This window comes from Anabas testudineus, chromosome 17 (assembly GCF_900324465.2).
Source record: "Anabas testudineus chromosome 17, fAnaTes1.2, whole genome shotgun sequence".
Taxonomy (NCBI): Eukaryota; Metazoa; Chordata; class Actinopteri; order Anabantiformes; family Anabantidae; genus Anabas; species Anabas testudineus.
Window position 1 is genome coordinate 9,601,881 of NC_046626.1, and position 287,164 is coordinate 9,889,044.

Below are 287,164 nucleotides of genomic sequence, written 5' to 3' on the forward strand. Positions count from 1 at the left end.
TTAGAGTATCAGGAGGATGGTTGTTCCTGATTTTTCATAGTGTATATAACATGTCATGTTATATAACAAAATCTGTAAGTTTGTTAGGAAAGGGGAATTAAATAACTACGGAGGGAGGGGGGAACTTAATTAATAAAACTTAGAAGCAAAAATAGGTGAATGTTATATAAATACAACTTTATATTTACTATACAAAATGGATGCCAAAATTTTAAATAAATAAATAAATATATACATAATAATCTGGAGTGATAAAGACAGAAAGAGACAGAAGCCAGCTTCTGTATAAGTAGGTAAAGAGAACTGGAAAATCTAAGTAGACTAGAATATTCTGTGCCACATTGACTCATATATATTTTCAATTTACTCTACCTAACATCCTGGCTTTTTATCGTCCCTGAGAACGAGGTGCATCTTTTTATACAACGATAAGGTGATCTGTTGTAGTATCAGCAGAGTTTCATAGTGTTAATTCAATACAAATCAATTTAACCTACTTCAGGAGCCGAGAAACGATACTTCTGACCAGTATGTTTATAAAAATGACTCAACGAGTCCACAGAGTTTTAAAGTCTGCTTTTCCAGCCAGTCAGTCAGAACTGATGAAATGTCTTCAAGAACTTAAAGCAAGCCCAGTTGCACTGAACAGCATTTTCTGGAATAAACAAGCATAGACCTGGATAATGGAGAATCTTCACAGACATGTTTATAAATGTATTCCAGTCAAGGTTATCTACCCTAAGGTCAGATTAGATTAAAATTTAAAATGTTGTACTAAGTGAGAGTTGTGATCTTTGATTCTTGACTGACAAAACTCTGTTTTTTGTGGGTCAGACAAAAACACTTTATTTGACAATAATATAACGTCTACCCTGTAGCTCAGCCTGTGGCCTCAGATGGAGCAGCTTATTCACCGCGCTCTCCACCTGAGCTGACCATGACATGTCAGGTAATAACTTTGTTTTCAGTGTAGCCCCAACAAAATGGATTTACAAAAAAAGAAAGATCGTTTTATCCTCTTTTGTTCACCTCCCCCTGTTTTCATTTTTTTCTTTCTTGTCAAGTCGCTTCTCCTATTTGGCTCAGAGAGAAAAATCACTGATGACACATTCATTAGCAATGGTACTAGGGAAGAGACAAATAGCACTTAGCTGTGATGCTAACTATGTTGGCAATGGAACATTGTTATCTCTTGTGCATTGATGTGTGTGTGTTGTGTGTGTGAACATGTGAGTGTTACTGAGAGTCTTATCAGTGGAAACAGACCTAGACGTGACAAGGGTGGTGAGCAGAAGGAGGATGTGGAGGGGGGGCTGCAGGAGCGTAGAAAAGCAACAGTAAAATTGAAAGATAAAAAAAGAAATAGTGAGAGTGGAGGCAGGCAAAGATGAAGAAATGGACGATAGACACATGTAGGATATCAAAAAGGAATCGCGCCTTGTGTGAGAGGAGCGCGCAAGATAAAAGACAAACAAGGAGGAGAGTGGGAGGGAAATGAGGAGCAAATGGGACGTGATCCGGGTGGAAAGTAGGAACAGGGGACTGATGGGAGGAAGTGAGCAGAAGTTGGTTGAAAGAGGAGATGTCTAAAAGGCAATAAAGACGACTGGGCAGGTGACAGGAGACGGGCTTCAGAAACAAGGGTTTTGATGGACTGATCTTCCATGTAGGATCCTTAAGGGCGGGCAGATGTACCCATGTCACACTTTTGGCGCTTATCCAGAGTACTGTCATGCGGCTTCAGATTGGCCTGAGGGCTGTAGTATGCCCAGTGTGTCTTGGCGTATTCACATTCATCTATTTACATATCCAGCTGGCACAAACCAATGTTAGCTTTGATTCTGAGTTGTGTTTCTGGCCACCTGACGGATGGTCTCATTTTAGCTCTATTTTTGGTGTCATACCAAACCCTGAGGAAAATATCTGCTCTCCAGCTGTTAATTATTTTCATATTTTATTGCCACCCTTGTCTTTGCTATTGAGCAAGTAGTGTACAGACAGTTTCTAGCTGATTTTAGCTGATGCTGATGTGTGATGTGTAGATTTACCACTACTATCTAACTTGCTCATAGTAACTTTATCATAATTAGTATTAATACATATAATTATTATTAGCTTAATATAAAATATTAAATAAGGCAACTTGTTTATGATCGTGACAGGAAGTGTTCCTCTGGTGCAGGGAGCCAAAATTAACCGCAGAATACTTGTATCTCATTTTCTCCAAAGTTAGAAACGTTACAAATCCTTCCTCTGAAAACAAAAATGCATGAATCCATGTATGAAAAGCCTGAAGTCCCAGACATGATTCTGTTTCTTTTGGGCTGTGAGCAGAAAATGTTCTGATCTAAACAACAAGTGTGAAAACACATGCACATGTATTCTGTCCAAGTGCTGAATCCAAAAAAGCTGTAAGTGTGATTATATCTCCCTCAGATCCTGGTCACATTTAAATACATTCTCTATTACATTAGGAGTAGCATCGTGTTTTGTGAACAAATTAGCTTCCTATGTGTGTTGTGAAGAAATAGTTTAAATCCACAGAAATGGACAAGTGCATCTGGTCTGACTCAAAATAATAAAAACTATCACATCTCTGCCTGCGCGCATGCGTGTACCACTGCCACGTGCATTAGGGCTCAGCGCCAGATTTTTTACAATACACTGTTCATAACAGTTAACAAAAAAGTCACCACTCAAGGTGAATGTATTCTTGATCTGGGACTTTAAATCACACTGTTCTCCAACATCCCTAGTTTGTTTCTAAATGGGAGCTGTTGTTGCATGTGGTTTCCTATGTTATAAATCAACATCTACAATAATTTATTGAAATAAAAGGCCTTCAAAAGTGCGTTACTACTGCAGGAAAATATGAATAAATAGAAATTCTGTTAAAATAAATAGCTCTGTGAGTGCTTTTGCAATTTATTATGTTACATGTTGGTTCGGTCTTTGTGCTACCTGCTATCATTGCCTCTTCAGTTAACATTTGCTTGACAGAGTAAACCGTTATGAAGCTATAATTACCGCTGTGCCTCCATCACAGAGTCAGTGTCACAACAAATCATATCAGTGGGCATAAGGACAACCGCAGGGAGGCACAAACACACACATATATACGTATGAAAACACAGACTGTACTGTGCACGTCATTAGAACATCATAGGCTGACATTGAATTAAACATATGGCCTCATGTCATAACAGTTGCAGGACTGTTGGTGCATCCTGTCTAACTCTAGTGTTGGTGTCGAACCTAAGAATGTGGATGAGCGGGTACAGCAGCTCTTTTCATTCACATTAGTCCAAGTGGATGTTTGGGCCTGAGCTATTGGTCTGATGAGAATGGGACAGATGTGAGGTCACAGTGAGATTAAACTTTGAACAGCAAAATTTTATCAGTTCATCCTTGAATGCAAATGGAGGTTTATGCTAAATTTCAGAGATCCCCTCAAGGCATTTCAAAGACACTGCAATCATGGGAACCAGACAAACAGATGGGTGGACAACCCAAAAACATAATGGAAACATGATGAGTTTAGAGCTTTAGATCCTCTGGAAGCATAATTCTATATTTATTCTATTAATTCTTTAGTTAATCCACATGCAACTGATATAATGTGGGTTTCTCCTTTATCTTCATTGCAACAGCTCCGTAGAACCAAACAACTATACTTGTTGGCATGGCACTGACACACAATGTATGTGTCTCAGTGATGCCATCGGAGAGAAAAGGCCATTATCAGTGTTTTGCCCTACAAATATTCTGCAGCAATGCAGTGCCCTGAAGGTACTACAAACACACATTGCCTCGCTCGGAAGTCACAGCGGGCAGCCACAGCCAGTGTCTGTGAAGTCTGACAGAAAGTCACAACAAAAGCTTGGACATAAAAAGAAAGGTGAGGAGTGGGGAGATGAAAAGGAATGTCAAATTGTTTTTAAAAGCGAGTGGGATGCAAGTAAGGGGGAGAAGGTTACTGTGTGGTATAGAGGAGATTGGCAGTGAAGTGGAAAAAGAGATTAATGGTAGAATAATCATATCTAGAAGGGAAAGACAGATAGAGAGTGTCTCTGACAGATAGAGAGAGATATAAAAATGATAGAGAGTGAAGGAGAGATTATATGTGTGTGTGTGTGTGTTTGTGTTTGTGTGGCTATTGTTGTGAGGACCATTATGAATTTAAGGACATTTATACAAAGTAAGGACATTTTAGTCTGTCCTCACGATGAGAAGGGTGTTTAAAGAGCAATTTTGGGGTTGAGACTAGTTTTCAGGGTTAAGGTTAGAATTAGTCAGGGTAAAGTTTAGGATGAGGCAGTTGAGTGAGATAGTTAGGGTTAGGGTAAAGCAGAACAAGTGAAAACACAGTAGATTAGCATGGTCTACGCAAGCGTAGGGGGCTAGGGCATGTGAATGAGTGTCCTCACACTGACTGCCATACAAAATGTGTGTGTAAGTCTGTGTTTGTGAAAATGGAAACAAACCTGCAAGATGGAGAGATGGAGTGAGTGTGCAAATTAAGAGATATGGAGATATGACAGGAGAGGCCTTGCAAAAATCAATACAGCTACAACTGGAGAGAGATAAAATGGATTGAAGGAGAATTGGGGCACGGGAAGAGAAAGAATGGTGGCAATGAGGCTCAGAGAAGGGCAGAGGATGCAGAGGGATGGGGCAAGAGAGGGAACGAGAGAGTGATAAAGAGAGAGGGTGTGATGAATACAGGAGAGAGCAAGATGATGTGAGAGGAGCTGTTGTTTGTCCTCAGGCTGCTCTCTTCGAGGAAGGACAAGGATGTGGGGGTGGTTAGCAACATTTACTGACACAAACTGTGTGTGTGCATGTGGATGTGTGTGCGCGTTCATTTTTCACAGCAACCAGCCACCAATAACATTATATAAGAATGATCAAGACTGAAGAAACCATGGCAACTGTAATCCACATAGAGCCTCACAAAGAGGGAGCCCACAATATCAGGTGTGACAGTGCAGTTACACATGTTAAATATCTTTTTAAACATCAACAATCCATGTCTGATATTATTTGTCTACCTTGAGAGGAGAGAAGATCTCGCAGCCTAACAGGGAAGATACTTTTTTGTTATCATGACACTGCAGAGCACACGGCTCTTAGTCTAAAAAAAACCTGAAGGGGCAGTGATGGACATGGCTTTTAGAAGATGAGAGTATTTAAGGCGTGGAAACAGAGCCATGATAGACAGAAGATCAGGGCATCTGGGTCCCCGTCCCAAAATGATTGCCTCCCTTCCAAAAACTCAGGCACGAGCCTCCAGCGACTGTCTGAATCCCCAGCTTAGGAGAGGATGAGGGGGATAAAGGAGATAGCTCCAGAGAATGCCATTTCACTAGATATAGTTTAAAAGCTCATTTACATCTGTTTCACCCTCACAGAGGGATAAATTGGGCCTTACGTGGCCTAAATACCAGGTACCCCACCTGTCTTTACTCTTCCCCTCAGAAACTACTTGACTCTCAGGCCATCCAGCCTGATTACTGGTCATTTGTCCTATTACTAAGTGTTTGCCATGAGCAGACAGTGAGACACATTCACAGCATGTAAGGTACGCCCAAAGCCCTGTCTGGGGTCAGCAAGCTTAACAGGCACACAGCCACATACCAGAACTAAGGTTTTTAAAAGTTACTACAAATACCAATCCAATACAATCCAATTTTATTTATAACACTTTAAAAACAACACAGTTGGCCAAAGTGCTGTACACAAACACAACAACAAACCCAGCAAATAAAGGGATAAAAAGGACAGACATTAAAAACTAATAAATAAAAAACAATTCATTTAACTCAAACCTGGTAGATTTAGACGTAGATGTATATCTGTGTGACTTTATTTTTGAAAACTTTCCACAATTCAATGTAGAATGTGTTAATTTAATTGGATTTAAGTTTCTACCTTTTAAATGTCCACTGTCTGTTTTGATATGATTTTGTTAGATGGTGCAGGGTTTCTTTCCCCCCAAACACAGCACTGTAACCAGCAACACAGACCATTTCAACTTAACAGTACACAAGTGTTTTATTGTGAAAGGTCAGAAAATCATGAATTTAGATAAAATGATCCTGGGACATGAATGTTTGGACCAAATGTCTTGACAGTCCAGACAATAGTTGGACAAAAATACAACTTTCAGTTTGCCTGACATTTTTAAAACCTTGAATTTTCATATTATTGTATGTCAGTGTGTGTGCAGGACCTGCAGACTGCATTACTGTAAAGTGGTGCAATCTTCTGAACCTGTTGGAAAGAGCAATAAAGGCCTGTGTTTGGTATTAACATTCATTTTCTCTGAATGTCCTTGTATCTAAATGTGTACTGTAACACACACAGAAATGGATCATCAAAAAGATGATGTCATATTTGCTTTTGCTGCTGCTTTCCTGCGTCACCATCCAATCAGCCATTAGAGAAAAGAGTGTGAGAGTGTGCGACATTGCTTTGTTTCTATGAGGCCATTTTGTTTCTAAAACAGTATGAGAATTTTTGAGCTCTGTTAGCTTCAGAACAAAGAAGAAAGGCTTGGCTGCATCTTACTTTTTATGTCATCTCTAATGGTCAGGAGTCCTGCAGGAACACCAGGGACCTCATACTAACAGAAGGAAACAGCAGATTGAAAATGGAGTCAGCTGGAAGACCCACTGAGGCCTTTTATGAGATAATTAAAACTTGAATATCAAATCAAGACTCTCACTTGAGGCCACTGCAGAGAGGAGATCAGCACGGATCTGTCTGATGTGTGTTTAGATTGCATCAGTAGAACACATGTGGAGCAAAAGGAGACTGAATCTCATGTCTGAGTTTCCTTTGACATTAAATTTACAAGGTTGAAATAGGTAATGTCACACTGACTCCAAAAACACTGGTGGACTGGAGAGCGTTGGCGGATTGGTGGTGGGGTTGTAGCTGATTGCCTGCCTCTCACTATCACCTGCTGATATAATATTGTTATCAAAAATGTGGTGGGAATAAACAGAAGGCAGAAGGCATCCTCCCTGTGAAGCAACAATTTCGATTCAGAGCCAATAACACTGCACCTGTCACGGTTGCTCTCGCAATATTCCATCACATAGTTGCTCCAGACCATATGGGTTATAGATACATTTTGGGTATTTAACCAAGCATTTTATTACAGTATGTTGTCCTTTTGTGACACAATTAACTGTCATAGCATGTGATGTAGTTGTGTGATAAATATCTATTTTGGATTGAGGAGTAAGTTGTTAAAAGAACATTAACTTTTTTTTTTCCTAGATTCACCATCAGGTCAAAAATGCTTTGATTTATAAACACATGCCCACAAAACTATAATTTCCATAAGCTCCAGTTGTGTTTATAGCCAAATAGCCAATTTTAACATGCTAAATGACGATTGTAAACATTATCTTTGCTTATAACCAATATGTTAGCATTGTCTTACCATTTAGCTCAAAGCTGCCCCTGTTGTCCTAATTTCTACCCTTCATGTGTTAGAATGAATTGCATTCACAGATGTAACCAGCAGGTTCTCTAAACATTATTTAAACCAGTGATATTTGAAAAAACATTTATTTTTTTTTATGATGATATTTGGGTGAAATAAATGTTTGGATCGTGGCAGGCAGTCAGCAGGACACCTTCATTTTCAGAAACAGAGTCACAACATGAGAAATTAGTTAATCAGCTTTTAAGGAAACCAACACTGAGTTATCTAGTGCCCAACAGATTCATAGAGCTGATAGCGTCGCTGTAGACTCTAAAAACATTGACCATATATTCCAATCCTCTTCGTCTTTTGGTTGTTCCCTTTAGGGGTTGCCACATAGATAATCCTATAAAATAAATAATCCAAATGTTTGGCTGATTGTCTTTGTCTCTATATGACAGTCCTGAGATAGACTGGCGGCCTGTCCAGGGGGCAGTCATTACACCATTTGCCCAACGACTGCTGCACCTTTGCAACCTTTAGCAGGAAGCAGTTAAAATAATAAATGGGAGGAAGGATGGAAATATTTAATCCTAAAATCTAGTGTTTTTTATAATGAAGAGTTCATTATGGATACCCTGAGAGAGATAAAAGATAAAAGGTACCTAAATCCATCTGTGACACTTTACAATGAGGGTACATTAATTAAATAGCCTAGTCTTTTACAATACGTGAGATTATTCTGTGTGATATGTTACTGTGTGGTTACCCAGGTGTGCACTCCATCTATTGCATCCGTGGTTGAATTGTATTTATGAATATCATCATAGTGAGAAAGAGAATGGAGCCATTGTTGAGCAGTCGCCCTCTCTGTTAGAAGAGCTATTCTCATATTTCATACTTCACTTGATGAAAAGGTGCTGGCATATTCTTAGTTTTTTTTTCCACACTGTTTAAACTTAATTTTCCATTCTATTAAAAATGAACACATATTGTAAGGCACAATCGGTTATTTCATCTTAATGATGTTCCCTTTTCTGTTTCTCGCAATGTCCTCAATAGATAGGATTTGAGCTACAGATGATTTCTTGAATATGTGACCTGGAAATTGAATGAATGAAAGCTCAGTCAGAAAAGAAACATATTTGGATGTATGTGATGAAGCGTGAGGATTACATACTGTCACTGGAGAAGGACAAACACAAAAACAGTTATTGCAGCTGTGCATCTCATGCAGTGTTACTGTGGAACTTGTGTGTACACGTGTGTTTGTGCATTGATCTTTGAAAATCATGACATGTGGAAGGCCAGAGGACACAACACTGTGTCATATTGTTTGCTCCCATATTAGATTTTTTTTCACGTTCAAGACCCACCTTATACCTAGGGCTGATCTCCCCTTTCTGTTTTGTGGTGTTTCATTTTCTCTCAGCATCGATCTGATATGGACCACAGGTACTGAGAAGAAAGAAAGAGAGGGAGACTTGTTGATTTTCTTTGGGTCTGTGAGGGTCCAACCATTATCTGCTTTTTAGAGGGTGTTGTTGTTCAGAGTCACGTCTGGAGAGTCCTGTCTGCTGTGCCTAATTGGAATCAAGAGTGTGACGCCCTCATTAAAACCACAACGAAAGCCCCCCCCCATTCATAAAAAACTCTGACATATCACAGATGAGTTAAAGTGTAATCACAACTGTGTATGTGTAGATGTATTCTGGTAGGTGCTGAGAATTAACTCCATGTACCATGTCTGGGGAAGGCGTGTGTAATTTCAGGAGTACAAGCTCCTACTGTGAAGGGCGACACAAACAAACATTAGCACATGCTGTGGCTGTAGCCTGATGGTTATTAATTCTAAAGTTGCTGTCAAGTTGTGGCTCCAGAGAACATGAAACACTTACAGGACACCTTCTCCAGGAAAAGCCGTAGACAAGCAGTTTTTCCTTTCAGTGCACAGGTGTCTTTATGTAAGTCAAGAGTATTAACAAATATGATGTGCCTAAAATAATAACACAAAAAAATCTGATCTCTCATGTCTTTATTGAGAACAACCATAAAAACCTCATAGTGCAAGTGGAAAAAGTGGGAAAATTAGACAAGGTTTAATGTAAAAATGGGAGAAACATTAGAGTAAACAAAGTAGCAACGAAACTCGGCACTGACTAGGGTTAAGGTACAAAGTCCATAATGCGAAGGCAATATATGAAGGCAAGCAAAAGTCCAAAAACTCAAGGCAGTAATCCATAGGGGGCAAGGCAAAGTCATGGCACAGGCGAGGTCAGGGAGCAAACAAGGGTCAGAAACACAAGGCTGGAAACAAGATCAAGGGACAAGGTAACTAGGATAAAGTGGCTTCAATGCAGTACGTAAACTGACAATCTGACAAGGCAGCGAGGTCTGAGGGGAGCATAAAAAGGAGCAGGGGAGACCAGGTGAAACAAATCAGGTGATAGGTGGCAGGAGAGAACAGGTGCAATCCATGAGGGATGATTAAGTGAAGCAGGAGAAGTGAGGATAGGAAATGAAAATCAAAATTTACGAAGGTTCACATAATTTTTCTTGTCTTTTTGATATATAAACTGATCCTGTTCTGCTGTAAAATAGTGGGAGCGACAAACCTCTGGATGTTGTGGTTTTGTTGTGTGTCTGTTCTGTAATAACAGCTGAGAAAATGCATTGTCCTTATTAATGAATAATTCTGTACTTTAAGGCTGTATAAGTGATAAAAAACTGTCTGAATTATTGTTACCAAGTTAATGTGTAAGACAATAAGTTCACATAATTCAGTCAGGAGATATCTGTATTTGTCTGTCTTTTTATAATTCTTACAGAATTACACATCTGGAAAATAACATGTCACCAATATGCTTTCTCCCCTGATTGAAAGTGCAGTTGATGTTCTCAAAAACAAAGCTTGGTAGCTGAGAGTGGTTGTATTGGACAGTTTCCAGGTGTAAAGATAAAGCAGATGTCATACTCAAACTCAGTAAGCCTTCCCTGGATAAATAAAACTGTAACGAATGCCAACACACACACACATAGCTGTGACTATAACTACATCTAGTAGCTTGTTAGGGAAGGACTGGGCTGTTATTAATCTTTAACCTTCATCTCTCCGCTACCTGTCTCTGTTTCAGTATGCCTCCCTTGCCACTAACCTTTATTTCTTTGCCCTCCTCCGAGTTTTGTGGTGTCAACCCTGTAGTCATGAGCGGTGAGTGGTTATACGCATAAAAAGAGAAGCGGAGGAAAGAGAGAATTATAATTAATTTGCTTGTCCCTCTATCCACCTGCTCTATTGTCCTAGCAGGAATAGTGTAACCTGCAGTCAAGCCCAAGCAACCATGGTGGGTTGTCTCTTCAGTGACCTTCTCACACCTCATAGCCACATCCAACTTCTCTCTTTTAAAGTGTTCATCTAGAAATGCTGGCTGAGCACAGATATTCTTTTTCATCAACACTTTAACCTAAACTTGCACAACTAAAGAAATTCAGACCTCAGCATATTTCGGTGTGCCAAAATTCTTCATTTAGTACTGCATATCTCCAGTGGCAGGAGTAGTTGGGAACTGAAAGACTGTGCCTACCTTAAGCTAACATCAAATCGAGAGACATTTTAAATTACAGTCTGACATTTTTCAAGTTCTTATATTCATGTTATTTAATACCTATATACAAACTCTGCTTTACGAAACATTTTTGATCATTATAAAGAAAAACTAAAGAATAAAATAGATGTAGATATTATTCTTGACAAGAAAATGGAATAGAATAATAATAGAATAATATACATTTTGTTGTTTCTTGAATTTAAAAGGATTATACAAAAAAGTGACACTGAGCATCTGATCACATAGCCCTAACTAATGCCAATATGTGGGAGGGCAGAAAGTAAGATTATGGAGGTCAGGGTGGTGAATGGATCTCGAAGTCAGGAGTGGGAGTTCATGGCTGTCAGTCAATACATCAGCACATTTCTGGTTTACTGCTCCTCTTGCACTGAGGTTTCAAGCAAGTATTATCTGCTGTAAGACCTCACTGTGACTGACTCACAGGCTAGCAAACCTGTGATTCCTGCAACAGTCGAGACAAGGAATGCAACTGCATCGTGCTTGTCTGGTGCTTTCGCAAGCTTGATTTCCAGACCTTACCTCTACGTATAGGGGTAAGGTCTAGTGTATGGTATGGAGCCACTTAAGGCTCAGTCTTTGCAAGCCCAGATGGGTCATAGATCACTGCTTGACAAACTTTGTGAGACTATTCTCACTCAGCTCAAAAAGAATATTTCTCGATGCAAATCAGCAAAAACTTATACCAGGTCTTTAACTATAAACAACAGCTAATACCGTGAAAAGCTTCAGGGACTGTGGGAAAATCTTAGAGGTCGAGGTTAGAGACCACTGTGTGTGTGACGTTTGAGACCTCAGGCATCATTGCACGTAGAACTGTGTCCATAATGATGTCAAAAAACTGTCAAGTTTTACAGCGCTCAGGAGCACTTTGGAAAACCATCACTTTATGCAGTCTGTAGCTGCATCCAGGAATACTGCCTGAAATGTGTTCTGTGGTCAGATGAATCCATGTTACAGCTTGTTTTTAGGAAAAATGCAAGTTGAAAGACAAAAAAAAAGACCACCAGACTGTCAGACAAGTCAGCATCTGCAGTGGTATGGTGGTACATCAGTACCCATAGGATAAATGTCTTGCATAAGTGTAGTACACAGTATATTGGGATTTTAGAGAGACACATGCTGCCATCGCTGCAGCTAATGTCTTTTCAAGGGAAGTCAATGGATATTTCAGCAGGACAATGCCAGGCCTCATTCTGCACATGCAACAACAACATATCTTCATAGACATAGATTGTGTGTGCTTGACTGGCCTGCTTGAAATCCAGATCTGCCCATATTGAAAATGTATGGTGCATCTTGAGGAGGAGAATCAGACAATGGTAACCACTTACTGAAGTCTTGTATCCAGCAAGAACAGGCAAATATTCCACTTGCACAATTGCAACAATTACTGAGTGTGTTGCAAGCACTAGAAATTTGCTTATATTTACTAATACTATTGGATTTGTCAGTGAAAACACTTTTTCTTGTACTTGTGACATATATAAATGTTCAAGTGAATTGGCAAATTATCGGTTTTCAATTTAATTGCATCTTAGATAAAGTCCTAATTTTTCTGGAAAGGGGTATGTGTGAAAGCCACATGTACTGAATGTAATTAGGTTGTGCTCCAGCCAACATCGATATATTGATGCATGTGTCCTCTAAAATAAGTAGAAACTATTTTCCTTCATTAGCTTACTTCCTTTTGCCTGCTGCCCCACTTCCTGTCCTTGTGCTGCCTTTCACCTCCCAGAACATCGGATCTGCATGAGGAGAGGAAAGACGCCACATTAATCACCACCAGTTCTACTTATGTCCCGCTGACAGTTTCTGAAACACACATCAACGTTAAAGACACTGGACCTCACCCACCCTTGAGCTCCTGGAGCCCTCAGAAAAACGGTACAGGCTTAGAGCCAGGTAGGAAAGTGTCAGAGAGAAGGTCACAGAGGAATGACGCAGATCCTAGATGAGAGGAAAGTGAAAGTTGCATACTGGAGCAGCAGAGGGGGAGATTAACCATCCTGAAAGAGGGAGGACTAAATGAGAATATTTAAAGCATAAAGTAAGGGAAAGATTGACAAGTGAGTGGGTAGAAGTAAAGTGAAAACTGAGGCTTTGACAGAAATATAGTATGAAATTGGTCGCAGAAATAGAGTGCATTTGGAGAAACGGTTGGTGAGGAGGCCAGAAAATCAAAGGACTGTGTAAAGAGGATAAGAGAGAAGTAAGGTGGGAGACTGCTGAAGCTTTTGGGTCGTTACCTCCGTTCACCTCAGATTGAAAAATATATCTATGCTATAGGCAACAACACACCCACGTCTTGCTGTTTCTCTGTCGCTTAAGTACAGTAGGATGCTGATCATTTAGCCCATTTAGCTTGTGCCACCACACTGTCTCTCTCCGTCTTTGTCTATCTCTGTCCTCACTTCATAGCTGGAGTGAAATCAGGCTTAAAACATGGAAAATTTATTCCAGCACAGTGCAGTTGATTCCACCAGAGCCACGCTCTGCTGCAGATGCATTCGGTGAAGAGCTCAGGCAATGCACTGCACAGGCCCTTCCAACCTGTCTCATTATTGCTTCGTCCTCGGTAATGATTTCATATAAAGATTCTGGAGTTGAAGACTAATCGCAGATGGTTGGGGCTTCAGTCAAATGAACAGCCAGCAAGCCTATGGCCAACATAACTTTCCATTAAGAGAAACAAGTAGTAGCAGCTGGCACACTGTGCATCTGACTGGCCTGTGAACCCACTGGAGTGACTTAATGCTGCATTATATTTTCTGTGTTGTTCTTTAAATAGACTGCTTCAGGCATGCAGTATACAGCGATGGTATGTATGGGTTCCAAAATTACATGATGTTGACATTTATCTTTCATTAGTAAAAAAACAAGTACAAAGATTTATTATTGTACTTCCCTAATGCCTGGACACTAGGCACACAGAGACAGATTAATAGAAGAATGGCCAAAATTAAGGCAGCAGATACTTTTAGAACCAAGTCTGGGTCAAGTTCCAAAAATATTCTATGATGCCCTCAACGCAACTTGCAGCGCACAATCACATGTTAAACCCTCCAAACCATTACCATTACCAGTCATTTATATTCTCCACCCCAGGTTTGTAACACATGCCTTCATTAAAAATTTGGAATACAAGCACCCTGATGGCGTCACCATGAAATCATTAGGGTTATTATACTATTAGTCCTCCAGAGCTGTAGAAGGTAGCCTGTTTTCACAGGCTCTTTGGCACACCAACACAACAATGACTAATAAATCGACTTTGACATTTAAAATTGGCTGAGTGTCCTTTGTAAATGTGGTATTTACCATCAAGGTAACTTCTGTAGCTATGACAACGGACAGGTTTTAATGGCATAGCATCAGCATAGCCATTGTTTGGCCGATCAGTGTCTTTGAGATTCTCATATCTTCTTCTGCAATGTGTGTGCACCAGTGTGTTCAGGTGTGTGTAATGTGCCACCAGACTATAACAACTGACAGAGACAAAAAGGTGTTATCCCTTCAGGTTCCTCGGTGTGTGTTTGTCCACAAGTGTGTTTGTGTGGAAGCGGCTATGTGTGCAGTGATGCATGGCCCATTCTTCCTCTGTGCAGGACATCAGATAATAAGCCAATCACCAGGACTCATGGAGAGGGATGAGTGATGAGAGCTCCATCTCCCAGCAGAGAACAAGAAAAAGAGGGGGATAGATTATGTGCTCTGATGTAGGCTGGGCTGCTTTTTGCCTGGCATGACCACCTAACACCTGAGACCAGGGCCATGGCAGCACAACAAGCCACAGCTGATATGGGCCTCATTGTTATAAAGAGCACATACACAGTGAATTATTGCCTCAGCTTAAGTGTTGGCAGAGAAAAAAAAACAGTTTGTTTTTGTTTTGCAAAGCATTGCATCTGCAGTAAGGTTTGTAGTTCTTTACTTTGTTTACATCCACAGTGGGCACCAGTGATCTTGTGATATATTAACAAATTACCAAGCTCTTTTTTCAAGCATCACAGCATTTCATGCGTACAGAAAAGAAAACATTGATAAATGAGGCTTATGTTTGCATTAATTATCACACTCTAACTGCACTGAGAAAATAAATAGTAATCTTATTTTATTTTGGCACCTGGTGTGGGAGCTGAAATGGAAACAGTCTTGGGCTGTTATTATGTCCATAGACTAACATTGATCAACCTCTTATCACTGGGACTAGGTTCACATAAAGAGAAACACACAAAGAAATACACAATCCAGCAGATGTTTCATCATACACACAGTATAAAAACAACCTATGACATGTAACCCTGTATTGATTTTATATTGATTGTTATTTTTCTATGATATTCTATCTTGAAAGTGGCTTTATATCTGGTCTAGTCAGGTAAAAGCCAAATTACAACTCCAGAAGATTAAAAAAAGACATGAATAATCACCATTATTTCTAGATAATATACAGTAATGTTACAGGGTCACAATCATGCAAATATCCCAGGGGGGATGAATCGAAGGAGGCAGCAGCAAACCCCTCTCATCTGTACAACCATTCACACATGCAAAAGCATATATTCAGCTCAACAGGGACTAAAATGTGACTGGAAGCATCCCTTTAGCCTTAATGTTGAAAAATTACTTCAGGTTCCTATGCCATGGTAAGAATTCTCATTAGTGCATGTACAATGTGCACTCTCACACTCAACAAACAAGATATCTGTCGTCAGGTGCCAGCAAACACTGAGTGGGCACAACAATCACATATGTGAGCCTGCATGTGAAATCAGAGGGGTTTGTCTGAGTGCCTGCAGTGGTGAGATAAACAAAAAGCAAAGCTGGCCCATTTGTCAGTATGTGCCTGAAGGAGACCAGGAGCACATTTCAGTTCAATAATCGTATACTTAGTGCCATCTTTCCCTCCATAGTTCTTCTATCTCCCGCTTTTCTTCTGGCTGGCTCATTTCACAGCCCATAAATACAAACTGAGTCTGGTGATAAAGCAGCGAGAAGGGAAAAAAAAAAACATCCAGGATACACACGAAAGCATATTTCTGCTATCTTGTCATACAATGAGCTCTGCTGCTTAATAACTTAATATATGACAGACCAGTAGTGCACAAGCTGTTTTGTTATGATGTTGCATTTTATTGTTTTCATTAGTTTACTACAAAATGAGCAATATTACAGTGTCACAGAAAAAAAAAATCCTATCCACACTGACTGAGAACAGTCCCTGTCAGTTCCTTTGGAGTCACATTGATATGGGATGTCTTCACTGCCAGTACAGACAGGAGCGACGACTACAACAATAACTAATTCACACACCCATTAATTTATAAGAATGTGACCATGTGATATCATCACCTGGTACTGCAGCTCACCTCAGATCGACTGAGCTTTACAGCGAGTTTCAACTCATTGCTTAGCTGTTCAACTTCACTCTCACTGCTCTCATGCGTGGTGAACGTAGTGAACCATTTAGCAGACATATTTTGAAAGGAGAGATGTGCCGAATTCAAGGCAACTACTGCGTTTCCCATACTTTGTCGGTGTGCTGAGCAGATCGACTAAAAAACAACACCTACTCAATTGCTGTGAATTCTCCAGACAATTACCTGCTGTATTCCCACACGTGCCCAATTGGATGTTAACAGACACGTTAATGTTTTGTTGTTTCTCATCTGGGCTGACTGACGTGGACATTTGTGTTGTCACATACAGCTCTGTATACAGGAGTCATCCGGTTCAGTTTACTGAAAGCTGAAGCGAAAGCGAAATTAATAACACACTATATACAACAACAGATTTGCTAGTTTGATCACGATGGATTTGTAACTATACTTTTTCTCCTTTTGTGTAAAGTCTGGCCGTTAACTTTGGGGGTCCTGTTACCAGACATGTTCTTCAGACATGTGTTTGCTTCAAGCATCTACCAACCCTGAATCTCCTCTTCTCATCAGGACAATGTCTGACAGCCTCTACCCTCTTTAAAAGTAATGTTGCTCATATATGTCATGTGGGAGTCAGAGACTAGAGATGGAGGAAGATGCAGAGAGAAACTGCATGTGTTTATCTGTTTTTTCTGCTTTGATCTCTCATGCTATTATCCACTTTTGCCTGGGGTCAACTATGCAGCTGTCATGGCTCCCCGTGAAACAAGGAGACAGGCAGAAGGGGGACCCTGTTGAATGAGGGCTGTGACGAGTCCTCAAGTCTTCACTGTAACTGCACACAACATGGCTTATGTAAGCAGCAGACAACAAAGGAGGGAGGGAGGGCGGACACAGAAGACAACAAGTGAAAAAGAAGGGGAAGAGAAAAAAATGTCAGTCAGGCAGTGAGAGAAAGTAAAGGAGACAGAGAAAGACGGGGAGATCTGTCATCATAAAGAGTCTGACTCATTCTTACTGTTCTGGATATAGCACTGAGCTGAGAGGCATGTTGCTAATGTATGACAGCTCAAGAACAATTACATTCCTTCAAACCAGGATTAGGCTAGTATTATGTGAGAGACTGGGCCAGTCTCTGCAAAACAAGACTGGGAAGGAACTTGATTTCCACTGAGACTGCCTCCAAATGATGTCTAGTTGTACTTAAAATTAAAATAACACCAAGTGTCACTATTTTTAAATACATTTCAAAAGCAAAATGTTTTTGTGAGATCTGCTTGAAATACAGGAAAGATTTTGTAATTTGCTGCAGTACTGAGTTGCAGCACTAAATGTTTATACCTGTAATAATATTGCATTTTTTCTAAACCTCAGTTGTAGTTCTATTCTGTCATTTAGATATTTTGATTTATGCATACAGAGCATCTTTATGTGTGAATACATGCATAGAAACATCATTCAGACATGTGATTAATATTCTATCAAACTCATTGCGCCATTGTGTCTGTAGTTATCCGCAGAGGCAGTTAAGGGCCTCCGCTTGGCATGTTCTCCCTCTGTAAGTGCCTCCAGAAAGGACTGGCTGTGAAAGCTGCAGTCAAATAGCTGTAATTATCTACAATCAGTTGACAACCAGGGGCCGGCTGAAAGGCCCGCACACAAACACGGCGGAGAGAGAGAGACGAATCGAGGGACGTGGAAGGCAAAATATCTCGGGAAAAGCAAAGAAAAATGGTAGATGTTGGTTTCAAAACCACACAGAAAAGGCTGTGATAAACATCTTATAATTGAGATCACAAATGAAGCTGCAGCAGAATATTAATCAGACTAGGTCACCTACAAAACCTGATGTTTGTCTCTCTCTCTAGATAGATAGATAGATAGATAGATAGATAGATAGATAGATAGATAGATAGATAGATAGAGAGCATCCTTTGAGGTAAGACTTTTATCATGTGAACAAGAGGAATATAACTAGTGAATTAATTGAACATTTTGTACTTTGGCATCTTAATGGGATTTCAAATATAAATCTATTTCATTATGGTTTGACTAAAACTTTTTATAATTACATATTATGTATGTATATGTATGTATGCCTGGCTGACTCATCATCTAGAAATTGTGATGCTGATATCTGATCACACCCTGATGCAGTTTGTAGTCTTTTAACATTATTATTTTTACCAGGCTTGTTATGAACTCAACCAAACAGGAATTTACTGTAAACAGACTTTCTGAGTGTTCAATCTTACTCCACACATTTTCATTAGTAATTTGCAGTTTTACATGAATTATTGATTCAAACTGAGAAAACCTGATTCACAGGACTGTGACTGGCTTTTGAATCTTGTATGGATACAAAAAAGTCACATTTCATTTAAAAATGTGTGTTGTGTCTGTTGGTTGATTTATTCCTGCTCAAACAATGCATTTTACATTTTAACAACCCGCCTTTCACATTTGCTTAAATTAATGTTTACAATATTTTAATCCTACTTCAGTATAACATCGAAGTAGAGTAACTTGCGCAAGATATTTTGTCACATTAAAATATTGTAAACTTACCAAATCTTGCCCAAAAAGCCTCAGAGGATTATATCCCTGATAGCACTGGCTAAGTGCATGTATTAGGCTCCTTGATTAAGCTAAAGGCTGAGTGAGAAGAGGGTTTAGGATGTTGTCATGCAGCAGTCATTCCACTTAACAGCTGTAACATAACAGTGAAATAGCAACTGAGGATTAAAGGTGACATTTTTGGGAAACTGAACAGATGACTACACTGAGCATGCATTTTGGAAGAGAGAACTACTTCTCCACACAACCGGGTGTATCTCTATTTTCTAGGCTCATTTACGCATATAACTGTCAGAGGAATGGTGTTAACAGAGACTGCAAATTGCTCCTCTATCACAGGTAACATCAAAAGTCTTACAGATCTTACTGAGACCAAATTAACAACAGTCAGTCAAAGAAAAAAAAAAAAACCCAAACCTCCTCACCACTCCTTATTTTCAGTCCTCATTGACATTGAGTGAAAGCTTTAACTGGTTAGTTCGTAATGCATATAAGACTCGACTGATCAGAAATATGCATGAGCACGCCTTAAAATGGAGAATTTAGTCAAAAAGAATTTATAATGCAGTCATCAAGCTCAACATATTTCATGTCTACACTCATGCGTGTGTTGCGTCTCTTCCAGATGTCAACACCACGGTCAACGTTGAGCAGCAGTAATAAATCACACTCCTCTTCTGCGCATGAGGCTTCACATTACTCGCCTGCCACAGGGGCAGACACTTCTGCCGGAGCATTAGGGCTGTGACAGAAGCTGTGAAGCATTGGCCTGGAACCACCACTCTGCAGAACGCTGAAAGGCTGAATAGCCTCTGATGAATAGATGGTAATTAATACACATAGCACCCAAGAGACTGCAGTACAATCTCAGGGCAAATTACTCCATCAATAAAGTGGCTTACAGTTTGAGAGACAGTGGGAAGAGCAGGGAAAGGGGGGCAACTCTCAGGTGGTTGTCTGTGAAAGTGAGGTGGTTTATTTCTAAAATAATAAATTAAAAAAGCACATTACTCTGTCATGTCTCTCTGGATAAACAAAAGAAAATGTGTTAAATTATTCTTTAAATGTGAAAATTGGGAGGAAATGTTATGAAGCAAAATGAAAAACCAAAGAGAGGAAGTGATAACATTATAAAATATCTCTCAGGAGTTAGTAATTCCCCTTCTTTGCTTCTCAGTTCTCTCATTTTAACTTAATCTGCTCTACGCAGAGGCCTTTTGCCAAATCTTTACCTGAAATCACCTCCCCAACTCCCTTCCACAGTCAGCCACCAGCATATCTTCCTCTGGGTCAGTTTCTCACTCAAGCTCCTTCTCAGATTAATTTCTCTGGACGTTACACTTCTGCTTTCCCCTCCTGTGAAGGGAAAATGAGGGACAGGATATCACATTGTTTAGACATTTGAACATTTATCGGCCTGAGGGCACGTTCTGGATTACAGCAGCGTGCTCTCCCTCGTGAACCCGGCACCACTCACGCTCACGATCTGGTCAGTTACATGCTGTGGCCTCAGAAAGTTCAAAGGCTGCACACACTGCCTGGAGAGATACCGAGCGGCAGACAAACACACAAGTCCCACGGTGTCTCCAAGAGAACATGAGGGCTTTGGTTTGAGATTCAAAGTGAAAGGCAAGCAGCACTGAGACGTGCGACTGAATTCTTGTAGATTTTACAGTGTCAGCACATCTGATAAAGAGGTTGTTTAACACTCAGGCAGATCCCTGTGCTGAGAACAGGACAGGTGTCCTTTGAGAGGCTGTCTGGTCCTGGCTGGTTCACTCTCACTGACTTGCTCACAGGATGACAGCTGCTCATTTCATATAACTTGTGCAGAAAGTTAATGAGGTAATATAAATGCCAGTATAATTAAAAATGAGAATAGACTGTTTAAAATATGTTTTATGGGAGACGCCTGTCCTATTTGATTGTGAATCATCTGAATTAGAACTGCTGATGCTGCTCTGTAGTGTTGGTTTAATTAAGCATAGCACTCCAGAAAGAGCTGAATGGAGCTGTACCCAGCTGTACCATGACAGAAACAACATTTGCAGAAAATGTAGAACAATTCACAGAGGATAAATGCTAATCTTCTCATCTCCATTTCTACTAGTATCTGCTGCTGTGGTGCCTTCTAAATCCTCAGTTTATGATCATATTTTATTGCCATCTCTGGAAACAATTATATGTGAAATGTCACAAGCGAAGTAATTTAGGCTACTGAGGCCACAAGCTTATGGTGAAAATGTGTTTGCATTTTTTGGCTGGTAGTGAAAAGTCCAGAGTTCAGTCTAACCAATTCACTTTTATTTTTCAAAATGCTCCACCATCTGATGTGTGGAGGTCCATAGCTGCCCATTTTGGATCATCTACCACTAGGTGCGCTGTCGTGCCCATCCTGTCAGATTAGCTGTCAACGCTCCGCACATGGCTGCATTGGCTAACACATGGACCACTGTTTTCACAACCTGTCCCCGTACACAGCAGGGTTTTTGGCTAAGTTGTTACTGAAAGGTTGGTGCTGTTTGCAGTCTATGTTCCTGCTGGACAAAGCTAGGCCCACTGGAAAACTGGCCATTCAGAAAAGATGATGGATGGGGGAAGACGAGCCCGAGACGCAGGAGCTCAAATGAACCTTTTCCAGTTTCAAGGCCAGAAGAGCTGTTATAACATCTATTTGTACTTTTTAATCATTTAAATCACATAATCCTATATCAGTGGACCAAGAATGAAATAAAAAGCATAATATGGCTACTTCAATTAGCTTTAACTAACATGCGAGTAAGATTTATTTACTAAACATGTGACAGGTTTACAAGCCCTGACACAAATTAGTAATTAATTTATCAAAATACTATTCACATGAAATGCATTCTCTATCAATGACTGATTCAAATGGGGAAAATGATGCTTTCTCCTCAAAAGGAAAAATATAGAGAAAAGTTGGAATGGTGTTGATGTTGGAAAGGCAGAAATATTGGGGATGTAAGTCTTTTGTAAGTCATTCAAGCCTGTGAGTTCTAGACAGGGTACAGTTAATGCTGTTTCACTCTCCAACATCTCTCTCCACCACCTCTCCAATGAGGGAGGGCATAGAGCAGCTCCCACTGGGTCCTGGACAGTCAGGCTGTCCTCTGAGCACAGTCCCCATTATGTAAGGACAAAAGGGTATGGAAAAACTTCAGCCAGCTCCGATCTCTTCGGTGCCTGAATTTGGAACGTGAATGTCCGCGAGCACTGTTTGCTCACTTTAATGGGCACGTTGTGTCCACAGGGGCCTGTGTTGCCCTTGAAATATTCTTTAAGACTTTAGCCCAAACTTGACAGAGTTTCACTTTTTTATGTGAGTATGTGCTGAGAATGAGATACAAAGAGCTTGATTACATATTGACATCAAAGAAATCTGCCAATCTGTAGGCTCGGTTTGATAGAGGCAGACTTTATTTGGAAGGATTCATTTACCCAAATCAAATGTGCTTTTCAATCAGTGGTAATTGAAAGATCTTTTCCACAAATGATGCACCATAACTAGTTTTGAAGCTGTATCCTTGGGACTGATAGGGAGTGACAAATCACTGGGGTGAGCATGTGGGTTTGGTTAATTAAGTCTGCAGATGAGCTCATTATAAGCAAGACAAACGCTAAAGGAAGACATGATGCCACAGTGTGTGTTCTGTTCTCTGAACTATTCATTCACACACATGTTTGTACACTTTGTAACTTGAATAAAGACATAACTATACAACTATAAACAACTTAAAGTTATTAGTTTTGCATTTAGATGCGGGGCTGCAGTATTTATTTAGACTGATTTAGAAATTAATTTGTGTTATTCATATGTTTCGCAACATAGAAGTTAGTAAAACTGCATTTTGGAGTTATCCAAGAAAGTATTCAAAAAAAGTATTGTTACAATGACGACAGATACATAAATAAATGCTACTGTAACAAGATGATGGTAATGTGTTGTATACTAACATATACTGTAAATTTCTATTTCTGCAGTGATTACTGATGGGTAGATGCAGCAAAGAGAGATTTAGCTGAAATTGTATGGGGTACCAGCAAAGGTATGAGTCATCCACACTGCAACAAGTCTGTTTATTTATCAACACTTCCTCTCTCCACCTACATAAAGGTGGCCTGCAACCACCTCACCCTGATAGAAACCTATCATCTTTACATCTGTTTACACAGCTCCTTGTTAGTGTTAGACTTACATATCATTTAAAGAGGTTAGTCCATCTCAGAGCTTCACAGTAAACAAATACACAGCAAGAGGATACACACCTCTCAAGTTCACATTGCAACATTGCCGGAGAACGTTGATTGAAGGTGCCATAAAAAGTAATCTGGTAAAGTAGAAATTATTAATAAGAAAGTTATTTGTATCTGAAGTGGTTGATATAATGGGGCTGTTGGTCAGTTCCTGAAAAAGAAATGTGTCAGCCCTCCTGTTAATCTGCGTGACGACCAGTCTGTCTAACAGACTTCAGACTTTTTCTGAAACTGAGCAGAGAAGCAAATCGCAAATGCAGTACCGCTCTCTGCTGGTGAATTATGAAACAACATCCACACAACCCTCATGTTGGGACCACTGTTTGTCTATTCGTTGCTATCACACTGTCTCTCTGAAGTTCCCTATTTGCTCCAAATCTGTGTGACTGATTTGGTTTTATCCCTTTGATTCCATCAAAGTCATCAAGATTTTGGGGTTTTACTAACAAGACTTAAGTTCACCAAGGCTTTGTACATCCTGTGGCCTTCTCCTTCCCCTCTCAATGCTCTGCTGGGACCTGACAACTGTATGGGACATGGTAATGTCAACCCTGCCACAGTTAACGCCTTTGACTGACGCTCAGTGCTTTTTGTTTTTTCCATTCTCCAGCACCTGTGCTTGGCTGTCAGACATCACGGAGTGAGAGAGAGTGTGTGACTCTGCTGCCATCTCAGCAGAGGAACAACAGGCTTGTGACAAAGGTTTCTTGAGGCTGGGGACCCCAGATGTTGAGGCAGGTAGGTCTTTATTTTAATCGAGGTCAAACATTAGTTGTCATGATGTAAGAAAACTAACACATGTAATAGAAACATCCGATTTTCCTTTTGTGTGATTTGCATTGTGTATCCATCTGTCTCTCTCTTGTGGCATTGCTTCATCTATTTATAGGGCTGCTAGGACATTAGCTCAATGTCCGCTTAGAAATGCCATGTAAGACATAAGGGCCTAGCAGCATTCATCTGTAAATGTGAAGGTCAAGAAACTGCTTCAGTTTAATTTAAAACTGGAGAAGTTGACCTTTTACTTGTCTCATTTTGTACAGCCAAAATGGTACAATAGAAATACTCTTTAAAACAAAGTGAAAAATAATAATGAAACATTGCAGCTCACTGAGTGACTTTACTTGCTAGTTCCAGATGCTGGCAACAAGGCATTTCTAAAAATATCAACAATCCTTAGGCTGAAACTAGAGCCCAGTTCATATCTTTATGTAACATGTACATATCAAAATCTGCCAAATACATTTATTTTCCATATTCCCCTTTTCTCTGAGGCAAGGGATGGAAGAAAGCTATGAGACATTTGAGGAGGAGTTAGGGCCACCAAGAGCAGATCCGCCTCCACAGAAGCCTGTTCGACAGATCAGCAGACCAGGTGGTGACACACACACACACTCACACACACACGTACACAGAATCTGTAATGCCTCCATACACTGTACAACTCTAAAAACATTTGGGAGGATACAGGGAGCTGCTGAAATAGGACTCCTGTTCAAAGGAAACACTGAACTCGCCTCAGTCCTGCTGGACAGACAGTTGGTGTAAAGATCATTTTGATAAGTAGTGATTGTAATAAGCCTCACTCCCTCCACACAGACAACAACTGTTGGATGACTTACTAACAAATCTGGTACAAATATTCATGTAATCCTCTGGAGGAGTTGGATTAACTTTAACAATAACACGTTCATTACAAAAACCCGCAAAACTAATGAATATGCCTCAGTTGTGTTAGCAGGTTGATTTTAGCATTAAGCCTCATTAAACATCAGTTAGTGTGGATAAATAAATTCCAGATTGAGGACATGATTGTTTCGGGTTCGGTTGGTTGTTTATAGTGAATCTCCATCTGTCTGTTTCAGAAATGTATGCTACCAGGAAAATCAGAGAGGTTAGTTGGAAAACTACCAACAACATTTCACTGTTTCATACTCAGTATTTCTGTTTTACAGCATCTGTATTGTCTCTTTCTTGTTCTCCAATAGGAAATGGCTCGAACTCCACAGCAACCGGAAGAAGAATTCAAGACTTTACCCAATGAACCAACTCTTACTACAACAGGTGAGTCATCTCAAAGATCACTCAACAGGCAGTTTTTTGTTTGACATGACCACTTACAAGTCTGCATGATAAGGTGGAACCATCAACCTGGTAACTAGCAGCACCTCACCAAGTTTGACCTCGTTTAGCAGGTAGGAGTGACTACACCTTGCCAAGAAAAACTCAGAGCCCTCAATCCACTCTGCTAAAACTGAAATGAAAATGGATTTTGCTGCCTTCAGATGAAGCAGATCTAGATCACCTTGTTTCCACTAGTTATCCTAAGCCAATCTAACCACATGCAGGCTGTAGCTTCAAACATACAGACATAAGGGGCAGGCATCATCTAATCTAACTCTCAGTAAGGAACCTTCCTATTTTTGTACGTCACCTGAAACACTTCACTTTTCCCATCTTCCCACAGCATCTTTACATAAAACCTCGTCTGTCCAAAACCTGACCCAGATGGAGACACCATGGGAGAATGTCACTCTAAACCGCTGTCTCTTTGTGGCCATCACCATCCTGGTGCTAGCCTCTGGCTTTCAGAAGCTTCATGGTAAGAAAACTTGACGGCAAAAGCAGGGCCTCAGTTACAAAGTATTATGCTTGCTGTAAATAAGTGGTGTCTTTTGAAAAACCAGAAACCTTGCGTGGTCAGGGCACAGGAGAGGACGAAGAAGTTGGACTAAGAGTGAGACGTTCAGGCACATTACGCCACAGAGGGAAACCACCAGAGGTAACTTAGTATTAGTTTGACACTTTTATGACTGATTTACCTGCTTTACCTATATAACAAATTAAACCAGCAGCGAAACCTCTACTTTATGCGTTCTCCCCCTGTAGCCTGAGACTTCTCTATGGGAAGTCATGTTCTGGTGGCTGCCAGACCTTGATGATGAAGAAGAAGAAGAGGATGAAGAAGATGATGATGATGATGACAAACAAGTCAGGAGAGGACGCTCAATGAAAGGGGCAGCAGCACGGGCATCAAGAGGTTTCAGAAACAAGCCACTGCCAGACAAAAATATCTTGAAGCAAAAAGGAAGGAAATTGAAGGACAGGAGAGCCATGAAGGCATGGGATGAAGAAATCAAACGCAAGAAACGGAGAGATAAGGAGAAGGAATTTCAACAAGCAGCAGATGACGAAGAACCGAATAATGGTGATGATGAAGATGAGAATGGAGCAGATAATGAGGAAGTTCCCAAGAAAAGCAGAAAGCTGAAGAAAGAGAAGCGAAAGAGCCAAAAAGGATGAGTTCATTCTGTCGTCTGTAGTTGACATTCTTCATCTATCAAAAAGATAATGTGAGCTTGTAACAAAACAAACATGTATTAAAACTTTTTGCTGCTTCCCTTCACTGATGATTTTGTGTGATGGAGCGTTGATTTACCAGTGATGTTAATTGATTTTAAACAGCGTTAAACTCTTCATTTTAAATGTTCATGTAATCACTTACAGTGTTATTGGTGTTAAAAGCCCTCTAATCACTTATTAGTGTCAGTGGCAGCATCTCCTTTCTAGATTCACCAATAAATCTGTCTGTGTGTGTGGTGCTGTTTTAAAATCAAAGACTTTAGAATGCAAATATTTCTCTCTCCGCAAAATTTAATTACAAAAACAGAATCCTAAAAGATGAGCCATTTTCAGTCATAGCTCATATCCTGAATCTTAGCATTTATATAAAACTGTGTGGTCGTATGTATATTGCCGCAATAGCGGACTGTCCTGCACATTGACATAATCCAAAATAATGTATAAAATCTAAGTGTGGAAACATCATGTAAAGAAATGATAAAACTGAACATAGCTACAGTACTTTAAGGGCATGAGCACTGTAGACACACAGGACAGTATGAATGCAGACTAAGAAACAAAGCAATCAAAATCCACTACTATGGTATCAATTATTAGACATTGAAAGACCGTCAGGGGGTGGTGGCCTCATTGGCATAGGGGGCATTGGCATCTGAGGGGGCATTTGGGGGGCGCCCGGTGCACCAGGTGGGAGAGGGGGGACAGGCATTCCACCTGGTGGGGGAGGGGGAAGACTGTCATTTGGTGGGCGAGGTCCAATTCCACTCATAAGGGGTGGAGGGCGCTTCACAGCTGCAGGAGGTGCTGGACCGCTGGACTGAGAAATAGGTTTCTCCATTTTGAAGTGAAACTGCAAGAAGAACTGGGAGAAGACAAACAAAAGATGGATTAAATCACACAGTTAGTGTTTTCAAAATAAAATTCCTAGGCTTTCTGGTAACAAATTTCAACCAAATTATCAGTACCGTACCTGTTTAGTTTCTCTGTTCCAGTGCGTCCAGAATCGGTTTTCTGCTTTATCTATTTCTCTACTAGGAACCTAAAATAACAAAAATGTCCATGTCAAAGCAAGAAAAAAAACACAATATGAAAATGAAATCAAACTGCAGCTATAACTCACCTTGAAAGCAATAGTCTCGTATGGCTCTGCAGCCAGTAGAAGGTACTGCCAGCGACGATCAGGGGGCTCAATGCGCTGTTCGTAAGCAGACATGAAACGATGTCTGGGCCCGATTCCTTCAGCAATCTCTGGGTAGTCGATCTTTTAAACAGAAAAGTGAAAAACAGAAAGTTTAAAGAGTAGTTTTTTAAGAGGTACAGTGAATCTTCCCTGCAGAGAACTCATCACTGCCACAGGGATATAACAGTTTGCTCCATGCTGCTTAGAATTCTGTGACCCCAGCAGTATACGCAAAGCTCAAACTTTTCAAGTTTCTACAAAAGCCATAAATGGAGCTATAATGTAATTATAACAATAAATAAATAAATACAATTTTAAAAAACTACATATTTTACACAGGGTTTTCTACTAACCTGGAAAAGTAAAGACTGCTGTCCAGTCTCTGGGTCTCTTTGTTTGGTTACTATAAATAAAAGAAATATATACACCATATATTAAAATAGAATACTTTTTCAGTGAAGTCACTTTCACAATAAACTAAATGGTGTCTCCACTGTTGCACTCCCTACCTTTGTATCCTGGGCGACCAATTTTGACAAACTTCTTGACCTCAACTTTTACTTTCGCTGGAGCTGGCTGAGCAGGAGCTTCTTTTGCCTCTTTGGCCACTCTCCGTGCTCTGAAATAAACAAATTATTTAACAGGCTTTTTACTTGGTCTGTGAGGTATTGCAAGTCACTTGAAATTAACATGACCACTACTACTATGGGAGTGAGCAAGAAAAAGCAACAGCCCCTGCATTTCCATGTGAGACATCTTAGTTTAAAGGTGAGATGTAGACTTACAAGTTGGTCTGATGTTTCTTTCCTTGGGTGTGAGCTAAGTAGCTGCCCTGGAATGCAGAGAAGAGTTGGTTTGTAATCTTCCACTTTAACATCCTCAAACAAGAAATGACAATGAATTCAGACAAAACAATTTGCTCACCTCATTGTTATGAAGTGTCAGACAAAGTTTGCACTCATATGATCCTAAATGATTCTTCATAAAATATGGATCTTTGTTGATGTCAATGGTCTCCAGGGCCAGCTGACGTAAACGCTCACGTCTATCACGATTACTCTCTGAGGCAGACGCCACCCCACCACTTCCCGTCTTTCCTCCTGCTCGATGCTGGAAATCCATCTTTGCAAAGTGATGGATTCAAACACGCTGACACACCGAACCCAGTCCAAACTGGACAGGTACTCAAAGTAGATCCTTTTGGATTACCTGGAGAAAACCAACCAACCAACCAACCAACCAACACACACACACACACACACACACACACACACACACACACACACACACACACACACAAATCATGGAAATAAATGATGATGTTACTGTTATTCCTGTATTAGAATAAATCCTTGGATTGTGACACGATAGTACATAGTAGAACCATGTGTGCAATCACACTACTAGTTATGCATACATAAACAATAAACACTACCGTGAGTGTGAAGCTGTACTAACAATGTATTTTTGCACATCAAATATGTTTATGTCCACATCATGTTCTTCATACACGTAGTAAAGCAGATTAAAGTCAGCTAATTCTTTATGCTAATGCATAGATATAAGCTACAGTATGTAAAGTAGTTAGCTGTTACACGTGTAACTATCTATCATGCTTGTAGGAAATCTGCCCAACTAATACAAAGTAAAGTTAAAAGGTAACAGCACAACCATGTATTTAGAAAATTAAATGCTTTACCGATAAGAGATCTCTACAAAACCCGGGAAGCTAAACTACGTTAGCATAACGTATTGCTAGCTATTGAGTACACAGTGACAATACTAATGCTAAGCTAACAGTGTTACCAGTTAGTAATAAATGACTTTTCAGAAATCTGAATGATCAGACTACAAATAAAACAGTGCCTGTCGCGTGTATGTTAAATGTTAGATACAATAAAAATGATAATTATAGTTTCTGAAATGTTATAAACTGTTTTTACTATCAAAACACTCACCAGCTCCACGACGTCGGGATCACGCCAACGTACATTTGCAGTGCGCATGCCCAAACATCTTCTTCCTCGGTTTCCAGAATGCCTCAACATTACCGCCACCTCCTGGACTGGGGAGGTTTTTTTCTGACCTAAATTAGGTCAAATGTTTATTAAATATTTCTTTAGATCCTATGTTTTCGTTCTTCGTGCATTAGCCACTGTCTTCACCACACATCCACCTTGTGTACTGACTTTTTGCTTGCAGATTTTATTTTCATCTTCTTTGAGTCTTCCACACATAAAACATCCGCCCATTTCTGTGTATTTATCTATGTTGTTAGCTTTACAATACTCTCTTGCCAGCTACCATTTCCTCTTGTGATTTGTGAAAACCTAAAATTTCCTTTCCTTTAAAAGACAGGTACACTGTAGTTTGCAGACACTGCTATGATGCTGGAGTCATCAATTCAACAGTTTGGTGCCTCATCAACAGTCACAATAAAATGTGGTTTATGATAGATATGGAAGAAAGGATTGGATTCACTTTGGTTCTGTTTGTCTCTTTGTGGTCAGTGTGAATATCTTTGTAGTTTTGAGTGTCTTTGCTATTCTAAGATTGAGCTTCCCAATTTAATAAGGGACAAAACAAATGTTCTGGGTGCTTGTACCTTGGACCACCAGGCATGCACCTGGTTGGACTGTACATCAATAACTAGAAGCAGCACATTTGGGTAAAAACAAGAATCACTTGTTAATCACAATTATTATGCTTTCACTTGTCCACTGTGATATTATTCTCTCATATGGTATATGTCCAACAAAAGCAGGTGTTTGTCTGTAAAATAATTACTACACCTAAATTTAAGTGTAGATGAGTGGACGCCGGCAGAAGTAGAGAACCTGGGAAAAAACAGTTTTTACCATTCTTAGTGTGGATTACTAGAGCAGAGCTGAGATGCTACTGAAATATGCAAACATTTTAGGATCATACTCGTATGGAGAACTGTTGAGACGCAAACAGCAGATGGCAGCACTGCGCCACTCCAGCGTCTGGTCTGCTTAAATAAACCGTAGAAGAAGAAAACCACCGTGTTCTCAGTGGGGAGTGTCGCTCGGTGTCACTGGACAAACGGAGTCCTCTGTGACGACAAGTCCGACACCGTCCTGTTTGTGTGACCGCATAAATGACCAGGCACACTCCGCCGCATTTGGAAAACATCAGATAACGAAGCAGCGGCCTGAATTTGAAGTATAGACGACCGAATTGCCGTTTCGTACTACGTTACTGCTGTTACTCCGTTGTCATGTTGTCGGTCGGGGAAATGTCTAAACAGACTAACTAAAGTGTCCTTGTGTCCGTCAGTCTTCAGCCGGTGTGTCTGCGTCAGTGACCGCGATGCGTTTCAACGAGAAAGAGCTGGTATCCCTGAGCCGGCAGCCCTCAGAGATGGCAGCTGAAATGGGGATGCGAGGACCCAAGAAAGGAGACGGTAACTCCCCTCATATTTACCACTGATACTGCTGTTATCACACCTACTTCCGTTTCCCGCAAGTTGGGCTAATGTTGTGATCAGCAACCAACAGATGTAGTCCTTCTTCAGCTGTGACAACAGTACTGCACTGTGTCTCACTGTTGTGAAGACAGAGCTGCATCTCTGTTCCCTTTTTGTTGTTGTAGTTGTCAAGAAGAGGCTGGTGAAACTTGTCGTTAACTTCCTCTTCTACTTCCGGACTGATGAGGAGGAGGTCAGTGTAACCACTGTATACTGCATTTATTGTCACAATATTTTTACCAAAGTAATCATTGTCCATTTAATTAATTTTAAGTATAAAAAAAAATCTAAGTGTATGTGCATAATATCACATTTGTTTGGTAGCCAATTGGAGCTTTGCTGTTGGAGCAGTGCCGGGTGGAGAGAGAGGACAGCCAGAGCTTCACCATCGGTGAGCTACAACATCCTCAGAACTACAGCCTCAAATCACATTCAGTGAAAAAACCCTCTCACCTGTGGACTAGTTTCATTTTCTCAAAGTCAGAGAAGATGTGTGAATATAACAAAACCCATTACTTATAAATCGGTCAAGATTTTCAGTCACCCAGGGGAAGTTATCTGGAAGTTGTAGGTTAGTTGTTAGGTTGAAAACATTTAGCTACAGTTATATTACAGTTAGTGTAATACACATTATAAATGTATATTACAATACCTGTTTGTGTATTTACATGATGTGTTTCACTTTAACTTCCATTTAATTTCAGATTAACTCTGTTTCATCTGATTGCAGCATTTTTGGATGAAGCAGAGAGGAAGTATTTGTTTGAGTGTGACTCCGAAGAGCAGTGTGGGGAATGGATAGACTCTATTATCAAAGCCAGGTAGGACTCTTCTCTAATACTTTTCTTATATTACATGACTTGGCAGTAACTGGCGTTTTACTGAGTAACTCATTTTGAGAAACATTTCTATTAAATATAAGTGATAATATTAAATTGAATCAATTTAATCATTACATTATCATTATAAACAGCATTTTGAGTTCTGTAGCTATACATGTCATAATGCAGCATAGGGACCTTATGATCTGTAATATTTTGACATTTTGAGGAATAAATTATGTATGTAAAGACTAAGTAAAAAAAATAATGGAAAAAATGCAATTGCAGCTTTTACTGATACATAAAAAGGAAGAGTCTGATATATAACACAATACTAACATCACAGTTTTGTAAATGCTTGGTGCTTTGTTAAAACATTAGATAGAACCAAACCTTTACCTACAAACATATGCACTTAGCATATGATCATTCAGTAATCTAGAATAAAAAACAAAGGGTGGTGTGTCTGTATTGTTTGAATGCAAACAGTATTTATTGAATACTGTTTACCGTTTTAACCTGAATGTCATCTCCTGTCTTACAGTTATGAGTTCATGAGGAAGAACCTGATATTCTATCGAACAGAAATCCACAGGCTCACTGGCAAGGTGAGAGATCCTACACAGCAGCATGCCAGTGCAGTAAATGTCACACATATGGTGCCTCTATTCAGCACTGTCATGCCATAGGAAGAGTTGTGTGAATTACACTGATGGTGTGTGTGTCAAGCTTGAGCAGTCAGCTTCACCAGAAAATAGACAAGGTTTGAGTAGCTTAAGTTTTGTTTGGTCATTATTGTACAAAAGCATGTGAACTGTACACAGGAGAGGTTGGTTAATACTGTTTTTGCCCCCAACACAATTCTGCACCCATTGAGGTAAATGGTAAACTATAACTAGTTGTTTGTTTAGCTTTGTGCTGGTGCGTGTGATTTCAGTGAACTATTCTTTACTATAAAGATTCAGTCTGATTCAATAAGAGGTAATTTGCACTGTATATACAAAATTTTTGTTTTCATACAGTAGGTATTCATTATCTGCTTTTTCTGCAGGACCCCTTGGAGCAGTACGGTATATCAGATGAAACCCGCTTCCAGGTCAGCAACGGGCTGCAACTCATGCCTAGAGATACCTCCTCCCTGTAGCACTCTACACTGTGTTGATGGCCATGGCATTATCCTTTACACTCAAGACATTTAGATTTTAACTGCTTTTAATGTATTTAGTGCGGCCCCATACTGATGATGTAGCAGGATATTGGTGACGATGGAAAGCGATAGTGATAGTGGTTCCTGTTTCATTGTGAGTCGTTACAGGTATCATGGGGCTGCAAACAACACTGTTTCTGTTTAGGATATTTTAGATGCCATTTTATGTATCATTTTCTAACCTTTCCTGAAGTATCTCTGTCAATTGTGATTATACTATGTTTCTACTGGACATGCTGTATGTTTAGACAATGCGATTTTGAGAGCCACTTGTTGTCCTTGAGTTGTAGATTTGGGGGAAAATGCCTTTCTTTCACTAAGTTTGAAATCAACATGACTGTGCAGAATGTTTATACTTTTTGTGTGAACTTATGTCGCAAGACAGTTCTGCTTATTAGATACAATGCAGGATTTATAATACCTGAAGCAGTATTTTCTGTTCTCATTTGAACTGCATCTCCCCCTTGTTCAGCTGAGTTGAGCCACACTTTTTATTTTTATTTTTTTGCTTGAGAGAAAGATTATTTTTTGTTATCACATTGTATATTTATCATCTAAAGCATTTAGTATATTTAGTTTCAAAAACTGCTTTTGCACAGATTACTTAACTCGGGGGGGGGTTATTCGACTTTCATACTTGTATACACTTTTATTAGACTTTTACTTGAACCTGCTGAATATTTTCGGTGGCACTTTGAATTAGATTCTTTCAATAAGCTGTTGGACCAGTTTGGGAAACCAGGCACTTAACATTACACCAATCTATTGTTTCTCTTGTTTAACTATAACACTTAGTAACTGCAGCTAATTGTGAGGTCAAATATTGCTCTACAACCACATTTCACCATATGGCAGCACTGTATCCTGCAAATATTTATTATAGCAGTGAAGAGTCTACCCACAAAGAGATGCCATTGAATGTGTCTTCCTTTTGAAAATGTTGCACATTGAATGTTTTAAATCTATTTTTACGTAATGAGTTATTTGTCACTGTCATTCCTTTCTTTCTTTCTTTTTTACTAATAAAACCATTTGAAGAAACTGTACATTCACGCTGCATGTTATCTGTCAACCAATACATTTAATATCAAAATAGTATTTTTAAATGTGTGTATTTTAAAACTCATTGTGCAAAGCAATAGATGTATTAGCCTCAATACATTGAAATGAATGACCAAACAGCTCAGATAATAAAGTCTGAAAATATGTTTTTACATTTTGTAATGGGTGAGTGGTGATTGACGTTAGCTACATCTTGTTTTGAGATGTTTTCCTCTGCTCTATCAGAACGACATGTCTCTTTTTAATGCTTGTGCTATGGCACTTCACTTTATTTCGCCTGTTGATAATGTTAGTTTCACTCATTTGTCGTGATTTGCACTTGTTTGTGTGGATGGTTTCAGAGACCTCACGCATCAGGCTGCTGTTTGGAGGGAGACACGTTTCCTTAGCAACGCGAAATGTGTGATTCAAAAACAGCAACGTCAGATCTTTCCCGTGGTGCTTTGCGAGCCCCAAATTGAACGCTCGGCAAAAGAAAACATTTGTATCTTGTAAGCTCTGTTAAAGAGAGTAAAACGCACAAAACAAAGCATTTCGACTGGAATTGACGCTGTTAAGGAAAATATCTCAACGGTGCGCAACGGACAGAGCTTATCGGGGGGTGGTAGGTATTAATTTACATTGTGGATTGTCAACAAACAATGTTGCTAATACATTAGCCGGTAAGCTAGCGTACCTTACGTTAGGTCAACCAGCTGAGCTAGCGTTAGCATCAGGGTAGCTTTGTATGGTGGGTGAAGGAATTATTAGATTTCTTTTGTTCCTTTACTGCGTAACGATTGCACATTCATGAAAACCGCTATGATGGTTGTTTTTGTTTTACGATACCAACAAGGAAATCTATGCTGTTTTAATGCTTTTAAAGTGATAGATTGCTAGTTTTCACAAATATCGTTTAGCGTTGGTGTTGTTAGCAGGAAACTGAGCCCACCCGCAGCTGCTAATGTGTAACTATATCACTAGTGTCATTGTGATTTACTAACAGATTTCCGCCTAATTAAATAGAATAGGTTAACAACTTAAGTTGTATTTAAAGTAGTTAAGACTATGGGTATCAACAGTTTGTTTGACAATAGCTTGTTTTGACAAGTCTATTACTAACATATCCTGAAGTTGACTGCAAAGTTTGCCTTTTTTTGTAATCATTCAGTTTAGTTAAATGTAACGGACATGTACTCAATAGTTGTTACTGTCTTTGTCCAGTAAGTGGAATGTATTACTGGTTACTGTGATACAGATTTTCTAGGATTTTACCTTTAAATTTACCAGCTGAAAATTAGCAACTTAATTAATTTCTTGGTTAATTTCATTTAGATTTTCCAACTTGATACATGTGAACATTTACTGCTTTTCTCTGTTTCATTTTGTTCTAAATAGAATATCTTAGAGTTTTGGATGGTTCAGTTTTAAACACTAGCACATGTATTGAAAGTAATCTTATGGCTTACGTTGATAATCAGTCATTTTATTAGACTTAGCTGTCAGTATAATAAGACTACACTAGAAGTGTTTTAATGTTGAGCTTTATAGTCTATATTATTATATATCTAAAAATGACAGATCAGACAAAATACCAAAAGAAGTTGGTAAGATGAAGAGAGTATTAGACTGTTACTCATTTGCCATCTGACATCCAAAAGATTGGCATGATTTTGTGATTGTGTTGATCAGTCTTATCCTGTTTTCAGGAATCATGGATCAGGACTATGAGTGCAGACTGCTCCGGCAGATCAACATCCAAAATGAGAATGCAAGCCCCATAGTAAGTAAATGTTACACACACTTGTATATTTCTCTATTTATGCCCCAGTGCTTGTGTATAAGAGCTGTATCTTCACTTTAATTAAAAATGAACATACATTGTAGTATTTAGCCAAGAGGTCAAGAGTGGAATTGTACAACTAGCACGATTAGCTCATTTTGGTGACTATAGTATGAGGACAGTCTATCCCAAAGAGAATTAGAAACTTAACTAGAAAAAATGCTTACTATGGGCAGAGAAGGTGTTACTCTCAATGTGTGGGAAGAATAATTGTTGTAACAGGCCAGTCTCTTACATTTGACGATGTCACTAGTGTTGAATGAAAACAAGACCTTACCGGCCAAATGACTGGGTTTTGTGAATGTCACCTGCTGTTGTTAACACGTCAAACAAATGCACCATCTGCCACCTAAATTATCTTCCTGTTGTATCAAGTTTTCAAATCAATGTCCAATTCCTGTTTGTGTTTGTTCTCCAGTCAAAAATTACTTTCTCTTCTCCTCCCTCTTGTAGAAAGCTGTAGGAGCGGTGAGAGCTTTGACACCCACCAGCTCCCCCCTGTCCTCCCCTAGCAAGCATGGTGATCGCTTTATTCCCTCCCGCGCCGGCGCCAACTGGAGTGTCAACTTCCACCGCATCAATGTGAGTCTGCTGCACTACACTAAGGACTTCACTATTATTCTACCAATGATACTGTGTTCACAAGTGGTGATATATAGTTTATAAGGAAACATTATGTAGCTCAATTGTTGAATTTTTAAATTGTTGCAAATTTTGGCTGATAACGGTCATTTGTTTATTTCATGTTCTCACACAGGAAATTGAAAAGTCGCACAATCAAAATAGGAAAACCAAAGATGGCACAACAGACAGCAATAAAGGTAGTCGGTGCACACTGTGATTGGATAAAATTCAGTTCTGATCCTGGTGGAAAGATTACTTTTTCTTTTTACTGCAGACATTTTAACTCTCAACTGTCTCTGGCAGTTGTCAATGTAAGGCTGTTTCATATTTGAGTGATGGCACACTTACATTATCATTACGTTATCACTCACATCATAATAGTGATGTATTGTGACAATGTAATTCTGAGCTCCAAAGACAGACACTCTTTTTAGCCTAGTATAAGCTTTCCCCTTTTGCAGCTCATTTCTATGGGATTCTCTTGCTCTGGCTCCAATCAAACCTTATAATATGACCTTCTCCTATTTACTAAGCCTGGACTGGCTTGTGGAAACTGGAGATAAGGACTAAACAAACCTTAGTAAAAAAAATTCTCCCTGGTCTTTAGAGATCTGAGCAAGCAAGAGCTAAGAAAATGCAAGGGAGCACAGTGTTTGAACTTAATCTTTTCATCAGCCTGGTTTGATTTCCCCTTTGTCTCTCCTTCTGCCTTTAGCGGATGGTCTGGCTTACTCGGCTCTGCTAAAGAATGAATTGTTAGGAGCGGGCATCGAGAAAGTCCAGGACCCACAGTCAGAAGACCGCCGTCTGCAGCCGTCTACCCCTGCCAAGAGGAGTCTTTTTAGTGTAATTACAGTCACCACATCTGTAACTTTGAATTTATGACTTTTTAAGTCTTTTTTTTTTGTTGTTGTATTAGTAGTAATGTGTTTGTCTTGTTTTAGTATTCTGTGAGTACTAAGAGAGCTCTGCCAGAAGAAGATGGTAATACAGTCTCTCCATATTCTCTGTCACCTGTCAGTAGCAACAGGTAATGCATTTTCAGTCCTACTCATTAAATGTTATTTCCTTAATCGTGGAAAAGTGTTATTGTATTAGTTGCTAAATTGTACTGTGTATTACAGCCAGAAACTGCTACGATCGCCAAGAAAACCCACTCGCAAAATATCCAAAATTCCTTTCAAAGTACTTGATGCTCCCGAGCTCCAGGACGACTTCTACCTCAACCTAGTGGACTGGTCCTCCCTGAATGTGCTCAGTGTTGGACTGGGAACCTGCGTCTACTTGTGGAGTGCCTGCACTAGTCAGGTGTGTGTGCATGGGTATTAACTGAATAAACAGGGCAAACCAAAGAGCCTCAAGCAGAGGCGATCTATTGATTTAGGATTATTTTAATTTCTCTGTATCTAATCTGTCAGTTAAAGCTTTCACATATGGTTCTTTTCATCTATATTTTAACTAAAGGACCCAAAGGGTCTATTTGAACTGTCCCAGTCCCATGTTGACCTGTATTTTTCCTCTCAACCTCTTTAGGTGACACGTCTATGTGATCTTTCTGTAGAAGGAGACTCAGTAACGTCAGTCGGCTGGTCAGAGCGGGTACGTTGTTGTTGTATTTTTTATCCATTATGATCGAGGGTTTACTAGTGCTGCATTTGGTAGAGTGGTCGCCAACCATAGGGCCGGTGATTTGCAACCAGACTCCTCCTGCCCAGATGCTGAAGTGTGGACAAAGCACTGAGCCCAGAGAATGTTGTACATCCAGCCTAAAAAGAGCCTTACTTACATAAAAAAAAACATGCCACATTTAAGGTAACGCCCAAAGAGAGCTTGCACAAAAACTACATTTATTTTTACTGATACAACAAGGAGGAGTCGACAGTCACTCAGAGACATATTTAGTACTTGACAGTTTGTATAATTTTGATTGAAGATTTAGTGTGTGGGCTCAGTTTCAGCCTTCACAAATGCCTGTTTTTGTTTTTGTATTATGCTGTTTAAAGTCTTCACTGACTAGTGAAGTGCTCTGCCTACATTTAGGGTAACCTGGTTGCCGTGGGGACTCATAAAGGCTATGTACAGATCTGGGATGCAGCAGCAGGAAAAAAGCTTTCTGTGCTAGAAGGACACACAGCCAGAGTGGGTGAGTTGAGAGTATAGAAAAACAGAGACAGTTGCAGTAGTAGAAATATTACAGTCGTCCGTTTTTACGCAGTTGTTTAGAAACAGTTGCTAAATTATCTTTCCTTCATTCTGCCCTTCCTCGTATTCTGCCAGGTGCATTGGCATGGAATGCAGACCAGCTGTCGTCTGGGAGCCGTGATCGCGTGATCCTGCAGCGGGACATCAGAGCCCCGCCTCTCCAGTCAGAACGCCGTCTCCAAGGACACAGACAGGAAGTCTGTGGGCTCAAGTGGAGCACAGACCACCAGCTGCTAGCTTCAGGTGGAAATGATAACAAGGTATGCAGACTGAGAATCTCAACGGTATGTCTGTCAGCTGCAAGTCTGTGCTAGGATAACTTTTCCATAAAACATGCACAAACTTAATTCCCTTTATCTTCTTCCTTCCCACTGTCTGTAGCTGCTTGTATGGAACCACTCGAGCGTCCTCCCAGTGCAGCAATACACAGAACACTTGGCTGCAGTGAAGGCCATCGCCTGGTCTCCCCACCAGCATGGTCTGCTCGCCTCCGGAGGCGGAACAGCCGACCGCTGCATCCGCTTTTGGAATACTCTGACTGGCCAGCCACTGCAGTGCACTGACACCGGCTCACAGGTCTGCAACCTGGCCTGGTCCAAGCACACAAATGAACTGGTGAGTTACCTGAAGTCTGTTTTGTAGATGGTGCTGATGTAGTAGAAGTACAACAATGCTAAATGTTTTATAAAAGCAGGGTGTGTGTGCAGTGAACCATGTAGGAATTGGTTGTTGACTTTATTACCTGTAGTCCTATAAGAAGCTGTGGCCTACATCCAGCAGGGGTCCTTCCGCTTACCTTTCCTTTGCCCTGTACCTTGTATCTCACCTGTAAGAGGCTTTGGATAAAAGCCAAACGACCAAATGTAAATGTAAGAAGATTTATTGCTGTACCTACAGCAGTTCATGTTATAATATATCTCTTTCCCCATGTTTCTGGTCATGGGGAAAGAGATATGATAAGATAAGAGAGTGTGTGACATGAAACAAAAGTCCCCAGTGGGCCTTGAGCCAGGGATGTTGTAGTTACATGTGCAATAACCATTAGGATACCAGCGGGCTCCAATCTTGTTTGTAATTTTTTAGCTGAGTTATGCTAAACATTCTGTGCTAAACAGTCTCTATAGTGTAAGTATGAAGAAGTGTCAACAAAGCTTAAATAAGCACATAAACTGACAATGTTCTGCTAAGTCTCACATGGTAAATCTATGGCGTTATTTTCCTACAGGTCAGCACACATGGATATTCCCAAAACCAGATCCTGGTGTGGAAGTATCCCTCTCTAACACAAGTGGCCAAACTTACAGGACATTCCTACAGAGTACTCTACCTGGTGAGTATATGCTGCAGCCAAAAGGAGGCACTAAAAGCACAACTGGAAAATAAAACAAAAAATAGAGCTATAACCCAAATTCTGCATGCTCACTTTAACTTTCAAATTTAGTGTTATTGTTATTCTTCCACTTAATTTACTTTTTTTGCAACTAAATAAATGAACTGCAGTTTCCTGGTTTGCTGCATCAGTTGGTCATGAACCACATTTCTGAGGTGATAGTTCTCTGAAGACTAGCCATAGTAATGGCTCACATCAGCTGATGCTGCTTGTCAATCGCACACCACATGTTTTCACATTTGCACTCCAGAGGATCCGCTCTGTACATTTTTCAGACTTGTGCGTTCACACATGCAGCACACAGCAGGAGAAAGTCTGGGTGACATACGTTTCCACTCAGGGAAATAGTCCATTTGATTACGGTGTGGGGGGTGGTCGCTGTGCAGAGCGTGGAGGAGGAATGATGTGACACCAAAAGTACACTGTGGAAATCAACTGTGTTTTATTTACAGCGCATCAGTAGAGCAAGTCCCATGATTAGAAACAACACTTTATGTTTATAACTCCAGTTTCCTGAAGGAAAGACGAGCGATCCAACAACAGAATTTTTTATTTTATTTATTTTTTAACTCCTACACTTTCTGATGTTGTGCTGAGCTGACCGTCTGAAAGGAAACACCTCCAGAATAGTCTGGATTCCTGATTACCTGCTGTGCTCACATGGACATTACATAGACTTGTAATGTCCACTGTACTAGGGGACTCGCAGGATAAAGTCCGTAATCTTCGAACTGTATAACTCAGACCTTTGTGTTTCCACATGCAGCTCACCCGAGTAAAGTCCGTACATGTTCAGGGTGTCATTGCATATGTGAAAGGAGCTTACGTTTAAAGGGCATGTTGAACACAGCAATAATTGATCATGTCTTTGTTTTGTTGTTGTTTGTTTATAGCTGTGACTTTGGTGAAGATCAATTGCACTTCTTAGTTAATCTTGCTACTGTTTGTAGGACCAGGAAACGGAGTCAATTAGCCATATCATTTCTGGATGTTTTTGAATTATTAAGCAACCATGATCAACATCTGGCTGTGACACGCTCCACAATGGCAGGAGACTGAAACTAATAAAAATCATAACCTTTGACTAACTCTCAGAATAACAACATCAACAGACAACAACAGAATACTCATGATTACACAGTGGTAAAATAATGTATATTCAGTGTATGATAATGATTTATGTGCAGGCCATGTCTCCTGATGGAGAGGCCATAGTGACAGGGGCTGGAGATGAAACGCTTCGGTTCTGGAACGTCTTTAGCAAAATGAGATCCACTAAGGTATTTATGCTCCTTGTTCTTTGTATTTAGGGATTAGGGCAAATTTTTCTGGTGCACATTTCTTGGTGGTCTCTGTCTTATCATCCTCTCTTACTTTTTCCTTCCTCTTTTAGGAATCTGTGTCCGTGTTGAACCTCTTCACCAGGATCCGGTAGTAAACACCCCTCTGTACTGCAAGGGAATAAAGACAGGAAGGGAAATCGTCTTTGCATGTATCAACCTGTGAATGGGTCCCTTCTTTGAGTATTCACCTCAGAAGTCGACAGAGGGCCACCCCTCAATTGCCCTTAGTTTAGTTTAGCCAATTTGTAGCTGGAGGTGGAAGAAGTGGAAGAGGCCTGAGTGTTGACGGCAGAGGACATGCATACAGTACGTACAGTATTCCACTTCCTCCTGAACAATGGAGCTACTGCCTCATCCAACAGACCAGTGATCTCTACATTTTCGTGATAAGGCTTTGTTTACACACTGATGTTGTGCATACCTGCCAAATATTGAGTTTGTCCCTGTGATTGTCTATTTATTTTACTTAGTTTTCTTTTTTCTTTTTTTACATAATTTTACCATATCTTACTTACTGGTGTGTTTGGTTCAAATGGGGTAGATTTCCTTTTATATGTCACTGCAGGTTTTGGTCTGATCTGTGGAGTTTTTCGTTTTGTTCAGGTTTGCAGAAAAATCCTAGCTTCTCTTTTTGTATTAAGCTGAGGAGCAATAATGTTTCATGTATGCTGATAACACTTTACATAATCTTGTGCAAGATCTGTCGATGGTTTGGACGATTTGATCTGAACTTTTTTTTTTTTTTATCTGACATTAAGTTCATTTTAGTCTGATGACATTGAGCAGTATTGGAAAACTTTCTTTTATAATAAGAAGGAAAATCCTGTAATAGCATACTGCATATCTTAAAAACTCATAACACTGTACATTAGAAGGGTTGCTCACAAAAGTAGTTCAGATGAAAAGTAGGAGATTTTAATGTGGCTTGTGTGGAAGCTTTTCACTCCTCCTTTCCTCACTTTGCCCACAATCAAGCAGGACAAATTGAAATGAAAAATACTTTGACTTATCAGTGTAGTTTGAAACAGCTGCTAAAGCACACAGTCAAAACATTTGGGATTAAACCAGATGGTGTAATGCTGTTCTCTGCAGAGCCTCTTGCTTTGTGCTGTGCCTGCTAAGATATTCAAGCTCGGGGCACTTGTCTTTTGCTACTTCAGAGCATTTCTGTGTTTAACAGTCATGCTATTACCCTTTTTTATTTTTTGGTTTTTTTTTTTTTATCTAAAAAAAAAAAAAAAAGAATAATAATCTGCAGCATTTTCTCCCAGTTGTGATTTTTTTTTTCTTTCTCTGTTCGAGTGCTTGAGTCAACTAGCGTGCCACATTTAAGTGAATGCTATTTATTTGTGTTGTGAAACGTTCTTGTACAGAAATGGCATGTTTGTTTATTAATGTTTTCTGCAGAAAGCTGAAGGGCAGTTTTTACTGCTCGACTCTGTGGAAATTTCAAAATCAAGACTTTGCTGCCAACTTGAATTACATTAAGAATGTTAAAAAGACAAATATTTCTGTACTGAGTGATAATCAACAATTAAATGACCATATCTCATAGCTTATGTTGTTGCTGTTTTATTGTCCATGTAGTGGAGAGTTGACATCTGTAAAATCAGCTGCAGTCAAGTAAAAAGGGGAAATGGCAGTGTTACTTTCTAGTGGTAGCAAATCCATGTGTTAGACAATCTGTCAACACTTGGGGTTCAGTGTGTAGTACTCAACTCCAAGCCTATTGATTTAGCAATGACATAAATAGTTCAAAATGGCTCAGTAATAGATGTAGTTTTTTTAGTATATTGAACTTTTGTCTGTTCACACATTGATTCTCAGAATATTTCCTGTCACATGATGGAAATAAACTACTGTAATATGTCCCTTCAGTGAAGTGACTACATCCCTAGATGCCTCATCCCCAATCAACACTGACTCGAGTGACACCACTTGAGGCAATTTATTGTTTTTTTTTTTTCTGCTTTTTCACAATCCTGGTACATCCCAAGACCTGTAAACATTTGGCCCATTTTAACTGGGATGGATGGATCATGATGGTTTAATGAGTTTTGAGTTGTGCAGATATCTGATGCTTGTGAGAGTCACTGAATCTGAAACTCCCTCCACTCATTTCCTTTCCGCATTTTTCCAATAATGTGTTATTTTCACACTACAAGTTGTTTCTTGTGCTCACTGCATTCAACACGGACACCAGAGGGAGCCATCTTTAGTAACACTTTCAAATTCATTTATTCACTGCTCCATTACTGCTGCCACGCCCATACGAGTTACCTTAAAGGTAGGAATCGATTAATATCCTTCTGCTAAGGTTGACTGTCTTTATAACGGGCTATGAGGAAGGTTAGACAACCTAACAGACAGCAAACATCCCCACAAGGTTTCTGGTTTCACTCCATCCTCAGTTTAGGTCTACATCTGTAAGAAGGGGGAGCTTTTAGCAACTACTGTACAAAACACCCTGTGGCTTCACCTTGTTCCCTGGAAGTCTGCAAATTTTCATCATATTACCAGTCCAGCCCACACAAACATAGTTTTGACCCAGAGCATGAAAAATAACGAGTGTTTACCGCCTCCCAAAGCTCCCACACCTCTGCTTCTGCCCTGTGGCCTATCCAAACTCACTCTTACACATTTAAACAGCAAATGGATTTTTATCAGTGTAAACAACAGCTGAAGGGTCCAAGTACATGAAGGGGAAAAAAAGAGGATCTTGAATGATTATGCTCCTTTGTTTTTTTGTTATGTTTACAGATAGAAATCATCCACAGTTAAAGCTGAAATTAGAGAAAGACAAAGAAATAGAAAAACACATACTGCTGTTAATTTAGTGACTTCAAAAACTAAAAGTCTTCTTTTGTGAGGTGGTTTTCTGTTTGTGTGATGACAATCAGGTATTGTAGGCCCATATTGTAGGACTCAGATACCAAAGCCTCTCTCCCCTTCAGACTCCATTATAATGTCATCTAAATAACATGCATAGTCCATTATGGTGATCAGATAAATCATCTGAATGGAAGATATTCAGCACAGTCTTCCAACTCATCTTTGGCTCTCTGTGGGCAGATGTTAACATTAAGCCCTGAAAGCAGAGGGAAGAACAGAGGGGGATCGCTAATATGCATAATCCTACCTCCTGATGTTTCCATCAAGAGGCACAGAGTGCGATGTTCGTTATACAACCAAAGCCTCACAACACAGTGAGCAGGATCTTCCCCCAGGATCCTCTCTAAGCCTGACTCTTGAGTTGCACTGATAACCAACCTACAGTGATATCAAAGGAACAAGGCTTTTGTGATAACTAATAGTTGCAGCCACCCAGGCTCCTTTTGGGTCATTTTGTCAGAGGGAACAGCTCACAGAGAGGGTCCCTCATGTGCCTTATTTACAAACAGACACCTCAGCAGCACCTTTGCCTGTAAGCTGTGATGTGCTGACAAATAGCAGGTCCTGGCGAAGGTGACTAGAGAAAACAGAACAACATAAAGATGCAGTAGCGGCTGATGGTTTTGAAGCTTTCGTTAAAATGTCACACAGGGCCCTGCATGCAGCAGGAAACATCCTTGTCACTGTGCCATTTATTTAGCATGTTTCTTGTGTTGGGAATAGAAGTGAGATTGTCCTTAAATTAAGCCCTGCTGTGATGACTGCTCAATGAATCCACAAATATAAAATAAGAGTGTTCCAGTTTGAGCCCCGGTCATTATTCTTGACATTTTCAAAGTGGAAATAGTCGCTGAATGGAGTCCTAAAATGTAGACTTGTCAACATTAGACTAACATGAAATTCTAAGGGACATTGTGCATGTTGATGGTTTTTACATCCTTATACCAGCACACTGATCTAGAGGCTGGTTTCATACAAAGCTTTTTAACAAACTGAGGCTTAATAAGCACCGGCACTGCTATAGCGAACTGTGATCCTGAGGCAAACCTACCCGTTGCTTGCACAAAGTTTTATCGTCAGAAAAAAACACTTTTGACAAATCATTGTGTTTGTCAGTGTCATTGGGACCAGACCTCTGCTGATTGTCACAATGCTGCTGACTTTATGCAACTGTAGGACACTCCCATAACTGCTGATTACTGTACTTAAATGTAAATCCGATCCCATTAAGCTGATGACATTAAAACAAAACTCTAAGCTTGTAAACCTAAATTAAAGTGCACATTTAAATCAGTCTCTTGTACCATACCAGCCTACAACCACCACTAAACTGTCAAGAAGGTGAAAATGATGAGTAACAGTATAATTTGATTATTATGTCATTTGAAGGTAGCATGGTGAAAACAGACATTAGGCCTGATTATTATCTGCTTTGCCTTTAGTTTTATGCTTAGTGCAGATGCACTTTAACTTTATCTTTAAGGGCAGCTTCACCTATTTTCAGCTGGCTTGTACATGTACATGAAGGGTATTACATCTCTCAAAATAATATCTTGAAATATATTCCTGCAAATAAACTCTCAAAGGTGCTGTTTAGGGCAAACTGGTGATGTAGTTGACTGAGAATCATCACAGACGTCCATGATATGAGCTGAAAAGTGCTGCACACAATATCATCTAGAGGGGTTTTTTAGTCCAAATGAGGCAACATTAACATTCATATACAAATACTGTCCAAACTAGAACCACAGGAAGCACAGTGAAAATCAGTGAACCTTTAATGAGGTTCTGATGCAGTGCACATACAGTATGATGTGTTGATGTGTTCTTGAAATTTGGGAACCAGTTTCGAACCAGCATCCACCTGCATGGCTACGGAAAGAGATTCTTCAGAAATCGTCTCTCTTCACAAACCATCTTTTAGCTCCTTTCTCCGTCCTTCAAAAAGACTTGAAAGTACCAGGAGTAGATTCTCACGGGGTGTTTCTATGTTTTAGACCCAAATGATTAGACTGAGCTTAGTGGGTTTGCAGTAGCTTTGCAGCATGACTCTTGTTTTAGTCATTTATGTTTTTTTATACTTTAGAAAGTTTGAAATTTCAATGACAATTTCACATTTTTATCATTTGTTTAGTCTCCTGGTGTGTTTTTTCAGTTGCTCTTATATTTTGACTAAACAAACTAGAAACATGATTTACCTTGTAAATGTTTTTTGCACAGGATTGTGAATTCACCACAATTATCCTAAGCTATTCATTGTGTGTGTGTGTGTGTGTGTGTGTGTGTGTGTGTGTGTGTTTCCACAGCCTTTGGATATGTAACATTTCATTCTTTTTTGTTTCCATTGCAAATTAATGACATGCCTGATCTTAATCGCACAGTTCACCTTTAATTCAATTACATCTGAGCTCCTCACCAAAGTCAGGCCCTGGTGCTCAGGTGTCAAGTCTTTTGCGCTCTTGAGTCGCATGATTTCAATTAAGGCTTTTCGGACTGAACCGTGTCCCCAATCAAAGTACGAGCCGACATGAGGGCTGATTCAGGATTCATTTAGTCCTGCAGTAACCAAGCATGTGCGCGCATACACTGTATATATATGCATAAGCATCCTCAGCCTCCATCTGTTTTATTCATCCTTAACCCACATAATGTAATTTAGCTGCTGCTTCGGGCCGCACCCTTAACAAGGTCTGAAAAAAATCCACGTCAATTGGCCTCATCTCGCAGTCGTCACTCCACATCGCGCCGCCTCCTCTTGTCTTCTCCGGGCAGCAGACGTATATAAACACGCTGATCCATCTTCCTCCAGCCTACCCAGTAACATCATGAGAACCATTAGGCTGCGTGGAGCTCGGATGGGAGGCGCGCAGGCTTCGACTGGGGCTGAATTCAATAGAAAAGCGAACAGCTTCGCCGCTGCTCGTCGAGCACACGATGCTTCGACGTTGTGTCGGTGTCACCTGTTGTTCCCGTTGATAAAAGGTGAGTCTTCAACCAACCTTTGTCCGGGTTGATTTCCTGACAGGTTGTAGTGTTAGTTGATTTATTGGATGTGAACATATGTGCCGTGTCCTTCGCTGCCATCTCGTTTTATTTTCATGCAGCTCAGGGGTGAAAAATAAACATGATCAGGCAAAACGCCTTCGAGCTACAAAAAGAGAAAACACACAGGGCTGTTCAAATTCCGACTGCGTCCAAGGGAAATTAAATGACAGCCCTCTCCTCCTCTTCCTGCCTCGCCTGGGGGGGAAAATGTTTACCATGTCGTCATGTTGCCGTGACTTGAGGGGGGGGGAGAAAACAGAATAACTAATCTTACTTCAGATCAGGATGCCGATCGCTGCGTATTATGTGCCAGATATCACTGGGCTTTTGGCTTTAGAGCCTCATGAGAGAAAAGTTCGGTGCAGCAACAGGTGGCATGTTTTTTTTTTTTTTTTTTCCCGGGCCGGAATCGAGGCGAGATGCTGAGGAGGAGATGGACGTGCAGGAAAAGTAGGGCGTCATTCAGCACCGAGACGCTGGACAGCTCCCACGTCAAGGGCTACTCCGTTACCTGCGATGTGGACGGAATAACACAAGTATCTGTGGTTTCCAAAGCTTATTTTTAAAATCCTGTTGACATGTCTGCTGAATATTAACACAACCTCGTGGTCAGCGTTTATTTCAGCCGCTGTTTCACAACTAAATGGACGATTTCTGAGGGACATATGCTAGACTGTCAGGCTGCAAGTCATCTTTTAATCTTATATTAAGCATATTCAAATGACTTTAGTGAACATTATTGACCACCTCTTCTGAGGCCTCCTCTTGTTGTCTTCAACACTCTCTCCAGTTTGCACTTAAGGATCCCCCTTTTTATCTCCTTGCTCCCTTCCTTCCTCCCTTCTTTCCTCTCACTAAACTGTCCCCAGCTTACCATCCCCCTCTTCCACTGACTCCCAGTCTTGTTGCATAGCTACCAGCTCAGAAACATACTGGAGATGCAGGACAATCCGTCTGTCTCTTTTCTCTCCATCTCTCGTTCAGTCCAAATGTGACTTATTGGAGAGAAAGACACAAATTATTGGTTTGTGCTCCCATCTCCATTTTCTCAGTTGTGCACAGCTTAGGGTTTCTGTTCACTGTATGTAGTGAACATCATTTATTCTAAGTGCTGTGCTGTGACCCTCTCCCTCACTCTGTGTTATTCCTCCTCCTCGTCCTCGTCCTCCTCCTCCTGTCTCCCTTTTTTGAGAGGAGCTGAAAGGTTGGCATTACAACAACAAAGGAAAGATAGAATGTCAACAGGCGTCAGAGAGAAATGGGTTGAGGGAAACACACAGATGGGAATTGCATGCAGTGTTCCCATCACCAAGTTCAAAATCTATCTACACACCACGAGCCGGTGGTCAAATGCGCTGCAACACCTGTGACACGTGCATATCCTGAAATACTCTGTAGCTCTGAAGTCTGTGACAATGCAAAATCAATGCATCCTGATTAACATCACAACACTACAGGTTGTTTCCTTTTCTTTTATTACAGAAGCAGAGGATGTGGAGCCACCGTCACAAAGGAGGAGACGCAGAGGGAGAGTGTTGGTAGTGCTAAGTGGAAGACTAGTGATTTTGTTGTGATGCTGATCAAAGAACAACAAGTCCCAGTCTGCCTCTCAGCATAAGCATAAGCATCAGCTTTTACCTGCGTGGCTCTTCAATGCCGAATGCGTTCACATTCCACAATGTTGGCTTTTCAGTCTGAAACCTTAAATGCTGATGAAAAGCAAAAAATGTTTTGGTTCTTGTGTGAATGGGTGTAGCCTTAATGTTCAGCAGTGTTGATTAATAGCAAAAATGCAATTAGAAGTCTCATTCAATCAGGGATACACATTGAATTGAATCATGCACAAATAAAAAACATTTAAAAACTGCGGGGGAAGTGGTGAAATAATGCCTTTAGAATCACATTTTGTACAAAATAGTCAATACAGTATTAATGTCTTTTCTTTTCTTTTCAATCTTTTATTACAATCTTCATCTATTTCTATCGGTGCTACTTAAATGTAATTGTTAATCTAAATGTCCATTGCTCATTAATTAATCTGCAGTTCATCATACAGCATTTCTTGTATTTTATTTTGGTAAATAAAACCAGAATATGAACCTCTTGGGCTACATGTGCTGTATGTCTGCATTGTATCACATTAGCATCCATGTGAAAGGGTTGGGCTAAAACACCACATACAACACACAACAGGTACTGAGAAGATCCCACTGATGCAAATATCCAATTAACGACATTCTGCGCTCAAACTTTTCAGACTTCCTCAATGAGATGGCCTGTTGCCAGAATGCTTGACTATATACCTTATTATATGAAACACTTTAAGTACTTCAGAGGACTAAACATAAGAAGGGTCTACATCCCTGTTTGGACTTGATTGGCTATATGCATCCATCATTTGGGCAAGAGACAGCACACCTTTGATGGGTCGCCAGTGTATCGCAGAGCTGACCTATAGAGAGAAACAATCATTCACAACAATGAGTAATCCAGAGTCACCAATTAACCCTCACTGCATGCCTTTGGACTGTGGGAGTAAGTTGAACTACCTAAAAACCAAATATGCACAGGGAGAACATGAAAACTTCACACAGAAAGGCAGCCCACTGGTGGATTTGAACCCAGATCACCTTGAACACCTCACAAGAGACTAACCACCACGACAACAAGTGGCTGTATCAGTTCCTGTGAGGTGAAATGGATAACAATTGTTTTCAGTAATGTGGACTTTTGAGTGACCATGTGAATAAAAATAAATAAATAAACCAAACTGTGTAAGCAATCATCCTCATTATTATAACAAGTGTTGCGAGGCTGCCCTGACCTTCTGCGTGGTAACTAATGCTTTGCTGCACTGCATGGTGCTGGGGAAGACATTCACTTCGAATGAAGCGGCCGTGTTAGGGACTGAGTCTCATACACACAGCTTCTGTTTGTAGTTGATTCTTTTGTATTCTACTTCACTGCCAGTATTTGGTCTGCTTATGAGGTGGATGCAGAACTGGGCCTTTTCTGAGCTTTGATTAATATTAGTAAACATACTGTACCTGTGCAAATATAAGATACAGACACTAAGAAGACAGAAAGACAGCAGAGAAAATAATAGACTATATCGTGCCATAATATTATTATCTAGTAGATTAAATTCTACCAGCTGCTATGTAAAGCTACAAAATAAACAGCAATGTCCAGGGCTACAGAAAAATCTATAGTTAAAAATATATATTTTTAAAAAGCCATGACAGACAGATACCTGCATGAGGAACCTGACAGGATCCCCATTTTTGTTACACAAAAAAAGTCATTTTATTTAAGTCAAATCCTGTCATATCAGTAGAATGATTGATTCACTGTCACTGAAAACTGACATGAAACCAACATGTAAGTTGGTTTTGAAAGGCAAATCATCTTTATCTTCACTCACACTAAAGGCAAAAATCAATCATGTCACAGTCTCCCATTAATCATGGATCACAGACAATGTGTGTAGTCCCTGTTCACTCAGAAAAGCATGCAATGTTTTAATTAAAAATGCATCGTGGCTGGGCTCATTCACACTGCACCCTGTAAGTCTCCAGATTGGCGGCATGCTGGTTTTTCATATATAAAAACCAGGGACCGGCTTGCGTTGCTAAGCAACACAAAAGAGTCAAGTGCATTTGTTTATTGGCCAATAAGAATGCAGACAAAGTTTCAAGGTTTTTGAGGTCCTGTAATAATGTCACTCACAGAAAAAAAAATAGAGGAGAGGATTTTCTAATAACAACCTTTCATATATTTCACTGAGTGTATAAATAGAGTAATGAATACACAAGTTTCCCTCCATCATACAGCTCATGAAATGGTTGGTAAAGAAGTAAAGAGCTAGATGATTTGCTTTTGGTTTCAGCTGCACACAGACTGTAGAAAACACCACTCAATGCCTTTTCTCTTGTGTGAAAAAGGCTCTATAAAGCTAAAACCTACCGAGGTGGTCAGCTCTCTGGCTACATATACTTAGTGCTGCACATACTGATCTGTTAATAATAAGAAGTCTGACAGGGTCCAAGCAAAAAGACAAGTTCACTTTAACATATACATCCCCTACCTTTTGTTCTGCTTTGAGCCACACAATACAACTATAACCAGACATGTATGTCCCTTTATTTATCCAGTTCTTCCTAAAAAAAAATCTCAAAACTATAATGATGTTGTAAGAGAAGAGTCACAAAATATTATGTCTGAATGGTAAAAGTCGCTGCCAAGAGTCCAGGCATACGGTTTGAAGAAGAATGAAAATGTTAGAAAATAGTGCAGAATGTGTCAAAGGAAGTGCACAACAGGTGACAAATCGCAACAGACACATTCTAAAGAGCACAGACCTTCTGCAGTGCATGTATTCCCTCCTCGTTGTTATTACTATCTGGGCAACCAGCCTAGCGTGATGTTATGCCAACTGTCTGTGCTGGCACCCATCACAAGCAGCACCCTGGCACCTTGGAGGGACTCTGGGGGAGGGAGAGGCAGTCAGCAGTCAGCATGTGGCTACATGTGTGGTCAGAAGGAGCAGGAATCGGGAGAGAACATGTCTTCTCGTCGTCAAAGCTGCAATGACATTCGATGAACAGGCACAGATCAGTGCTGTTACCAGACATAAGCTCCACCCCATGGCAGATTATGATTACTAATGCCAATAACAAATATCTGAGCACAATATAAAATGAAGAAATAAATGACAACCAGTTGTAACTTATTGTGAGATCTTATAATTATGCAGTCCATCTATTTCATTTTTTATCTGCAATAGAGACTGTAGTGCCAATAAATGCTGCTAATACTTACTGAAAACAGAAAGCCAATCATTACAAAACAGATGCCTTTGTAATTGTTACTTTATGAGACACAAGTAACAATAACGAAGTAATGAATAGGGATTTTGATCATGTTTAGCTTGTAAAACATGTCTACTGCTATACAATAAACAGGCATTTAGATCTTTCTGATCCCAAATTGTCTGCTGTGTAAGTTAATAGCTTCTGCTGCCTTGATTTCATTGGCCTTTAAATACAGAAGCTAATCAGGACTTTGATTAAAACAGGCACTAAAAAGGTGAAGCAGCAGAACTAGACTTGCAACTCCTTTTTTAGACTCAAATATCTCAACTATCAAATAGATCACATTGAAAACAGAGACATTCCTGGTTCCCAGATGATGAATCCTGACAACTTCCTGGACTCATCTAGTTCCACTACTAGGCTTACATTTGGAGTAAGCTAACAGCAATTTACAAGCATTTATATCTGTGAACTTTGAGGCCTTCGTATTCTCTCTGTCTCTGATATTCTGAAATGTTAGTGACCTTTACCTAACAAAGATCAAAGAAGACTCTCTTATATCTCATAATTGTTTCTCAAGGTTATAGGTACACTACTGAATTAGGAAGATATGTTAAATTATATTATTCATAGCAGTGTTTTGAAGTTATAACCAATGTTACACTTTTATATTTTATAATTTAAGTTATATTACCACTACAAAGACAGTTCTGAATTAAAGGTACATGTTTGATCAAAAGAAGAGCATCTGAATGTATTCACACTTTTGAAGTATTCACTATATTCAGAAAGGTCAAGGAGAGACATCTCTCAGCTCACATAATTGTATTAAAACTGAATTTTATACGGGTCCATGAGTTACATCACTGATATATACATAGGGCCTGCATTTCACTCATTGAAATAATAAATATTATTAACAATTTGAATAGTTCAATTGTGCTATTACATCATGAATATATAAACAAATACAAAAAATGAGAAGTCACAAGGTCAGAACTCTGCATTAAAAACTTCAACCCTAATATGACATTTCAAATATTTGATTGAAAGGTAATGAGGAACTTTCACATAAACCTTATGTGATTATTGAAGTATTTTACATAAGAATAATTTGTATTAATTGAATAATAAACCACAGGTAATAAATTACAATGCAATACAAAACACAGTCATAAAATCTTTATTGCCAAGTTCATCATAACAATAAAAACCTAGACAGGCAAATAAGAACAGTTTGCTAAATTGTAAATATTCAAAGATCATTCCATCCATCTGTTCATCTGCTAGTTAAACTACAACCTATTGACATAAAACCTGGCAAACAGCAGGATTGAAACATTATATTAATAATACACTCACTTGCTACTTTATTAGGCACACCGGTACAGTTTAATGCAAGCAGGTCTGCCATAAATACTATTATTCTTCTTGTTATATTAAGAGTTATGTTTTGGCGACACTATATAAAATAAATGAAGGGTCTAAAACATTAAAACCTCCATAAGAGCAGTTTCTCTCGTTCTGTATCAAAGGATTGGACATGTTGAAGTTAATATTGGCCAGTGGTAGTGTCAAAAAACAAGTATCAAAAAAGTAATGTCCTAAAAGAAAGAGTCCACTTCAAATGTCCAGGGCTGTCCTGCTCCCTTCAGCATCTTTTAGTTCAGTGTCATCACTGGATTTTAAGTATTTAGTCTGAGACAGTATGCAGGACATTGGTCATTAGCTTCTTAGCCACTTGTCCTTCGAGCAACTTCAGATGTTTCACTTGCTGAAAACCAAGGTTTCTAAAAATGTTAAATGTCAGCCTATCAATGTAATGTTTATGAGATAAGCACAGTTTTCAGGTGAAAACAAATAAGCACGAAGAAAGAACACAAGGGCAGATTAAATAAATGAACTAAATCAACCTGGTGACACACGGAGTCGAGTGACTTAACAAGCAAAGGTGTGTAGCTAGCTAATGATAAACCAGATGACAGTGTTTATGTCCTGAGTGAAGTCATTAACAGTGAAACAGTGAGCTCCTGTTGAACTGACAGGACGCACCCAGAGACAACTGAGAGGCTAAATCATGCAACGTGTACTTGCCTAAATTCACCAGTCTCTGAAAATGGGCGTCACTTGCCATTGATTAAGTCATAATAAATATTCACCGTGTATTTATTTATGTTTAAAATTATCAGTCAGGAAAAGTCAGAATTGTTCTTTCAATTTGCGCATGCGCCGTCGTCCCCATTCTTCTTCTCTTTCAGCTGAGGCAAACCAGATGCTACATTGGCCCATTGCTGCCCCCTACAGCATAGTCTTTTTAGACCCACTCAAATAAACAGTATGTGATTTGGTTACATTATGTTTATTTAAATGGATGGATAAACATTTGATAACGCACATTTCAATTAGCTTTTACCTAAAATAATGTTTAATAGGGCCAATAATAATTGTTTTGAGTGTGCATTATGATTTCAATTATAGCTTAAAAGTGTATGATTATTATATTGTCACTTCAGACAGTCTCATTCTATCCATTAGTAGTACCCACTTATCCATGAGAATCACAGAGCCAAGCATCACTGCACTGCTCACAGCCCAATCTTAAAGGTTGTGGCCATGAGATACTGAATTCAGCACATCATAGTTTGAGAACAAATCAAAAAAGGTGTGTTGGAGGTGTGAAATAGCGCTACTTCATAAAAAAAAAAAAAAAAACACTTTTTGAGTTTGCTCTGCACAAGAAGAATATGCTTATGTGAGCCATACTTTACCAAAAGGAGCTTTCAGAGGATCTACGATCAAGAATAGTTGATTTACAAAAAGCTAGAAAGGGTTACAAAGTGATGTCAAAGACTTCAGAAATTCACCAGTCTACATTTAGACAAACAATCTATAAATGGAGACACTTTCAGATTGTGGCTACTCTACCAGGGAGTGGGTGGCCAGTCAAAATGGCCGCAAGAGCACAAAAAACACTCATCAATGAGGTAAAGAAACAACCCCAATGACAACCAAAGATTTGAAGGCATCATTTGAACTGGCTAATGTCAGTGTTCATGACTCTACAGTATAAGTAATGGATAATGTGAAAATGTCTGCATGTCAGCTGAAACTGAAAACTGAAATTCAACTTTTGGAGTGGCCAAGTCAGAGCCCAGACCTCAACTAAATAGAGATGATATGTCATGAGACGACCAAAGAATATGACAGAGCTAAAGCAGTTCTGCAAGAAGAATGGGCTAAAATTCATCCTGACCAATGTGCAGGTCTGATCCACAGCTACAGGAAGTGCCTGGTTGAGGTTATTGTTGGGTCAACCAGTAATTATTTGCAAGAGTTCACATACTTTTTCCACTAGAACTACGAGGTTGTTATGGTTGTTCTCAATTAAGACATGAAAGATCATAATTGTTTTTTTTTGTTTTGTGTTTTAGGCACATTATATTTGCAAGCGAATAAAAAAAATATATATATAATTATATTTATATATCAACCAAACATTCACTGGAGCACAAACAGCATTTCAAAATGACTGGACAAGAAGGTGGTTTTTGAGCAGCTTTGTTTTACGTTCATAAAAATGTCTCAAGATTATATTTACAGAACAAAACATAACATTAGGGTCACAATAAACAATCCTTTGAGGCTTGAATATATCATATCACATCATTAATTTTTTGGCAAATAATAAAGACTTCGGTCCAAAACACAAAAAAATGTCGGTGGCTAACTTGAACTACATAAATAATTTGTAGCACAGACACAGCTGAAACAACTTTCCAATAACATCAGTATTTTTCATATATTATTAAACTTGCAGTTTACATGATGAAACAGAACAGAAATATGATAAATGATGTTTCAGATTAACCTGCGTTTTCCATCCATGATGTGAAACAAGGTCACGTCTCATTAATGCCTATACACTTCAACTGAAATCTGAGTTCACGATGATGGTAAAATTAGCACACTGGTGAAATGGTTACTTCTATGTTCAACAAACTGAGGCCTACCCAGTGACACACATGAAGCACAGCAGACATGTTTTTCAAAAATGTTACCAGCAACACAGTCAGATATTCCAGATGAAATAAATAGCGAAAGCATATAAAAGTGAAATGAAATATGAGTAAAATAGAGGTATAGGTAAGAAAGCTTAATCTTTTAGTTAGATGTGTTGATTACAAAAAGTATGATTTAGGAGTTTGAAAGTTGCACTATACAAGTGTGTTTTAACCAAAAAAACATTGAGCTCCATTTCATCTGCTGGGCTATACAACCGGTCTCAGACCTGCTTTATTTACACTGAAGAGGAACTGATAGTCACACGTTAAGGTCAAGTTAGAATTGAGAACCAAAATCAAAGTTGTCTTGTGATGTGAGAATGAAAGAAGCCTTGGGAGGCCAAACAAGTGGAACAAAAAAGACAGGGCTTTTGATCTTCGGCACATCACCTCCCACTGGAGGAAAACTCAAATCCATAACACTTTGACAGGTAACAACTGGTCGAAACAAACATTAGCCGTCAGCTGCAGATGAAACTGGACAGTCACTACTAGGTGGTCTTCACCAGATCGTAGACGTGGATGTGAACATCATCATCATATTTGATGTAGTATACCGTGGGTTTTGCTGGAACCTGGTAGATTACCAAGCCCGTCCTCTTCAGACCATTATCTGTGACATACTCTACCTGTTTCCCTACAAGGCTCTCTGGCTCCTCACCAGGCTTTCTATCTGCTGGCAGCAGGTGTTTATTCTCTGTAAAACACACAGATAAACCAAACAAAAAGAATTAAGTTAGAGAAAGACAAAGTAAATAAATAAATAAAACAGGTTATGTCTTTTTATAAGTAGCTAAAGATTAAACATTTGCAAAAAACATGCATTATAAAAAGAGTAAATAATCTACAGTTTGCTGATGAACCTTAGACTCTAGCAAACATTTCTGCCCCAGTCTGCAGTCTGACAGTGTCTCAGTTCCTTCTAGATAATACTGTCTCTTTTTGTTGACTCAAGAAGAAACTCAAACTCAAAATGTTCCAAAAGATGGTTTCTATCAACTATGTAAATTTTTGTCAATCCCTTCCTGCCACATTTAAGAGCAAATGAGTTATGAAACAGTGACAGTTTTATGCATTATAACAGCTGAGCTGCTGGTACTGTACCTGACTCTGGCAAGACACGTAGATCTCCATCTTTGTAGTCATCCCACAGCTGGTACATGTATAGCACCGGGTCCTTTTCATAGGTGATGTAATACCAGTGGGTCATTATGGGGGCTCGGGACAGCACCATGCCACGCCACTCGTTTTTCTCACCATCCTCCTTCTCGAACAGATGCTCCACAGCTCGCCCCACCAGCTCCTCTGCCCCGGGAGGCACCTTGATCTTATTATTCACTGCAGGAAGGGCAAGACGCTTTGATGAGCCAGCTAATTTTAGTCTTTATAGATCCCATATGACACTCTATATTCAGTTTATTGGAGCTTTAAAATAACATTTTAATGCTGACACAGCACTCATAAATCTACTATAACCCTTGACAATCAGTTGTGCTTAATGTAAGTTTTACATTAGCTATTAGTAAGTAGTGATAATAAAATTATTACTTACTATTATTGATTACTTATTAATATTTTAGGTTTAGCCTCAAGCTTTCTTTGAGGCTGTCAGTGTTTTCAGTTGAAGTGATGAGCCATCATATTCTACAGGATTTTATCTTCTGTTGTTGTCTAATACATTTATATATTAGGTTAGAATTTGACATGCAATTTACTTGTGTTTCTACATTTGAGGCAAATCCTCAGGCAAAAATGCTGGGATGCCAACCAGCAACAACAGTAAAGTGTTTGGCATAAAAAGCAGAAGAACAGGGTGGCTGCTGTTACCAGCAACACTCCATGCACAAGAACTGATTCAGAGAAACACAAAAAGTCAAGGCTTAACAGAAAATCCTAAGAAAAAGGCCACATAATGTTGTTCAATTGAAAGAGCTCACAAAGTGCGACCAAACTTGTTAACACAAAACAGAAGCTAAAGGCAGTAAATACTGTTTACAATACTGTTTGCAAGATGCACACTCCAGCAAAGCCAGCCAAAATTGCCATGATCATGATTAGACATGAATGTGATCACACTCACCGACTTTCTCTGACAACACCTGCAGGTTTGACACCCGGCTGTCTTTGAACAGCTCAATGCCGTAGACACAGTCAAAGCCATCATATTTGACCATATACAGGGAGGTGTTGACAGTCAGGCGCTCCAGAACAGTGCCTTTCCACTTCGTCACATTACCTTTCTCCCTCCAGGTGTGCTGGATCCTGCGGCCCAGAAGGTTGTCAGGATCTGGGCTCAGTGTCGAGGCTGAGCTCTCACTCAGCTCTCCACTGCTACGCTTCCTGTAAACATAGGGAATAAAGTCAATGAAATGTGAATTCATTAGTTTCTCTGGATTAAGGATCTGAACCTTTAGAAATGTTACATACTGTTCTGTCATGTCATGTAATGTCAACATGCTACTGGTGGTACTTTACAGCAAATATATTTACTTTTTGTTTCTGCACAGTTGAAGCTCCATGAGTTTGATGCTTAAGATGTGACAATGTCTTACATCCTGCAGCCACTGCTAAGTTTATTATTACTAACAAACACAGCATCAACAATTCTTAAAGACCCTACCCCCAAAAAAAGCAATGCTTAATATATGAAAATTAGCACAAAATAAAAACATCTATTAAAATATATTGTAAAGAACTTAGGGTATTTAAAGTAGTAGTTTTAAATTAGGAATACAGAAAATAGTGGTATTCATTTAGTAGATAAAAGTTAGTAGTTTTGAAGAGAGTTTATGGACAGAGAAGATTAGATAGAGGTTCCTGATGTGTGGTGTGTATAGGTGAGTAGTTCAATATATACTGTTACACTGTTTTTATATATATATATATATATATATATATATATATATATATATATATATATATATATATATATATATATATGTTTCTGTATATAGTATATATATATACTGTGAAGACACTGGAAAGAGTTGAAATATTTTAACCAGATGTTGAGTTTGACCCTACCTGCCCCGTTTCTTTGACATGTTTCCATAAATTCACACAACCCTGTGAGACACAAGACAGTGAGTAAATCTCACAAAACCAGCGGACACTTCACATCATCACTAACTTCACATGTTTACTAACATTAGTTAAAATGTTATTTAGGAGTTAATGTGCAGCAGACACACTCATGTTGTCCACAGCCATGCAAATTAGCCAACAGACCCGCATTACCGGATGTAAACAACAAAACTGCGACAAGCCCAATGCTAATGCTAAGTAAAGTAGCTCGATGCTAACACAGGCAACATGGGTATATTTATAGAGCTATCAAAATATATGGCTAATAAATGTGTAACTTCACCGAGGCTAGCCGAATAAATGTCGACGTGTCGACTGTCGCCGGACATGTTTAGTTGCAGTATGTCTAAAACTGGAAACAGCTTATAGTATCTGACGTAAATGAACCATGAGTCACTTTTCTTTTTAAATGAGAACCATTTCTCTGAAACTGTCTTCTGCATTTCTACACATAAGCTAGCTGAACAAAAGGAAACGCATCGCCATGTAAGCGCTGATTTTGTATCAGGGTTGTAGTTACTAGGTTAACGTAAAAAAAAATAAAGACTGATCATTAGAAATTCATTCATATTTTTACTGTAATCGACAAGTTAAATAGACGGGAGCCGGCATAATAAGCTGTTTGCCCTACCTGATCAATAATTTCACATGTGTTTGTCTTTGCAGAGCAGATTCCACCACCTAACGTAGGCTAGAGACACGGAAACGACCCTGTTATGTGGACTACAACTACCAGAAGGAACTCAAAGCTCGCAAAGCACTCTGGGATTTGATGTCAGATTTATTTTCAACTCCTTCAAGAAAATTCAAACACTAACAATTTTTGGAAACAATCTCGCACAGTCCGACGTTTTCTCTTCTGTAGACCAGCTGGATAATTATAATATTAACATTTTGTTCTCTTTTAGGTGTTCAGGATGTGCTGACGCAGCAGTAGGTCTAAAACTACATTTCCCAGCATTCACCTTTGACAAATGATCCATATTTCTGTTTAATTTGTTTATTTTTTATCTATTTCTAGAAATGATTACAGTTACAGAAACACCGAAAAGTTACTGAAAACTACTAAAGTAAAGTGTTTCTTAGACAGTGAAATTTAAGTTTCAATTACATTCTTTTAATTCAGACAAACGTAATTTGATCAAATCGAAAAAAACTTTCTGTTGTTAATGTTTGGCTTAAAACAATGACAAACAACTAATTTGGGTTTGTGTCATCATATTAATAAAATCAAAATAGTTGAATTACCTTTTGTGACAGTCCTCCATTTTTGACATTTCTCATTGTCATGATTGACGTCATCATTTCATATTTGGATTTTGTGACGCATTACGGTTTTTTTAAAGACATTTCACAATCTAACAAAACGTGCAATATTGATCAATTTGCAAAAAACACTGAAGGAAACTGGGCCTTTCATGTAGGTGAAATGCCTTTTTCCACCACAAGATGTCATGCTAAACACAAAATCTATGGCACTGGTTCTCATAACAGACTCAGATGATGAACTCACCAGTGTGGAGGGTGAATGATGCCATACCCTTGAGGGTCTGTCTGACAGCTTGTCCAGGGTGAAAGCTCTTGGTTTTATCTTGTGCCAAACCACCTGCATGTGTGTGGCTCAACTGTGATGTGGAGGTGAATACCATTTTTATTATGTTATATGTGTTATATATTAATAATTGATAGGCTGAATGCAGTTGTTGTAGACTAATTGCATATAAATTTGAATCATTCAGTAAATACATGTCTAAGATACTGTAAAATCCTTTCAGAGTCTAATTCACCAAAAGTGAACACCTAAAATAATACATTTAAAATCAATTCAGAACATTAAAAAATCATCCTTCCCCCACCTTCAATCAGGTGGGGAAGGATGTTGCATGAAAACTCAGTATAAAGTCTTGGCTGTGAGCCTCACCACATGTCTGCTTTAAAAGTTAGGTGAAGTTCAGTGCAAAACAATTTAAACTCACCAGTGGGTGTAAACTCCACTGTGGCATTTCTCACACGCTTAACTCTAAACTAAATCCATTAATTAGTTTTACCTACAGAGAGAGACACATGCTCTGTCGTCCAAGCTATGGTGGTCTAAGAGGTAACTGGTTTAATTCTTACTACTAATTAAATAATGATTCTGGATTAAAACAGTCTGATCACAGATTTTTCAGATCAGTATGTTACAGACAGAGATGCTGCGAGGTGTGAGTCAGTGTTGGTTCACTGTAAAGCTGACAGCCTTTGTGAGAAAGTCAGTTTGTATCGGCACAAGGCTGTCCGGCATCCAAGGTTGCCTCCTCTTGTCCTTGTTGTTGTCACAGCAACAGAAAAGGGCCTGGATGTTGGAGAAATTATCCCACTTCTGTTTTCCTTTTGGGTCCCGAGATGATCTACACTAGGCTTTTAGTAAATCATCGGAGGTCACTTAATTTTTAGGGCAAGAGGAACTCCTGCAAAACCGGCTGCTAGATCTTTATGTTTAAATTTAAACAATTCCACAGCTGCAAGACCCCAAGATATGACTCTTTGTGTCTACTCGTCTGTCTGACAGCTTTTGCTGCTCCTCTCTTGCAGGTTTCTCCAGTGCTGCCATCTGAGGAGGGGAGCCCACAGCGGCTTGCTCCCCTGAGACACCATGAGAATACGGCCTCCAAAAATAGAGGTCTCCTCCGCTGCTTCCATCCTGCTCTTTCAGGTATCTGTCCCTTCAATTTGCTTTACTGAATGAAGGACACGCTCACATATCATCCACACATTGTCGGCACCCTCCTGTTGATGCTTTTTTGTCAGGTATTGCAGTGAGATTGCATAGCATGGTCGTAAAGTCAATCCGTGGTTAGTGTGTGTGTGTGTGTTTACGTGTGCGTTTCCATTGATTAGATTTCTCACTATTATTAGCAGCATCCCTATGCAACATGAACTATGGGAGCTTTAAAGGGATGCTGTTTCATGGCGGCATCATGCATGTCTGGAGCTGAATCAAATTTAACTCTGTGTGTGTGTGTGTGTGTGTGTGTGTGTGTGTGTGTGTGTGTGTGTGTGTGTGTGTGTGTGTGTGTGTGTGTCTGTGTGTGTGTGTGTTGGAGCTAAAAGGGAAATGTGCAGCTGATGACTGTTTTCAGCAACTTTGATCATCAGGGTTCTGTTTCTGTCAGAATCACAGCTCACCTCTCCTCAAAAGGATGACAAAACTCAACATTTATAGGCCGTAAATAAACATTGAATAGATTATACTCACATAAACACACTATAATGCAGTTGTAAGCAAATATTAGGCCCTTTTTTAATGTATTGTTTTCGTGTGTTCATTTCTTTGCTGCATCTTCACATAGAGTAGTTTGCACAACACGTTGCCCCTCAGTGATGCCATAGGAAAACAGTATCTCTACATGCAGTACACTCATGACACACAGCCTTTTCTGTCCTGATCAACAATTGACACATTTTTTAGATGCATTAAATATAATCTGATACATGTCACAAAATCACATTCTGTGAGACTTATCTCAAGCCAACATGCCAGAAACTTTGGTATCATATCCAATTCAGAACTAACCCTAACTCACCTAAGCTGCATTTCAAAATTTCAAAATTACAGTTAATGGGTGTCCATTAATTTCTCTGAGTGTGTGCACTGAAAGGGCAATGCATGGTTTTACATCCAGCAGACCACTGTCATACTCTCCTATCTACCTCAAAAACTTACTAAGGAGTACAGGTAATTGAGACCTCTGCTGCTAGTTGTTTTGTTTCAGGTTTAGATGGAAGCTAATTCCCCTTCATTGCTGAGACACTCATTATATAAGTGTGAAAAGATGTTTTCTTCCACAGCAAAGGTTCATTGAGTTCACACCTGCGTTTGGATAATAGTAACCCCTTTTTAGTAAATGTATCCCTGGACGTTTCTGTCAAGCTCAACCTTTTGATTACACATCCCAGTCATTGATCTGGTCTGATGGTCAGAGAGTAGCAATGTCTTTGTCTTTGTCAGCAGCTTTGCATTTCCTGCATCTGTAAAACTAAAGTATCTAAGAGCCTTTATATGTAGCGAAGCACAAGTGCCAACAGGCTTTCTAGAAAACAGTGAGGCTGAGTGAAGTGTTGCAGAAATAACTAAATGTTAACTGTTTTTTTTTTTTTTTTCTGAGAGCAAAAGGTAACCGTACTGTCTGCCACCCAGCACTTAACCATGACACTAAATGTTTCAATGTAATTATATCCATCCGGTGTGATAATAAATAAATCCTCTCATTAATTGGGTCTTAGGATTGTGTAGCTTTTGCTGTCACAGCTAATTGACCCCAAGAATGAGGTGGAGTACATCTGCCTTCATTTATGCACAACTCTAATTAACACCACCAGAACCAATAAGGGACAAGTGTGTGTGTTCAATTTCGTTTATTCATATAGCGCCACAATATACTCTCAACTTTAAATTTCATCCTACACGATTATGGTATTCATATCATACAGCACTATGATTTAGATTTTAATATTCATCAACTAAGTTTCAGCTGGCTCAGGTTGGCTGGGAGTGAGAAAGTGAGGGCGAGCCCGTGCAGTTGGCTGTGAATGTGCACTACCTAACTTTTTTGTGTAACTGGGGGCTTGAAAAACAAGCTGTGAATACAACACAACTTTGTTTCACTGTTTTTGATATGGTGTTTTTGAGCAAACAGCTGCCTATGCAAACATTCACTAGACGTGGAGCAACGTTATCATTCGTGTTTGGCAGCTTCACAATTTAATACCTACTTTCCAGGTAGTCTAGACTTGGCATCACACTTAGTTGTGCTGCCATGTTTCTGTCTATCCCAGTGCTGCTTGGTCAGCAGTGTTCTGCTGGTAAATGAAAGCACAATGACTGCAAGATGAACCCGATGAGTGTAAAAAATTCCCCAGTGACGCGTGAAAGTGTGCTCCAATGGGAGAGCTAAAACTCAAATAGATGTGACCTTTTGCAGTTAACTTAGTGAAAGCCACACATTTGTTTAATTTTGATTTCTGACCTAGAAATAGTGCAGAATCCTAAATCCTCATCATCTTCTTTTTACATGTCATAACTTCTTGTGTCTCTATATCCACAAACCATCCAAGATTTATTCGGACATTATCTGCTCATGGGACAACCTCATTCTCCACCTCACAGGATACAGACATTTATATTCCCCAGGGAGGTAATAGAAAATGCTGAATAGATTGATTACTGCACCCACCAGAGGTGCTCTTGCTTCTAACCTTTATTACAGTTTATTTTGATTAGTAGCGGTGAAGTGTATCTCCAGCAGGCTTCTGGACTGGACTCTCTATCTGTCCACCCACGTTTTCTCTCCCTTGTTCTTCAATCCTTTAATCTCTGCATAAACCCACTCTGACTTTATAGCCCTGAGTCATACTGTATCACATCAAACTCTCCTCTCCTCTCCTCTCCTCTCCTCTCCTCTCCTCTCCTCTCCTCTCCTCTCCTCTCCTCTCCTCTCCTCAGTTTCCTCACCTCTTCACTTTTCTTTTACAGTACATTTCAGGATGTTCACAATATTTTTATTATTAATGTGTGTTCTTCCTGTCACTGTCAAACAGACAGCAGGGGGTGCTGCTCTGTCAAAACATTGCTGAAGCTTCTTACTGATTCCATAAGACAACACAGGATGTAACCTGTTAGTGTGTTCAGAGCTGTACATTATGTTTAAGTGCAGGGGAGTTCTTTTACCACTGATGGGCTAATGCACATAGTGCACTGTAAGTCATAACATTTCCAATTTAATGCAAAGGACATTCAACCTGCTGACAAAAAAAGGGGTAAATACAAATACAAAGATGACTTCAAAAAATGCAATGGTAGAAAAAGTGTTCTGATATTTTACTCATATAAAAGCAGAAACTAAATATTGTACTAAATTTTAATTGTTTTAGTGCAATAATTCGAATTAACAACATAAATGTTGTTAAGTATGTTAAGTAACCATCATGCAGTGGAATGACTGCAGTGACTGGTTAATTACTGTTTAAGCAGCATTTTAATGTTGTACCTGGCGAAGGTAAAACTACTTTATGTATTCATCGACAACAATACATTACATTTTACACCGATCACACATTAGAAATCCACTGAGTACCACTCTGCTGGAAAACGTTCTTGTGATATTGATTGAATGAAGTGCATCAAATTTAAACGTGAATACAAGTGATGGTTTTGTTGTCTTTTGAACTTCGTTCCATGCTGTAGCATTTGTTTTTGGAAGATGCTACTGCATGTAAGCCCAGTATAGTCACCGTCGGTAAGAACTACTATAAATATAATACATCCTAACCCATCAGATAAATGCTTTCTGCCCACTGAGCAGTGTAATTGATAGGATTATCAAGCTTTGCCAATCACTGATTTGCACACACTAATTTCTGCCCTGGAGCTCTGCAACTTTTCAGTAAATGGAATATGTGACTTTTTATAGAGGTTTTCCAGCCACAGCTCCACATATGATAAATATATGTCAATCAGGGCAAATGTCATAGCATCCTGTACATGACTCAGAAACAAAATGAAGATACAAGCAGTGGTAATATGATCACGTTCATAAAATGCCTTCAACAAACCAGAGGCTGTGACTGATAAAATGACATTAAATCTCCAACCTACGTCTTCATGAAAAATAATTCCAGTATCTGCAACGTGAACTTAATGTGAACTCATATTCGATGACGCTTTTTTTGAAAAACATCTGTTGTCAAATGCACACGATCTGATCACAAGGCCTCCAATCTGGTGCTTTAGTTTTAAATAAATATTGTTCCCCTGTTTACTTGGATCTGGTTTGTTGTAATGAGCCGGTGTGACGAAATCACAGCCGATTATGATACCACAGGGCAACTGTGGAGCAGCAATATGCCTCATCCCCTTGCTGCATGGTTCTATTGGGTTGTGTGCATAAGTGCGTGTTTGGTGGTGACAGTGACAGCAGGGTGGGGACAAGCTGTGTGTCTTGGTGTGGTGGGTGAGGAAGAGACAGAAAGAGAAAGAGAGCTGGTCTGCAGCTTTAGCCTTCCAGTGACTCAGCATTTTCAGAAATGAATTTCTGTAAATAATCCCCTCTTCTCATTTCTGCCCCCTTCACTCCTTATCCCCTTTCCCCTTTTTACACTCAGTCACCTCATCTTCCCTTGTCACTCCCAATAATCATTTATGTCTCATTACTTAATAGCTTTGGTACGTAAAAATAACATCTCATCAACGTAATGACTCTCAATTAGATAAAAGAGGGGCAGCAAATTTAAAAACTCATCATCACACATCCATTGTCTTGTTATCGCTCCTTTACTAGAAAAGGGATTGAGGTGGGAAACATAATCTGGTGAAGTAAAAAAAAAAAGGAAAGATGTTATTTAAATTCTGTTGGTTTGCAGTGGGATCTTCAACTGAATACCCGTCACTGACAGCCCTCATCTGTTTAGTGCAGAGAGAGACATCAGAGGCACTTTGCTGGAAGCAGAGAGATGCAGGGCCAGAAATAGACCATACTAGGATATCTGAGGAGAGGAGGAGAAGGAAGAGGCCCTGAGTATTCTGCCATCCTAGATAACACCCAGGCTCCAGCGTGGTGGGGTGGAGAATTATCACCAACAGAGACAATGGGGAGCATGAGCATGCACTGGGTGTGTGTGTGTGTGTGTGTGTGTGTGATTCTGTCAAATCAGAATCATGGGGATGATAGCTGTGGTGCAAGAACATATATGACAGGTGTATCAATCATATATTTGCTTATATTATATATTTTGGTTTGAGGACTGGCCCGATGCCACCCAATAATTGTTGCTTTAAATATGTCATTTTTACATCTGCCAAAGGAAATGTGCCCGTTTCAAAGTTTTATTCTGGGAGACAACTTAAAACAAGGCTGTGTTGAAAATCACTCCACTAGATCAGTCATTCTACACAAAAGACAAGTTTATTCAGCACTAAATAGTACTGACTGAGTCTTCAGATACCTGAAAGGAGCAGAAATAAATGAAATCACAGAAATGACATATCTCAGAGACATAATGGTGACACAATGAGTACTGGATGGAAGATAGTCCACTCACCTTTCTGATGATGCACACAGATAAACAAATAAATATTATTCATGATTAAATGTATCTAAAATCCACAATTTGGACACAGCATGCATACAAAAAAAACAATAAAACTTAAGTTTATTTAAAACAAATAAATGAATAATTAAATACAGTTAACAGGCATATTTGTTTCACACAGTGAGTAAGTTATGCAAATGAAGGTGGTGAACAGACATTAAACTCATTACATGAACATACTTTGATTTAAAAGTGCATGTCCTCAACCAGGTGAATGAGTTAGAAGTAGTAGAAGAGAGAAACAGAAATAGGAGAATGCGTGTACATAATACACACTTAGCTCTCTTAAAGATCTTAATGATCAAATTACAATTTTCACTTGTTGAGTTGTCTCTTTGATTGCGACACTATAGTTGATCTTTATTGAAACACTTGATTTCTAAGAAATTATGGTAAATTGTTGAAGCTCTCATATTTGAGGTTGTGTGGCTGTCCACAAGCCAAAAACAGAGGCTTATCTGTTGTGCCATGGTAAAAACAAACAGCTAAACAAAAGGCTCTTTATAGTGAGCTCTAAGCCTTTACAGCTTTTTATTGCATTTTGTTTTTAGCAGGGCTTGCTGTTCCCAGGTGAGAGAAAGAGATGAGGTTGCTTTTAGGACCCTGGGGTGTTCTATGTGAAGGTGATGGATGCTGTGGGATTTCTCCGTCCTGACAATTAGGCCGTCACTGCTGTGCTCCCCCTCACCCAGAAACAATGGCACATTGAGATGCCTCAGCACACAGTCATCAATCTTTTCTAAGACCACTTAAAATCACTACTAGAGATAATGTTTCTGCGCAGAGTGCTGCATCCAGCTACAAGATGCATGAGTCCACAGCAGTATATTAGTGATTATGGTCACATAGCCAAACACAATGACGGAGCAGAACAGTCTGGCCCCTGGGCTAATGCTCAACAACAACAAAAAAACCTTACACAGCTGGAATTAAATAGCTATAGTAAAGGGTCACAGCAACAAATAGTTTATCTTCTTTAGGTTTTTTCTTAGTTTTCTGTCACTACCTCTGTGCCTCCTCTCAGTTCCATCATCTGAGCTGTTAGTTTATGCATACATGAATTAATCTGTAGCAGCTCGCAAACATTTTTTGCATACAGCATAAAAGCTGTGACACAGGTAGAGACATCAGATTAGAGTCCAATTATGAGTATAAGAACCAGGTTGAAAAATGCCAGAACTTACCTATGAACATTATAATACAAGACACAGATGAGCGACAAATGAAAGGAAAAACCTGAAGACTGAAATATAAAGAATGCAGATGCTTCAGCACAGGTGCCCTGCATGGTACATTCATGTAAAGATGCTGAGCAGGCAGGTTAATTTGATATTGGATCAAGATTCCAAGATGAAAAGTGACTGTGAAAGAGGGACCAATGTAGGGACATGGGCAGCAAGAGCTTCAGTCACAAAGACTGACCATCTGTTGTGGCTAAAGTGACATCTGTATTTAAATTTGACGGTGACAGTAACTGTGGTCAGAAAGTGCACATTTGATGACTGCGATGATTGTGAATTAGAGCAATGTGTGAGCAAAAGCAGAAGAACTATTCTACAGGTGACAGGATGTGATCAGACTGTGTCAGCAACAACAGTCCATTAACAATAACACAGAGAGGGACATTACAGTAGAGTGAGAGAGTTGCAGTGCATAATCCACTCATTACAAAGATGAATGCACATTTCAGGGTTCAGTGATGCAAACACTGTGGGCACTGGTCTAAAGAGAAAAAACTTTATTTGGAGCAATGGTGCTGTACCCCTTCAGCTGTTCTCTCAGTACATGGAGTCCCAATGAGCTGTCCAACGTTATAAAGCATCTGCAAAGCCAATTTTCAAACAAGGTGAAATCTTTCCTGCCTTTGTTTCTTAGCAAGTGGCTGTCACTGTAGATAAATTGAGATAGAAAGAAACAACTGTCACATGCGTAAGATACAAATAAAATGAAGATCCATTTATAAAACCATGATCCCATGGTGCTCAAAAACTCAAAATACATGGTACCTTTAAATTTAATAGATGTGCTGTCTGCAGCGACATACAGAGAACACACAGACACTGGGTTATATGCTTTAGTGTGTGCTATTAGTTAATAAAGGCTTTCAAATGAGGGTCACACTCGAATGGCGAGCAATGTCTTTTACTGTGCGTGTGTGAGAAAGTGTGAGTGTGTCTGCTCTGATGAATAGCCACAGTGTCACTGAGTACAGACCTTGACAGAGCAGAACAGATGAGATGATTCAGAAGCCAAAGCATTGTCCTGGCTCTCATCACTTCAGCTGGCGGCCCAGAGCAAATATTATCGGTGGAAGTGGATGATGGAGTGAAATTATTGAGAAGGGAGCCTTCGTTTCCTGTCGCAAAGCAATCATAGCTGAAAGAACCTAAAGACCCGCTGAGATTAAATGTTTTGCTAACAAACAAAGTGCTTCGGGGAGAATAAAGGCGTTAATATCTGCCTGGAGATTGTGTTTCCATTCCCCTAAGAATCGTATTTCCTATTTGCCATATTTCTAGCATATCACCGCTTTGCTCTGTCCTTTCTTTTTTTTTTTTAATTCATCCGCTCTGTTCTTTTGGCCAGGGGGTTTGTGGACGTTTCTGGGTCGTCCGTAATAGGAAGTGTTTAGCAGAGCAGATGCATGGAGTGCAGCTCAGGCCAGCTGCTCACAGAGGGCTCGGCACACACCCTTTCAGCTCCTCTTCTCTTCTACAGTTTTTCTCAAAAATTGTTTTTATCTATTGTCTTTTAGTAGATGGAATATTTCACAACAAAAACTTTCAGCAGAGAAGGTTTTTTTTTTTTTTTTTGTAAAAACGTGAAGTTCAGAAGAAATTGTGATTTTATTCTAAAACATTATTTTGTATTTCTTTTCTAACATTTAGCTTCATTCTGTAATTTATTAAAAATACTGTATGCGTGAGCTGCATATTACATGCAGACTGTGCCCTTGTTATTTCTGTTGCCCTCCTCTTCCTCCCCCTCTCCCCCACAAGACATAATTAAATGCTAAGCAGATATACAGTATTGTCTTACTTTTAGCAGCTATGTTACTGTAAAGCTTTGCATCACCAGTCTGAATTTACATTTCACTGTTCAAGATCGTTAAATAATGGATTGTGTGAATCCAAAGTGACAGAAAGTAAAGTATAAGTAAAATATACACTGGTGTGTAAGAAATAATGACAGGTCAGTAGACATAACCACACAAATGTGTTAATACAAACAGATCTTGGCCATGTTTTAATTGTTAGTTTCATTTTTAATCAAGTTGTTTGTGCCACAACTTAAAAGATTATGTTCACCACACAAAAAACAACACTGATTAATATGTTGAGTAATTAAAAAATCTTTATTTAACTAGAATTTAAGCAGAGACTGTAAGTTGTTGGCGAACATGCAGAACATAACTTCTTGGATTACTGAACAGCCAGGACAGCGAGGGAGAATGTCATTTTCTGTCTTCTCATGCAATAAGCGTGGCACTGAATGGCGGACTTAATTCTTAGTTTAGTCAGAGTCACGTGATTTGTAGGACATGAGTCCTTGGATGAAGACTGAATTGATCAGACAGAGGAAGCTATGTTGTTTTCTCTAAATGATCAAAAATAAGAAAAAATATAGATTAAATGTTTTAACGACATGACTTGTAGAAGACCGTTCCCTTCTGTCTCTTACTGTGTTTTTCCTCTTGATCATTTCAGCTTGACGCACTTCTCACTTCCTCTCCAACCCACTGTCCAGCAAACTGTGACGTTACTGAGGCTGCCTGCGGTGGTAAGATGATTTACTGTATCTCTCTCTCTCTCTCTCTCTCTCTCTCTGTCTTGTTCACTGACTCATTGATGGACTCAGAGCTTGAACTAAATGCTAATCCCAGCATTCACATTGGGAGGGCTGTGTTCTCTAGATGTTCTCCTGTGCTGAGTGACAAGGCTGAAGCATGAACACCAGCCACTTTTAAAGCAACATATTCTAAACCCTTCAGTCCTCTGTAATTATAAACCAGTCCCTGAAGTTTAATTCATAGATAAAATCAACAACATAGTTTTTCACAAATGTGTCACTTGGCTCAAAAACAAAAAAGAGTGGCAGAGTCTCAGCCCAGACCTCAACCCTGTAGAGATACAATGGAATGATCTTGAGAAAGCTTTTCACACCAGACATCCTACGCATATGGCTTATCTAAAATAACATTTCAGTAAAAAAGAACAGTCTAAAATTCCTTAATGTTGTGCCAGTCTAATCCACAGCTACCAGAAGCTCTTGTCATGAGGTCATTGTTGGCAAAGAGGCTGAGCCTCAGAACCCCCTGCACTTCACGACAGGCTCCTCAGTCCCTCCCTCAGACGACTCAGCCACCATCCACATGATGTCCAACTCAGCAGATCAGGTGAGGAGAGAACTGAACAAGCTTCACCCCACAAAGGCTTTAGGGCCAGAAGGAATCAGCCTAAGACTGCTGAAAGCCTGTGCTCCTCAGCTATGTGGTGTTCTCCAACACATCTTCAACCACAGCCTGCATCTGGAGGGAGTTCCTCTTGGGTGGAAAGATGTAGGCGTTTGAGAGGCTGATCCTGGAGTCCTTCTGACCCTTGGTCAAACCCTCACTTGACCCCCTGCAGTTTGCCTATCAACCCCAACTTGGAGTGGATGATGCTATCATACATCTGCTCCATCACACCTACACCCACCTGGACAAACTGGGAGCTTAGTGAGGATCGTGTTTTTTTGATTTCTCCAGTGCATTGAAACCATGCCAACTCAGGAGGGCTGGCTCTGCTCTGGGGATGGAGCTGGACCCTCTACATGTTGTAGCTGAGAGGAGGATGCTGTCTCACTCTCTGTAAGGGGAAGGAGAACTAACAATTTCTTGTCATATATCTGTTGTCATTCGACCCTTGGCTATAAGTTTTCTGTATTGATGCTATTCTGTATTTGTCTTTCTCTTTCTCTTGTGGTTCCATTTCTTTCTGTCTGTAACATAGCAAAACAATTTCCCTCTGGGGTAAATAAAGTTTTTTTTTTTATCTGAATTGAAACTGAGAGTTCACTTACTAAAACCACCTGCATTTTGAACATTTCATTGGTGTGTTCAATAAAGACATGAAACACAACACCTGTTTTGTGTTATTAGCTTAAGGCAATTGTACCTTATGACCAGTTAAAGCAACTTTTCATGGCACTGTATATATTAAGGTTGAGTTCTTGCTTCAGCAAAAAGGAAATATTATGGCAGGAAGGTAAGAATTTGTGCCCAATACACACACCTGAAACATACTCAGGATTCTGTGTACATTGATAATAGCACCTTTATGTTTTACAACAATAACAAACCGCATTTGTTTTGGTTAATTGTAATAACTGAAAATGCAGATGCACAGTTCAGCTTTGAAAAACAAACTAAAAAAGAAGTTTATGAAGACTCACAGCGCCATGCAGTGTAAGGAAAACTGGAAGGAGATGGATGGGAAGGGACAAGGATACCAGTAAGCAGCTAAATAAGCAAATTGCCCTCTGGAGGTAAACAGCTAAGGGGGTAGTGCAGAAGATGCTGATATGATTAATTGAAGTAGGACAGCCAGGGACGCAGTAGAGGACTGGCACTGCAGAGGAAATGAGGTAGAGGACAATCCTCTGCCATCTACAGGATGAAACTATATACTCTGACTACATACAGTATAGCTTCACAACTTTGTGTAGTAGCCTGTGGCCACTATCAGTACATTTCTTCCTCATTGAATTTCAATGAAATGGATAGAGAGAGAGAGAGCGAGAGAGAGAGTGTCAGTAGAGCGGAAGAGAGAGAGGACATTATGTCACGTCAAGGTAAAACTATGTACACGCACTGCAGATGGCCTCACCCACATTTGTACCAGCAGCATGTTCATCTGAGGAGACAACATGAATGGTGTAATGCTCTGTGTTGAAACCTCACATAATTTTAATCTTCCTATTATGGTGTGCCATGTGTAATCACTGAGGATCCATACAGTGTGTGTGTGTGTGTGTGTGTGTGTGTGTGTGTGTGTGTGTGTGTGTGTGTGTGTGTGTGGAAAGGAAAGGAAAGGAGTTACATAGGGAGGGAATGGGTGCATGCTCCTCCCAGGCTGCCAGAGCAGTGTGTCCTTGGACTGCCCTCATCTCAAAAGCACACACACACACACACACACACACACACACACACACACACACACACACACACACGCACACACTCCTGCCAATGGTTCATTTACTCTCTCTATCAGACAACTAGGGCTTGTGTGTGTTCACACACACGCTCTTAGTTACAGGACTAAATACACTTAGTGCTGTGCACAGACACACACACAAATATAGGCACAAAGCTCTTAGACTGAGCTCAGACATCTCATCAGGGATGCAGCAGAGCCCCTGTCTGCAGAGAGAGAGAGAGAGATCTCATTTGATCTGGGGTAGAACAAGGGTGGAGGGGTTTCTGGCTGATTTACAAGGTTGTGATTGTTTGTGTGTTACCAGTGTAACTATAGGAGGTATGTTAAATGTTCACAAACACATGCAAACACACTGCTGGTGACCAACTACCAAATGAATAAAAGCCCACACACAGAGATAGGTATGCCAATGCGCTCATCTTTTTATTGCACAACAACGTATCGTCTTTTTACGAACGCTTAAACAACATTGCCACTGACTGACAGACCAGCTTATTGAGAGAGACCAGGGTGTGGCTCTGTGTTCTCGGCTAGCAGAGGTGGTGAACAAGACAGCCTTTTGGACACAGGTTCAAATCAGCCTTGTGCCCTCACCAACAGCTGTGGATCTCATTCTGAATTGACTGGATGCCAACAAATATGACCAGCATCCCATATATCCCCCTAATCGTTGAGACCTTTCTGTGGCTCGGGCTGGGTGCAGATTTGTCCCTGGATTGTAGACATCAACTTAGACAGAGCTGGAGTTCTGAAATACTTTAAACTTTTTGTTAATAGCAGAAGCCGAACACAGCCTGAGATGGTTGCAGACTGGCCTCTAGAAAGAGAGAGAGAGAGAGAGAGAACACTTACTGTGTCAGATATCTGTGCTGTTGTCTACATGCTGCTGGTAAAGTGTGCCTGGATGCCCACACCAAGCTGCTCGTGCAGGCTGTGGAATGCTACTAAGTCTAGGGATGTGCCAGAGTCATTTGTAGGACCATTACAGTGCTTTTTTTTGTTGTTGTTGTTGTTTTTTTTTGGAACAAATTGAGTCATGACCGTGTAATACTTTCCAGCTTGTGCTGGTGTCTCTCAGCTTCACGTGGGTTTCAAACCCCTAAATGGCATCATATTCTCAAGTGGGACCAACAGTATAGAAGGAAAGGCACAGGAACACACACACGCACACACAAACTCAAGCACACAATACACAGAGTCCTGAAGCAGAGAGAAGGCTTAGGTAAGCTAAGCAGGCTACAGTAGCTACGACACAAAGGTTTAACTTCAGACTAAATAAAATTTTTGCACAGTAGTTGATACATGACAATGTCTAGATTTGAAGGTCCCACTAAGAATCATACACAGAACTCTGCTTAGATAAGAAAAATACAAGCATGCACTCTGTTATTATTTGTCAAGGTAACTCAACTAGGAGTCGAGCTTGTGACTGATGTGGCCCGAAGGCCAAATTCAGCCATGGAGAGGTCTTTTTTTCTTTTTTTAAAAATCGCAAACACCAGTGCAACCAGCATCAGACTTTACATAAGTATGCAACATTTTGGTTTGAGGAAGATTTTCCAGCATGTGCACAGCCTGGCTTTGTTTCTATATTGTTATTGTGCAGGCGTTGCCACTGTTGTATTTAATTTTCATATTTATTATTATTTTCATTTTTGGCTCTGTGCAGCAAGCAGGTCATCTAAGCTAATGTCCAGACTGCCAATATCCACCATAAACCTGTCAGAGCTCACCCTCTCACTGTAGAAAATGTTTCTTATACAGCAGGTTGTGGTAAAAACACAGCAATGTGCCCCACATCTCTGTTTATACCATATGTACAGAACATGAAAATACAGAGTACAGCGCGCATGGTGTTGGAAGGCTCACACCAACAAAAATGTGCAATTTTGTGTTTCCCAAATCAGGGAAAATTATATATACTGACATTGTCATTTTAGTTTAGCAATACTAGTCTTCATCTAATGTTTTTAAATATATTGCAAGTTGAAAATAAAAACACACATTTGCATTTTTACAGGCACATACATACCACAAAAATAGACTATGTGGAAACTAGATATACTAGGCACAAGGTATATACAGTCCATGTGCATGGGGCACATTGTAAAAACAAAACCAAACAAATTATACCAGTAAATCAAAGACACTTTTACAAACAAAAATAATACCCTGATTTGCTAACATATCAACACCAAGGCATTCAGTACCCTTAATAACTGGTACAGCAAGAATGAGAGGTTTGAAACTTAGATACTCTCAATAATTGTCAGTCAGTGTCAAACATGTATGAGGGATTTCCATCCCACTTCACAGCAAGGTCCACAAGAAGAACCATTAACAATCGCAATTCGAACCCCCTGCCATCAGGTGAATACAGCTCTGCTACACCCACACACACACACACACACATACACACACACACACTGCACATTGACAATAACTGGAAGCCAGCTGACTAAACACACTTGTGACACAGACACAAAACAGATAACTGATAGAAATGTGCTTGGCCAGAGCTCTATCAGCCTTATGGCTGAGGGTTCAAACTGAGTGGTACTGATCAAAGTGTCTGCCATCCTTTGAGTGGGAGTGAGTTACACTACATTGGACTGAATGGATGCAGTGAAACAGAGACGGTGCCTGATATTGCCTGAAACATTAGCTCTTTAACTCGCCTTCCTTCTTGCTTTCACTGACTGTGGACTCATTCAAATAATATCAGCACAGTCCTGGTAGCAGCTTAATAGGGCAAACTCTGGTATTAGCACAAAGGAATGGGGAAGAGGACCAATTGATTGCACTGGAACAGTTTGAAGCACACTACAGCTCAAATGGACTCGGTTCTTGACAATCGTATTGGCATTTTGGCATGTACCTTTCCAATAGAAAAAAAAAACAATACAAAGTTTGTGTGTTGCTGATGAAGTGGGTTTGCAGCTTTGTGAGAAAGAAGAAAGTTTAGTGCATGTTATTGGTCAAACTGGAAGTGAAAATGAGCCAGCCATACAATGAAGCCCTTGGATAAAAATAATCACCTACGCCTTGTTTCAAGACTTTAACAGCTCTCAGGAAAAGTGATCAAAACACAATGACAGCGAGTTATGTTGATGACAGTCTAAAAAAGGGTCCACTGGATTTTTTATTTTTTTCTGCCAATTAAAATTCAAGGGGAATCTTTCAGCATGGTTGAATCAACAAGTTGATTATGGGAGGATAGACGAGTCGACATAAATAAATGGAAAGCCACGCTGTGGCAATCAATATGTCTCTCTGGAAAGGTAGCAAACCTGAGTGAAATGTCCATCACATCGATTTTACAGTTCATCATACAGTGGATCAATGCTCAGAGCTGAAAAAGTCGGATGCTGTGTTTATTTAACACATTCAATCAGCTGCCTGTTTTCTATCCCAGTTGAATTTTCTTTTTGTCCTTAGAGTTTAACCAGATAATGGGGAGTAGAAGTACAACCGAGAAAAGAGCATTGATTTTCATTTTGAGTGCAACACAAGGTGCTTTACTGGATGTCCTCAGTGCTCACTTTGGACCGAGGAGTTCAAAGTGGTTACAACTCGCTCTCGTTCACTCTCACTTCAATAAATTCACTAAAAAAATTGTATCCTCTCATGTTATATCTAGGGATGGGGTGTAGGGAAGGTAGCATACAGGTTAAATACAGCAACGATCAACCCACAGAAGCATCATCAAACCTAAAAAGATCACACAGACACTCAGCAACACATACAGCACTGCCTACAACCCCCTTTGCATCATGAAAGCCTCTTTAAATCTCTGTCCCTTTATTTACATGGCAGTTTATATCTGATTAGCTGTCCTCCTTCTCATATGGCATACATTCAGCAAGAGAAGGCTTTTAGATTCAGCAGGATCAGAGTATTTAATAGATATATCCAAAGCCTTAATCCAGTCCCAAAATTTGAACCATAGGATTGTTGTGGATCTAAATGTTGAGACAGTTTCTGGTGATGTGGCGCACATAGAGATAAGGAGCAAAGATTCTTTACAGGTGAGGCATTCTTGCCTCATATTACCCACCCCAACCCCCATCAATTATTGTTAGAATTTAATTTTATGGGCTTTAAAGTGACATTTTTAAGGATCTGACTTCAAAGCGAGATTACTCCTGTGACTCTAAACTAAATTTTAAACAGTCCGTCGCATCTGTTTTTACGAAAATGACACTGCACGTCCTCTCATTCCGTCGAACATTTTTGGTTAAGGTAACGACATGGTCACTGAATTACAATACTTCGAGTGAAGCCACAATAGCTGCTGGATTCTTTAAGATTTCACATTAAATAGAAAACAAAAGGAAAAACAAAAGTTTACTTTCCTGTACAGCATATGTATAGATATTCATATATATTTATATATAGGCGGGGTAGAGTATTGCAGAATTATATTGCATGTGTTAATCAATAAACCTAGACAAAAACAAGCAAGTATACAGTATGGGTTGTTCACAAATGTTTCCGTTCAGTAAAGCTCAGATTATTTAACCACCTTTACCTCCAGGGTTACAATCAGTAAGGTGACAAAACAGCTGACCACCATCCAGATTTATCATAAAAACAGGTCAGTGCCACTGTCAGCATGTCAAAACCAATCACACTTGACAAAGCAGTGTAGAGTGTGAGTCCATTCTCTGAAAATAGAACCAAAACGTACCAACAAACTCACACACACAGACTTACACCCACATATATACATACACACAAACCAAATATATGGCTTCTAATGTTGAATCAAGGCAGTTAAATAAATGGCATTTTCTTCTATGTTTCTTTTTTAGTTGATACAGACACAACCAGACTTTGTGTTCAAGCTCAACTTTGGTTTGGGTAGATACAATGAATATAATATCCTTCCATACTGTTTTCATCAAGTATTTACACATCGATGTAAGATCGACCAGCGGTCTAAAACACTATTTTCACTACTATTTTAAACAATATGAAGAGCAATGTGTTCTTTTGCTACGACAGCTTATATGGAAAAATTACACTCAAAACACTTTTTGAACTCTTAAAATGTCATTGTCATTTGACCTCAAGTCCCTGATTTTCATTTTTAAGTCCAGCTCCAGCTAGATTGCATTGCATGAATTCTACACAGTATGCAGTAGTTACATTAATCATACTTTTCTTCATATCTTTACAGTAAAGACAGCAATATACAGTAGGTGTTTGGAAGCAGAGTGTAGGGAGTGATACTAAGCCTAAAGGTGCTGGTACAGTAGACTAGACCAGTTCAACCTTAACTTATACTAGTACTTCAGCCAAAGTTTCTCAGGACTGTGAGTTGCTCTTTCCTTCTGCTGACACCAGCACACAGTGCATCCAGGTCAAATGACTAGTGGAGCGGGCGGTAGTTGACCGGTCATTTAGCAGGCTGAGAGATCAGCTTAACTGACCTAAAACAAACAGATTATCCTACAAAAAAGGCCTCTTTCCTGAACTACCAGGGTCACAAGTTGGAAGACAGCCGGGATCTGGCAGAGTCTAGCTCTGGAAGGCTGACAATTGAATCTTTCTTGGGAACTCCAGAGTCTGGGGGTCCTGATCCAGCAGCTGCTGCTACTGCCCCCATTCCAGCAGGTCCACCAGGAGGAGGTGTGGAGGCAAAGGCCACCCTCTGCTGAGCTCCTACTGATCTCCCCACCCCTGAGGGCCCAGGCAGGCTTGGGTGAGGGGGCTGAGGGGGGCCGATGGAGGTGTTGGAAGTGTGGGTGGAGGGTGGAGGGCTGGGAGCTGCAGTGGCAGCTTGTTGTGTTCCCTCTTGCGGGAGTGAAGGCTGGGAGGCAGACAGGGCCCGGGTATCCTGGCTCAAGCTGCCTGTATGAAGGGAGTGGGTGCTCTTGTGTGAGGCAGGCCTCTGCTGGGTCTGTGTGGGGCTGGGTGCATGGTGCTGTACTAGAGACAACTGGGACCCAGAAGGTCCTGCGCTCGCCATGTACTGGAAAGTCCGACCTGAAGCTGTGAGCGGGCTTTGGACAGGTGGGCTGGAGATTGCAGATCCAAATGCCCCTCCCAGTGTCTGAGGTGGCTGAGACTGAAGAGGAGACATGGAGACTGGGCTGGACAGGTTCTGCATCACCTGAAACCTTCGCACCATACGAGGAGACTGCAGAGTCCCAGGACCCACCAACGGACTCGCCATCTGAGGGCAGAAGCTCATGGCTACAGCCTGCTGGAGGGTGGCGATAGCAGAGCCTGTCTGCTGCTGACCAGGAGGAGCGAATATACCACCAATGGAAGGTGTCATAGACATGGCGCGAGGCCGCTGCAGGTCCACCAGTTTCACCATCTCACGGTCGTACTTCACAATCTCCTGGATCATCTCATTTTCTCGGTTGTTGAAGACGCCAGAATTGAGATCATGTTGGACTTTGTGCATCAGGATAGAGTTCTTTTTACCTGCAGAAAAAAACAAACCGAGAGGACAACAAGGGAAACAAGGGATAAATATACGTAAACAAGAGAATATAGAGAGGTTGAACAATATAACGTAGATATAGGATGCGTTGTCCTTCAAACCAGGTTCACCAGGTTCCTCAAACAGAGCAAGCCTGGAGCAAAATGGAGATATCACCCTGTACTTGAATCTCTTGTTACAGTGTCCTGTGTCATTCTGAAAGAACAGCACAGCTCATTTTACTGCCTATTTCAACATTAATTCTCTGGAGGCATTTCCTGAGCACATTTTGTGTTCTGTAGATGGGGTTCAAATCAGAGTGCTTTGTTTGTTTTTATAAATTAAACGGCGCAGTATGCATTGCTCATGCCATACAAAGCGCATGCTTTTATATTACTAATCCTATATTTTAAAGCACAAATGTACCCACAAGTCAGAATCTAATGTTAAGTATTAATGCAGTAGAGCGACGTTTTCCTCCGTTCAGTGGAATAGTCCTAATTTAGTGAATCTCTAATATCGTGATTGTTTTTTACCTATGCGGTCTAGACGGTCAATGGCTACTGTCTCAAAGGCTCGCCTCATCATGGGATATTCTTCAAGCACCTCATTGAAGTGGTCAACAGACAGAGAGTAGAGTCGACAGTAAGTCTCTGCTCGCACGCTGGCTGTTCGTCGACCCCTTGTCAACAAACAGATCTCTACAATGTGGAAAGAAAAAGTGGAAAACTTTCAAATAACAAAAGTAAACAATAACCGAAGAAAATATGGAGGTTACAAACATTTTCATACCTCCAAAGTATGAGCCATCTGAGAGTTTCATTGCAAGGGTGCCTTTGGTGATGACGCTGCAGACCCCGTGTTGGATGAAGTACATTTTCTTTCCAATGGTGCCCTCCCTTATAATGTAATCGTGTGGTTGGAATACCTCAAATCGCAGCTTCGTCAACATGGCTGTCACAAAGTTTGGATCTGCGTTGGCAAACAGAGGCATGGACGCCACCAGCTTGCGACAGTTGAAGTTGACAATTTCCTAAGTAAAGACACATTTTTGGGGGGTGGGTGGTTTGAAAGAGTAGAAAAATATATATCAAAATATGCAAACAGTACTACAGTGAGGTCAGGTATATCCTCCTGTGTACAAATAAGTGCATAAGTATAAAGGTTTATCTTGTTCTACTATGACACTACAAAATACATTTTCAAAATAAAACATAAAGGTAGAGACAATTACATTCAATAGCAAAAAATTTAAATAATCTCAAATCAAATAAGTTTAATAATAACTTAATTATACATATAACTATGAAGCAGTGTAATTTACTAGATAATACTTGTAAGAAGATGATATTTGTGAAAGTTGTGAGTTGCGCTTACCTCTCTGAGAGGCTCACTGAGTTCTCCCAGAATGCTCTCCTCATCAAACATCTTGCCCTGGTATCTGTGCTCATAATAGTCATGGATTTTCTGTCGGAAGTCGGCAGGCAACTTGTGGAACGACATGTATTGCTCCACTTGTTTGTACTAATGGGTCAAGACAGAGACAATGTTCTGTTAATGCAGTGCATGTAATGATTAAAAAACATTTACATATATTTAAGTGCAAGTTGCCTCTTAAAAGCCAACTCACGCACTGCGCCTTGTATATGTGGCATTTTTCTCCTGTTTATCTGCATTGTATATGTCAGGTAAAGTGTGACGATATTCTATATTTTTCTTACTAATAACTTAATCTTCAAGTATTGTAGGTGTAGTCAAAATGTCTACACTGGATGACACAATTCTTCAGGCGCTGTAGTTTATTTCCCTCAGTGCCACATGTCTTGTCCTAGTGTTGCAGCTGTGATGGTCCCTAAAAATGCACTAGTTACTCCAGATTGAGTAAAATCTTAAAACTACAGTTCCCAGTATTTTTAGGAAATCATTTGGCATTTTTAAAATGTGATCATTAAAATTTGACCAGTTTTCAAGACTCACATCTAGGAACAACTCCGCTGATAAATATTCTCAGTCGCCAGTCCAACAGCCCTGCTATAAATCTAACCAACATGAAGGTTATAATGTTCAGTTTATATTGAAAGCTTTTCACAGAGTTGCTGATTCAACTTTACGACCATATGGAGGTTGTAATTTGTGGTACTATGTTGTTCTCAGAGGTTTTATTCTGGTATTTTACTCCACGCAACACAATTCAACACCACAACAAACCAGACAGTCCAAGAGGGATAAGAGATGTGACAAGTAACATCTTATTTGGGGATGATGTAACAGTCTTTCACCCATATTTCTTCCACTGAGTCAGCAAACACAATACAAACAGTCACACAAAACAGTGTGAGCGCACAACCTTCAGCTGTCAACTAAAATGAACACACTCACCGTTAGATCAATGCTACCTAGAAGTTAATCAATGCCAGATCAATAGAAAGTGAAGGGTCCAACACGACAACAACACAAACAATCAGCTTCAGTTGCTGAGATATGCTAATCACAAACCATTCATCGAGAACCAAAAACTACATGGACCGGTTGCAGAGGGGGAGAGTGATTGATGTGGTGAAAAACTGAAAAGACAGAAAACTGAGAACGGTCTCTGCCCGTACTTTGCTGTCACACTGAGTGCACTTCAATCCAGTTCAAATGGTTTAGAAGACCACAACCCTGTACCTATGAAGCTGTCCAAGACGCAACTTTGAGAGGCGGGTTGACAGCTCAGTAGGCATGCACACACTGTGTACTATACCATCTGTACCACCTCTATCACATCAGTCCCAAAACTCTATTACACTGTGGATAAATGCCACAAAAACTGTCATCAAGTGACATCCTCTGGCAGTGGTTGCAATAGACTTTCACTGTAATGAGAGTCCAATACAACCAGAAGGTCCCAGGTTCACTTGTATCAGCCGCGTGTCCTGTCAGACACCTCGAGCAAAACACTGACGTCCATCTGCTCACACACTGTTTTAAACTTTACATCCTCAAGACATAAATTCCTACACTGGAGATTATTTCCTATCACAAACAGACAGTCTGGCAATGCAACACGAAAGAGAGACACGTTTGGAGTACAAAGCTGAGCACATGCACGTGCCTTGAAGTGCAGAGAAGTGATGAGATCTTGTCTTATTTTCTGACTTTGTGACGGCAGTACAGTAATTAACATTGATCAGAAAAGCACCCTACTTCTATTCTAAGTATTTGTAGTCTAGTCATTGGAAAAATGTTGCAGTATTAGATATTAACTTCAACTTATTAAATATAAAATCAAACAGTACCTCTGATGTTTAAATGTTGACCTCCAGCTTTGACTTGTTGGTGATTATATCCACATCTGATCTCGTTCCCTAAATTTATTATATATTTGGTTTAAAACCATTTGCTGCCAATAACAGAATGAACTCCATGACCTGTAGACATCGGCAGATGCTTTGGCATCGTCCCTTGTGGTGCTCTGCCAGGTCTGTACTTTAGCCAACTTTAGTTCTTACTTATTTTAGACCCTTTTTGCCTTCAGTCTGGTCGTCAGAAAATATAACACGTATTCCTTTGCACTGAGGTCAGGTGTAAGACTTACAGTAGGTGTTTGTCTATATGTTCCTGTTAGCCTGGTGATTTGTCCTAAAATTGGAGATGTATAAAAGGCTCACTCAATATGCATGTGAACACCTATAAATATCTTAGCCCATTAACATGGTGGTGTGGCTGAGCCCATCATTGCTAAGCAGTGAAGACAAGGGAAAGTAGTGTCACTCAGAAAAAAAGTTGCATGTTTCTGACTGATCCCGTCACCCACGCTGTTTCCTCCTACTTTATAACACAAACAGAAATAAACCAAGCCTGCATTTGAATTATTCAGCCTCTGTGAAGGAAACTTCTCTTCGACTGGGAAAACTGCACAGCTCCTCCGATGGAGTTACACAACACCAAGTTTCACCTGCATGAGTGACTCTGCTTCCTGACATCTGCAGATGGAACGTGGCCTGGAGGTATGACCCTGTGTCACAACTCTTTACCCAACGTGTCAGAGCTAACGGTACAGCTGGTGAGCCTTTCATAGAATAGGAGGTGTGGAGGTGTTAGGCAGCGAGGGAAAACCTCATACCCCCCGCAGAGATGCACTGACTGAGCAGCCGTGATTCGACATGAAACTCATTCCTCATTCATTCATGTCTCAAAAGCAAAAGCATGGTGGCAGGTCATGATTTGACTTGGAGAGCCTCGTCACAGTCTGCTCTATTAATTATCACAGGCCCAAAATGAAATCTTTCCAGTGTCACAGAGGAGAGGGGGCAAACATTTGGCCGGTGCGTCACAGCACCCAGAAGGGACTGACACCCAAATGAGAGTGAAAATGACATCAATTTGCTTTGTCACTTTGATGACAGTGTATGTGGCAGCAAGATGTTTCACTGACATTTTGTCATTTAAACTGCTGTTTTGAGAATCTTTGCATTTTCTGACTTATGATTCAGAAGAAAATGTAAAGTTTTGTCTTTGACTTATTTGGTCCAACTGTTGGCACGTTGTCAGTAACAACATGAGGTATCTATGCATGCAAGTGTCCAAGTGTGGATCTGAGGGTAAACACAATGAGGGTGTTGTTGGGTCACAAAATAACCGCTATGTAGAGATCAGTTGATAATACAGCTAATGTTGTGTTCGGACTCAGTTCCTTAAAACATATTGTTAATTTTCAGCATTAGAAATAATGAATGATTATTTATTTGTAAATATGTTTGTTCAGTTGTTTCAGTACTTAACTGAACATGCTACAAATTTGCCTTTGATTAATAATTAAAGCTACCATATGCAACTCGAAATCAATCGATTCCATAATGAATCCCCAGCCTTTCCTCTCCCTGCTCCCCTCTGCTCTTTTACCATCTGCCACGCTCTGCACGACCCTTCAAGTATTAGTCATCAAATTATAATAAATAAGAAGCTGCAGGACATATTAATCAAGCACAAACATTTTATTTTCTCTGACAATTTTGTCAAAGTCACTGCACGGCACAGCCAAACAAAACTGTTATGTAGACAAGTCACACCAATAGTCATTAATACCATAATGAATTGTTCAGGCCTGTCTGAGAAAGACCTCAGACAGGTTCAGCTCATCCAGAATTCTGCTGCGAGAGTTGTAACAAGGACCAAAAAAGCTGAATCAACTTAATTACTACTGTTGTTCAAACTATCCCCTCCCTACCCAGTGCTGATGACCTGGATTAGGTGTGTTCAGTTTGTCAGAAGCTCTAAGTGCAGAGATGGCTGGAAAACAAACAGGGTTACCTCTCTACTAGATACACAGCAGGTCTCAGTATGAGCCCTGTAGACCTGTCAGGTCAGTGGTTTACAATATATACTGTAGTTACAGAGTTACAGTAAATATGAAACTGCCAGAAGAGTTTGAGACCTACCTCTGTCCCTGCTTAAACGAAATGCGCTGTAATTTCATGTGGTTAGATCATACTGTACTGTACCTACATAGCTGATTATAGTTAATCTTGCATTTAATTATTGCCCCTTGTTTCTACAAATGGAGATATCTTTTTTTGTGTGTATTAATCTCATCTTTGTTGCTCATTTGTTCATTAACTGCTATACTTTGTGCTTTTTTTTAATTCTTCTTTTTCTAATATGCTAATGCATGTGTAAATTGCCAAGCACTTTGGGTTGCCTCTTGGAATTAAATGTGCTGTATTCATATGTTTGCCTTGCCCCACCTTAATTGTCCTTTCTAATCACCTATTTATATTGTTATTTATATCTGACAAGTGAGTATACAAAAATCTAATCTAATTTCACAAATAGACACATTATTTTTCAAGGGTGGAGAAAATGTACATGAATGCGTCTGGCACGGTTTGAAAAGAAAATTAGTTTTTTAGTTAAAATTGGTGAATTTGTCTTTTTGGAGGAACTACATGTCAAGCTAGGTAAACCTTCACACATTTTAAATGTTTAAATAACTTGTTAGGATGTGTTTTGTTATTTTAACAAAACCAAGAGTCTCTTAAGTTTAGTTAGACTTTCCTTTCCCTCCATTCCTCTATTTTTCTTTCATATCCTTCATTTTCCTCTCGTTCTCTCTTCTCCTGCTCATTCACCCCCAAATCTCTACACCAAAAAGTCTAATTCGAGTCTATCCCAAAAGGCCATGTGGATGTTTAATTCATTCACTTCATTCCTTGCTAAATCGCCTCATTATACTATGAAGCACATTCACCAAAGAGAGGAAAATCAGATAGTGGTAAATCAGAGCTTGTCTTGTCTGTCTTCAATTCAGAGGGAGGAACAACACACTGTGGGGTCTGACACAAGTACGAAATCTCATTAAATGAAATGAGGCTTCTTAGGAAACACTGAAAATCCTACAGTTCAGTCAAAGGAAGTGACACTCTTTCAACCACAATGGTGAATCTCATTTGGCACAAGATGCCGTGTTTTGTTGTAGAAGGTGAATAAGAATCGCTCTGGTCACTATCTTTGCAAAGTCAGCCTGGTCCTGGATAATTGGAGCCATCAGTGAGAAGCACTCTGACTAAGAGAAGACAGATCACTGTTGTTGATGGTGCGAGAAGCACCAAGGCAGACAGGGGGATGAGGGGAAAATGGTAGAAAACAATCTTGAATCCTGTCCTGTTCCTGTCGTGGCAGAGAGCTCAGATTGCTGTCTGCTCCCTGTCTCCCTGACTGAGATTAGCTTCTCCAACGTAAAATCCCCTGTGACACCCTAAAGGGCTCATCGTCAATATATCCATGTAGTGTTACAAGACTATTGACTGATGCATGTTTAAAAGGTAGCATAAGTTAAAAAGTCATCCGTCATATTCCTGTAAATCACTGAGATGTTTACCTAAACTACTATCAGAACGTTAGTGACAGTGAAAAAATATATATGAATCTAATCCAATCTGCTCTCCAAACAGCTTCAGTTAATTGTATTTGTTAATTGTAACTATGTTAGTTTGTGGTTTTATCTTTTAAGGAGTCACTCCAAATACACAACAGCACAGATGAAGCAGTTGTTATTATTCTGTTGTTATTCTGCCAGCAGTACTTGAATGCAGCACTGGAGGAGATCTAATCATTCAAAATAAGTGGGTGGACAAGGATGGACCTTTTATGCTGCATTTTCTAGTGACCTAGCACATCATTACATAAAGGGATTAATGTCAGAATCACACAATATGATGCACCAGAAAATGTGTTTATGTACTGGTTTGCTGGTTGAATCTCAACAAACATGATTTCTGACCTGTAATTTTCCAGTGAGCAGATACACATTGCCGCATTTGTCATTTGCATTGTTTTCAGAGCCTAATTGAAGGTGGCACAAGTGAGACAGCTTATTTCTTTGTTTCTGTCGCTCTGCTATCTGTCAGTGTTACTATGTGTATAAATAACTTATAGATCTCTGCACCAAAGCCACCAAGTCAAATTCATCCTAAATTTAACCTCCATGGATTCTAAGTCTGACATTACTGCTGGCCTGAAATTGAAACCTCCGCACAATGCTAGCTGGAGCCCCACTAGGGCTGTAACAGACTGCCACAAGACTTGTTTTGCTTGCACTCTCCAAATGATAAAAATGTCACTCACAGTCCTATCTGGAGGCATGGCAAATTCACCCAGCGGCATCAGCATCAGCCTCGCTGGCAAGGCTGGCACTTTTCTCCTCTGCATGTTTGTATTTTTTTTTTTTTTTTAAATAAACACATCTTCAGCTCAAATGCTAATCCTCACAGAGTAGCAGAAAAAAAGGAAATCTGACAACTGGTCAGAAAAACGGTTCTATGGAAATGCACTTTTCTGCCTTTAGCAGACAAAAATACATATTATGGAGGATAAATGCACACAATATTATAAACACAGGATTATAAACACATTTCTGCTGTGTTTCTTAAATCATTTGTACTTAAACTGAACAAAATACAGTCTCTTTAAGGATTATACAAACTCATCACAGCTCCTAAATACGTAAGATTTTAGGTTTTTGTCAGACTGCTTGTAGAACAAATTCAACTGGATATTTGAAACTGAGGGGGAAACGTGCAAAACATTAGTTATGTAAATAACCCAATAAATTCCTCCTTAGCTATTTAACTCTTATCATCCAGGACACACAGTAAAGACAAAAGCACCAGTTAGCACTCAAATTGCCGCATGACTGTCTTCTAAACCATTTACTGGCCATGATTTATCCCCGAGTGCCCATCCACATGACTGAAAAATGACTGTAGGGAAGTTAAAGCTGCACAATGCTGTTCAGAACTAAAGTCAACTAAAATACTTTAAGTGTTGGAAAATAGGCAGTGTTCAAATATATTACAGTGCAGCAGGACGGACAGCCCTTACGCCTCCCACAGGTTTCCCCTCCCCCCTCGCTTACTCCCTGTAGCAGCCGGTTAGCAGAAGCACTGCACCTCTCACCACCACCAGAGAGGATAGGGAGAAGGGAAGAGACGAAGAAGGAAAGAAAAATTCAGATCTCGATGATTGGAGAGAGAGAAGCGGGTAAATGAAGAGGGAATGTGATGATGTACAGAGGGATGGTTAAAGCCGCAAAGAGTGCAGGTAGAAAGCCACCGAGTGAGTGAATAGAAAAAGAGAGGGAGGCAGCCATGGTTGCTTACGTCACCTTGAGGATGACATTGGCAGGACACACAGGTCTGCTGCCTCATCAATTCTACTGATGCCCAAGGGGACATCATATCACACACATTATATCTCTTTCTCCCTCTTTCCCGCATTTGATCTCCTGCCCCCCCCTCCACACTGACACACACATATACGCCCAGCCCCTAGCAACGTGGCTCTACCTGGCCGAACACACCCGCAGCCTCTGATTGGATGCTCAAAGCCAGCAACACTCCCCCTGCTCCCCAGTCAGCGAGACTCTGCATGGAAACAGAGGCTGCGCTGTTCCCACTACAGGCCACTGCTGCAGCACTGTTCAGCAGTGATCTGATCCCCAGCCCTGTTTTGACGGATGTTGCAAAAACAAAGAAAATAATGTCTCATTACAGTATATGAGTGGTTTAACAAGACCTGAAAATGTGTGATTAAGGTCATAACTTAAAACTTGATGCTAGGCTTTTCACATAATTTTACACTTAAAATTTGATTAATTGTATACAAATCATCTAAAATGTATTGTAGATATTGTAAATAAATGAATAGGTGAGGCTACATTAAATTTTCATTTAATCATCAAAATTAATAATGCAAAATTAGCTGCAGTCACTGACTAATTAGAAGAAATGAGGAGAGGAAAGATGCAGGTGTTAATGAGGGTGAGAATTTCAAAATTTGATCAAGAGGGATTTTCAACCAAAATAGCCGCTCACATCTGTGATGTGTGGTGCTACACAGTCATATATTTATAAGAATGATTCAAGTTTTTCTTTGTCAATACTGATTTATTAATCAATTACATAACTCAACAGATGCTGTAAAATAAATCCAATACTAATGATCTTTGTTTACCAAGTTTAAAATCTGTGAAATCCTCTGTGAGGAACTAAATAAAGACAATGTAAGGCTGTAACATAATCCCACGCCATTCAGTGCTTGTGTAAGTTGTTAAATGTGTTTGCTTCATGTATTAATAGATATTAATAAATGTAGATATTATAAGATATAAAGTCAGTCCTGTTTTCTGAGCTTCTCTCCTTTCTCAGTCTTTGGTTAACATGTATTTAGTTAAACTATATGGACCTACCCTTTGGTCAAGTTTTACGCTCCATTCAAGCTCTATTTTGTCCATTTTGACTGTTGAAGAGTTTTAATGAGTTTTTATTTTTCTAATTTAAGGATCTTAGGTTGTATGCATTACATTTTTGGTATTCAACTATTTAAATAAGATTTAATTTAAATTTCCAAAGTACCTCTGTGCTTAATGTAACAACCTTAAAGCAAACATTTTATATGGTATTTCTTGTTTTTATTTTAGGGGCAGATGTAAAACAAAAACTGCAAACACAGAAGTGATGAGAACAGATATTGTTGTTATGAAGAGCTCACCTTTTCTTGATACTGACGTCTGGATGAGTCCAGGGATTGTATAAGAGCTGTTGCATGGCCAATAAAAACAGCATAGCAAGTTGCTCCTACAATCATACTCAGCATTGTGAGCCAGATGTCTGATAGACTTTCCGGGGCCTGCCGGCCATAACCAATGCACAGCATGTGGCTCATTGCCTTGAATACAGCGAAGGAGTACAGCTCAGACCAGGTATCATTCTGTGGGGAGAGAAACATGGAGATAAGCATAAAACAGTAAAAGACACAAGTGTTACAAAAAAAAGGCATGGCGTGGTGGCAGAGGGTAGGGAACCAGAAGGAAAGCTTCGGGGACAGTGGGGTCATAGAATAGCACTTAAACAAATGAGAACTCGAGGGACAGATTTGTATTAGAAGGCAAGAGGGAGGAATTGGAAACGACATCAGGGGAATCCTTCTAGGCTTAATCTGGAAAGTAGAGACAGTTTGGAAATTATTTCCTCAGAGAGGAATGATAATGAGAGGTCATTAAATCTGCCCTTTCAGAGCTGTGTGCACAGGAATCTACTGCATGTGGTGACAGGAAGGCAGCGGTCACCAGGCTGCTGCCTCTGTGGAGATTCATGAGGAAACAAACTTCAGAGTGTAACTTACAAAAACAATCAATCAGTCTTGTTGTTAGACCAGTCTCAGAAGATCTGATCAACACTTTCACAAGTAGATTTTCCTTATAGTAAATGATAGCTAAGCGTTATTTCACTATATATTTGAGGTACAAGGCAAGCAAAACACGGGTGCATCTCAATAAATTTGAATATTATCAGAAAGTTAATATATTTCAGTAGTTTAATTCAAAAAGTGAAGCTCATATATTATATAGAATCATTACACACAGAGTGATTTATTCAACTATTTAATTCTTTTAATTTTGATGATTATGGCGAATGAAAACCCCAAATTCACTATATATACTATTTAGAAAATTTGAATATTACCTAAGATCACTTTTAAAAAGGAAATTTTCACTGCACTGCAAAGGTTTTGTGAGCCTTTAAGTGGTCACTGAGACTGGTTCAGTAGTACAGCTGACTTGACAGTTCTCCAGAAGACAGTCACTGACACCCTCCACAAGGAGGGCAAGCCTCTCCTCAGGCCACTCCTGCACCAGAGACAACGTCAGAAGCGCCTTACGTGGGCTGGGGAGAAAAAAGGGCTGGACTGTTGCTCAGTGGTCCAAAGTCCTCTTTTCAGATAAAAGTAAATTTTGCATTTCATTTAGAAATCAAGACCCCAGAGTCTGGAGAAACAGTGGAGATGCACAGAGTCCAAGTGGCTTGAGGTCCAGTGGGAAGTTTCCACAGTCAGTGATGATTTGGGGAGCCAGGTCGTCTGCTGTGGTCCACTGTGTTTTATCAAGTTCAAAGTCCAGGAAATTCTAGAGCACTTCATGTTTCCCTCAGATGACAAGCTTAATGGAGATGCTGATTTCATTTTCCAGCAGGATGTGGCACCTGTCCACACTGCCAAAAGTACTAATAACTGGTTTAATGACCATAGAATCACTGTGCTTGATTAGCCAGCAACCTCAACCCCATAGAGAATCTATAGGATAAGAGTGCAGACAAGTTGAAGGCTGCTATCAAAGCAACCTGGGCTTCCATAACACCTCAGCAGTACCACAGGCTGATTGCCTCCATACCACGCCACACAGATGCAATAATTCAAAAGGAGATGCTGTACTGGACATGCTTTTTAGCCAACATTTCTTTATTAAAAATACTTTTTTTAAGTGGTCTTATGTAATTTTCTGAGATAGTGAAATTTGGGTTTTCATTAGCTGTAAGCCATAATTATCAAAATGAAAAGAAATAAACGGTTGGAATATATGACTCTGTGTGTAATGAATCTATACAAGCATCACGTTTTGAACTGAACTAAATTAACTTACTCATCCAAGTAGCTTCTTCAGTCTGAGGATAGTTTGTTAGAGACCAAAAATGTATGCTCTGTGTTTGGTTTCACTTCACCCCTGACCTGAATAGGTTCGTCAGGTGAAACAATGGAAGAAGAGGTTGTAAAGGATGTAATAGTCACTCCTCTGCCCAACCCCTCTTAGCCACTAAAGTGGGTCGTTAGGTGAGTCCAACCTGGTGCAGTTGTGAATTTGGCCTGATTTTTGTGGGGATGGATGAAAGGGCTGCATGATAAATAGAAGACAGGTTGTGTCTAAGGCCTCCACTTCTGTTGAGTGAGGGGGTGTTGATTTGCACATGCAAGGCTTCCCTCACCCCTCTCTCAAACCACTGGTCTCTTCTGTCCAATATGCGAACATCATTGTCCTCAAAAGAGTGCCCTTTGTCCTTTAGATGAAGGTACACAGCTGATTCAGGTCCTGAGGTGTTGTGCGATCCTCCTGTGTAGCAGCTGTTTGGTTTCTCCAATGTACAGTTTAGAGCATTCTTCATTGCACTGGACCACATGCACTATATTGCTGGTCTTGTGTTTTGGAGTCTGGTCTTTGGGGCGGACGAGTCTCTGCATGAGTGTGTTGGTGGGTCTATTTATCATTGCAGACATTAGTACTGAACAAACCCAGTTGATAAAGCTTTTGTCCACCAACTTTCCTTGACTTTCCTTTTTATTTCATTAGCACTGAGTGGTGACTGTGGTGACCTCAGTCTGAACACACTGGAGTCACCAATTCAGTACAAAAATCCAAGCTGTGGCCAAAAGTACAGACTGAAAACTAGCTTGTTTTTTAAAGTATTTTACCGGGGAAACTAGTTTTGTGTGTAATGAAACTGTATTATGAAAGCAAAGTTTGGATGGATAGAAAAATAAAGTTAAAAACAGCATCCTGAAAACCTCTTAAAGCCTGGTTTCGAGATCACGAAAAACATCATTTTCTACCAAGGCCTGCTGACACACACGCCCACAAACACATACATACACACACTCTAAATTTGTACCGGGGCTACACAGAGGTTAGAGTCTGCACTTAGACAGCAATCAGCTATGTCCTCTCTCATAACCTACAGAGGTGCATTAGCAGTCTATTAGTGCATCTGCTATTATATTACAAAACATACTATCGCTGCCTGGTTTATTGCTAACAACTAAATTAGCCCCCCTGCCCCACTGCAGTACCATAGCATTATTTAGATCTTTAAAGCTGTAATATAGATTAAGAAGTGGGGAAAATTCTTCCTTCTACCTTTAAGGGGCACTTGAGATATATTGTTTATTGTGTTCACTGGAAAGCAACAATATATTCAGATGCTAACAGTGATGACTAAGTTTAAAAACACTGACTATTATTATGAAGCTGTTTAGGGACAGATTAGATAATGAACTACCTCATGCTGCTAACAAACAAATGGGATTTCATGTAAAGGTGCGAGATTGTTTCTGGTTTCAGCATTTTAAACATTAATATTTGCTTATCTTGTAGTTGTATGACTGAAAATGAGAAATGTGGGGAATAGACATCACATTGGGCTGCAGCTGTCACTGTTGTCTAATATTTTACAGTCAATACATTTAGCAAATGAACAATAAAAATAATAATAAGCAAAGGGAAAAAAATCACAGGTCAAGCAGAATAGAATAGCTCTCTACAGATGTTTGTCATCATCCATAACACACACTATTAGAGGGACACACAGTATAGAAGTACTTCTCCATCATGAAGAGTGGAAAATACAGCGAGAGAGAAATAAATATAGCTCCACCAAGTGGGCTGAGGCTAAATGGTGTATGTGAAAACAGAAAGAGAAACAGTGGAGTGAAACAGATTGAATAATAGATGAACAATGAGCACTTTGATTCTGAAATAGCACAGGCAGGAGAGAGGAAAAAAGAGACTCCATATCCTCATAAGTCTCAACAGCCCTCCCCAGAGACTTGAGTTTGGGAACTATCCGTTGCTTTGTTGGTAATCACCGTCTCCATTAGCTGCAGATAGCCTGTTTGAAGTTGACTGATATCACAGGGGCTTTAAATTTATCTTCCAGTACTCTAAAACCCTTCCTGGTATGTGCTGTGGCGACCTTGCTGTGCAGCAGGCCTCATCTATCTCACATATATAGCATGCTGTAATGGGAACCTCACCTGCCAAACAAAGCAATCACATGCGAATAAGTGATGTTCCTTGAAGGAGTGACACGCTACATACCACAGCGAAAATGCACCAGCATTTAGCTCAGGATCTTCACCTCACTGTGCTAAATGCTACAGTATTTTGTAGCTTTAATTTTAAAGAGAACCAAATTGACAAACACCTAAAAGTGGGGTGATGTCACAGTCAAGGTTTTCAGAAACATATATCACAAGGGTTTATCATTTCAATTCCGATTTTATGCCCCTTATAAAATAAGATAACACTTATTTAACACAAGATAAAGTGTACTACAAATATATATATATATATATATATATATATATATATATATATATAGTACTACATATAGTACACTTTATCTCATGTTGGGTAAGTTATACGTAAGAAATACAGTCTTCATGTTTCCTCAACATTTAGTCATGCAACCACCTTAGTTATGCTAATTAGCATAAAGCAGAAAGTGTGACTGAGGCTGATGAGAGTGTCATTAATTAAGTAGGGAACATCTGTCCTGAACTGCACTGCAATCCATCCAACAGCTTGAGAGAAGCCCGGGGATCACTAGAATGATTAGGATACATCCTCTGGTGGCCATGAATGTTAGGACAAAATGTAATGATAACCCATTCAGTGTTGACTGAGATATTTCAGTGTGCCACGCCGTTGCTCATCCCACAAGGATGGCTAAAAATGACAAAAATGCACCGCAACACCTACATGAAATCAGTTCATCAGTTCACTCCTCTCTGCTCCAAGGGTTGAGGACTGAGGTTTTGTGTTGGACTGACAGGCGCAGGGATGGAAGAGATGACAGAGACAGGAAGAAGTAGATAGTGGAAAACGGGGTTATATCACACTGAATAGCCAATCATTGTGTGTGTCTGACGACCGATAAGCTGGACAAATATCGAAAGATATTCAACACACACACCTAACAAAGCCTCTGGCCTGGCTCTGTCACACACCTACCAGTTTAGTTTACAATGGCTTATCTGACTTTGTTGTACAGTTGGCTGTGTGTATTGCTTCCTCTCTCTGTATCTCTGACTTTTCCTTCATTCTGCTCAAGCAGCTTCTGTCCCATGACAGTTTATTTTAAGATTGCAGGAAAATAATTATTCAGAATTCAACACAAATGATATGTGATGACTGCTGCTGGTGTATATTTGTTGGCCAAAGTGTTTTAACCCTTTTTTTTTTTATTATTTCTTGCACAAATGAGAACAAGCATGGACCTAGAGTAAAATCCAGACTGGAAGCTCAGTTGTGCATAAAGAAGCTAAAAGCTGGAGAAACATCTATCCTGGCTAATTTCAGAACACATTTATATTTCTGTATGTGTAATGGTGAAGTATTTTTTAAAATGTCTTATATTGTATTAGATCAGCACATGCAAGAAAAGACTCCTCACAGATTTTAGAAATTTAGTATTGGTTGTTCATAAAAGTGAGAGAATTGTCAGGGACAGAACAAAATGGAATAGACAGATGCAGAACACAATTCTGCTTTTGTTCCTAGTATGAGTCAAAACCACTGAATTGAGTTATTAAGTTAGGTGCACTGCACTAAACAGAGTAGGTATCATAATCAAGTAAACAATTGTGTGACAGCATTCTTTAAAGATCTTAGTGTAACTCTTTCACTACAACAACAGTAAAACTGTCCAGAAAAAAAGATTTCTTGTTTATTATCAATGTATACAGAAGCTCTGTAAACCCTTAAGTCTAAAATCTAGTCTAAATGAGCAATATCTTCCATTGTCAGTCATTTATTAGTTTAGAGTCAGCATGTTTGGGATGTCGAGTCGAGTGATGTTGGTTGCACTGTGGTAGCTGCTGCCTGGTACAAGTGCTTTATTGAAGAGACCTTAGTGAGGTCTGATGCAGAGGATGTCTCATTTTGTTTGCTTTAAAGCTTTCTCTAGGGGTAGTGTGTTAGAAAATGTTCCTTAAAACATGAAATTTTTCCACTATGGAGCGTATTGCTGACTTAGAGATTGTGTTGTGGGCAATTGCATTTGCCTGGAAAATGGTTACGGTCAGGGTGACACATTGGTTCTTTAGTTATGAACTGCTTGAATAGTTCTCAACACAAGTAATGTCACTGCTGTAGCTTGAGTAATGTGTAAGTGCAGTATTTCCAGCTTGGGAAGAAGACTGCATTGTCTTACTCACAACAAGAGACTGTTCGCATTAAAACACCTGACTTCTAGTGGGACTGAGCCAATCAGATCTCTTTCTGTCTCTACCAGGAAACAAACACCACCTAATTTCTTGTCTGTTTAAAGAGGTTGGGCAGCAGCTTTTACTTCTCATGTTTATATGCTGTTATAGCCCTGGAGAATAACTCAAATCAAACCTGCAAAGTCCAGCAGCTGACCTGTAATAAATTTAGCTCAAACTAGGTGTGTTGAGTAAATAAGGTGAATTAACACCATACGTAGTGATTACCAGCTTATCTCCTCCAAGCGAGCAGACCACTGTACTGCAAAGCCCCCTCCTGCTGATAGCTGTGGGGGATAATAGGGAAGAGATGTCTTTGTCATGTGGATACTGTGAAGGATGGGTACACACACAGTTATAATTACAGAGTTGAAACTATACACCCCATGTCTGTCAGTTAGCACTGCTGTCACTATTATTATGCAGTTGCCTCTGCACTCCACTGACGCAGCAAGGCTCAGCCACAAACTACAAATTAGCTTTGTGGCAGACAAAGCTGTGTAAAGCTAATGCTAAATATAAACTAAATTAAATGAATGCATAGAAGTTGGAGTGTACTGCAACAACAAAAAAAGAAAAAAAAATCATGTTCCCTGTAGTATTACAAGTTCGACTGAATCCAATTACTGGTTGGTGGATGTCATTCGAAGTTACATAGTGTTCTCGACGCCCTCCATGGGTCCTGTCTGTAGGCGCCACACCACCAGAGCTGTAGGGTGTTAGACTTGATGGATGGCCTGGCCGCAGCACAGGCTAATGTTACAAGTTGTCAGCCACTCAATAGGGAGGCAGTCTCAGGTGGCTGTAGGCAGCATGTGCAATGCCAGAGCAACCCTTTAGTTTGAGAGTGACAGGTCTCTTGGAGACTTATTGTCTTTGACTATATGGAGGAATAGAGTCGTTGGCCTGTGGTGGCCTAAACTTTATCATTGTGGACTTCAAACTCAGCAAAAGGTTGTCCTCATATGTGCCATGGAACTTTAGCACAATTTAAAGTTTTGAAGTTGAAGAGTGACTTGAATGGTGGTAAATCTGCTTCCATCTTCCATATATTCAAATATTTCTCAGAGTCTAGCTGAAACACTCCTCCAGATAATTTAGTTTGGAGTTCTGTATAATTTCTACATATACATGAAACAAAAGCCAATGCATTCGAGAGGTTGTAATAAGCTGCATGTTAGTGTATAAGATGTAGGGCTGCATCTAAATCTTTTCACATTCATTAAATACTAAAATATTTAAATACTAGAAATCAGAAATTTAAAAGTAGTCAGGGCTATCCCTGACAGTGTCTGGGAGTCGAACCCAGTCTGTTTAAAACCCCATTTGGACCTGTGCCTTGAGTCTGGGTTAGCATGGTATTCCCTCACTCAGTAAAAAGCTGGGCTGACAGACAGCCCTATAAACAACCAGCTTTTTATCTCTCTGTGAGAGACATGGCAACAAAGAGCCCAGCTGCCAGGCCATATTCTCCCCCATCCTTCTGTTTTCCCCTTTTATCTTTCCTGTCATCACCCCACCATGCTGAAGAGGAGGCACAGGCACATGTAGAGGTGCACTTAAATCTGTCTGTTTCCTTTTTGTTTGCAGCTTATTCATTGGTATCCAAAGGATGTTAAATGTCTGGGACAGTGATTGAATCTTACTGTAGAAGGTGTGATATGAGTACATTTCTTGATTTGTTGGAAAGAAATACCGACCTTTCATTAAAAATCAGTAATAGCATAATTGCAACCAACATGACTTAGGTTAACAGTGATTCTCTAAATAGTAGAGTGCTCTGAGGACCTGGTTGATCTGGATTATGGTATCTAAAACAATCACTGCTAAACCTACGTGACCCTTTAGTTTCAGCTATGCTAACAGCTGGATGGAAATGTCAGACAACTACTTTGGTCCAGGCGGAAATTTCCTACAACTGTTGGATAAATGCCAAGAATTTCTGTACAGTTTATTTGTAATGACTTTGGTGACCAGCCTCAGCTCTACTTTTTATTTAGCCCTAATTAGAAAATATTAAACTAAGATGTTGAACATTGTAAACAACATACCTAAACATCAATCTTAGCATTGTCTCTGTGAACTCATTAGCCTCAGAGATCCACTGGTGTGGCTGCAGACTCCTACATATAAATGTTTTCTTAATACTTAATAAGCACTGGGGGGTATGTTTTAGTAGAAGACAAGAAAGAGCTTATCATGGCCACAAAATATTGATTGACATTTAGCCAGCACTTCCTGATGTTCAGACACTGTAACCATGATTACCTCACTCCCAGTCAAGTCAGAATAAAAGAAGTTAATTCAGCTCCGAGGAAACTTTGTACAGCCCAGTATGCGCATCTACTATTCCCTGACACATACCTCCATCTTGTTGAGGGACACCCAGCAGTCAGAGGGGAAGTCCTGCAGCATGGGAACCAGGAACTGTAGGCAGCCATCCCAGTGACACAGTAGCAGCATCATACCAATCAGGTTGATGATTCGCATCACTGCACTGGCCAGGTCATAGGTCATGTGAAAGATCTGTAGTGAGACAGACAGGAAAGGGTTTAAACTGGACTGTGAGCTGGAGAGATTCAGATTTGGGGTATGAACTTTGTGAAATACGTAAAATGCTGTATTGATATCTCAGTCGCAGGACTGGCCACCTGCTAAGCTCCACAGTCTCCTTTGGATTAAACCAAGTTTGACTAATGAGTGTGGGGGTGGGGGGTTGCCATCAGTCCCAATTCAAACACAGCAAGACATTTGTTACACAGAGATACATGACATCAATCAAAGGCTCAAACACGCACAGAGAGTCCAGTTACACACACAAAATACTCACGCAAGCCTGTAGGCAAAAAGATGCAACAACAGACAGACATGTCAACACATACAAATACACACATTCAAACACACAGAATGATGGACAGAGACCATCATGATCCTTAACAACTGATAGTCTGTGTCGTCTCACACATCAATCACTCTGAGTCACTGGTCAGTCACTTAGGTCAATCATCTATTACCTGACTAGTTTCTACTCAACAGTTTGACGACTGCGTAGATGTAATAAAGATGTGTATGAGGTTTAAATGTGCAGATATTACAGTATGTTAAAAGTACAACAGTCTGATAAAGTTTACTATAGGGGCAGCTGTGCCTCGGGTAGTCAGTGCAGTAGGAGGTAGTGCAGTCTACCACTCATGGGGTCGGTGGTTCAATTCCCAGCTACACTTGTCACATGTCGAAGTGTCCTTGGGGAAGATACTGAAGCCCAGCTCTGACTTCAGTGCGTGTGCTTGTGTGTGTGCGTGGGTAAATGAGAAGCAGCGTGAAAGCGCTTTGAGAACCAGTAAGGTAGAAACTATATAAGTGCAGACCAGTAACCATTTATGGAGGATTGAGACGCTGGTTATTTATTAAAGCCCAGCTGAAAGAGGTGACACTTTATGATGGGAGTGTTGACGAATGGACATGAATCACACAAGCTAATGTTTCTAAATGCCTCTTTAACTTTCATGAGGTTTTCAGTGTCACCTTTTACCAATCAGTAACTAACATAATAAATCCTTTTGTCATATTCTTCTAATTAATGGTGGACGAGAGAAACTGGACACGGTTGTGTTAATGAATATCTTCAGCACCATGAACAGCTCCAAGAAAGCTACAGGACCTAGAAGTTGTTTAGGTTTTTGGATTTTCAAAAAAAACATATGACTGATGTCACAGATATTTTAAAGTTGCACATTGCTTGTGCCAATGCGTTACTCCCCACCACCTCTCTGTTCTTATACTCTATGCATGCCAAGTATCACTTCCCATCATGCACCACTGTGTGTGTATGTGTGTGTGTGTATCACATCATATCTTCAGAAATCCAATTATCCAAAGGTCAAGTGAGCAGCCGAGCCCCACTGCGCAGCTCACCACTGCAAAATGCCAACACCAGGCTGCCAATACTGGCATAAACAAAAAGTCGAGTGATCCCATGACATCGTTGGCCCTCCTGTCACCTGACCTCCTCTCCCACATTTGAGGAAGGAGTCTGAGGAGAGGCTAGAGCAGAGTGCATGCTTTGCAGAGCAAAAACAAGCCAAATGATCAGGAAGGGCAGGCCTGGCTCTTTATGTTTAGTCTACAGGATATGGAAACTCTACCTAGCAACAGCACCCATCTTCATATTCATAAGTCTGCAAGTCAGGCATCCAGAGAAAAGCCAGCTTGTCTAAACCCTCAAAACACTTTAAGAGAACAGTCAGTGACATATATAATCACTATCAACAGTTTCCTGGTGCTGCATATTTTCATCACCCTCTATCCCACCTGCTTGTCCTCTGGAACTTTAATTGATTAACTGTGTTTTCCCTGGTAATGAGCTGCTTATTAGAGAGCCTGATGCTGCCTGTGGGACTGACAGGTCAGACAGGGAGACAGAGGGGTTGAGGGGAGCTGTGTAACGATAACAGTAATGAGAATGAAAGGTTTGCTAAAGCCCAATCATCTTGTTGACGATGTACCTTTCTCACCAGGTGGCAGGTGAGAACATTAATACTCGAGAGCAGACCACTTGGAGCACAGAAGGAAAGCAGGTTGTTGGTTTGGTCACAAGCCAACATCAGCATATTGGAGACCTTTTGTAACTAACCAGACTGTGTGTGTCTCTTCAGCTGTGGCTAAGAGTTATGTGATTAAAGCTACTACAATATTTACTCAGGGACAGAAATGCATACCTCTTCCCATTGGTGAATGTAGCGTATTAATCTGGAGAGCCTCAACAGCCTCAGAAGACTTAGGATCTTAGTAAAGCGGACAATCCTTAGGGCCCGAGCAGTCTTATACACCTCTGAGTCGATTCCCTTCTCCACTATGAGGAATATGTAATCCACTGGGATTGAGGAGATAAAGTCCACAATGAACCAAGTCTTTAGGTACTTTTTCTTAATGGTTTTAGGGTCCAAAATTATGTCTGAGTTGTCCTCAATGATGATTCCCGTGCGAAAGTTGAGCACCAGGTCCATGAGGAAGAAGGTGTCCGAGACCACATTGAAGATGATCCACGGTGTGGTGGTCTCGTCCTTGAAGAAGGTGATGCCCACAGGGATGATGATCAGGTTGCCCACCATAAACAGCAGCATTGTGAAATCCCAGTAGAACCTAGCAGGCGTGTGTGGAGTTGTGGTTGCATGTGTGTGTGTGTTGGGTACAGGACGTGAAAATGGGGTGGGAGGGGGGAAAAAGACAAAAATAGAGTCAGATAAGAAAAGGGAGTTGCTGTGGAAAGCCGATAGGCACAAGAGACTTTCTAACTGCAGATGGAAAAGTGTAAATGAAGAATGAGATGTAGACTTTTCCTGCCTGAACATGCACAAAAAAATGAAAGAAACATGCTCTGCTGAACTGTACTATATTCACATCTTATAAGCATATGTCATGTTATACTAATAACATCATTTTATGTTATTTTGTACCAAATAATGCAGCAAACAAAATGGGTTGTGATGTGGAATTGTTATTTAATTTATTTAACTGAGCTTTATCAGCATCCATCTACACTCAATAAGCCTTAATGACAATGTGAAAACATGTTGTTTTAATGTATTAAAAAAATCACAAACTAAAATCTCATGTTTAAAAAGCCTTCAGACCCTTGATTCAGTACTTTGTAGAAACCCTTTTGACTGCACTCTCTACAGGCTTTGCACACCTGGGTTTGGGCAGTTTATCCCACTGTTTCTGGCAGATCCTCTCCATCAGTTTGGATGGGAAGTGTCTATGAATTGTCATCTTTAGGTCTCTCCACAGATTTTCTCTGGGGTGGTTTAAGTACAGTTCGTGATTTGGCTGCACCACAGTCAGAGATTTGTCCCAAAGACCCTTCAGCATTTTCACCCTGACAACACAGACTCTTCTTGACCAGGAACTTAGACCAACTCTCCCTTACCCTTAACTTTCAACAATTATAATAGATAACTAAAGCCAACAGGACGCATCTGCCACAGCTTGAAGTGCAAAGGGCCTGTGTATCTCTGTAGATAGGAGATTTCACATTTTAATAACTTTTTTTAAAATATGTTTTTACTGTGTCAATATTGGTTATTGAGCATAGATTGGTGGTGTATATGACCCTAATATTCATTTAAATTAAAATCTAAATTACAAAAGCTCTGCAAAAGGTGATGTGGTGCATTACAAACTGTTAAGAGATTCTAATAAAATACAAAAGACTGACAGTGCAGTGCTGCATGTCCACTGTGTTTAACAGTGTTTACAATCAGAATCTCAAACAATTTGTCTGTAGCAGGTCAAAGACAGGGCAAAGACAGGGTTAAATCAGATCTGCATTTAGAGCTCGTATCGACCTTGCAGTACACATGGATGCAGGAAGGCGACTGTCTTGCTACTCTCTGCCAGTAGTGATGTGGCAGTTTGGTGACTGTGACAGAAAAAGTAGTGAGGTCTTTGCCCGTCATAGGCATCTCTGCAGGACAGGTGCAGCGCTGAGTCATTACACTGCGACTTATGCAACAAGCTCTGACTCTGACTCCTCCACTCCGTGGTAACAACAAAACCGCCCCGATGATCATGTTTGAAGCAACTTTGCTTTTTTTTTTTTTTTTATCCATTCATTAATTAGCATAAGAATCAAAGGAGTGCAGTTATAACACCGTGTGGGAGTTTGCGTGATAAACGAAAAGTGGTCTCCAAAGTGGTGTGACGTCAGATTACATCTCTGCTATTGAAGACATGTCTCAAGTTTAGCCTTAGTGGTCCACTGACTCGGCGCTATGAGATACAAATGGGCCAAACGTGAATGGCGCTGTGAGAGGTCTTTAAAGGCAGCGCTCAAAAGGGAGAGCCGACTCCAAATCAGACTGGAGCTGTCCACTCCTCCAGGTGCTGAAACCAAACAATGCAGCCGAGAATGAAAGCAATGAATGACCCGAACCCAATTCAGCGACGGATACAGGACCTACACGGGCGGATTTTAAACCCAGCCCGGGTCCCGAGGAGTCTTCCTGCCTCGTAGACTCCCCTAAATATTTGCATGACAAAATAGCTGCTGGATGTCCAGCTGGGTTATCAGCGTTGAACCGCGATAACCAGAGCGCATCTGTCAGTAAGATGCAGGATCCGGGGAGTCGTACGGGCGGATATGTCTCCAGTGAGCATGCTTGAGGTTTTCGCACACTTGGCTCAAGGTGACATTCCATTACTGAGCATCGCATGCACAGATACGCACACACACACACACACACACACACACACACACACAGCATATGTCCTCATAGTACGGCTCTTGCTGCAGAGCATAGCTTATACTATGACGAATATTGACTCGATCTTTGAAAATAATGACATTTTAAACGGACTCGTTTTGTCGACACAGCTCTGTCCTCTTTGCTAAACGTGCGCGTACTGCAACAAAAGTCGAGGTGTTAGCAGGCCGAGCGTCTTTGGCATCCCAGACATGCTGCCGTACATACAGACTGGAATACGATTTGTTTACAACCTTGAAAGGACACTATGCCAAAGTCAATTTGCCTGACAACAGGTTGTTTGGGGATTAATGGCAGCACGTTGCGATGCTTTGATGCAAATCTCCACAGATTCGATCATAAGGGATGAAATAAAAAAAAAAAAAAAGAACCAAAACCGTGTGTGTGTTCCCATGATGGAGGCACAGTGGTTACTCACTCTAAAGTAAGTTGTAGATGACAATGAGGACCCATATGGTCCCCTCATGACTTTCAACGTGCTGCCATTGGCAGCCCCAGCTCTTACCTGAAATCGCTGTATGGATGGATAATCCAGTTTCCAGCCGATTTTACCCTCTCCTGCTCTCTCTCAACTGCTTTTTGACTACCATACATGCGTAAGGAGAATTTATTAACTCCAGGCTGCAGCATACTACTAAACTGCCGCTGCATGAAGCTGGCTTGGCTGCCCCGAGGTTCCGCATCCTCGGCGGGCACAATCGGCGGTCCATCCTCCGGCTTCTGAAAAGTGACAGAGTTCCTGGGCTGCTGGGTCTGAGTCGGGCCATGCAGCGAAGACGAGGCTTTCCGGCTTGGTGCGTTAGAAAAGGACACCTTGGAGTCCTTTTTCTCAGGGACACCGCTAGATACCGGTGTAGCACCGGGGTTGGCACTCTCTCCTCCTTGCCCCCCGGTCAGGGATCCGCCTGGTGTGATTGAGCCGTCCATGCTGGCGGTGGTCGAGTTACAAGCTCCTCGCTTCGCGCTCCCTCCGTCCTCGGCCCTCGCCGACCCTCCTGTCTGCTTCTCCTGCTTGGAGATGATTGAGCGAAGGCTCCCGGTACCCGAGTCCCTCCTGCATTCTCCGTTTTTGTTGCATTTCATGCTGGAAATGGGAGCGACACTGTTGCAACCATCACCCGGTGTCGCGTTCAAAACCTCTCCTGTGACCGCAGATTCCGACGCCTCCGCCCCAGATGCTCTGCTGGTCTCGCCGCGCAGGGCAGCATCGCCCGGACTGGGTGTCTGGGTCTCCGTAGCTCTGGAGGCAGTAGTGGGCCGTGGGGCGGCAGGAGCGTCCTCTGTGTGCGTAAGGCAGGGCTCCTTGTTGGAGTTTCTCCTGGAAGCCGAGGACGCGGCTCCCCCTCCTGGCGTAAAGTTCTTCATCATAATGCTGCCTCCTCCTCCTCCACCTCCGCCACTGCCGCTCCCCCCGGCTCGACGCAACCGCGGATGCTGAAACTTGGACTCCTCTTCTCCGTCCTCGGTCTCGTCCATCACGACGTTGCTGGCCACACCGGGCTGCTTAGCGCTCGGTGCTCCAGAGGAACCGGAGTCCAGACAATTCAGGCTGACGGTGCTTTTTGTGCATTTGGAAGCAGCAGCAGCCGTGGGTGCGTTGATGTGGCTGCATCCACTGCCGCCCACCGCTCTCTTTTTCATGGTGGCACCAGACGCCGGTGAAACCTCATTCCTGTCCATGACATTGAGAATATCAAATTTTACCTCCAATTATCTTTGGAGAAAACCAATCAGAGAGAGAGGGGAGACGCAGAGAAGAAACAGAGAGAGAGGGGGGGGGGGGGGGGGAGAGATGGACGGAGGGAGGGGTGGACGTGACTTCTTTGCATCTACTTTCACTAGTCACTGTGTCAGAGATGCTCAAGCATCAAACTAATTGAGCACTTTGACTGCGTCAAATGTCACTAAACTATTATCTTACGCAGCTCCTGATTCACTTCATGTGCATTTCCAACCGAGGCCTCTCAGTCATGACCTTTAGCTTGAATTCTCTCCCTTCATTATTTGCATGGAGCAGCTTCATCTAAATAACCACACAGAAATAGACGCTTAACGTGTTCCCAGTCACCGGACAGTGCAACATTAAAAGTTCAATCACCACGTGTTAATGAAGACTCAAATGATGTCATATGTCTAGAAGGTGTTTTCAATGACAACCTCTTTGAATTGATGTCACTCTTCCTTCGTGTTTAGTGCACCCTAGTGGCCACACAGAGGGAGCACAGAAGGTGGAACACAAATGTTTTGTGATGCTGATACAACAGAGGCCTCACAGGCCGGTGGTCACACAGAGGAACAGTCTGGTTTGTTGTGTTAGTTTTCAGTGAGTTAGAACTAAAAATATGAACTACTGAAGGTATACTTTAGTATTCAGAGTCAGTTTAGCAAGCAACAGCTTAGTTCATGCAGACAGCACCTGTAACATGAGTCAGCAGAGGTACTAATGTACTGTATTGCACACACTGACAGAAGGATTTACCAAGTCGCTGAACGTTTATTTCACAGCGATAGAATGACACAGAGTCAGCATCACCGACAGCCTTTTAAGTGCTCTGGATTGAACTGCACAATATGAGCATAAAAACAGGGCTCCCACATGTGTAGTGCAGTAGTGACTGTATCACCATAAGACCATATTCTGAATACATGTTTGTGCCCATAGCCAAACTACAGTGCACAGCCTTACTAACCTACACGCTGAAGATACAGGCCGAGATAATCGAGTGCCCTGTCACTGGAGAACAGATTACAGTAAGTAGCTAGCCCATTTTCTATGATCTAGTTTTGGTTGAGTCTAATTTTGGTCACATATGTAAATCCTAGTTTTATTTTACACACAAAAACTCACATAGGCAAAAAGGTACAGTTTCCAATAGTATCATGTCTCCTAAATACTTAAATAAAAATTCAGAGAAGTTAGTGCCAAATGTTCTTTCTGCAAACTCCTGTCAGTAAATCACCCTGTCATTTTGTTTACATTTCTCCTACATTTAATTTTTTACTTTTGCCACATTATCACTGACTAATGTTGGAAGCCTACTACATATGGCAGTTAAAGAACTCCAGACGTGTAGGCAAGTGGCGACGGTATGAATGGCCCAGAAACATGTTGTTACACAGGAGCAGAAACCACCTCCTAATGGGGTTTTACCATTAATCAAAGTGAAAAGTGTTAACCTATATAGAGAAGATTAATTGACGACCTTTATTGGTGTGGAGCACCAGACAAATATCCTGAACTAGTAAAACAAATGAGAGGACAACATGAAATCACAAGCTCTGCATGTCTTTTCCTCAGTAACAAATTACAGCAGCATTTCTTAACAGCTTTTTATATTTGCAGTGGGTGGTAACACCACCTCTATTTGCATTGGCAACTTTAGTAGTCTCAGCAGTATAAATTTAACTTATTTCTATTTATTTGAATATGAAAACCTAACAGGTTGTTGATCTGGTGACTCAGCCACCACCTGCTTGTTAAAATATGCTATTCATTTCTGGGCTCCCTGTGTGACGATAAACACGTCTTGGTTGCACTTGGACCACTTCAAGGTAAGCACGGCACGATGCTTACTTTTAGAGAGAACTTTTCTTTTCTGGGTACATTTTTATCAACATCAATTTCAGTTCAGTTTTGTCACAGCTCAAAATAAAGCGGAATTCTGCTGATTAAGTTAAAGACATACAGCACCTATTTAAAGCGTTTGAGGGTTTTATCCATTCTATTTATGGCAGATAAAGGCATGTTTACATGGCCTGAAATCTGCTGAAACCGCAAAGATGACCTGAATTTGACAAATTATGTGACTGAATTACGAGTGCTCCTTTTTAACAGGGTGGCTATAAAAGTATTTTTGCATTAGAAATTCATTTTCACTTAGGATCCTGTTTTGTTGATCAGTGTAAAAGAGACTCTTTGGTGAGAGAGAAACAGGTGAGAAACATTTTTCTTGTTTCCCTTTTTAGCAAGTAAATGTAAGTAAACTGTGTTCATCCTCCTGCATATATGGAACAGCCGACTTGTGGATAATTTAGTCATACCTCGTGCTTCCAATTAAATTACCAGTGTTGAAACCGCACATCAACTGCAACCTCAAAATCTGTTTGTTTTAGCACTTTATTGTGTATTGTGTTACAAAAAAAGTAGTTAATAAAATAATAAACACTTGTTTGGTGAAACATGTTTGGCCAACTCCATAGAGGTAAGATAATCCCATGCCTCTTCTTAATGTCTTGTTTATATATTGCTCAATTTGTGCCTTGGGCAAGGGTTCAAATAAGTACATTTGTGAAATGTTTCACTTGAGGAATAAAAACCGTTGTGAGGATCTTTACCCTGTCAAGATACACAAAATACACTGGATCAAGCTCTAATGAAGAAATAGAGAGAGACTCTAATAAAAACAAAATCCACCCCTGAAGGAGAAAGATTTTTTTTGTTCAGTAGCTTACTCAATTTCACATTTTCAACATCACAATTTGGTGCAAAATGTTTAAAAAGGTGCAATTAAATAAAAATCTGCTGCATACACCCAGTTTCCTTTCCACAAGGTTGATCCATTAACTGTACAGTGGCTGACAGTTCAAAATGAATTCTCTATCTACAGATCTATGGACTCTGCACCACTACAATCTTTTTTTAAAAAGAGCTTTTTATATATAAAATATGTCTCTGCCTTGTGGCAAAGACATGTCTCCATCAAAAAGCGATCTATTCTGGCTCAAACTCTGCTCCAGTTCTGATCACAATCACACCTTTATTATTATTCACATTCAATTCTGGTTTCTCCTTCAGCACTGCCAATACCCACCTCCTGAATCATTCTGTAACGACAGCAGCAGGAGCTGGACCCTGCATCCGTTCAGCACAAGCCGAAGGAATGACGGTTAATGGTCTGTGACAGATTCACAGTTCACCACAGCTCATACTGTCCCCTAGAATAGAGACAAACAACGGTCCTGGTATCAGCTGTAGAGGGGAGCCGTTGGGTCTCAATTGGGTTTGAGGTTTTCAGATGTGAGGTGGTGGTGACTGTAATAACCTACGAGTTTCTGGCAGCATTCTCATTGCTAGGTGAGCTAGGGGAGGAAGAAGAGGAGGAGGAAGGAGAGAAGTTCATTCCTGATAACCCTGGTGGGTCTGTGGCTGTGTTCTGTCCGCTAAGACTCTTCCTGCACACAGGACACGTATCGTGCTACAGGAGACAAAGAAAAGACAAAGTGATGTCACTATCAATACAAGAACAATGTCACATGACTGTTTTGTTCAGCGCAATTGATGGTCTCCAAATCTGCTACAGATGCAGCACAAATATTTTATTAGCCCAATGTCTGAATCATTCCACACATATGTTCCAGTAAAATGCATAGTCCCAATCTAATACTTTATTTTCCAATGTAATAGAACTGCACTAAGCATACTTTACATACATTACTTTAGCCTTAATTTCAGCCTAGCTGCTCAGCAGAAAGAAAAAACAAGAAACAACCCATATCCAAGTTTTACCTTAATAGTTACCCAATGGTATTGTAAGTTTCTTGTGTCATACAGCAAGATAATGACAGTTCAGACGTTTTAAACAGCACAATTTTTTGACAGATTTTCATTGTCAAAGAAACTGCTGAACTGGAAAGAACTTCATTAACCTACATCAAGAGTTTTCTTTTTTTGACCTAACACATGTTTTTTTGCTCACTGCTTGTATGTAGCAATTATACTCGGTTAGCAGAATGTGTGAATCTGAAGGACATCATCAATAGATGTACATACCTGTTCCAGCCATGGTACTATACAGTCATTGTGAAACAAATGATTGCATGGCAGTTGTCTAACGCTCTCCTCAACACTGTAGTCTTCTTTGCACACAGGGCACTCTAAACCAGCACCTGCACAAATAGAAAATTGTATAAACAACATGAAGAACTATATATATATATATATATATATATATATATATATATATATATATATATATATATATATATATATATATATACACACACACACACACATATACATATATGTATACTGAATGGCTTAAAGGCAATCGCAAACTGATTTGTTTTGATAATCTGTAGTGACGTATGAATGTATGAAGCCAGTACAAAAAACAATCCTGACCATAAAGATGAACTATTCATTTCTGTTCTAGGAGGAAAACCAAAAAAAGAAGCATAGTTGGTTCCGTTGCAGACTGATACACCAACTTACCCACATGTTCTTCTGTAATGGAAATAGTCGGTAAACTCTTTATCCTTTCTCTGTCTGCAGGAGGAGGACCTGTGTTCTCAAACTGGTTCAGTAACTGTAAATGAGAAAAAGCACTGTTGGAGTGACTGTCTTCCAGTATCTAAACTATGTGCATGAGATAAGGAGGACGTTTTATTTCCCAGCTGCAGTGGTACAATCTTGTAATACAGTGCTATTTCTTAGTAGGGCACTTTTGATATACATTGTCCATCCATAAAAAAGTCACACACCCTAATACACTGCTAAAAATGAAAGGGAACACATAATAAGTCCAATATAACTCCACGTCCATCACACTTCTGGGATATCAACCTGTCCAGATAGGAAGCAGCACTGGATGTGAATCAATTTCACCTGCTGTTGAGCAAATGGGACAGACAACAGGTGGAAATTAGAGGCAATTAGCAAGACAACCCCTATAAAGGAATGGTTCTGCAGGTGGTGGCTACTGACCCTTTCTCTGTCCTCTTTCTTTCTGGCTAATTTTTGGTCCCTTTTACACTTTGCCAGTGCGCTCACCACTAGAGGTAGCATAAGGCGGCGTCTGCAACCCACAGAAATTGCTGCGGTAGTGCAGCTCATCCAGGATGGCACATCAACGCGCACTGTGGCAAGAAGGTTTCCTGTATTTCCCAGCACAGTGTCAAGAGCATGGAGGAGATATGAGGAGACAGGCCTGTAAACCAGGAGACGAGGGGCCGTAGGAGGACAACAACCCAGCAGCATGACAGCTATCTGCTCCTTTGTGCAAGGAGGAACAGGAGGAGCACTGCAGAATGACCTCCAGCAGGTCACTAATGTGCATGTTTCTGCTCAAACTGATAGAAACAGATTCCATGAGAGTGGTATGAGGGCCCTGAGTTCACAAAGTGGGGCCTGCACTTACCGCCCAACGTGCAGGCCGATAGGCATTTGCCAGAGAACACTAGGATTGGCAGATTCACCATTGGCACCCTGTGCTCTTCATGGATGCAGCTGACCTCATTCTTTGGACACATAACGTTGCTGAACCTAGACCTGACCAACTGCAGCAACCCCAGATCATAGCACTGCCCCCACAGGCTTATATGGTAGGCACTAGGCATGATGGGTGCATCACTTCATCTCCCATCACTCTGGAACAGGGTAAACCTGGACTTATCAGACCACATGACCTTCTTCCATTGGACAGTTCTTAACCCAGTTTCAGGAGTTTATTCATTCTCCTTAGATATTTTTTTGCCTGATTCATGCCAATAATTTGACCTTTCTGAAACAGATGAACATCAAGCTACTTACTGCATCACTTGGGGTTAAATAATTTGTTGCCAGCTAAAAAACATAATCATCCACGCAGTAATTATTCAATGGGAGTTAAATCGAGGTGACTTTTTTGTTTGGGATGGATGATGTATATATAATGTTATAAAAAAATTTAGAAACTATTTTAGTTCTATGGAGCCTGGTATCTTTACATTGCAATATATTCAGTTTAAATATAATTAAAACACAATAAATTGATAATGATTCAACCATTTCAAGATCCAAACTGAAAAAGCCCTTAGCATTTAATATGCAGTTTTCAAAGTAAATAAACCTTTTGTACCTGTGTAATGATTGCATCTAGTCCATTGGCACCCCAAGCATAGTCCATTGGATTGGAATGTAGCATACCCCTGAAATACAGTGTAAACTAGTAAACAATAGCAAGTTAAAAACATTAAAATTGTTTTTAACACTTGCTAATACTTCCATGTTTCAAGTCATGGACTCATGCATCACAGTTCTTATGCTCACCATGGTCCCATCCCAATATTTGGCATTGCTGTAGGTGCTATGATTCCGTTTACAAGCTGCTGGATAATTCTGTATCAAGACATAAAAGCACAAAACAACACTTTCAACAGACGTTTGCTGAATTATACTAAGGAATTTAACTTGCCTTCTTGCCTAAATTATACATGGATAAAATGCCTGTACATATTTTACAACTGGTACATATTTTAGTAACGGGATCTTTTCTGTCAAGTTTATAGAGAAAACGCTTCTTATCAAAATTATATTACTACCCCACAGCAAACCTCCTACACACAGCCCTCTGCTGAAAATGTCTCACCCCTCTAATGTGGGCACTCCTTCATGGCGCGTACCCTGTCGTCGAGGAATGTGTCGACCCCGTGGCTGTCTTGCACTATATCTTTGCCGTGACTGCCATTTCCCGTTCTCTCCTGTTCTCCGTTTCTCTGTTGTCCTCTGTAGGTAGTCGCACTCGAAGGTCAAAGTTTTCATCAAAAATTCCAAGGGCAAACGGACCATACCCAGAGGGAAATGTGAATAAGTGTTGATCCATATTCTAGCAGAAAAGACAGATGCTATTTCACATCATCGTTCAACTTGCACCACATCTTTATATGTCAGCTGCTTTTGTGAATCCTACTAACCTCAGATACTGGGCGGTTCTGATCACTGGTGTTGGATGTGGATGCAGACCCATTTTCACTACTGCAAGATAGTGATGAAAGTGAAAAAGCTACGTCTCAGAAATCAATTTAAATATAATTTAAGGTCAGGAGACGCAGGACATACCCTCTATCCTCAGGCAGTTCCTCAATGAAGCCAGATTCACAGCATGGACATGTGTATTCCTACAGTGAAAATATAAATGTCAATATCTAGTATCAGAATCAGCGAATCAATGTTAATGTGAAGATCTAGTGTAATCACTACCCTTCACTACAGATGTACTTACTCACACTGCATTTAGTGCGTTTAGGGTTTAGCAAATGTCATATCCAGTGAATTACACATTGTGAGCATTCCTATACTTGTATTTTGCTGGACTATTGCTAATTTAAGTTACTTAGGATACAAAAAACTTTTACTCCACTACATTTATTTACATTTTAGTCTTAATACAAATTATAACATTTACATTTAGTCATTGGGCAGATGCTTTTATCCAAAGCGACTTACAAGTGAGGTACAAGGCAAAGGCAGGGTAAGCATGTACGTATGGCTTCAACTTGAATAAATAATTTAAAGTGGTACTTCTACTGTATAGTGGAATACTTCTGAGGCTTGCACTTCTACTTGAGTATTGAGAGTACTCTTACCACCCTCGATCCTGTCACACAGGTAAGCAGCTGGCTGCCTGTCCATAAAGTAGCTGTTACTGTACCATTCAAGAAGCTTCCCATGAATAGCTTGGCAACAGACTGCTGTGGCAGGCAGGCTGTTGTCAACACAGTATGTTAGGAGCATAAAACTGAGCTTTACATATAAGTGATATTGTGCAAGTTTTACCACACTTTGAGGGACAACCACAATAAGCTAAGGGTCCGTTGTGAGAAATAAATCTCTTGTTGAGATTTAATATTAGCTAACTAAATACGATTCATTAAATCAGAGCCATAATGTGTTAATCCCCCCCTGAGATAAATTATATAGGACTAACAAGTGAAATACGTGTCCTGCTGTTAGCTAGCTTGTTAGCGTTAAACATCACAACGACAAGACCTGTCAAGCTTTATTAGACAGCTTCATCTAGCTGCTACTGAGCATGGTGCTACACAGCTTAAATTAAATGTCTAAATCACAATAACACAACGTGAGATTACCCGTCAACTTAATTAAGACTTAACAACCACTCTTGACCGTTGTTGCCTGTGGAGCTAACTAACGTTAACTAGCGTAGCTGAGCAGCAGCACTGTGGATCGACATGACGGGCTGAGCAACGTTACCACACACCCATAAAACCTTAATAAGCTCGAATGTCATTTCCCATTCTTCAAGCAAGTAAATGTTGCCTTACCGGTAAACGTGGACTAATCTCTGCTGAACACCGGTGACAAAAAAACCGGCAGGGCCGTGGGGGAGCTTCAGCCATTTCTAAGCAGGAGAGCAGGTCGTACGGTACGGACGGGAAGCGACAAGGGACAACAACACCTGACTCCTGCAACGAGAAAGACAAGACGGAAGACTTCCGGTTTGTTATTGTCCTTTAAAATAAAAGCCCTAACTGTTGTCTGAAAGAGACCTCCAGCACCAGCAGGAGCACCACTTGTAATTCTCGACTCAAATTTAAATACTGAGTTTATGCTGTAAAGTTCAAGTAAAAAAAAAAAAAAACCCAAGCACTTCACTACAAATGAATGTTGCTGAAAACATAAATGGGCAAGACTTGTCGAGATTTGTTTAAAAAACTTTGACAGGTGCAAGATGAGACAGATTATGATTATTATTAAAATTAGATTAGAATAAATTAGACAGGAATTTGCAGAAGGGCTTCTATCATTAGTTGATCATATTTTGTACTAAGAATCTCTTTTACTACATCTGTAAGTCACTAGTAAGCTGTTGGATAAATGTAGTAGGGGTAAAATGTAAAGTAAATGGAAATACTCCAGTAGTGGTACCTCAATACTGTAGGTAAGTACAATATTTGAGTAAATGTGCTTATACTTAAAACTGCTACCATTCAATAAATAGTAATGATAAACCTGTTTGTTGTTTTAGACACTTGATAAATTGTAAATGTGTCCCTTAAACTGTAGTTTTAGTGGAATAATCTGAAAATACAATAACTTAAAAGGTTTATTAGTTATATGCAATGCGATTTTTTATGTTGCTATAAACCCTTGTTTTGTCAACATTTAGTTTATGTATTGAACCTGTCAGCTATAATGTGGATCAGCACAACATTGCTAAACTAATTAGGGCAGCAAACACGTCACATGTTACATTGCAAGGAGGTTGTAGTAAACTGTATGTTGTCTTATAGGGCTGTCGTACTAGTAAAAAAAAAATACTATGCAAAAAAAGACGTCTAGTATTCACTGTGCAAAAATATCTCATAATCTCACCTTGTACGGTAGTGCTTTTATTTTGTACCACCAACGGAAGTCGGATTGTATGCCAGGTTACAGAGCTTCTTCAGTGAACAGTGAGAGGCCTTATTTTTTGATCACTGTTTTCGAAATATATTTTTCTACCTGCTACGGCCATGGACTTCAGCGATGCAGGTAATTGTTTAAGTTGAATTTGACTCAGGCGGTTATGCTAAATAACTACCAGCTACCCTCAAAGACTTAACGCTAGCTAAGCTAACATGTTCGTTCGTTGTCTAGCTAGCTTATGCAGCCGTGCTAAAAAGTTAACGTTACCATTTATCACTGTTTGCATTGTAGTTATAACTCAACAAACTACATTCTTTTTTAAACCTTACATCATGTAATATAATCATCCACATTTATATCCACATTTACGTGACTGTGTGGCTTAAGCCATTGAAAGGTGTTTATTTTGTTGTTAAGGGCTAACTACGTTTGAAAGCTACGTTACAATACTAGCTAGCCACACAATCAACGCTACCTACTATAACTGTACGATATTGTTTTCTGCCTGTAAGGGCTTGATATATATACATATCTATTAAAGCAAAATCATAAATCGGAGACCATGACAAGTGCATTCCGCGCAGCTGTATAAAACTCTTGCTCCTGTCATGTATTTCCTCAAGGGGATCAATAAGGTATGTCATTATTGTTCCATTCATTGCATTTTCACTTTATTCCTTTTAGGGCGAGGGGGGTGGAAGTCCAAGCCTGTCCAACCACAGAAAAACAAGATGAACATGAATATACTCCGTCAAGAAAAACTTATAGCTCAGAAGAAGAAGGAGATTGAAGCCAAATTAGCAGAGCAAGCAAAAACGAATGTGCAAACGACAAATAAGCCTGAGCCTTCAAGGTAACATTTACTCATGATCCTGTAAATGGTCAGAAACATGTGAGAATTAAATAAATAGGATTGATTTTATCTTTCCAGTGGATATGTGGGGTACAGCTGAGCGTTTTTTGTTCTTTTAACACTAACTGTGACTTGTCCCAATAGTTTGCCCAGTCTTCAAGGAGCATCCTCAAACAAGTTTGCAAATGATGGAAGTTTCCTACAGCAGTTCATGAAGATGCAGAAGGAGAGATCCAACAATGTGCCTGGTTAGTGTCTCAATCTGCACCAAAAGATTGTTTTTGTCATTTTTGTCCCAAAAGTAAAAGTTAGTAGTTTTTGTAGTTTGGTTTATGTAAAAGATTAATATAAACAGGTCCTTCACAACTCTACTCTGTGTAGGAGGTTGTGGTTCTTTAAGTAACAAGGGATCTGGGTTTGAATGTCATGGACATAACCTTACTTGTGTTGATTATCTGCCAAATATTGAGAATAATAACATTTAGAAGAAATAGTACTATTTTATGTACCCTGTTTCATACTCTCTCTTTCAACTCTCACTAGGTTCCACCAGTGATAGCAAAACTCCTTCAACACCGTCTTCATTGTCAGGAGGAAACACACTTCCAAAAAAGAGCATTCTTATTGGAAAGCGACCTGGCCTTGGAGTCAGTAGCATGCTTAATCAGTTCAAAAGCTACTCACAACCCAAGAAGAATGTTGGTCTTAGCCAGAGGCCAAGTGTGTTTTGCTCTCCAGATGAAGAAGATGAGGAAGAAGAAACCGATTACTCCAAATTCTTAGATATGAAAGGTAATTCAAGGCCTTTGTCAGGATTTCTCAGAAATCCATGGCTTGGACAGTATAGTGTGTTTTCTGTGTACTTCAGTAGTACAGTTGCCTTCTGACATGCATTTTGTCATGGCTACCCCTATAGTAAATGTACTCATAGTTTGCTTAAAGTCTCTCCCCCAGAGGATTCAGACACCAGACTTATTATCGACAAGATGGCCTCTTTTGTGGCAGAGGGTGGACCTGAGCTGGAGAAAAAAGCCAAAGAGGACTACAAGGACAATCCTGTTTTCTCGTAAGTATGAATGTCATTTTAGCTTATGCAAACCTATTTTACTCAGAGTATGGTCAGACAGTTTTCAACTGTTATATTGCCTTTCAGATTTTTGTATGATAAGAGCAGCGTGGAGTATCTCTACTACAAGAACAAAGTTGCAGAATTGAGAAAGGACATGCTAAAACCTGAGAATCCATCTGATAATGGTAAGACTACCACTTTTCAACCTTTTTTTAACTCTGTTTTCTCTTTTTATGTACTGTAATAGAGTTTCTAACTGAACATTTAAGATGACCTGAACAGGAACAACCTGAAACTTCTCATTGTCTCTTTGAGGTCTCTACCTTGACTGAAACTGTGTTACTGAGAAGTATTTAGTTGCATTGTAAAAGTAGAGGCAAAACACATGCATGCTGGTTTTAAAGACCACATGCCATACAAAAATAAATACTGGTTAATTTACTAACCTGGTTCTGGTGCACCATCAAACTAGTTATTATTTTAGGATGTGCAGATACAGTACAGGCTGTGACTTTAAATGTAAATTAGTTTCTGTCTTTTTCTCATGGGTTTTAATAAACTGTACTGGTTTTAGGATTGCACTAAAAGATATAAACGGCATACTACCTTTTAGTAAACTGTAAAATTCATATCAAGATTTTAAAGAGAGAGTAAAGACTCCAGTCTGTAATCATGCACAACATTATGTATGTAGATACAAGTTTTACAGTGTAGCCATAATTTATGTAATAAAGCCTCTCTGGGCTTTATTTGTACTTTATTTGTTACAGTAAAAACCTCACATCCATACAGTTCCCCATTCACCACCCGTGTCCACCTTGCTCCTCCTCCCTCCTTCCTCTTCTTATCCCCTATTGGCTCTAGACTGGTGGTGTGTGAGGGCCATTTCAATACGGTACAGTAGTAGAGTGTGAATTGAGTCCCAGTACTGATAGGCTGCTTAAAGTCTCCCCCCCAGTGGACGCGGAAACCCAGCAGGTGGCTGAGAAGCTGGCCAGGTTTGTGGCGGAGGGTGGCCCCGAAGTCGAAGCCATCGCTGCTGAACGCAATCGTAACAACCCTGCCTTCAGGTCAGTCACTAGATATGTTATTGTATTTTCTAATGGTGACACTTCTTAAACTTTGCTTCGTTATGCACCTTAAATCTTCTGCCCCTCCTTCAGTTTTTTGTATGATCACCAAAGTCCAGCCTACCGCTACTACAAAGAGAAAGTACAGGAGTATGTAGCTGAAGCCTCCCAGAGCTCTTCAGTCCCAGCAGCAGAATCAAGAACAGACACTCAGCTACCAGCTGCTCCACCACTACAAGGAGTCCTCCCACCACTGAACCCAGCATCTCAAACACACATTCAAGAGTCAGAAACCCCACCTGTCAAACGGAAGCGAAAGAGCAGATGGGGATCTGAAGATGACAAAGTCGAATTGCCCCTTCCTTCCATCGTTGTTCCTCAGGAGATTAGTGTTCCAGATCCTAACGCACCCACTCTCTCTGGTACATGAACTTGTGTTTCACATACATGCACTGTACTAATGTGTATGTATATTTAATGTAGAATGTTCTTTTAAGGCATGAAATCAATTAACATTAAATCCAAATCTAATGTAATTGTAGTATCATTATGTTTTTCGAGCTGATAGAGCGTCTGTGACGAGTTCACAGAATATACTATTGTCAAAAAAAATGGGATGATCAGTTTAAATAAAGAGATAGGCATATCTTAATTGCTAAGTGTAATGTTTGCAAACTGATCCAGTAAATAAAGTCTGTTTTGTCTGTTCTAGCCCAAGAATTGAGAGGTCTTGGTTATAAAAAGGGGAAGCCTCTTGGTCTGGTTGGAGTGACAGAACTGTCTGAGGACCAGAAGAGACAACTCAAAGAACAACAAGAGGTAAGAACATGCAAAGTAAATGTATGTTTTAATTGATTTAATTGAGTTGATTATTCCTGAACTTCCTCCTTTTCTCTTTTTATTTTTTCAGTTTTGTCTCAAAATAACACATTGATAACTATTCAATTACATCTCAAAGTCAGGGTTATTAGGCCCTGTAATTAATTATCACTATACATATTCCTCAGAGTGAGATAATAGAAGATTTTGTCATTGACTCCTGTAGATGCAAGAGATGTATGACTTGATCATGAAGCACAAGCGCACAATGGCAGAGATGCAGTTGATGTGGGATAAGGCCATAAGAGATCACCAACATGAATACGACAGTGACGAAGATGTGGACCAGCAGGATGGCACCTGGGAGCATCGTCTCCGCAAGATGGAAATGGAAAAGACGCGGGGTAATGTTGACCACCAATATAGAGAACAGCGACACTGGCACTACTGATGTGTTATGTTCTGTTTTAATTAAAGTAAGTAGCTCAAAGCACCCCATTTCCACTTTTTTAGAGTGGGCAGAATCTCTGACAGAAATGGGTAAAGGAAAACACTTTATTGGAGACTTCTTGCCCCCCGAGGAGCTGGAGAAGTTTATGGAGACCTTCAAAGCACTCAAGGTGAGTTGATGATGTCGCTTGATCTCATTCCTAATAAGGTAGTATTTTTCTGTTTTTCAATTACAAGGACTCTTCATTTCTATCTCAAATTTGGGCTGGAGGTAGAGAGTTTTGAGGTAAATGAGTAGGCCCTAAATTCTAAAGAGAAGGCACAACAAGTAATTCACCAGGTTTCCTAGCGATCCTGTCCTCAGAGCAGCCATGTAGTATGCAAGTAAGGTCGAGGTCAATTTGAAACTGTAAACATGCCTCTATTTTCAAGCTACTTATTCAGGTCAAGGACGCTGTGGTAACCGCCACCAGTTAAACTTAATTTGTTGCAAATTCACTGCTAAGGTCAAATGAAGTTGAAAGGTGACCAGTAACCAGGATGTAACTGTTAAACAAGGCATTTGAGTGTACGTAAATATAAACAGAGTTAATAGCTTTTCTTGGAAAAATAAAATGCCTTTGTTTATTACACTAATCGAGGTTTTGTAGGTTGTACTTACACTAATAATGACCAATAGTATAAAGTAATCAGTGTTCATTCTTAACTATTTAAATCAACTCCATAATGGAAGGCAAACATGTTACTGGGGAAAGTTTACACTAACTTTGTGTGTGGCATGAATGCTCAATTTCAGTCTTCTTGACTTACAGGAGGGCAGAGACCCAGACTACTCAGAGTACAAAGAGTTTAAGTTGACAGTGGAGAATCTTGGTTTCCGTATGCTCATGAAGATGGGCTGGAAGGAAGGTGAAGGCCTCGGCAGTGAAGGACAGGGAATCAAGGCTCCTGTCAACAAGTGAGCATCCATCCTCTTTATTTCCCTTACAATGATGGGAGTGTTAATTTTGTCAACAAAAATTTTGATATCAAAATCTCTGTTCAGCAAACCAAAACGAATAAGTATGAGACAAAATAATTGTCTTATTTTCAGCAAACAAACTTGATCACATTGACCATTTGAAAACACTAAAGTTTATCTTCATCAGTTGCATGTATCCAGCTGAATGTGCAAATCCTCTTTATGTTCACACTGTCCATGAGCTTTCTCATCTTTTGGAAATCACAACTGCAAAAATCAGTAATATATCTGCACTTATCCTTCAGTACTTATACCGAAAGCCTAGGTGACCTTTAGTTAAAGGCATACATCAATTAGCCACCATATCAACTTCTCCTTGCGGTTTAAATCTTGGGGTAGACCAGTGTCTGCCCCATACACAGCAGCTGCGATCAACTGTCTATTATTATTCTGGCACCTGTTTAATTAAAATTAAACCACAAGATCAAACCACCACATCATGTTTTGTCTGATCACTCAGTTTAAAATTCACCATCATTTTCAGCATTTACTTCCAATAACAGGTGAATGTGAATGTATGTTTCAAAATACATTTATTACCATCTTCAAAGTGCTGCATCTAGCATCCTGTGAGCATTAACAATGGCTCTGCTCTTGTTAGACAGACCTGAATAGACAAACTAACTTTGAGTGTCTCTGTTTTACTCTAGGGGAACTACCGCTGTCAATGGAGGAGGGTTTGGAGTTGAACGTCCAGCTGAGCTCACAAAAAGTGATGATGAATATGACGCTTTTAGAAAGAGGATGATGCTAGCTTATCGCTTCAGACCCAATCCACTGGTAACGTCTAATATTGCTAATGTGCCATATTATGTTCTAATATATGATACAGTGTAGAAACCTATACCCAATGTTTAAGAAGAATAGTCCAGAATTTCTCCCAAATGTTGTGCAGGTCTAATCCACAGCTAGAGGAAATGCTTCCTCCAGGTTACTGCTGCCGAAGGTTGTTTTTTACCAGTTATTAAAACACTGTGTCACTAACTTTTTCTACCATCACTTTGGATGTTTAACGAGTCTGCCCAGTAAAGACATTAAATATCATGACTGCTTTTTATTTTAAGCTTAGAAATGCACTGTTAGTTGATATTTGTCACTTTGGCGAAGATCAGTTCACATTTCATGACAAATGTATGTAGAAAACTAGGAATATGCAACCTGTGCTATTACGTTTTCTTGCAAATGTATTAGTTATTCATTTAGTGTGCTGCTGATTCCCTCAACATGGTCATGTGTCATTTGCTTTCATATTTGATCTTAATCTAGTGTTTCTTTTTCTTTCCACAGAATAATCCACGGAGGCCATACTACTGATGTAAAGGACTGTTTCTGTTTATACTTCTTCTTGTTTATCATAACCAAAAGCTGGTTTCTCCAGTTACCACAGATCTGCTCAGTCGTGAAATGGATTCTGTTGCACAGTAGAACTTTTGAAAATTGAATATGTGCAGTTTGAATAGTTTGAAAGTAGTACAAAGATTGGTAAAGCTGTTATTTTTTAGGTTTGATTTGAGTTGGGGAAAAAAAATCATATTTTTAAAGTTTATTTAATAACAGTTTTCTATTAAATACTTTCACCATTTAAAAACATATATGCTCCCACACTATTTGACTTCCATGATGATTCACTCTTTTCTGTTGTCATTTTGTTCCCTTTCAAAGCTCGAGTTGACTTAATAACGGTTCAGTATTAGTACACCATCTTCTGTATAATTGTACTGATTAATTTTCTTTAACGAGCAGTAACTAAAAATTGCTTCTTTCATTGTGTATGTCAGTGTTCTCAATAAAAATGGCCACTTACAGAAAAGTGTTGTCACAGATGTCATATCAGATGTGTACTACTGTACTTGGAAACAAGCAGGAGCTAAGATAAACTTGCTTTCAGTTTGTGACGTGTACCAATTGCCATCAGTATTAATTTATGCATGACTTGGGACAGCAGTGCAGGCCTGAGCAGCCAGTGGTGGAGAGGGTGACAGATCGGTGAAATCAGACCTTCGGTTTGCCATTCCCCAGGGGGGGGTTTACACAGGATAAATATAACTCTGAAATCCAAGTTAAGCAAGAGCCTTTCTAGTTTTGGCCGCATCATCAATCAGATATTATTTAATTCATAGTAGAAGGTAATCTGAGGTATTGGTTGGTATTGAATGTATAGGTCCATCTGGTGATTGTTTTCATTAAATATTATTTATGTCTATGAAAGGTCAAAAAAATCTGTGAAACATCAGAAGTGCCCTGAAGATAATGTCATACTTGTTTTTCTGAAACTCAATCTACAAATAAAAAGAGAATTCAAATCACTAGTCATCACATTTGAGAAGATGGAATAAGACTGGAATAATTGATTATTAAAATAGAGGCTGGTTATTTTACCACTTAATTGATTCCTTGTTTCAGTTCCAGTTGGATGCTCCAGGTCAGTTAATTGTTTAATGGTAGTGTTGATTTCGTGGATGAACTACCGCAGCTGTCAGTGGTCATATCTCCACTCCTGGGAATAGCCATTATAAATTCTCAGGATGTAATCAGTGGGATCCCATTATTAAATTGAAATGAATATGTTGATGCTGAAACGCCTCATTTTCAGCAGTGCTGGATTTTCTCCTCCTCCTGTGAGTGTACGGGGAGGGTTGAGTTGACGCATTTCAACGTGTGGGCTGTCAGTGCAAGTTGGGGGGGAGGTAAACAAGATGGCGACAATCTGAGTGGCAAGAGTAACTGAAAATTTCTCTGATATCTTGCAGGATCATAGTGAAACATTTTTCTTTATTCCGGACGGACAAACAAAAAGGACATAAAACCTCCATTGGAAACAGGATTCGCGTGGATCTAGGTGAGACCCGGTACCCAGACTTTGGTAGCTTGTAAAATAACCTAGCTAGCAATTTACATTGGAATCTGCTAGCCAACGCCACTCCGGTTAGCCTGGCTTAGCTGGATGTATCTAATATGTTTCTTTGGTGTGTGGTGTGGCTGGTTTGTATAAGCTAGTGTTGTTTTTAGGTGAGCCTGATACAGTGCAGTCTCATACCAAAGTGCGTCCCTTCCATATCCACTGCTGTACCGGCACATTATGTGAAGTTGGCAAGCTAGCACTAATCCAAACGTCAGGCAAAGTTGACTAGCTAACGTTGCACATCCACTGTTAGCTACAGTTGTGTGACGACGTTTCTGCTGTCCTCTCCCGTAGTGCATGTCTAGTCCACTTCTACATTACATTATTTGACTTTGCTTCACAGCAATACTTCTGCCATAAAACCTGCAATGGTCGCTGAATGCGATTAAATCAAGGAGCCGCAAAGAGAGAGCTCATGCTGGCAAGCTAATTCATTCGAAGAGACGCGCTACATTAGCTTACCAGCTAGCTAACAGTTGAAAATGTTTATTTCAGAGCAGCAACTAAAGTGTCAGTCACAACTCACACGCTCGCTCTGTTTAATTAAAGTACTGGGGCAAATATGCAATCGAGTAAGTTATAGTAGTTTTTATTTCGGATGGGAACCTCGCAGCTGAAATGAAACTCAGTAAGGTTAACCGACCAAGTGTTGAAGTGTGTAACGTTACAAATTGTTTACCAAAGAGGGGTAACTTAGTTCAAAACTGGGGGAAAGCCATGTGTGTATTTTCATTAATGTTTAAATGACCCTTGTTTTCAGGCATCAAACAGTAGGCACCGTGGTGGCATGGAGGACACCTGACGACCGGTGGTCACATTGGATGGCTCGGTCGACCTCCAGGAGCCAGGCTGACACAGGAGATTGGACTGATACTGCTGCATGCGTTTGGCTGTAGTTTTGTGCTTGGATCCAGTCCAGTGTGCAGACTTATGTGTCCTGAGGAAAAATATGCTATGCAGCATGGACCTTTGACAGAAATGCTGTGCTGCGTGGCCTTGAAGAAGACCTGGTTGCCTCTACCTAAGGCTGTAAGGTATTAAATTTATATAGAGGCCATCTAGAGAAGAGAATAATAACATTTTAGAATCACAATTTGTCATTGCTGTTGTACTGCACTCGTCACAGATGTAGTACATATTGTACAGTATAAAGCACTAAGTGAGCATGGGACCCAGCAGGTTCTTCACCTCTGTCTTCACCTCTTGAGTAAAAAGAGCCCTAATGTTTACAAGTTGGGATTGATTCCCCACCTCCTCCCTCAACTCTCAGGCTTGAGTTCTCCATCTCCCATGTTCAGTATTTTGTAAATCATCTATATTCCCTCTTGTGGAATTAAAATACCCGGCTCACAGCTGAAAGGTTACCAGTGGATTACTCTTCAGCAGAAATCAAAGCTATTTGCAAATATTTTTTCACAGGAGGCTTAAGCTGTGGCTACTGAAGTGTCAGTCATGAGTACTGGGGAGCTGCATCATATTGACTATCTAAATGAAAATGAACTGATGGAGATGGATACTTTCATTCACCGCATTGACTCTACAGAGGTGATCTATCAGCCACGGAGAAAGAGGGCAAAGCTGATAGGAAAGTACTTGATGGGGGATCTGCTTGGGGAGGGCTCTTACGGCAAAGTGAAAGAGATGCTGGACTCAGAGACACTTTGTCGCAGGGCTGTCAAGATACTGAAGAAGAAGAAGCTGAGGAGGATTCCCAATGGAGAAGCCAATGTGAAAAAGTGAGTGTTTTTTTGGGTTTGTCAACCTTGGCTATTTAACCCTCCCTCTTTTTGCTGCATCAGAAGTTTAAATCATAAAACCAGCATCACTGGCTTAATTACTTATCACCTGTATGGTGTGATTGATGCATGCTGACATGCTGAGTCTTTTCACTTACACAGGGATAATCAGTTGTCATGTGAGTCAGAAGCATTGGCTTGACTGTAATATTTGATCTTAATATGAGTTAATTAATTGGAATCACCCCACTAAAAAATTTGATGACTGCAGTCTCTTGAGTTTCTCATGACTGTGCAAGAATGAGAAGGATTCTTCTTGTCCTACTATTGTTTATCAGTCAACTGTGCACAACTAGTAATTTGCATTTAGACCCTGCAATTCATATTTCACCATCCCGATGATGGGATGTTTTTCTTTTTTTTTTTATTCTAGCAAATGTATCTTTTTTTTTATGTGGAGAGAATGAAGCAGCCATTGCATCTTAGTTTTTGTACCAACACCAAAGTAATTCTATTTCGATTACTTACTTTATTTTCAACTGAAACATTTTCATCTCGTATACCAAAACCTAGCAAACTTTCCCAATGCCTCACACACAATTTTGAGGAACAATTATTTCGTCTCTGAGCTATCTCAGTTGAAGGTGTCATAGTTGTTGTTGACCAGCATTGTTTTTCGGTCTGTTCACACACACACTGATTCAAAAGCCTGGGCCAGCAACTAGCTGCCATTTATTCTGAATGGAAAGCTGCCTTTGAGGGCTAGTACTCCACTCAAAGCATGATGGATACAAAGAGGGAAAGCTGAGAAAGCTCAACTTTATGCAAATCTGTGCTTACACAGTTTAACTACAGCCAGGCGAAAGTATGACCAAATAAATTCCTGCAGAAACCAAGGCAGTGTGTGTCCAATGTGAAGGAATACATTTTTATAACACAATAACAGAAAAACTCATTGACGGATGTGTCCAGTCAGAGAATATGTAAAACTTAGAGGAACTTGCAATGGTTTTAGAATAAAGCTGTTCTACAATCTGCTGAGATGCGCTGAGGCACACCTGGTAGACCCTGTCAGAGCCAGAATGCATCTCAGTCAGTTTCTATTTTTTTCCTGCCACCCCTGTTTCCTTATGAGTATCAGAAGTTTTAATCACACAATGGTTTATTAAATATTACTCCAGCCTTTCGCTGTGGGCCTGTGCTAATTATAGAGGAAGCTTAGAAAACTGTCAAAATGAGTTCACACAGTGAAAGAAGAGCTGCAAGATGGTGTGTTTGATGGTGTATTGACACTTGTTTTCATCAGTTATCCAGACAAATTTTACTTTAGCCTGTATTCAAATATAGTCTTTCCCATTCTGACATCAAATGGATTATCCCAAATTTGAAAATGGCTGTATTTGCTGGAAATCCTATTTCTAACTACTTGATATCAGGTGACAACTGACTGAGCTGAGAACAGCTGGAAAAAGAGAAGGTGTTAGGATTGGTTGTCAAATTGGTAAAAAAAAAAAAAAAAATCTACATGTATTCATGTAAGTGCAGTTAACGATAGTAAGACAGACAAACACTAATTAAGAATAGACCTAATTTTTTAGTTACTTGGGACTGAAAGTCAGTTTTTCAGTATGCTAAACATTTTCAGTTTTCAGATCTCTCTTGGACTTCATGTTTTAGCTATCTACAGAGTTGAATTGCACAGAAAATTTCATCAACAATAAAGAGGCCTTGTTTATGTCAGTGAAAACAAAGCAGTCTGGTCTTCAAAGCCACCACAAAATAAGATTTGCATCACATTAGTGGAGCATTTATTTTCCAGTGAGACGACAACCAGCATACTTTTCATCATTTGTGATAAATTATGTCTTGACCTTGCAATGGCTATCCTGCATTCAGCCAAGCAAAGAGTATATGCTCTGCAGATTGAGGCATTGAGGTCAATGCATAGTGTATATGGACCCCAGTGGCTTGGAGGGTGGTTTCTTCTGAATGCCATCCATTATCTCTACTTATCTACCTCCACTAGTCCTGCAGCCCTGGCTATGTTTGTACTAGTTATTTTAATATTTTTAGCACAAAACTGCAGTGCTACACTGGGGTTATGTCATGTTGTTATCACCACACCAGGTTTGATGTGTGAATTTAGTTTGTCTGTGTTTTCCATGCCTTTTCCTTTTCCACATCTGTCTCACTTGATGAAAGGGCTTATACTTTTTTCAGCTTGAAGAAGCTAGAGGCTCGAGCCTGCACAAACCCGTCTTCACGTGGATGCCATAGTAGCCTCCAGCTTCCCATTTAGCCACTGTTTAGCATTCCTGTCTGCCAAACACTTCCTGCTTTTACAGTGTTTCCATGGGAATAAGCGTGCTCATACCGGCAGTGATTGAGCAATGTCACTCCTGTTACTACGGAAACACCCCAAGAAAGCCATGCCCTTGTTTGGAATGACGGGAGCACACAGACGCACACACATACCCTAAACTAAAAACAGGCTCTGGACCAGCACAGCGTGGATACAGATTTTGATCCACTGTTTTTGTTGCTACTGTGTGTCAGAGCAGCTGCCATATTGCTGAGTGTTGAAATCCTTTCAGCACTACAGCCTGCAGCCTAGGACGCACACGTCCAACGGTACAAATTTGAACTCGGAGACTGCAGTTTTACTGCAGCAGTCACTGTGCCATCAGTGGCAATACTATCTGTGTCATGATTTGTTTTATGGAAACAAGCAGTGATGCAGTTGCAGTGTGGTTTCTACGTTTCAGACACGCTCTTGCTGTTCAGCTGAAAAGCATAGGTGCTGCTATATAGATTGAAATGGGGCTATTAATTACACTTTACCATATTTTTATCATAGCTTTATTTGTTGTGCATTCGACAGTGGTGTCTTTTTAGCAGAGCACTTATGCAGCAATAACTGTTGTATCTGCGTGCAAGCAAGAGGCTGACTAGACCCAAAATATCCATTTGTCAGTATAAAGGTAAGGTTGTGTGTAAGACAGAGGTCAGAGGCAGCTCATAAACTGCAGCATAATATCGAACAGAGAAACTTTAGGGTGTTTCCGTGAGACTGTGTAGAAGTAAAAGAGATTGATGATGCCACAGCAGTGTAGGCACACATTCCCTTTATAGCTTTGACCTGTCATTGCCTCCAACATTTAGTCACATTGGTCTCTGCGAATACAGTCTAAATGAATTTGCAGAGACCAAGGTTTGATTGTATATTAATTAGAATTTTTTTTGTCTTTCATGTCAAAATTTTAATGTTACACTTTGTCCTCCCTAAATGCATATTGTTGAAACTGTAACAAGGGAGCTGTAACTCAAGATGTCAGTTCCAGCTGTGATCGTGCTGCTAACTATGACAACCAGGTTAGAGGAAAATTAATGAAACCATAGCCTCCTTAGTGAAGACAAACATGTGGGTGCCTTTTTGAATTTAACTCTTGTTTTAACTTTAGCAAGGACCTCTTCTTCCATTCAATGTGCAAGTCCTACTTCAGAGAGATTTGTATTAATGCAGAAGAAGGTTATACTTACTGAAATATGAAGCATGACTAGAACTTAAGCAGACTGCTTTTGTTGATAGTCTGTGTGAACTGTAACATTTACAAAGCACAGTGTGGGCCAGCATGCAGTCTTTGTTTTTAATGTACACACCTTACTGGCAGGCTTATACACTAATGTGAACAAAGCAACAGTGAGACAAATGCTAACATTTCTTCATATGACAGATGTGTCTAAAATGAAAATAACCTTCCACTGAAGTAAGGTGAAACAAAGTGATTGTCATTCACTATTCTCTTTTCCATTTTAACAGGAACATATAGTTATGTGGCTTTTTTAGATGTAACATTATTTTAACTAATGCCAGAAGAGAAAATATTTTGTAGCACCACCTTTCTGATGTCCAGTTTTGAGTCATTATTTTGTTGGAGGCACCGTGACCTACAGCTGAAACAGTTCTCTGACTCTTCTCTGGAGCAAAATGTACTCTCTGACAGTACATTTCACTCCAGAATGCTTTGATAATCTTCTGAATATCATTGCACAGTTTGAAGGTACTATGTGCCAGACACAGCAAAGCAACCCATTAACACAACAGAGGCTCCTCAATGTTTTACCATGGCATAGCTGATGACACATTGACATAAACGATTTGACCATAAAGATCAAATTCTTTTATCTTTCTTAAGGACACTCTCCCAGAAACATTGTTGCTTTTCATCTTGTATTCTAGCAAACTCCACTCAGTTTTTTAATCTTCTCATCTCAAGTGAATGATGTTCCAGCCACAGATGTTAAGATTTCCTTTGCATGTGAATGTGGGTAGTACAGTACGTAATGAGAGGCCTGTGGTTTGTACTTTGTGTGTTTCCTATGCAGATCCAAATTCATTAGTGCCCTCTGCTCAGAGCTCTCTGATGAATGTTGAGTCTCCTGGGAGTTTTGCCATGCTGCGTTTTTAAAGTTCTCCTCTTTGGGTAGTGAAGTGAACTGTCCAGTTATCTGTCTTTATAATGAGACTGGTGTTATTGACTGCTGCTCATTCACAAACTGTTTTCAGTGGTTATGTGTATAAGATTAGGCTGTACTGACAAATTCAAACAATATTCATGACACATTATTTCTGATGATGATAATCTGTAAACACATCCTAGACATGTATACCATTAAAGTATCATTCTTTAGTTAAGCCCACAAGTTTATTAGAAATGGCCGTAATGAAAATGTGGCACAGGGACATTACTTTCACAACAGACAAACTTGTATTTAATGATATAGCTGTGCTTCTAATGTTTTTATATTTGCATAACATTTTTCATGATCTTTTTTTCTTGTGTTCATCTACAGGGAGATTCAGCTGCTAAGAAGACTCCAACACAAGAATGTGATTCAGTTGGTGGACGTTCTCTATAATGAGGAGAAGCAGAAAATATATCCTTTACCAGCTACATGAGTGTGCATTTGATGATATGTTTCTTTTTAAAAGGTTTTAAAAGACCATTTTTGTTTGCAAAGGTTGTTTCTGTGCCTAAAGTTTTGTAGTTATCACCTTTAAAATTGACTCACTTTATTAAATAATTTGTGTTTTGTTTGGCAAATCCCCTTGACTCCCGATTTACGTATATGGTGATGGAGTATTGCGTTTGTGGGATGCAAGAAATGCTGGATAGCGTCCCAGAGAAAAGGTTTCCAGTATTTCAAGCTCACGGGTAAGTCTCTCTTTCTGTATGCTATATTTAGTCTCTGCTTCTCTGCAGCCATTGCTCCAGGCCCAAGTTTAGATCCAAGACTGCTAGGCCTCTACTGTTAAAATAACTGACCTTAGATTTTGTGAATGTCTTGATTGCTGCCGGAAAGCTACTGAAGCTGAAGTACTAAGTAATGACTGTTCATCTGACAACAGTGATAAATAGTTTGATATGCTAATTGTTTTCACATCTTAGGGTAAGGCACACCTAAACCCCTCTGTTTTTGTTTTTTTGCAGGTACTTTTGCCAACTCATAGATGGCCTTGAATATTTGCACAGCCAGGGAATAGTTCACAAAGACATTAAACCAGGGAATCTGCTGCTGACTACAGACGGGGCACTTAAAATCTCTGACCTGGGAGTAGCAGAGGTGAGCTCAGAATACAGAAAATTGGTGTTTACCTGCCAGATTCCTATTGTCATTTTAAGGCATGTACTGCAGGCCAGATGATCCAAGGAACTCTAGATATTAACCAGAAGAACTGTATGTACTGTATGTGAGCCTGTCACTGTTTGGATGTCTGCTACACAGAACTAAGCAGAAATTGCTTTGGATTGTGTATTTAATTAGTTATTTAATTTAATTTAAAAAGTATTTTCTTCATGTGAGAGTAGTGAAAGAGTATGAAGTCAAAAGTATGTGTGTGTTTTTAACACATCCGTGTGAGCACTGTTAAGTGTCATATTCATATATGTATATATGTGGTCAAAGTGATCAAGAGAAACATTACTTATGTCTTATTCACACTAATCTTATTCACTATTTTTCAGGCCCTTCACCCATTTGCAGAGGATGACACATGTCGCACTAGTCAAGGCTCTCCGGCCTTCCAGCCTCCAGAGATCGCCAACGGACTGGACACCTTTTCAGGGTTTAAAGTAGACATTTGGTCTGCTGGAGTAACACTGTGAGTAGTCAGATTTAAGTTACCCACATTCTCACAAGCCAAAGAAAACATTAATTGGCATTTTAAAGACTTAAATTATACACTAAGAATCTTACGCTAATTTTAACTAAATATCAAACAAAAACTTTATTGGGGAGCAAAGTTTATATACATTTACTGTCATACTTACACTTAATAGACCACCTTACTGATTTCCATTAATTAATTTATACTTGTTTGTCTCTAGGGTCCTCAGAATTTTTCCTGCTGCTCCTCATTTTCTGTTAATCTTAAAGTGAATGATTAAGGGAAAAAATTAGACACACTGCCTTTAAAAAAACAGTTGGGATTGGCAAGTAATTATGTATATAGATTATTCAGAGCTGTGGTTGAAACGGGCAATAGTGTAGTGCTTTTATATTTCGAAGACTTAACTGTGTGACGCCTGCTTCCTCCTATTCAGATATAACATTACTACAAGTCTGTATCCGTTTGAGGGGGATAACATCTATAAGCTATTTGAGAACATTGGAAAAGGAGAGTACACTATTCCTGAGGAGTGTGGACCCCTCCTGTCAGACCTGCTGCGAGGTTAGTGTTGTTTACAATTAAATCTTTTAACCTTTAAAAGAAATTACATTTCCATGTTGACAAGTTAGGGGTTGATCCTACTTCCTGCAGAGCATTGCATACAAGCTCCTCTGGAGCTCTGCAGGTGAGCTCCCATCATCTGCAACAAACACTGTGCTCATACATGTGTAAGCCCTGCTTTCATCGTGTTGCTACTCTGGAACGCAGTAGTTGGCACAATTGATCAATCTACAGCAGCAAACAGGAAGCTGCTGTAAAAGAAATAAAGTTGCTGTTTCTTTTAAAACCTACTGTATATAAATGTTGCACAACATGATAGTTACATCTTTTAATGATCTTTACATACGCATTTGTTCCTTTAGGCAGTAAAGTAAATGCTTGAATCAGGGCCACTAGCTCAAGGCATGCATATCAGCTATAATGATGCAGTTGTAGAAGTTTGTAGACAATTGTAGGGTTTTGCACCACTTTTGACACGAAGCATCAACTTAGCCGTAGGGGAAACTTTAGGAGCTGATTTTTAGTTTGCCACTGCATTAACAGCGCTGACTGTATCATACTTCATCAATTCATGTCATGCATTCATTATAACTATGATAGCGAAACGGGTAGTTACTCTTACTAGGTTTTTCTGCTTTTGTGTGAGCAGGTTTATAGAAAAGGGCAATATCGGATGGAAGCTTTGAGATGGAATCGGCAAGATATATAGCGGTAATAGACCGCAAATGCAGTCCACTTCAGTTTTTGATCTTTTCAGTCTGTCCAGTAGGTGGTGCCATGACACTGAGAGACACTGCTACTTCTCAGCAAGAGAGGCTTTCTCCAAACTGTAGAAATTCCTCCAGCTGTTGACGTAGTTTCCATTGATCTGAAGCCAGCAGCAGAATACTAAACACTACATAGGAACTGCTTTTTCTGAGTGGAATGCTGCAATGATAATGTCTGTTGTAAAATCAAAGAAAAGGGAGTCTAGCCTTTTATAAAGAAATGTATAATTGGCTGCAAACTAACTCCATTAAAATCCATAAAGAATGCTGAGAAGATTGTTTGTACCAACTAATAAACCCCTTCCATGAAGGCTGAGTGCCAAAGTAGTATTCCAGTCTGTTATCCAGCTTTGCTTCTGTCCTTTTATGGGAATGAACCTACTACACATGGATACCTTCACTCAGGGGAGTACTTCTACGTTTAAAATGACTCTGTATCATTGGCACTGTTAAGCAGTGTCTCTGTCATGGTGAATTTGGATGGTTTAGGGAGAAAACTGCTTCATTCTGTTGCTGTTATTATAACTTATCGGCGCTCAGTTGGCCATTTTGTGTGACGTCAGTGTGTGATGATGCAGCACCTGTGAGATAGTCCATAATTACATGGTCTAAAAAAAGCCTAGTGCCACAAAAGGTGTCCTTCAGCAGGCGCACTACTATCAGCACTCTGCGTGCTGCCTCTCACTGCCTACTGGGAAACAATTACATTACCAGGTCTGGATTGGCACTGCATCACTGCTGCATTATCACACTGACATTCTGATCTTCCCACATTATGATAATTAAGGCACAAAATCTTCATTACATTGGTTCAACCATTGTGTTATTCACATGGAAGTTTCCTACTGTACCTCATTGACTCTTTGAGCTTCACGGGATGTCTTGACACAAGGTGATAAATGAGATTGCTGCTCGAATTAATGAATGTTCCTTCAATGAGTTTATCATCTGTCTACTGTGTCCTCCTCCTCCACCAGTGCATGTTAAATGTTTCACAGTAAAAGATGCGAGTGGAGAAAGTGTTTAGAAATATTGTGATAAAATTGTGTTGTGCAATGTGTGTTTTTAGGAATGCTTGAGTACGACCCAGTGAAGAGGTTTTCCATACAGAACATAAGGCAGCACAAGTGAGTGATTTTTACAATGTGGTATATGCTATATTTAGCTGGTTTGAAAGATGTTGTGGTTATTTTTCACAAGTACATTAAGAAATGCAATTAATAAATTTGTATTTAAGCTTTATAAAATATGATAGAATATGATATCTAAAGGCTAATTAGTCATTTAAATGCCCACTTTCTGTCTGCCTCTGCCAGCTGGGTGCGTAAGAAACACCCTCCATCTGAGCCTCCTGTGCCCATCCCCGCCAGCGCAGAGAGCAGGGACCCTTGGCGGAGTATGACGGTAGTGCCCTACCTGGAGGATCTGCACGGCTACACAGAGGAGGACGATGACGAGCTTTATGACGGCGAGGATGAGATCATATACACTCAGGATTTCACAGTGCCAGGTGAGTGTCAGATACCACAATTGTTACTGTTATATACGATTGTTTTGTAGCTAAGGTCTTTCTGTTGTCTCATTGTTACTGCTTTCTCCTCTTGTATAACAACAGCTTTTCAGAATAAGCACATTCTTCTTAGAAACATTTGACAGGAAAAAGGAGCCCTGGAGTTTAAAGAACAGCAGCAGCAATGGTTTAGTTTCTAAAAACATGTTCTCCCATTTAACTGATCTTGTACCATCATCCTCCTCATCTGCATCTACACCACCTTACAGTTCTGTGTTGTCAGACATTTCAGAAGTTACCAGAAAGTCTGACATTCAGAATGGATTACCATTTTTAATTTTACATTTTCAGCCACAGCTTTGAACTGTGGAGTTTAGCCTTCACCAATGAGGAATAAGTGACGCATTCATCCAGTATGATTTTCAATGAAAACCAGAAGTTGCAGTAGCAGTTGCTGAGGCCAGTTAACTTTTTATATAGTGATTACAGAATATTTCTCTATATGGACAAAAAAATAACTTAATCGTAAGTAAGTAAAGCTGCATCACACAAACCACACTTCATGCGATTTCTCTGTATTTTACATGAATACAAGTAAATAGCTGTAAAGCTAGATGACACGACCATACCCAAACCCCATACTGTTTACATACTGGAATTATATGTCAAAACTGTGAGTATCAATTCAGTTTATAAAGCAAACAAATCGCGTGTGTACAAACTTAATCAGTGTTGACCGACTTTGGGGTGAGCATATAACGACACCATGTTTGTATTTGATTTATTGTGTTCCCCATCTCTGCTTTTATCTTTTTCCCCAGAATTCAGATCCTGTATCTGTTGCTAGGCAACAGTGGTAATAATAAATGCAGTAGTCACTGTTGGTTATCTAAAAGAGGTGTCCCATATAAAAACCAAATGGAGCTGCAGAATCTGAATGAAGCAATCTAAAAATAGTCCAGTTGAAATTGTTCTGATGTGGCAGTATGAATGGTTTCCAGGGTTTACACCGACACGGTGAGCGCTGTCACTCACCGGATGTTTCGTATGAATGGGAATAATGGTGTAGATAGTAAATTAAGCAACACTTTGCCCTTAGCAATAATGTTCTGTATATCTCGCCAGTCTTAATTTACTTCTCTTTTAGTTGTCCTGAGTGTTGCCGTTTTTGCAGCATGGGAACTCAATTTAAAGTTTACACACACACATAATATTTCTGAACTTATAAAACACAGTCATGATCTTTTAAAAGCCTTTATTGAATAGACCCTTTAGCCATATGGAGTGATGGTGGTAAAAGTAATGGCAACACTAGGCTCTCACTAAACATCAGCTGTAGTTAGGGCATTGATTGGACTCCAATACTGTAAATAAATGGAGAGATCACTCCGAAGCCACATGCTTAATGAGAAGAAAAATAACTCTAGAGCAACATCTAAAGACTTGAAAGATTTATTGGATTTTGTTTATATCTCGGTTTATGAGTCAACTATATGCAAAACATTTGACAGGCAGTATCCACAACAGGACACCACGGAGGAAGCCCGCCTGAAGTTTACAAAAGACCATCTTGACAGTCCAAACGTCTTATGGATAGATTAAACAAAGATATAATTATTTGGGACATACACACACTACTTATGGCATAAAAAGACAATCACATCCCAACAGTGAAGTACAGTGGATGGAGCTTCATGATTTTGGGTTGCTTTGCTGCTTCTGAGCTCAGTCAGATATGAAAAGAGACATCTACACCTGACATGCTAAGAATATGGCTGAACTGTGTGGAAGAATGGTCCAAGTCGTCCTGAATGTTTGAAATATTTAGTTTGTTGACAATTGTGACCTTGAAGGATCAAGGATAACATTTCCCGAACAGTTCATGCAGGAAACAAGGGAGTTGCCACCGTACCATTAGCCTTTATTTCAACTATATTTCTGACATATTTCTCATGGTTATCTGACCTGACATTGTGCTGACAAATTGGCTTTTAATAGGGGCACTATACCCTAGGATTTCATCTGACCTTATATTCAAAGTATAAGCATTTTTTTTAAATGTGACAAGAGGAGCAGAGAAACGGCTGTATGGTCACCTCAGCGGGCAATGGGAAGGGGGGTGGTCAATACTGACAATCAACTTCCCACAATAGTACTAACCTTTGATGAGTGTCATTACAGTCGTCACTTCATACATAATAGTTCTCAAAATAAGGTCTCAAATGTGCTAACACTTTTAAATCCTGACTAACAAAAATGAACAGGTGTGTAGTGCCCATTTGTCCCTTCTGATCCATAATCTTAGGGCTAGGCCAGTAAAGCAGTGCCCAGTACTTGAGTCTTGACTTGTGTGGCAGAGTGAGGGATTTTATGGGGACTCATGTCTGTGTTGTTTTAGGACAAGTGGCAGAAGAAGATGGGGATCAGGTGAACGCAGACCACAGTCCACCTGTATCCAAACCAGTTTGTGTGAATGGGACAGAAGCGGGGTCTCTGAACAGCAAGGCCAAAGCTGAACGCCGATCCTCCTCCTCATCCAACCCCTCACGCAAGGGAGTCTCCACAGCCAGCAAGATCCGCAAGCTCTCCACCTGCAAACAACAATGACCCTCCGTGCTGTTCCTGTCTCAGCAGCTACCCACCTGGTGAGTTTGTGGACTGTTTCTTGAGCTCCTGAAGGACAGCTTTTCTATATCAGAAAGAATAAGATGGACACCTTGAGAGAACAGGTGCTGCAGATCTAGATGAAGCGATAGGAGGAATGAGATGTGACTGCATTGGAACTGAAATATAGAGATAAGTATCAGGGAGGAGGAGGAGGAGGAGTGGAAGAGGAAATGAGGGGAGGGGAGGGAATCTGTGTTGATATTCAGTAAGTAGTGCTCTGACTCACCGCGTCCCAGGCAAACAAAGGCAGTTTCCTATACTGTCACTACACCTAGATCTGGACAGGTCCGGTCTTTGAGCATCTCTTTTCTGTTTCCAGTTAGGGTTTAGCTAGAATATAAACTTCAACGGCTCGTCAGTGGCCTTTATTCAGGTGAAGAAGTGGGGCAGATTTATGCTGCAAGCAACCCCACACACCAATTTAACAGGTTGTCCTCCTCTCTTTCCAGTTACCACCCACAGTTTGCTCTTTCAATCTCTCACACATACAAACCACTCACGGCATGAGGCTGTTTGTCATGGCTGCAGTGCAGAGGAGCTGCTGTGTATTAATTTGTTCACACAATGACTCACCCTGGATGAGATAAAGTGGGCTGTGGGACATTTGTCTCGCTCTTTATCACCCTGCAGATGAGTCTTTCCAACACCAATTAATACACTTCTTGTTTTTAGTTTTATCATGGGGAAACTTATGTTGTTTTTGTTTTTTGGTGTGTGTGTGTGTGATTAATAACTATGTATAAAACTCTTTGGTGAGTCCACCAAACATTTGTCATCCGTCTCTGTCCCTCTCAGGTTTTCCTGCCCTGTCCTTCTGTGTCTGGAGTCCTCACAGTTGTGAGAGAAACCTGCTGATGTTAATGCCCTTTACCTCCTTGGACTGCTGGCCTGCAGGGTCTTCTGAAGATGCCGTATGAGAGACAGGGAGGAGGACAGCATGAAATGTTCTTTTTTGCTCTGAAACTGAGTCACTGGCTGCAAAGATGGTGTCTTTTTCTTTTCTTTTTTTTCTTTTTTTCTTCTGTCCCATAATTTCAACTCCTGTCATATTGTCATTTCTCCCCTTCATCCTGAAATCCTCTTCGGAGGACCAAGTGTTGCACCGGACATTACACACCATCGCCCGTATACCCCACCTGTTCACCCCTTCCACCCCACCTTCTGTTTCTTTGACTACCTTTGTTTTTACAGAACCCTAATGGCAGTTTTTAAGACACAATGTGATGTGTAAAAAAATTAAAGAGAAAAAAAAATGACTACAACAGTTATAATAATTAATTCTATATTTAAATCTATGATGAGAATAATTCTGATAGTAGTCTAGTACCACCAACATAAAAACTGCATGCTGTACAGAGCTGGAAGAAAGGGAAAGTGTTTGGTTTGTGGACAGAGTGGCCGTAGCCTTGACATCCATCACTGACCTGTTGGGGATTTTTGATTTCCGTTTAGGTTTTTTTTTTTTTTTCCCTTTTCTTTTCAAATGAATATTTTTTAATTATTATTTATATAAAATGTGTCCCAAACAGGCTGTTTTGTTGGATGATCCTTTCTGTTTAACTTTGAGTTAAGCATATTTTTTATTATGCAATACATCTCAATGGTTTATGTCCTGTTTTTTTTTTTATGATTTTTTTTTATGTCCTTTACAAAGTTTTCTTTTGATAGGAGTATTACAGTTGCCTTTTTATTTTTTTAAATATTCGCAACCTGTAGTCATATCCAAGAACATCATGAGCCAAAATGCAGCTTAGCTGCAGGCAGTCTGCCGTCACAATCACCCAGTCGCCTGTTTTCCAGCGATGCTCTTTGTTGTGCAGATCACATCCGCGGGAGCCCTGCCCCCCCTTCTTACGCATCCAGGCTTATCATCAGCCCCTCGCTGGGAATAGATCAGAGAGCAGGTGAGTCACCACTCCGAGGGAGGGAGACAGCAGCACTTCCCACGTCAGCAAGGTCGACAGAGAGGTTCTCCATTTGAGAAGACACATGAGGAGCAGCATGGTGAGGACGAAGACATGCAGAATATTTCAGCAGTATAATTAAAATGCAAGGCTGCACTGTAGGTCCATGTCCATCATGATTCTGCTGTTTTACAGTATCACAGGCAACATGAATCACAACAGCAAAAATCGACAGGGGGGAAATCACGTTTTATTTTTTATTCAGAAAAATGTTCAGTCCAAAATGAATGTGCCTCAGTTGGTCCCACAAGGTCTACCATTTGTCAAGGTTGCAAGAAATTCAAATTTTCTGCACTACTCAATAAAGCAGATGCTTCACCGTGAGGACAAAGACAAGACGAAAAGCAAAAAAGGAACAAGCTGTACCTACCGTCGCAGTTTCCCAGGTTACATTCTTCATCACATGTTCTAGCATGCAGCAGTGCTCTGATGTACAGATCCAATCACTACAGTTTACATCTGTACTGGAAGCATGTGAATGAAAAGTGAGCTTTTCAGGGACTAGATTGGAGCTTCAACAATTAACTGATTAGCCAATAAACAATTTTTTAGTAGTGGTTTAATTGTTTAAGCCATTTAGCAATCCTAAACTCCATTCTTTGGTGTGCATTTGTTTTAATAATAATGAATACTTTATTGATCCCCTTGCTGCTTCTGTGGTTTCATATCACACAAACTAATGGGTTTGAGACTGGTCGGACATACAGATGCTTTAAGGTTTCAGATTAAAGATTTTTTTTTTTTTGTGACATTTGAGTTATCAGAAGAAATTTTGGTTGCAGCTCTAGGTTTTAACCCAAATGTAAAGAATAGTACTTTTTTTCCTTAAAGTCAATAAATTCTATGAAGAGTCGAAAAACCAACAATGTGACAAATATCTCTCGGTACCATCTCACTTTCCTTGCCTATGGTTAGGGTTATGGTTAGTGTAGTGTTCGACTGATTGTATTCACTGGAGGAATCAATTCATTGTTGGGTTTGGTCTTTTCGTTGAATTACTTGACAATAAAAAATTTCACCAGACCTACTTTTACTTAAAGATGAGTGAGCTCTGGGATTTGGGAGCAGGCATCACCCCTTCTATTTAGTTTTAGCTTCCATTTTTACAGCCCCAACTCTCTGTTACCGGACCATCTGTCTAAAAGCCTGAGAGGCTCCTGTGTCAGTCTTTTAAGTATCATCTATCAGTCTCCCCCTCAGTTTAGTTAGTCCCAGCTGTGATAAAACACAGCTCGAGCCCACGGAAGCTCCTGGATACCACCTCCTTAATTAGGATGTATAACACGGATAGATGACTAACAAAAATCCTATAAAAATAGATGAAATATGAGTATAAAAATGCTCAATGCACACATTTTCACACTGTGTTTGCAGTATAGTTTGGGAGCTCCATCTGTTTTTCCTTTTATGAAATAGCATGTTCTCTCCTGAACTGCTGATGTGATGGGGATGAGAAAGAGAGCTGCAAGCACTTAATAATTGCCATATGTTTGTTTTTGATTTTATATCATCACTGTTGTTCTTCCTGTTGCCAAATACAAACACGACAGCCCTTATGTAGACGTATAACCTCATGATGATCAAGACAGAAGGACACTTAAGGAGGATATGGTTTTAAAATTAGAGAAATGCGTGACAGAAGCTCCATTGTTATCTTTCTTCCCATCAAAGTGCTTTTTGTTTTAAAGTTAAAAATGTACAGTATTCATATACACATAGCATGCTCAAAATTCACAGTCTGAAAATATTTTTGTTTTGTAAAGATGGGTCTATATTTTTTGAAACTATGTAATATGATTTTAAAGAATGGTTACCAATAAAAAGGGGTCATCACACAGTGGAAATGATGGTCTGAACTCAAATATTTGAAGAGACTGACCAACAAGAGCGTGATTCTATCCTATACAATATATATGTGTGATGATAAATCAGTCTTCAGACCATGTTCATTATGAAGATTTGTCCAAATTCCAGAGATTGACCCAGTATCCAACATATGACGACGCTTGAAAAGCTGCAGACTGTTTTGGAAATGGAAATGGATCTGAGGTGACGTTTATGACTATGGCCTTCTTTAACAGGTTATATTGGACTAAAGCCGGGTGAGGCTGTGTGAGACACAGTGAGCACACGCTCTGATCCTTCCTGGCCGAGCTTCTCTGCACCGCGTAGGCTGCCGTAAAGCCTCTCTTCCACCGACACGACCAACTTGTCTGCCAGGCTGCTTTCTGCCTGCAGGGAAACCTCGGCTAGGATAGCCTGACTACTGTTGTTGTTTCTGTTGTCGATCCTTGGATCCATGAGGCTTGTTTGTGAAGTTACAGTGGTCAAAGTCTGGCTACTTGTCTTTTCTCTGTCTCTGTTTGTAGAGACTTGGCAGCCATCACCCTCTCCAGTTGACCCTGATCCACTAGGGCTGCTCTTTGCTGCATCTGTGCCTTCAGATACTTTGCTGGCTGTGCTTTCAGTGGCATATCCTGTAGCTCCTCCACTTGATGGATCTTTGTTCTCTGCCATCTCTTTGGCTGCTTCCTCACAAGCTGCAACCTCACTGGCTTCTTCATCAGCAGCACTTGCAATCCGTGAGAGTGTGCTGTGATATCTGGTGTCCAGGGGGTAACCGGCACTGTCCCCCCTCCTCAGCGGAGTAAACCTCTGCCTCTCCAAAGATGGGGAGTACCTACCCCCAGTGCCTGACCCTGGGTCGCTGTATTGCTTGTGTCTCTGCCACTGCTTCCGGAGGTGAACTCTGGAGCGGTGCCTGGAGCGCAGCGGAGAATCCTGCTGGTCGAACCGGGGATCATGACGGAGGAACTCGTTGAAAAGAGCATCTGTCTTTTCATCAATGCTGTAGTCACGGCGGCGAAGGCGAGGTCTGTGAGGACTCGGCGGCTGTTGGATTGGCTTCATCAGTGGAGACATCAGAGGTAATTGTGATTCTAGAGGTTTTTGAGAATGGAGAGATTTCAGAAGTTGATACGGTTCTTGAAGGGTAAGAGACTGTCCGCAGGGTTGAGCTCTCTCCTTTGCTTTCTCCTCTGTCTCTGTGCTGTTTGACATTTCATCCTCCAGCTCTTCCTGAAACAGCTTGGTCTCGATGCTCTCACACACTGAACCTTTTCTCCCAGAACTGGTGAAGAACAACCGTCTCTCAGTTGCTGTCTTTCCTCTAGGAGCTCCAGGAGTCCCAAAAAGCCGCATGTCCTCAGGAGCTCTAGATGGTGCTTCAATAGAGGCATAGCCACTGTCCATTTGAAGCAACTTCCGGTTACCTGCCTCACCCTCTCCTGCAGCTCCACTTCCCACGTCACTGTCCCCACTTGATGCTCCTCTGATTCCTCCCTCCAACAACTCTCCCTCGCCTTCTCCTTCAGGCTCATCATCCAGGTCCTGCGACAAGCAGCTGTCAAGGCCAGAACGAGCTCCTGCACCACCTAAGGATGAGACACTGTCAGCGTCACTGCGGATGGACTCCCGATCCGTGCTGCTCTGGTCCGAGGAGGCGTATTGTTCCAGAGAGGCTCGCAAGCTCCAAATGTCTCTGTACAGAGAGGGAGGGACCTCCGAGCTCTCCTGGCGAATCATGAATGACAGAGACGAGCCTGAGTCTGTCCTTCGTCTTGCCTCGGCTCCCAACACCACTTCATCTCCATCATCTACATCTGCCTCATTCCTTTTTGTCATATCTATCACGCCCTCTGCTTTTGTGTCTACAGTTTTTCTTAACACGTCTTCAGACATTTCTTGAACCGCAGTGTCTTCTGCCCCAAACAATTCCCCATCGACTGTTGATTCAGTTCTTATAGCTGCACTGAATTTAGTTTCTTTTTCTGCTCTTCCATTAGTTATGGCCTCCTCTTGCCTCTGGGCTTGATAGTCACCTGTTAGCATACAGGGGTCCACTGTCCTGCTGCTGCTGCTACCACTTACCTCCACCATGGCTTCCAGTTTTAGCCTGTGTGGATGGAGAATAGTCAGTTAGTCAATAATTCTGGGATAGTTATAGTGCAAGTCACATTAGTAGAAATGTACCTGCTGAGGAAGACTGATGACATGGGTAAAGTTGCAGGGTGAGACAGGGACTCTGCAGAGAGAGACTCTAGGCCACTTCTCTGTATGGGAGTGTGTGGGAAAGATTCGATGACTTCATCTCGAAGAGGAGAAGAGTCATCTTCTGTGTGATCAGTAGTTTCACTTGCTGCTCTTTGTCTCTGGAACGGCCTTCTCTTGGGGGATCCTGGTAGTAATTCACATGAAGAAATAGCTCTCTGTTTGATTTCAACGTGTCACTTCTCATGCAGTTTTTTATTCTAATATTATTCTTTTACGAAGTTAGACAACTCTTACTCATGCATCTACTACATTTATCCAAACCTTTGGCATCCAGACTGGCAGCCCGGTGGCTGCTGTCGAACTTCCACCTCTTGAAGTAAGGTCCGGCTCCCTCTAGACTGGCGTGGCGTCGCAGTTTAGAGAAGAAATGTAGAACTGAAGTCTGGCCTGGAGCATGAGTCAACTCTCCTCTCATCCCCATTTCGCTGTCAGCATCTCCCCTATCCCCGATAGCCTCCATCTGACAGAAGAGATGAAGGAAGAGGAAGAGGGAGGGAGAGGATGAGGCATTTAGCAGGGGTTGAGGCAGACAAGCTGAGATGAATTGTGACGGGCAGAGGCAAACCCCTCAGGGGACAGCAGTTTGTCATATTGTCACTCAGTTGTAGTGATGACTGATGTCACGACGTATCAGTAGGTTTGAGCCTGTGGCAGCTGCTTTTCACAGCTCTGTTTATGTGTGATACGAGTGGATCATTCCAGACTGAATAATCTGTCAGTGAAAAAGTATTTCTCCAGTAGCGTGAATGCTGGATTCAAGGAAATTTTTCTGATTGGCTTGACTGGCGAGTCTTTGCAAAAACAGATTTTAAAAGTGAATTTCTATTCACCATTACTGCTGTTCTGGGTCACTGAAGGCTTCAGCAGCAAGTTTTACCACATATTTCTAGTTTTTTTAACCTGAGAGTGGTGCTAGATGAAGTCAGATGATCACCAAAGTTATTACAATTCATCTCAACGGGTGATAAAACTGTCTGTACACAGTTCAGTACTAGTTATCAAGGCTACAAATGTCAATCTTATCATCAAGGTCATTGGGATATGTCATCCATGAACCACAAATATCTGTACAAAATTCTACAACAACCCATCAAGTACACTATGAAATATTTCATTCTGGGCCAAAGTAGTTCACAGATCACGTGACAGACTGACACTGCGTCCCACAGAGCTGTGCTGCCAGCACCGTGACCTATGTGAGCTTATTCGAGATAATTATCAAAACAAAGTGAAAAAAGGCAAAACCCACTGTCTGGGACCGCGTGCGCTGTGTTTTCATAGCTGATAACCCCTGTCTGGGTCTCTGGTCTAGGATGATGGAGTGGTGTGGGTCTCCTGGCAAACCTCCACTGAGGCTCTGACCCACCCAGTCAGACATCCTTCTCTCAGTAGGCTGAAGAAAGTAATAAACACAGGACAGAGAACAATCCTCATTTGTTGTTTCTGTCAAATTAAAGTCTGTGACCAAGGCAGAACCAGAGAGACACTTCACACTGTACCTGGTAGATGGTGAGGGGCAGGTTTGAAGCTGCCGTCTCACTGATGTTGATGGTGCTGCTCTCTGTTGAGTCACACTCCATAATGGTGAGGATCTTCAGGTCACATGGCGCTGGTGGCAGGTGAAGGTGGGTCAGTCGAGCTTTTTTCAAGTGATGGAAGTCCCCTTCAGTCAGAGTATACCTGAAGAGGAGGATAAAACCCTCATCACCTTAATGCTTCTCCAAACCTTCTGTTAAAAACCCACCATTATCTCGAATAAACTGTACCTGCGTCCTTTGTCCTGAGTTGTCTTCTCCTGTTCATAAAGTGCAGATTCATTGAAGGAGACTCTGCGGCCAGTTGATCCAGTGGAGACAAATCGTTCTGACTCTCCATCGTGACAGCTTGATGCTGAGAGAGCGTCAGATTCATCCAGACGAATGGTGATCTCTAAGTGACAAAAAGGACAAGGACAAACCGAGTGAGAGTAATAACGGTGTTAGTGACGACAGTGGACCAGAATACGTGTATTGTACATATAAATAAAAAAAAAATACAGCTCTGACCTTGGGTGGGCTGAGAATCTTCAGCATAAGTGGTATTTGTCTTCTCAGGGTCATCGCTCGCTCTGAAAGAGGGAAACAAAAATACCATGTCACATCCAAGTTTTTACTTTCATATTCATAGCCGCTTTAATCCACCGCTGTCCTCGCCACGTTACCTTACGTAATCCCTGTGTGTTTGCAAAATGAATGGGCCCACGCACTGTGTCACTCAGTAAGAAGCACCCACCTGGAGTAGCGTCTTCCACCCATGCAGCAGCGGTGACAGAAGAGGAGCAGCAGGGAGAGCAGGACCAGCATCCCCCCAGCAAAAAAACTCAGTAGCACCAACAGCGGCACATAGTTCTCCACCTGGCCCGTCGACACAGGCACATCCTGAGGGGGTGAAAGAGGTGAAGTTAGGACTACAACATGAAATTGACATAATATTGTACAATTTGTTAGTGAAAATTATTACAAAACAAAAATAAAAATGAATAGTATATATAATATTTGGCTCTTTAACAGCTAAATGCTCTGCTATGCTCACCAGTTAGTGCCTGATTCTTCATATTTTAAAATCGTGAATATAGGACTAGGACTTTTATTTTTACTATGGAGTACTTCTTCTACCAATTATTTTATAATACAAATGTTTGAGTTTTGTCTTTTGTATCAAATATTGCAGGGTTATAAATAAATATTATTATTTATAGTATTTTTACATACAATAGTTTTGTAAAGTTAAGTTAAGAATTATTTGGGATTCATAGCAAATTGTGATTTTATCTCTAAAATGTAAAACCAAAAACTGCTCAGAATGTAAGTGTTTTCTCTTAACTTGGTGGCAAGTGACTAATATTTTTTTATTATTATTATTTTATTTCACACATATTTTATTTCACCATTACAATATAAATACATAAAAATAATACTGATTATTATTAAAAAGTCAGGAGACTTTCCTTCAGTGACCCTAAAGCCTTTTTTCTCATCTCAGACAGAAACATGCACATAACATTTTAATTTTATTCAAAATGCTTTTTACTCAACTCAAAGAGAAAACTGCTTTTATTCACTGAAGAGTAAAAAAAAAATCTAATAAACAGAAACAATATCAGCTCTTTAAGCCCATGTCAGTCAAACCTCAATACTGACTGTACTCATTATAACTCATTCCTTTATTAGCACGATAAGGATGAAGCTGATATATCTCTGGGGCTAGTTTTGTGCTTGTGAACTCAGTATCTGTGTTATTCGTGCTGGGACAGTTATTGATTTTTCTCAGTAGCAACGAGGAATCTCTTTGTTGCAATATGCTGTCAGCTAAGTGCTGTAATATTTAATAAGAAGGGAAATTAACACTGAAGGACTCTGTTAAGCCTAAAGTCCTCCTGTTATCTACACAACCATATACATTACATCCTGCTCACACACACACACACATATAGAGACAACACAACTGCCCTCTTCTCTACTCTCTCTGATTAATACTCTCAGTCTTGGCTGAGTGAGCCTGGGGATGCTAATCGAAACGTCAGCAAGACCCTTAATTCAATTTCCAAGCTCTTCTCAATGAGGGGGGAAATGTGGCCAACGCAGGCTAAAAATGGAAATCGGAGGAGGAGGAGGCCGAGGAGGAGGAGGATGCAGACGCACATGAGCAATCCCCACACCAGACTTTCCTGGCTCTTCCTATGATGTCTGTTTAAAAGGAGAAAGGGAATAATTGGGCCTTTTCACTGCCGCATATTGAATATTCATCTGTTAAAACTTTTAGCGTTACGCAATATATATGAAGATGTGGGCTTTCTTTTTGCACGGCATTGGAGGAGAAGCACAGAACAACCTTTGGATGATGATGCAGCAGGGTCGGTACAGAAAACCCCGAAGCCTGCTGCTGGCTGGATGTGCAGACACTAAGGATTATTGGTTAAGCTGTCTATTCTTTTTTTATATATTAATTGTTTAATCTATAAAATGTCAGAATAGTAAAAAACATTCCCAGTATACTGTAGGTTCATTGTTTACCACATGATCTTTAAAGATCTGAGGTTGTTTGCTCAACAGTTCACAGTAAAGGTTCTTTACTAAGTCAAAGCACCAGTCGGTCTATGTCATGTTTAATCCCGAATTCAAAATGATCACGTCGCAACACAAAAGAGATGGAGCTGCTGAGTGGAAGAAACTGTCATTTTCTGCCTATAAAACCATATGCACAAGAAAACATGCTTCAGGCAGGAACACGTCAAACTGAACACACGCATACAATGAATGCATGTTGTTTTAAATTGATTCGATTCTGACGTGGCCTACATTAAGCTGAGGCCTGTATGGAGGAGATACACTCACCAAATTATTTTTAGAGACGAATGTCTGCTCATCTGTATAAGACTAACAGCTCCTTCACTGTATAGCGACACGCACGTATTGATACACCCACAGTTACATGCATGTGTGCAGTACACACACACACACACACACACACACACACACACTCACTGGATTTGTCAATGCATCTGTAACTTAATGAAATCTGCTGTTTTCACAGGCTCAGCCAAACAGGAAGAACAACACAATCAATGAACTGGAGCAGCAAAGCCTCTCACCAGTTTTCAGGTCATGTTTCTGAAACACACTGTAGAGGCAAACAACGGTTAATTCTGCCTCCGCAGAGGCAGCTTTAAGTGTCCAATAATCACAGCTGCTGGCTCAGATATCCCCACATCCCCCAAAGGCACACAAAGCCAGCACACACACAGTCCTGGTTTTGAGTCAAATCCTCTTTGGATACACATCAGCCTGTCCACTATGGCTCTACCTGGGATATATAATACCTGCTACTGAAACACTGAGGTGTTAACTCAGCTTCAGCTTGAATCCTAAAGCACTGCCGTGCCCAGAAACCACAAACACTAGATGATGTGAAAGTGTGGACAGTGGATGGTGTGAGGAGTGGGCGCAGTAATACTCACGGTGGCATTCTCAGTCAGACTTGTCAAAAGAGGCAAATCATTGCTCATGATCCAGGTCAGCGTGAGTGAACCCTGCAGAGGATGAAGAAAGTCAGACAGAGGTGCTCTTTCTAGACACTAACACAGTTTCTGTGATTGTCTGCAGAGGATATGCAGGATACTATTAATGTTTTACTAGTCAACCCATAAAAAAATTGGAATATTGTCAATAGTGTGATATCCAGAGTATGTCAAAGAGCTGCAAATACTCATTTCCGCTCCAAATGCATTTTAATCAGCAGCTGAAAATAGTCCCCGGAAAATGTACTATTTATTCACATTAGAGAAAATTTGTGTGTGAAGCTGCGCAAGGAAATTCTTGAGGTTTTTTTTTTTTTTTTTTAAATAGCAGAGCTGTAGATCTGTTGACTGCTTTTGAAGATTCACATCTTCACTATAGGCTGAGAGCCACAGACAGACTGGGTGAATCAGGAAGTAAAGTGATCCCAGCTAATGACAATAAGTACAATTAAGGATTTTCAAACATACAATTTCAGCCCACTAAGATTATAAAAAGAATTAGAAGATGGAAAGAGACTTTTTCATCTTCTCTATTTGTTATCCTAATAAGCACAGAAGGAATGGTCTCCGTTATTGGACTGTAACTGGTTTAAAGCTGTTACATTAAGGCTCTAAAAATCTCAAGCACTGAGGCATTAAGTGGAGCTAGTCAGTGTTTTAATACTGTTTCTGGACATTTTATTTCAGTTGTACAATTAGACATGGTCAATTTTTAAGCCTTGTTCTCATATTCTTCAAGTCACCATCTCCAAATATTACTATTAAGAAAAACAGACACATTTCACTAATAGTAACCGGAACTTTGTTTAAACAACACTGAGAATTATTTCAAATTAAATAGTGAGATGAAACTCATTTAAATTTGCACAACTTCATTTGCATTTCTAAGGCGGTCAGAGTCGTACTTGGGGGAATTTGGATCACAGTAATATCCTGGCTACACTTCTGACTGCAGATAAACTGGGTTGGAGGACTAGTGAGTGTCACAAAATATGTCCTAACCTCCTCTAACAACTCCAGACATTTGGTTTGTAATGGGCAGTTGAACAACAACATCCGATCCCTGTTCTGTTAAATATATAATTTTCCTAGTCCCTAGCAAAGATAACCCTGATGGCATCAATACATGGGGGTTATTGTCTTTATAAACCTGTCACTGGGACTAGTTGAACACTGGTCCCGTCCCGTACGATGCTTCTTTTTGGTACAATGACTAAGAATCACGTACAACAAACTCCCACCTCAGACTCAAAATCTCTGTCAAATGATTGTTTTGTGTCACTGAGCGCTTTTGAGGCCGAGACAGAGAAAATGATGTGTATTAGCAGACAGTGAGAGCCAGAAGAGTATGGCTTGTGTAACATCAGTCCATGACTGCATCCCTCACACTGCCGCACATTGCCTCACCATGAGAGACTCATGTTTTATGTAATATCTGAACAGCTCAAGGTAACTGCGTGAGGACGGATCTGAATAGCAAGAACGCTCTGATAATAGCAAAACACACACACGCACACTGCACAACAACATCCAATCCTGGTTCTGTTCAATTTAGTGAGTGTCAGTGGGTCGTTTTGTCCTCATGGATGATTGTGTCTTGAGGGTTTCTCTCTCACTCAGACCGAGCATTTTTACAACACGACAGCAAACAGCAGCTTTGCAGATGACGGCTACAAAAATGCTGTGACGTTATAAAATCTGTGGAAAATCTGAACAATCGAAAATTTGCCTTTTTGTTGTTGTTGTTGTTGTTTGTATTGTATTTATTTCCTCTTCTGTATTTTAACATGACTGCAGCGCACCTCAGCACGGGGAACACGTCAGTCTTCAGTTAAAGTGGTTTAAAGCCACTTCGTGAAATGAAATGACAATATTTTATCATCACATTGTATAAGATTTTTAGCTTTTACTGTAATAACTAACCTTTCTGTGGACAAATGTACAACATCCACTCATCAGTCTGATGGCTATGTAAGCTTTTGTCTATTTTTTTTATGTGGACAAACAATGAATCTCTACTTAAACACCTAATGTCGTATTGAACCTGCAGTTAATACTGTCAGAGCAAAGTCAGCAGAACTGGTTTCTTCATTAGATTTCTGATGTAGAAAGAAGAAGAAGAAAAAAGAAATCATGATGGTTCAGTTATTACAGTGTCATGCAGTGAAGTGATCAAAACCACATTTGCTTTTAACTGAGACGTTTCCAAACATAACTGGGTTTGAATTTGGGGGAAATATGATAAAATAAGCAGCAGCTATAAAATGCTCACACAACAGGCTATAATATTATAGTGCAGGGTGGATTAGGTTGGTTACGCTAATTATTGTTTTACATTTGTCCCACACTGACCTGCATCCCGGTAATAGTGGCTGCAACAACAGTGACCTCTGGTCTCCATCATCATTTGATTTGTCACGAAATAATGACGGTAAGAGGAAAACACTGACCCCGACTGGTGGACAAAAAGAAATGTGTGTGTGTGTGTGTGTGTGTGTGTGTGTGTGTGTGTGTGTGTGTGTGTGTGTGTGTGTGTGTGTGTGTGTGTGTGAGCTTCCACTGACATGTTACAACCTCGCATCACGTCTCTCTTTAAGCACATCACATCCATCAGACACACAGCAGCATACAGTGCACGGAGTGAGGAGGAGGAGGAGGAGGAGGAGGGGGGGACGGGGGTCGCTGCGCATGTGACCGAGTGCTGATGTGCTCCAGATGTGCTGTATCTTACGGTCTATGCGGGCGGTGTTGAAGCAGCTTCCCCTCCGCTCTGTGCAGGCGGACTACAGCGAGCCGCTGCAGCCGGCGGCGCTCAGCAGCAGCAGCCTCAGCATCAGCAGCAGCAGCATCTTCCGCTCTCCTCCGAAAACCCGTCGATCAAGGCTGTCCCACATCTCCGCGTCGTCCGCTCTCTGCCTGCGGGGAATGACACACCGTTAGTCACCCGGGAGCCTTCGTGTGCCGGACACGGGGGCTCCGCCGCGGCCACTCGCTACACGTCTCAGTAAATCAGACGCTGCGGTGATGATCTATCGAGAGCCGGCCGTGTCACCTATCCCACATCTTATATAATGACATGACATTACACCGTGAGCACGGCTGGATGTGCACTGACTGTGTGGTGGTGGTGGTGGTGGTGATGGGAGCTGGACACAGATCGGACTCACCCGGTTGTAGACTCCGTTTGAAGCGCTGCACAGGCTGCCTGCCCCGTCTGCATACTTTAATTTGGGCTTCAAATAAAGACCGTAGTTATGAATGAAACCACACGCGATTAGACACGCCCACCGCCCGCTCCCGACGCACCACGTGATCGGCCCCGATGACGATGATGATGATGATGGTGATGATGTGAGATGGAGGAGAAAACCCGTTCTCATTCACAGAAGGGTGGTCGCTCATGAATGGCAGCTGCTGACTGAGCGATTGATGGATTAGACTGTTACTAGCGTGGAAACACGCCGATTCTACATAAAGTGTATTTCACGTTTTGTTTTCTATTTGCTTCTTTTCATTGTGCATGTGTTTCCTTGTTGCCAGATCAAGACGCACAAAGACAGTGGGATGGGTAATATCCTGTTTCACCACCTGGTGGCAGCGTTGCACCAATGTTTTCAGGTGCACTTTGTTTAAAACGGAAGTTCTTTGTCTCTCAAAGTCAAATCCAGTGATGGGACCACTCCCAGCAAACCTAAATTAAAGAATAGTTTAACATCTCTTTAACTCAGCTGAAGTAATGAAACACTGTGTTTCGTCAAATTACAAATCTGCGGCCAGGTGTTCCTGCACCACTGTACAAGATTTAATTGTATGAGAAAAAGTACAACTGCATTGCTTCATATTTATTAGATGTAATACATTTTTTTATAATGAAAAATCACAATTGCACTGAACCAATGTGATTTTTCTAAAACTGCATACCCACAGTATGATCAAATGTAAAAATGTGTAAAATGTGATTTCCTGGTTTTGCACATGTATTGACCCAATGACCTACATTAATAATCTTTTAATATGACTACTATGTCTGTATTGTGCACTGGGGGTTATATGTCATGGGAATTTTGGAGAACTCGAAAACAGGTTTCTACTCGGTTGATTAGTTTCCACTTTGGAAACGAAACTGTAATGCTCTTTATGTGGAATGAATTTGTTTGGGGACCAAAGATTCAGAGGGTCTGTTTTAGTCTCAGGTTGCCTAAATATGAAAGTGATGACTGATTGACATTCAATATGAACTGATATCATTCAGTTTAAGTCATTTTCATTGTTATTTATCCTGTTGTGTATTTATTTCTACAAATGAAAATGAAAAAGGAACATCATTCACTACAGCGTCTAATCTGTACCTGTATAGTAACAGAACACAGAGGGACAGTTAGTCTGAAGTAAAGAAGAAGCCTTTCCCCACAACTTTAGAAAACTGGATCAAACAACAGCTGGTTGTGTGACAGAAATAACATATGACCAGAGGTTTAACTTGAGGGGGAGGATTCAGTTCACAACAACAGAATGACCTACATGTATGTACTGACGTGTCACATCTGATTCAGGAAGGTCAGATGTGAATGTCATGTGTTTGTAAAGGTTTAGGGCTTTTCACGCCTTCTCATGAGATGCATTATTTGGGACTTTTTCCACTTGTTTAAATAAAAGGTCTAATTTACTGAAAGTGGCTGAGAGCACCCTTTAAACATCTGAAACACAGCACATGGGTTTCATGATCTTGAAGCTTGTTTGTACAGTTTAAAAGGAAAAAAATGTTGCCAGCTCTTAATGTCCTTGTAGATACACTATAATTAAACACCCATTAGCTGCACTGCTCAGACCTTTAAAACATGTGGGGGTTCAAACCCATAGCCTGCTAGCTGTGAGATGACAGTGCTAACCAGCGTGCCACCTTGTTGCCTCTGTAATTATCTGAATACCTTTCGTATCTACATGTATTATAGGTGTATGGTAGAAGTACAGGAAAAGGTGAAAGTTTTCTTCATAAAAATCATAATGATCTCATGCATAGCTGTCTCTTTGCAAAGCTCCTGTAACCCTGCAGATGTACTAATAGACGTTGATATTTTCAAATGTCAAATTAGAACTGTTAGTGTCACTCCCAGCCCTTCACTGCAGTGATAATAGCTCATGTTAAATAGAGTTGATAAAAACAACTGATTTAATTAATAATTAAATTTAATTATGTTGCTTACATACTGTGTAATTGCGTAATATGAAAATGTTTTTACATTTTTACAAGTTAAGTCATCCTGTAAATGTTTAAATAACTAGGTGCCTTGGTTATTATTATTTCTGCCCCAGCTGTTTTAGGGTGAATGTGAGGATGTGTAAATCCTCTGTTCAGAAGATCATCATGTAAACTACTGAAACTGAATGGGTTAGGCTCTTTTAAACTGCTTTTAGGACAGCACCACTCCTTTTGAAATGAATGGTCTGATCTGAGTTTTATGCTGATTTTATAAAACCATTCTTTCTTTATTCTGTGATGTGTTGTATGTATTGTATGTACTTTCCTGCTCCGTTCTTTGTATTTTTCAATTCAATTTCAGTTCAACCAGGGTCAGGCATTAGGCTATAAATGTTTTGGTATGTGGAACTGTTCCTTCTGGTTCCGATAAAAATAAACATTAAGTAAATAAATTGTATTTTGGGGTCTGCTGTGCTGCGTGGGTAAACAGATGGTTGGGCCAAAGACAGCTATTAGGAATTCATTCAATGCAACGATTGGGGCAGATTCTCACTCCAAGTACGATTAAAGACTAATGCATTTAAGATCAAGATGAAGAACCAGTAATACAGCTGCTTTTGTCTCCAGGGACTCTAAGGTGTAACATACCAGAAGACTAGAACATCTGGGAAATGATGTTGTAGGAGAGTGAGGAATGTGGAGGAGAACATGAACAGTGTGTGTGTGCATGTGTGTGTATGTGTGTGTTCTGCTCGATGGTTGACGTCAGAGCTGCGTCTGTGCATGCTCTGGAGAGCAGGACATCCTGTGGAATTGTTCTCAGCGAAACCCGAAGAATGTAAAGCAGCAACCTCTCCCTCCTCACTAGTCTCAGAGAAATGTTTTTATGCTGCCATGGAAATGTTAGACAGAAGTGAGTGTGGGGGCGAATCAGGGGAGGACAGGCTCTCCATCACAATCTGCAGAGACATCAAGTTCATCGAGTGACTTAAAAGGAGAAATGACCAAAAAGGGGTCAGTGTGGGATTTCTTTTGAATTCCAGTGAAGACCATCAAAGATTGAGATGGGGTTAGGGTTTTTTATTTTGATTCACTGTTATTAGTATTATATATATATATATGCATGTATATGTATATATGTATATATAAATAAATGAGGGGGAGCAACAGAAAAGGAGAGAATGAATAGATGCTGTTTTGTAGGCTGGTTGTTTTCAGACACAAAAGACAAAATGAGACAACTACTACATGTCTGTATTTAGGAGAGTGTGGAGAAGAATGAGTGGGGGGTGAGATGAGGGAGGAAGGAAGGTGATAACAGAGTGGAATGACTCATGCTGGATAAAGCAGGGGTGTTGTGGGTGCAGCTATTTTTAGCTGCAGTGAGGAGCTGCGCTTCTCTGCTCTCTACGGCTTCCTACGTCACATTACTCCAAGCTGGTCCTCTCCTCTGTGCATCATGTGACAGGTGCAGCCCGAGGTCCTGCTGTGGACCAGAGGTGGGAGAGGAATACTAAACAGATGAGGATGCGCAAGACTGCAGAACACAAAGGGGTTGACACTTCCTTCCTGCACTCCCTACCAGTCACTGACAGCATCCATACTTGTGCACATAATGGACTGGTCAGGATGTTTCCCTGTCTTCAGCCTCATGCATGACGGGAAAAGCTTCAGCATATGACCTTGTAAAGGAAACAGTGAGGAATTGGAAATTGGCTTTAAATTCTTTACACACTGAATTAGTGAACATGAAGTATTTATTAATTCTAATTTGTTTTAAGTTTGGAGCTTAGTAAAATTATTTATTTTACTTTATTTCTATAAGCTATTAAGATTACAAGCTCTTCTTTACTGTAGATTTTAGCTAAACATGTCTTAAAATGTCCAGAGTCGTATATATTATTGTAAATCAATAAACATTTTGTGATATCCATCCATAAATATGCGAGTCAGCAATGAAAAGTAATTTTCAAGCCAATGGTTGTTAGTGCATATGAATGCATTTGAATCCCCTTATGCAAAGACCAGAAACTTAGGAAATGAAGGAGATTGTTTGGTTTTTCAAGGTGAGTCACCCAAAGAGCCTAGTATCCTATATAATTCAAGATAGAGCTTATTATTTTATGACTGTTAAGCTGCACAAATTAATAAGTGATACTGTCTCACACACATGCAGATGAGTTAGTGTGTGTCATGTCAGAAACCCCCCTACAGTGGGACAGGGTTGCTGGTGATCATCTAGGAGATACATTATTTTCTACATGTTATTTCTACATATTAATGGAGCTTTTGAGTCACTGTAGGATTACTAATTAGTAATACTATAAATGAACGTCTGACATTTAAACATCTTGTAATCTCTGCACCTTGTAATTGAGAAATCAGATAGAGATTTTGACATGATGACATCCTGTACTAAATGTTGCTGCGCTGTGCAGATTGCATCACTTTATGAATGGCGAGTGAGGAACCGAACTGGGTGGGGCCATGTGGGAATGGAGCATTCTGATTGAACGGCACCACGTCGAGGCCGCCGCTGATTGGTGGTGTGTGCATGTGGGCGGGGCGTACCGTGACAGGGTCCGGGTGTTTTACGCTCGGAGGAGTAGATCCGCGTCCGACGCAGCCAGGAAGCAAACTGCCTCAGTCTGTTGGGCTTAAATCGTGCTTTAATCGTCTTCTACGCATTTCTTTCAACGTTTGAAGCTACTTCACAGCATCCACTGAGGCATGAGGACGAATGTCACATTGACAAACTCTCGCTTTTGATTGTAACGACCTGGCTCTGATCCGGTCCCAGTCAGACGTCTGAATGGAGCAGCAGCAGCGGGGCGTCTGTAGCTTCACCCCGGACAGGGGTGTAGGGTGCGGGGCTGGGGTCTCCACCGGTCAGTCCGCCATGCGTTTGTCTATCACGTCCACCACTGGAAGTCCTGTGGAGCTCATGGTCCCCCGAGGAGATACGGTGGAGGGACTGAGGACACGTATCGCCCAAAAACTCAGACTGCAAACAGAAAAATTTGTCCTCCTGCACAACGACAGGTGAGTCTTCAAGTTGAGGGCACATGTTCGTGTCTATTGGACTGCACTGGATGAATAAAGTGACATTTTTATTCCGTTTATATATAAATAGGAAGCTGACCGGAGGGAGACTATTGGACTTCGGTCTGACAGATGGCAGCAAAGTGACCCTGGTCCCCGTCGTGGAAGCTGGTTTAGTGGTGAGTTAACCGGAGCACATCCTCCTGGCTTCCTGTTTAATAGACTACTTGCTATAATTTCTCCATTCTGTATGTAATCACACTTCATTTCTGCTGCCACAGTGTCCCACGAACAGACTTGAGAGGACTGTGATGGACGTTTTGGAAAGTTTAACAGAGGTCCAGGTGAGTGAGTGAGTTAGTTTAATGTCTGACTCTACCTGCTGTAAATTAGAGAGAGACACTTGTTGAAGGCATGAAACTGCATAATTTACAGAGTAACATGAGTTCATACTAATAGGTCATCTTGGTGGGTTTCTAATGGTCATATTGCTTATGAAATATGAGCTATTTTTATAAAATTACAACACACAAGCTGCTGACAACAGCAAAACTGTATTAATTATGATCTGTATTCATTAATTATTTCTGTGTTTAGTTGTTTTTATTGCCACTAATGGGGCTACATCACTACATCCATTCAAATGTAGAGAAATTTACAAGAAACAATGAATAAAATGCAATGTAATCTAATACATTACTACCTGCACTGCAAACACACACAGCAGCTATACTTCTGTCAGATTTTTAGCTGTTTGCTTGAGGACTAAAGCACATTTGCTGTTATCACCAGTAACCACTGCTGTCACCAAATCAAGCAGGACTGTGATCTTTATAAATATGACTATATGTCTGAAGTGATTCTCTCCTGACTGTCCTGCAGATTAGTGACTTCCTATCTGGGCGCTCACCACTGACCATTAACCTGGGAATTGGCGCCCGCGTGATGTATGTGCAGCTCCAGCTTTCAGCACAGGACGTAAAAGAGCTGCAGCAGGATGAAGATGTGAGAGTTAAGAGCAGCAGTGAGCACAAAACGGGCCCACTAAAGACTGGAGCTGTGAGCCTTCCTAACTCTGCATTGACCTGGTCCTCCACTACCTCACCTGCTTCAAATACCTCCACTCCAGCCCCAAACACAGCTGACTCCGCCTTCAACTTAAAAGATACCAACTCCCACTCATCCACCTCGGTCCCTGCTGTAAACTGCCATCACCAGTCATCTCTGCATCCCTCCTGTCCTCTTTCAACCTCTTCTTTGGCCGCTGGTTTCCCACATCCAAGTTGTCCAGTGCGAGCAGCTGCACCAGTCTGTTCACCTGCTCCCACTGGCTCCAGTACTGGACCCCTGAGCCCCACGCCAGCCTCAACTTTCACAGAGGTTGTCCTTAGATATTCTATTACAACATCAATGTATTCTCAAGGCTTAACCACTGTGATCTTAGCATTGCTAATATAAGATATATCAAGCCAGTTGAGAATTACCATGTTTACTTCTTTTCCTCATCATTGACGGTGAAATGGGAGACAAACATTTTCTTTTTGATTTCCAGAGTAACATTCGTGCACCACCGACTGCAGAACTGAGCAAACAACCAGGAGCAGTTATAGAAAGTTTTGTGAGCCACTCTCCAGGCGTCTTTTCTGGGACTTTCTCTGGTAAGTCTGTGTGTGAGCAGTATTTTACATTACAGGTTTTATATTATTTTTTTACATTCATCCATGCCATGCTTTTTCTCATTCCCCCCTGCTCTTTCGCTTTTCCATCAGGCACTCTGGCTCCTTGCAGTCAGAACAGCATCAGCCATCCTCGACATGGCGTCGCTGTTATTCTCCACATTCTAAATGACCTCCTGAAAGCTGCCTACAACCACCAGGGGGCTTCACCTGCTCCTCAGCAATGCCACAGCTCCACTTTAGAGCGGGTCAACCCACTGCTCATAGCAGAGAGCACCAACAGAGCAAGAAGCAAACCACTGGTGGCCCAGAGGGAAGAACACTCCAATAAAGCTCCAGGTCAGCCTGATTAAATGTAATTTTACTGAATAAACAGTGACAACATATGGTACTGGCATACTGCAGGACTCATTTCTTCTATCATGTATTGCCTTTACGTTAGGACTAAATATAAATAACAGATATATATAAATATAACAAAGAGACAGTTTCAAGCTACATTTATGTCAAACATGGCCACATTTGTTCACAGGAAGGTCCAGTTGTATTAAATGACACCAAACTCTCCGTACTTTTCTAAATATCAAACAGATTCTCACAACGAGGGAACCTCAATCAATTTGTTTATTTCCTTCCCTTTATTACTTCTAATATGTATTTCAATAATTGTGACTTGCTTGTAACTTGTGACTTGCAAATGTGTTCGCTCTTATGTTGAGTTTTTTCTTTTGATAGTTTTCTGTTTATTTGAACCTGTGGCCATGCAGTTGTGAACTCCATATTTGCCATTAATTATGTGACACATTTGCTCTGCTGAAGGTTTTTATAATTAAATATTCTTGCAGCGTAAAGAGAGAAAAAACATATGGCTTTCACTTTTCATTGTTTAATTATGTACTTTGTTTTGGAGATTATTATGGTTAGTACACACAGTATCTATTGTATATCTTTTAATGCTTTGTTTCATTGAGGTTTTGTTTCACCTTTGACATTTGTAGCATGTCTAACACATTACTGCTTCTCTGTCATGCAGGTGACGACAGTCACTCCCTCCACTCATCCACAGAGGAGAATGAAACACTGCACTGTAAACTAGAACACCTCCAGTTTCTTATGCATCAGAGGCGTCTTCGCAGACGGACTCGCCGGAACTCGCGCCTCTTACAAACAACTCACTTGTACCAACGTCGTCACCATCATCCCTAGTCTCCTGAAACAGACCAGATCCACCCACTGTGAATGTAGTGGCAGCTTTCTGATGAGTGTGGGCGCCTCTGTTGATGACCAGAGGAAACTCAAGGCACTCAGGGCTACTAAAATGTTTCTGAGGGGGAGATGCTTTGTTGCTATTTTTCAACTATGAATATTTCTGAAGAATGTAAGCTTAAAAGAAGGAGGAGGAGTCTCATGCACCAAGCATGTAGTTCATCTGAGTCTGGTTCTCGATGTCAATAGCCTTCACTGTAGCATACTGCATGTCACTAAAAGTTCAAATGTAAATGTTCACGTTAAACGTAGTGATGTTTTGTACTTAATGTTTGTTAATGTATTACAATGCCTTAACCTCCATGTGCTGAATGTAAACTATATGTTTTGTGCTGTTCAGATGAAGACCTACTCAAATATTATGCAAAATTAAAATATCATCACAAGGATGGGAAAAAATATCCTAAGAATAAAGAAACAAATAGAAAACCTGGACATATTTGAGGGTTTTAGCCTTGTTTAATTCATTTCAGCACTTTTATGTATCATTCAGAACTGAGCAGATGACAGCTGCACAAAGTCTATAAAACTTTATAAACCAACACAACTGTTTTGACCCAGATTGTTGTTGTGGACACACCTACAAATTACACAAATCATACAAATCGTACACTTTGTCAGTCCATCCATCAATTATCCTGATTGCTTTTAGTATTGAGGGTCGTGGGAGTGCTGGAGCCAATACCAGCTGTCACCAGTCTGTCACAGGGCTAAGTGCATCAAGGTATATTTAATTGTGTTATATACATCTGGTAATATTTTCCTAATATATTAGGATAATTATAATAGATGAGGAATAACTGAATGCCTTATCTTCCTCCACGACAGCAGGTGAACTTTCTTCCATTAGGCAGTGACTTCGTCACTTTATTTGCTTTGGTGTATAAAAACCCGGTGTTAGCCCCTCCAGTACAATAGGTGGCGGTGTGGAGTCGACGTGTGACCGGGGCACTGACCGAGGAAGAGCCGCCAGCAGCGCCTTAAAAGCGGAGCGCGCTTTTCTCCCTCCCTCATTCGTCCTGCCTCCGTGCTCCGCAGCGATCGCGTATCTGTGACAGCCAAAAGGTAATTTGCTATTTTACGCTTCACTTTTACTCAGTTTTATTGTCTAGGCTTTGTGTTAGTTGCACATGTTCTCATTTATTAGCAAGATGTGACTAATAGCATCTCTAAATGTGTGGATTTAAAATATTTAGTACTGCGGTGAAACTGCGGACACGTTTTTGCAAATTAGACGTGGTTAATTACTGCAACAGTATTTAGTTAATCCTACTGGAAATGACTTGTTTTGTGTTGCTGTTGAGAGAAAATGGAAAGGTGTGTGAAATGTGATCCGTTTACCTAATTATAGTCGTGAAATGGGCCAATTATATAACGATAAGCCTGAAATCGGGGCCTGTATCCGCAGCTGCAACCATCGTAAGTAGGTCGGAAACAAAGGAGCCGCTGCTACAAAATGGCGCCGAGAGAAAAAGCTAACTGCTAACATGCTACCACGTTTACAGGCCCGAGGCCTAACTCGACCTCGTCGATCGCTTACTGGTGTTAACGTACACGCATATAACTAAATATGTGCGTATTTGTGTTTAATCGTATTTAGTGCACTGATAAATGCCGGACTCCGGTAGATTTAAAGAACTCATAATTATATAGGTGGGGACGGCGTGACCTACTTTTAGTAGCCGCGGCAAACGGCGCCATGTTTTCTATATTTGAGTCGTTGACTTATTTTTTTCCTTTTTTTGTTTTAAGCTACACTCAACATGTCGGACGAGGGTAAATTGTTCATCGGAGGACTGAGCTTCGAGACCAACGAGGAGTCTCTTGAAAAAGCCTTCAGCAAATACGGAACAATCGAAAAAGGTAAATCATCCGATGCGTATTTCATTTGGCGACGATTCATCGATATGTTAATAGGAATGTGTGTTGTGAGTTTTTCGTTAACTTGCTTGTTTCTCTTAAATCTTAGTTGATGTGATCAGAGACAAAGAGACAGGAAGATCTCGTGGTTTCGGCTTTGTGAAATACGATAACGCAGAGGATGCTAAAGACGCACTGGAAGCCATGAACGGCAAGGTGAATAAACACTACACCATTACAGATCACATGTAGTGTTAATCTGTTATATTTGATGTTAATTATAGTATAGTAGTGAAACTTTTATTACTTGTGGAAGAGTGCCCTTTAATAGTCTACGTATATCCAAAAAAATGGGCTGTTTTAATTGATTCACTTTGTTTTCCAGACTCTAGATGGCCGTGCCATTCGTGTGGATGAGGCAGGTAAGGGTGGACGTACAAGGGGAGGTTTTGGCTCATGTCCACGAGGTGGCAGGTTCAGTGGATCCAGAGGAAGAGGTGGACGTGGCTACTCCAGAGGTGAGGACCAAATTCCCGCAAACACATTTAGGTTTGAGTAGTCTAATATAAGTTCCTCCATATTTATTTTGCTGTCAATACATATTGACTTTGGAGGTGGAGGATACAGTAGCGACAGAAGCTACGGTGACAGGAGCTATGGCGACAGAGGCTTTGGTGGTGGAGAGAGGAGCTTTGGTGGAAGCGGAGGATACAGAAGTGGAGGATACTCTTCAGGAGGCTACAGAGAAAACAGGTAACAAATCTGTGAAGATGTACATTTGAGCCTTAAAAAAATTTGTTTATAAGTTGGTGAATTAATTCATTATGTGATTTGCAGGGGTCAGGGTGGATATGGTGACCGTTCTGGATCCTACCGCGATGGATATGACAGCTATGGTAAGCATGAATGATAAGCAGTTTCTACTCTGTAGTTATGTTGGGGCTGTCATTTTCAAATTCTAGTGTAATGTTAATGAACCACACTTTAGTATTCCTACTGGTATAGTTAACCTAAAATCAGCTATTTCATAACTGAAAAGGGATCTTTGCAATAAGCTTTAGATTCATACACCACATTACCTTGTCAGATACTGAATTTAGTCAATTTTGCAGCCCCAACATATGAAGACTGGTCACACATCAGTTCTCTGTTCACGGTTGCCAAATTTTGCTAGCCCTGCACCTGTGACAAAGGCTGGCAAACAGTTTCATACACTTTAGCAAGTACTTAATGTTACCTATTCTGCTACTGCTCGTATCTCAGCTGATGGAGCCCCTAATGCAAAAATGAGGGAGGGTTTTTTTGGACTGTCTGGTTGGGTTGAAAGGGTTGTTGTGAAACACCAGTGTTGGAACTTTCAGTGTCTTTACCTGTGTGCCCACTTCTTATCCTCAGCTGCACACGAGTAAACATCTCCCTGATTCAAGATCATCACTTGGCTGGCTGTATTTCAAAGATGCGCTCCTCAAGAAAAATGTCCACGTGTTATTGTTGACCTTAGTTTTGTAGTTTTGTTGTAGTAGCTCAAGCATCTTAAAAGTGTAGCCATGAGTTTTGGTCATTCCTTAAACCATGTTACAAATTAGTTCACGGCTGCTTGATTGGGCATCTTTATTCCTCAAAGTTCGTTTAACTAAAAGGCATCTGTAATCTGATAAGTCCCAGTATAGGGATCAAGTCTCTCCACATGGCTTCATTGAACAGCTACAAACATCGCTGTAAACGGTGTCCAGCACGTTAAAGTGTTGCCTGATTTGATTCCTTATGTAGATTTTCTTTTGTTATGTAAATATATTGAAATATCCAATGGGGCTTTGATTTCTTTTGTTTTCTTTTTTCCTTTTTTAAAAAAAGTCAGTCTTCACAGCTGACCTACCTCCTGCCAGGTTTTAAACTGAGTGAGGAAGGAGATTACTCTTAAACAGACCTTTGAGGGATTTTATGCTAAATTCCTTTTACTATTAAAACCTAATATAGCTGAGGCCTCCTGTATGTGCAATTTCCCAAAAGAGTGAATTCCTTTCAGACTGGTGAACTACACATCCGAAGTGGCCGGCTGTTCATGAAGTTGCAAATTGCAGCATGCTACAGTCTGTCCAAGGTATCTTCTGTGCTCTGCTCAACATCTGCATTTTAAATGTGCTGTAAAATGGACTAATCTTGTTAAAGTGATCGAAAATTGTATCTTCGTTTCCCCAAAGTAATCTCAACCGGGAACATTTTTGTACTTTATGTTCTTTGTATGATCAACTTTTTTTGTCAGTTTGGCTTCATGGAGCCTATTAAACAGAATGTGTGGAAAACCTTGATTCCTTTGCCTTTCAAGACTACCGCATGGGGAGTAAAGCTGAGCTGTACGCTCATGTGTTACTGCGTGAGATCAGTCACCTCTCTAAAGTACCTAAATTACATATTGATTTAATCCTAAATTGGCTGTTTAGCCCAATTTGCCTTTAAAATTTTTTTTTATGAAGAGTTAAGCAAAATTATTTTAAATTGACTGTTTCCTAAGGCATGGGGGAAAATAGCTTTTGGTCCACTGAATCATGTCTCAAAACTCAGATCAGCCAGATGAGTGAGATTGAACTGAAAGCTTCTAAAGTGGCTCGTGGAAATGCTGGGAACACATGAGCTGGTGTCTGGTCATGTTAATGCTTCATTACGTTCAAGAGTCAGCCACTGCAAAAACCTACAAGTCCTTGGAGAGTGAAGTGTTGTGCCTACCAACAAGTGCTCATCAGAGATGAAAGCTGCTCTCTTGCCTAGATCATATGTGGAGAAAGTAGGCCAATGCACGTGAGGTAAAAATCTCCTTTTGCTTTGCTCACATCCTTCAAATCCAGATCTCATTGTTTCCATGAATACTTTGAAGTTAGTCGCTTTTTAGTCCTCTGCTTCAGATGTCACCTACAAATATGCCACGTCCTATCTCATTGAAGAGTTTCTATCGAAGTCCTCTGGATTGTAGTGCTCCACCTCCTGAGTTCACAAAAACGGTCTCTTAAATCATGTGCTCAGTCCACTTCTGTTCACTGCATTAGTCCTCAAATTTGCTCCAGTAATGTTCCACATTAGTTCTGTGTAAGGTGTCTAGACTGTATTCAGTTTTGCTGTTGTACCTTTTTACACATAAGTGGTGAGTTTCAGACTCATGAATAGTGTTGCATGCAGTTTGTTGTGATAAATCAAATGTTAGTTACCAGGCTTAATCTGTTTCCATCTTTTTCTTTAGAGGGAACTGACTGAGGCTTCACTGGATCTCCTTGCAGCTGAAGTGTGTGGCTTCAGATGACAATGATGGATGCAGGTGCAGCTACCAGGTAAGTTTACCCCCTGTAGGTTGGGTTGGGACTGGCAACTAAAACCTTCTAGGCTATTTACAATATCCTGTATTCTGGTTTTAGGTCCAATGTGCAGCTGTAACCAGTGACTACAGGAGGGGGGGACCTGCCAAGATCCTGCTAACAAGTTTGAAGCCATTGTAACAGTTGTCTGTTCGAGAGACTCTACAGAAAGTAGATGTCCACTTATGAGGTTTGGGCAGGGGCAGGATGACCCAGCTAAAAGCTCCAGGAACAGACATTTCTCCTGAATTCAGTCTTTGAGTAAATGTAATAGATTACCTACATTACAGATGACCTAATGGTAGGATTGTTACACAAATTAACATGATCATAGTTCATAATCATGTTTGATCACTTGTATTGCCATTTTTTGGAAATAAAAGTGGAAGTGATAATTATTTCTCACTAGTTTTTTTTTTTTTTTTTTTTTATTGATTTGGAAATACTTTAGTTTTTGTGAACTTAAAGATGTTAATGTTGACAAAGAACATGCAAGAGCACACAAATACTTTTCTGGTATCATCCAATGAAAGGAAATTTCAACAAGCTACTCAAGTTTAATAACCTAAAGATCATGAAGCCTTTATTCTGAAAGAGGAAGTACATACATCTGTTTGTTTTTTTTGTGAGGGGGCTGCTCAGTTTCCCATTTGGAATTATTTCATGGCAGGTGTACATCTGTGGCTGTGTTATCCAACTCATATGTGGAAGTGTTTTACCAAAGCAGAGCTGAAGATTCTTACTAATGGGCACTCAGATCATGACTAAATGGCTCCTTTCATCATGATGTGACTGCATCATAACTCCTAAAGGAATTTCATGTTGGTGCTGATTAAGGTGGAGTTGATCTCAATACCTAACGTATGTCTATTTTGGTAGTTTTAAGCTAATGATGTGCTTTAGATGAACTTGAGATTTTAACACTTAGAAGTACAATAGTTTTATTTTAAATAAGTCATAATGTAGCACAAGTGGTTGAATAAATGTATTTTCCACTGTATAAACACCAAACTGAAGCAATAATGCCAAGTACACCAGGCTGAAGTACAGAAAAAGATACTTTAATAAGGAACATTTACAAGTTGAACTGAGTGAGGGTTTAGGTCCCCACGATACTGGCTGGGGAAGATGGTCACGTGGTGCTTAGACGTACCACATGAGGCCAAAGCGCTTGCTTAAAATCTCCTCACGGGGCCGGAGGTTGAACAGCTCGTCCGAGAGAGGAGGGACCCAGCGATCTGTGTGGAAGACTTTCTCACCAACCTGTAGTATTTTCAGACAAGAAATTTGCATCAGCACAGACCTGCGTCTGGATCTGACGGCAATTGGATAAGCAAATGTTCAAAGTGCTGCTGGTGTTAATACAGTGAATATATATTAAGGACATTACATGTACTGTTGGCAGCGTTGGCAATTGTTGATTGTGGTGACTATTCTATACAAATATACTTTCAATTGAAGCCAACCTAGAGATTTATAGGTATTTGATAAGTAGGCGTTTACATATACATTATACAACACTGGCCAACAAATCTGAACATCAGTTGTTTGTGTACCTCAGTATAAACATCCACAACTATAGTAATGTCATCTAGCTATACAGTACTACAGAGGCTGATGCTGTTTCAAAGTACTGAATATTACTATAATGAAAATCATTCCTATGAAGGTAAAAAAAGATAATGTTTCAGCTTCTATGATAACTCTTAAAATGTGGTCCCCAGTACTCAGTGTATTTCTGACACAAAGGTATGTACAGCCTATAAACATGGAGATTTTTTATTTTTTTTTACTTTACATTTTGGGAATTTCATATCAAAAGAACTACATTAAAAGTAGTGTTAAATATTTCATTCATCAATGAAATTGAGAAGAAATTAAAAATTTTAAAGCCTACTTATTGTTGCAGAGTTTAAAATTAATGAATGCTATACTACCACTTCACATAGCACATCACCATGAAACATGATGTAAACCACTTCCCCCTCAGGCACAAAAACAGGAGGACGCGTGTCCTGGGACCAGACAACAGACTTTTAACAGCTTCTTGGCTTTAAAACCAAAGTTGAGGTTACAGTGTGATTTTTTTATAGCTTAGAAATAATGTCAAGAAATACATTTAAAAAAAATTGACAAACAGCTAATTTAATAAATTAAAAACATATCACTGAGTGAGGTCCAGTGTTTTTAAGGAACAGCTATTACTAAATACAAAAAATACAGAAGTTGCACATGTAACCCTGGCTTTGAAATGTACCCACAATAAAGAGAAAATGGCTTTACTTTACCTTCCAACCTGGAACATCCTTCATGAGAATTGCCTCCTCTTCTAAGTTTTCCCTCAGCATCCGTAAGGTTCTGGCAAAAGAAAAAATCCAGTGGTTACAAAAAACAGCTAACCTATACTTATCACCAAACGCTGAGCCCAATATGTGCGCGTATGTCTCTCACCTTCGGTCTTGCTCCGCCTGCAGCAGGGGCATCATAGCTATCCTGGCCTCCATCTCCTCGATCTGCAAGCGCCTGCAAAACACGAACACATGACATCATCTCTAGTTTTAGCTCGACGTAAACAACACAGAGTTTGCTAGTGACTAAATCCCAAAGCACCAATTACAAGAACTTCCCTACCTCCGCTCTCTGTTCCACCTAAACAGCCTCCAGTAGCCAAACGCCATGATGCCGATGCCAACACCAAACATGCTATATCCTGTTGATTAAAGAATCTGTTTAATAAATCTGTTTGAATAAGACCCCTGCCACATTATCCGATCACATAACATGACATTGTATTTGTTTTAAAAATGTTGCTTAGATATACATCAAAGAAAACTTAAGAGCCAAATGAATAACAAGCTCCTTATTTTTTGTTTTCTTCCCTCATATTAAAAAGAATAATTGAATCTCTACAGCTGGTAAAATAAATAGCACTACTGTCAGCTTCTCATATGCTAAGTTTTCTGGGAAGACACTCTACACAGCACAACCTTTACACTTTTTAGGTTTAGAATTCAAATGTAGCCTGAAACACAAGTGGGATAATTGTTGAAACTGCAGATGTTATGTCGTTGTCTGAGGAAGATGTTGAAATCTGCTGCAGTTGATGTTGCACAGCATCTTCACCTGTAAAATGTGACTATTTGATGATTCCTTCATCATGTAGACATTAGGTCAGGCTAAAGCTGCTTCAGCCCACATCTTCTCAGCCTGTAGAAGATCTATGTAGTATTTTGTCTATTTCACTGGAAATAACTGCGTTTCAGTAATTTATTTGTGTAAAACCTTGCTAATCCAAATAAATCCTTTCATAACTGTTGCAGATCTTGAGCATGTATGATATAAATAACATATAGCAGCCTCAGCTCACAACCTGCTTTTTGTAACTTTAATACTGTTAAACAAAAGTCTTACAATATATTCTGTGACCTATTAAACTCTTTAACCTTTTCTATCACAGTAAAAACTTCCGCATGTTGTACTTTGATTTGCGATTAGAAAAAGCAGCGACTGTAGTTAAATATATGACCTTATGACGATATACACAACTTAATAAATAACAGACATCATGAGCATGTAGATTCATGGAAACTATCATCTCACTTGTCAGCTTTTTCTCACTTATTATTACTTTTATCGGCGGCACAGAATCTGATGGGTCACACATTTGAGTGTAGCACCTCCGGTTAATGTATTAGTTATTTTTGACTTTACCATAACAACTGAGCTGTCTGTGCTTAAGCACAGCTGTTGAATTGGGCTGGATTAAACTAAATCTAGCGTTGATTTCTCATTTGAAGCAATTAAACCAAGTTACCGCTGACCTGAAGCCGTAATGAACCAAGTGCTAATGTTAGCTGGTTAGCAAACATCTATCGCTATCAGGGGCAGTTTGCAGGAATACGTAAAGCATATACTGAACAATCTAATACTAGTAAAGAATACCGACTTGTTTCTCAATGTAACAAGGATCAATTTAAGACCCAACAACAGCTTTAATTATTTACTGTAGCGTCTGTTTCCACTGACACTGATCCGTTAGCATTAGCCTCTGTTCAGTTGAGCAGCACGTATCACAAACCCGAGCCAATTTATTATAAATACCCGTTTTGAATGTGTGGACCTGGATATTAAATAAATGACTGTGTGGCGTGTGTACCCGAAAGTCCTCGTTTTGGTAGATTTCTCTTATAATCAAACGCAGCATAGCCTCCCGGAGGAGGCATGTCCTGCTTCACCTTGGACCCCGCCATCTTCCTCCAGCCTTCTCCCAAACACACCGGTGACGTCACAGAACCGACTCTTCTTCTGTCGTTACTAAAGTGGCAGTGGCGCTCCACCGCCCTCACCTGGCCAGAGGAAAAGTTGTTCTTATCACACGTGTTAGCGCCTCAGTGGTTCACTGCACTGGTATGAAAATGATCACTCAAGATTATTTTCTTTAATAAAAATGCCAGTTTAGAACCTACACATAGCCTGCTCTATTAAAAATCACCAACCAAAATCATACTTTGAACAAAAAAAAGTACAGTATTATTGTACAGAAGCAAAAATGTGTTTGAGGTATCGAAAGCACAATTAGACTTATGACTATGCATTAGAACAGCCCTTCAGTTATGTATCATTAAGTGATTTATATGCATAAAAAGGCACAATTGTTTGTTAAATATATTTGTGTAGAGGTATAAAGTAGACAATGGAAATTATCAGAGTACATTTACAGACGTGGACAAAATTGTTGGTCCCTTCTGTTAAAAAAACAAACCTGGAATAACTTGAAACTGACAAGTATATTAAATAAAACTGATTAAAAGTTAACTCATGACAATGAGACATTGCTTTTGAGTTGTTGTTGTTCAAGAGAAGCATAAAAAAAACTATTAAGACTGGCATTGACAAAAAATGATGGTACCTCTAACTTAATATTTTCTTGCAGAACCTTTTTAGGTTGGTTTGACTTCTATAACTTCCAATAAGACTTCTGCACCTGTCGACAGCCCCACTCTTTGCAAGCAAACTGCTCCAGCTGCCTTGGGGAGCCTTCTCCAGACTGCATGTTTCAGCTCTTTCCACAGAGCTTCAATACGATTTGGATCTGAACTGAAGTTCACTTCAGAATAGTACAATGACTTGTTCTTAGCCATTCTTGGATGGGTTTAGCTGTGTTTTGAGTTATTATCCTGTTTTAGGACTATGACCTGTGGCAAAGACCAAGCTTTCTGATAGTGGGCAGCACGATTTGCTCCAGAATGCCTTGATAGCCTTGAGAGGTACCAACATTTTTGTCCAGGCCAGTTTCATTAGTTTGTTTTTAAAATACGTCTGTTCAACCACAGCTCATAAGCCATGTCTGATTTTACTGAATTTATTTTTAGTAATTTTTTTCAAGTTACTGCAGTGAAATTGCAGGTTTTGTCTTTTTTTTTATTTTTATGGAATGACACTTACTATTTTTTCCAAGTCTATATAACCAGTATAGTATCTCAAAATGACACCACATAATTGCATGAAGTATTTTACTCATTGTGCTCCATCTAGTGGATGTTTATACATAAATGTAGAAAGGACACAACTTCCTGTGAGATTGTCATTAGTTTTTTGGCAGTTATATGATATTTTGTATGTTTATCTTATTTCTTCTTTCTTGTTTTCATACCTTACAGTGTTAAATTATCAATGTATCATTTGACAACTGCCAGTGTGTTTCCAGCTTTTATGCTGCATACTGAGTAAAACTGACCAAACTTATAGCATTTCATTTCATTGTATCCTCTTTAAACTGGGACACACTTTAATTAAAGGAATAAAGGAGATTTATGCTCTCACTCATCTAACCACATCTCTGTGATATGACACATAAATGTAATACACTGTGTACAATCAATCAAGATGACTGAGTGAAGGCCAGAGAATCAATACAACGACCTGAGTCATCACAATAGGAGAAAGTTCGAGCACTGGAAATCTATCTAAACAGCTCAAAGTATTATTATATTATCCATACACACGTCACAATCATTCATACAAATGAAAAAAAGTATTTAAAATGTATATTTTTTTATTATTTCTTTAGGAGCTAGGAAAAAAGTAAAACCAAATAAAATTTAACATAGGTTTGTACAATGCAATTAAATCAAGGAAGCAGAGAAACTATGCAATATGGTGGAGGGTACAAGATAAAGTTGGTCTTGTGTATTCCAGGGCATTGGTAGCTGGGAGATGTTCCTGTTGCCAACTGATTCAGGGCTACGTATACGCCACATATTGCGTGAATATTGTGGATGAATAAATTGGAGGCAAGATCCCTGTCTTCAGTGTGGCAAACTCAGCTCCTCCGTTTGGGTTCACGCAGCTGTGATATAACACTCAAACATAATCTTACAATGTTGACATTAATATAAAATAAGTAAATTACAGATGGTAATTACAGATGAATTAAGTAACAACACCACGCTTCTTCAGCTAAGGTGCAAAACGAACGGAGGGGTTAAGGGTAGGCATGCTGTTAGGAGAAGAAAAACAAAGCTACAACAAACTCTTCATTTGTGGAAACCACAATAAACTGAGTGATTTTTAACATCAGTAAAAAAGAAACAAAAACAAAATAACTTACTGTAAATACAAAATAAATTCAAACCTTTAACTACAGGGGTGATTTACTGAAAATTTTACAACTCCATTATTTAGTTTTTGCTTATAATAATGGTGTATTTCTTTATGTGATCTCTTGGGTATGACTATTACCATTCAAGTGTCAAAAGGTTGGGTCAGTTTGACCCACATCATTGCAGAAAGGGCTCATAAGCCCTGAACAGAGCACTCTTTTTTTAGAAATCAAAGTACTCAATGCAGACAAAACCATTATTAAACTACAGCGTCTTGAGGACAGAAGTACCCGGGGAGAAGCCCTTCAAGTATGTCACGTTTTTTTCTTTGCCCCAATCAAATCAAAACTGTTTCTGCATAATTACCAAAGAACAGCGAACCTCAAAATAAACAATACAAACTAAGAAAAGTAAAACAACAATCATACAAAGGTAAGGAAGGAACGTTTCTTCACTTTGAGATTGTATTTGCTTAACAGTCCTCCAGGGGGTGCTGTTGACCTTATTGGAGCTTAGGAACAAAAACGAGTAATGATTATAAGAGTATTTTAATTATTTCCATGTATTTGCAGTCTGAGAGATCGACGAGCGAGAGGGGATCATGTCCAGCAGGTACTCCCTCTGACGAGCATCTACGGTGGCGGTCTTGTGACCGGTCAGGCTGGGGTTCACATAGGCCATAGTGACTCCTGAGAACATGTAACACAGCAGCAAAATAGGGTATGGAGGTAAGCAGCATGCTTATTTGTCAGCTTAATACTTTTTATTTGAATAAGAAAGAATAGGCAGTATGAGTTTGTGTAACACCAGAATATGTAGGCACCCATGTCCCAATGAATCACAGACAGACACAAAGGAAAACTGTAAGAACTGCTACTCTAAGGTAAGAGTAGGGACACCCAGGAAAAAATGAGAAGCAACCAAACTGAGGGACTACAGTAGGAAGATGGAGATTATTTGCAAAAAGAGGGTACTGGAGAGTGGGATTGCCTTGTCCGAAAACATTTCCTCCTTAACTGAATTTGATTTAATCTCTAATGAGTGTGATAACGCCAGATTGCAAGTTTTGGCCAAGAGAAAAATTTTGTACCTAGGAAGTTCAAGGATTGCTTTTGGACTAGACAGGAATTTGAGAGAGAGCAGATGTTAGGCACCAGAGTGGGGCTACTATTAATGTGAGTCTACCTGTGTTGCTGTTGCTCTGCTTCTTCCATACAGTGGATGAGGAACTACCTCCGCTGACATTCCTGCCGCCGCCGATTCCACTGCTGCTCACCTTTGAATTCTGGACAGAGCGGTGGGAAACATGGGCATGCTTACCTGGCCGGCTGACCAAAGCTGCTGCCGCCACTGCACTCTGCAGCTGGGGGGAGGAGGAGGAGAAGGAGTGGGGGACTCCCCTCACACCCACTGATGAGACACCGTGGGACAACTGGCCCTGGGAGCTCTGAGGAGACACAGAGGACGGCTCTTAGTTACAGTGGCTTTAACCAGATAACAGTTTCTCTGAAGAAAAACTGGCTCCAACCTGCTTGATGGAGTGATGGTGAATGATACCGGCCCCTTGACTGGACTGGTGGTGATGTTGGAGGGAGGACGCTCTGGCCTGAACTTGCTTCAGATGCTCTGCTTTCATTGATGAGGAGGTACTGTGGGAGATTGTTGAAGATGTCTGCTGAATGATTCTCTGCTCTATTTCCTGCTCCTGTTGCAGCGCTTTGACAAATGCTGCTTTCAGCCTATTGGTATGCTCAGCTTTCAAAGCCTTTTTCTGATTGGATGACATGCAGTCTTCACAGAGCACTTTAGTCTTGTCTTGCCTCCAGCGGCAGGTGAAGTCAGTGTTGCACTGACTGCAGATGAAGGGCTCTCTGATAAAGGGCTTGGACAGTGATGCGCCTGTCTTTCCTGCAGGGACATAACAAACCCAGAGCACTGATAAAAGTGGACAGAGGTGCTTATATGACATAAAATATGTAATTACACAGGATCAGGCACAGAAATTTAAATTCAAGATGAAAGTGGGAATGTCCCAACTATGAACTAAGTGAACACAATCACCGTCTACAATAATATTTTCATTGTTGTTAAACAACGAGTAAGCTGACATTCACTTTATACTTTTTAATACTTTATTGATCCCCATGAGGTAAGTGTTAGGAGGTCTTGCCTATCCTCTACAACAAGTCAGCAAAAACCATATTGAAACCCACCTCTGTGGATGGTATCCAGCAGGTTCTGTACCACCTCTTCCAGTCCCACCAGGTAGATGAACTCATTATTGGCTGCTGAAGGTAGGAAGTTAAATTCTGGGGCAGGAGGCTTCGGTGGGGGGATCTCCAGGAGGGTCTTCTCTAGTTGTTTGCGCAGGGCAAGTTTAGCTGCAGCTTGGCGGCTGGCTGGAGAGTCATTCACACTAACCACAGAGATGCTGCTTCCTGAGGAGGAGCCCTTCAAACTGGATGGTGAGACCTTTAGAGTTAGAAAAAAAAAGAAGACATGAGACAGGTATAAACATCTAGTCAAGGCAGTCATTCCCCATCAGCAGCCATCACCTCTCTGTTGGGAGAGAGACTTCCTCTAACATAACAGTTTTACCTTGCAACAAGACAGACTGCTCACTGTGAGTCTTATTTCATATTTATTACATTATGTATCACATTTATTCTTTACAGTATAACTGTCCTGTACATTTAACTCCTTAACATCCAAAGAGGAGTTTTCTGATTATTCACCAGCATGAACATACAACCTATCCTTTAATTGTACAGTTATTGCACAATTAATATATTTACCAAATATACAGCTTTATTGTGAAAAGCTAACTAGAGGTCAAACCTAAAGTCACTGGCATTAGCTAGCTAACAGTAGCTAGGCTAAGTCAGTCCACATAGACTAACATGAAGTTACCTTCACTTTCTGCCCGTCAGTTCTCCGAAAAAAGTCAGTTCTGGGTAATTGTGACATGTTTACTAAAAAACCAGACGGTAACTTAAAAAGTTAAATAATATACTGTTATATACTGTAGTTTAAAAAAGACGTTCAAAGGATGAGAAAACACGTCTTTCACTTAGCTGCTGTTAGCTAGCGCGAAGTTAGCTGGAGAAGATGGTGAGATTTCGTCTTTCAAACTGTTTCTTTGTTTCCCAAAAACCACAAAACCTTTATTTTTGTGCAGCTGCAGCTCCACGATATTTGCTTAACTTAAAGCTAAACTCTAATAAGTGTCTATAAGCCAGTTATTTATTTAATAATCGCGCACCTGAACAGTGGGACGCCTTGGTGCCCGCTGTTTTTGCCGTTTTATCTTCCAACACTGACACATAAGAAAGAAAGACTGACTTTGGCTTTTTCTGTTTTCCATTTCTTCAGATCAGATCACAGATCTATCACAGATCTATCGCAGATCTATCGCAGATCTATCAAACCTTAAACCGCTAAGTATTGGCTGTATCCTGCTGAATCAGCCCACTTTGCTGCGCTGACTCCTGCAGACAGAGTTAACACCTGTAGGAGCTTCCTGTTTACAGGCAGGTAGAAGTTTTAGTGTTTGAAACGACTTTAAATTATGCAGAGAGAGGACTTTGAATGTCAAACACCACTCATACTCCGTGTTGAAGTATTTGTAAGTATTTGTTACTTCTCAATCCTGCAGGGCCCATTATAACAAACTATAATTCTACCAAAGATACTCAAATTCATGATAAACACAGTATATACAAATAAACAAAAAGCTTTTCATAGTTCATTATTTTAAATGGATGTAATACTTTTGTATTCTTTTACCTTTCACAGACATAAATAGGATACAAAAAATGCTTCTCTTGTAATTTTGAATTGTGTTTGATTTGTCATTTCAAGAAATCAGCCTGATTACTTGCTAATTCTTAAATAAAATTTACTTATCCCTTGTTTAAAACAAACAATAAAAAAATCACAATAATCTGTGATTATGCAAATAAGGTTACAAAAGAAAAAATACTAGACACAACTTATCTTCTACTTAATGGACAAGTCGAGATTCTGTTATGAAGACACCCAGTCCTGTGTTATGTTCAGAGGTATTTCAGAGTGATACCTCTTAAATGATGTAGACAATCTCTGGCTACATGCAGTAGTGTTGTATTGAAGTCTGTCTCCCCATCAACTTGTTAATACCACACACTGATTACAACACGCTTCTTTTGTTTTGTTTGTTGTAATAATTGATAATAAACTCTTCACTCTGGAGTGGTTAGGGGAGTTATGTTGGATATTGCTTTCACGCTGGATGGTATATCAATATTTGAGCATGCTTTCTTATTTTTTAATTTGGAAGCACCTTTAAGATACTGACCAGTGTGTTAGCACTACTGCCAACTCTGATGAGGCTCGGCTGGATTAGCCCTCTCTGTCCCTGGGCTGAAGGGGCTGAGGTCCGGGGGCCCAACAGCAGAGGAGGAGGTCCTGAACCTGAGCCTCCAGAGACAGCCAGCTGCTGCTGCTGCTGTTGCTGACGAAGCGCCTGGATCTGCTGTGGAGATATGGAGATGGGCTAACCAGGACAATGAGAGGGGCGACACGGAGGGACAATACAGACAAAGTTGGGAGGACAAAGGTCGGACATCAAAAAGCACCAAAGCAAAGGGCGCACACAAAGAGAGAGAGGTGCAAAGACAGATCATAAGTCCTAAGGTTAAGTGTAATTATTTCCTTGCAGTTTGCCTCGGGGAGTGAAACACAGCACTGACAAAGACAATATTGAGTATAAAAATGTCATACTAATATCTTAGAGTGCTTATAATATTATTTCAGTCACTTACCTGTGCCCCTCTGACCAGAGGTGGCATGATGATCTGGGAACCATGTTTGGATGAGACCTGTTGCCCTCCTCTCACCAGTGGTGGAGGGATGACTGTGCCTGAACTCCTAGCTGTCAAAATCTGTCCAGAAATCCATTAAAAACAGTGTCAAGGTGAAGATTCATCGATATATTGAATGAATTCACGTGTGATATTAGAGCATTAACCTGCTGAGAGCCTTTATTGCTTGTAATTGTTCCTCGAATCAGAGGAGGGGGAGCAGAGGAGCTGGACAGACTAGATGGCTAGAAAATAAAAAACAAAAATCAGAGAAAGATTTTAAACAGCAAACGTGATGCTCAAAGTGATGTGTGACCCTGCGGAGATGAGGGTCATAACTCTTACTTACCTTCTGGAGAGTGTCCCTCTGTATCTGGCTCTGCCGGAGTTTCTTCAGCAGCACCAGCTTCGCCTCCTCCAGTCTCAGCTCCTCCTTCAGTTGCTTAATGATGCGCTCCCTCTCCGCTGGGCTGCTCTTCTACACTCGACAGATCATAACATCACTTATGTCGCTCACGTTGCAAAACACAAAAACACTTTCCAGAAACTGAAATGTTAAATCTCTCAGCCTCCCCTAACAGCCGTGCATGCTGTGGGACATTTTCAGTTGCGCTGAATTGGAGCATCAGTGAAGGCTCCAGTCTAACTGATATCATTAATGTTAGAAATAACACGTTCATACAAAGTCCCAAGTCAAACAATGTGTCCATGTATGTATGACTTCTATCTTTGTGTCTTTGTCTCACCATGAGAAGGTCTGTGTCCAGCTCTTTGAGGTGGCTCAGGCCGTTCACTGGTGGACTGGGAGAGTCATTATCCGACAAGATGATGACATCATCATCTTCAGGGGACGGAGGGCGCTTCTCCCTTTTTATACTGCAGAAGAAATGGTGACAGGATTATACCACTTATGCCGAAATGTTGCAATGTAAATTAATATAAAGGCCCTTTTTTTCTAATGGGGTGGTGATTAAATTCATTTAAAATTTACTTTAATGTTAGCTCTTCATCAAATGAAGATATTCACTGTGATTTGTGTGTTTGATACACATTTGTTCAAAATTCAGCCAAATATCAACATTCGTTAGTATCTCATATTAGTATAGTAGTTGTATAGCATTTTGTCTGTATTCATGAAGGCCTGATCCTCAAACACAGTTCTAATTAAGGCACAATGAAACAGCTGTTTGAGAGCACGTATTTCCTGTTCTTGAAACAGGATGTTGTGGCAGGGCACAGTAGGCATCTCAGGCAATTGGAGGTGACCTGTATAGAGCTAACTACGTCAAACAGCTAAGAAAATTAAATCAAATGGAAATGTGGATGAACCCTCACTTCTGTGTTCTGTTTATCGCCCTCCCAACACACAAGCGAGTAGTTTAGCTGCGGGCTATATGTGAGAGTAGATGACCTAGATTCTTTGACTAGTGGCACTCACAAACTGTAGAACATGAGTAATGTTCCCATAAAAAACAAGGATGACCTTGTGATTACACAGATTATGCACTTCTATGAAGCATAAGAAATCGTTAAAGTCAAAGCATGACGACGTGAGGCCCGTCTCTCCGAGCCGTCCTCCATGTGTGGGTGTGTATATGTTAGTCTCTCCTCAGGGCTTAGCGCCATCATCACTTCCTGTGGATTAATCACTACTCTTCCAAAGAAGTCACATGACCTCAAAGTCATCATCACGTGACACCCTCACCCCCCCCCCCCTCGTTCCTTCCACTGTGGAAACCATGGCAACAACCGGCTGGAACTGGTTTGTGACACACAGCTTCATTTTGTGTGAGGGGAGTTTTTAGGGTTCAGGTGGTGAGTGGGGGGAAAATGGAGGTAGACTAAAAGATGAACTTCAGCATCACCTCACATTTCCCACTGCTGCACAGTAAGTTTAAAGAACGTCAGCATCATAAAAGTAACTAATCATGTTTTATAGATTTAAACAGATAGCATGTCAGTGGGTTTTAGAGTTAAAACAAATGTAGACAATAACATTTCTTAACTTCTAGGCTGAAGGTTTTTCTACTACACGTGGCTGTCACGCCTGAAGGAGTTAGTCTACTATGAACTGTTTCTCACCCTCTGGAGGTGCTCATGTCCACGGGCTGCTCTCCTGTCTGAACTTCCACTTTAATGGTGGCCTTCACCTCGCCTGCAGCCAGCATGCCACTGGATGCCTTTTGCTCTGACACTCGGACCCGGCTCCGCGTGTCCATACCGGACTCTGTTCTTGTCCTGCTGGCTCTATCCTTTCGCTCAGGTCGATTGTCTGAGCTGGGTTCAACCGTCTGCTGCCTCTGGGTTCGCTCCTGATCATCCTTCACCGGCTGGGAGGCCAAGGGTAACACTAAAGGTAACGCCAACCGGTTCTCCTCTTGCTCCTTGTCGGGCTCTGATTCTGTGCTAGTCCGGCTCTGACTGTCCTGTGCCAGTACAGGGTTGGTTTTAGGATTAGTTTCTGTCTCTTCCGCAGGTTCAGACGGGTCCAATTTAGGCTTTTTGCTGTCATTTTCAGCATTGAAGGGTTCTATAGATTGGGGAGCAGCCTCCCTCTCTAGCGCCCTCTTCTGGCTGCGTGTCTGGCGGACAGCCTCCTCAGACATCCCCTGCGGATAAAGAAAGAAATAATTGAATTATCCAGCCTGTTACAGATAAACTGCGCAAATAACAAAGTTTAACAGACCATAATCCTCATAACATACAAGCGTCTAACGCAAACTATGACACATAGTACACTGTTAAATCGCAGTATGTGCAATAGTTGTCTGCTATGCTCCGCAATGCCTCAAGCTGTTGTTGTAAAAATTACAGTAGGTGAACATGCTCCAAACGTACTAATCAAGGAGAAATATCTGAAATCCTGTGATTGGTTAGAGGGGGGAGCCTCAATCTAAAAGCAAATATCTCTGCACTTCTGTCAGTGCTCAATGAGTCTGTGTCTCTGAAGGTTTCAGTCCACGTTAAGAATCGTTGAAGTCTTGAGGCATATTTCTAGGAGAAAACAAATCTAAAGAAGTTAAATATTGTAGCTTTAAGCATTTAACAGAGATGTTTTGACCTCGTTCCAACATGAGCTAGACAGATAATCTGTGAGGTCTATTCATTATGAAAAGAAATAAATAAATAAAAAACGTTTTTCTATTGTTATTGTCAAAGTTTAAAATAAGCTCTACTGCACTCTGTTTAAAAAGACTGTTTTAAACTATTTTTGTATCTGACAGACATTCACTATTGCCCAACTTTAAATGATCAGTCTTATTTAAAGTGTGGTTGTGAGCTAGCGACTATCATCATCACAACTAAGCAGCAGAAACTGACCTTGAATCAGCTTCAGTGGACGCAGCGCGAGTAAAATGGTCCCCAGACAAAACATGTACTGTCACATGATCAAGATGTTTACGCAAATGTAATTCAAAAACATCCAATTATCCAAATTTCAGTCTAAACCAAAAACCAAAGGAAGGAGAAACTGAGGAAGACACAGTGCTCGGTAAGTACTTAAGGTTCAGTGCAAATAAAACAATGAGACAATCAAATATCTGAGAATCACTTAATGACAGCAGCAACAATGTCAACAACAAACAAAAATATTACAGCGAGACAAAACAGCAGGAAGAACACTGTAATCAAATCAGAGTAAAAAGGGACTTAGGCAATATCTAAAATTAACTGAAGCATGATTTCTGTTAAAAGTATGATTTCCGTGCGTTCCCTGAATCTGGCACTAAGGAGCACCAGATCCAGTATGGTGTGATATCCCCCGTACAGCAAATTCAATCCCACCAGATGTTAACATGCCCAGAGAAGTGGATAAGGAGACATACAGCAGCTCTCGTTCTGTCAGATGAGCGTTACAGAGCTCACAGATGTACGCTGGTACAGGGTACATACAGACACGCATTATCCTTACAGTGGCTGCTCTAAATCCCTCAGTGTCAGCTGAGAAATTGAAGGAGACACAGGGAGACGACAGACTACGTATACCTTGGCTGCTTTGTATGCACTTTTTATCTCTCTGTATCACTCTATCTAGAATAATTTATGTATAATCGACATCAAATTCTTATCTAATAACAAAAGAAAAATATGCTATAATTTGACTGGCATTAAATTTACCCTTAGATACCACCAATGAGACAAAGCTACACAACCTAACTTTTCATGGACCATCTCTCATATATACGACAATAAAGTATGATTGCTTCTTTTGTTTAGTTATTAATAAACATGTCTGTGATGTTGTCAAATATTCAAAAAGACGGGACAAAGTGCTTCTTAGTAAAACGTTGTCACCTTTTCAACATCAACCCAATTTTTGGATCTTCCTGGAACTGAAGCTCTGATGCGCACTCACACATCGAGCAGCATCTGATCAGGTGTGTGGAGGTGAGACTGTAGGTGAGGCAAGATGTCAACTTTTCTGTTTAGTTCTATTTTTTTTCTCCCCAGCATTTTTGTCATACATTGTGCTGACATTTCATCTCCCCTCAAGGTGGTGAAATGCCTTGGGGTTGCAGTGCAGGTTTACACACATTTGCCTTATGCATCTGGTCTGACAAGACTTTGTAAAAATGAGTTATTTTCCAGCAGAACCCCCTCTCTACATGTACAGAAGAGAACAGGCAGTCCCACTGAGTGTGTTTACATGTGTGCTACTATCTCAAATGTAATTAGGTTGTTAAAGTATCTTTGTCATGTGTTGCACATGTAAACATGAAATACTGGTTTCCGAAACGTCTCTATGTAGGTACCCTTATAGAAATACTTGTCATAGCAACAAGTCCTTTAGCCCAGACCCACAAAAGGATGAAGGCTTATTTGCAGGTAGATATAATATATAGTATAGATAGTAACAGATAACAATATCAGAACATATTAAATTTAATGTAATATTAAAAAGAAAACTGATTTTAAGACTGACACTTTAAATTGATGAGTTCAGGACTGCACTGAACACTACTTTTTACAATAGTTTCAATATTTAAACATGTATAGAAAGGTAACTGCACATGTATTATTTATTTATTATTTGAGTACTTTTTTTACTGTAAATAAATGTTATAGCGCGATCTTACTATTTTGCCTCTATTAACAGTACCTGAATACTTCACTTGTACCTGATTTCACATATTCAGTGAAAACTTCATATGCAGAATAAGATCAGCACCAGAACGATATTCATAACAGTATTGTACTTTGCACATACATGCACTTGTTGAAATGACTGTGGTGAGTACTGAAAGGTAAACACACGCTGGCCCATATGGAATGGTACAGGAGATGACCTGTGCTCAAAGTTCACATAATTACAAACAGCAAACTCAAGAGAAATTCAGAAACGTGTACTCAGACGCTCGCTGTGTACTGGACGACCAGAAAAAAGAAACACCACAGCTATGTCCTGAATCATACTCGTGCATTATTGTAACAGAATCGAAGGCCAGTCCCACCAAGTCTGCTAAGGCCACATACTACAGGAAGCTATGATTTCTTTGGGGAAAAACAGAATACAATTAACCCTTGCAACCTGGGCTACTTCTCAGTGACAGTCACCATGCACACTCCTGCCCCCTCCCCTTCCTGTTTTCAGAACCATTATGAGGGTGAACATAAAGCACGCTCAGTGTATCCAAGATGCACCTCTACAGTATAGCACATACAGAGTTGTAACGCAGCACGCAGAGGAAGCTCTGATAATGCAGAGCTGAGGTTTTTTTTAATACTCTGACATCACTGAGACACACATGACATGACCCTTCCCAGGATTCAGTGGGACGCACAAAGCACTTTTCCTAAGAACCGGTTTAAACCGGTTGGCTTGTGTGTGTGTGTGTGAGACTGTCAGTACGTGTGTGTGTATTTGTGTGTGCGTGTGTGTGTGTGTGTGTGTGTGTATGACTGAGAGAGAAGCTGAAGCTAGTTTTAACCCTTCAGGTGCTGGAGCATACGCAGAGCTTCCACAGTGATGGCCATTATACAGTGTGTGTGTGTGTGTGTGTGTGCTGTGGAGAGGGTGGGGGTTAAGAAGCCATTATCAATTCTGGTGCATACAGCTGTGAACTGATGCTGGTGGAAGAAGTTAGAGTTAGGGAATGCCACCTCACACCCTCCAGCCTTAACATGGACACTGACCCTATGTTTGTAACGGGTAGGGGGAAGGGGGTCTGAATGGCCGACAGGTTTCACATTTCATCTCAATGTCAGTTTACGCACATTTCCTTCAACTTGACATCTCATACAAGGAGCACAGAAGCCTCTAAAGGCCTCTGAAACTGAAAGGAAAACTCAACTTCACACGTCTTACAAAACAAATTTGCACACACAAAGTTGATTTACAAGTTAACTGTCTGTTCACTCACGCACACTTCGGGATAAAGGGCTACTGTACATTCTCCGTTTCAATGTTATACTATTTTTTATGAGCAGGAATATCTGATTATGAACGTTTCATGGTATAAATATCAGATTTATCTCCATGACAATAACATCCTGATAAATATTCAAATAATATGGAAAACCTCAAACAGCATTCAAGTGGAGACTTGCAGAGACACTGTACAGTGACGTGTCCTTAAGTTTGTTGGGCTTCTTAATATATTTTCTCAGACCCAAAGTCCCAAGTATCAATATACATTAACAAATCCTTTTCTTAAGGGACAAAATTATCAACACCATCTTTGCCAACAAAACACATTATTTCCAACAATAGAGACAAGATTGTTAGTACTTAATTTCTAATACAACGCAAAAGTGAAACCTGATCTATTACTCTGCTTCATCATTGATCTCTTCTTTTAACGACTACACACACACACACACACACAGGTTGAACACATGAACTGCTTTCTAACTATGTATCTAATCACACCCATTCCTCCATTTACATTTACAGTGTAATTAAATCCCAATACCTGCTACCACATTATCAAACTGTACCATGCAGGTACCTGGGTGGCATTCACCATCGCACCAGCACATTCTTTCATCAGGCATCAGGTTGCAGCCACCATCAAGGCACCGCTCCTCTGAATCTACAGTTTATCTACACCTGTCTACTTTTCTGCTGTGTGTCTCCACAGCCTGCCACGAGGTGATTATTTATCAAGTCACTCATGGATCCTGTCATCCATCAGTCACTCAATCACTCTTGATCCAGGCTGGCAGACTCGCTCTCACCCATCATCAGTGTCTGCCCTTACAGTATCTTCACAGCATTTGACACTGAAAGGCTTTTACTCTGTGAACACATATTCCTACCAAGCACAAGGGTTTCAGAAAACCTAAGTTACCACGCAGTTGCAGTACCTTGCAAAACTGCTGCACCAGCAAAATATCTTTATCTGGCTGCATCGGTCTGAATAACAAATGTTAGGACTAATAGTCTCCAAGCACTAACTACACAACCTCTGATGAAGGATAATACACAGTTTGATCTAATTTGGTACAACTGCTTTGCGGCTGGTCACAGCCAAAGCTAACATTCATGGGCCACTGACTGATATAATAAATTCAACTCTTAAATAGTCAGTGCATTACAGCAGCTACCACCCTGTCTGCACAAAACAAGCAGGAAAAATGCTCCTTATATACAGTATTTGATGAGTTTATTGAGGCTTGACCAAACAGCTGGCCTGTGACCCCCCCCCCAGTCATGCGCAGCAGCTTAAAATGTGGCCAGCAGACGACCCTTTCCAGAACAGTGGCTGATTACACAACAGCTCTGGATCGGCCTTGTGTATGATCACTGTAACTGAGCTTTCTGGAAAACAACTAAGCTGGACCTTCTGACTCACTCAGTCTTATAATTTTAATACTATGAATACAGTCATTCTGGGGAGGGGAAGACAGCCAGTACACAAGCGTCTGCACTGTCATGACGAGGAGTCCAGTAATCCCAGAGTCAACGCATTGCATTCTCCTCTCTCTTTTATTCTGACCAGTGTTAAACAACCTTCTCACTAAAAGGCAACCTGCAAACTATTCACACTGACGGTTCATAAACAATGCAACCATGCAATGGACTGTTTAACATGGAAATAATAGTTTACAAAGCCTTTGTTAGTACAACTGAGTGTTCATTCCAGATGTCCACAAAGAAGCAATAAAGTCCCCTAAAAACAGACTCCCAGCATCTGTCCCCAGCTTATAAATGACTTTTAAGTTGTACTACTACTTACTGGTCAGGATGTTATATATCTTTTATAAAACAAGAGCTGCAATAGTTATCAGACTAAATCAACATCAAATGTGTGTGAAATAAAAATTGTTTATGTGGCTGCTGAACACTCGCATGCAAACCTGAATTGTAGGACTGACTGTTTTGACAGCTTCCTGTAGGTTTTACACTAAACTACTGACAATAATCACATGATTAATAACATAATGATACATTCTGTAACAGTAACCATTACAGTGACAAGTTACTGCAGTCCTTTCACTTCAATGTTGCTGTATTGACATTATGTAATAAGACCATAATGACTAAAACCAATATTTGATTAAAACTGCAGTAAAGTCTAAAAAAAACTATCATAAATAAAAGTGAACAGCAGCAGTCATGACACGAAGCGAAAAGGCTGCATGTGGTTTTGTCAACATACCATGAGCAACACCGGCTTCCGTCATGTTTAATGACTCGATAAAACGACACTGAGCTGGTTTAAATCCATGTGAGCAGAGCAGACGACGCACAAATGTGCAGAAACAAAACGAAAAACCGGGTTTAATGGTAGAAATCCTGAGTCTCCGCTTTGTCCTGAAGCGCTGCAAACTCGCACGGCTGTAAGCGTGTGTGTGTGTGTGTGTGTGTGTCTGGGAGGAAGAGACAGAGAGGGAGTGTGTGTGTCGGAGTGTGTGTGTGTGTGTGTTCAGCTTTAAGAGGAGGAAGACTACGGTTGTCACAGAGAGAAGTAGGAAGATTAGCTACCAGATAGCAGAACCAACACTGGTGCCACAGGGTTTTTACAGTGGGCAGCAGCGTCCACCATTAATGTTACACCACCCAGCACACCACCCAAACCAAAGGCAGCCCTTTAAATACTAAACCCAGCCCACACTACATGTGCATCGAGCCGGCTTTTTCTATTATTGACACCGCCTCAGCGGAGGTGAGCGTGTTGTTAGTTAGCGAGCTAACATTAGCTACATCGCACAAACAAAAACACGAAGCGGCTCCAGCTCGGATATAAGCACCTCATGTCTGCCCCCACCACCACCACCACCACCACCACCCGGTCAGGATACACACGGGCTCCGGGTCAAAGTCCAGTCCTCCAGCCGGGCAGCTGCTCATCAACATGACCCGCACAACCCAGAACCGAGCCCGAATCGCTGACCTGGCTGCGGGACAGCCGCCAGCCCGCAAAGGGGGCACAAACTTTCATCCTACCGCCCTGAAAGTGACGCCGTGCGGGGCTCACCGGGACGGTTTACCTGGGTGTCCCCCCCCTCCCGAGGAAAAAACCTCCGAGTCGGAACTCATAAATTTCACCGACCGGCCCACGGAGCGAGCTTTGCCGCTGGCGATAATCCTTACCTCGATCCACGACTTCTAGCGCACAAAATCAAGTGCCGGGATCACATTTACGAGCTGGCACAGTTCAAGAAACGGGAAATAAAGCAGATTTTGGCTGAGCGAGCCCCCCCCCTCTCCTCCCCAGTGCTCAACCTTTGGCTCTGCAGAGAAGTGTTACTTTTCAACAGCCCATCAGCTTCTTTATCGTCACAGATAGGTGGAGGAAAACCTGGCTCCTCTCGACGAGTCCGAATAAAAGGCTCCCCTCGATACACTTACTAAAAAAACTTCGGCTGCACCTCAGTCAACTTACTCGCTCGCTTTGTCGCCTGTTCTTCGCCGATGGTCGACCAAGGAATGTTTAATCTGCAGTTAACCTCGATAAATCGTTGCTTTTTTGAAATCCAGGGGATATCCTCTTTTTTCGGCCCTCCCCGCTGCCGCGTCTGTTGCCAAATAATGCGCCTCAACACACATGGAGCCGCTGCGTCCTCTTAGTGGGCATGCGCACCTCGGCATACCAGGGCGACCTGATCACATCATGTAACCACTGACCACCAAGGGCCAAACCAGGACGACCATGCCAAGGGCCCCAGCCCGTGTCTGAACCAGCATGAACACAGAGATCCCCCTAACACACACTCACACACTGATACACACACAGTAAAGACCTAAAAAAATGTAAGGCATCACATATTCTCACAAAAGGCTCAGGAGCATCACATTTGCCTCCCTCACATAAAACACAAGCCTAAACTGGCAACCTCAGACCTCAGGGTGGCTTGGTTGGCAGTAGTGCTGAGCACCATTATTAAATCATGTCAGATGAAACATGCAACATATAGAACAATATCTATTTTGGTAAACAGTGCAAAGACACCAGTTGCAAGAGCAGTGCAGAAGAGACATGCAGTACAAGACAGCCACAGAGAAAGGCTAGATAGGCAAAGTGGTCAGCCCAGTCATAAACACGGTCTAAGTGGCCCCAGAAGTCCCATGTTCACTACGTGTCCATTTGTTTATGTTAATTTTATCATTTGAAAGTTTGTACAGAAGTGCTACAATTAAAATGAACTATAAGTGAACGTTATGTATATGTTATAAAGGAATGTATTATTCTATGATATTATAACCCTGTCTTATGCCTAACTCTGGTTTTAAGACCTTAATTGGCCTGCTTTTGTTTACACTGTGCTCACATACAGTAGATTATATTTCTGAATAGTAATACTAATAGCTCCATTTAATCAAATTATGCCCAATTACAAAAGCACCTTAAAATATTGTGTGCACGGTACTGGTCAGAAACTCTAAGGTGATAGTATATGTAGGAGCTGGAGGAGTTGGAGTTCACAGAGGCCCAAAGAGAAACTGGAACTCAGAACAACAGAATATGTTAATCATGCCAAGATAGGAAACACTGAGAAACATTGCAGTAAACTGACTGGAGATAATTAGAGAGGGCTGCTGCATCCTCAGTTATCCTATATTGCACAAATGTCATGAACTCAAACAACACACAGAATTTGCACCTCTCTTCGCAGCAGGGATCAAGATGGTGGTTGCATGAATGGTCTGTCAGCTCGTGATTGAAATGTGGAGAGATACAAGTATTCAGCCATAAAGAAACAAAGAGAGCAAGCACTGCTATTCTCTAACAGGTGGGGGGATGGAGTGTTTGAGTGCTTTGTCAGCTTCACCCTGCCATTCTTTAAAGGACAAAAAGGCCCTCTCTAGATGATCCTGTGTTATCAAGTCCGATTGTTTCCTAACACTCCAGGCTACAGGTTGTCTCGTATAAATACGATCAGAGCTCTACCAAGGGGCCATCGTCACATCGTCACATTATCACCCCGTTGAAAGCAAAACTCAAATGAAGATAAAATACGGTAACACTGTGGAGGTAGTGATGAATCTAATCTCTGTAAATATTATCAGTGTTCTTGTGGACCCTGGGACAGGTAATGTTACCTCCATAATAACTTTATTAACAACTACACTTACAACACAGCTATTTCACATTTGTCCATCGTAGAAGAAGGATCCCTTCTCTGTTGCTCTTTCTGAGGTTTCTTCCAATTTATTTCCTATTAAAGGTTATTTTGGGAAATTTCTGATTAGACTGATGGTCTCAGGACAGAGTGGATGAATGTATTATATTGTTGTGCTCTTCATTTATACATGTACTGTGTTTTTGTCATTTGTTCTGTTTCATCATCTTAATCTTGAGCGAGATTCTTAACACACTACCTTTATTTAGTTTTCATTTTCAGCTGCCTGAAGGAGAGAACTGAATCCTACAGTTGTCTTCAACACAGCCATACTTACTGTATTAAAGACCACCGTATTTCCAGACTGATACTTGAGGCCTTTGGCAACTTCAGCGGGATTTTTGTATTTGGAAAGTATAATATGATCACTATGATGAATGTCACATGCTGAAACTGTCAAATAAAAAAAAATGTGATCACAAAGAGTGGGTTCACCAAGACCATGGATGTCATCCAACATCAGTCAAGACATGAAAAAGTCAAGAGGTCATAAAAGTCATTAGGTTGTGTGATTCGAGGATCATTAATAAATGATTCATGTTTTAGAATAAGAAAATGTTTATTTTAATATAAGTGAATAAAATGACCAAACATGACCAAAGTCATTAGGATTCTGGAGAAATATGAACATCCATCAAATAGCAATATCTGAATTTGGACCAAAGTGGCAGCTCCACAAACAGACATTTCTTTGGTTACATTACTAATGTGCATAGAAATGCACATATTGGTGTTTATTTGGCTGATTACAGGAAATATTAATAATATTTAAATTGTAAAAGTGCCTCTAAGTGTAATAAGCACACAAGTGGTTCAACATTTTGTCATCGGAATATGACTCATGTCGTTATTGCTAAATACTGAACAGATGAATAAGTAAAATATAAATAAATGTATTAATGAAATATTAGTAGTATTAACCAGTTTTTGAGACTTTTCTCATGTAAGTCACTCCTGCAGTGGGAAATCCTGTACAATAAGGATTATCTTATTAAGATAGGGAAACTTACCTGTTATTTATTAGAGTGGTAGAAAAAAAACAAAGAAATACCCGGGAGTATAATAAAACAATCTACCTATTAACAGTATTTAGATCTTATAATGAAGGTTGCTCAACGCGGTAGTTGTTTGTTTTTTTTTGATCGTTGGGATTAGGCCACACAGTGCTGTCTGATGGTACTGTTTCTTATTCAATTCACTGAATTATTCAAGAACTCTACCTACTTTGCCACATTTTGTTCACTTATTATAACCATTACATAACAAACCGTAGCTGGAAGGTACTGAAATGTCAGAGTGGACATTTTGTGTAATGGTGTTTTCATATCAATTGGTATTGCTGATGAGGGTGAGTTGAGGATATCCACTAAAGGTGACATGAGACGGTTTAAACACATGTGTACAGTGTGTCAGGACAGAGCTGGTAGGACCTGTCAAACTGAGCTAAGGTCAGCATCCAGCCTCTGTCTCCTCTGCCTCTCTCTCCGTGTGGAGTAGGCCTAATGGCCGCCAGTACAACATGACAGCTTCAACTTAATCCTCATTAAGTACTGTAACAATGCAGGAAGTGGCTGCTGCAGTCACGATTAGACGGGCTCACTATTTGGCAGGAAATGGCTCCTTTCAGCTGCGTCCAAGACACCTAGAGCGTCCCAAAACTTTTCACTTCTCACCGATCCTTCCCTTTGGGCATCGATAGTTTTTTTTTAAGTAGCTATGAGGAGATACGGCAGCACGGGAGAAATGTAATATGACGGAATGATGCTATTGAATAAAATAATAATTTATATGTAAAAAAAAATGAACGCGCTCTCCGAGGGGTGCTGCCGACGAGCAGACTACTGTCGTGTCCACATTTACACTTTAGGTGTAACATTTGGCAATAAAATGTTTTTTTTTTTTGTGAACGTGAATCGTGACAAACACTAATTGAAGTGTTCATCCATCCGCGACCTTACTCTCAATAAACAGCTGATCTTTTCCTGATGGCATAGGCAGATAATAAAGCCTCACTTTCCACTTCTTTAGCCTATGTCAGTAAAATAAAAGTGCACATAATCATCATTTCTCCTCAGTTCAGATGATTTTTGGACTGATTTATTGTTTGCTTTTTATTAGCCGTCCTCAAATTCACTGCTGGAATAGCCAACATCTAAATCCTACATATTTCAATGTAGCTTTAGTAAATAAAGTGCTTTTAGTGCTCAGACTCACCAAATGAGTAGAGGCAGTTGTAGACTAATTATATTGATGAACTAAACAACTGGCTCTTTACAAACTCCAGGTAATAAATTTGGTAAGTATAATAGGTTACTTTATGAGATTACACAGTGTACTAAATGTATTATATAGTACTGTAGGCCTATTTAAACTGAGGTAGTTAACTTTAACTTTGAGTATTTCTTTTTTTATGATACACCATACTATTTATGATCTGAAATGAGTCATTCTGCATGACGAATACTTTCACTTTTGGTACTGTGTGTATTTATAATAGCCAATACACACAGTTACCTTTTGAATGTGGACCTTTTACATGTATCAGTGTTTCTACACTGTGGCTTTTTTTTCCCCAGTAGTCCTCCCACCATTAAATGATATGATGGTGTCCTTCAGGCTGACTGTCCACTAAAGAATAAAACTCTCTCAGCCCTGCAGGGTCATCACAGTCCCTGTTGCACTTTAATGTAACAGGGACTTAATGTATGTCTACCTCATGGGAGGTAAATGTATGTCTACCTCATGGGAGAGGGCAAGTAGCAAACTTTAAAAATACCTGCTCATAAATATTGTGTCACATACAACTACATCAATGCCCTGATGGATTTCCTGTTCATCTGCTTTTCTATGTTGGATATTCAGGTTTTTTAATTTCCAGGCTTACAGATTTTCATAATTTATGAGCAATGAATAGAGAAAATACATACAACTTCTGAAACAGATGGTTGGCTGTTATGCAAAGTGGCCCGTTTAAGTCTTTAAACTTAAACTCATTTTAAATCAGTTTTGAGACGTGAGATGCAGTGACACCAAGAGCACCTGTACCTCTCTGCATTGATTGCTTTGCTGTATATTAAGTACCACAGGCAATCTACGACTTGGTCAGTCATATTTTAAAAGCTGAGTCAACATGAATAATCAAGTCATTCTTCAGAAATGATAAGCACAGTTTGAATGACAGATTAACACAGACCAAACATTCAGTTTATTAAATAAATGGCATACTTACTTATACTTTTATTGCAGTGAATACTTGCAAATGACCAAAGTGAGTAGTTTATTTTGAAATAATAAAAACTATGAAACTGTAAATCTGTATAACTAATGTCCTTACTCAATAAAACCTGCCATTGTTAGTTATGGCAAGAACAAAAGCATCTAGTGTAATGAAAATATAAATGAAATAAATAAGTTATTCAAATACAGATTTAACCATCTGGAACCAATCAGTAAAACAGAAAACATTAAAAATAATCGAGAAAAAAAAATATTCCAAAACTTATACATAGAAAAGATAAAAATGAAGTTTCATCTGAAACATTTGTGCAAACAGGTAACAGTCAATGTTATTAAGTAGAAACATAACCATTATAAATAGTTATTGACTCCAGGCAAAGTGTGCACAACATACAAACATAAACCACAGGGAGAGTGCAATGAGAGAAATCTAAAGGGAAGTACAGTTGGATGATGGCAATGTCAAAAAATTACTGAAATGATTTGATGCCTTACTTTTTCAAAACATGTTCGAGTACAATTTTCTCACCTTCAAAACATTAATAAACACCATTGGATACTGGGCAAGCCAGTGTCTGCACTTATATAAAATTACAATATCAATTTACATTGTCCTCTAACTCAGTTCAATGTGAATGCTCCTCTCGTTTCCTCTTGAAACACACGTGCAGGTGTCCACTCCACCACCAAACACACCACTACACTACACTGAGATCATGACAGATATAGTTTGCTGCATATTCAAATGTATCCTACGATATACGGTGCATCAAAACTGGCCAAACAGTGCTTTGAAAAAACAGACATTGAGTTCATGTACAACACTGGATTTGGACACTAGCCCCATGTGATTAATCTGACCGATCGATATTTTGCCTATGAACGGTTTAAATTTGTTAGTAATTTTATACTGCAATGTGTTGTAACAGAATTTCTATTTGTTAATACAAAATAATAAAAAAAAATACCTCCATGAATGTTTTTCAAAGATGGGGGCTGAAATAATGAAATGATTGAAACAAATAGTGGAAAAAGTTACTTAGAGTTTGTTGAGATAGTGGATGCCACTCTGTATTTGCTTTATTAGCCATCTGCTGGTGGTCATTTTCTATTTAGCATTTCCTTTAATTTTCTGACTTTGACTAAAGTTTCTTCTAGGGCTGGTAGAACTGATAAAACCACTCCAGAGTGCATCAGTGTAATGAAAACTGTACCCATGATACAGTGGAGTATGTCTACAGTTTCTTATTTCATTATGCCACTTTTCTCTCCTCTTCATCTGGCATTTCTTGTCATTTTATGTAATGTTCTTCCCTGTAAGAGCTCTTCTGTGTCTCCCCTTTTCACAGTCAGGATGGGAAGTTGGTTTCAGAGCAGGCTGGCCAGGCTGGTTGTAGGACCATTCTGAGGCTGAAACTGCACAGGGGGGAGTCCGTCTGTCCACTGCAACACAACAGATTACCGTCTTTAATAACCAAAAGAACAAACAACAGCATCCATGCAGGTTGGATTGACTCATTGTTTCATGTTGTGCTTACACTGATGAGGTTGTGCTCAGGGAGGCTGCAGGCTGCGATGTGGTCCTGTAGTAGCTGCTGGGAAAAGTTCTGGTGCATTTGAGCTGCCTCGTGGGCATCCATGGTGTTTCCACAAGCCTTGTTCAGATCTGCTGGGAAAAAAAAAAGATTTTGAATATTGAATTGTGACTGTGAAGCTGCTGACCACAGCAGCAGTTTTATGTTCAACGATCTAGGAACCTGACGTTGAAGCCATCCTTGAATATGCTTAGACTTATCAAGTTATAGTAGTGTGATTAAGTGTTTCCATTGTCTACATCTAATTCAGTTGTGGCTTCTCTAGTGTATCAGCACTTTGGCTGAATTATATCTCTGCTTCCTTAGCAAGGGATCTTTATGTGGTTAGGAAATGTTCTTTTGAACTGCACCTACAGGGCAGATATGTAGTCTGATCTATCCTTTAAAGGTATGGTTCACAGACTGTAACTGTGTAGTGGCAGAAAACCTGGCTACACCTACATCACACATGGCAGAGAAATTTACCTGTAGAGACCAGGTTTCTCCAATCACTTACCCTGATTACAGAAATCAGGTTTTCTGTTTTTATGATAGTTAAGAAATCAACTTAATGAACTAAATTAAGACCTATACAGTTTCTGTTAAAGAAAGAAAAACCCACAATGGTCACTAAATTACTGTGAAACTGACAAAAGTAATAATAAACAAAAGATTAACTCATGAAAATCAGACATTGCTTTTGAGTTGTGGTTCAACAGAAATTAAAAACAAACAAACAAATCAAACTGGCCTGGACAAAAATGATGGTACCCGTACAAATGAATGAACATAATTTGACCATAGAGACATGTTAAACTAAAGTGTGTCCTGTAATTAGCATCAAAGGTGTCTTGTAACTTGTAATCAGTCTGTCTGCTTATTTAAAGGGTGAAGTGGCCACTGTGCTTTTTGGTATAATGCTGTGTACCACACTCAACATGGACCACAGAAAACTAAGGAGAGAGTTGCCTTAAGAGATATATTTAAAAAATGCTGACAAACAAGGTAAAGGCTGTAAGACCATGTCCAAGCAGCTTGATGTTCGTGTGACTACAGTTACACATATTATTCAGAGGTTTAAGGTCTACAGGACTTTAGACGACCTCCCTGGACGTGTCCACAACAGGACAGGCAATCACAATTTGAAGACACAGATAATATGAACCGTAACCAAAGAGCCCAGAACAACTTCCAAAGACATTAAAGGTGAAATCCAGCCACAAAGAATTCCTGGCTATCATTACACCGACAAAAAAACACTCCAAATCTGCCAAGAAACGGCCGTCCACACAAACTGAGTGACTGTGCAAGAAGGAGACTAGTGAGAGAGACCATTAACACACTGATGACTACTATGAGGGAGTTACAAGCTTCAGCAACTGAGACAGGAGAGACTGTACATACAACAACTGTTGTCCAGGTTCTTCACCAGTCAAAGTTTTATGGGAGAGTGGCAAGGAGAAAGCCACTGTTGAAGAAAACCCATGTTAAATCACGAATTGAGTTAGCCAATAGGTGTTTGGTCTGATGTGACCAAAATATAGGACAATCCTCGAGGACGATCTTACTCACGCAGCAAGACAACTACGGCTTGGGAGAAGATTTGTTTTCCAGCAAGACAATGACGCGTAGCACACAGCGAAAGCTAAAAAGAAATGGTTTACCGACAACAAGGCGAATGTTCTGGAGCGGCCGAGTCAAAGCCCAGACTTGGTGGACTTGAAAAGGGCTGTTCGCCCCCAATCCCCATACAACCTGACAGAGCTTGAGAAGTTTTGCAAAGAAAAATGGCAAACAAATTCCAGTTTCCAGATGTGTGAGCTTAATTAAGACCTATCCACATAGACTTCATGCTGTGATTGAAGTCAAAGGTGCATCTACTAAATACTGACCTGAAGGGGGTGAATATTAATGCAAACACTGATTTCACCTTACATATTTTTATTTAATTGACATTACTTTGTAGTAACCTGTTTTTTACTTTTACATTAATGAGGTATTTTTCAAAAGTTGCCAACTTTTATTGACTATGATTGATTTATAATGTCAATGAAAGCAAGAAACATCCAAGGGGACAAATACTTTTTATAGGTTCCGTAAATCTGTGCAGGACTCAGGACTCAGTCAAGTCAAAAGTGCTGCCCAGTCTCAAAAAGCTTGGTCTCAATCACAAGTCATGGTCCTCCAACAAGATAATAACCCAAAACACAGCTCAAATCATTGGACTATTCTGAAGTGGCCTTCTACGTGTCCTGATACAAATGCTACTGAAACCTATTGAAAGAGCGGAAACAGTCTGGAGAAGGGACCCTTCAAATCCGAGACAGCTGGAGCAGTTTGCTCATTAGGAGCCGACCAAAGGTACAAAAGTCTGACTGAGAGTTACAGAAATCCCTTGGTTGCACCAAAAGGTTGTGCAATCAAATATTAAGATAAAGGAACCATCATTTTTGTCCAGGACAGTTTTAATAGTTAGTTTTTTAAAAACCTCTGCTGAGCTACAACTCGAAACATTGTCTGATTTTCATAAGTGAAGTTTTAGTAATTTTTTGTAATATCACTTTCTTTGTCAAAGAATGAGTAGGTTACCATAATATTTACTGCACCACAAATGTACAGTACACTGTATACAGAATCTTGTAGGCTGAAACCCTTTCAGGACACTTCAGCTTTCCTCTTGCACCCCCATCAGGCCAAAATATAAATGTATCCTTTAAATGCAGATGTAATGAAAATTGTAAATTCCATCTTTTTGGATTGATGTATTGTATTTATGTTGTGATTAACATTTCAGTTTTAATGGGTTCACAGTACGGTTTTGGAATGCATGTTTTACTTAACATATTTTGTGTAAATGTTTGACATACTGTCACAACCTCAGTGTGAGTGAACGCAGTGACAGCTGTACCTTTGAGAAGTGCGGAGGACCAGAGCTGCACAGACATGTCTGGGATCTTACTGGCCAGCTGCATGGCAGGAACCACCATATTGTTGCTTTCCTGGAGGAAACGTGGAACCAGACATGTGGGCAAACATACGTTGCTTTGGATAAAAGCATCTGCCAAATAACTAAATGTAAATATAATGTAGTCGAGATCAAATCTGCAGTCCTACAACCTCTGTTATACTGTGTGTGGTCTAATGGATAATTTATGGTGATTTCTGGACTCACCCTGTGGTTGCCCAGGACAAAGAAGATGTGTCCAAGTAGGACTAGCGAACAAGCAGTAAGTCTGTTTAGATCCTCCGCATTTGACATCTTCAGAGTCTCCCTTAGAAATCTCCTGTTGGTGCATATTTACAAAGTTGAGTGATTCAGGTATCAAGGTAAAGTTTACACTACAGTAAAACTGAAAACTTACTTGGCCTCATTGTAACGTCCCTGGAAGAAAGACAGGAGCCCTCTGATGTAAAATGCTGCGGCTCGTAGACAATGAGAACTGTAAAAGTGAAAATCCCATTATTTTTACATTCAGCAGAAAATATACAACAAAATCACATGACGAGATAGTTACTATAGTTACCTGACAGGAAAGTTGTGATCAGGATTAATCCTCTCTAGAAGGCTATACAACTGATTTGAAAAGCAAGTTAGCACCAACGTACAATAAAAAAACATATATGAATGTGTGAATGTTTAACCGTTGTATATATATATATATGTGTTACCTCTTGATGTCTGTTGCCTTCCCGTATGTAGACGCTGGCCAGGTTAGTTACAATGAATGTCCACAGCTCCTGGTGTGTTGTCATCTAGTACAAGGAAAAAAGAGAGAAATACTATTTTCTTACGTAGCCTACACCTCAAACTATTTATTTTTTAAAACATCTTCAAAATGTGACATCACTGTCTGGGAAACTCTGAACTTTTAAGGAAACAATATTAACTTGTGAATAAATTACCTTTTTATAGGTGACAGACGTGCAATATTAATGGCACAAAACTCACCTGTAGAGCCGCAGTGAACTGAGCCTCGGCGTTATCCATGCAGTTCACCGAGATGCAGTAGAGGCCCTGACACAGAAGAAGAGGAAACAGATGAGAATGGTTCAAATTATCCGAGAAAGATGCATTTTGTCAATAGCAAGCAGCTCTTCATTCTGTTTCAATCTGCCACCGAGGCACTTAAACAAAGCTAAATAGAAAAAAAAAAAGAAATGTCCAAAAATTAATGTTAGTAGAACACAGATTTCTGAATCATTAAAATAAACACAATATTTCTCTGGAATCTATCCTGAAGGCAAATGTTGATGTTATTCTGATTAATATATCATGCTATTTATTTTTCTTATCATAAACATGTGTTTCCATTTCTGTAAAAAATGGGTTTATTTGCTTGTAGACATACCAGAAGTGTATGAAGCTGTGCAGCATGATTCGTGAATAACCTGGGAGACTGCTGGCAAAGTTGACAAACCTGAGAAATCTAAAGATAAAGAAAAAGACATCACTGTCTTAAGCAGGGTAAAATTTATGCTTTTGTTCATAATCAGCAACTGTATGACAACAGATTTCCCGTCACAGCAGATCTCACCTCTTGTAAAGCTGTGGCCTTGTGTCCAGTGACAAGCCGGCACATGATGATATGCTCCAGCAGGATGACTTGAAACGTGGACAGGATGGAACTGCTGTCGAGCACTTTGAGCAGACAGATCAGAGGTGATTCATCACTGTCATCGACGGGGACATAAACAGTGAGAGTAATTCAACAAACATACTTTTCAATTTCTCCAGCTGCATAAGAGCTTTGTCTGTATACTTTTGTGCTTTCTCCAAGTAGCCCGCCTGCATGGAGTGCATCACCGTCACCTTTTGCAATAGAGAGGGAGAGAAACCCACCCCCACATATATAGCATTGCACAACTCAAAATATTATGCGATTTTCAGAGTTTGACAAAATCTCACCAGATACACAAGCACACACATGTGCTCTTTGGGCAGCCAGTGGAAGAGAGCTGCTGGATTAGTGGGTAGGATCTCATCATCATGGAGAGTGGAGATGGTCTGTATACACTGCTGAAGCTGCTTCAGACACGGCTTCACGCTCTTTACCTAAAACCAATGTATAAGAAAAATATTACTTTGAGCATTGCACCTTGTCTAAGTATTAGTAATTTCTGTCAATGCCTGTAGCTGAAATTAGCATGATACTGGTTGCAGGTCATGAAACGATCAATACTGTACCTGTCCAGCATCCAGGTAGTGTGTAACCTGTAGCACGAGGAAGAAAACTCTGAGGGACTCTTTCTGAATGGGGTTTCCCTGCCAGTTCTCCACGATGGTACCACACAGCGTCAGCAGAGGGTGCACCTCGCTCAGCTTCCTCTCCATTAGCAGCAGCTGCAGTCGCAAACGCACAAGCAGTTAACAGAACTGCATAAATGATATGCAAACTAAGGTGTTAAATTAGTACTCTTTAAGCTTACCATTCCTTTACTTAGTAAGAACAGTGCTCTGTAGAAAGAGAATAGAACAACCTTTGGGCCACAGATCAATGTGCAATCTCTATGTGTTCAAACAAAAATCCAATACTTTTACCTTGTATACTCAGAGCCCATGACTCTTGCATACTCTGCTCCAACTCCTAGGAGGTCACAGGCAGATACCAAGTCCTTCTCCAGTGCATGCAATTGCTGGGAAAAGAAGATCATCCCACACATACAGCCAATGCCTCACATAACTTTGCCAGCATGAATCTGTAATACACGATACTTTCTTACTGCCAGTTGAAAAAGAAGTCTGCAGTGCCAGTAGGGAGTTTGCTGAGAGATCTGGATGGCCTTCCGTAATACCGGTTTGGCTGAGTCCACCAAGTTCTTTAAAACAGAAGTCAATAAATGTGTTACTTGAAATGAGCAAACAACTAAGCAATATCTTTCCCCAGAGACTACTTTTCACATTGCACAATTTCTACAGAATTAAATGGTTCTTTTGAAGATTTTTTGTGAAATATAGTACAAATGGTTTATTTATTTAGATTTTTACTATTTTATAATTACATGAAAAACATAAGGAATCATTAAATAAGCGGTTTGTTTGTTATAGCTGAATAAATTGGACTAAACTCAAAATTAACCCAAGTACTCACCATCTACTTATGTATTTTTAAGATCTATGTCCTGTGTGGTTTGTCAAAAGTCATAAAACAATGATATAATGTGGTTCACAAGTGTGGTTCCAATGTAATTACAAAGACTAAAATGTCAAACTAGCATTCATTAGCAGTGCTACAGTTCAGAAAGCCCAGCAACAAATAGCAGCTGACCATTACATTCAGCTGCCTTTATGGATCATGTCACTGATCCTTTGTTCATCAATGTGGTCAACTGAGAGTCTCAGTGGCACTAAGAAGCTATGATAGGTGGATAGATAGGTGGACTACAGGAAGGATGAATGTTGCTGTGCACAAAGTTACTATTACTTATTAAAGCAGTGCCCAGAAGGCAAACATTTATGAATCAGTTATTAAAGATAAATGTATTTATATCACACAGTAATGCACAGCACATAAAACACAAATACAAATAACAACAGATTGTATTTGACTTTGTTCTGCTTGTTTTTCATTTAGACATAAAAAAAATCCTTCACAGAAGGGATGAGATGTTTGCACCTACCTGTTGACAGTAGAACTCTGACAGTATACTCGCTGCTTCAAACTTAACATCTTCAAACTGAGAGATCTGATACAACTAATAAGGAATTTTCCTACACCATTACGCACAGTGTTGGTAAAACATGATCTTTGACTAGAGGCACTTTTAAATAATATCACGTCATGTAAAAAAAAAGGATACTTGTTGAGATATGAACCACTGCAGAGAGAAAAGAAAGCAGGATGTTAGAGTCAGCATCTCACTGGGTATAAAGTTTAAAAGTGAGCTGATGTAATTAATGAAGAAGCATCGATATGCTGCACATGTACACGACTCTTATCATTTTCAGAGAGGCTGTATCCCCCCCCCCCTCACCGCTTTCTCCAGGTGAGTCTGGGCCAGCTCGCTGTTATTTGTGTGGCGGTACAGCACGGAGCCCAGCTGCAGGTGAGTCCGGGCCTCGACCCTCGGAGGCGGTTTAAACTGAAACACCGCCTGCAGACAGTGGACACACAGACGGATCTTCGGCGGACTGGACGTGCGGAAATGTTCTGCAAAACCCAGCAGGGCCAGGTACCAAGGCTCGGGGGCCTCGGCGGTCCCTGCCATCTTGAGTTGTAAAAAGCAATTACAAAAAAAAATACAAAACAATAATATTGTTGGGTAGACGTCCGCCGAATTTGTGGTCATCCACAGCCGGCGTCTGTTGCTTTTTCTATCTCAATCATTTGCACGAATCCAAGTCCGAGCGCCAAGCTAGCCAGAGGAAGAGAACTTCCGATCATCGTTTTCAAAATAAGACAATATGAGTCCTAGTAACACACATTTTGAGTCTGTTATGATAGTGGCATAGCAGCAACAGCAACAATAATATAAATTACAGCTAGCCAACTCGAAAAAAGACATTTCACTGCTAATATCTACTAGACAACGGGGTTTACTACGAGAACGTTGTCAATTACAAAATGACTCCTTTATTTTGAAGGGAAATTTGTCTTTCGCCTAAAAGTGGCAAAATGTACACAAAATGTGTTCTCTCTTCCTAACATAAAACACATTAGCTAAATGATTTGTTTCGCTATTCGATTTTTTTTTTATAACCCCAGTGATTAAAAAAAAAGTTTGTTTTGATGCAACACTGTCGATTTGTGGAACTAATGTTTTGTGATGTTCAACCCGAGCAAATGTACGAGCGGGACCTTTTGCGTCATTTACTATTCACTTACAATGTTCCGCACAATTCACGCCCCGCTTGTTCCTGAGTGGTGACTACAGCCGACTACGCCAAATACGTAAGTCAGCAGCAGTGGTCGGTTCATTCATGACAGTGGAGCAGGCTGTTTGTCGCAGGGCGGTGAAAACAGTTAAGTTATTTGTCTTGGGTCTGTTTTTAAGCAATATAATCCTAAATTACAATATCTTTATGTGTATATTTATCAATGTCAATAGCTATAGCCACATAGGAAGAAACACGACATCTATTAATTGTTCGTTAGCTAACAATAGTTGTTACTAGCTACCATGAAGAATAACGCATCATCGCAATTGTTGTCATTATCATATTTCATTTCAGAGTGTAGAATAAGGTGGCAAAATGGCGAAAAGGAGGATCACACAGGAGACTTTTGATGCAGCAGTCAAAGAAAACATGGAGGAGTTTGATATGGATCCTGATGAGGCATTGAGGGAGGCTGTGGAGCAGTTTGAATCTCAAGGTAAAAGCACAATAGAGTATAGCGTCTAGTTACTGATCACTGTACAGTTTGCTGATTGTTGTCTGTGAGCTTGGATATTTACTTTTACTTTTTAATTTTTTTATCCAGTTATGATAAACCTAAGCAGAGAATTACAATGGCAGGTGAAATATATGAATCAGGTGTCTATCTATGGTGTGCAGGTGGCATTATTGATTAACTTAATCATGGATGTTCCGGTCTCTGAAACCTACTACATTATTTATCATGGCAGAGATATGGTCTCTAGTGACACAGGAGCCGTGAAGTCTGATTATTAATTTTCATACATGACGCTCAGGAAACACGACTATTTCAGAAAAATCTGTTAAAATTATATGATTTGTAATTTTCTCATATAAAAAAAATAAACAGCATTCTCATTAAACACTTGTTTACAGACATATCTGTATCTTAATGAATTAAGATTAATGAATGAATTAGGTCTACATTGTTATTGTTTTATGTTTTGTGTTTAATATTTTTACACATTAACCCTTACCTGTGGATGCAGGTGTGGATCTCAGTTGTATAGTAAAAGCTATACCAGCTGTATCATCTAATGACAAGGAAGAAGAGCAAACACATGAGGTGTTACAGGTAAGGCTAACATGTTTTGTGAAAAGACTAATTACTGCACTTGTATCTTTTGACAAAAAAATCTCCAACTCTATGCTCACCTCATTTTTTACTTGCAGGCTTTGGATTCCCTCCAAATTGGGAAACGGGTTTCTGAAGTGATGACAGACTTAAAACGCTTTACTGAGCAGTGTTCACTTGGATTTGCCCAGAGGTACCTGGCTGCCCAAAAGGATGCATATCCCACTATCCTTTCCTACTGCAAAAAGAGTACGGAGGAGAAGGAAGCTCTGTTGGCTGCCCTGTCTGCTCTGGCTGCACTAACAGATGGACAGCCAGACCTGTTGGATGCAGAGGGCCAGCAATTCCTTTTGAATGCCCTTAAGAAGTACCAGGCAGATCCCTCTGTGACGTGTGTTGCCATCTGTGCTGTACGGCACTGCTGTTTAAAACATGAACAGAATAGGCAAGATTTGGTTAAAGGTGGAGTCCTGCCATTGCTGACCGGTGCCATTACGCAACACAGTGGATGTGCAGAGCTGGTGAAGGAGGCCTCTGCAGCTCTTAGGGTCATGACATTTGATGATGATGTCCGTGTTACATTTGGGCATGCTCACGAACACGCCAAGCTTATTGTTCTTGAGCACAATGGACTGAAGGTTTTAGTTGAGGCTGCAAAGGGTAAGTCTAGCTTATTACTAGTCTTTGTGGGTGTTTAGCATTAGAGCTTCAGCTAAAGTGTTTTTTCCACTTCAGATTCCAGTTTCTTTATTTCTTTTGTCTCTTCCTTACAGCTCACCTTGAAAATACATCTGTTTTGAGTGAGCTTTGTGCAACTTTGTCACGTCTGGCTGTAAGAAATGAGTTCTGCCAAGACATCTGTGATCTGGGAGGATTGAAACTCATGATGACGTTACTTGCAAACAGCTATGAGTCAGCGGTAGTGTACACAAAAACAAGAGATTGTGATGAAAAATGATTCAACATTCAAATGTGTTCTGCTCACTGATCAGATTTTATCATTGCAGGAGCTAGTTCGGCAGGTCCTAAGTGCAATACGAGCCATAGCAGGAAATGATGATGTCAAAGATGCTGTTGTTAATGCTGGTGGAGTCCAGCTTATTGTAATTGCCATGAACAGACATATGAGCAATTCTTCAGTGAGTTAAATATAAAACCTACATGCTATATGTGAATGGATTTCATCTGAAATTGTTTTTTGTTGTGTAAACAGTTGAGTAAATTCTGCAGATGTTAAATGATTATATTTATGTTCTGTTGTAGGTCTGTGAGCAGGGATGTGCATGCCTCTCTGTCCTTGCTTTGCGTAAACCCAACAACTGCAAAGTCATCATGGAGAATGGAGGAGCCTTGGCTGCTGTGCAGGCTATGAAAGCACATACTGATGCTGTCAATGTGCAGGTAATGTGAGGTCATTACTAATTGATATACCCACTTAAACATAAACAGACCCTGTCACACCCTGCAGAATCTCTATGTCACTGTTTTCCCCCTTTATGAACAGAAACAGGCATGTATGCTGTTGAGAAACCTGGTTTCACGAATGCATAACTACAGCCAACCAATCCTAGAGATGGGAGCAGAAGCTCTGATAGCTCAGGCACTGAAGACCCATCAAGACTGTGGTGACGTGGGTAAAGCAGCACTCAGAGATTTGGGATGCCAGGTGGAGCTTCGCGAGCTATGGACTGGCAAACATGGCAGTCTCACTAACTGAAAGAAGAGGAAGGCATCAGTTAAGATGGTCCACCCTTAGCTGAGTTTGCCTTAAGTGCATTTTTAGTCTAGATTTAATATTATGATGTTGGAATACATAACCAAAAGCTGAAACCGATGCACATACCTTGCTAGACACATTTGTACAATGTTGTTGTTGCAGAAGAAGCTTATGAAAAGTGAAATCAACCAAGCCACAAGTCCCACACAATTTGTTATTTATATTTTGTTTACATGTCTAATTTGTATCTGTAACACATTTACGTTCATAAAATACTAAATATAGATTTGAGTGTTTTGTGCAATGACTAAGTACAAGTGTATTTGATAGTCTCCAGCAAAGAACCAACCTTCCTGATCAGTTTATTTAGTTTGTTGTTGTTGTTGTCTTCCCTTGATCTGATGCTGCTCCCACAGCAGCAAAGAAAATTGCACTGGCTGCAACAGACTGGTAAAAGATTTGCAACATCTTGTTGCACACATTAAATCCTTGTTGCAAACACATTAAAGTCAGGTGATTGTTTCCATACCACTTTATGAACAGTCCAGCCGGCCTCTGTACTCTGCCTTTTCGTCACCACTAATACACGCTGCGCTTACAGAGCCGTCTGCGAACTTCTGCAGATGACAGGAGTCAGAGGTGTACAGGGTGAAGAGGAAAGGTGAGAGGACAGTCCTCTGGGGTGCTCCTGTCTATCACCTGCTCAATCTGCATTTTAGGAGCAGGACAGACTGGACTGGATTAAAGGCACTGGAGAAGTAAAAAAAAAAAAAAAACACTAAAAAAACAAACAAATGCTGTACTGCAAATGATTGAACTGCAGTGCTTACTGCTGATTTTTAACATGTATAATGCCATACACAAATGGATGACAAATCTAAGTTTGATAGTGGGGAGTGGTTTCTGTCGTACTACTACTGCACATTACAACGATATGAATTCACAGTCACCAAATCTGAACCCAGTTGAAGACCCTCCCTAAGGGAGAATATACTGCAGACTGATGGGTTAGACAGTGGTCTCCACCGTCATTATCAAAACACTAAATGAGGGAATATTATTTGATAAATACTGTTTGTTCCTCCAATTAAACGTCCAGAGACGTATAGAATCAGGTGTATTAAAGCTGTTTTGCAGCACATTGTGACCCAATACCTTACTAAGACAAATGTCTTCCCTTTAATTTGTCACCCATTTACTAGAGTCAAACATTTTTTGTTTGTATATGCATACTTACAGTATGACACCCAGAGATCTTACATATATACCAACAACGAACAACAAATGTTTTGCATGATCACTTTTGGTGCTTCAGCTCTTTCTTGCTGTGTGCCTGTGTTTACAGTATCATCACAGACTAAGATACAGGACGAACTGTAGTGAGGAGGCGCTCAGCCTGTGTCCTGCCCACGCCCCTCTAACCGACCTATCCAAGCGTCGCCCGCCTCGTTCACACTACATTTCCCACAATGCTCCTGTGCTCGTCCTTGTCAAACCCCACTGTGGTGCTTTCAGGTTGACAGGAGAAGTAACAGCAGAAATACACGGTGTTCACAGTCATGTAAAGTCAGTGCTGGGCTGAATGTGACCACTGAGAAATGTTTGAAAGACAGTGCCTTCTGCTCCAGGAGACAATTTTAGCAAAACGAAAGTTTACCATTAATGTTTTCCGTTATCGACGAGAGTAACATTGATGTTACTGTAGCGACGAGCTAACTAACAGCTAGCTAACGTTGACGTTACTTAACCAGCTTTAGCTAACGTTAACTTAGAAAACAGGTTCGGATCGAGCTGTTTTCGACTTGAAACAACACATCAAGCGAGCGGTATCAGAGACTCAGAAATCTTCGTGCCGGTGTCAAAATTATAAGGTAAGAAATGTTGTGTTTATAAACAGTGACAGCTAGCTGACCGCAAAGGGTGGCTGAGTTTAGTTAGTGAACAGGTTTCAACAGGAGTGGTGGCCGAGACAGGCAAGTGTGGTGACTGTGAATGGATGTCACAATCTCTCCCATACTGGTTGAACATTATCTCTTAGACACAGCATGTGTTAACACAGATAATTTAAATGGCATTGATCTTACAGCCAACTTAAAATACCAGGAGTCAGACAAAATAACATGAACGCCTCAACAGATAAAAACAAGATCACGATTCTTCTAAATGTACAGATGCCAGCAATTGTGTTGATTAATCATTTATTATGTGTTAGTGTGGTAAAGGCGTCTGACAAATGACTAAATGTAAATGTATCTGTAAAGCGAATAGGATGATTTATTTTCCTCATTTGTTTTATATAATTTAAACCAAACAAGCACTACTGAGATGTCACCTTTAGCATAATTGCAGTGTACACTAAAAACAATTCATTGAAACAACCTTGAAACTACATTAAGCGTTCATATTAGGTTGTCCACACATTGTTACCATTAATTAGTATTAACACATCATGCTGGTGAAGGAGAAGTGGGTCACAGAAGTTTCTCACAAAAGCCACCCAGCACAAAAGAAGACACTGACGGGAGAGCTTTAGCTTTCTATAGCTGTGTGTATAGCATGGGAATGAGGTATTGAATTATAGATGATTAGTGGAGGAATGTGGAAATGGCAACCAAACAGAAACAACTAGCCATCAGGGACTGTAAAGCGATAGTCCTGGGGAAGGAGAATTTAGGCAGGGGTGTGAATAAGGACAGTGGGTAAGGGGCTAAGTGCTGATTTGAAGATCTGACGTGAAGTCCTGTTGTACTGCTGCCAACATCAGTTGCCCATGACTACCCAGCCTTTCAGTACAGCCTCTGTTTGCTCTCTTGTCTCATGCCTTTTTATTTTGTTTTGCTTAATTCTCCTCATTCCTGCTAAACTCGGTGAACTCTGCTGTGATTCAGTTGTTTTGGATTTTTAATGCGCAAGACATTCAGCATCTAGTTATTCTTGCCCTAGTTTAAACATACATTAAGTGAACTTTCAAGGCTGAACCAAACATACAATAGTGGCTGCACAGAAAAATCATATGCTTGAAGTAATTTAAAAACAATGAAATTATTACATCTTTGTCCTAAAGGGAACCTAACTGACTAACTTATTTTTCCCTTTTGATATCAAATTTCTTAATTAATTAATTATTTAATTAGGATTGTTAATGTAGAGTGAAGTTGGTTTGAATCAATCAATAATCGTAACAACTGTATTTGCTATATGGCTTTTTAAAGAGGCCACAGTCAACCTAAAGTGCATAAAGGAGAACAATAATTGATTGTGAAACTTGTGCTGTGGTGAACGGAGAGCCCGTGGGGGTTGAAGGTTGCATGAATAGGTGATTTGTCCCGTGAAATGATTAGGTCATTGAAAACATCTTTGTTTGCAAAGGTAGTGAGGTCACCCATGGTGTTGCTCTTAAGTTTATCTCATGTGATGCACTAACTAGATAAGGAAAAATGTCCTGAACGATATTGAGGTGAGAGTTATCTGGTGTGCTAAAAGAGGAGAGACACCAGTAGTTTTTTTGTTTTTTTTTGTACATTTTTTGTCAGACACCTTTCACCTACAAGTAGTTCTGCCTATTGTAGTTGTGGAAGTTGGTTAGTTAATTGGATTTTTCTTTAGCTGACTATTTATTAGATGTGTGTAGTGTTTCACTTAGTTTAAAAACAAGAAGACCATCCCTTGCTGACATTATTTTACATGATTCATTGCCTGCCACTGGATCTGATGTAGTTCCCTGATTGTAACATGAGTAAAAGTTTAACCACCTCACTATCTTTTTATTTTATGCTAAAAATAAAACATAAGACATTCTGACCAGATCTTTCCTTCTGTGCAGTTTTCAGCACCTGCTGTTGATGCTCGTCTAGCGGTTGAATTCATGAGCACTCTCGGTGACAGCCGTGCATAGCACTCTGGGATGGGGAGTGGAGTCCAGGAACAACGGGCATCACTCACGCGGGGAGAAGTGCTGCCGCTGGCTTCTTCCAGTCAGTCAGAAGTGAGCGATGAGGTGACATTTTACAGTCATGAGCCTTGAACTCTTAAAGGAAAAATCCACTTACAATGACGTCCACTTGCTAATATATTACTGAATATTATTTCGCATTGCACGATTTCAGTTGTTTGTAATTTATTGTCAGCTCCTCATTCAGGTGCTCATATATTGTCCTTATGTAAGTTGTATTTAATGGTTAGCAACTTGATTTATGTAAGGATGCAATTTTTGCTAAATTCACTCTGTTGACTCTAACGTTGAGAACCCTAAATGTGATTTGTCCATGTCTGTGCAGAGCTTGAAGCACACTCGGTCTGTCCTCAACTCGCTCTTTTCAGGGGCTTTAGCGGGAGCTGTGGCCAAGACAGCTGTTGCCCCACTGGACAGAACTAAAATTATCTTCCAAGGTAGGTTGGATGCTCTGCTGACCTCAGAGTGGAGGATTTTGGGTTACACATGAACCCACATGGATGACATGGAAGTATACTTAGACTAAATGTTTACTTTAAATAGATTTCTACTGCTTGTAGTACAACAATAATAAAATGAAATCTTATTTTGGTTTTACTTAAATGTGAAGAGCTGTAATGTGTCATTTATACTGTCCATATTTATGCTTTGTTTTTCAGTGTCTTCAGCAAAATTCTCTGCTAAGGTAGGTTGGACTTAAAGGATAATTTATAAAACACACTTGTTTCTTATGTTTCTTATTCACATGCAAAAGCATTTACAGTTATTAAGATTGATTTCCAGTCTAACCTTCAAAGGAACAGGAACCATGTTTAGAAACAAAACTTTAAACAAGTGTGAGAATGCATTTGTTCATGTGCTCGCGCTGACTTACAGGAGGCCTACCGGTTGATCTACCGTACCTACCTGAAGGATGGCTTCTTCAGTCTCTGGAGAGGGAACTCTGCCACTATGGTGCGAGTCATCCCATATGCCGCCATCCAGTTCTGTGCACATGAGCAGTACAAGAGGCTGCTGGGAAACTACTATGGCTTCCAGGGGAAGTAAGTGAGCGAGTGTACTTGTGTTAAGTCTAACTAAAAATTACCCTGTATGTTGATGCCTCGATTAAGACTTTCAATATGTTTCATGAAACAATTAAAAAATGTAAATGTAGGTGTACATTTATTTTTCTTTGTATTCCAGAGCCCTGCCTCCAATTCCAAGATTGCTGGCTGGTTCTTTGGCTGGTACCACAGCAGCCATGCTGACCTATCCTCTGGACATGGTGCGAGCTAGGATGGCTGTAACGCCAAAGGAAATGTAAGAGCATTTAACAGGAATTATCTACTCCTTGGTCTCCGATCCCGTGAACTTTACAGATTACAATAACATTGTTGCAAATTCAGTCAATAATTAAAGTGGCCAAAAGAGGATTCTCAACTTCTGTTTCTCTGTTTTAGGTACAGTAACATTCTGCATGTGTTTGTGCGAATTTCTCGAGAGGAAGGCCTGAAGACGTTATATCGAGGTTTTACTCCCACCATACTTGGCGTTGTCCCCTATGCTGGTCTTAGCTTCTTTACTTATGAGACTCTGAAGAAATTACATGCAGGTAATGCTCTAGCACCGTTGCTGCCGTCCTTGTTTATTTCCTGACATGCACTCACCTCGTTTAAATAATTGTTTACTGAATGGCCCTTGTGTGTCACATCTTCTTCTCCCTTCTAGAGCACAGTGGTCGCCCGCAGCCCTACTCATATGAACGCCTGGCTTTTGGAGCCTGCGCGGGTCTCATTGGCCAATCAGCATCTTACCCTCTGGATGTGGTACGACGACGTATGCAGACTGCAGGAGTCACAGGTCACACATATGGCACCATTCTGGGCACTATGAAGGAGATTGTGTCTGAGGAGGGTGTCATCCGTGGACTCTATAAAGGTCTGAGTATGAACTGGGTCAAAGGGCCCATTGCGGTGGGGATCAGCTTCACAACCTTTGATCTTACTCAGATTCTCCTAAAGAAGCTGCATCAGATGGGCTATACGAGTCGATGATGTACAGAGTGGAAACCGGTTATGATAGGGTGGGGTGGGTGAGGGACACACTGGCTCAGGATGTGTGGGTAATATTAATGTATCCTCTTGCTTTATCTGCGCGCAGCGAGGGATGTGCAGTCTCTGTAGGTGTGAGACATGTAGGGTGGTACCGTTTACCTGTACACACTGTTGTCAAGTACATCTAAGTGCAATACGCTCAGTGATTCTAAGTGTGTACACAGATTATCGTGCTCCTGCCCTTGTAGACCAGGTTTGTGAGTGTTTTTGTCACTGAGGGTTTAGATGTTCTCTCTCTCACACAGAGGTGTCCCAAATATCTTGCGTGTCCGCTTAAAACTGACACCTTAAAATGCAATTTATGGTGCCACTCCTGTGCTGTTGACTTTTAAGATGTAGTGGATATAATAAGAGAAAGATTTGCCCTCTTGGGATTTGTTTTGTTGTGAGTGAGTTTGTTTAATGAATTATACCAAAGGTTAGCACGTGAGCTAGCTGCAGAATATATTCTATGATGTTAGTGTACGCACAAAAGCCTAAATCTTGCTCAGCACAGAGGTAACAGCGATGGTACTGCCATTTAAGAGGGTTTGTTTGAGTTGAATATAGTGACATTGATTTGGGTCCAGAGGAGCTCCTGAAGATTGACTTTAATTTTTAATTTAGTTTAGCTGACAGATGGGAGCTGACAGATGTTCTATATTTTATGCCAGTGCCAACAAATATCATTCATAAACAGTGCCCATGTTTTTTTGTTTGTTTTCACTACAGTAATATAATAGGCTTTTTAAAATATTGTTCACTGTGATAGATAGTTATGTGGTCAGACATCTACTAGATGATTAGGCAGATGTTACTATGAAAATGACAGTTCAGTTTAACCTCACATAGACATGCAGTCTCAAGTAATGCAAATCAAACAGTTTGACAGGTATTTCTCCAAATTTGGGGTCACACACGGTAGTTTAACAGTTTAGTAGGAACATGTGTAGTCTAATGAACGCTAATGCTGTACAACATGCCTGCAATGCCATTTACAATGTTGCTTTAAAGATAATAATTTAATGATATTGTTTTGATTACAGTATATCGATAGCTGTTTGTAATTTTGTCATCATCATGTCAGCACTCACACAGTCATGTACACAGTACACAAATATCGTCTTCCATTTTCTGCCATTCATGCCTGTTTTGTTCTAAACTTGGCAAAACACTAGTTCACATTTTAACAGGTCATTGAAATAACAGAAAACACTTGTATAGCTGGCTGGTACAGAATTTACTAATGGACTCACTTAACTAGAAATATGCAAACACAGCACAACATAATTTAGTACATTGTAGTGTTTTCAGTATTATACTTTACCTCAGCGCATATTGAGATCATTCATTAAATTGTCATGTGGATTATGACACATTGTTAAAAATGGGACTATGCACTCAGTTTTCATTTGACCGTATGATCGTTTCAACAGTATTGATGCCGGCTTACAGTCACTGAGGAGTGTCAGTAGTTTCTATACTTAGACCTCACATGCTGGGAGTGTGAGTGAGTGAATGAGTGAGCAACACAGTGCAGAGCCAAGTGGAGCAGAGAGCAAACAAGTGTCCTCTTGGACAGAATAAAGCAGGAGACAGTTTTTTAGACCGCTAGTTTAAGTTAAAAGAAATTTTAACACTCACAGATAGTTTATTTTATTATCGATTGATCTTAAAATGATTTGAATACCACAGGACAAATGCCTGTAGGAATTACTGGAGCCCAGAGTAATGTCTTCAACACTCACATACATACAAGCCCCCAATATGCTTTTAATGTTGTGGAAGAGAAAAGTCATTCTCTGCTTTTCTAAACCTCTTACCTGCAGGTTGTTTTTTGTGTTTCACTTATCCATTTAGCAGTTAGTGATTGTTTCATCAACTGGGCTGGATGTTTTTTTTCTACTGGTAATGTGATCACCGACTGTTACCGGCTGCCACAGCAGCTTACAAAAGAGGTCAAAGTTCTTAAAGACTGTCTAAACACAAACAGATGCACTCGTATTTTGGTTTAATGAAATAGTCACAAACTTGGCAAAATTAATTTTTACATTACTAGTTATCTGATCTTAGAAGATTAAAGAAGAAGACTGGATTGCAGTTGATCCTAGCTCAGTTCAATGTGTTGCTACACTGTACATACCCATTTATTAAACTCACAGCTCTCACAGCTCTTTAATCTGCCTGTCTCACCATCCCATCATCCTTTCACCTGTCTCCTCATGAACAACGTTTTCATCCATTGTTGAGAGAATCAAGAGAAATGTAGCATCCTGTTAACTGGACTGAATTCTTATCAGCAGACAATGGAAAACTATAATGCATTGAGGTCAGCCACACAGTAGTAGATGCACGGTTAGTCTTCTGATATTGATGTGTTATCTTTAATCTGGAGGGAAATGTGTAACTAAGTTGAGATCAATGATGAAACCTGCACATTCCAAGCTGAAGTGACTGCTTGGTTGAAAAGATACAGTAACTGTGTGAAGGGTAGTTACTGACTCCTAAGTGCCTAGCGAGGAGTAGTTACGTTTTACTATGACTGAGCTACTACTGCTAACCGTTTTGATGGTTGCTTCTGTTTTCTGGCCTTGCTTTGGTCGTGAAGTAGGAATATTTAACAAGCAGCAGGTTTGAGATTTTGAAATTGTTAGACCGCTGTGACTGAATGTATTACTTCAGGTCCAGTTTTTGTATGTGAATTTTATAATCTTCTAAAACTGCCTTGAAAAGTATTAATGTCAGAGGTCAGATCATCTTTGACTCCCTGTCAGACCCAACCAGTCCTTTCCGACCAGTTTAGGACTTGTGTAGGATGATTTACAAAATGACAACTTTTCTTTTTTTAAACCCTGATTCAACATAAAAAGCATCACAGTGTTATTATCTCACTATTGATCCACCTGTAGATCACAGGAGGTGGGTAAATCCCTGATGAAATGTAGTGGGAAGAGTCAACATAATGCTTGGAACAACCTCAGACAATCATTAAATGCCAAAAAATTTTTTCCTTTAAGAGAAAGCTACAGTTTCTTTGATAAGTAGCTTAATTAGAAGTATTACTGAAACACTACAGACTGGTAAAAGTTGTGATTTTGTTTATTTGCTCTAATCAAAGCAAATTGAATTGTTTTAACCCTATTTGTGGGTAATCCTGTAGACATACAATGCTAATGTTTTTTTGCATGTTATAGCGAATGATCTCGTCTTTTGTTTCAGTGCATCAGTGATACAACAGCTGTTTTGTAAGTCTCAGTAATTTGTGCCAACTGAATGTACCACACTTACTAATATCGCATCCTGTGTCCAGTCTGTACTGTCGAATGTGAATTTGTAGGACGTTTGTTAAAAAAATCTAATTCTCAAATAAAACTGGATGTTGACAACAGATGTATTTGCGTGTGTTAAGTTATTTTTATTGTTCCTGATTTATGTGGAAAAAGAGCTGCCAGAAAACCTGAAAGAAAGACAATGATTTATTTTTAGCGATACAATTTAGTTTTGATAATCAGATTTTCATGGTTGTACATATTTATTGTTTGTTTTTTTTTATTGTTTTGTGCCACTTTTAGGTCCCAGCAACATGGGGTTGATTAGTCCAAAAGTGAAACAGGTAAACAACATAACACGAATAGATTACTATGGAATTAACTGTATGAGTAAATAATAACTAGATACACAAATAATAATACAGAAACAATAGTAATAATGTGTTTCTATGGATCTGTAGATATTAGTATGGAGTACACAGATATTATGTATTTAGCCAAAGGTCTAATCAGTTTTTGAAAACTGGGTTTTGTTTATTTAATTTGCACATTTAATCCTCCATGTTTTCATTCTCGTGTTTCATTTGGACTCCGGTACATATGTACGAGTCTTTGTTCACAGTGAAGACACGTTGTGTGTAATGACACCCAGTGACCTCTTGAGGACGCTCCATCCCCTTGAATGAGCGCGCTCCTGCGGCTGTAGTTCCCCTGGAGGACGCTAGGTGACGGTGCAGCACGACTCTGGGAGCAGCGGGTGGAAGGTGAGCTGGGTCAGACGCTGCTGCGAGCTGCCTGAGGCCATGCTGGCGCTTTGAACTTGACCGTGAACGCAACACAGCAACGAGCGATCCCGCTAAAAACAGGCGAGATTCATTCACATGAATGATATTTTTAAAAATGCAGAGGTTGTGTTATGCTCGACTGTGATGTATCCAGATTTTGCAGAAGGAAAATGAATCCTTATTTGATTTTACACGCGATTTTCCCGGCGGTCTGTGTTCATGCTGCGTCTGTTTAAATCCGACGAATTATTCGCTTTTTCTGCTTGAAGCTGTCGCGGTGCTCGGACCGGACTTTTGTGTAACAAGATTTCTGGGAACGTGGGACAAAAAAAGCACAGGAAGAGAGGAGCTATAGGGAAGACAGAGGACTAATTAGAGAGTGAAGGAGGGAGGGATGGATGGAGGCTGTCAGAGGACGTGGTTGCTATAGATACTTGGCATGATGCCATGTGGAGGCAGAGCCAATTTGCATTTATTCAGATGATGGCTGCTCTCCCTGTTTCTGAAGTAAAAGCAACAAAACGGCACTGTGTCCTTTTTTCCACTAAATGTATTCTTCGTAACTCAACACGATTTTAATTTGAGTGCAAAACCCAGTGAAATGCATCTTGAAATAAGTTCTGTTAATATTAATAGTGTTGATGAAAAATGTGCTGCTCTGGGTCATTATTAACAGTAGCCTGTTTATATTTGATGCTGCTGCAAACATTTTCTGTTGTTTGTGAAGAAGTCAAAGGGCTTTTTACACTGTTACAGATAATTTAATTTTGAAAGTTGAAAGTCTTTGAAACCAGTCTGTTGCTTCTAATTCTTTCTTTTTTTTTTTTTTGTAGTAATACCTCAATATTTTTATTTTCTTTTACTGAAAATACAAAGTGTACAGTTACCACATTAGCTACTCTCGGCCTGAGGACAGTTTCTGAAGGCCTAAATGTGTTTCTTTAGTTAAGCTTAAAAAATAAAATCCAGCATTTGTTTTAGTTTATTTTTATTTTTTTTTATTAAAACTCATGCCTAAAAACACATCAAGCAGAAGCTCTTACTACAGGTTGGGTTACAGTGAATGAAAAGCATATTAATCCGCCTTCTCTGAGTGCAGACTGTGGCCTGTGGACTAATAGAAAATTATTTTTCTGTTTTTTTATACTCCTTATATTTGCTTGTAACATTTATTATCATTTATTTCTCTGCACTAAAATGAAAAAGATACAACTAAATGACACATTAAAAGTAATTTATTTATTCAAAAACTCAAAAAACAAACAAACAAAAAACAGTAAAAATAAACTAATAATAATTTATCCTGCCACAAAATTCCTAACTACATCTTGCTTATTTCCTTGTGTGTGAGCAAATATTAGTTTTTAAATAAACACAAATGTGTTGTTTCTGTAATTTCCACCTTTAAATCCATCAAATAAATGTGTGGTGTGTGTATGTGTCTAAGAACGAGACACAGCAGTAAAGTGTTCCATTTTATAATAAATATGACAGTATTATGTCAAAGTGAAGGCCGTTTGAGAAAAATAAATTCACTAGAGAGTAATGTCAAAGTCAGTGTTGTTTTTATTGAGCATTTACATAGTATATTTATACATACATAACATTTTACACCAATTAAAAATGTTTCAAATAATACACACAATAAAAAGTAATTATATTCAACTATCTTGACAGAGTATGGAGTTTTATTAAAAACACAATCACTTTCAGTGTCTCTGCAAAAATTATTTGCCCCATTTGTCCGAAACAAACAAAAAACATTTTATAATATATTATTTAGCGTCATCATCAATGAACATATTCAGAAAAATAAAACCTTTATTGTGTATCCATTTTGTTTTAATATATTAATTCTCAACACATTAAACAAATGTGCTATTTAACAGGAAGTACATCTTGAGGCTCAGCTACAGGAAAAAAAAAAAAGATTCTGTGTCGGTGTTTTCAGTGGAATGTGGTTCAGATTTAATGCTTCACCACTTTGTGTAAATGCCAGAAAATTGAGAACATTTGTTCAATTGGTCCAATCCAGCAGTCAAAAATCATTTTCTTTGAACCGAATGTTGTCCTGTCAATGCCAATCTGCAGGGAGACAAGAAGATAGAGGAAATTAGTGACACGTGTAGGAAACAGAATAAAGTTTGTCATGTTTTTACAGAAAGAACAGTAACATCACCCTGAGCTGCATCTGAGCTTTCATACTGAATAACCGTGTGTGTGTCACATCCCAACACTGACACAGCAGAAGGGACTTCCTCCTCATGACTACCAGTATATGTGTCTGTCTTTCAGTCTACACTCATCCACCTCTGACCTCTAAAGTCTGGAGCATCAAGAGGACACACAGTTGGCAGTGAACCCCAAAATTATGCCCATGGGAAAAGACACACACACACACACACACACACACAGAAACACACCAGACACTTTTCCTGTCTGGTTTTGCACCATCATGACGGAACAAGATAAGGATCTGACCAGCAGAGATAAAGGATTTAATCCTAATTTGACCAGACTTTAATCATCATGACTAATGAAAACCAGTGACAAGAGGACTGAGGCACTTTTACATTTTATAAAACCTACGTTCACTTGATGTTGAAATGTCTGTGTCCTATTTCTAATAATGTTCAAACAGTAAAAAATGATGAGTTAAGCTGTGTGTGGGTTTTGAAGATCAGAGCTGGACTACAGACCCTGGACTGACAGTGTTTCAGACATAGGTCAGTTATGAGAAGCCTTCCCGAGCCTGTAGGGTCCAGGTCCCTTCTCTTGCCCATGCTGTCCCACAAACAAGCTAATGTTTGCAGAGGGAAACCCTCAGTCCTGTCTCCGCACCACCCACTGAAAGTAACGAACAAAGACTGTACATTTATTAGCTCAGTAAGTTTAAACTTGTTTCAATAAAAGCGGGAGTGAGGGGGGTGTATGTTGGTGCTTCACCATTATTACTGTCACTGTCAAAATGATATAACACTGTTAAGCTGGGGAGACAAAATAAGAATATGAGTTGAAGAAATACACAGATACAGGAGGTCAGGAGTGGTCGGACCATTTCCAACCATGTCTTATTTTAGCATTTCATTCCCTCTCTACCTTCTGTTTTCCCTCCTCTGTACACTATCATAAAATCCCAAAATAACTGCAGGATTTTTAATATCTTTGCAAAAAGCAGACACCTTTGCCTCTTCCACATAAATAAATCCTGTCTTCGATTTAGCAATTTCTAAGTCTGGGAACACACAACTAACTCTTCTCTAGTACAAAATGCTTCATTCTCCAAAAACCTGTCCTCCTTAAAATCTTGTTTTAAAAACATAATACGTTACATGACTGATTGAAAGGCTGCACATAAGAAAATGTCAAACAAACTTTTTAATAGGCTGCCACCTGGAAGATTAGCACTCTGAGGTATATAATATAACATAGGTATCACAGATACCTGAGACTTCACTTATCACATAACCGGCTCTGATTTCTAACTTCTCCAACACACTGTCTAGCACATCATTCCTCTCTTTCACTGCACAAGTTCAGTCTTCAAGTGATGTTCTCATTGTAATGTACATTTTCTTCCACAGATCAAGGAGGCAGGACAGAGAACATGTGTCTGTATGTGAAAGAACTGCAAAACGTAAGAGAGACATAAATACAGAGAGGACCTGAATTTGTGTCCATGAAGACAGTGTGTATGTTTGGGGGTGAGGGTGAGGGTGTGGGGGGGGGGGCTCTTTCCCTCCACTTCCCTTCTTTCTGTATTTAAATCCCGTCCCCAATACACACACACACACCCTTAGGCTGACATTGTGTCCGTCCAACAAAGACGTCCCCGCAGCCCCCTCATTAGAAATACATGTCATTGGATCACAGCTCGTCTGAATCCCTGAGTCTGCTGCGCTCTAAGTGGCCGTGACTGAGCCCTGAATGGGTGGCCGAGCGACAGTATACCAATAGAGCCAATAGTGTGTGTGTGTGTGTGTGTGTGTATGTGTGTGTGTACAGATACAACCACAGCCCCCAGCCTATGGGAATGAAAGCATGACAGCAGGACAAGGTCAGAGGTCAGACTGTCTGTTACATACACATGTGCACACTCATGCTCACAAACTTTGTAAGATATTTGAAATGTTGCTCATAACTAACAAGTGATGTAACAGTAAAATGAGAAAGATAAACTATGATTAAATTAATTTTAGGTTGAATTTAGTTGAGGAGAATGAACAGTTAACTGCTGCATGTGTGAAGGAGGTTCGCTTTAAATCTGGGGCAATAAGTTTCTTGCTGCCTCAACAACAAAGCTGCACGAATCTAGTCCGGGCTCTCTTAGAAGGAGGGAACAAGGTGTGCATGTGTGCATATATATATTTGTGTGTGTGTGTGTGTGTGTGTGTGCGCATGTTAAAAGAGCTCATCCTATCTCGTTTTGCAGGAGAAATGCGAAAGTGTCTCTATCCCTCTGGAACCACAAACCAGGCCACAGCATTGTACTCTCATTCCTCCTTCTCTGTCAGCCTCCCCCTCTCTCTCTCACTCTCTCTCTCTCTTTCACTATCAAGGCTTCTATTTCTGAGTCAAAGCTTGCATTTCTCCCCGGGTATAACAAAGTTTTCCCCACTCTACTTTCACTCGAGTTTTGAAGCCCAGGAGATGTGACCCAGACTCGACTGGAAATCAATAATTAAAAAATAGCTAAGCACCAGCATGGAATCGTATCCACACATTCTGCTTGGTCTTGAGTTGATGATTCTTTATGATACATAATATTACAACAGTGCGCACAGGAAGTAGTGGCGGTCGCCCATTCTAATCATTTCTACGAGCCTGCCACCTTCCAGCACCTTTTGCTCACATATGTGTCTCCTCCCCCCCTCACCAGGCGAGGACCCTGAATAGCTGCTTGTACATACTGCCTGATGGGAAACGGAGAGTGCCATGGCAGAGGGGAAGCTCAGCTGCATCTCTGTGTCTCCAGATTTTTATTCAAATCACGTCAAATGTATTCACGGAGTGGTTCTACGCACTAAGCTGTCAGAAAGGGTTTTAATGAAAGCAAAAATATTTTTAACTGAATTGCTCTACCTGTCCATCATTGTTAAATGACAGATAAATATTTCTGCTAAAATTGTGTGTGTATGTTTTTTTTTTGTTGACAGTAGAACAGTTGCTCAGAAATCACTTTTGGAGTTCAGATAAATTTTCACGAGGAAGTTTTACCCTCACAAAACATTATTTTAAAAATTTCTATGAGTGACTCTCGCATCTACATTTACAGCCTTCGTCATTCACCACTCGCTGTAAGCTAGAGTTAACGTTGCGTTCAGTTGTTCTTTATACAACGATGGTAGTTTTAATAATGGTTAAACACAATTTAGCATGCAAGTTACTGTTAAAGTAGGCATGATGTGACCTTGTTAAATGACAAGGCTTTTTACAAAATCAGTAATGTTTTTAAGAGTAGTCAAAGGGTTAATATTAAGTAACCTAAATAAAGAAACCTCAAGAAAATGCATCTGCTGCAGAGAACAACAGTCCAAGTCTTGTGTGGCATTATGTCCTTTCCTGAATGTCCAGTTCTGCGAGAGATCTGAGACTTAAAAAAATAAAGCGACTGAAAGAGAAAACACAATGAGAAAAAAAATTGTGAAATGCAGAATAATGAAAAGCATGTGAGAGAAAATGTGAGAACGAGGGACAAAGAGTTGGAGAGAGATGTGAGTCTCAATAAAGTGTCAATGCTAGGCTTCCTTTAGGCATGAGTGAGAAACTATGAGGCCTGGTGGTGTGTGAATGGTTCGGGAACGCACATACAAATGTGTATCGCACAAACACACTTTGACACACACTCTCCCCACTGAGCCAGAGCCTGTGCCAGTGAGACAGGTCCATGGGTCTATTGAAGGGACTGGGAAGGAGGTGTCCCTTTCTGTAGAGCTAATGAAGCCTGCACCCACCAGCATAAAGGAGTGGGGAGAGTTAGCACTGCGCTCGTTCACCCATTCACTCACTTCCTTCCTTTACACTGCTCCTGATGAGGTAATGCTTTCTTTCTTAAAGGGACACCATGAGTAATGCACCTTTACATGTTCAGCTCTTTGCAATATGATGTGAAATAAATCTTTTGCACAATGTATCCCTCTAAAGAAACAGCATACAGGTGTCTCACACTGGATAGAAATATTGTATTGTACTGTTTGCATGAATGATAAGGAAAGCATTACTATGTATTTTTCATGTATTTAATAATGAAAAGACAAAAACAAAAACTCATTATTTGTTCAGTCCTGTGTTGAAGATCTTGATACACAAATATAAAGTTTTTAAATGTTCTTTAGCAGCTGTTTTAGAAAACATTCTTCAAACAGTATTAAAGAAGAAAATATGATAAACATTTATTAAGGACTTATTTATTTTATGATTCTGATTATTAATACATCTACAGTGGTCCCCGCGTTCATCAGAATGAAGAAACATGTCACTGGAGGCAACAGTATGGCTCGTTTAGGTGGTTTTTAGTAATCTTTGGAGAATAATAGAGCTCAGTTGAATAAGCTATGTCAGGTTTTATAGCTGCAGACAATAATTGTTTGTAGGACCAGTTCAAAGGAAAGTTACGACACCCAGAAACTGCTCAATCGGCACTTGACACACTGTAATATGGTGGGAGTAAATGTAATAAATAACTCAATAGTATTTTGCTAATTTTATTAAAGATAAAAAAGTTATGCAATTTCAAACTTGAAAGCTAAATTGGAAAACAGATTTATACATAGTCTAAGATTACTTGTGTTTTGGAAGATTTCATTTGTTCACAATATAAATCAGAATTAGTTTTTCTTTGGTCAGCCTTGTGGTTCCATTTAAAAGTTATAAAACTTTTAACATATTGTATTACATTTTAGGCAGATAACAAACTTTCAGGTTAAAAAACATCCCATATCAATAAAGTTAACCAAAAGAGTTCATTGTAGGTTTAGGTCTTTACATCAAATATTTGGATAATCAGATAAAAAGGTTGTCGTTAACACTATTGTAACTAAATATGAAAATCTAGTATTTAGGTATTTGATCTAAACCGCTGCATTTTCTACATCACGGAAATGTGGGGTCCTAGTACAAAGCTGCCATCAATCTGGAAAGAAACAAAGACAGGCACCACACTGGAGAGCCTGAGACCAACTTGTCACTCAGAGAGGAAGTGTCACAGAAAGCAGAGATGTGGGGAGAAAAAGCTTCTAGGCAACACAATCCCACTTTCAGCAGGGGTGGTCTGACTTTAGGCTGCCTGTCTATTTGCCTGTCTGCTACCCTGCTGCAACTGCAAGATGATGAAGGAGCTCTTGTTCAAGTCTACACCCAGTCTAGTCTTCCCTGAACAACCAGACTGAGCTAACAATAGACGGCGGTGCTTATCAAACAGCATGGCAACTTCATTAGCATCCTACAAGACCCAGACGACAACCACAGTGGCCCTACACACACACATATGCACTTGTGGGACAGACGACCCCTTCATTGGCCTTGACCCGTGAACTCTAGGGTCCTCGTTCACCTGCTACGACAGTATTCATACTATCAAGGCTGTCTCGCCAGCACCCAACTGTTCTGCATATACCCTCCTTATATTCTCACGCCCCAAGCGACGGTCACACTTTCAGCACATCAGCTTTCATACAGGACGTTACATTACTTCACTACATTGTGTCTGTGTCTGGCTGTCTGACTGTCACCATGTCTTCATGACTTGACATCTTTGCAGTGGAGTTAGTGCTTCACTCTTCTATGATTGCATTCATCATTACTGTTTCTAATAACCTGCTGTACTTTATATTTTCTGTTTTCCAGTTGTGGTATCCGGAAAACCACGTCTTTGTTGTCATCAAGTGATGCTCTCATGTCTTTCCTCCCTTTCCCACTTTGCTCCCCTTTCTTCGATTTCTTCCCGTTGAAGCTCTGTTGTTGATTCTCTTTTCCCCAGCACATCAAGGGTAAACTCATGACTGCCCTCACCTTTCCTTTCTCTTCCTGATTCTTTGCCATTTGCTATTGGCTGCAAAAAGCTTTCCACCTCCTCATTGGCTGCTGTGACAGACACAAACAGTGATGCGGCTAACATGAGGTTTCAGCATAGTAGGAGCGTTTAAGTGTTATTGTGAGAAATGGGGTAGAGCGCGTCCTGCTCTCTGACAGATAATATGACTGTTAGATTTGGAAGGGTGCAACACTCGGCGGGGTTTCGTTCGGATCACGTGAGGGAGACCCTGAAGGGCATGTAAAAGATGCGACTGAATCTTCCCCGCCGCACAGCATATGGACGCTCTCATTGCTCTATGCAAATGGCCAAGACACATGTTCACAAATGCAGACAAACTACGCCCCCTCCCCACCAGGCCCTCATTAATGGTTCCTCCTAAAACCAGACGCCCCCTTCCTAAATAATAACCTCTCCACTACCCCCCAGTTCCATCTTCCCCTCCTGAACGACCCCGCACCCCACAGTCTAGACCCTGCAACCTTCTCACTCTCGAACCAGACACCCCAAAATTCATCCAACCCCCCCTTACTCTTCCTCCCCCTCCCTCTCTCTCTCTCTCGTCTCCTCTGCTCCCATGACCAGCAGACAGACCCTATGATTCGCGTGACCGCCATTTTGCTAACCACAGTAGACCTTACTGTACAGCACAGCAGCTGCCTTGATGAGTGAATGCAAATACGAAAGCTGCATTGTTACTCAGCCACTCAGGCGACTGACACTGCATTAATGAATGCCCCAAAAACAGGACCTGCTCCATCAAATGCGACCACAAAACGCAAAGTCAAAAAAGGTGAGATTCATTCACACAATGCTTCAATCCTTTGACTAGATAAACATCTACAAACATTATTATACCAACTCATGAAATCATGACATGTTGACTCATTTCTTTTTTAAAGCAAGGTGCTATTCATAGGTCTCAGACAGATGAGGAGCCGTTCAGTTTCTGCTCATTTTCCTCTTACTGGTGTATTTTTAGGAAATAGCGTTGATACGATACTTCAAAGTGTTCTTCAGGCAGCAATCTTTGTGATGCCACCTCTTTATATATTTCATATGCAGCAGATTTCTAGCAAAATCAGTCACACTACAATTTGTTCACTGCCATGGTAACCAGACACCCATGTGCATGAAAATGAGACTATTATGGTCTGTCTGTCTGGAGTTTGTTGGGCCTATGGATCCCTTCTTAATTAGAGTCTGTGTGCATGTCTGAGCTTTTCTGTTTGCTTAATGCTTTCATCGGTGCATTATGTATATCTGTGTGTAAAAAAAAAAAATCTGTGAGTGTGCATGCGTAAAAGGGCGCTATCTGATTTAAAAAAAGCCTTGGCTTAATCTTTTATACAGTGTTACATTTGCATGCGAGGGAATTACATGCAAACGTGCACACCATATGGCACAGTCAGACCAGACTCTTGATCTCAGACGAACCGAACACCTATCAAACACGTTTCAGGGTGCGAATACCTGCACCAGGAGAAAAACAAGCAAAGACAGAGTACATTTAAAAATATCCCCCCAGTCCTGCTTGCTCAACACTATCCCGCGTTCGTGCCACGTTCAATTACCAGCACATACCAATGACACGATGGCTTGGATGCAGGTTATGCAAATGCAATTAACCCAGATTTGCATTCGACAACAGCTAACAGATACACAGATGGCAGGCAAGAGATACGCGCGCCATCTTTGGCAGAAGGAAAGACTGGCGGCCATTTTGTCTGAAGCTGTGCCCATCTGGATGGAAACGATGCTGCATTACTGTGACAACAGTAGCAGTTTGGGAGCAGTAGGTGCACCGTGCTGATGCTCGCTGGCAAACACTTTCAAGGCCAAGCACATACAGTCCATTTATACACACACATGGAGATCACAGGTAAAGACAATACATAGAGACGGTGGATCTCATAAATGATTCAAAATGTTAAGATATGTGCAACATATTATAATTCAGTGGAATTTACAAAACATTTAAATGAACCTGTTCAATTCCAAACATTTCTTTAATGCTATTTCTGAGAAACATCTTTTACAGCTGTACTCTGAACCCTAAAATCATCCACACACACACACACACACACACACACACACACACACACACACACACACACACACACACACACACACACACACACACACACTATTTGAGGCAATGAATCAGGTAATGAGAGTACATTCAGAGTTGTTCACAGAGTGGAAAATGTGGAGTGCTAAAAGGGGATACTTGCCATTTTACCATCTCCACTATAAGATGGGTAGGTCTCTCTGCCCTGTGATCTCTTTTTGTTCAGCCATTCTGGAATCGAATAAAAGACGTCATGGAGAAAAAAATGTTCATACTGCATGTGCCGGTGTTTCTGGTTCGAGCAAGCACATCTACGGCTCACCATAGTAACAGCAAACCAAGTGTGGAGGAGAAAATAAAGATCGTACTGTCTCTTTGTCAAATGAAAAAACTGGTTGGGGAATAAACAACAGGCGAGTTGAGGATGGAGAGTGAGTCAAAAGCAGAACTCCCAAACTGGTTTTTAAACAGCCAGAGGCAGAAGGTGGGGGATATGTCAATCTTATGAAAGGAAAAAAAAAAAAAAAAACAAGAGAAAGGAATATTGCTCTCGGCGTTCTTTCAGCATTCTGGGTATTATTTGGGGAGAGCTCCCCTTCAGCAGAACCACACACAGCCAGTGGAGATTGGGACTTGAGGTCCAGAAGCTCAGGCTGCAGCTGAGAGGGCCACGCAGGGCCTGTCCTTTGGAGGTCTGTGGGCCCTTAGGCCACAGACTAACACAGGAAACCCCACTCAGAGTTGGGCAGGTTCTGTGTTTTATATTGATTTCTCCAGCATGCTCGTAGCTCCAGAGGTGCATCTAGCCTCCAGGGACCTTCTCCATCCTTCCCAGCCCACTCACTATCCCCTCGCCTGGGCTTCACTGGCTCTGCTGGACCCCTGGATGGAGGTACAGGCCACAGGAGGAGAGGAGGAAGACGAGAGCCCATGGCAATGATTATGAGCTGTGCTGGGTCTCTGAGTTCAGTCATCTACCAGCCTTTATTCAGCCTTCCAACCACCCACCCTTGTTTCCATCTGAAAAAGGGAAAATAGAGAGTGTTTTTCAAAATCTCACCTTTGGCATTCACCATCCCTCTGCTCAATGCAAATGCAAATGTAAACACTAACACTTTGATTAAAAATATGTGGGAAGAAAACGCCAACTTGCTCTTTTCTAACCTGCCCCAAGGCGCTTACTGCTATACAGAAACAAATAAAAATGCTCAACATTGTGTATAAAACACTGTAACATTTAACTTGGTTGATATTTTAAATAGTTTTGCAGAAATACAAATCATTTATGTTCAATTAAATAAATTTTCTATTAAACCATAGTATTAGAAAATATTATTTATTTCATTCAGAACAAGTATAATCACTGGCCTTAATATGAAAATAAGCACCAGAACTACTAAACAAATCATTTGTTTGCATTAGGCTCTCTTCACCTTTTCTCAGATTCTGAATTCTGTTCTCATGCTAATACAATAAATTCTTTTATGTGTCCCTTTGTTCTTTTCTATAAGAAAAACGAATTGCAGGGGCCTCCTTCTGTACCATACGCCCACTGCCCCCATTTCTGTCAAAGCCAGCAGCTAAGACATTTAAGCACAGTGTGGGCTGCTGGAAACGGAATAAGACACTGAAAGTAGAGGGTTAAAACACTCAAGGTCAGTTATAGGATGGTTTGCTTATGAATTTGAGTTTGTGCATGTTTTCAACTTATAATGGGGAGCCCTAGCTTGGCCTGTGCAAGGGAGTGACGTGGGGTGAGATTGGGTGAGCTGGAGGAAGATTCAGACACAATGCCCCCATTGAGAGGGTTCAGACATGGGTGTTAACTCGCCATTCCTTCACACACAATAGGGCCCCCCACTAGAACTGGCGTAGGGGACAATGTTGGTTCAGGGCAGCCCTCCACTCAGCGAGTAAGAAAAGAGCTGCATTATCAAGATGGGAGAAGAGGGAAGGATGGGGGGTGGGGTGGGGTAGGAGGAGAGAGACGGATGGGAGATATGTTTGTGTATGAAGCAGGAGGGAGAAAGGAGAGAGAGAGAAGCCCTGTCACGAACAGTTTGGACTTAAGGAACAAGAAGGCATCAGTCACCCTACAACCTTAAATATTTCCAAAATGATTATAGACATGTGTCGACGTCCAGTAATTGTCAGTATCCTTACTCCAACAGCTAATAAGATATTCAGTACATCCACATGATTGATCTGGATCCTATGCCTTGTCTGCGATCTCTTGGCATGGTTTACATGTTGCCATCTTATTTTTTAAATGGCAAATTCAACATTTAGTTGGGGGACAGCAGTTGAAAATATGCCATTTTGCTTTTTCTGGTACACTTACCAAATAAAAAAAAAAAAGAAAAAAAAAATACAGATGGTTAATCACAATATCCCAGAAGGCTTAAATTATTATTAAAGACCACGTTGGAACCTTTCTGACAAACATTTATAGATAATTCATATTTTGCAGTATTGAATTAACCAATTAAAAACAGTCTTCTGTAGTTTCATATAGGACACTTAATAAAGACTAATAACAGCCACATTTAGCTCCTGTGTCTGATTGGTTAATATCTAGAACAAGTTCTCTGTGCTTGTTAATTAATTTTGCTGAATTTATGGAGCCTTGAAAGCACATATACAGCGTATGGGAGGACGTGACACACATGACACACCACACTCTGTTTATTGTGTTTGTTACAAATATACCTGTTATATACTATATATTATAATATATATTTGTTATATTTTTAAAGGAGAGGGTTTTTTAGTGAATGAAGAACGTTGTGTTTTATTGTAATACATATCAACTACATACTGGCACAGAAACTCAACCAGGCCACATTCATTTTTTAAATTAATTTTAGACAACCATTATATGAAACAATGACATCACTGCTCTGTTGATGCATTTAAACATGGTATTTATAATTGTTGCCAGTTACAGAAATAGTAAAACAAAATAGTACCATCTAAAGTGCTTATCGCACAGACCATGTAACCACAATGTTTTCTGTCTGTGTCTCACATTGTCGCATGCGATAAAAACACCAAGAAGTGATTTCTCAAGATGCTTGAGAAATTAAATACCCAAATGAACCATTACTTGGAGCATTTCAAATGTCTCACTTAAGTACATGTGTAAAGCCTGGTTATGAATTTGATTTACAGCATGTGCTTGAATGACTGATATGGGAGTTAATCTGCAGACTTTAATGGCATCACGTTTGCAGAGAGGAGGAATCGCATCCTCCAATGGCTTCAGCATTTTCTAAACATCTTTAGTGTTCCTCCAAAGACCATATAACAAGCATTTGCTTGCACACAATTGCTTGTTATACACTTTGTTGTAAAGGAACACTGTTTTGGGAGTCAGTTTGGGAGTGAAGCTGACAGTGTTAACAAGCCACTGGTAATGTAAGTGTTTTAGCTTTTATTCTACTCTACTTTTTCCAGACAGGTAAAATCTCCTCTGGCAAAACAAAGGGGGGTTCTGCTTAAAATGTATAAAGGAAGCTATGTGTTCAGCTGTGTTTGAGGCTACAAGGCTGTATAGGTGGTGAAGGGGGAAATAGGGGCAGCCAGGGAGCCTAATCGAATCCTGTGGCTGGAGTGAGAACCCATTGTGGCAGTGTAGAGGATTACACTGGTAAACTGGTAAAACAGGGGAAAGAGCCCAAACACTCTCTACCTCCTATGGAGAGGCAACGAACCATTGAACAATGAGAGGGGAGAGCATACTGCCAGCTGACTCATTTCATCAACGGAAAAGAGACCCAAAGACAGAAAAAGTAGGAAGAGGAGGAAGAGAGGGGAAATAGATTAGGGAGTTCATATTCACGCATATGCACGGCCAAAAAGAAGCGAAGGATAGAGAAAGAAGGGGGGAGGAGGCAGCTGCATGGGTGACAGTTTCAGTAGCAGAGGGTAATATGGGCAAATGATGTCTGTCTTGCTTGTCTGTCTGCATCCTGAGTGACAGTTTACAATCTCTGAGGCAGCAGGCAGGCCCAGCAGGTTGGCTCTTTGGCTCCATACAATCCCTCATTTCCCAACCAATTTTTTTCTCTCCCTCCATCTTCCTTCCACCGCTGACTCTCATCTGTTTCCAGCCATCTCTAATCTTCCCCGTTCTTCCACCACAACAACCTCTGCCACTTCTTCTCTGCATTTTGTCTACATTTTAATATTTATTTCTCTTTCAATGCTTGCACATGATCACTCATTATTTTGAGCATCATGTTGATTGTACTTATGATGATTGTATAACATGACCTTCACCATGAAGAGCTGATTTTTTATACTTTAGAAGTAAAATAAAACTCTCTATCAAGTATTATTTTTCCCTAAATGTTAGTGGCACAATAATGGTTTCTGTCTTCTTTAGTAAACTAACTTCTTGTGTTTTATTCTACTGTGTCATGACAAATAATGATCTTAATGAGTCTCTCTCTGCACATGGCCTCCAAACGTGTTTAAAGCTCTAATCACCTTCTTTCATGCTAAGCTAGTAGATGAATTTTGGGCTGATGTTTCCGAGCATTACTTTATCTATTCCACTGAGGGTTTATTGAAGTCAGTACAAATTTCTGACGTGAGGAAAATCCCCCCCAACATTTGATGAGCATGATGAGTTTCACAGACAACACGCAAGTAAGGCATTATTCTCACCTCATCTTCTGTTCAAATGGAAACCACACTGAGCATTATGCATCATCTGCATTCTGCAACCTGCCTCGCTGAAAGACTCCTCTCTCCTCCTTCCCTCTCTTCATCTCTGTTCCTTCAAAGGCTGCCGGGGGTGTATTCAAACAGCAGGATACACACTCAGCTAACAAACCTCATTAAGGGCCCATACACACTTTCTCAATGCTAACACTAGCTGTCACACATCCCCTCTCAATGCACACACTGGTGGCCACACTGACGACGACAAAGCATCTTTACAGAGCTAATTAGAAGGGTCCCCCTCTCTATTTGAAACTCATCTGAATAGGAGGGAACATGATAACGAAGAGGGGAGAAAGCGATAGAGAAGGAGGGACAGGCAGGAGAAAGGAGGGAAAGGGAGAGAAAAAAAAAACAATACATGATGCTTACTAATATATTCAAAAAGATAGCAGGCCTGTCTTTCTTAGTGTGGAATTTAAGCTGCGAGCTCAAGCGGGCAGGGGGAAATGAATTAGTGTGACACCACTTTGTGTATCTCGGATGCAGCAATGGAGGGTAACGGGGAGGGAACTGAGTGCTGCACTGATTTGATTGGTGTGCCAGTATCTAGAGAGAGATAGAGGGAACGGATGGGTGTGACACCACCTTCATGGGGAAGGCGGTAAAAGAGCAGCTGCTGACATGGTCGGCATTTCAGAAACCTGCATGAGGAACGCTGCTCTTACATGTGAATGACCAATTAAACAAAATAGTATGAACAAAACACCAACTATAAACCCAGTGGCTTTTCTTTAAATGTATCTTTTTTTCTGATACATGAGATAATAATGCGAGTAAAGTATTCTGTGTCTTAAACATCATTGTTGTCTTTCAGTTCATTACATGTTGTATTTAGATAAAGAAAAAAAAAAGGTCACACTGGGAGTTCAGCCCTAAAACAATCCTCCATAGCTGCCAGAACTTCCTCCGACCCTCCTCCAGTTCATGTTAAATATTTCTTTTGTGTGTCCTTAAAGCAAGCACTGTGTGTGTCTGTCTGTGTGAGTGTGGATGCAGACAATGCCAAGTTGACAGTTAGGGTCTCAGATCAAGCACAAGGCCAAGTTTGTCTCTGCAGACACAATGGAGACATTAACAACAACTGCAGAAGTAAAACATTATTTCTCCTTACACTAGTTCTCCTTAACCATAGTATAAACATAAAAGTAGTCTCCAAAAATTAACCAATTACAAAGCTTTGAACTCTCTTTCTCTCTCTCACACACACACATTATATCTATCTATCTATCTATCTATCTATCTATCTATCTATCTATCTATCTATCTATCTATCTATCTATCTATATATATATATATATATATATATATATATATATATATATATATATATATATATATATATATACACACACACACACACAAAAAAAAACTCTTTTCAATCCACATCAGAATTTAAGTTCAAGTTGAAGTTATGACCTAATTGTTGTCCCATCAAGCCCAGTGGCCCCTGATGGGAGTGCAAAGCATTCTGGGAGAATAGCAGGTGTCCCCATGGCACAGAGTTTCCCAGACAGCTTGTTAATTTGCACAAGTTTTACACACACATCTCTCCCTCTATGTGTGTGTATGTATGCGTGTATATATTAGCGATGGGACTTGACCCTAGCGAGCTGCGGCAGTGTTTCGTGTCTTGCTGGGCGTGGGAAAAAGACGGGACCCCTTTTCACAGCTGCCTCGGCTGAGGCCTCGACTGTTGGGGGGCCCTGTACCCCCACCATACACACACTCCCGTCCCCTATTATCCAACCCCCTGCCCCCCTTTTCCTTCTATCCCATTCAGGCTCCGGCCTACTGGCTTTCAAAAGCAGGACCCCCTTCTCAGCCCTTCATAAATACATCTCATTATTCAGAAACTAGTTTGCATAAGGATTCCAAAGAGATCTCCACTCTGTTAGTGAGGCCTGAAGCCCCTCAGCCTTTTGGACCGCACAAGTGCAAATTTCGACTTAGTAATCTCCCTGTGTTAATATTTGTTTTAAAACGATGTGTGCACACTTGCAAAACTATTTCTCCAATATTTCCACTGTTTCCAAATTTCTATTTTGATTAGTCACATTCTTGAAATTTCGAATTTTCGGTTTTCTGTTTTTTGGAAATGCGTCAAAAAATCTAGAGAAACTAAACTGAGTGAAAAGAGAGTTTAGCATAACTATTAGCAAGTACTTTGCTGGTCTGTATTCCATCTGCCACAAGCCATTGTACAGTACTTCCCACCATACACACACACACACACACACACACTCAACACTTCAACTCCTCTACAACACCCCCCCACCCCCATTCCCTGCAATGCATTACTGCAGAGATTTATCTCCTATCAGCCTGTATAATACTGAGTTATAATTTACATCCACTTTAGAAAACAGCAGCACAGACTGGTCCTTGCATATGCTAATATAAAGCTTGGGAAAATCTGGGCGACTCAAAGAACTCCATAGTAAATTTGAATAACTGAGCTTTCTATTGAGCTTCAGGATTGTGGAACCATGAAGATTTGACCTTGCTAACAATATGTACTTAATGTTTAATTCCAAATGCTCAACTATTTTGGGGGGAATTGGAGGGAACGTACTATCAACCTTAAAACTGGGGATGTTTCTCTTTCAATTGCGTCTTTGGCATCTTCCTTTTTTCTCTCTCATTAAACAAAAAATTGAGAATTTTAATTTAAGCGTTAGGATGAAACTAAAAGCATCTCACTGAAATGATCGTCTTGCCTTAGTTTCCTGGCAATTCTACTGTATATTTCAAACATTTGAACTTAATGCTGCCATTGCTGCGTTATGCATGACCTGTACCTTTATGCAAACTGATACTTTGCTCACAATAATCAGGAGACGTCGGACACGGGGAGGGTGACTTGTCAAGGTATTTGGGGCAAAAAGGACAGAGCCACCCAAACACTCTTTCCACATGAGCAGGTTCAAACCTTGGGTGAGCCCTACGCCTGCGCTCTCCTAACGGGATAAAGAACCGCAGCAAAGATTACACGGCCACCTCCCCTGCACCTACCACACACTCTACCTGACAAATAGGATCATAGTGTCTAAAGGGATAAAATGGTGAATGTATGAGAAGGAAAAGAGGTGTGTGTGTGTGTGTGTGTGTGTGTGTGTGTGTGTGTGTGTGTGTGTGTGTGTGTGTGTGTGTGTGTGTGTGAGGAGGATGGGGGCTGATGTACAATGTAAAAAATGTTCAAAGGAGGAAGGAATGACGCAATTCAACATGGTGGTCTTACTTCACACACTTAATTCACATGGTTTACACTCTGTACCTGTAGGGTACAGTCTATTGCAGCTTCACAGTGTATGTATATATGATGAGATACACATGAATGGTATAAAACTGACATTTACACTGGGAGAAAAACAAAACGGCATAGTATCGCTCTCTTAATGCCCCATCTCATTTGAATAAGTGCTGCAAACTTTAAAAAAAATCCTTCTCAATGCAAAACACACAACCCTCAACATTTCAACCAGCTGAGTCTGTCTCTCTTTCTCTCTATTTTTCACACCCACACATGCACAAACAATGAAATACGGACAAAAATCAACCACTAGCAATGTTGTACCAGAGCTGGATTATAACACTGTAGAAACAAAACTATCTGAAAGCCTCCAGCATCTCAAGGTTTGACCTGAACCTTTCTCTTAACTCCATAGATTTTTTGTTACGACCAAAATATATATGGCAGAATAGGCAAACTGCTTGGGAACTTGGGCAACATCATACTGAAGCGAACCACATCTTTGGTTATTATTCATATATTCTGATTTTAAATATTTACCTGCAGGATGACTATTCTTCCTCTTCCTGTCTGGTGGAAGTTTGTCTTCAGTGCGAGTTGATGTTAACTTTAGGGTTGAAGCTGCTGGCATTTTCCTTTAAAGACAAAAGAATATAAATTAATTTTCCATAAACAGCAAACAATTCAGGAACAAATAAGTGCCTTGCAAAGTAGTGGAGGGAAATGTAAAACAGAGAGTGAAATAAATTTGTGTTGACCTTGCAGCTAACAGCAGTCTCCTAAACTGGTTACTCTGTATTTACAAGTGCTGTTTTCTTCCATGCACTTCTCATTATTTTTGCTTCATGGCAAGGTTAAATATATTTTCTGCTGGGTGTACAGTAATATTTGCTAAAAGTGTTTGTGAGAGTCAAAAGATACAAAATGTTATGGGAAAAGTCAGCCCAATTTGTAGTGAAGAACTATACCATAAAACCAGGGTATTTAGCATGCTTCATCAAGGCAACATCCCAGTTGCTAAGCTACTAAAATACAGCGCTGAACACAAAAACGTGGTACACAAATAAAAACGGAATATAAATTCCCTAAAATATCACTGTGATCTATGGAACCAAATACACAGCGAGAGATTACTCAATCCCATAATACTTTAATCCCTGCTTTTCTTTGCATCACAAGATGAACGACATGGAGGTCAAATTTTATACACTGGCTCAAACTGTAGACCAGCCTTCACATGCAAACGTCAACAATATACACACGCAGAATCACACAGTCCCACACCATCCGAGCTCTCTTGTTTAACGACGCACATCAAATATTGTCAGTCATGGTCTAAATAGAGCATGCTGGGACTTCAGGGATATTCAGTCATCTCCAGGGCTTGCTGATTCTGCTCTAAGAATAGATCAAACTCTGAGCCGATGTCCTATTTTGCTCTTATCTAGCAGGCAAACATGAAAATAATCCACCCAGCGAAATACAAATTTGAGCATATCTGCCATGTCTAACTGGGATTCGGCTTCAGTGATGAAAGCATGTTGGAAACAGGCTGAAGATGTTCATGTGCAGCCCAGTCTCTTTCTCTCGAAGTGACTGATGCACTGTGATGTTGACGTGTTATACCCTGCAGGTTCTGCTTGGGAAGCAAAGAAACAAGCCCACCCTGTGTGACACTCAAATGATGGGAAAAACACTGTGTCTGTGGTGTTGTCAGGCGTGTTAGTACACGGTAGCACAGTCCTAGAGTTTGTCTCCATGCTGCACTAAGGCTTTTTCTTGCACCAAGTGGTATACACATGCATCCAATCATATAGATCACTCCTACTGTCAAGTTAATTACAGCCAGGGGACATCACTTAGCCTACACCACTCATGAAGGAAGGAGTCAGGGAGTCTGCACTTGCACTGGACGATGCTCTGCAGGATAAATCCACACAGCGTAACTACTGTTTTAATTTAACACTGTGCCAACTTGTGGGGTTACAACAATCGCCATAACCAACATGTGAGATCTTAGAAAGCGATCTGCCGCTGCTGCCAACACCGTCACGTGAGTCCTGGATCGACCAATCGCGCGAACCCTTTAACTATTTCTGTCTCACCCCTGAAGATATTACTGTTATAACACCCACACAGTCATGACAGCTACACAGCGCCGTTCACCTCGGGCTTTTAGCATGTTCTTCAACATGCATCACTCCTTTATGTCCTAAAGTTGAACGTAAAGCCGGTTGATGATTTTCAGTAGGCCCCAGCATCACCACGATGCCCAGACCACGAGCCCTAAAAGCACCAACACACACGCCCCCCCCCTCTCCCCCCTCGGAGACACCTATCCACAAGAGGTGAACAGCCAACACTAAAATGATCTGGTGTCAAGATCAGCGGACCACCACTCAACACCATGCGCCACTCCTCATCATCGGCGGAGGCAGCGGCGTTCAGGCTCCCTCAGCATCAGTGCCTCCTGCTTCCTCCTGCTGCCGCTGCTGCCCGCCCCGGCATCATCTCCTTCTCCTCCATGCCGAGCTTGAAGGACCCCCTGCTCCGAAGTGTTGGGCGTCAGTTCGTACTTTCGGTTCTCTAGCTTTATGAAATTAAAACTCATACAGCTAGATAACCAAAGACACAAACTAACCCGTCGTCTCTTAAAGGGGCCGCCTCTCTGATATAACCAGAGAGGATAGATAGATGGATAAATAGAGAGCCTGTGCACGGTCACACTGCACAGAGAGCCCCCTCACACACAGGCACACAGACACACACACACAGATAGAGAGGGCGAGAGACTGAAATAGAGAGAAAGCAGCAACAAAGCTTCTCAACCTAATAAAGCGTTTATATTGATCTATATATCCACCTTGTATGGACTCGACAACACGCAGGCTCTATTGGCTCCCACTATTTTAACACACACACACACACACACACACACACACTTGACATAATAGGCCCATTAGCTCCGTAGTTAAGAAGTCCATCACCACAAATTCAACTTTGCTCTACTGACATGACCAAAATTTAACGCAGTGTTGCCAAAGACAAAAAAAAAAAAAAAAAAAAAAAAAAAAAAAGCTGTACAAGATTCACCACCATCACTTCATTGGTAAAGCATCACAAGTGTATCTCGTTGTATCCATGTCAAATCCACTATTATATAAAGGCAGTTTTTTAGAAGTCATTGTTGACCACTGCCGTGGATTTGAGCCATTATGCTGCAGCATCAGGCCTAACAGACAACCAAAGTTGCAGTTACACAGCCGTCAGTAGTGTGACTGTTTAATATCACAACTATAGTTCACATTTCTGGGAAACACTAAAACCACTGCACCTGAAAGAATCCGCGTATTGAACCACCTATTAGTTATAACACACACCCCTCTTCAATAGGATCAGGGTTACTCCCATATGACCTGTACCAGTCATATAAAGCAAACATCCCACTTACTTGCACATCAGGAGAACTCCACTCCACTATTGTCAAAATCCTCCAGCAATTTCAATTCCGCCCTGGATTTTTTTTTCCCCTTTTCTACCAGTGTCTGGTCTGACCGTATCCAGTGACAGAAACCAGTAAAGACTAAGCCTACAACGTGTCCTGTTTCTCTGTGGAGCTTCTCAAGAACAACGCGGTGTCCTCTCCCTCACACACGCGAGCTGCGACTGACAAGTGCGCGGAGTCCTCACAGTGAGCAGAGAGGATAAACTCCGCCTCAGAGAGAGAGAGAGAGGGAGGGAGGGAGGGAGAGAGAGAGAGAGAGAGAGGCGGGAATCTGGGAATATTAAATCCAATTTGAAAATTGAAGGCAGGTGTGTGTCAATCAGGAGTTGATTTCCCCCAATTATCCTCATTAGTCAGAGAGCGGCGCGTAAAGTATTCAAAAGCAAAGTGAGGCTGGTGCAAATGGAGCTGGGTCAGAGCTGCTACTCTCAGAGCAATGCGGTGGCTGTATTTTATGATCAATTCATTAATGGGCATTTATAAACCTTCTGTCATTTCTTATTTAGGAAAACAACTCAGTGTGGCTACAGTACCTTCACATTTTCTTTTCTATTTGTACAATCAGCTTTACAATCCTGTTCATAAATATAGGAACTTTACAATCTGCTGCGTTTTAGTTACATTTGGGTAATATTCAAAGCCCTCACTGAACTGTTATTAGTTAGGAATCATAAACCAGTAAACACTATTAACCACAACCCTTACAACTTCTAAAAGCGGTATTTTAAATACTACATTGTGTCGAGCTGTGCGCAAGTCTTTATAAACTGTGAAGTAAACATGTGGTGAAATATATTTTTGATAACAGGAGAGAAATAACGTACATTTGCTGGACTACAGTCCCACTATGCTACATTATAAACATATTATGGATAGGCTACATGTTGTCCTATGGCTGCAACAATATTAAGTGATATATTTTAATGAATGGTTTTCCTGGATGCAGAGACTCCAGAAAGGACGAGAAACGTTGCACTAGCCGCGTTTCTATTTTACTGCTGTACAATTCACTGCTGCAGAAAAAGGCCCACGCCTAGCCAAATGCTGATGGCATATTCAGGATACATGCGGCCTTATCCAGGGTGATATTATGATATGAGCGATATCTGGGCTCAGGAGATGAGATAGTGGAGACGATAACAGTCACATTTTGTGATAACACAGGCAACAGGCAGAGACAAGACCCAAAGAGCAACTTCCAATATCTCCCAAAGTTTGAAAGGATATTTAAAATCTGTGTGTGTGTGTGTGTGTGTGTGTGTGTGTGTGTGTGTGTGTGTGTGTAGGCAAACCAATAAAAGAGCAGGGAGCTACAGACCGGTTTTCCAAACGAAGCTTGCATCAGATAGCAGTTACATATCTGATTCTTGCGCATGGGCAATCTGTTTGTATCATTGAGGTGCAGCTCTCCTGTCAGGATGCAGCACAGGTCCGGTTCTACTGTATGAATCTTATTCCACTCTACATCATTTGTTAGTGATCTAATCAGCTGTGGCCTCCACTGCTGTTATCCTGCAATTTAACTTGCACCACGTAGCGGTTTAGGAAAAGCGGGAAGGTTTGCACCATCTAAAAATATATATTTTTGCAAAACTAGCACGAGAGCGGTGTTCATTTTCATTGGATGCACAGGGTGTTTTGCTCCTGAGCATGCGCGATCAAGGCGTTGGCATACACGTGCATCCCAATATTGCATTTGTTCACCCACTATACAATAATAAACAATTTCTGTAACTACTCTAACTAAATATATAGATATAATAATCAGTGTTCCTGTAGGACATCACACCTTATAGTCACATAAGTTCAATTTAAATTAAGACAAAATAATGAATGATAATGTTGATAGTGATGATAATAATGATCTTTTATCTGTTGTGTCATTAAAATAAAACATTTACTCTAACATAAATGTTCTTATGAGACTTGAGATTATTAAACTATTTTGGATCTTAACTATTTTTTGTATACTCACAATAATCACACAAAAGCGACGTTAATTCTTAGACTCTGTCAACTGCACTGAAGGCTTAAAAAAGAGGGCACGGTGTGTGTGTGTGTGTGTGTGTGTGTGTGTGTGTGTGTGTGTGTGTGTGTCCGTCCTCACACGAATTTTCCCACAACCAAGTGACAGGGAAAATTTAACCCACTCCCCCCCTACGAGAAAGAAGTCAACATCAAGTTCAACAACGTGCCGGAGAGAAATTTACATGACAATCGGGTCTGGGGTCCTCCAGGTCCCCCCACTCTGCACAACAGAGTCTGGCGTCAGCCCCGCTACACTTTCCCAGGCTCACAACAATATCTCCCTGCTGAACTCTGCACTGCAGCGCTGCCTGGGGCCTCTTCCTCCTCCTCTTCCTCCTCCTCTACTACCACATGAATACTTCTCACATGAGCACATGGCTGCAGAGAGCCTCATTAAATATTCCTGAGTTTGCATAAACTAAAAGAATTAGTTTAAGATTTTTCTGATGATTCAAGTCTGCAATGCTCCCGAGGCTTTGCTGTAGCTACTACTACTATTTTACTACGTTATTGTGGTCTATTATTTAAAAATTACAACTTCTCACCTGACATTAGCACAATTTAACCAGTAAAATAAAGAAATAGCTGGAGAAAGCAATTTTAAAACGAATATTAAAATATAAATTCTCAAATACGATGATGTTGTCAAATAAAATAAGAAAAAAAAAAGGTACAATTAAAAAAATTAAGCCATAATGTACACACACACTTAACAACATCAAAGATCAAAATAATAACTAGTTCCACATGGATCATCTGGACACAGGAACATGCTACATGGTCTAATTTAGTGAATCAGAATCTGTCTCAGCTCCTTTTTCTGTTAAGACTCAGTTTTTACAGTAACAGAGGGAGTGGGAGATCTACCGGGCTTCCTGCGAGACACAGGTGCACCCCCAACGCCATTTTTCTTCCAATCTGACATTTATTTGACTCGCTGTATTAGATTATTATCTGCCTAGTATGTAGAAAAATCCTCTCTTACCGGATAAAGCGGGTCAGACAGGAGTGTGAGAGCTGCGGCAACAGACCGCGAGAGCGAGTGGAGGGAGGAGGAGGATGAGGAAGGAGCAGGAAGGAGGGAGAGGAGGGAGTAGAGTCGGCTCAGGGCCTATCAAATTTGTCAAACAGGCCCTATATCTGGGGGGAATAAACGGGAATATAAAACAACCTGAAAGTAGTTTGCTGCTGGTTTGATTGTGAAATACAGACTAGAATCACAGCGACTAAACCGCGCTGCAGGAACATGTGTAGATGCACTGATGGGGGATATAAAACCTGCACAACACAATTATAGACTGATGACCACTGGGTTAAAGGCTATTTTCGTTACTAAATCATTCACGTAATTTGTGTTGCTTTTCTCAAAATACGTAGGTCCAGTTTTTACACAACCCAAACTCGCCTGTATCACGTAGTGATTTTACAAACCTGAAAAGGACAAATTAAGGTTGAGCTTCACAGGCTGATCCTTCATCGTCCAGGTCCAGACATGTTTTATAATCTCTCTGTTCCCAGAATCAAACATCAGTACAGTGAAGGTATCACAGCAAAGACCGACTATCACATCATGGACGAGGCTATTATCCTGTTTAAAAAGATTAAATATGGGATTTATTCTAATAAAATAAATACAGAAGACCATAATCCAAGGCACTTTATGAAATATGCTACTTTATAATAATGCACACCGGACATAAAGGTGTTTACAGTCTGTTTATGTTCTCCCTGTGTCGGTCCATCCTCCTATTTACATCGTAAAAGCTTATTAATTGCAGTTGTTATATTGCTGCCTGAAGATCAACACATTGTGGCTGTTTCGAGAACTGGAGAAATAAATTTTAACGACTTAGATCTTAAAACCAAACGGTCGATATGTGCTGAAAGCCTCGTTTCTAAAAGGTACATGTGTAAACTGAAGAAATACAGTATACAGTAAAAATGCATCTGCAACAGGACGAAACAGCGACACACTTTGGCGAGAAGAACCCAGATCAGCCCGTGTTGCAGTGATGCTAATTTTGTTTTATTATACTGAGCGTGTGTTTATTGTACAATATTTCTGTCTGATTGCACAATGATAAACGGAAAAATCTAATGAGAAAGCTGAAATCTGTTCTGGTCTAGAAAAAGTATGTTATCCAGGCCTAAATGTAAATCAAATCGTAAAACTAAAGTTTTGTAATGAAGAGCAAATAATTTACTTCATGCAATAAAATATTTATAAAGCTCGTGTTAATTCTAAAAAAAATGTTTCTTATTGGAAAATGTAGATCAGCACAAAACCACCTGTGTTAACATAAGAAAGCTACTGAAACAAACAGCTGTGGACTATAAATGCTGTGCACTCATCAAACAGGGTTTTATACGTTAATATTATGTAGCATTAAAACACATTAGTGCAGTTTTTATCAGTTTTTATCAGAGTTGTCAAAAATATTGCCTGCTGAGTTTCAACAGGTTGAAAAGAGTTTAAATGTTAAAGGTGGACTGAAACTGGTTAATGACCCTGTAACTGTGGAACTCTATATGGTGTGCATTATTGTTATTATTATTGGTAATAATAATAATAATTATTATTATTGTTGTTGTTATTGTTATTGTTGTTATTATTCAATCACGATATTTGAGAGATTGAATAAAGTCTATAAGTGTTATGTTGTTTAATTTACAAATTTAGCTCAATGACATTATGATTTACTTGTTTCTTTTCATAATACAGGAAATAATCTCAGTCTGTGTGGTAATCAACTGAAAACTGAAATTATATTGTCACTTTTCTTTTCCAATGCTCATGATTCTAACAGGTTAGTGTTATTTTAGATCTATTGTGTTTTATATGTAGGCTATTAAAAAAACCACAACTTCCTACTGTTACAAAATGTATATAAATTAAATTTAAATTTTACCTGAATGAAATTAATGAAACCTGCTCAGATAATTTAACACACTTCACCTGTGTAGTATGACAGTAAACATCTATTCTGGTCAATCAGCTAAAAGGCCACTGTAAAATAAAGGTTGTTAAATGTGGTTTGCTTGAATTATTAATTGTCAGCTAATTTATTAATTAGCTGACACAAATTAACAATAAACTATTGTATTTATTGTTGCACTTCCTTAATTAGCTATTTGTGTTTTGAGCTGTTTGGCTTTTTTTACATTACAGTACACGTGAATCATAAAAGTTCACATTGATGTCACACATGAATATGTTCATGTAGAATAAGATTTCTTTTAACGTTTTCTTTATATGTGATGTGCTACAATTGTACAAATTTGAATCTAAGATGAAGAATTATTCAGACTTCATGTAAAGCTTCTATTTTGCTACTTTTATGCAGGGTGTATAATGTAAATATGTTTGTTTTAAAACACTGTATTGTGCAATTTCAAATTAGATGTTTTAATTATTAAACTACATTTATTTTCAGGTATCAGTATCTTTATGAATTATATTTTCCGACTGCACCTAAATCTTACATCAGAAAGTGAATAATCACTTACAGAGTGAAATAAATGTGTCACTGCTAGGCTGGGTCTCTTCACTGTTCTGGTGATTAAAACTCACTCATATTAGAAATAATATTAAAAATAATTCACTCAAATTAAAATCAAGTTACAGCATCAGGCTCAAGTTTGGCCCGTTAAGAAAATGGTGAAATTAAGTAATTTAACAAATACACGTTGAGACGAATTTAGGTTATATTACAAAAAACAGCTGTCTATAGACAATCTGTCTATTAAGACAGATTATTAAGATATATTTGTTTATTTAGTCTTGTTCACCACTGTACGGTTTGTAAAATACAAAGATGTGGAAGTAGATAACATAATAACACAAACCTTTACAGTGAGACTAAAAACAGATTTAAAAAAGGAAGAAACTAAATAAAGTCGACACACTTCATAATGAATTATAACATGTATTATTATTACAACAAAGCACTGTTATGTTATGATTTAGAATTTGGAAATGCACGATTTGATTTCTGAGAGATATATTTTAAAAGGAATTACTACAAAGTTACAAAGTCAAATTCACACTTTCAACAAAAACAAGCAGCCTAAGAATGATGTCGCTTAATATTTTGTACACGCTGACTGGGTTAATGTTAGAGACCCACAATACGAGTAAACAACAATCTTACACACAAAATAAACTAAAAGAAGTCTGAGCTTCTGTGCCACAGTGGCCAGAATTACTTTTAGACAACGAGTAACAAACAACAGAAATTATAGTAAAAAAAAAAAAACAAGAAACACAAAGAGCAACAAGCTGAAACAGGCTCGTTTTACACCAAACATCAAACATCCGAATAACCACAGTCACAAACTCTAAATGCTCAGATGATGAATTCACTCTTAGGCTCCGAAGGTTTAGTGAAAGTTGTGCAAACGTGAGTTAAACGTCTTACCGGGGCAGAGACCTGGTCATCCCTCCTGCGCCTGGTGTGAAGGGGGACAGGAGCTGGAGGCAGGCTGCCTTTTATGATAATCACAGCTGACGCCGGCCCGTGCGCCGCCCTCGAGACCGCGTTCCCACGAGCCGCATTCCTGCGGTCAAGTTCAAGCTGGAAGCTCGAGCCTCCATCACCATGCGAGGCGTGCCGCGTGGCTAATTGGAGGGGGGGGGGGGGGGGGGGGGGCGCGCTCCGTGCTGTGGGAGAGTTGGTCACCTTGTGTTCAGACTCAGGACATAGACGTGGCCCGATGGATGGATGGATGGATGGATGGATGGATTTCAGTGCAAACACACGAGCTCAAACCCCCAGTGCAGTTGCAGCCTCTTGTAAAATAGTTCCTGATGTAATTGATTTTAAATTTTGGGCCTAAACATGAGCACAAGGTAAAATACCAATCAGTCAGGTGTGTAGTCAGGAAATGCGCAATAATCGTTGCCTATAGATCATTTTCACACACAGCACATGTTACTAACGTTGATAACCAGCTGGCTCCGGGGTTTGCTTCTCCTGGCTTCTCCTGGCTTCTTCTGCCTCACTGTGGATCTGACTCATCAATTACAAAGTTTATGTTCTTGCTATGACCATGGCTGAATGTCTGCTGTGGAAAAAGCTCTGCTGTCTGCCACACTTCCTTCTTAATGCTAGTCCAACAATGAGAAATGTAGTACTGGTTATGTGAAAAGACAAGAAATGTAAAACTGATCAGCATTGTCTTTTTTTAACCACAAGAAACACTGAAAGGAACAAACCAAAGTCCCTTTGGCAGCACATTTCTGCAGCAGTGAATTTAGACCAATTCAAGTATTAATGGGTTTAATAAGAATGTTTTACATTCAGTTATATGCGCCAGTTGTTGTTGAACATCACGTGGGTGCATTTGTTTTAACCTCCAACAATAAATCAAAGTATACATGAATTCTGGTGGTTTCATTGTTGTACTTGACAAATGTTTGTGGTAAGTTTTGGGATACAGGATGTTTAACATGGTTCAGAGCGTTTTTGTTTTATGCGTCTTCAGGTTTGACTGTGTTTCAGTTTCATGGTTGCAAGGATACTGTTAAGCTGAAGTTAGAAGTGGAAAGGTTTTCTCGATAGTGGTAGAAATGATAACTGAGGAACAAAAATGAAAGAAAAACACCAGTAGGTCAGAAGAGTTCAGACATCCAAGACTGAAGACACTCGAGGGAACTCTCATGGACTTATTCCATTTTCTAAAACAGTTTTACATCTATAACACACCTTGTTACATCTCAACTTTTACATACAAGACTGTCATGTTATGCACATATTCTTGACTAAACAATTGTTTTTGTTTGTATATTATTGTCCCTTGCAAAAGAAATGCATAAAAAATGTAGGACTGGCCGCTCCATTTGCTTTATAAATGCAGAAACACAGCAAATAGTGTCACCTTATTTCAAACCTTTCTTCCAATAGTAATCAAATTTGCATGTTCTGCACTTATGCGACTATTTTAATATAAAATAATGTGAATCGCTCTTTTCCAGTTTTCACCAGTGATTTGAGCCGACACCAGGTGTGTGTACACATACCCTGTGAGTTTGATGATTTCAGAAGCTGAAGATTCCCACATGCATAACGTGTGAGTGTGATGTGTCTAGCCAGAGTATAATTGCCTGGCTCAGTCCCAGACAGCCTTGTCCCACCTCCCCATGTTCCTGCATTTTGAGGTCCCATAAAACAGTGTCTGGCTTGCTGATCCCATGACGCCTGGGGGGAATAAATCCCTCACTCATGATTTGGTTGGTGTGTTTCTGTCTGTGATCATGAAGTAAAGAGGCTCAGATATTAGGAAGTTGCTGCAGTTGTCCTTATTTCACCTACATGTCAGATTTATGTCAAGATTTTAAAATGTACTTTTCATTGTACCACAGAAAGGACATTTTCCTCTGGTACTTTACTGAGCTATCATTTGTTGTATTAGAATAACGAGTATTATTCATGTGGTCGTGGAAAACACAAAAACAATACTGGGACCTTGAACCTTTGGCCCAGTGTGCATCTTTGCTGTTGTTGTACATTTACGAGCCCATATACTTGTTCACTAGCCTCCTTTTTACAGACCTCTGTAGTTTAGCTTTAAAAGCTGAACAACCTCATAAAGACGTTTGACTCATAACTCTCTGTGGTCCTGTTAACAGAGAACCAGATTCATCAGTGTGGAGGGAAACATCTTATTATGTAATGACCACAGAGAGGGCTGGCCAGGTCAGAGGTGAGATGAACCGCTGACCCCGCCGTGAGCTGCAGAGTGTGCCGGTGACCACTGGGCTGTTGATGAACTCGTCAACTCACGGACAGTGCATTTGGTGACCTTTGGTGTCACTTGGTGGACAGCAGAAGGATGTGTCTTTCACCCAATCAGCACTGATCAGTTGACCTGTGGAGGCAGGAAAACAGTACTGATGCTATTTCAGTGGATTTGAATCAATACTGGGTCATGAAGCATGAAAGTACACAAACATATTAACACGTTCATAGGCAGTGAATGCGCACTAAATGAGGAGGGTTACATGAATTCAATGTTCATTAGCATATTAGAAGTATTAGTAGCACAATAATCTTAATGTTGTAGTATTACATACATTCACAAATTTTTGTCAGCTGATGTAGTTTGTTCAGTTGTCACAGAGCCAGGAGAAGCAAAAACTGATTCTAAATGGTAACAACTGTGTTGTATTGTTTATCCTTCATGATCTGTTCCATAAATACATACGTCTCATCTACTTACAACGATGCTATAGTGACGACTTAAAAACCATAGATTATTTATATGTTGATAAAAAATGGGTAATTACTCATTTCTCTTGTTTGATGCAGCACCATTCAGGTTTTTCTTTACTTACAGTGCTCAAAAGTGTTATTACTACTAATACTGCCTACCCTGACAAATGGCTGTCCAAATGTCTAATATACCAAGGTCTGGCTGTTTCGGTACTTATGGAGATTGTCTTTAGGTTGGGCCATCTCATCCTCAGCCAACCGTGTAAACCAGACATCCAGTCAGTCATATCAGTGAGAACACTGGCATTATTTAAATGATCTGAAGTAAAACTATATTTCACATATGTACTATTGCTGTCAGGAGTTGAACGGCGGGAAAAAAACAACCGTTTTATTGCGATGTAGGTTTTTATTTGGTTACACCGATATTATTGTTACTGCATTTTCACTGTTTGCTTTTGCTTTTTTCTGAAAGCTTTAAAGCTGGTTGTGAGTAAAAACTCCTTTTTATATTTTGCCACTGCATGATGGTCAGTTTCATGCAGGATTTGGGCAGACACTGGCGGGCAGACATTACCCACCCCCCGGGCCACCATAGACACTGCAGGGCAGTCATTTTTCACCCAGTCCTATGGGCTGCTGACAGGTCTGGGAGAGGGTCTGCCTCCATGTAAGGCAGACTGGCAGGACTGACAACTCTGTATAGCAACGTTAATTATGGGCATCTGCTCGGACGCCCCAGTCTGGGGGCCCTCTAAGGTCCCTGGCTGTTGCCATAGGGATGGTGGAGAACCGTTGGTGGTTTTGGGAGGCAGACAGAGACCCCGTTATTCTCCTGAGGATTGGCCAGACATGACCCCCCATGACTCGCCCCTTTTGATTTGGGTGGGAAACAGCAAGCAGCCAGCCAGGAGAGAGACAGATCATTTCAGGTTCATTTTATGGACTGTGGCTGCAGATCCTGTGAGACTGATGGTGCAAGAATACTGTATGAGAGGTGGTCCCTGTTTCACGAGTCTCACATCTTAGTAGACATAAATTCAAAATACTTTAGATTTTGGATAATTTCAGTGGTCAAATATTAACACACACACACACACACACACACACACACACACACACACACACACACACACACACACACACACACACACACACACACACACACACACACACACACACACAGTCCCGGCTGCTTTATTCCCACTTTGCATATATTAGCCAGTGTCTGTGTTCTGAAATGCATTGTTGTGTTTTCCCACACTTCCCCATTTGATGTCTCTTTTGTCACTGTGAATAAAAGAAGATGGGGGGTGGACAGCAGCTCCATCTCGCAGGAGGGTGCAGCTTCAGAGGCAGTGGGCGACCCCTGTTGGAGAAGATGTGAAGAGCAGAGAAAACTCAGACCATGTTTCTGAGGCTAATGTGTGTGTTCTGTGTGTTCATATATAATAATTCAGACATCATCTTATATGTTAGTGGGACTAAATGTTGTATATTATTGTTTTATACTATGTTATTAAAATTCAGAATGGCAAACATATTATTATTGCAAAGTATATCGTAAACATCAATGCACGAAGATTAATAGTATAGTAAAAGTGGAGATGACTTTTGGTTAGTTTAGTCAGTTGTTCATCATAAATACTAAAATACAAATATACAAGAAAAACATCACTTTAATTAATTAATTTATTTTTTACCTATTTTAGTTACTGGATTGGAGTTTTATCCACATAATAATGCTGCATTAGCAGTGGATAGTATAAATAAGCTAACCTAAAACTACAAATTGTCCATTTCATTTTGTCTATTTCAGTCTGAATTATATGTCTGATTCAAGATATAAAGTGACAACTATCATTAATCATGTCCCAAATCCTATTGGTAAAAGTCTAAATAAAAACAAACAAACAAACAAACAAAAAAAACAACAACAAGTTGTGCAGATATGAGAATGACTTTAATCATTCTCTTATCTTTTAACCACCATCTCTTTCTAAGTCAACAACAGGTTCCATAAGAAACACAACCCAGCTGACGTCCAATTTGTTATTCAATTGCTATTTTGTACATGAAATAAAACATTCATCAAATTAAATGTTCAGTACTTGGTGAGGACTCCAATTACTCTTTCAGTGGAGCGACATTGTGTGTTATGTGTGACAAAGGATGAGTGTGTTAAAACCAGTCTGCCCTTTTCAGTTCAGTCTGCTGGGGGAGAACTTTCCTCCTGCTCTTTGGTCTCTGAGGGTAAAAAAGTTCCATTCAGCCACGTGTCCAGTTCACAGTTGCTGCAGTAAAATCCAGGAAATACATAAAACTACTGTCCTTTTTTTATGTCTTTCTCCACTTTTCCTTTTTTTCAATAATTTATTGTTATTTTCATTTTATTTATTTACTCTTTCAGTCACTCGCATTCGTCTTGGTCTTCTCCTCCATGCTGCTCAGGTTGGTGATTTCTTCTGTCTTGTCTGATTTATCTCCTCCCCAACACACTTCCTTTGCTGCCAAGGTGGTAAAGGACTGTTCTGCTCTTTTTAATCCCCGTTCATGCTGCACTTTTACTTCTACTGTATTTTTTTGTACAAATCTATTCAGGGAGAAATTAGAAAAATGTGATTTGCTCAGCAGAAAAGCACAAATGAGGGAAATTATGTGTTTTCTATAGGTTTGTCTTGTACGCACTATTGTGACTATGGAGCATCATGTGACATCAATAATATCCACTAGATGGCCCTATAACATCACTATCTGAGCCAACACACACCATGAATTTTCTTTTTCTTCTTTTGTAAAGTTATTTGTAAAGTCTCACGATTGAATAGATTAAAACATTTTGTCCTTCCACGTTTTCTCAGAGGAACTATATAGGAGATGTTTTCATAAGAGCCATATGGTTTTCATTCCAGGAACCTCTCAAGGATTATTTTACATATTTAATTCTGTCAGTCCAGTGTCATCAAGATGTCTTCCCTGTCAGGGGTGTTACAAAAGTTTGAGAAGCCTTGCTCATCACTTTCTGTCTGCCAGAAGAGTCAAATTGACTCTGAGGTGTAATTTACTGGAACACCAAGGACCAGCTGTAGCAGCTTGGTGCCCTTCAAGAAAGTTCCCCCAAACATTTATTAGCACAGAAGTGACAGCAGAGAGCAAGGAAAGGAGCTGTGGAGTTGAGGAACAGTTGCAGTAGCATTGCAGTGATGAGACCATTAGTGGCACAGTGCTGTGTAGGGAGGTGACAGAGGGCCGAAAGGAGGCGACCTGAAATCAGAACTAAGTGGATGTCAAAGTTCAACACAGTCAAGCTCTGTTGACCTTTTCACCCAGGTGGATAGAGACCAGCCCCACACTGTGATAAGGATTGTTAGCAAGCTGTCCAAGAATAACAGCGTGTGTGTGCGTGTGTGTGTGTGTGTGTGTGTGTGTGTGTGTGTGTGTGTGTGTGTGTGTGTGTGTGTGTGTGTGTGTGTACGCGTGTACAAGCAAGAATAAATATGAATGCACTTTTCCTCTGCTTTAAGGTGTGTGGGTATTCAGTCAAGGACACAACAGTGGTGTAAAGCATGGATGTTTTTGCTGCTGAAAGATTTACAGGCCTGTCTGCACAATCCTCACACCCCTCACCTTGCCAGACGGAAAGTAACAACATAAACACAGACAGAGGAGAAAGATGTGAAGAGTTGATCAGAGAAATGGATGAGCAGGCTGCACCGAATGGCAATGAGGCGTGAAGAGCAACTACACTTAAAATGAATAGACACATATTACTTGGTGGAGACTCAGTTGAGAATATTAATAGACTCTAATATTATTAACTTAATAATAATATAAACTTAACTTATCATTGTAAAGGGTGATACTATATATCACTTAGCTTAAAAAATCTGTTGCAGTTTTCAGGATCGTGTTGTACAAACACAACTACATAACCTGACTCCATATGGCACTGTGTAGCGTTAAATTGCACTCCATGGGCATTGGAGATGCACAATATTTCCAGTGGAGTTTTGTGCCTTAAGAAATATGTTGGATTCACACTGTGTTAATGTTCTGACAAGGCAAATGTGTTGTAATTAGGAAAAACAAACAGATGGACATTTTCATTAGAGGCGTTAAATGTGGGTGTATGTGTGTGAAAGAGAGAGAGGGAGACACACACAGAGGGAGTTCATTTATGTAAGTTTTCAGAGTTAATTTACAGGTTTTGTGACTAAACTCTGCAACAAAACGCTTCTCTGTGAAGCCTTGTGTCATCCTATTACATTTCATAGAGGGCACCCTATTTCCCACCGCTAAATGCTGTGAAATTGTCCTTTATATCCAATTTATTTCAGCATTATTGCCTCATGCTGGAAGGTCTGCTGTGCATGACAGTTTAGAAGCAATCTGTTATAGTTTTTGCATTGTAATTTTTTGTGACTGGCTTCTCCCTCATGGGCTAAAGCTTACACTACCTCACCTAAACAATGAATCACATGCATTTCTATGCAAAACATCCTGCAGTGATTAGAAATAGGTTTAGTACATATTTTTCATTTTAGTGGAGAGGAGTAGTGAGAAGGTATTAGGCTTAATGACAGGTGTTTACTCTGTTTTGAAATACAGTCCTTGAACATAGTGAGGTGTCGCTGGTCGGCACAGTGAGAGAAAGTGGAGCATGTTTTTTAGCAACTTGCTTTCAAATAAATGAGGCTTGGGAACAAAACATATATGAGTGGGGTGATGAAACAGGGTTAAAACTAGAGTTAAGTAGGTTAAGGAGTCTGCAGATATACTAGAACATTTATTGAGCTTACGGCTCCACTGTCAGGGAGGCACAGTGAGGCAATAAGAACGAAACACAGTCTATTATCGGGCAAACTAGGGCAAGTCTTACCTGCAGCGATAAAGAGCTCACCTACTAGTTTAGTTCACTAATTATATTACAGTTTTTATTACTGTGTTAAGTTGATGATGGAATATAAATGAGTTTCAGGACAGAGGAGCAAATGTTCAAACTGTTCACACAGTACTTTCTGAAAGAGGTGCAAGTGGAAGGTGCAGGGCTAAAACTAAACTACTGAACCTGTGTGTAAGACTGGATTGTCTGCTCAGCTATTAAAAGTAAACACAGCAACCCGAAACCTGACTCTGTATAACTAAACTTGAATAAATAAGGTATTACTCATACATAAGTAATGATTATTGCTATTTATTGACAAAATTCAGAGAAGTTGCTCCCATCCAGTCTCTAACTGATGGACGATGGCTGTTTGCAAAACTAAAGTTGAAATTGCTGCACTTTCCCATTTGGTTTTGATTTATGTTTGACCTGTGAACATGAAGACATCAACTGAGGTTCAGATTTTGCTTGTATGTTTGTTTAAGTAAGCATATATAGGATTAATCACTTTGTTAATGTCCATACATTGTTAACAAACATAATAAACCTGAATTCTGTGTTAGTGTTTGTATTTGTGTGTGTGTGTGTGTGTGTGTGTGTAAAGGATAGTGTAATAGCTGAAAGCTTTGATGGTGGAGCTTCCTGTTTTCAAAGCTATGTGGTTTTTATCTGCTGCTGTGAATACAGCAACTGCCACAGATACTGGATGAAAGCAGGAGGAGGAGAAGGACGAAGGCGTGTGACACAGACCACAGATGCATCACAGGAGAGCTCATTAGACACACACACCACACACACGCACCCATTTGATATAATTTTATATCTACACCCCAATCATGCATGAGAATGTACACATTTACACACAAAGACATGTGCAAGTATCAGTGCACACACATACAGATGCTCCTCCACACATGACCTGAATTTTAACTGCCAAGTTAGATCAGTGCTTAATTGAGCGTGTAAAGGTTTTTTTTTTTCTTCAGCGTGTGTTGTTGGGGGGTTGGAGGCATTAAAGCTGTCATGCAGTCTGAATTAAAAGCCCTCGCACATCAGTTGAACTGTAAGAACAGCACAAATGTGCACATAAACATGCTGACTCTAAAACTCAACAATGAAAATCAAAGATCAAAAATCTAAATAAAAGCTTTGCTAAAAATAGTCTCATTCTGTCGTCTATGCACTGAGTTCAAACATTTCTGTTGTCACCATAAAAAGATTTCTGATTTAAGAATTTGCAACTTCTTTTGTTTTCTCCTTTGCTCATCCTTTGTTTGCTAAAGGTCCCTTTGCTGCTATTTATGATCTTTTGTCTTACTAAGTCTCCTCTCCAGGCTGCGAATAAATCGTTTCTCTCCATTCCTGGCTACTATGAAGCAACATTTAGGCTTCTCTGACATGCTTGATTAATCACTTCCCTGATAAAAATTAAATAATAATATGTTAAAGCTCAAGTTAAGGTCAACACTGCAGCTTTGTTTCTGAGTTTTGAGTTTTAATCAGTTGTCATGGTGATGGCTCAGTTGTCATTATGCAACCATATTCAGTAAAGTGTTTTTACATCCAACCCATTGTCTTCAGTGCTGATGCGGATAACACGGCACAAGGTGTTTACAACCCGTTCTCATCACACACCGTCAAATAATGGCGCTTCCCGAGGCGTTATGGTCTGATGTGTGAGACATCCCTTTGATTCCTTTGTTAATTTATGTGTGGCAGTACTTGACACTTACTTTGAGCTTTGACATTTCCATTGGACAGAGGAGGACTGAAACAGATTTGTTGCATTCATTTCCTCCACAACGTGGATTTGTGAGGCTAAGCACAGCAGTGCATTTGTATAAATGCTAACAATGTTTTCATTGTGCTGTCACAAAAATAACATCTTGATGTTTAGCAGATATAATGTTTACTATAGTCATACTCTTCAGTTAGTTAATAATAATAATGAATCCCCTTGGGGAAATTGTGGGTGGACAGCTGCTAGACGGTATGTCAGCGCTACACTACAGGGTTTCAGTGTCTTGTCCAAGGACACCTCAGCAAGCAGCCCGGAGGAACCGGGAATCACAGTTTCTGTGATTCCCGGTTCCACCACTCACCCTGGGGTTCGTAGGCGACTGCTCTCCCCCCGAGCTACTACCGCCCTGTTTGTTAACATGCTAGCATACTCTGCCTGGCCTGTCTCTGAGCTTCCCACTGGATAATTACTGCATTGATGATGTTGGATGATGATATTTTATAGCTGACAACAAGTTATTTGACCCTAATTGATGCAGTTAGAAGCTTCTCATTTCTTAAACAGTCCAGATTTAACCTGTTCCAGAATGATGAGTTCATCAGGTTAAGAAGAGGAGCCGGGTAAAGTGATGCACCCATCATGCCTAGTGTCTACAGTACAAGCCTTTGGGGGCAGTGCTATGATCTGGGGTTGCTGCAGTTGGTCTGTTCTGGGTTCAGCAACATTATGTGTCCAAAGAATGAGGTCAGCTGACTACCTGAATATACCAAATGACCAGGTAATTACATCAATGTTTTTTTTTTCCCTGAGGAAATTATTAGAGTGTGCGACTTTTTTTTAAGTGTATGTTAAATTACCGCAAACACTGACTGTGTTGAGGTTGCTAATGATAGTACTAATAATAATCACCAAATCAGTAGGTTTCATTCTGGTGAACCCTTTTATGTCTTAAGTAAGTTTCACTGCAGTCCATGAGGTAGCCTATTTCAATCTGGACTATTTAGTTAATAAATAAATTTAAGATTTATTAAGTAGCCTTTGAATTGAGACAACCTCCTTGACCTTTGTGTCAAAATATTGTTTACAAGGTTAATAATTAAGGAAAAATACACTGAACTTTTGTGGTTAAAACAACTGATACTACAGTTAACATGTCACTGATTCATTGTCTCAAAGTTGGACTAATAAGTAAAAGACTAGTAAAATAGTCTTTGTCTGTCAAGACACAGTGCTTGCTTCAATTCTCAGAAGAAAATAAAAATTACACCTAATATCTTATATTAAAATGGCAACTTCTATGAAAGAATGTCATAAATTTCAGAGACGTAGAAGGAAAATTTCAGCCAAAGCAAACATAAAACCAGCAGGACTGTGATTAGACAATGTGGAAATATTCCGTGGTTAGCATCAGTGCCCACGACGTCTCCGTGACTTCCTCCACTACTGCCCTAATGCAGCTCAGACAGGGTTCACAAAGTGTGAACAAGTGCTGCATCAGCACAAGGACTCAGTTTTGACTCTGAGATATCCTGTTTCCGTGCTTTTAATGTGGCGGGGTTAATGGCAGCTGTTTGATCTCTTCGCATTTGAGGCATCATCGTAAAAACAAACACATGACAAGTAAGTCTGCCCAGCAAATAATAAGCAAACACAGGATCCTAAACGCACTACACATCTGGACCTGCTAGGGAATCATGATGCCACTGAAAGCCTCATTACCCTCGGTATTTTCCACAGAGGTCAGTGTGTGTTACTTGGCAGTGCTGTTTTGCTCCCGTTAAGATGATATAAAAGCTTTCCAGAAGTCATTTTTGTGCCATCGTCCTCATCCAGCTCCCTTGGGTATTGTGTCTTCTTCATTGTGTGTGGATGGCTGCTTCCTTGCTAAGGAGTGATTGACATTGTTTGTCTGTTTGGCAAGACGCCTGACATTTCCAAAAGTCACAGACTGAGACTGAGCCAAATTTATGTGTGTGTGTGTGTGTGTGTGAGCATGAATTGGTGACTTTGCTCAGTACAGGCGCTGTATGGTATGTATGTGTTGTAAAACTGTAATCCAATATTTAATCTAACAAACTTTGAGCCTCAGATATCTGTTTTAACGTCCTGTGGTTAAATATATCTTCAATATTCATAATTCGGGATATTTTGTCAGTACAGCAGCTGCTCTGCTGCAGCTGTGCGGCTATAAAGCAAATCAAAAAAGCAAAGAACAAACAGTTGATCCCTCAAGTGTGGGATCTCAGGGTGTTCTCACATGTTCAGATAAGCTCCCTCGGGCAGTTCCCCGAGGCCTCGGGGTAAAACTCCCAGAGTTGTGTTTAGTGCTTCAGCTTCTCTTTCCACTCTTCCTTCGTGTTCTGAGGGAGTCAGAGATGCAGTGAGACACAGATAAATAGCCCCTCTCAACCCCACCACCTCTATAGGTCTTTGTTTTTCCCATCACTCTCACACTACTGCTGAGGCCCCATCAGCAAACTTTTCTGTAAATGGGTCTGTTTGTAAAATGAACACAGTGTGTGTACTGCTACTGTATTTGTGTGTGTTTGAGACAGTGACCGCAATTTGCATACATTTTCTCTTTCAGTCTCACATAAGTATTACAAAACACACCATTGTGTTTGGATGCCAACAAAATCAAACCAAGAACTAACGTTTGCAGTTGGATAAGAGTCAAACCCAAATGCGACTATGTTTACACGCTAAATATGATTAAATATGACAACAACGTGTTTCCTGACACATCAAACGGCTTTGTTTAATCATTTGATATTAAGAATTTGGAAGGAAGATTTTTTTAGGTGTTTTGTGTCATTTCTGTAAAACAACTAAAAACATCAAGAGAGCATGACGAAATATTTGGATGATTAAATAACATTTTTCTAGAAGTTGTTTAGCAGGCTCAGCTTGTTATCTCATCAACGTAGTCACTTAGTGCTGCACACACGCACTCAGGTAGATTTATGAGCTGACAAAAACACAAAGCTCTTGTATGAATCAGAGGTGCGTTTATCTTATCTTTGCGCTTATGTTATTGTCAGTACTGCAGACAACAGGTACAAGAGACAATTAGATTATGACCATGACATGTCTACAAAGTAAAATTACAGTAATGGACTGGATCAATACTTGTTATCGGAAACTCGTCGTATGCACTGGAAACTGAACAATGACACCGTGGGCGTAAGAACTGCTCTTAGCTTCAATTCCAGAGGATCAATTTCCCCATATAGTAGATGTTGTTCATTCATTTATCTATCACTATCACTATAAGCTTTATACAAATGGAATGACTAGTCTTAAATGTAGAGAGAGAGAGAGAGAGAAATAGATCTGCACTCTGAGAGTGAAGTCTTCTTCTGGGAGAATATGGTACTGTGAGATATGATGGAGCTTGATTATTAAGTTCTTTATATGTGAGAAAAATTATTTTATAGATTTTACTAATTCCAGTCAGATCTCTGGCTGCAGCATATGGAGGCTTTTTAAGGAGTTACTGGGACAAACTATTAATAGTGAATTATAGTCTAGAAGGAAAAAATGCATGGACTAGTTTTACAGCATCACTTAGAGACAGGATGCTCCTAATTTTAGCAATATTCCACAGGTGGAAGAAGGCAGTTCAAGAGATTTCTTTTATATAGAGTTATGAGATATGTTGGTAAAAATATAACTTTGACATTGCTCACAGTAGACCTTGGTGCCAACTCTATGTCATCTAGAGCAACTGATTAGATATGATTGCATCAGCTCTGAATGTCTCTCTGTTAGAACTACAGGTGGAAACACACAACAGTGTAACGATGTGTCATATTTATGCAGGTGTCTTCACTTTTTGTAAGAAGAAAACCTGAATAATCAAACAGTATGTTTCAGCACAGTTTCTGGGACTTCAAATGTATCCAAACTTTGTGGACTTCAGGTGATACCATCATATTATTTTATGAGAGTTTAATCTTCCAACACCCTTGATATATTTATATTAACAGTGGGTAAAGAGACTGTGTACAGTAATGTGTTATATCATTCAAAAATAGTGCACACTACTTGCTCAGCACCAAACAACAGACCAAGTTAGTGATGAACGTAGTGAAATATTTAGCAGCTAAAGAGGCAGACATTGCAGAGGTTTTCCTGAGGAGTTGGTAGAGTCCAACACAGATCTAAATAGGTAGAAATAATGGACTTGATGGCATCACTCAATGCTCCATATCTACTGAATGTGTTCAATTGGCAATTTGAACATAGCAATAGTTAACTCACAGGGATTTAAGTCTGGATTAAAGTTCAAATGAATGTTGCAAAAAAACTACTATATCAACACTCGCTTATTCTCCCAAACACCAGCACTCTCAAAGGCCCCAATACTCCAAATAACCATAATATTTCAGTGTGAGAAATTAATGAGGTACTTTATTTAAACAAATATTTTGGTTTAAAGTCATTGTGATTACCATGATTAGTGGTTCCATTAGGATTCCTAAACCAACTCCTGCCTCCATTGCACAAGGGAAGATGCATAATTCAAAACCATCTTGAGCACAGAGCAACAGACTGCAGACCTACAGCATGATGAATAACAAAGACACGTCTGCTGCTCTCCTGCCTACTTTATCGTTGAAAGAAATCAGTGCTGCAGCTGAACCTGTGGTCAGGTAGCCTTCGCCAGAGTCGCCATCAGCCACAAACAAGCGTTTTCTGCATTCGCTCTAATGAAGACTGATGCAGTTTGGTTTGTATTGACCTCACTGCAGTGATGAGATGTTGGCTGTTGTCAGGATGAGAAACAAACCTGATTTCACTGAACTCTTGTTACATAAGTTGTACTGGTTGTGTTTAAATGTACAGACACAGGAGGATGTGATGCATGAGAGAGTTCAGACTGTCACTGGGGGCTCATGGGTAAATTATCATTTAACTCGCAGACACCGGATCAGCCTTTGAGGTTTATGTAGAAACCGGATTACAACCATGTGAAGTACGACCATCCCCTTCCTCATCCCCCCCACCCTCCTCCTCCTACACCACCACCACCACCCCTGTTTGAATGGGGGCGCCGGAGCCGTCTGCCTGTCACCGCTTCCCTCTTTGTTCAAACTGATTTTGCTTCTCTCCCTCAGTGTTGCTGCTGTCGAGGAGGGGGACGGAGGGGGAGCCTTGATCTGTGCATGTGCGTGTGCCGGTGTGTGCATCTCCTCCGACGTGTGATGATGAACGGCGCATAGTGCTGCTGCTCACTGAGGTGAGGATAAAGCTGGAGAAGGAGTGAACAGTCGGGCACACACACACACACACACACACACACACTCACCCCGGCGTCTCCTGCCGCCGCAAAGTGCTGTTTCACCCCTTGTTTCGTCGTTTGCCGTCTTCGCACCCTGTGGGCGCTTTTGGAGAGCACCTGCACTGAGGCGCAAAGCTTCGGCTGACACTCCACAGGGTCGCACCGTTCGGACACACGTCGCTTTGTTGGAGAAGGTAAGACTGGAAGCATTCAAATCATCTGCCTCACATGCATGTTTCATTAAATGAATCATTTGGTCAGTGTGTCACATCTCAAGTCACCGGGTGGCAGGAGGCGCCGGAGAGCGCTCAGCTGCTGGAAGACGATATAAAGTGTTTCCTTTTTTTTTTTTTTTGTTTCAGTAAAAACACACGATGGCTGATCAGATCTACTCCTTTTAGAAGGATGTTAGACAGCTTTTCACATTGCTCAACCTTGCAGCATAGTTATATGAATAAGTATTTTCCTCTGTGCCTTCCTTTCAACGCAAATCGCACCCGTTTGGAATATCTTCAATTATTTACCGGTTAAAGCTTTTAATATTAGTCTATATTTACGACCCATGTAGGGGCATGCATAAATCATCAACTCTCCAATCTTGTTAGTATATCCTTTATACGGTTTCACCTCAACAGAGCTTTGTCTTCATCTTACAAGAACTTTATTCTGTGGTTCACCTCGTCTAAATCCTCCTTTGCCGATGAGAAAATGCAAATAAATCCAAATGAGGGACGCCGACATGGGTATCATTTGCTGAGTGATGCCACTGTGAGAGCAAAACTGTGCAGTTGAACAGGTGTTTGTGAAATCTATTATGTAAATCAGAGTCATTTGGTGAACAAACAGCATTTGTTGAATAACTGCCAAAGTCAGATCTTAAATTGGTGCTGCTCCAGAGCTGTCAGCTGGGCGTCACAACAAAGACACTGTATAGACACTGGGTTATTAGTGATCACTGTGTCTACTTCACTTAGTATTTTATCTTTAGTATTGCAGCTCCTTCTGTAAAAATAGGAACAGAAAATGATATAAATACGGTGGTAAGTTTGTGATTTTCTGGTGCCAAGTCGATGCACAGGTCTTTGAAAGCCTTGTATTGATAGCTGCCTGCTCTGTAAACCAAAGGAGGCACAGACAAATCACAGTGAAGGAGGAGAATGGTTTGGGTCACCTTGACAAATGAGCTGTATTGTCTGAGAATATGAGAGCCCCTGTAGCCCAGTAAAGCCTATTCTGTTTCCATTCACCACTTCAGTGTGAAGGAGTCCAAGTCCTTTCTTCTTTGGTCTTGTTAGTGCGCCCACCACCAGCTGTGTGTCAGTGCCATAAAGCAGGATGAGGTTAACTAGGCAACGCTACATTATACACAACCTGGGGCTGAGGCTATGTATGTGTGTGAGAGATAACGCAGAAGTAGAGTCTGTGAAATGAGAGGAGAGAATAGTGAGGGAAGAGGCTAAGAGCAGCTGAAAGTTTACAGTATGCATGTGTGTTTGAAAGAGTGTGTGGGCATCCGTGAGTCCTGGCACACATGCGGTAGTTCTGTGAATGTTTGCGTGTTCATCTGTGTATGTAGATGACTGCGCTCATGCGAGCGGAGGGATCAGAGAGCGGTGTACAGAAGAAAGGAGTCTGATTCTAAAATAGAGTACAAGCTCAGCTGGCTCACGGGTGCTGCTGCTGCACACTTTGCACTCGATTCGCCTCACCATTGTTTATTATGTTTGGCTGCGAGTCGTCTGCAAGTTGAGGAGCAGCTTTGCATCAGTGGAAGATGGAAAAAGAGGCACGAGATGCTTTTAGACAGATGAAATACAGTAGAACTGAATGAAGCCAATTAACTGATTAGCTGACAACTGATTAGCTGATATTAAACAATTTCAAGCAGAAACACCTGAGCCTCTAAATTGTGAAGTTAGTTGATGAAAAGTAGCAACTTTAGGAAGTTTTTCCACATTTTCTAATACTGTACTGCACAAACTAGTTAAATGGGAACATAACGTGCAGATTTATTGTTGCTTTTTCTAAACTGTAGATGAATTAATCATGAAAATAATCATTAGTTGCAGCTTGAAAATATAGTTGCCTATATGTGACATGAAATGAGTGAAGTCAATCAGAAGACACAGTTTGTGATGGCTTGTATGAATACATTTCGAGATCCTCGCTGATGGTTTATATTTTTTCAGTAGAATTAGAAGAGGAAGTTAATTCTCGGTCAGCAGGGTTTGATGCTGCTCTCTGTGGTTTAAAAGTGCCCACTCTAACATGTCACTTAGGTGATTATGGGACCTATTCTCCTCTAATACAGCTAACATGATAGCAATATATGAATGTAAATCAGTAGAAGCACTCAGTTACAGCGGCCCAGGAATGATAAAAATAAGCTTTACCTCTGAGACAGCTGCAGGCTTATGATGCCCTGAAAAGGTGTTGACTGTATTCGGTTCCTATGTCTCACGTTCCTAACATTTCTTCTCATGGCACTTTGCTCCACATGCTTTGGATAAAAGCATCTTCTGAATGACTTAATGTAAATGTGAGTAGTATTATATTAGACTTCTTCTTCTTTATTTTATTTAATGTAAATCATAACTGCTGATTGAACAGTGAACTAAACTGTGAACTAATGTGGGAATTTTATGATCTCTGTGAACTTTGCACTCCGTTTACAGCCAGAGGGGGAACAGGCTTTAGTCTAACAATGACTTAACAGTAACTGGAACAAAAACTGTCCATGTTTTCAGCACTGGACAGCTCCCAAATCTCAGAGCCCAGTGATCTCACCACAAAGTTTTGTCAAATAGAAAAAGAGCAGGGAACAGTTTGCTGGATTTGGACATAAATGTCAAACTCAGCCTCTTTGTCTCTGTCTGGAATATTGAAACGCACTTGCACAGTGTGTCCCCATCCGCCAAAACTTAAAAGAGATTGGACAAACCAGTCCATCAATCAACTTCAGTATTTTAGCCTGGGAGGGACTAAAACAGCCCACCGGGCCAATCATGACGAGCGTAGAAGAGAGCTTCTCCCCCACACAAAGAGAAAGGTCCCTCTCTTTGTGTTTGGGGGCTCTAGTGACTGGTGGAAGACAAATGTTTGGCCTTAGAGCTGGAGAGGAAGAAGCTCCTTAAAGCAAGTTTTATCAACTTCTGCAATGCAGAGGAGATCTGAGTGATTAGTCACCTTGGACGAGATAGCTAATAGTCACGGAGGTTGTGTTCTTTTTTCACTATTGCCACTCTGTTTAAAATATCACCGCTCAGCACATCTTTCTTGTTATTGGTAACTGCTGATGCGAGAATGAGGCACTGGTGATAAACACTTGAAGGACACAGCTCATTCTTTTCTTCCCTCGCCTCGTTGAGATTTCCACCAACTCAGCACATGATAAAAAACAAGGTATTGTTGGATGGAGTACCCAAACCAGGTGTATTATTGAATTTCACTTCACAACTACCTTTTTTCTGAGCACTTTGCCTGTGGATGAAAACATCTGGCCTTATATTAACTGTGACGATACAAGACAAACACTGAGAGAGTGTGTGCGAATGTATAGATTTAATATAGACGGTAGCTGTGTCTCATGCACCTGCGCCTTTATTGGCTTTTTCCCCAAGAATCGACCTCTCGACCTTCACCTTTAACCTCTGGTTTCTTTTAGACCACAGTTGGTGGAGTGGCCACTTACACAGCCCCAGCCACATAGATTTAACCTCTGACCCTAAAATCACTAGTCTCCCCTATAGTGCCACTTACTTATAACATTACGTTACCTACATAGTTTTAGTTCAGAGCTGATTCTGTTAGGCTGCTCCGGTATGAGCAGTAACGAGTACATGTAATAAAACTATTACACCTTCTGCAAAAATAAGTCATTCATAATGAGGAATAAAGAGTCAACTCTGCAGCTTCCAGACAGACACAGTTACCAAGTAGCCAGTGAAAAGCCAGCTGCATAGACAGATAGGAACTCATCACAACTGAAAATAGGACGAAAAGCACAGTAACTGTTGGGCATGCACTCATTAGGTATCCAGAAACATAACTCCTAAAATGCATTATGTAAAAGTCTCTAAAATCCTAATTTGTGACTGTTAGGTTTACAGATTGTGGCCAAAAGGACCAATTAAAATATGTTTTAAAAGGATATTTTAGTTTGTGGTCTTCATAAACATTGTTGTAAAAATACTGCACAGAAACATCACATAAAATGACTTTGTATTGTTTTCAGGTGAGAATGGTGACTCTGACAATTACGAGACAGATGATGGGATGGTGCATAAAGATTCTGCTCTTTTTAGTCATATTATTATTCAATAAGTCAAAATTTAAAGTATTTATTCTATTTGTCTATTGACATTTTGTGTTTGATCCTTTTTTGATCATTACAAAAATGAACAATATCTGGTTTCCATACCCTCTAAAAGCTGTGTTACAATACTGTGTTCTCACATCTTTATATGCACAATAATAAATAGTGCAGCTCCTACATATGTTAATGAAATGCATTTAAATTGATTCTTTTGTCCAACTCGCAGTTGGCAAACGTACACCAAATCTCACATAGCCAAAAGTACACCTTTTCACACGCTCGCACAACAAAACACAAATATGGTGGTGCCAGAAAGAGGCTGAGAATGAAGAGGTGGAGAGAGAAAATGAGCATATCTGAGATCATCTGCTGCAGGTCTGTTGAATGTAGCTCCACAGCAGCTTAATAGCTCTACAGGAAGATCAGAAACAGATGGATGCGATAAGAGCTGTCAGGCTCTCTCAGGTATGAACAAATCACTGGTGATACATGCATTAAACATCACTGTTTTCCTCCTGGAAATCACCTTTATTTCCAATACTGAATAATGAATTAAGGAGGAGGTTACTGTCCATAAACTGATAACAGTTATTGCAAACTCCATTCAAAGAGTTACACCTCTCTGTCTCCTTCTCACCACAGTTGTCTATTACACCTCAGTGTGGTCAAAATAACACTTTCTCCGTGCTTTACTGCACACACATGTACTGCAGCCAAATTTTAACAGGCCTCTCCAGAGCGTGCTATGGAGCCTGTTTAGATAACCTCTGTCCTGATGCCCAGTAAGATCAATGGTGTCTGTGTGAAAGGATGGAGTGTGTAATCTTGAATTGGATGGACCAGCAGCTTTCCAGACTCCTCGCCTCTATCTGAAGCCCGGGCCAGAACTGCATGAGTCATTAGCAGCTTTGAGTGTGATTAGTCACCAAAGAGGCTCAGTGAACACAAAGGCTATCTGTGTGTTTGTGTGCAGCAAGTGGATACCTAGTTCAGCTCAGTTCACTTTCCCTTTGACGTATCTTTGTTTTTAATTTCATGAGCAATTAATTTTTATGCACTCTGGTTTAATGTTTATTTTATGATACCAAATCACCTCTGCAACATGCCATCACTGTTTTTACCCCCTGTCTTTACAATTCATTAATGAAAATAGCTCCTGTGTAAGCACAGAGAAGCTAAGGTATTTACTCAGGATGAACTGGCTGCAGCCTTTGTCTCACAAACAGCAAATTAAAAAGAATAATAGAGTTTCCAGTGCACCTTTCATTATGGCAATGCATTATTGTACGAACGACCTTTCTTTCATTTCTCTTCACCTTCTCTGCCAGATCCCAATAGGGGTAATTAAGACAGATACCTTACTGTAAAGGAAGCATCAAGTTCAACAGTACAGATTACTCAGACATCAACTTTTGAGAGAGCTCAATGTCCTATCAAATGTCAAGCAGAAAAAATATGATTACATTTCTTATGTGAAAAGAAAATGATTGCACGTAAATAAGAACTCAAGAATTTTAGCCACTGAAACCAGAAATCGCAAGAGCAAAACTGCAAGTAATGGACTCAGTAATGGTGTGTTTATCTGCTCTAAACTGGAAATTGACTTTGCCTTACTGCATCATTTTGTCAGGGTACAGGTTACGAAAAAGCTGTGACTGACCCGCTGTGTAGAAACCAAGAGGTTAGTTTGATCAGAGTATTATTGATATTCTCTCTTCTGAATGTGGTTTCAAGTCACATTCCAGCAGCTTCAATCAATCGTGATAAGTAAGGCGGTGCCATATTTCTAAAACCCATTCATTTATTCATCTAGAATATTTCCACCTCTCCTCGGGGCTACATATATTAGTAGTAATATTTGAAAAATGAGCAATAAAACGTAAAACCTGTCTCTGTGTCGCTGTCCAGATATGTTTATTCCTTTAAGACAAACACTGCTCTGTGTTATTATCAGCTAGTGAGGATGTTGACTTTTTGCCAGGCAGTGTTATGATGCTCACTTCTGCTTTTGGTCTTATATGTCTGTAGCCATCAGATGTATATTTATGATGAATTTGAAACAGGTCGTCTGTAAACATGAGACAGTTATCTGGAGGCTGGGTTTCACCCATCAGGTAGCTAGCTGCTACGTTAACAACAAAACAGTCACTTTTAGTGGTTAAATCTGACCCCATTATTGTAAACTCTTGAACGTGTGGCTCAGCTAGAAGGGAAAGCTCTACACACACAACGACAGTATCTTTTTGTAGTGTATTTATTGTCTTGGATTCAACATATATAACGTGCGTGCAGCCTTTGTATTGCTGTGTATGGTTTGTGCGCACAAGTGTAGAAGATGGGATTCTGTGACCTACCTTGTGCATTGGCTGTGCTTTGATGTGGGGCTTTACAGTGTAGTAGCTGTACCATTACAGCGGCACGTGTGTGTGTGTGTGTGTGTGTATCATGAATCAACCTGGGATGCAACCTGGCCTGATTAAGTAAACCTTTGCAGTCTGTGAACACATACACACATTTCAGTGCACACTGATGGAGGCATCGTAAGCATAAAGCTGTCGTACTGTAGGATAAGTCACGATCATGATTTATTGTACCACCAGAACAGCATGCAGCACGACATGTTCCACACTATTCATCTTTTTTTCTTCAAGCAATTTTCCCACCAACTGCAAAACTGAAGGAGATTTGGGTCAAGGGGCCTGTCTTGCCTGCGTCATGATGATCATGAGTCCAGTTGGTCTCCTTCTTCAACAGACTGACAGCTTAGTGCTGAGCTATAATGTAGGTCTGCCAGCGTCGTCTGTTAGCTCTCTTTAGATCTCTGTCACTCCACTTACTGGCTCTTACAATTCGCAGAGAATGTGTCCTATTCAGACAACGTCGTGAAAATGTGTCGGATGGACATCCACATTCAAGTCCACTGAAGCATTTTAGAGACTTCTGGCTCTTTTCTCCTTGAGACACAACTGTGCCTGTGAAAGTGAAGAGCGGCGATTTAGAGGGAGGCGTTCACAACATCTGATGCCTCGTCCTTAACAAAAGGTGGAACTGGTTAGTATTCTGCTGGTGTGATTGAATGGCCGGTGCACTGTATGTTGTAAATCCCCTCTGGTAAAATGTTGAATGGCTGCTGTCTATAGGCACATATCCATAGAGATGTCCACAGGCTGAACTCTGTATTCTGTTGCTGTGGACTCTGGCAGCTGGGCCTCTGTCAGTCCCAGGCCCTCAGATACAGCACTCTCTAATGCTTTCCGCTTGCAAGACTGGGCAAACTCCTTGAGTGTCATGACCCTCTCCAAGCCTTAAGAAATGTCTTGTCACCCATCCAGCTAGCTTAACCAATGGTTCAGGCCTTCAACATGCAAAGAGTCTAACGGTTCAACCCCAATCTGTCACAGCCCATCACAAGGTCCTAACCCACCTTTAGAGATGAGAAGCATCGAAGTGTGTGGCACCGCAGGGTCTCACTCTCACCAGAAGCCCCATCTTCAAAAAAGTCCAAGACAAACTTGGTCACCCACTATTAAAAATGCTCAACAAATTGCTGTTTAATGACAGTATGACTTGGCAGGTATCAGCGAGCCCTTTACTGTCTGAAAGGAATGTTTTTCTTTGCCTCACATGCTCTGGTTTTATTCGGCTCAAGGTTTTACTGAGCTTTCACATGGTCAGAGAATAGAGCCACCATTATTCCTGTAATTTGTAAGGGTTGAACTAGTGTTGCATAATCCTCTTTCTGTGCATCAGAGATGCTGTTGGCATGAGTTGATGTTACCTTGGTGAATGCAAAGAAGCCACTCGCTTTCTTGGATTAATTAATTACTTTATGTAACTGAAATCTAGACAGTCTAAACATGTTGGACTATATTCTGCATAGACTACTTCAAATTCTACTAGAGTCTAAGTCCTTATTGGTTAAATTGTGCACTCTGGAAAGCACAAAAAAGCATTTTTTGCACACAAGTAAATTAATAATTCAGAGTTTTCTGTGTGCTCAACTCCCCTTAACATCACTTTGTAAATCAAAGCTGTGTTTTCTTCACAGTACCAGTAAACTCTCATCTTCATCTCCATTTCATACCAGCACGGGGCAATCGAGTCTCGGTCATCTCTCCATTGAGTGGAGAAGCTTTGGGCCCCAAGCCAAATCCTCTGGCAAAGTCAGCAGCTCGTTGCTGATGTGTTGTAGGATTCCCTCTAAGCTGTGCAGCAAGAATGCACCACAATCACCTTTTCACTGCAGTAAACTACAAGTTCATCCAATCTTATGTTTTTGGTGAAAGGCCAGATAAGTTTTTATAATTCAATCCAGTTCTCTTCATTATATGTATCACTCAGTGTTCGACATGATCAAATTAACTGTGGCTACATCTTATCAAACACTTCCCGTTGACTTGCTTTCTCCACTTACTACTGATTCAGTCTTCATTCTCGCTCCCGTCTCACTGCTCTCTACTCTGTTTTCTCCCGTGTCTTTCTGCAGGTCCAAGATGGTGCTCGCTCTGTGTTTGGCTCGATGGCACATCCTCATTGCTCTGATGCTGCTGCTTTATTTAGGCTTGGGTGAGTTCTCAGATGCCTGCCTCCACTCTTTGTTTCCTTAAACTGCTTCATCTCCAGATGCTGCATGAACTAAGCAGCAATTTCATATATACAGAAAAATGTCACCAGTACCAGCACGCAAGTGTATCAAAGAAAAGGGGAGCAGTAGCATAAAGGGAAGGGGAAGAAAGGAGGTGCAGCAGCTGGACCAGAACACAGACAGAAAAACTCTTCTCACATAATTTCTTCTATAGACATAAATACACGAGACAGGTCGGCACTAATTTAAGTGTTGTAAGTAAAAACTGACATGCTGAGGAAGTTTGAAGACATGTTCAGTGGGACTGAGCTGGAACACCTCCAGATCAATTTATGCATCTTTAGTCGACCATCTGTTCCATTACAACTATGTGTAAAATTCACAATTATAAAACAAAAGACAGAACATCTCAGCGCTGCTGGTCTCTGGCAGATCATGTTACAAGTTTGGGGTCCCACATACAAACTGCTGCCTCTCAGTAGCATAGATAAATTCCTCTCCTTAATTACTTTTCTTGCAATTGGCATGCATGATGGTAGCTGGTCACCCTGGTTTGTCATTAAAAAGAGAAACCGCATCACTCATTTCTAAAATTAAAACATTTCCTTCCTTCTTGGTGATTACGCTCTGACAGCAGAAAGTTATTACTCCACATGTTTTTAACCATTTTTATTACACAGTCCAGAATCAATCCACTATCCAAAAACAAAGAAAAGAATCTAGTAATAACTACAATTCATAACTAAGCATAATAACCTGGTATTCCTCACATGGAAAAGGAGAAGGTCACATTTTTATGTATTATGTTGATGTAAATCCAGTTGAAACATTAATAGTTCTAATTATTTCACTTGTGACTTATGTCCTAAATATATCACGACAATAATTTCTGCAAGCAGTCAACAAAGCGCCACAACACAACAGAGACATGTGGATAATGGAGTTTACTGTATGAATTATAATATTTGACAGCTGTTAAATTGAGTTCATAGTAAATACTGGATATCTATATAATGTCTGTGATGCTCAGTCATTCACAACATGTTCCGGTTGTTAACAAGAACAAACACTGAAGTTTAACCTAAGATCTGGGTTTGTGTTGGTATTCGTCAGCATATTTTTTTACATGTCTGTGGACAATAATAAAAAAATAAAAAAGGCAGTGGGAAAACATGAAATGGTCCAGTTGAAATAGCCAACACAAGCTGCAGATTCCTTTTAAGAAACACTGATATCAGCCCTAGAACCACACTTCCAGTTTCCTGTAATCCGAACAGCTCAGTGGACTCTGAAGGAGGACTGATAGGAATAAGAGATGGTGTCTGTTAATGACAGAGAGGGTCTTTCACTTCCAGCTCTTTGTTTTTCTTTTGTCCTTTCTGTCAAAACCATGCTACAGGGTTCACTTGTCATCTCTCAGTTGATGCCATTCAGTTCCTTATGCTGTTATACTGTTTCTCTCTATCCGTCTCTCCTTCTTGGCCCTCAGTCTTTTGGTTCTGCCTTTCATGCTTTCCTGTAGTATTTGTGAGTCTGTGTTTACATCTGATTTGGGGGAGGGGGGCAGCGGGGGCGTTCTTCAGCGCAGAGAGATGCTCTCAGGGGGTTCAGCTTGTGAAAGCCATCCAATCTAAATGCAGATGGAAATATCTTTTGGGGGATTCAATTTCACCATGTGCAATATTCCAAATAAGACTCTCTCTCTTTTTTTTTTTAAACACAGGTTCTCCTGTTAAAGCTCATTTTGGTTTTCTACAGTTTGGTGAATTTGATTAACAGTGAAAACCGGAATAGAGATGACAAGAAAAGTAAACAAGTGCAAAATCCCATACCTAAGAAAATGAGTTTCAAGCTTGTTAAGACATACAAGTTTCCTGATATCTTAACAGGTTCTGTAACATATTACAGTTCACATTACTATTTCATTTTGTGTAGAGAAACAGCTTGTCTTATTAGGATTTCCACCCCATCTCACTCTCTCCATTAGCAGATGTTGAACGCCCAGTTGTCATGGAGATACCTGATTATGCTGATTATGTCATAAATTAATTAAACACATTTTACAGAAATAAATTTTTAAGGTTAGAAAAGGTCCAACAAATTCAACCTTCTGTAATATAAATGCTCGGTATGTTACAGTAAGTTCACGGCCGCAAAGAGGTACAAACTGATGTCTGTACAGGTGATGCTGTTGTCATGGTTACACTGAATACATTGAACACAGTCTGCAGGACCGTGAGCCTAATATGGTGATACTGCCTTTACATGCATTTCTAGTATGAAATAACTTCTCTGTTTTGTTTAACAGAGATAGGAAGTAAGAAGAATACGTATGAAACATGAAAACTACTTTTTTATTCTTTAGTGTAAATATGTGAAACTCATTATAACTCCCTGAGCTCTTGTTAGCAGACACCTACAGTACAGCCTACACTTTCTGTGTATCTCGTAGACTGTTTAGTACATAACAAGACATTGGCTGCTGAATATGTAACGTAATCCAGTTTTGCTCTACCTTGTTGTTCCACTCTAGGTACATCCTCCTCCATCGTGAACATGCGTAGGATCACCCATCCTACAGTACATCAGACACTGGCAGGCAAAGCTGTCCTCCCCTGTGTCTTCACCCTCCACACCAGCTCCTCCAGCCAACCACCCCACCTCCTGTGGACTCGTGTCAGACTACCTACAGGAGGGCAGAGTGCGCCTCTTGAGCAGATTGTGCTTTCAGCTAAAGGTGAAACAGAAACATATTAATAAGAGGTAGCATTTGACTTAGACCTACATTACTTTGTTAGAAAACATTGGCACAAGTGCTTGGAGAGTATACTTAAAGCAATGCCAAATAGTTTACATTAACTACTAGTCAACCAGTGGAAAGAAAAAGGTCATAGATAGTTATCAACCTGCTTCACAATTCTGCTCACGGTAATTAAAGAACAAGGCTATTTCACAAGTACAGTGCTTAACAAGCTGACAATAGCAGCTCCTTGAAATCAAATCAGATAAACTTTCTTAATATTGGTTTTCCACTGCACCTGGAAATGCAAATGCTCCTGCAGCTCTACTTGATTGGAGTTTCTGGTGAACATTTTGGGGCATTTTTCTCTCAGGAAAGCAAATCAATGAACAAATCTTATACAATGTTAACATATTGACAACATGACAAATGTAGCTCATACATTTAAAATAAATCCTCTCTAATTAAATGTTACGTCCATCTAACTGTCTAAAGTTCATTTTGTATCTTCTGAACGTGCCGACATTTGTGACAAAGAATCCTCTTTTTCTGTGCCAAAGGTGATGTAATCAAGGTGAATAAGGCTTTCACTGGCCGCATCATACTGCCAGGATACACCGCCAATCCTCTGAACGCTACCATGGAGATCTCCAGTCTCCGCACCAACGACTCAGGCACTTACCACTGTCAGGTTGTCATGGGCAACGACTATGAGAGAGACACTGTGCCACTGGTGGTCTCCGGTAAGTGCAGCACCCGCTGAAGGAGATTTCATTGTAGGAAAAGTTTAGTGCTACAGCTCTCTGAAGGAAACATTTGACCTAAGCAGAAATTCTGCTGACAGTCTGAGCAGCATTAACACAGAAGACTTAAAATTCTGCTTCTAACTTTACTGATTTATGTGTTTTATTGCACTAAAGGCCTGTCGCGCTAATGTAAGATAGATAACGGTAGCTTTAAAGCTGGAGAACTGCCAACCCTTTCTCTGCTTTTTTAAAATTAAACATTAATAACACTGATTCATCAAATCATAAATCATAATGACTTAATTAATATAGTTAACAGTGTTTGAGTTGGGTTTTTTTGTTATCTACTTTTCCACTTGCGTATTGATATAATTCTCTTAATTAAAGTCTCTGCAGTAATAACTTTAATGTGTGCGCTCATCTGTGAATTTTCTGCTAAAATTCCCACTGATTTATTGCGACTGAATTTTAAACGTGGCTCTGTTGCTGTATCTATCAAAATAAATTTAAAAAAGGACATGTTTATTTTAACACCTGTCTCTGCTCGTGTAGGTGTGGTGTTTCACTACCAGGCTCCCAGCGCCCGTTACGTCCTCTCATTCGCAGACGCGCAGCGGGCCTGCCAGGAAAACTCAGCTCAGATCGCTTCACCGGCCCAGCTGTGGGCAGCGTACTATGACGGCTTTGCCAGCTGTGCAGCCGGCTGGTTGGATGATCAGACCGTCCGGTGAGACGTTCAATAACTCCTTTCTGCTTTTCACACCCTTGTTTTGTTACTCGCTAGTTGCAGTGGTTCCTGCGTTGTTTTGAAGTGGGGCTTTTGCCACTAATAGCTGCTTCTATAATTGATTCATCTGAAGTAGAGCTGAAATGATTAGCTGAATAATCAAATTGAAATAGGTTTCTCAAGCTAACTCATTCTCCTGTACCAGCTTCACTGCTGTGAGGATTTGTTGCTTCTGCGTGTCTTAAATATCCTCAGCAACTCACACTTTTCCGACACGTTAGGGCAAATGATTTGAATCAGCAGATCAGAAACGGAAAATGATAAAGACATACTTTAATGATCCCCTTTGGGGAAATTGTTATTTAGATGTAGTGTCTTGGGACACCTCAACATATAGCCAGGATATAACAGGATTCAAACCACTGACCCTGGGGTTTAGAGATGACTGCTCTACCAACTGAGCTGTAGGTCACCCCAAACACTAATTATAATGTAGTCCTCTAAAAAAATCTAAATGTTTGCAATTTCTCAGAGCAGTTACTCTTAACTATGTTCTAAAAGAAAACAACGAAAGCCTGAAGATATTTTTGTGAAGCTGAAACCAGTGAACTCCTATTTGCCTTCTTGTCAAGGGTTAACATTAGGTGAGAAGATCTCTCACATGACTGTGAACTAAATATAAAATTACATCTGGCATTATCTTTATCGTTAACTTACAGTAGCACAGAGATTGGAAACAGAGGGGAACAGCTCACAGATTAAACAGGTTGAGGTATTTAGTTTCTCGACTAATTGTTTTAGTTCTATTTTGAGGTTTGTCTGTTCTTATATGAAGACATTTCTATTGTTTGTTCGTACCGTCCCCTCGCTCTCTTTTTTTGTCACCTCATCTGCTTTTGTTTCTATGGGGTTAATTGTATTTTAATTCATGCATCATTCCTTTATTCTAATTCACTGCCATTTAAAAGAGTGTGTAAATAGGAATTTATTGAAAACATGTTGATATTGGATCTGAGATAATGTTCATACAGTAAAATGCCATTTTATTTATGCTACTTATTTCCTGTGATTAGGAAACCGAGGTTAATTCCCATTTATGACTCCTACATCATTGTCTCCACAGTTATTCTGTCCAGATGCCAGAGCTTGGTTGCTATGGACACAAGGAGTACTCCGCTGGAGTGAGGAATTATGGGAAGAGGGACCCGAAAGAGCTGTTTGACGTGTACTGCTTTGCAAAAGAACTAGATGGTATATAGACACACACAGACTCACACAGACACACACACACAGATGCACAAACACATCAAACCGTTTCACAGATTTTGGTTTTACACTGATGTTTGCATCATATTCTGCTGCAATATTAAAGGCTAGGTGTGTTTTTTTTATGTCAGTAACTTCTAATTAACATACAAAAAAAAAGAACCCAAAACAATCTTTGCTACCAAGCCTTGTTTGTACAGCTAGAGCTTCTCCTGCTTTGTCATAGACCTAGATGGTTGTTTAAACGCTATAAAAAAAACACATCACTGACTCACACACATGACATGTTTCTTTGTTAATATAAAAATTGGAGCTGTGGTTTATTTTGAGCCAATGCCACAAACACCATCCTGTCATTGAAAAGAAATTGCTACAGCAACAAATGTGTATTAATCCAAAGCTTTTCCCAAATAAACCATTTATGCTTGTTAAAAATCACAATTTCCAGCTTTTAGATAACTGTTATAACTGTGCTGTCCCTTTAGCACCATCAGGCAACATGTCTGCTAATGTGTGGGCAAAATGTTCATATCCAGGAGCTGACCTCCTAGACAGTTGACATGCATCCTTTGCTTCTTGACAAACTCCTGTCTTGTGGCTCTCTCCTCCAGGTGAGGTGTTTCACTCGTCTGTCCCTGGTAGGCTGTCACTGTCTTCAGCCTCAGATCGCTGTGTGTCCCTTGGGGGGCAGCTGGCCACGGTGGGGCAGCTCTATCTGGCCTGGAGAGCTGGCCTGGACAGCTGCGCCCCTGGCTGGCTGTCTGATGGCAGCGTTCGCTACCCAGTGACATGGCCTCGCCCAGACTGCGGAGGGAGCCAGCCGGGAGTCCGCACCATCACACCCAACAGCACCGCTGACAACACCACAGATCTCTATGATGCTTACTGCTATAGAGGTTACATTCACTGCATTCACTATTTTTGTTTATGGAAAAGGCAATGAAAAGAACTAATTCATTATTAATAACATACAATAAGAAAGTAAATAACAGTAAGACAGGAGAGACAGACTCAGAGACAGGTTGTGTAAATGTTGCTCCATATTACTGACATTAATTTATGTGTGGAGACAAAAGATGGCCTCAAACATTTGACTGCTGTCTCAATGGTACCAGAAGTGTTGATATTGCTGTTGGAGCCTTGTGTGCTATGAATGTAGTAACAATGAAAATAAATGTCATCGCCACTGTTGTAGCTATGGCAACTGATTTCTAATCCACACTATCTATCCCACCGTCATGTCTGTGAAACTGCTGGATTGACAGTAGCAGTGGAAAAGAGAGAAAGAGAGACAGGAATGTGGATGTTGCTCATTTTAGGCTTTAGTGTCGGCCAATTTCTGCAAAATGAAAACACAGCACAAGGTTATGACAGATAACAGATAACGTCCTTCAGCGACTGCCATGTGAACAGCAAATCTCTTCAACTTGTTTCCTAGGTAAATTGATGGATACAGGCTCCATCTCTCAGATCTACACCTCCCTGTGGAAGCCCTGGAGCTACCTCACAGGCTTAAGTGATGCTGAATCCACAAGGACAGACGTGACTACACAGCCAATCACCACTACCACAGGTTGAACATTTGTCTACAATTAGCAGAAATGTAGAAGCAAAACTCATAATCACACCCATAATTCTTTACAGTTCTAATGTTATTTTTCACCAACATCTGTGCAGGGTCCACAGAGGGCAGTGAGACCTCACCTTCCAACTGGACAGGATTGGTTGACCTTGAAGAGGACGACACTCTTCACAGCATGGATGCTTGTGAGACTAATATTGATGGCTGTGGCAAAGACTGCATGTATTGACCAAAGATAGCATTGATACTGATTCACCTGTTTGTCCCCTCAGCTACAGACCCCTGGTCCTCTGAGTCCACAGGGTCCTATGTGACCCTCCAGCTAATCCCAGGACAGAACTCTTTAGACTGGGGAGAGCCACTGGAGCCTGGTCCTGACTCAGAGGAGTTTCTCCGACCCCCAGTTCACCCAACTCCTACTGAGAAGAAGGTCGGTCTGGTTTTAAGCTTTTGTCATGAGGTATGAAATAATGAACTAGTGAGGTCTTAATTGCTGAATTAGCTCATTTCTGTTATTTCAGGTGATCTCAAAGATTGTAAAGTCTATGTGGAAGCCTTGGTATTACCTGGTGGGCACTGGAAATGAGGCAGAAACCCAAACACCGAGCGGAGATCTGGAAGATAAAGAGGCAGCTGCAAAAAAGATTGACGAAGAGACAAATCCATCTAGAACAGCATCACCAGGTGCATGAATTATTAGTATTTCTAATCAATGCATTGAAAGACTTTTAGGTAGGATGTTGCTGAATCAGACTGGGAGAGTAACTGCAGAGAATCAGAAGATTTCTATTGTTATGTTATTTAGTCTTACCGCTACACTATCCAGCTTCTGCTATGTGTTATCATACATGCTCGAGCTGGAACAGTATAGGGGCAGTTAACAGGATGGTACATTCATTAAAGTGAAAAACAAGCCTGTGGAGTATTGTTCATTAAAGAAGCACAAGGGTGTGATAGAAGAAAAGCAGCAGAGCAGAAGCCTTTTAAAAACTAGCTTGGACATGGAGTCGGACAGCAGCCACGCTGACCTTTCTGTGCTAAGATTTCCTCTCCTGTAGGTCACTAATGAGCAGTGACTGACACCAGGTGACACAGTTGACAAGCACTAGCCCTTTAATTAATTTTCTAAAATATACAGGGCCGTGTTTTGTTTTATATTTATATTTTTACACATGGCTCCTCTATAATTGCTATTCATGCAGCTTATCAACCTGTATTTTTTTCCCCGCTCCTCAGCACCCGCCAAGTTTGCATGGGTCTTTATGTGTTGCCAGTGAGCGAAAGTGGATTCCAGATGACAAGAATCTCGGTTCAGTGATTGTTGAAACTGTGTTACACAGTTGTTGATTCAATTCGGAGGCAATTTGTGAAACTGAGCTGGTTCTTATTTTCATCGAGTTTGGTCCTACTGCGTGCGTCCATGTTTGTGTCTGTTTATGACCAAAGGGGTTTTAGGCCTTAACCCACCCTGTCTGTAAGGGTAGTTTGCAGCAATATCGTTATTTGCTTATGCTGCTTTCTGGTTATGAAAGGAGTGGCATGGATGCCTACAAGGTGCAAGCCTTCATGTCACCAGACAAATCAAGAAGGTTGTATGATTGTGGAGTAAGTCAAGATTTCATGATGTGAGGCATCAATAGTTATTTGCCTTTTCAGTCATTGGTTTCAACATAGTTTTTAGTTGCAATTATGACTTGAATGTTGATAGGAATGACATTTACAAGTCAGAAACTGGTAATTACGGTAACACTGACATGACATAAACACAGTAAAAGCTCACACGACCTTTCAAACAAACATTGTTCTAAAATCTAACATGTCTAAACAGCCTGTAATAGCATTTTTTAATCTCTCTAACCAACCCCCCATATACAATTTTATTCATCACAGTGTCAATAGTGTTTAATAATGCTGTAGAGGGATATGTAAGGGAAGTTTTTCTTTATACTTCACCTTTCCACAGTGCTCAGGCAGCTGGTGTTGATAGTGTTGAAGTGTAGATGGTGTTGGTACAGTGGTAGAAAAAGCTCAGACAGCTTAGAAGTGTTTGTTTTGTCTGTCTTGGCAAAGCTGAGAGAATCCATAAGATGGTTTTCACTTTGTTTCTTACTCTTGACTTTGTCTTGTGCAGTTCTCTCTCTAACTGCAATAATTGCACTCCTGACTTCTCCCATTCTTCTCTTTCTGTTTGTTTTGTGCCCTCTGCAGGTTTGTTTTCTTGGGAAAGTTCATGGCTGAGCAGTCCCTCGAGGGAGAACACTAAACCAGCCAGTGAAGACTCACCCACTCGTCTTGCATCTACCTTGGCAGCCTCCAATATTCCTGTAACTACACAGAGCTCCAAGAGCCTGGTGAATTCAGAAACACACACGACCACTGCCTCCAGCTCTGCACCTGAAATCATGTCATCCAGCGGGGATACATGGGTCCGTATTGAGGCAGAGACCACAACCCAGCTGGGTGATAAGAGGCAGGAGACAGTGACTTCAAGAGCCAGCCGAGGCAGAGGAAGGGGGAAGAAGAACAGAGGTGAGGAAAGGAGCAGAGCAGAAGATAAGGGGAGAGCAGAGGAGAAGGAGAAAAGAGAAGACGAAGGGAGCGGCGAAATCACTGGGGCAGAGGCAAAAGGGGAGATACAAGTTTCACGGCGACCAGTTGGAACAAGTAAACCCAGAGAGAGATCCAGAGAGAGATCTAGAGAGAGAGGTCACAGGAAAGGACACTCCACTACCACCACCACCACCATGGCTGCTACTACAACTGCTGCCAGTGCTGTGGAGCCCACAGTGATTACGACAACTGAGTCAGAACGAGCTGACATTGCCACGTTCAAATCCTCGTCCACTTCACCCGGAGAGAGTCCCTTGTTATCTATCTCAAAAGACTTTTATGAAACACCATCTATATCTCCATCTCCATCACCATTGTCATCTAGCTCAATAAACCATGATGAAACATCATCCTTATCTACATCCCCATCCCCACCTGTCTCATCAGATCTACATAAAACACCATCCACATCTCCATCTCCATCTATCTCAGTAGACATTTATGAAACACCATCCACATCACCATCTCCATCTATCTCAGTAGACCTTCATGAAACACCATCCACATCACCATCTCCGTCTTCATCCCCATCTCTATCATTGTCTCCATCTTCACCCTCACCTTCATCTCCATCTATCTCAGCAGACCTTCATGAAACACCACCCACATCTCCATCGCCATCTATCTCAGCAGACATTTATGAAACACCATCTCCATCGCTGTCTATCTCAGCAGACTTTCATGAAACACCATCCACATCTCCATCGCCGTCTATCTCAGCAGACCTTGATGAAACACCATCCACATCTCCATCTCCATCTATCTCAGCAGACTTTCATGAAACACCATCCACATCTCCATCTCCATCTATCTCAGCAGACCTTCATGAAACACCATCCACATCATCATCACCATCTATCTCAGCAGACCTTCATGAAACACCATCCACATCATCATCACCATCCATCTCAGCAGAACTTCATGAAACACCATCCATATCTCCATCCCCATCACCATCTGTCTCAGCAATTGTGTCCTTTTCTCAATTATCTCAGTCCTTTATTGAGTCCCAGACCCCATTCCCATCTCTTTCCTCTTCCTCCTCTACCTCATCTCAATCAGTTTCCTCAACTTCATCCACTTCTCAAGCGTCATCACCATCATCACCTCCTCCACATTATCCGTCAGCAACTTCAGCGGTTGGATCCGAGAACCCAGCTCCATCTCCTAACTCAGACAATGAGGACAGCTCTGCTAATGTCCTGTCATCACTTCCCTGGGTCCCAGTGGAGAAAGCAGTTCTGAATGGCTCTCTGGATTATCCTCCATTACTGCCAGGGCCTTCAGATGAGGAGGAGCCCACTTGGTCTCATGCTGTGGGATCAGGGGCTTTGTTACCTGGTAGTATAGATGAAGAGAGCAGCAGAGGATCCAACATCAGTACTGTAACAATGGGGCCTTCAGGTAAGCATGTTTTCTGTATATATACAGCATTTTAATTATTTATAGGTTGGTTTAACATCACCGCCTTAAAGGGTAATTCTGATTTATTACAACCATTATTTGACTCAATATAGGTTACTACCTCTTGATATTCTCATACAACATTATCATGACCGTAACCCAGCTTGTAATTATTCGGTACAACTGCCTATTCAATTCCCTTTGCCCTGATCATGTCAGCGTCTTATTTATTTAAAGAGTCAGTGTATATTTGCCAGGCTTTTATTCCCACCAGAGGCAGAGATTACATCCTAGCCAACATACACAATCTTTAGATTAAGTCTGCAGCATGGTATATCTCAGTAAAGCTGCTGGTCAGCCACCTGGTTTACTACTTACCTCTCCTTTGGTAATGGGAGTGCATACAGGAAACATCCTATCACCAGTGTTCAAAAGCCTTAGGACATCATGCTATCACAAATTTGTATGGTGATTTATTTTGGTCCCTTTGAAAGTGGTTCATGTCTGCAGCAGGCATTGCTGAACCTCTTGGTCATAGTGTGAGGAGTGTTTTCTGGCTCTAAACAGCTGTAAACTGATTGACAAGAAGCCAAGGGTAACCATCTGGGCTGCTGGTTTCCAGTGTTAGGGTTGATTGATTGACTGAGAGCCCCTGAAGTCGTGCAGACAGAAGGTAACAAACACACAAATACGCACAGATATCTTTGCTACACAAACAGGAGTGGATTGATACAGATTGGAGCAGAATAATGGCTTTCAGTGCACATCTTTCTTTCTCACATATACACTCTCTGCTCCCGTTCAGTCCCTTGTGGTTTACTTTCATGGTGGTGGTCAGTATTTGCTCTCCTGACTGGATCACAGAGCACTTCATCAGTCAGTTCAATCAATGAGAAAAAAAAAGAAAAAAGGTGCCTCATGTTGCATTCAAGGACCTTCAGCATCAAAGTCACACACACACACACACACACACACACACACACACACACACACACACACACACACACACACCATCAAATTTCTTTGCATCATTTGATCTCTCAGATATTTCTCATCATTTTTTGCCTTCAGTTTTTGTTTCCTGCCTTTACAGAAATACCGACACTGAGTTGTGAGATTTAAAGTGCTTATCTGAAAATAATTTTTCCAACGTAAACCATGTTTTCACTGTGTCTGTGATTACTCAAAGCAAAGGCTATGTGAGATGAGGTCCCAACATTGATGCTGAAAAGCATTATCCCCTGCCCTATCTCAGTAAACTTCCAGTATTAGTTGGACTTTGCTGTTGCCAGCTTATTGTTGTTGTTGTTGTTCATGCCAGTGTCAGCCACAGTCTAGAGCAGGGGACAGTCCACTCTGTCAGCTCCTTCTACTGACTATTGATTTTTCTGCACCACTTGCTTTAATGAACGGCTAATCGCACAAGGCTTATCTTTCCCACATAGGAACAGCCTCACACACACACCTACTGCAGTAAATCTGCTTGTCATAACAGTTGATATTTGTCAAGGCATGCCATGACCTTGACTGATGCAGAGGGTGAAAGTGCACATTGTGCTGGACTGCTGTACATTAAATGCAATGCATGGCTTCTTTTAGCACCTGACTTCAGCAGAATTCAATCATGAGCAAAGAGGATTAGCTCACAAAACTTATCATAAATCTATAGGGCTGAAGCTATTCAATTGTGTTTTGTTTTGTCACTGAATATTTATTTTGTTCGGTACAGCAGTCGGCATGATGATAATTCAGAGGATGTGAGCCTGTGATATCTGCTTCTAGTTAGTTATTGGGCAAGATCAGCCCCAGGGTGAATCATAGCCAAGATATTGATTTTCACTCATTGTACTGTGTAAACACAAACGCACAAACATGCACACACACACACAAACATACACACTGTCAACCTCACACTCCACCCCCTCTTTAGTAGTCCTCTGTGTCACAGAGAGAGCTGGCAGAACAAAGACTCCCACAGCCGAGGTTTTGCATCCAGGATGAACGAGTGGTGGTTCTCAAAGACCTTAAGTTGCTATAATGAGCGGCTGAGGAGAGAAACATGTGGTAGTGTGTTAATTGATATGGAAATGTGAAATTGTGGAAAGGGACCACACACGCACATATTTAGGCGATGAATGGCGGGGCCGAGGCGCTCAGCGGGAGGTCTGCTCATTTCTGTTGAGGATGGCTAATGTCTGAAGTTCTCACGCTGCCCATTACGCTCGCTGGAGTGAGCCAAGGCTCGCTTTCCATATGGTAACCATGACAACTGTGGCTGTGAGTGGATGGCAAAGTTGAAGCTCTATGGCTTCTGATCCCTTTGAAAGGAGACAGAGTGTGAAATGGATATGCGTGTGTTGTAACCGCTGGTTTTTGGCTGAGCTACAGTGATGGAAAATTGGGGTGGTGTGGTGTTTTTTTCTGAGTCATATGATTTTATTTTTATACAAAATCTGGGCAGTGCTGGAGCAAATTTTGTTTAAGCCATGCGTCTTTAGAGAATCACCATGGAAATAAGTATGTTAAGCTGTATTCAGCCTATGAGCTTAGATACACCAGTTTTATTTTTGCCAAAATAAATTCCATTTACATATAGAAAAGCACTCTTCTTTACAGTATCACTAATTAACCTTATTTTGAATTCCTAAATTCCCCCTCCACCCCTATCCATCTGTCTCTTTTAGTCGAGGTGGAGCCCTGCGTGACAAACCCATGTCTGCACGGAGGAAAGTGCCTTCCTCAGGGAACGGGCTACAGCTGCTACTGCCCACAAGGCTACGCTGGGGAGAACTGTGAGATTGGTGAGTGATGCTCAAACACACGCACTCACATCCCACACAAACACTGCCATAATAAAATCAGCACTGCGTCAATCCGTAAGTATTGACGAAAGGCTCTCCAGCGGCCTATTGGCTGGTCAATGGCTGAATTGTCCTTCAGTGTGAGAAAAGAGGCTGCATAGAGGCTGAGGTCAAAGGTTAGGTTCAGACTATCAGAGGAGGATCATGGTAATAGGCTCTTGAAGTCAAACTATTGATAGCTTTCTCTACTGCAACATATCTTTTTCACAGCAGACATCATCATCATCATGCTGATTCTTACATTATTATAACGTTCCATGTATTAAAACCATTTAAAATATAATGTGTAGTACAACCGGAAATACCAGAAATACAGACCGCTTGCAAACTTGACAGATGACTGTTTGCATCCAGCAAGTTCCCTCTTAGTATAAAACTTGTATGTTGATATTTTTATATGCTAGCTGCTAAAACACTGTGCTATGATTGTTTACATAATCCACACTGTGTGGTGTTAGTATGTAGTATGACATAACTTGTAGCACAAAAAGCACAGGTCTGCCTACAGTAATAACATCAAATAGTTCATTGTTTCATTGAATTAACCTTAAAAAGGCAATAACTGATCTGAGCACCGGAACTGGCACAACTAAATCCCACACAGCTGCTGTTAATGTTATTAATTATGGCTGTTGCCTTCCTACTATCACAAGTTACAATTTATAAAATCAGCAAAGAAAATCCATGTATGCAGGACCATTAAACTTCCATCTTTTTGACTTTTAGATTAGGTTTGAGTAGAAAAGTGAAAAATGTGGTTTTCGCTGTATATTTTAGTCTAATTCTTACACTTTATTCTGACTCAAGCAAATTTCGCTGTTTCTGCTTATATTAAGCCGTTACAGGCTGTACGACTACATTTTGTTGGATTGCAACAATGTGATGAATACATTCCTCAATTAAAACATAAACCTCCAGGTCCCTATTCTCAAAGTAAACTTGTTCCCCTATGACCTTTAGCGTATACAAAACTTGGTTGGCGGAAGTAAATCAGAGGTGTGGTGGTGGGCTGTGAACACCGTCGTACTTACTCAGTTGATGTCTGGTGTTCACAGAAAGACGGGAACAGGATGCTGACAGTCAAACTGACAGCAGCTGATGCGTGGTTATGCTGGGAGGCTTTGTTATGGATTTGCAGAATTTGCAGAATTATCTCTGTGAGGAGCAGCTTCCCTGCTGCATAATGGATGAGAGGGACAAAGGCATCACACTTTTTTTATACTGAACCACAAACAGCTGGACTGATTTCGGTCATGTGTGGAAAACTGTGGGTGTTAAATTGTGAACTGCCGCATCTCAAGGTCATATAAGGTCATTAATTAGCTTGGCTGGTATGGGAGCTATTACATACACATTACACCTTTTTAAAATATGAATAAAGTTGGAGTATTATTCTAACAATTTAATATGTATTTTTTATAAACAATGTGAGGTCTGGGTCACCAAGTTCCTGGAGAGATATTTTCTCCAGTGTTGAGAAAAATATGAAATGAGCATTAAAGATAAACTTTATCTCTAACTCTACCACTTTGTACAAAATCCCCCGTCTGCTCATTTCGACTAAACACTCTAATATGAGATTATCTCACAGTTTGAAACAAGCATTACTTGCACCTGCAGAGATTAAATCTCTATTAAAAACAATCTTGAGTTTGGTTCAGTTATAATTAAAATGACTAATCCTTGATTGATAACCTTGGCATCTATGAAATAGCTTTAATCCTATTTTATTTGTTATTGTATTATTATTATTGTTATTTTTGCCATAGTGTCAGTATTCTTACTACAGTAGACAATTCACTGAGAATTTAAATGATCTAAACCAAACAAACAAGTTGTCAAAAGAGTTTATTTTTCAACACTAAAAGTGTCATTTGAAAAACTCTCAGGCTACTTATTCTCCTAAATTGCCATTTGATCATAAAAACAAACAACATTGGTTGACTGATCACAGCTTCGAGCCTTTTGGAAGAGTAAGAAATCTTACAGGAAAACACATTAGCATACACTCCTTTCAGTCTCTGTCTTTCTTCAACAATCAGTCTCATTTTCTATCTTGAAAGTGCTGCCATTTATATAAACAGATAAACAGTCTCTGCTCTCAGATTGCGGTTAGATCAAATCTTAAGCCATCTGATGCCACAGCAATAACAAGCGTTAGAGCTAAGAAAAAGATTCAAAAAACGACTTTACTGAAATCATGCTTCACTGACAAGTCACGCTTTCGAGCAGCAACATATGAAAGTCCTGTGAGAGGCTAAAGTTGATTCTAGTTTGATCTGGCTGACATATTTAGCTCCTCGTAGCCACTGACCTTTTTCAGTGTTCCTATTTTTGCTTGGAATTAAGTAACCGCTAACATCTGAGGAAACACTTTGAAGTGAGTGTGTAAGAAGCTTTCTTTTTGCACTCTCGCTGTGAGATTGAATAGGTTTCCATGGTCATGGGGTATTTCTGTTATTCTGGGTCCTAAAAACCCCACAGAGGTGAAGGAAAATGACATACCCTCTATTTACAATAATAAAGTGATGCTTTATTGATCCCTGTAGGGATGTTTCTTTTGTCGGTCAGAGACATGTTAAAGAGCACAGCTAACTGTGCAGTAGCAGCCCTGGATCTCGTAGGTTTTCTATTGTTGCTTAAGACTTCTTCAGCAGGGGAGATGCCTGCCAAAATGGAGGCTTGGACACAGATTATGTGGTCCAGATCAGCATCTGTGCTGACTGGGCCACCAAATTTATGTCTACACTTTAACTGCTCTAAAGGGAATCCAATGCAAATGTGCAGACTGTAGTTTCTCCCTCATGCAGGCTTTTGTGAATGCGACAATGCACAGGAGACAAAAGAGGAGATTAGACATACATGAAGTCAGCCTTAAGCGCTGTAAATGCATAAAGAAGGATGCAATATTGCTTTGTGCCTTTTTCACCCTGAGAGATTGAGGACAAATAAGAAATGTAAAAGGGACTGGAGTGTTTGAATAATGCTAATGTACTCACCAACACAGACACATTTCACTGTTTAAACCAGGACCGTTGACCAGCTAATGTTGTGTTAGTGCTTGAAAGGCAGCAAACGCCCACACAGTTTTTTTTCTTTCTTTATGAACAACATCTCTTCAGCGTGCTTTTAATTTGAACCCTAACGAGATCTGCAGCCTGTCTGCTCTCGCTGCTGTTTTCTTCCTCACAGACGTTGACGACTGCCAGTCCGAGCCATGTGAAAATGGAGGCACTTGCATTGACAAGATTGATTCATTCCTCTGCCTCTGCCTGCCGAGCTACGGAGGAGACACATGTGAGAAAGGTGAGATGCAGAATACTGCACACAGAGGACATGAATAAAGAAAAAAATGACTCTGAGCTATGTAAGGGGAATTATTATACATTATATTATTGGAGTGGGTAGTAACAACAAATTCAGTACATTGTTATGAGTGCAAACACGGTGGTGAACTTATTAAGATTCGCACCTGTCTGATGGCAACAAGATTTGTTGCTAACCCTACCGTTGGAAATCAGCCAGATCTGTGTGTGGCATCTGTTACAGCTGTATGTCAGCACTACATCGCGAAGATGCATCTTGCTGCAGTATCAGACAGTGTATCTGTATCACAGGGCTGCAGGGTGACGTACACTGACTGAATCTCCAGCGTGTGCAAAATATATGCAGTCTTCTAAGCATTAGTTACTGTTTGCCCATTTTTATCGTCAGCATCTCCACATACATTCACACATGTAGATCAAAGATGCCCTGTGGAGTTTCTGTGAAACGAAAGCAGTAAAGTTATAATTCTTCCGTGGAAGCACTCTGTCTCAATTTCCTTTCTCATAACACATTTGCAAAGTGGCTTTTTGGAATATTTAAAAAAAAATTATTAATCTACTTCTATGCTTTCATTACAATGTTTCTCTGCATGTTGCTGCAGCCACCTGTCGATCATCATGATCGTGTATAACTGGGGGCACCAACATGCTCAGTGTGTGTGTAGTAAAAAAAAGAAAATAATTAATAATAAAAAAATATAATGAAAATATAATAATAATAATAATAATAATAATAATAGAGGGAGTATCAATTAACAGGACACTAATATATATTATGAATAATATAAATATAGTTTTAATATTTAATTTGAAATGTTTAAAATATAAGGTAAGAAAGAAGAAGAAGGCGACACAAGCTAGCTTTTAACACTATGTAATGCTTGCTAACAAGTGTCAAGAGAGTCACCAAGATCTGTATAAGTTAAAAGCCAGGAAAAGCAAGCAGGGGGATGTGAAGCTTTGCTGTAAAATATGAATCAGACAAAGCCAGCAACAAAGTGTGTAAAACCAATGCAGGTGATCAGAACCCAAAACAAGCATAATATATATATACATATATATATATATATATATATATATATATATATATATATATAATTATATATACATATCAAAAAAAGCAGCACTAGTCGAAAATGGAGAGGAAAAACTAGAGGAAGAAACCTCCAGCAGAACCAGGCTCAGGGTGGGCGGCCATCTGCCTCCACTGGTTGGGGTGAGTAGAAAGAGGAGAGAGAAATTAACAGCAGGCAAGAAAAACCAACAACAAGCTCACTGGGCAGGTCAGTAGGACCAGTAACTGCACTGGAAACAAACAGCCCAAAGAGGACAGATTGATGGAGAGAGAAGACTGGGAGGGAGAGGAAGAAGAGTAAAAAGTGGAAGACCAAGAGCAGCGATCTCTGACGAGCGTTGCATTGCTGATTCATTCTTGTTACAATATATAATACAATATAAATAACTTAATCCAATAATAAGTGCAAAGATGCAATTCTGTGCTAAAATACTGATTTATCTGGAAAACACATTCAAACAACAAAGATAACATGTCTTTTGTGTAATGGTCTCTGTTCTGTGTACTCAGAGTGTCAGTGTTTGTTTCCTCAGTGAGACTTGTTGCCAGTGTTGTGGAAGAATAAACTTAATTTGAGACATGTATGACGTGTTCTGTTGTTGAGAGAGGCTTTTGTGGGTGAACTGAACTGTTTAGCTAAAATCCATGTTTGTAATGTAGATTGTGTGAATAGTTTCGAAAGAGTAGTTTCAGTATTGACTAATGCTTGTTGGCAATAGAAAAAAAACTGTAACTCACATAATAAAACAAAAGGAGACAGTGGAGCCTCAGGATCATGCACAATGGGAACAATAAACTGTGAAGATTCTGTGGTATGTGGCACTAATCGCCCCCCATACTACACATTTAAACCCACGTGCATACACGCCTGCGTGCTCTGATTCATCTTCTCACTAGTTTTAGCCAAATCCAAGTCCAGATCTGTGTGTGTGTGTGTGTGTGTGTGTGTGTGTGTGTGTGTGTGTGTGTTGTGTGTTCACTGTTGGTAATGAGGAGTAATGAATATCTAACCTTTGCGGTTATAAATGAACCCACAAGCCTTGGTGCTATTAATGAATACTAATAGTGCAGAGTGAGGGCCACATGTGCGGTGAATTGAAAATGAGCCTCTGTAATTATAGTTCATGTATTTAGCGTCTCAAGATGCAAAAGTCATATATTTTAGTCTTTATTTGTCAGATGAGATTAAACGCTCCGTAGGAAAGCAAACGCTTCTTCTGTTCCATCTCTGCTCCATTCTCAGATCCTACATATCCTGCACTTAACTGCTCTTTTATGTGCCTTTATGGAATAATATCAGCTTCTCTCCTGTACCCTCTCCCTTTCCCTTTGCCTGTATAGACATAGAAGGTTGCGAACATGGCTGGAAGAAGTTTCACGGCCACTGCTACAGGTAGGAACGATGAAAAACTGGCTGTGCTGTGAAAATAAATGGAGTCGCAATATATTTACCTTCACAGGTGCCTCATCTATCTGCATTACTCCTTTATACCCCCGAGTTATCTGTGACATACTTACCACAGCACACTGCACCATTTAAACTTGTCTTACTGCACAACATATGAAATATGTATTTTCATATCCACTTTCACTGGGCTGTCCCACAGATACTTTACCCACAGACACACCTGGGAGGATGCAGAGAAAGACTGCAGAGAGCACAGTGCCCACCTCAGTAGTGTCATCTCGGCCACTGAGCAGGAGTTCATCAATGGTATGTGTGTATTCCTGTGCGTTGGTTTAGTTTTATCTTATATTATCACAAATGTTTACAAAACAAGAAAAAGAGACAACTGAAGCAAAAAACACAAATTTCATCAAGTTGCTATAGGACCAGTAACTGCATGTTGGAAACAACTGCTTAATATCTGTAGGAAGGAAGAATCACAGCCAGAGGGGACGAGGACACAAGTAATGATATAGTACAGTGGTGCTAAGTAAATGCATAAAGATTCAGGAGAAGAGCTCAGAGCATCAAGGGAGGTCCCTCAGCCGTCTCCAGCAGTAAGTAAAATGTGGTTCAGAGTCACCAGAGCCAGCTCCAACTCGAAGCTTTATCAAAAAGGAAAGCTTTAAGCCTAGTCTTACAAGTAGAGATGGTATCTGCCTCTCAAACCCAAATTGGGAGCTGGTTTCACAGGAGAGGAGTTCGATATGTAAAGGATGTGCCAGTTTTCTGTTGAAATAGTACCATAGTATGATATTTTAAGACATGTTGGAGCTTGATCATTAAGAATCAATGGAGAGAAGCTAATGTAGGAGAAATCAGATCTCTCTTGCTAATTCCAGTCCGAACTCTTGATGCAGCATTTTGGATTAATTGGAGTTGGAGTCTGTTTAGGGAGTTACTGGGGCATCCTAATATTAGGGACTTACAGGAGTCCAGCCTAGAAGTAACAAATGCTTGGACTTGTTTTTCAGCATCACTTCCAGACACGACGCACTTCCTCGGGGGGAAACTTTCAAAAAAGAAGTTTTTCCTGCACAAGTAGTTACATGTTTAGTTATCAAAACTAATTAAATAAAAGTATCATGTTGTTCTGTTGTTGTTTTGTTTAGGTTTGGGTCATGACAATGCATGGATTGGACTTAATGATCGAACTGTGGAGGAGGACTTTCAGTGGACTGATGGGAATGATCTGGTTAGTGAGCAGACATGACAAAATAAGCAATCAACAACAATCAAAGTTGATTTTGAAGAAAATATAAAAATATATTTTTACGAATTTAAATGTCCGAAACCAAACAAATACATGTTGTCTGGACTTTATTAGTGTGTTTTTGACTCGATGTGATAGAAGCGCTCAGATTTTAAAAAATGAACACAGAAAAACAGCCAAAATGTCTGAGTATGGCATTGTGTATTCATAAAGGACACTGTTGCTCAGATTGCTCATAATTACCAAACGATTGAAAAGACATATTTTATGACCTTTAAAATCTTTCATTTTAAGTCAAACTTTTCAAGTGAAGAATTTCATGTGTAATTTTAGGAATGGCATTAATCTGAAAATACCACTGTTTGTCTTATATAAAATAAATAAATAAAAAAGGAGAAAAGACATTTTCAGACAGTTGTGACAAAACAAAGCAAGTGCCCCTAAAATGTGGTTGTGTTTTTTTCTGTTGATAAGGTATACGAGAACTGGAGGGAGAGCCAGCCGGATAACTTTTTCGCAGGCGGCGAGGATTGTGTGGTGACCATTGCCCATGAGGATGGCAAATGGAACGATGTGCCCTGCAACTACAACCTGCCCTACATCTGCAAGAAAGGAACAGGTACAGCAACACTACTGGGCTCAATGTGACCAACTAGCCGACAGTATTCACCAACAATAATAGGAAAAACATTCCTTTTTATGTCCCTTTAGCAAAACCAAAAATGGACAGATGAACTGTAACTTGTTGTGGTTCAAGATGAGTGTTTCTCAGCAGGTTAAAGTTTAATAATGAGGAGTAATGTTTGCTCTTTAATCAGTTAGCTGATTGTGTATTATCACTAACCAGCTGGCCATCTGTTAGTCATCAGTCCTTGTCCTCTTTATGTAGAAAAGATTTCCTTCTCTCAAATCATCAGGAGTTAGTCAGACTTGTTTTCCATCTCTCACACTTTTCTTCATTAAAGGTCACAACAGCAGATGCTCCAAAAATTGACTACAAGCACAAACCTACGTGATTCAGTCTCAAACGTGTATTGATTTTTGGAAGAAATACCTATCTCAATCTCGCTCTTATTGCGGTCTCTTTCTCCTGAGGGCTCACTTACACTTGCCCAGGCAGCAGAACTGGAGTTGCAGTTATTGCAAATTACTGCCTCGTTCACAAATACACAATAATCTGAAATTCCTCTGAGCTGCCAGGTTTTGCCAATAGTTAGCTGCACCTTCCTTCTGTGACCCAAATCAGCCAGATGAACAGGAGTGCAGTGAGCACTTGTAGGATACAAAGAAGGGTTAAGATGGGGGAAGACCTGGAGGATAGTCAGAAGGAATTAGAAAGGGAGGGGGGGTAATGGAGGAGTATTTTATTTGTCTGGCTGTGGTCTCATGACCCTGTGGTTTGGCTGTCGTTCCTGCCTACTGCAGAGACTCATTATCTGCCTCAGATCTCAACACAGCTCAACAATTAGAAACAGATATGAAAAGGCTGCCATCTAGAGATAGATTCTGGAAATTCAGTAAACCAACATACAGTATTTATGTATGATTTATATGATTTAATTACTTCTTGGCAGTGTTGTGTGGGACCCCACCTGCAGTGGAGAACGCCCATTTGATTGGTCGCAGGAGGTCACATTATGACATCCACTCGGTGGTGCGTT

General features: G+C 40.3%; 18 protein-coding genes and 2 long non-coding RNA genes across 32 annotated transcripts in view; 11 read left to right on the top strand and 9 right to left on the bottom strand.

The window, feature by feature from the left end:
* Positions 1-23,853: 23,853 nt before the first annotated feature.
* On the top strand, positions 23,854-26,707 carry LOC113172170. Of its 2 annotated transcripts, none has more exons than XM_026375023.1 (7): positions 23,854-24,035; positions 24,577-24,672; positions 25,163-25,191; positions 25,286-25,361; positions 25,765-25,899; positions 25,985-26,079; positions 26,187-26,707. In XM_026375023.1, the coding sequence occupies exons 2-7, from the start codon at positions 24,579-24,581 to the stop codon at positions 26,598-26,600; spliced, it is 843 nt and encodes a 280-aa protein (XP_026230808.1). In that variant the 5' UTR covers positions 23,854-24,035; positions 24,577-24,578; the 3' UTR covers positions 26,601-26,707. The 2 variants fall into 2 exon arrangements, with proteins under 2 accessions (XP_026230808.1, XP_026230807.1); XM_026375022.1 differs by having other exon boundaries at positions 23,859-24,035; positions 24,572-24,672.
* Positions 26,708-26,933: 226 nt separating this feature from the next.
* Positions 26,934-29,897, bottom strand: sf3a2 (splicing factor 3a, subunit 2). Its single transcript, XM_026375021.1, has 8 exons — positions 29,799-29,897; positions 28,765-29,049; positions 28,626-28,672; positions 28,350-28,459; positions 28,194-28,243; positions 27,781-27,921; positions 27,631-27,699; positions 26,934-27,522 (listed from the first exon to the last, which is right to left on the bottom strand). Exons 2-8 carry the CDS (start codon positions 28,960-28,962, stop codon positions 27,247-27,249), a joined length of 891 nt encoding a protein of 296 aa, XP_026230806.1. The 5' UTR covers positions 28,963-29,049; positions 29,799-29,897; the 3' UTR covers positions 26,934-27,246.
* Positions 29,898-30,838: 941 nt separating this feature from the next.
* On the top strand, positions 30,839-34,404 carry plekhj1 (pleckstrin homology domain containing, family J member 1). Of its 2 annotated transcripts, XM_026375024.2 has the most exons (7): positions 30,840-31,026; positions 31,141-31,267; positions 31,456-31,523; positions 31,655-31,721; positions 32,061-32,151; positions 32,696-32,759; positions 33,203-34,404. In XM_026375024.2, exons 2-7 carry the CDS (start codon positions 31,174-31,176, stop codon positions 33,293-33,295), a joined length of 477 nt encoding a protein of 158 aa, XP_026230809.1. In that variant the 5' UTR covers positions 30,840-31,026; positions 31,141-31,173; the 3' UTR covers positions 33,296-34,404. The 2 variants fall into 2 exon arrangements, with proteins under 2 accessions (XP_033182371.1, XP_026230809.1); XM_033326480.1 differs by having other exon boundaries at positions 30,839-31,267.
* Positions 34,405-34,867: 463 nt separating this feature from the next.
* On the top strand, positions 34,868-43,355 carry LOC113172409 (fizzy-related protein homolog). Its single transcript, XM_026375366.2, has 14 exons — positions 34,868-35,024; positions 36,109-36,182; positions 36,696-36,824; positions 37,000-37,063; positions 37,582-37,712; positions 37,811-37,896; positions 37,991-38,174; positions 38,400-38,465; positions 38,907-39,009; positions 39,144-39,328; positions 39,450-39,683; positions 40,294-40,398; positions 41,646-41,738; positions 41,852-43,355. Exons 2-14 carry the CDS (start codon positions 36,114-36,116, stop codon positions 41,891-41,893), a joined length of 1,491 nt encoding a protein of 496 aa, XP_026231151.1. The 5' UTR covers positions 34,868-35,024; positions 36,109-36,113; the 3' UTR covers positions 41,894-43,355.
* Positions 43,356-56,094: 12,739 nt separating this feature from the next.
* Positions 56,095-60,416, bottom strand: LOC113172356 (spindlin-Z-like). Its single transcript, XM_026375288.2, has 5 exons — positions 60,329-60,416; positions 59,638-59,679; positions 58,694-58,953; positions 57,718-57,951; positions 56,095-57,310 (listed from the first exon to the last, which is right to left on the bottom strand). The coding sequence occupies exons 2-5, from the start codon at positions 59,655-59,657 to the stop codon at positions 57,105-57,107; spliced, it is 720 nt and encodes a 239-aa protein (XP_026231073.1). The 5' UTR covers positions 59,658-59,679; positions 60,329-60,416; the 3' UTR covers positions 56,095-57,104.
* A 113-nt stretch (positions 60,417-60,529) lies between these two features.
* Positions 60,530-72,337, top strand: LOC113172357. Its single transcript, XR_003299744.2, has 4 exons — positions 60,530-61,335; positions 62,272-62,392; positions 71,535-71,607; positions 72,072-72,337. It is a non-coding gene; the product is annotated as an uncharacterized LOC113172357 (long non-coding RNA).
* A 6,952-nt stretch (positions 72,338-79,289) lies between these two features.
* LOC113172141 (potassium/sodium hyperpolarization-activated cyclic nucleotide-gated channel 2-like) lies at positions 79,290-105,755 on the bottom strand. The gene is made up of 8 exons (XM_026374981.1): positions 104,581-105,755; positions 101,529-101,952; positions 99,175-99,336; positions 90,490-90,708; positions 81,838-81,984; positions 81,253-81,493; positions 80,997-81,161; positions 79,290-80,462 (listed from the first exon to the last, which is right to left on the bottom strand). Exons 1-8 carry the CDS (start codon positions 105,753-105,755, stop codon positions 79,513-79,515), a joined length of 3,483 nt encoding a protein of 1,160 aa, XP_026230766.1. The 3' UTR covers positions 79,290-79,512.
* A 2,419-nt stretch (positions 105,756-108,174) lies between these two features.
* Positions 108,175-114,242, bottom strand: LOC113172488 (E3 ubiquitin-protein ligase RNF126-like). The gene is given in 10 exon segments (XM_026375471.2): positions 108,175-109,270; positions 109,846-109,961; positions 110,287-110,380; positions 111,911-111,980; positions 112,102-112,170; positions 112,421-112,512; positions 112,514-112,657; positions 112,746-112,806; positions 112,891-112,949; positions 114,117-114,242. Coding segments are annotated over 10 exon segments (933 nt in total). The 5' UTR covers positions 114,192-114,242; the 3' UTR covers positions 108,175-109,117.
* A 968-nt stretch (positions 114,243-115,210) lies between these two features.
* sugp1 (SURP and G patch domain containing 1) lies at positions 115,211-122,292 on the top strand. The gene is made up of 14 exons (XM_026374155.1): positions 115,211-115,326; positions 115,885-116,053; positions 116,198-116,301; positions 116,597-116,845; positions 116,996-117,119; positions 117,207-117,307; positions 118,069-118,192; positions 118,286-118,614; positions 118,905-119,011; positions 119,238-119,415; positions 119,525-119,631; positions 120,274-120,419; positions 121,133-121,262; positions 121,770-122,292. Exons 1-14 carry the CDS (start codon positions 115,308-115,310, stop codon positions 121,794-121,796), a joined length of 1,914 nt encoding a protein of 637 aa, XP_026229940.1. The 5' UTR covers positions 115,211-115,307; the 3' UTR covers positions 121,797-122,292.
* Positions 122,293-122,425: 133 nt separating this feature from the next.
* stk11 (serine/threonine kinase 11) lies at positions 122,426-139,539 on the top strand. 2 transcript variants are annotated; one of them, XM_026374156.1, is made up of 12 exons: positions 122,426-123,321; positions 124,145-124,418; positions 124,804-125,120; positions 129,975-130,058; positions 130,247-130,336; positions 130,613-130,745; positions 131,147-131,283; positions 131,726-131,853; positions 133,690-133,747; positions 133,937-134,130; positions 136,529-136,775; positions 137,593-139,539. In XM_026374156.1, the coding sequence occupies exons 3-11, from the start codon at positions 124,837-124,839 to the stop codon at positions 136,735-136,737; spliced, it is 1,317 nt and encodes a 438-aa protein (XP_026229941.1). In that variant the 5' UTR covers positions 122,426-123,321; positions 124,145-124,418; positions 124,804-124,836; the 3' UTR covers positions 136,738-136,775; positions 137,593-139,539. The 2 variants fall into 2 exon arrangements, with proteins under 2 accessions (XP_026229941.1, XP_026229942.1); XM_026374157.1 differs by having other exon boundaries at positions 124,145-124,413.
* Positions 137,795-150,737, bottom strand: LOC113171646 (voltage-dependent calcium channel beta subunit-associated regulatory protein). Its single transcript, XM_026374154.1, has 10 exons — positions 150,662-150,737; positions 147,871-147,942; positions 145,146-145,291; positions 144,920-144,981; positions 144,641-144,803; positions 144,374-144,554; positions 144,124-144,267; positions 143,136-143,334; positions 142,794-142,998; positions 137,795-142,716 (listed from the first exon to the last, which is right to left on the bottom strand). The coding sequence occupies exons 2-10, from the start codon at positions 147,916-147,918 to the stop codon at positions 140,844-140,846; spliced, it is 3,021 nt and encodes a 1,006-aa protein (XP_026229939.1). The 5' UTR covers positions 147,919-147,942; positions 150,662-150,737; the 3' UTR covers positions 137,795-140,843.
* A 5,018-nt stretch (positions 150,738-155,755) lies between these two features.
* On the top strand, positions 155,756-159,651 carry LOC113171381 (midnolin-like). The gene is made up of 7 exons (XM_026373702.1): positions 155,756-156,172; positions 156,264-156,351; positions 156,454-156,516; positions 157,055-157,552; positions 157,725-157,830; positions 157,942-158,187; positions 158,882-159,651. The coding sequence occupies exons 1-7, from the start codon at positions 155,943-155,945 to the stop codon at positions 159,052-159,054; spliced, it is 1,404 nt and encodes a 467-aa protein (XP_026229487.1). The 5' UTR covers positions 155,756-155,942; the 3' UTR covers positions 159,055-159,651.
* A 394-nt stretch (positions 159,652-160,045) lies between these two features.
* On the top strand, positions 160,046-164,684 carry cirbpa (cold inducible RNA binding protein a). 4 transcript variants are annotated; one of them, XR_003299724.1, is made up of 8 exons: positions 160,046-160,179; positions 160,867-160,977; positions 161,084-161,190; positions 161,360-161,492; positions 161,580-161,727; positions 161,812-161,870; positions 164,207-164,294; positions 164,379-164,684. XR_003299724.1 is itself a non-coding variant. In XM_026374741.1 (7 exons), the coding sequence occupies exons 2-7, from the start codon at positions 160,878-160,880 to the stop codon at positions 162,381-162,383; spliced, it is 561 nt and encodes a 186-aa protein (XP_026230526.1). In that variant the 5' UTR covers positions 160,046-160,179; positions 160,867-160,877; the 3' UTR covers positions 162,384-163,283. The 4 variants fall into 4 exon arrangements, 3 of the variants coding, with proteins under 3 accessions (XP_026230526.1, XP_026230527.1, XP_026230528.1); XM_026374741.1 differs by lacking the exons at positions 164,207-164,294; positions 164,379-164,684 and adding an exon at positions 162,370-163,283; XM_026374742.1 differs by lacking the exons at positions 164,207-164,294; positions 164,379-164,684 and adding an exon at positions 163,001-163,283.
* Positions 164,685-165,358: 674 nt separating this feature from the next.
* ndufa13 (NADH:ubiquinone oxidoreductase subunit A13) lies at positions 165,359-168,618 on the bottom strand. Its single transcript, XM_026375523.1, has 5 exons — positions 168,475-168,618; positions 166,950-167,028; positions 166,770-166,841; positions 166,607-166,676; positions 165,359-165,581 (listed from the first exon to the last, which is right to left on the bottom strand). The coding sequence occupies exons 1-5, from the start codon at positions 168,566-168,568 to the stop codon at positions 165,462-165,464; spliced, it is 435 nt and encodes a 144-aa protein (XP_026231308.1). The 5' UTR covers positions 168,569-168,618; the 3' UTR covers positions 165,359-165,461.
* Positions 168,619-170,355: 1,737 nt separating this feature from the next.
* Positions 170,356-185,734, bottom strand: LOC113171748 (transcriptional repressor p66 alpha-like). Of its 5 annotated transcripts, none has more exons than XM_026374363.1 (11): positions 185,592-185,734; positions 177,844-178,370; positions 176,508-176,637; positions 176,111-176,239; positions 175,929-176,006; positions 175,723-175,842; positions 175,257-175,454; positions 173,134-173,392; positions 172,449-172,828; positions 172,106-172,367; positions 170,356-171,609 (listed from the first exon to the last, which is right to left on the bottom strand). In XM_026374363.1, exons 2-11 carry the CDS (start codon positions 178,365-178,367, stop codon positions 171,473-171,475), a joined length of 2,217 nt encoding a protein of 738 aa, XP_026230148.1. In that variant the 5' UTR covers positions 178,368-178,370; positions 185,592-185,734; the 3' UTR covers positions 170,356-171,472. The 5 variants fall into 5 exon arrangements, with proteins under 5 accessions (XP_026230148.1, XP_026230149.1, XP_026230147.1 ...); XM_026374364.2 differs by lacking the exon at positions 185,592-185,734 and adding an exon at positions 185,300-185,445; XM_026374362.2 differs by lacking the exon at positions 185,592-185,734 and adding an exon at positions 184,365-184,603.
* A 4,819-nt stretch (positions 185,735-190,553) lies between these two features.
* On the bottom strand, positions 190,554-199,506 carry mau2 (MAU2 sister chromatid cohesion factor). Of its 2 annotated transcripts, none has more exons than XM_026375437.1 (19): positions 199,113-199,506; positions 198,939-198,956; positions 198,759-198,824; positions 197,862-197,957; positions 197,680-197,774; positions 197,568-197,595; positions 197,326-197,481; positions 197,047-197,193; positions 196,860-196,950; positions 196,676-196,779; positions 196,490-196,567; positions 196,090-196,155; positions 195,810-195,893; positions 195,665-195,714; positions 195,503-195,580; positions 195,313-195,424; positions 195,049-195,139; positions 192,105-192,232; positions 190,554-192,009 (listed from the first exon to the last, which is right to left on the bottom strand). In XM_026375437.1, exons 1-19 carry the CDS (start codon positions 199,425-199,427, stop codon positions 191,935-191,937), a joined length of 1,878 nt encoding a protein of 625 aa, XP_026231222.1. In that variant the 5' UTR covers positions 199,428-199,506; the 3' UTR covers positions 190,554-191,934. The 2 variants fall into 2 exon arrangements, with proteins under 2 accessions (XP_026231222.1, XP_026231221.1); XM_026375436.1 differs by having other exon boundaries at positions 192,105-192,235.
* A 500-nt stretch (positions 199,507-200,006) lies between these two features.
* On the top strand, positions 200,007-203,267 carry armc6 (armadillo repeat containing 6). Its single transcript, XM_026373723.1, has 8 exons — positions 200,007-200,100; positions 200,311-200,452; positions 200,985-201,070; positions 201,169-201,730; positions 201,844-201,989; positions 202,078-202,209; positions 202,334-202,471; positions 202,575-203,267. The coding sequence occupies exons 2-8, from the start codon at positions 200,332-200,334 to the stop codon at positions 202,785-202,787; spliced, it is 1,398 nt and encodes a 465-aa protein (XP_026229508.1). The 5' UTR covers positions 200,007-200,100; positions 200,311-200,331; the 3' UTR covers positions 202,788-203,267.
* A 1,026-nt stretch (positions 203,268-204,293) lies between these two features.
* On the top strand, positions 204,294-212,204 carry slc25a42 (solute carrier family 25 member 42). 2 transcript variants are annotated; one of them, XM_026374690.1, is made up of 8 exons: positions 204,294-204,658; positions 206,611-206,784; positions 207,065-207,176; positions 207,399-207,424; positions 207,616-207,782; positions 207,925-208,041; positions 208,182-208,333; positions 208,450-212,204. In XM_026374690.1, the coding sequence occupies exons 2-8, from the start codon at positions 206,692-206,694 to the stop codon at positions 208,773-208,775; spliced, it is 993 nt and encodes a 330-aa protein (XP_026230475.1). In that variant the 5' UTR covers positions 204,294-204,658; positions 206,611-206,691; the 3' UTR covers positions 208,776-212,204. The 2 variants fall into 2 exon arrangements, with proteins under 2 accessions (XP_026230475.1, XP_026230476.1); XM_026374691.1 differs by having other exon boundaries at positions 206,611-206,772.
* A 10,936-nt stretch (positions 212,205-223,140) lies between these two features.
* LOC113172257 lies at positions 223,141-234,582 on the bottom strand. Its single transcript, XR_003299741.1, has 3 exons — positions 234,404-234,582; positions 231,493-231,587; positions 223,141-223,991 (listed from the first exon to the last, which is right to left on the bottom strand). It is a non-coding gene; the product is annotated as an uncharacterized LOC113172257 (long non-coding RNA).
* Positions 234,583-255,441: 20,859 nt separating this feature from the next.
* The window catches only part of LOC113171446 (neurocan core protein-like), a 33,612-nt gene continuing 1,889 nt past the window's right edge, over positions 255,442-287,164 (top strand). Inside the window, exons 1-19 of the mRNA XM_026373797.1 lie at positions 255,442-255,800; positions 264,408-264,487; positions 267,040-267,243; positions 267,807-267,989; positions 268,545-268,719; positions 269,843-269,970; positions 270,597-270,881; positions 271,424-271,558; positions 271,663-271,752; positions 271,840-271,997; positions 272,089-272,251; positions 273,776-275,581; positions 278,266-278,382; positions 281,635-281,748; positions 284,185-284,236; positions 284,451-284,557; positions 285,403-285,485; positions 285,978-286,122; positions 287,078-287,164. The exon at positions 287,078-287,164 is cut by the window's right edge and continues 96 nt beyond it. Of these exons, the coding sequence (XP_026229582.1) occupies positions 264,415-264,487; positions 267,040-267,243; positions 267,807-267,989; positions 268,545-268,719; positions 269,843-269,970; positions 270,597-270,881; positions 271,424-271,558; positions 271,663-271,752; positions 271,840-271,997; positions 272,089-272,251; positions 273,776-275,581; positions 278,266-278,382; positions 281,635-281,748; positions 284,185-284,236; positions 284,451-284,557; positions 285,403-285,485; positions 285,978-286,122; positions 287,078-287,164 (4,105 nt within the window). The 5' untranslated portion in view covers positions 255,442-255,800; positions 264,408-264,414. The remainder of the gene's footprint in view (positions 255,801-264,407; positions 264,488-267,039; positions 267,244-267,806; positions 267,990-268,544; positions 268,720-269,842; positions 269,971-270,596; positions 270,882-271,423; positions 271,559-271,662; positions 271,753-271,839; positions 271,998-272,088; positions 272,252-273,775; positions 275,582-278,265; positions 278,383-281,634; positions 281,749-284,184; positions 284,237-284,450; positions 284,558-285,402; positions 285,486-285,977; positions 286,123-287,077) is intronic.

Bases quoted from the DNA above. Each gene is read 5' to 3' on its own strand.
- LOC113172170 (XM_026375023.1), top strand. From the start codon at position 24,579: ATGGAAGAAAGCTATGAGACATTTGAGGAGGAGTTAGGGCCACCAAGA. The intron at 25,192-25,285 runs GTTAGTTGGAAA...GTTCTCCAATAG, and splicing joins CTACCAGGAAAATCAGAGAG to GAAATGGCTCGAACTCCACA. The intron at 26,080-26,186 runs GTAACTTAGTAT...CTCCCCCTGTAG, and splicing joins ACAGAGGGAAACCACCAGAG to CCTGAGACTTCTCTATGGGA.
- sf3a2 (XM_026375021.1), bottom strand. From the start codon at position 28,962: ATGGATTTCCAGCATCGAGCAGGAGGAAAGACGGGAAGTGGTGGGGTG. The intron at 27,922-28,193 runs GTTAGTAGAAAA...TCTGTTTAAAAG, and splicing joins AGCAGTCTTTACTTTTCCAG to ATCGACTACCCAGAGATTGC. The intron at 27,700-27,780 runs GTGAGTTATAGC...TTGTTATTTTAG, and splicing joins ACGAGACTATTGCTTTCAAG to GTTCCTAGTAGAGAAATAGA.
- plekhj1 (XM_033326480.1), top strand. From the start codon at position 31,174: ATGCGTTTCAACGAGAAAGAGCTGGTATCCCTGAGCCGGCAGCCCTCA. The intron at 31,268-31,455 runs GTAACTCCCCTC...TTGTTGTTGTAG, and splicing joins AGGACCCAAGAAAGGAGACG to TTGTCAAGAAGAGGCTGGTG. The intron at 32,152-32,695 runs GTAGGACTCTTC...CCTGTCTTACAG, and splicing joins GACTCTATTATCAAAGCCAG to TTATGAGTTCATGAGGAAGA.
- LOC113172409 (XM_026375366.2), top strand. From the start codon at position 36,114: ATGGATCAGGACTATGAGTGCAGACTGCTCCGGCAGATCAACATCCAA. The intron at 37,064-37,581 runs GTAGTCGGTGCA...TTCTGCCTTTAG, and splicing joins CACAACAGACAGCAATAAAG to CGGATGGTCTGGCTTACTCG. The intron at 39,684-40,293 runs GTGAGTTACCTG...ATTTTCCTACAG, and splicing joins CCAAGCACACAAATGAACTG to GTCAGCACACATGGATATTC.
- LOC113172356 (XM_026375288.2), bottom strand. From the start codon at position 59,657: ATGTCAAAGAAACGGGGCAG. The intron at 57,952-58,693 runs GTGAGTGTGATC...CCCTTCCTGCAG, and splicing joins GGTGTTGTCAGAGAAAGTCG to TGAATAATAAGATCAAGGTG. The intron at 57,311-57,717 runs GTACAGTACCAG...TGTGTTTTACAG, and splicing joins ACGTGTCTTGCCAGAGTCAG to AGAATAAACACCTGCTGCCA.
- LOC113172141 (XM_026374981.1), bottom strand. From the start codon at position 105,755: ATGGACAGGAATGAGGTTTCACCGGCGTCTGGTGCCACCATGAAAAAG. The intron at 99,337-101,528 runs GTATGCATTTCT...GTCTCACTACAG, and splicing joins ACATTCACCAATGGGAAGAG to ATCTTTCACATGACCTATGA. The intron at 81,985-90,489 runs GTGAGCTCTTCA...TTGACCCATTAG, and splicing joins GACGTCAGTATCAAGAAAAG to TACAAACAAGTGGAGCAATA.
- sugp1 (XM_026374155.1), top strand. The intron at 119,012-119,237 runs GTAAGAACATGC...TGACTCCTGTAG, and splicing joins AACTCAAAGAACAACAAGAG to ATGCAAGAGATGTATGACTT. The intron at 119,632-120,273 runs GTGAGTTGATGA...CTTGACTTACAG, and splicing joins AGACCTTCAAAGCACTCAAG to GAGGGCAGAGACCCAGACTA.
- stk11 (XM_026374156.1), top strand. From the start codon at position 124,837: ATGAGTACTGGGGAGCTGCATCATATTGACTATCTAAATGAAAATGAA. The intron at 130,337-130,612 runs GTAAGTCTCTCT...GTTTTTTTGCAG, and splicing joins CCAGTATTTCAAGCTCACGG to GTACTTTTGCCAACTCATAG. The intron at 133,748-133,936 runs GTGAGTGATTTT...TGCCTCTGCCAG, and splicing joins CAGAACATAAGGCAGCACAA to CTGGGTGCGTAAGAAACACC.
- LOC113171646 (XM_026374154.1), bottom strand. From the start codon at position 147,918: ATGAGCAATGATTTGCCTCTTTTGACAAGTCTGACTGAGAATGCCACC. The intron at 144,804-144,919 runs GTCAGAGCTGTA...TTTGTCACTTAG, and splicing joins AGATTCTCAGCCCACCCAAG to AGATCACCATTCGTCTGGAT. The intron at 143,335-144,123 runs GTGGGTTTTGCC...CTCTTCTGTCAG, and splicing joins AGCGCACGCGGTCCCAGACA to ATGGAGGCTATCGGGGATAG.
- LOC113171381 (XM_026373702.1), top strand. From the start codon at position 155,943: ATGGAGCAGCAGCAGCGGGGCGTCTGTAGCTTCACCCCGGACAGGGGT. The intron at 156,173-156,263 runs GTGAGTCTTCAA...ATATATAAATAG, and splicing joins GTCCTCCTGCACAACGACAG to GAAGCTGACCGGAGGGAGAC. The intron at 156,352-156,453 runs GTGAGTTAACCG...CTGCTGCCACAG, and splicing joins TCGTGGAAGCTGGTTTAGTG to TGTCCCACGAACAGACTTGA.
- cirbpa (XM_026374741.1), top strand. From the start codon at position 160,878: ATGTCGGACGAGGGTAAATTGTTCATCGGAGGACTGAGCTTCGAGACC. The intron at 160,978-161,083 runs GTAAATCATCCG...CTTAAATCTTAG, and splicing joins ATACGGAACAATCGAAAAAG to TTGATGTGATCAGAGACAAA. The intron at 161,493-161,579 runs GTGAGGACCAAA...CAATACATATTG, and splicing joins TGGACGTGGCTACTCCAGAG to ACTTTGGAGGTGGAGGATAC.
- ndufa13 (XM_026375523.1), bottom strand. From the start codon at position 168,568: ATGGCGGGGTCCAAGGTGAAGCAGGACATGCCTCCTCCGGGAGGCTAT. The intron at 166,842-166,949 runs GTAGGGAAGTTC...CGTGTTTTGCAG, and splicing joins AGGTGGAACAGAGAGCGGAG to GCGCTTGCAGATCGAGGAGA. The intron at 165,582-166,606 runs GTAAAGTAAAGC...AAAATACTACAG, and splicing joins AGGATGTTCCAGGTTGGAAG to GTTGGTGAGAAAGTCTTCCA.
- LOC113171748 (XM_026374362.2), bottom strand. The intron at 176,240-176,507 runs GTGAGACAAAGA...TGTCGAGTGTAG, and splicing joins TGGACACAGACCTTCTCATG to AAGAGCAGCCCAGCGGAGAG. The intron at 173,393-175,256 runs GTCAGTATCTTA...CTAACTCTAAAG, and splicing joins GCAGTAGTGCTAACACACTG to GTCTCACCATCCAGTTTGAA.
- mau2 (XM_026375436.1), bottom strand. From the start codon at position 199,427: ATGACCACAAATTCGGCGGACGTCTACCCAACAATATTATTGTTTTGT. The intron at 197,958-198,758 runs GTAGGTGCAAAC...TCTGTTTTAAAG, and splicing joins CAGAGTTCTACTGTCAACAG to AACTTGGTGGACTCAGCCAA. The intron at 195,425-195,502 runs GTAAGTTTTCAG...ATGCACCAACAG, and splicing joins GGACGTTACAATGAGGCCAA to GAGATTTCTAAGGGAGACTC.
- armc6 (XM_026373723.1), top strand. From the start codon at position 200,332: ATGGCGAAAAGGAGGATCACACAGGAGACTTTTGATGCAGCAGTCAAA. The intron at 201,071-201,168 runs GTAAGGCTAACA...TTTTACTTGCAG, and splicing joins AAACACATGAGGTGTTACAG to GCTTTGGATTCCCTCCAAAT. The intron at 201,731-201,843 runs GTAAGTCTAGCT...TCTTCCTTACAG, and splicing joins TTTAGTTGAGGCTGCAAAGG to CTCACCTTGAAAATACATCT.
- slc25a42 (XM_026374690.1), top strand. From the start codon at position 206,692: ATGGGGAGTGGAGTCCAGGAACAACGGGCATCACTCACGCGGGGAGAA. The intron at 206,785-207,064 runs GTGACATTTTAC...ATGTCTGTGCAG, and splicing joins AGTCAGAAGTGAGCGATGAG to AGCTTGAAGCACACTCGGTC. The intron at 208,334-208,449 runs GTAATGCTCTAG...TCTCCCTTCTAG, and splicing joins TCTGAAGAAATTACATGCAG to AGCACAGTGGTCGCCCGCAG.